The sequence below is a fragment of the Quercus robur genome, chromosome 7 (genome assembly GCF_932294415.1).
Source record: "Quercus robur chromosome 7, dhQueRobu3.1, whole genome shotgun sequence".
In the NCBI taxonomy this organism is placed as follows: Eukaryota; Viridiplantae; Streptophyta; class Magnoliopsida; order Fagales; family Fagaceae; genus Quercus; species Quercus robur.
In genome coordinates this window covers 29239949-29528306 of record NC_065540.1, presented here as the reverse complement: position 1 = coordinate 29528306, position 288358 = coordinate 29239949, and the positions used below count along the sequence as shown (strand labels likewise).

At 36.4% G+C, this 288358-nt stretch overlaps 7 protein-coding genes, 3 long non-coding RNA genes and 2 pseudogenes across 14 annotated transcripts; 3 read left to right on the top strand and 9 right to left on the bottom strand.

The window, feature by feature from the left end:
• Window positions 1-6211: 6211 nt before the first annotated feature.
• LOC126690889 (uncharacterized) lies at window positions 6212-8264 on the bottom strand. Its single transcript, XM_050386004.1, has 3 exons — window positions 7653-8264; window positions 6610-7314; window positions 6212-6302 (listed from the first exon to the last, which is right to left on the bottom strand). Exons 1-3 carry the CDS (start codon window positions 8253-8255, stop codon window positions 6282-6284), a joined length of 1329 nt encoding a protein of 442 aa, XP_050241961.1. The 5' UTR covers window positions 8256-8264; the 3' UTR covers window positions 6212-6281.
• A 67-nt stretch (window positions 8265-8331) lies between these two features.
• On the bottom strand, window positions 8332-11248 carry LOC126691259 (disease resistance protein At4g27190-like). The gene is made up of 2 exons (XM_050386317.1): window positions 8474-11248; window positions 8332-8361 (listed from the first exon to the last, which is right to left on the bottom strand). Exons 1-2 carry the CDS (start codon window positions 11246-11248, stop codon window positions 8332-8334), a joined length of 2805 nt encoding a protein of 934 aa, XP_050242274.1.
• A 53099-nt stretch (window positions 11249-64347) lies between these two features.
• On the bottom strand, window positions 64348-66718 carry LOC126693060 (uncharacterized). Its single transcript, XR_007645188.1, has 2 exons — window positions 66201-66718; window positions 64348-66058 (listed from the first exon to the last, which is right to left on the bottom strand). It is a non-coding gene; the product is annotated as an uncharacterized LOC126693060 (long non-coding RNA).
• Window positions 66719-100596: 33878 nt separating this feature from the next.
• On the top strand, window positions 100597-104157 carry LOC126693058 (uncharacterized). 3 transcript variants are annotated; one of them, XR_007645186.1, is made up of 7 exons: window positions 100597-101682; window positions 101795-101891; window positions 102157-102238; window positions 102687-102836; window positions 102941-103098; window positions 103183-103302; window positions 103756-104157. It is a non-coding gene; the product is annotated as an uncharacterized LOC126693058 (long non-coding RNA). The 3 variants fall into 3 exon arrangements; XR_007645185.1 differs by lacking the exon at window positions 102687-102836 and having other exon boundaries at window positions 100785-101682; XR_007645187.1 differs by lacking the exons at window positions 100597-101682; window positions 101795-101891; window positions 102687-102836 and adding an exon at window positions 101901-102074.
• A 5457-nt stretch (window positions 104158-109614) lies between these two features.
• LOC126693061 (uncharacterized) lies at window positions 109615-111824 on the bottom strand. The gene is made up of 4 exons (XR_007645189.1): window positions 111032-111824; window positions 110632-110725; window positions 110102-110157; window positions 109615-109955 (listed from the first exon to the last, which is right to left on the bottom strand). It is a non-coding gene; the product is annotated as an uncharacterized LOC126693061 (long non-coding RNA).
• A 263-nt stretch (window positions 111825-112087) lies between these two features.
• On the bottom strand, window positions 112088-156093 carry LOC126693057 (probable disease resistance protein At4g27220). The gene is made up of 3 exons (XM_050388922.1): window positions 155969-156093; window positions 121270-121448; window positions 112088-115643 (listed from the first exon to the last, which is right to left on the bottom strand). Exon 3 carries the CDS (start codon window positions 115615-115617, stop codon window positions 112132-112134), a length of 3486 nt encoding a protein of 1161 aa, XP_050244879.1. The 5' UTR covers window positions 115618-115643; window positions 121270-121448; window positions 155969-156093; the 3' UTR covers window positions 112088-112131.
• On the bottom strand, window positions 136113-136652 carry LOC126691258 (disease resistance protein At4g27190-like). The gene is made up of 2 exons (XM_050386315.1): window positions 136391-136652; window positions 136113-136300 (listed from the first exon to the last, which is right to left on the bottom strand). The coding sequence occupies exons 1-2, from the start codon at window positions 136650-136652 to the stop codon at window positions 136113-136115; spliced, it is 450 nt and encodes a 149-aa protein (XP_050242272.1).
• A 31003-nt stretch (window positions 156094-187096) lies between the features above and the next one.
• On the bottom strand, window positions 187097-188383 carry LOC126691256 (probable disease resistance protein At1g61310). The gene has a single exon (XM_050386314.1). The coding sequence runs from the start codon at window positions 188381-188383 to the stop codon at window positions 187097-187099; it is 1287 nt and encodes a 428-aa protein (XP_050242271.1).
• Window positions 188384-190472: 2089 nt separating this feature from the next.
• Window positions 190473-201306, bottom strand: LOC126693056 (cationic amino acid transporter 2, vacuolar-like). 2 transcript variants are annotated; one of them, XM_050388920.1, is made up of 14 exons: window positions 200748-201304; window positions 199978-200179; window positions 199579-199663; window positions 198421-198561; window positions 198182-198300; window positions 197982-198078; window positions 197703-197875; window positions 197530-197596; window positions 195118-195276; window positions 194223-194457; window positions 193553-193661; window positions 192174-192286; window positions 191521-191596; window positions 190473-190933 (listed from the first exon to the last, which is right to left on the bottom strand). In XM_050388920.1, exons 1-14 carry the CDS (start codon window positions 200914-200916, stop codon window positions 190777-190779), a joined length of 1902 nt encoding a protein of 633 aa, XP_050244877.1. In that variant the 5' UTR covers window positions 200917-201304; the 3' UTR covers window positions 190473-190776. The 2 variants fall into 2 exon arrangements, with proteins under 2 accessions (XP_050244877.1, XP_050244878.1); XM_050388921.1 differs by lacking the exon at window positions 192174-192286 and having other exon boundaries at window positions 200748-201306.
• A 29853-nt stretch (window positions 201307-231159) lies between these two features.
• On the bottom strand, window positions 231160-255210 carry LOC126693055 (cationic amino acid transporter 4, vacuolar-like). Of its 2 annotated transcripts, XM_050388918.1 has the most exons (14): window positions 254843-255208; window positions 254051-254252; window positions 253579-253663; window positions 249563-249703; window positions 249320-249438; window positions 249139-249235; window positions 248537-248709; window positions 248366-248432; window positions 236364-236522; window positions 236000-236249; window positions 232852-232960; window positions 232134-232246; window positions 231723-231798; window positions 231160-231605 (listed from the first exon to the last, which is right to left on the bottom strand). In XM_050388918.1, the coding sequence occupies exons 1-14, from the start codon at window positions 255009-255011 to the stop codon at window positions 231449-231451; spliced, it is 1917 nt and encodes a 638-aa protein (XP_050244875.1). In that variant the 5' UTR covers window positions 255012-255208; the 3' UTR covers window positions 231160-231448. The 2 variants fall into 2 exon arrangements, with proteins under 2 accessions (XP_050244875.1, XP_050244876.1); XM_050388919.1 differs by lacking the exon at window positions 232134-232246 and having other exon boundaries at window positions 254843-255210.
• Window positions 255211-279908: 24698 nt separating this feature from the next.
• On the top strand, window positions 279909-283608 carry LOC126691255 (uncharacterized; annotated as a pseudogene).
• A 1083-nt stretch (window positions 283609-284691) lies between these two features.
• The window catches only part of LOC126691254 (uncharacterized), a 5269-nt pseudogene continuing 1602 nt past the window's right edge, over window positions 284692-288358 (top strand).

Here is a 288358-nt window from a genome sequence, read left to right as displayed (position 1 = left end):
CTGATAATTCCATGGGTCAATAATGTTTTGGTTGTTAAGGGTATGGTCATGTGAAATCAGAATGTCCTACATTCTTGAGGTCAAAGGGTAAAACTTTGGCTGTAACCCTTAGTGATGATGAAGTTTCTGATCATGAGTTTGGTAGTGATGAGGATGGAAATTTCATTACTTTCACAACTACTGCTATAGTTGATGAAGGTGTTGTAGTTGATGAGAACCCTTCTGATGGGGAACTCTTTGAGAATGCTGATATGCACGAAGCCTAAAATAAGCTTTGCAAGGTTGTAGCAAAGGATACTATGAATGTTGATTTAGGATTAAAGAAAATTGCTTCTCTTGAACTTGATAAGAAAAATTTGCTGTTGAAATTGTTTGATGCTAATGAATTGATTGATAAGGTGAAGACTGAAATAATGTTGTTACTTGATAAAGTTAAGAATTTAGAACTTGAATTATCTATTGTTAGAGAACAAACAAATAGGTTTGCTAGTTTTAAACTTGAACACATGTTGAGTGTCCAGAAGTCTCCCTTAGACAAAACTGGTCTAGGTTTTGAAGATAGCATCTCGATGTCTAAGACTCATTCCACAAACTTTGTTTCTTCTTCTGAGCCTCTTTGAGTGAGATTGTCAAACTAGTAGAAGTTACACCTCCTAAGAAGATTAGGGTTGATCTTAAAGACTCAAAACTTAAGAATCCTACCAAGGATAAGGAGCATGATAGACCTTTATAGGTTTGTCATTTTTGTGGAAAGACTAGGAACATTCGTTCAAACTGTTTCAAGTTGTAAGTTGCTAAGCGAGCAAATAAGCCAAAAGTACCTGTGCCTCAAGCACAAGATCCTATGGTACTTATTAGTGAGTTGGTAAAGGCCTTGAACCTTTATACTAATCCTAGAGTTGCTCATCATTCTAATATGAATAATAACTCCAATGTAAGAGTTGCATCTAAAAAGTTTTGGATGCAAAAGGCTCAATCTAATTGAGTCTTTCTGACATGGTCCTTGTGCTTCATCTCTCTACTCTTTGTGACCATTCTTTTTTTTTTTTTTTTTTTTTTTGTTTTGTTTGTTTTTAGGATTTACATTGCATAATATTCATGCATTTCATGATATAGTGTTTTGTTATTTTTTTCAAAAAAAAAAAAAAAAAAAAAGAGGAAAAGGAAAGAAAAATGTGTTTTGCATTATTTTTCTTAGATTTATAATCAAGGCTGGCCATATTATCTTTACATAACATGTTTATGTACCTTGTTTAGCTTGGATGAGTTTATTTTACTGCACTTTGCTAGTTTTAGTTTTGTAGTGCATATTGTGTGGGAGTTGTTTATAATTTTTAATCACATGATCTTAATCTTGAAGTCATATGCTTTTGATTGTAAGGACTAAAAATTCCTAAGAGAAAGACATAAATAACCATCTCACCACTGTTTACTAGTCAATCACGAACACTTTTGTGCATATCATATGATTTTGTGCTCGAGAAAGTGAAGCACATGCACAAAAAGAACATAAGATGTAGCCTCGGTTTAAATAATAAAATTGGTGTGTACATTATTGGGATAAAATAAATTCAAATTGAAATAAAATTGGTGTGTACATTATGAGGCAAATCAAGAAACTTACATGATTGCAAGTTTGTATTCTAGGAGATGTGAGAGTTATATGATGTAATTTTTTAGGTGATAGTCACGTTCAAACTTATGTGATAAATTTTGTAGAAATTGTAATTAATTACTATCTTCTTATCACCTCACATGTATCTCATGCTTTTACTAATTGTATACACTATACAAGTTATTCTTTGCTAAACTTCGTACGTGATATTGTGTGTGATCTTGTTGTGGCCATCCAAGATTAAAAGTTTCTTGATTTTGATGCAAAATATGTTTTAATGTTTGAGTTTTTGAGGACAAATTGATTGAAAATTTTGTTGTTGGAAGATCTGTGTTGAATTCAAGTGTTTTTGAAAATCTTTTAATCTCATACTCATGCATTTTATTCATATAACAATGTGCTTTGAGGAGTTTCTGCATTAAAATGCTCTGTTTTTCAAAAATATGTTTTCTCTAGATTTTTGATCGATTGAACCTGTTGCTCAACTAATCGAAAATGTGATAAAAAATTAGGTTTGAATTTGCCTGGCTCGATCGATTCTCGATTGATGCTGGATCGATCCAATTTGATTTTCGACCGATCGAATTTGTTTTTCAATCGATCGAAAATCAGTCAGTGAGTTTTTTAAAAAGAGTTTTCTCTCACGTGTTCTCACACTTTTCAAATCCTTTTCATAAGCTCTTTCCCTGTTCTACACTGACCGATCCACACCAAGCCCTTTTTGTCATTTTCTTCCTAAAAATTCTCAAGGGTTTTTGTCTTCAAGTGTAGGTATGACCTAAATACACTTTTTTTTTTTCATTAAAATCTCATTTTTCATGCATTTACATGCATTTTTCTCTCAAAATTTCGAACATGGGATTTTTGTTTTTAGGGTTGTTTTTATTCATATTTGACTAATGAGTTTTTATTCTTAGATGTTGTAAAAATGTTTCCCATGCATTAATTTGATTAATTTGGTGATTTGAGATCAATTGATTTTCTAGGGCTGGAAACTTTGAGAAATTGGTATTTTTGTTCAATTGGACCTAATTTGGTAAAATTGACTTGTTTAATTGATTGATTATGCCATTATATGATGATTTCTATCTAGTATAATGATTAATTACTCAATTTGGTTAAATTTTTGAAATTGAATTTTTCAAAATTTGGGGTTTTTGTTCTAAAACTCTATGTTCAAGTCAATTGTTGGTTCATAAAGTAAAATTGAACTATTTTCAATGCATTAGAGCATGCATCATATGTGCATTCACTTCATGCATCATATAGATTGTTATTTGTTGAGATTTTTGTGCTCTAACCCTCTCTAATACAGTCTGCCTTTGTGTGTGTGTGTGTGTGTGTTTTTTTTTTCTTTTCTTTTTTTCTTTTTCTAACCCTTAGCATCATGGTTAGGAAGTCTAAAGCCCATAAGAAAACCTCCACCTCCTCTACACCTGTTTTCCAAAGTGATAGGTTTCTTACCTTGGAAAATCAAGAAACCTTTGAGAAACTGAATGTCTATAGGAAGGTGTGGGCTGATCAGAAAGTGATTTTAGATGAGGTTGATCTTGAGATTCATAGGAGTTTTGATTGTAGGGGTTGGTTGCCTTTTTTAGATGTAAATCATCCTCCTCCAGCTGTTTTGATAAGAGAGTTCTACTTGAACCTCTCTGTCCACTCCACTTCATCCAACATTTAGTTTGTGAAGAGTTGGATAAGGGGAGAAGAGTATGTCATTACTCCTCAGGTAGTGGCCTCTGCTCTTGGTGTACGTTTGGTACAACAGCCTGTTTATCCTTATGATGAGACCCCTCCTCTTGATGACATCATGTTACTCATCACTGGTACTTCCATTTAGTGGGGTATTGATCCTCGTATCACCTCTCATGAGCTTACTAAGCTCAATTATTTGTTTTTTCGAATTTCATGTCATTCCGTTTGGCCTATCTCTCATTTACACATTATTCCCATTGAGAGATGTGCTTTTTTGTATGCTCTTGTCACCGATGCTTCTATTTGTTTTCCTTCTCTGTTTATTAGCTCTTTAGTTGAGGTTTATAGGAGTAGCTCGAAAGGGCATGGCCTTTTCTTTCTGGTTTTCATTCATAGGATTTTGTTAGATTTGGGTTTAGAGGATTTTCCTGCATCCAAGTCTATTCATATCATCTCCCCCATAGGTGTCCCATTTCTTAGGCAAAGAGCGGCTCAAATGAAAGCTAGCTCTAAGCGCCCCAGAGTTGAGTCTTCCACAGGTGATGCATCTCGGCCTCTTCCATTTGGTGATCCATCTACTGAGGAGTTTGTCGATCCCACCGCCACTGTTGATCCTCCACCTTCTTCATCCAGTGATGCTTCCATTTGGAGTATGTTGGAGACTGTCATGACCGTTCAAGCGGCGTATGGACAGATTTTGGTGGATGTGCTTGCTGAGCTTTAGGCTTTACGTGCGGATTTGGCGAGTGTTCGGCATTCTACTCTGTCTCCACCTTTTGATGATGAGTCTTGATTGACCTTTGGCAATTTGTCACAAAAAGGGGGAGTATTTATGCATGTTGATAGGGGGAGATTTTGTGTTTTTGTTGATAGGGGGAGATTTAGATTGTATTTAGGAGATTCATGATGTATTCATTGTTTTTGGCTCATGATGTATTTGTTATATTGGTTGTATATGTTAGGGGGAGACATTTGTGCTTTGTGTTTAGTATTTTTATTGTTTCTTGTTTCAGATATGGTACAGTTGATTATTGATTTATATCTATGAGGTTATTCATGATATATATATATATATATATTTTTTTTTTTTTTTGTGAAATCAAGAATTTATTTTGTTTACTTGTATTTTCCACACATGTGTTTTTGTGTTTGTTGAGTGTTTCAAGAATATGCAAGTTTATTTAGTTGTGCTACTGTCTACATTGGCAATTGATAGATAGTTAGGTTGAATTGTTTTTGGGCATGTTTGATGTTTAATGGGTTGTTTTGTAACTTTGAGCATTTTTGTTTCGGTATGTATTTTGTCGTGGATTGCCAAAGGGGGAGTTTGTTAAGTTCTAAGACTTTAGGATCTAAATGTATTAGAACTTCAATGTGTAATGTTGGCAAACCATGATCAAAACATTTAGTCTAGATTTAGGCTGCTCAAAGTGTGGTTGTGTGTAAAGTTGGAATCGAGTAATTGTAGGAAATTACTATTCAATTTTTGTAAGGTTGGATCGATCGGAAATTAGACTCGATCGATTGAAGCTCGTGCAGATTGTTTTTTTTTTTTTGTAGAATTTCCAACTCAGCCCAAGCTCATATGACGTGTAGAGTTTTATGTTTTACTTCAAATGTAAAAGGAAAAATTCTAGCCACGTTTTAGAGGTTGTTGATATGCTGTGTGTATGAATCTCTTGTGAGATCTAGATGTGTTTACCTTCATACATACTTAGGGTTATTAAGATCAAGATTAATGTCAAGAACTTGGTGATCTCTTCAGTTGCTGTTTCAAGAGCTTAAAGAAAACACAAGTGGGAGTACTTGTGGTTGTTGTGGATCAAGGAAATAAGTAATCCGTGGACTCGGAATTGTCACGTGGTCGTGGTAATAAGTTTTTTTACTTGAGGTAGCAATAGGATGTTAGTGGTCTAAGTCACTATTGTAAAACTTCAATTTTTTCATAGTGGATCTATTTTACCTTGAGGATAGCTAGTTAAATCCTTCCCAGGTTTTTTTACCGGTTTGGTTTTCCTGAGTTATCATATCATGTGTTCTTTATATTTCGTCATTACTTAATGATTTGATTGTGTTAACCTAGATCTATATAATTTATCTAAGCAATCACTTGACTAAATAACTAGGTTAAACAACTTGTGTTTTAAGGGGTCTGAAAACGTACAATAAATGCATGGCATTCACATATAGGGCTCATAACACACTCAATTTTTTCAATTAACACACTCAATTTTTTCAATTTTGGAGTCTTATGGATAAAAGATTGAACATAGATGAAAACAAGAATATAATCACACTATGGTCTTCTTGGAATACACACACACACAAATAGCATAAGATAGATCCAGCTAGCTCCACCACTAAAAGAAACAATATAAGGCCCTGTTTGGAATGAGCATAAGCTTTAGATGTGTTTCTTGTAAGCTTTATGACAATGCTTCGATCCTTCTACATGTATATGCCAGCATCATATCCTCTTTAGCAACTTGAGGCTGAAAAGCATGTAATTGATACCACTTGTTACCATATACATGCAAGTGAGACATTAGATTTATAGTGAGTTAAATGAGATTACTTTCATTGCTTTCATACATCTATATATGATGAGGAAAAAGGACACTCATTGATTAATGAATTTGATTAGCATCATATTTTAAATATTTCAACTTAATTACTAGAATATGATGTTTTTGTTCTTATAATATACAGATTAAATTATAGCAAAATGATCGGGACGGATAGAATAATATTATGCTTTACCAAATATCATTTTCTAGATTTTATAGAACTAGAAAACTTGTAATTAATGATCATTCGATTTTATTTTATTTATTTATGATGTTTATGCATTTTTGGATACTGACCAAATACTAAATTAATATAAGAAAAAGGTAATGTGCTCACCACTTATATGTCTTACCCAACATCACACATCCGTCTCACTAATCTCAGTTTGCTCTTGTTTATGTGTCTAATGATCCACCGGCTTTTCCTATATAAAAATTATGTGTGATTTAAGTAACCATAATATTTTCAATGGAAAAATGACAGTGCTATGTGATTGCCATTGCTTCTACTGTAATTGATTGTAAGTGAAAAAATTATTGTTTGTCAAAATATTTTCTTGGTGAATGCAATTGTGTCAAAATATTTATTTTTTCATTTGAATAAAACTAGGCTCTAATTTCCACTAATTAATAAAAGCTAAAAATATTTGCAAATTATATACAGTGATGGTTTATACAAAAGTGTTAAAATTCTCCTATTAGTGGGATATTTGTGGTGTGAATGTGACATACCTTTCCTTTGAATATATGCTCTATGGTGGCATTCAGGTCTCCCTTCCAATGACATGTTCGTTCTTCTATCCATGGATGATTATTGTATACTCCCTCTAGCTTAGGTGTGTTTAGATTAGATGGAATAAACGTGCTTAAACTAGGACATTTAATTACCCTTATTTCCTTTAGCGATGGCCAGTCTAAAGCATTAGTTTCAGAGCAAAAACACTTCAGATTTGGTAAATTACAAAGCACGATTGAGTTCACTTTGTCAAACAAAACGTCCTTTTCTTTTTCTTCTTCTCCTGCTCTTGTAAGGATTTCTTCAATTTTCTTACAGTAAATAACTTCAATTTTCTCTAACATCACAAGCAGTTTTGCTACGGATGGTGAGAACAAACATGTCAGATTGTCACATCCACTTACTTTTAACAATCTCAAGTTCCCAAAGCCCAAGATCCTTTCTGGGCCCTTCTTCCATATGTGCATCAGTTTTGGCAAATCACTTAGATCCAATCTCCTTAACTGATCAAGTACCAGTGCCATGTGACTTTCCTCAACTTTTAGTTCCTCATGTTGAAATATAAATTCTAGTGAATCACAGTTGCTCAATTTCATCATTTTTAGATTCTTTAAGCACACAATCAAATGGGATGGAAAAAAAGCCCATGTCTTGGAGTTGTTGTCGATATCATTAGCTCTTGGATCCTTAGTCAAAATACCCTACAAACAAAGATAATCAATTACTTTTAAATAACTAAATAATCATTTCGTTAATATCTGTCAAAATTATTTGGATCCATGGGCTTGACAGCAAAAAAAAAAAAAATATATATATATATATATATCCGTCTACAAAAGAAGATGGTATAAACAGAGTGGATGAACAAATAGAAAATCAATAAAATGTTAATGTCTATTTATCTTATCACTCTGTTGATGGACTTAAGGTTATGACCATGCTTCATTGGCACGTGTGCATAAATCTAGAAATCTCATTGTATTGTTTTCTTATTATTAAAAGAAAAGGTGGTAGGGACTGTTATTTGTGAGATACGTACCTCTTTCTGCAGCTTCCCATATGTTTTGAATTTCGGACACCCATACATATAGATCTTCTCGATGGATGACCATTCAAAAGAATAAGGTTTGATACAGAAACTCATGAGATTTGGCAGAGAACTTAAATCGAAGGAAGTAAGTTTAGGCAACAAGATGATATCCTCTGCCTCTTCTTCTCCATCTCTTTGAACAATGTTTTCGATCATGTCACACCACCATATTTTAATGCTTTGAAGTTCCACAAGTAGTTTTGCAATAGTAGGTGGGAATAAATATCTTAGTTTATGACATCTATATACATTAATTGATGTTAGGTTTTGAAAGCCCTGAATTCCTTGTGGAACATTCTTCCACACATACCTCAAATTAGATAAACCAATTACTCTTAAAGTTTTCAATTCAGCAAGTACTGCGATTCTCTGATGGTCATTGTTGTCCTTCTGTCCTTCAAGATCAAATACCACTTCTAGTCTTTCATATAAACCCTCCAATGAAAGTTCTTTTAAATTAGGTTGCCACAAAATGGTCTTGGATGAAAAGAATTTATGAGAGATGGGTGTTGAGTCAGGAAAGGATCTAGCAGTTTGATGAATGTTTGTCATCTTGTCAATTCCAAAAGTGTCAACCTGATAAATCCATTAACTTATTATTGTTATACCATCAACAATTTTCAACTATTTATGTAAGAAGCATCAAATCCAAGCAAACCTTTTGAACATTAAAAAATTGATAAATCAATTTGAAAAGCATAAAACAATGAGCTTTTGAAAGGAAGGATTTATAAAATTAATATTTTAAAGAGCGAGGGAAAGAATTTTACCTCCTGATTCAACAACGATGGTTGGACAAGCTCAACAGGACCCACGCCTGTACAAAAGCCAATGAGTCTTGGTAGATAGTCCATCTTTATTGATGTTAATTGCAGAAACATGATCTTATCATTAAGTGCCTTCTCATCTTCTCCTTCCTTGTGAAATATTTCTTCCATGTCTTCACAGTCTTGTATTTCTAACTCTTGGAGTTGAACCAAACCTCTCGCTATGGACAATGAAAAGACATTTTTCAAACATTTGCAAGAGAGGAGCGTAATTGATCTTAGTTTGCCAAAACAAGCAAGCTGTGAGTGTGTACCACTAAAGGATCTCTGTGGGATTTGGCTATGATATATCTCTTTCAAATTAGGAAGTTCCATGAGTTCCAATGACTCCAAGATAGGGAAGGCAACACGAGGAGTCTGATATGATGTGGCGTCAATTAAGTATTCTACATCTTCACCATATGAAATGCTTAGAACCTCCAAGCATGGAAAACCCTCCTCGTCTAACTTGAAGAGAATGTTTTTGAAATCTTTTATTCCTCTCAACAATATAATTTCAGATTTTTGTAACAGTAGGCGAGGTATCCGACTCTCCACAATATCACTTGCAACAAATCCTTCAAGTGCCAAACTGTTTTTAAATATATACTGAGTTGTGTTCCAGAAAGTAGAATAGTTGCTAAGATGCCAATGCATAAATGACTCGTTACTTGCATATATCTGAAATTTTATCATTTGATTTTTGAAGTGCAAATCTTTTGGCAATAACTTGATGTTTGGAATTTGAAGACGTAAAGCCATCAAAGAATCGGAGAAAGACCTTAGTTCAGCAAGGCTTGCGTTGGCTCCCTCTTTATTGCCTTCTGTTGGTGCCCAATTCATGACAGAAACATTTCCCATGTACAACTCTTCTAGTCTAGATAAATTTGATAGTAGACCAGGTGGAATGTGCTGAAGAGCAGAGCATTCTGACAGATCTAACAACTTTAAATGACTCAGATTTCCTATTTCTTTGGGCAACTCCTTGATTTCAGAACCAAGAAAACTAAGCATTTCTAGTTTCCCAAGTGCTCCAATTGCTGACACATCTTTTATCTCACAGTATTCCAGAAGCAATGTCTGAAGGTTCTGAAGGACCTGTATGGATTGTGGTAGTGATGGAAAAGACATACCTTGCATAGCCAAAACCTTTAATCCCATCATCCCTTTAAATAGATTGATTGGGAGCGTTTGTCTAGTAGCATCTTTTCCACATGATAGTTGTAGAAGCTCAAGTTTCGGACACTCCAAGCCATCAGGATGATTTTTCAATTCTTGAGTTACAATCGAAATCGCAACATAATGTTCATATGTATGTTTCTCTGTCCATTCTTCCCAACAAACATGTCCATTAGCAATTGATATGGCAACACCCCGTACAACATCATGCATTTTCACACATTCTTCTTCATCGCTATCCAACAAAAGAGATGATCTTCTAAGATTGTCAACCATTGCATGGACTCTATTTCTTGCTTCTGCCACCTTATCAATCTTTGCAAATAACCTTTGTCCCACTCCAAATCTGACTAAATATTCAATAGGAATATCATAATCTTCTGGAAATAAACAGCATAGCAAAAAACATGACTTGGTTTCATCACTTGCTAGAAAATTGTAGCTGAGCTTTATGCTGGAATAGACAGTTGAATCCAAACCTGAATTATTTTTTGAGATAGACTTTCTAAGCTGTTGAAGTGCAGCAACCCACTCATTCTTTCTCTTGTTTTCTAGAGCTCTTCCAACAGTAACTATAGCAATAGGTATGCCTTTACATTCCTTCGCAACCTTTTTTGCTATTTTATGTAGATTTGGAGTATCTATACAATTACCTGCCATCTCTTTGAAAAAGCTCCATGCTTCTTCTTTAGTTAAGGCTTCAATTCTAACAATCTTATGAGATTTCATTTGATTGCAAACTTCTTCGCTTCTTGATGTTAACAAGATTTTGCAACTATTGAGTTCAACTTCATAAGGAATTCCTACATCCTTTAGATTAAGTTCTTCCAAAACATTGTCTAATATTACAAGAACATTCTCAAAGTTAATTTCCCTACGCCGCATCATAGCAATTTGATCTTCAATCTTGCTTAAGTCTTTTTTACGGGACACTGCTACCATCACAACTTCATCAAATAAGTTATCATCTTTGGCTCTTTTTGCTACCTCTTTGGCCATTGTTGTCTTTCCAATCCCCTCCATCCCACATATGGCAATCATGTTGATCTTGTCATCCCTGAAAGTAGTCAAAAGTTCTTTCATAACTGGTATTCTTGATTCAAAAACCTTAAAACCTTCCTTGGAAGAAGTTGCTATTCCCCGTGGTGGAGAAGGAGGATAGGACACTTTATCAAATTGTCCATCCCTTAATAGCTCATCAATTTCCAAAGTCGTCTTCTTAGTTTGCCTACTCAAGAAATAACGTGAGTTCAAATTGGGACACCATCCATTCAAGCACATCACATTTGCTTTGACATCTTCCTCAAGGAATCTCTGCAGACCTTCACTGATGTTGTCTACCTTTTCTACCCAGCTCTCAACCTCAGATGCAATTACCTCTCCGTTCTGTTTTGCTGCATCAATTTCTAATTGCACCCCAGCTCTCTTGTCACCCAGCTTCTGAAATTGATCTTTGAGATTCTTGATGTGGCTATTGTAGCAACTTAGATAGCAAAAATGCTTTCTGATTGGCGCCACCAAGTGTCCTCCAATGTCAACGATAAGTGAAATAATATTCATTTCTTGGCTTTATTCTTTTGGATTCTCTGTAAGAAAATACGGAGTTTTAAATTTTGACTTTCATTTATATTTGCATGATTAATTTTCTGTTCTTTGAGAATCAAGAGTTCTAAATATTAGAAAAAAAACATATATTCCAATTGCTTCAGAAGTGCTCAAATGAGGCTCGTGAGTTCTTCCATTTATTCCAATTGTTGGTTGAGAAGCTCCTATAGCTGGAGTTAGAACGATGGGCAATGGTGTCTTGGGTAATATGGAACACAAGGAATAAATTCTACTTTGAAAGAATCCAGCAGCATCCAAAATTCATCCTAGATGGGGCTATTGGTTTTTTAGAAGAGTATCAAAGATTGTGTGCTTCACAGAATAGAAACTAGCTCTCATCGACTTGGTTGATTTGTTTTGTTTTTCTGTCTCTGGTGGTGTTTTAGTTGTTGTTTTGTTTTGTTGTTATTGCCCAACCTATTGGATTTATTTCCTGCTCTATGGGGTGTGTTGTTCCCAGTGGTACTTTTGTTATACATACTTTTCTTCAATAAAATATTTATCTTTTATCTCAAAAATAAAAGAAAAGAAAAAACATATACTACTATATATTCTACTCAATCCCTTGCCAGCTATTAAGGGCTTGTTTGGATTGAATAAGAGTGGAGGGGAGTAAAGTAGAGTTAACATGAAATAAAGAATTGAGTAGATTTATATAATTCCCATAAAATCTCGGGTGATTTCAAATTAAATCCTATTTTTTTTTCAATTAAAATCATATAATTTTTAAATCATTTCAATTAGTGTCTCACTTTGTTACTAACTTACTATTAATTAAAAAAAACAAAAATTTGCATAAATTGTACCTAAACCTATCTAAACACAAAAATTGTCCAATATGAAATTATAATACCTTTGATATATTATAGACAGGGTAAGACTTAGGTACAGTACTAAGGTGTTGTTTTTTAGATTCTCTTTTTAAGATTCTGCCATGTGGATTTTTCCTCATGGGATGGAAGTGTATTTTTTAGTTAAGTAGCCACATGGTTCAATCTTAAGTGGAGAATCTAAGGAACAACACCTAAGGTATTGTACCTAAGTTTTGCTCTTATAGATAAGAGTTGTGAAATTATATAATAATTAGTCATTTATTTATTGTCACCAAAATATTTAGAATAAAATTATATATTATATAAACTCATATCCAAATTATATCATATTATATACCATATAATAAAAATTATATCCCATATGTTGTGGTTGCTCCAAATGGACAATCTTTTATTAATCAACTAGTTGATATTCCACGCGATGCGTGGTACATTTTAATAAACTAGCTAATAAACTTGGCAATCAAGTTTCTTAGACTTATAACAATAATGAAAAAAATAAAAAATAATTATATTATCGGATAATACCTTATTCATAGTGTATAAAAGTAATTTGTAAATATAAAAGTGAAGTGCAAGTGAGTAGTTCAAATTTTGTAGGAGAAAGAAAAAAAAAAAAAACTTTTGAACATGTTATTTTCTTATGCTAAATTAAGTAACCTAATAATTTTGTGTTAAAAACAAGTCTAACAAGTAACAAGTCTAACAACTTGTTAGATTCAAATAAAAGTACAAATATTAACCAAAAAAACTCATTTTAAAGCACTTTTTATGTATCGTACGATACATGCGATTTTACGATATAATATGATTCGTATGATACACATGTTTTATAGTACAATATTGACAATTATGATTATAAATATATTAAAAAAAATATTTTAATGGTAAAAATAGGCTCTTAAACAGAAGGACTAAATTATAATGAATGTAAACTTGAAAGATAATTAATAAAATAAATTAAAGGTAGAAAATGAAAATTGACCTAAACTTATACAATGTAATATGGATTTTATTCTTATTATTATTATTATTATTATTATGAAAGATACCTAAATTGGACAAAGGACTAAAAAAGAAAGGTAGATGTGTGGTAGTAAGAAGGGGAGTGTAATAATCAAATCCCCCCTATCCATCATAAATTATATATATATATATATATATATTTTATTTTCTTCATTTTTATTATTTTCTTTATCTTTTTTGTTCATTTATATCATACTAATGTTGGGCTTTGTGGAGCTTAGTTGTATTTGATCTAGATTATGACCCGACCTGAAATAATATTGTACGGTTTTTAATGGGTGATTTTCTGAGGCTTAGTCCATGAAGTGGAGGCTCGGTCCAATAGGCCTTGTACGCAGGATAGAAAAATTGTTGTTTTGGAGTTTAGGGTTTGAGATTGTTTTAGAAAGAGAAAACTATATTGCTGCATCTTGTATTTTTTCCCAGAGAATAGTAAAATCCTTGCAACTTCATGGACGTAGACAAATTGCCAAACCACATAAATATTATCTTGTGTTATTGTTTTCTTTGGCGCATATTTTTCTCTATTTTTTGTATCTCATAGATCTGGGAATTTTGTTGTATATTCTCCTTCAACTGGTATTAAAGCCTAGATTTAGGTTTAAGTGAGAGCAATGGCAGATGAAATAGGAAATGCATCTGAAATAAAATTTCAATGGAATAGACTTTGGATTCTGGAGGATGCAGATCGAGGACTACCTTTATGGGAAGAAGTTGCATCTGCCGCTTTTGGGGGAGAAACCTGCAACTATGAAAGATGATGAATGGACTCTTCTTGACAGACAAGGTACTGGGAGTTATTAGATTAACTCTGTCAAGGTCTGTTGCATACAACGTTGTGAAGGAGAAGACCATAACAGATTGATGAAGGCTTTGTCTGGTATGTATGAAAAGTCGTTAGCAAACAACAAGGTTCATCTGGTGAAGAAACTATTCAATTTGAAGATGGCAGAGAATGCATCAGTAACACAACATCTGAATGAATTTAACATTATCACAAATCAACTATCTTCTGTAGAAATTGATTTTGATGACGAGATTTGTGCATTGATCGTTTTGGTTTCTTTGCCAAACAGTTGGGAGGCTATGAGAATGATAGTAAGTAATTCTACTGGAAAAGAAAAATTGAAGAACAATGATATACGAGATCTAGTTTTAGCTGAAGAGATTCATAGAAGAGATGCAAGTGAAACCTTAGAATCTAGCACTGCCCTAAACCTTGAAACAAGAGGTAGAGTTAATGATAGAAATTCAAATCAGGTTTAGATCAAAATCCAGAATTTTCAATTCGTAGATTTGGCCAACAAGTACAATGTTGGAATTGTGGCAAGCTTGGCTATATTAAGAGGCACTACAAAAGCCCTAAGAAGAAGAATTATGATGATTCTGCTAATGCTGTAAAAAAAATGAGGTACAAGATGCACTACCTCTTACTGTAGATAGTCCACTTGATGATTGAGTTTTGGACTTGGGAGCTTCATTTCATACCATTCCATACCAAGAAATCATACAAAATTATGTTGGAGGTGATTTTGGTAATGTGTATTTGGCTGATGGAGAAGTCTTGGATGTTGTGGATATGGAAGATGTTCAGATTATACTACCCAATGAGTATGTCTGGTTACTGTAGAAGGTTTGACATGTTCTTGACCTAAAGAGGAATTTGATTTCTGTTGGACAACTTGATGATGAAGGGTATGCAATACTATTTGTTGGTGGTACCTGAAGGTTACAATGGGAGCCATGGTATTGGCTCGTGGAAAGAAAACTAATACTCTATATATGACCTTAGGTCCAAGAGACACAATTGTATTTGCTGAAGTAGGTCCCGATGCAAGCCTATGGCACCATAGACTCGGTCACATGAGTGAGAAAGGGATGAAGATGCTATTGTCAAAAGGGAAACTACCAAAATTTAAGTTTATTAATTTTGACATGTGTGAAAGTTGCATCTTAGGAAAGCAGAAAAGGGTGAGCTTCTTGAAATCTGGTTGGACACCGAAGGCTAGAGAATTAGAGTTAGTACACACTAATTTGTGGGGGCCATCTCTGGTTGCATCCCTTGGAGGTTCAAGGTATTACATCACTTTCCTTGATGACTCAAGCAAAAAAGTATGAGTTATGTTTGAGGCTAGATAATGGAGGAGAGTACATGGATGGAGGGTTCAATGAGTATTGTGCTACACAAGGAAATAGGATGGAGAAAACCATTCTTGGGACACCACATCAAAATGGTTTGGTTGAGCGAATGAATATAACTCTCAATGAGCGTGGTAGGAGTATAAGGTTGCATGATGGATTACCAAAAACTTTCTAGGCTGATGTTGTTAATACTGCAGCTTACCTAAAAAACTGTGGACCATTAGTTCCCATGGAGTTTAGAATTTCTGAAGAGGTTTGGAGTAGTAAAAAGGTAAGGTTTTCCCATTTAAAAGTTTTTGGTTGTGTTTCTTATGCTAATATTGGTTCTAATGCTTGTATTAAACTTGATGCAAAGTCTAAAATATATATTTTTATTGGCTATGGTGTTGAGAAATTTGGCTTCTAGTTTTGGGATGAACAAAACCAAAAAATCATCAGAAGCAGAAATGTGATATTTAATGAATAGCTTATGTACAAGGATAGATCAACTACAGTGCCAGATGTTACAGACATAGATCAAAAGAAATCTAAGTTTGTCAACTTAGATGAATTGACTAAGAATACTGTCCAAAAAAAGGATGAAGAAGATAAAGAGAATGTAAATTCATAGGTAGATCAGAGTACACCTGTAGCTAAAGTCCGTAAATCTTCTAGGATCACTAGACCTCCACAGTGTTATTTACTTGCTCTAAATTATATATTGTTGACTAATGGTGGTGGGCCAGAGTCTTATGATGAAGCCTTGCAAGAAGAAAATTCAAGCAAGTGAGAGTTAGCCATGAAGGATTAGATGGATTCTTCGTTGGGGAATCAGACATGGGAATTGACTGAAATGCTAGAAGGGAAGAAGGCTTTGCACAATAAGTGGATATAAAGAATAAAGAATGAGCATGATGGTAGCAAGCGTTATAAGGCTAGATTAGTTGTTAAAGAGTTCCAGCAGAAGAAGGGCATTGAATACTCAGAAATATTTTCCACGGTTGTGAAGATGTCAAAAATTAGACTAGTACTGGGAATGGTGGCTGTAGAGAATCTACATCTTGAGCAGTTAGATGTGAATACGACATTTCTTCATGGTGACTTGGAGGAAGACATTTACACGAGTCAGCCATAAGGGTTTATTGTTCAAGAATAAGAGAGTCTAGTCTACAAACTAAGAAAGAGCTTGTATGGTCTAAAACAAGCTCCAAGATAGTGGTATAAGAAATTTGACAGTTTTTTTGTATAGAACTGGGTTCAAGAGATGTGAAGTTGATCACTGTTGCTATATTAAGTTCTTTGACAACTCTTATATCATTTTATTGTTGTATGAGGATGATATGCTTATTGCGGGGTCTAGCACAAAGGAGATTAATAATCTTAAGAAACAATTGTCAAAACAGTTTGCAATGAAGGATTTGAGAGCTGCAAAACAAATCCTCGGTATGAGAATCACTAGAGACAAGGCTAATGATATATTGAAGCTTTCATAGACAGAGTATGTGAAGAAGATTCTTAGCAGGTTTAACATGAATGAAGCTAAACTAGTGAGCACACCCTTGGGTAGTCATTTCAGACTAAGTAAAAATAGTCACCGAAGACAAAAGAAGAAAGGGACCATATGAGCAAGGTACCGACAGCCTAATGTATGCTATGATGTGTAGAATGCCAGACATTGCACATGTAATGGGGGTTGTGAGTTGATACATGATTAGGCCAGGAGAGCAACATTGGGAGGTAGTCAAGTGGCTTTTGAGGAATCTGAGAGGTTTAACAGATACATGTCTTTGCTTCACAGGTGTAAGTTTGGAACTGCAGGGTTATATGGATACTGATTTAGTAGGTAATATTGATAGTAGAAAGAGTACTACTTGTTTTGTATTTACTCTGGGTGGTATAACTATATCTTGGTCTTCATATATACAAAAGATTGTTGCTTTGTCTACTACAATAGCTGAGTATGTCGCAGCGATTGAAGCTGCAAAAGATATGATTTGGCTACGTAGCTTCTTGGATGAATTGGGTAAGAAGCAAGAGATGGGCATTCTATATAGTGACAGTCAGAGTGCAATTTTTCTTCCTAAAAATTCGGCTTTCTCATTCACAGTTGATGCATATACAAATGTGATACCTTTTTATCCGTTACCTTGTTGAAGATACTTGAGAAGATGTGTGGATCTAAGAATCCGATAGATATGTTGACTAAGGGTGTCACTATTGAGAAGTTGAAGCAATGTACAACTTTAGTTGATCTTCTAGCCAAAGGATAGGAGGATGAGTTGCAGTGATAAGGGATTGTCTTTGGAGGATTGTGGTTGATGTTAGAGATTGAACTAGTCTCCAAGTGAGAGATTTGTTGGGCGTTGTAGAGCCTAGTTGTGTTTGATCCAAATTATGAACTGACTTGAAATAATATTGTTATAGTTTTTAATGGGAGATTTTTTGAAACTTAGTCCATGGAGCGAAGGCTTGGGCCGATAGGCCCTGTGCCCAAGATAGAAAACTGTTGTTTTGGAGATTAGGGTTTGTGATTGTTTTAGAGTAAAAACTATACTGCCGCATCTTGTATTTTTTCCTGAGAATAGTGAAATCTCTGCAATTCCGTGGATGTAGGTAAATTGCTGAACCATGTAAATAATGTCTTGTGTAATTGTTTTCTTTAGTGCATATTTTTCTCTATTTTTTACATCTCATAGATCTAGGAATTTTGTTGTATATTCCCCTTCAAGTAATATATATTAATATGTGAATAGGAGTATTGTGTGTAACACTAAAGCCTTCATAGAAAATTATGTGCAATTTTGATGGCAATTCATGTTATTTGGGTTGTGTTCATGTTGTGCCTAGTGAGGGGTATTCAACTATATGGGTCAATCCAAACATGATTTATTTTAATAATCATGTCTCAGAACCACTTAACACTAACATGGCCCATTTATTAAGCTAGTTGACACAAAACGACCCAGCCCACATAGCATGCATAATAAATATGTTGTCTTGGATTGACATAAACATGACCAATTTGACCCATTTATTAATATAGGGGGAGTATTAGATGAAAGGGAGTCATTACCATACCAAACCAATTAATACAACTGGTATTTGTCATACTGATAGGTGAATTAGTACAAAAACACTCTTATAAATCATTCTTACTAGCTAGACCACCATAAAAGTGGTCATTTCTCCTCCATGGTTCAAGCCATGTACTTTCCTAGGCACTAAGCCAATAGACTAGATCCCACACTCCACTTTCAAGAGTGGGATTTGATGAACATTGTTCATCATCTTCAACCTTCAACCATAATTTTTCTTAATATCATTTAATTTGACCCTAATTTTTAAAAGACCATTACTTACTCATTTGAAGTCCAAATTAAACTTGTAAGCTATTGTTTTGAAGCTTATGTAATATATTATCAATCCATGTATATAAATTATAACAGAAAATGAGTTTTAGTGATTCAAAATTGGCCTGCAATTTTAGGTTCTTTTACTGACTTTCAAAATTAGGTTTTGGATTTCTTTCTCCACATGCCATAACTTGCTACCATATTTTACAAGCATGCTATCATCATCATTAGAAACATTTTCATATGATTGAATCATTGATTTTCATGCCATAACATGCCTCTAAATATTCATGCATATTGGATATTTTAAAAAGAAACAGAGATCATGGAATTTTTAATCCAAAAGGGAAAATGAGCATGCATAGCTTTGATATAGTGTTGAATATATTAAATGAACCATATATTCACAAACCTTTTTAGAATTGATTAATCACTTCCCAAATTTTTGTCCTCCTTGCTTTACAAATTCGTCCACACGACCTCTACAGTTTTTGGATTACCTTTTTGTCACTGAAGAGACTTCCAAAGTCTCTTTCGAGTCTCTTTCGAGATTGCCACGCTCCAAGCTCCAAGGTACTCTTGATGGTGTTCCTAGAAAGAAATGGCATGCTTGAGTAAACACTTGGGGAATTGTATGTTCGTTTTTGTTCTCACAATTTCTCAGTTGGTCCCTTTTGTTTTCCTTAATTTTTTTAGGATTATTTAAATACAAATAAGAATAAACCCACTATCAAGATAAGTGGTCTTATAATCACTTAACCCATCATATATTTCTCCACTACTGATCTTGACAACTCATATCCAGATTAGTTTAAATTTAAACTTTAATTTAAATCCACTTATTAGATAGTCCATGGATAGATACCCATGAGGATGGTCTATGGTCCATGGGTTATGGGTTAGGTCAAATCCAGGCCATGTATTAACAATTATAAACAAATAATTTCCAAAAAGATTTATTCCATGATAACATCAATTAAAATACAAAGAGAATACAATCTAAAAGTTTTGATATCAATCAAACTAAACTCAATCGGGATATAGAAATTAAAAAAAAAAAAAAAAAAAATCTAAGAATAATACAATGAACATGATAGCTTTAGCTTTATTTTGGTGTTTAAAAAAAAAAGATTAGTAATTCAAGGGTTTCAAATGAAGAATTAATTATATAACCATTAAAAATTCAAACTTATGTTGGAAAAAAATTAGACGTATTATTATATGGGTTAAATTGATTTGTTAAATTGGGTTAACTCATCTTGAAATAATTGATGTGCCAAATAATTTTGGGTTGATTATGAGTTAAAGAGATTAAGACAAAATTGACCTATTTGTTACCTGCATTAAACTGGGTTGACCCTAATTTGATATGAATTCATTTATACTAAACATTAATCTCGAAAAAATTGTGTCACAATTATGGGTCGAGTTATCCATTGCAATCCGTATGGCCACAAGAGATTGAGTATTTAAAAACAAAAATAATCTTCTGGTCCTTACATTTTGGGGGTTATTGTCAATTTAATCCCTACATTTTCGTAGCAATTAATTTGGTCCATGTTATTTTTAACTTGCAACAATTTGGTCCCTATCATCAATTCACTAACTGAAATTGTCTATAAGTTGAAGAGCATGCCGAGAATCAGGGGGAGCACTTATTCAACGTTCCAATTGCATTTGTTGAAGGCTCCAATGGAAAGCAAAACCCTAATCACTTTGCATCTAATGGCATGCCTATTGCACGTGCACCCTTAAGTGAGTCAAACAAAAAAAGAAAAAGAAAAACAATACAAGGTCGTGGGGAAGAGCAAAAACATAGTGGGGACTTGGAAAAAAATTCAACAAACCACAAACACAACCATGAAAGATACTTTGTCTATCTCAGAGGCAATAGGGAGAAAAAAAGGGAATGGGGAGTAGAAAGAAACAGGAAAGGGTACGAAGACCGGAAGTAGGAAGAAACAAATTAAAAACTCAGGATGAGAGCTACAATAACCAAACAATATCGACGAAGGCTGAAATTCAGCCCCACCGGGAGCAATGATCGTATTAAGCAGAAACTGCTGGGGGCTTGGGAACCAACGCGTAGTCAACGTTCTCTCTCACCTAGTGAGGGAAAAAGCTCCCAATATTTTGTTTCTAATGGAGACAAAAAAGATCGTTGAGGAGATGAGATGGGTTCAAGGTGAATTGCATTATGATTCCATGCTTGCAGTTTCATGTTTGGGAAAAAGAGGTGGCCTAGCTATGTTATGGAATAATGATGTGGATTTGCATATCCAAACCTACACACAGAACCATATCAACGCCCTTATTTTTACATATCGCAACTCTCCATGGCGAATTATGGGGTTTTATGGTAAACTAGAAGAGCAGCTTCGTCATGAAACTTGGGACCTACTCAAGCATCTCAAATCAAGGAGTTTAGCCCCGTGGTTGTGTATTGGGGACTATAACGAGATTTTGGCATTGGAGGAGAAGGAAGGTGGAAACCCCAAACCAATTAGATTGATGAATAATTTTAGAAGCACATTGTTACACTGCGGATTGATTGATTTGGGATTTATAGGAAATATGTTTACTTGGAATAATGGAAAGGGGGGAGATGATTTTGTTCAATTGAGACTTGATAGGGCTTGTACAACAGTTGAATGAATCCATAGGTTCGGGTTTCCCATCTTCAAGCCTCTTACTTTGACCATGTGCCCATCCTACTCACTACACACTTAGCAAACCACCAAGTCCTAGCCAAAAAATTCCCACAAAGATTTTAGGAGAAATGGGTGACGCATCTAGATTGTGAAGTTGTTATTCAACAAGCATGGAATCACACAGTGAACATGGGTAGCCCTATGTACCGCTTATTTGAGAAAATTAAAAATTGTAGAAGTGCCCTAGTGAGATGGAGTAAGATCACCTTTGGTCAATCAAAAAATAATCTCCAAGAAAAGCATAGAATCTTGAAGGAATTGACTAGAGAACATATAGTAGCACACTTGGAGGAAATCAGAAGGGTAAAGGATGAAATCAATACCATTTTGTACCATGATGAGCTACACTAGAGGCAAAGATCTAGATCTATCTAGTTGAAGGCAGGAGATAAAAACACAAATTCTTTCCATCAGAGGGCAAGCCAGAGACGACGGAAAAATAATATTTTAGGTATCTTTGATGGAGGTGGGGCGTGGCATGAATTCGAGGAGGGTATAGCAAAGGCAGCTGAGAGCTATTTCCATGAGTTATTTAAATTGACAAACCCATCAGATATGAATAATGTGCTGAATTTAGTGGAGAGGGTGGTAACCCCAGAGATGAACCAAAGTCTTCTCCAAAACTACACCATCGAGGAGGTTCATCGTGCTCTCTTTCAAATGCATCCCTCGAAATCTCCAGGCCCCGATGGTATGTCCCATTTTTTCTTCCAAATTTTTTGGCACATTGTGGGTGTTGATGTCACAAATGCGGTACTATTTGTCCTTCACTTGGGTCGTATGCTACATAAAATGAACTTCACACATATTGTATTAATCCCCCCAAAAAATGAACCAATGTATGTCTGATTTTCGGCCTATTAGCTTAGAAAATGTGGTAGCTAGAATTATCTCAAAAAGTTATTGCCAATAGGTTGAAAATGATTTTGTCTAATGTAATATCAGATGCCCAAAGTGCTTTTGTACTGGATAGGCTGATCACTGACAATACCATTGTAGCTTTTAAAGTGTTACACAGGATGCGTAATAAGAGGAGTATAAAGAAGGGCTAGATGGCAGTGAAGCTGGACATCAGTAAAGCATATGATAGGATGGAGTGGAGCTTCCTTAGACAAATGATGCTAAAATTGAGATTTGACGGAAGATGGGTGAATTTGGCTATGGAGATAGTGTGCACAGCATCATACTCAATCTTGATAAATGGAGAGCCTAGAGGTTTTGTCCAACCATCTCGGGGTATAAAGCAGGGTAACCCCCTATCACCATATTTATTCTTATTGTGTGCTGAAGGTTTGTTTGGAATGATTAGAAGGGCTGTGGAAAATAGGGAGATCCATGGGGTATTATCTTGTCCAAATGGGGTGTGTATATCCCATCTATTGTTTGCTGATGATAGCTTTCTGTTTTGTGAAGCATCAGTAGAGGAATGCCAACGCCTTATGGATATTCTAGGTCAATATGAAGCAACATCAGGCCAAGCTATAAACAGGCGAAAGACAACCTTGTTCTTTAGTAGAAACATAAGGGAAGAGGTAAAACAAAACATTCAGCAAATGTTGGGGGCAAGGATTATGATTGATTGTGAAAAATACCTTGGTCTCCCAATGGCATGTGGGAAATCAAAGGTAAACACTTTTAAAGAATTGCAGGAGCGGATCACCAAGAGAGTCATGGGATGGAAGGAAAAAATTATCTCCAAGGTGGGGAGGGAGATTTTAATCAAAACTATTGCTTAATCTATTCCCACATATACCACGAGCATTTTTAAGCTCCTAAAAGCACTATGTGACTCTATCAACTCTACACTAGCAAAATATTGGTGGAGGCAAACAAAGGATGAGAAGAAGATACATTGGATAAATTGGAGGAAATTATGCACAACAAAAAAAAAAGGGGGAGGAATGGGATTTCGAGACATACAAGCTTTCAACTTAGCTATGTTGGCTAAACAAGCTTGGAGGTTGATACACCATACACACTCTCTCTTTTATCATGTATACAAAGCACGGTACTTTCCAAATTGTTCCTTCATGGAGGCAGTGTTTGGACACAACCCATCTTTTGTGTGGCGGAGTTTGGTGGCTGCTAGAGAGGTGATAATGGAAGGATCTAGATGGAGAGTGGGGAATGGGAGGCAGATTCGGGCAGAGTCACGGAATTGGCTGTCCCATAAGCCAGTTTTTAGAAGGGAGGAATGGCCAAACTTGCGGGTGGGAGACCTGATTGATGACAGAGCTTGGGAGTGGAAGAGGACAATGATTGCAGAAATTTTTGCTCCCAGAACCTGCGAGGAAATTCTAGCAATTCTGCTCAGTAGAGAATGCACCCAAGACACATTGATATGGAAGGAAAATAGGAAGCACGAATTCTCAGTAAAATTGGCCTATCATGTTGCTCTACGGCTAAACAAGCAGGAAGTAACGGAACACTCACAGGCAGGGGTGGATGGGAAGCTGTGGGAAACAGTATGGAAACTCAATGTCCCACCAAAGGTCCGAACGTTTATGTGGAGAGCTTGTGCGGATATCCTGCCAACTCGTGACAATCTACCCCGGCGAAGAGTGGACGTGTATAGAAACTGTGAATTTTGTCGCCAACAACCTGAAACGGGTGCACACCTGCTGTGGGAGTGTCCATTTGCTCGCAATGTTTGGTCTCTGTCCAGTGGGAAAGTGCAGAAATGCAGGAACGACGTATGGGATTTTTTCCAGCTATTCCGAGTGTTGGAGGAGAAATTGACAATGAAGGAACTTGAACAGTGGGCTACTACAACGTGGGCAATTTGGAACGCAAGGAGCAGAGCTCACTTTCAAAAACTTCAGACACAACCTCAAACGATTTTGGATGGCTCTATAGATCTACTGACTTCATATCACACACTCACAGCCACTCAAGAAAACACATGATGGGGAGACAAGGGGTCCACGGTTTTATGGGGGGTACATGTTCTTCCACTGGTACAAGGAAAAGTTAGCATGAGTCAAGTGTTTCCATTTCCTTTTTACTCTATACAAAGGATTTTACAATCAATAAAATATTTCTATTAGTTATCTCAAAAAAAGAAAAAAAGAAAAAAAAAACATTAATCAAATTGACAGCTACCTCAAAATATCATGACCAAAATGATATTTTTGCCATATTTAAATTGTTTGAAGTTTGCACTTACAATCTCACCCTTCTTATATATTCATTCTATGTTCTTTTCGTGAATGCAATTAATAACTAAGAACAAAATAATTACAAAAATAAAATAATAAATAGAAAAGTCACAGAAATCAGAAATGTGAAACCAAAGTGTAAATCAAAGAAGCATTACCATAGAAGAATTTAGAAGTAAGTTGGGGAGGAAAGATATTCAAGATATTCAAGTGAGTACCGTTAAGGACAGAAAAGTTTCAGGTACTTACCTCTGCCTGCTATACAAAGCAAAGAAGTGTATCCCACAGAGAAATTTCGCAGGTTGCAGCAGAGAGATATGTTAGCAAACCCTCGCAGAGCAACGTGATTGATTTTAAGTGTAATTAAGGCAGAATCAAAAGGTTACGTAATGGATAAAGAGCAAGTGGGTGTGTTTATATATGAGTGTAAATGCTTTCCGTGATGATTTATTTATTAACACGCATCTAATTCTTGCTTACCCATTTCGACAATGAATGAGTGATGATTTTTCTATTTTAAAAAAAAAAAAGTGATGACTTATTTATTAGCAGGAATCCGTACTTTCCTTGAACGTCTGTCTTAAGCAAGTTCAGATGCAGTTTCCAGAATAAGGGTATGAAATTTTCCACTATCATTTTGTGAAGCTAATTTTTGGGAAAAGGAAAAAAAAGAGATAACTAACTGTGATTATTATTAAATTGAGCATATATTGTTTATTGGCCTAACTATAGCGGCGAATGCTTTACAAAAGAGAAAAAAGAAGAGTGCTAAACTTAAAGGTGGGCTAGATGGATTGGTATGCAAAAAAGTGTTGATTTGAGAATTTTAAGCTAACTCATGACATTTTAAGTCAAGTACTAACGGGAATGAGTTGGGCTGGTCAAACGTAGAATAGTTTTGTTTTAAAAATAAAAAATCAATTAGACTAAGTTTCAGTAAACAACTTCGACTACATTAAAAAGAACAAAATTAGTTAATAAATACAGAATTAAAAATAAATAGGACTGTTTAAATTTGGCCTCAAAATTAAAATATCAGTTCATAGTGAGCAGTCGTTTATTAATTTAGCCACTCAAAACCTTTTTTTATTCTTTAAAACACAGGTTCAGATAAAAAGAGAAGAGATAGATTCTGTATTTCCACCCTATACTATTAGGTTTAGGTTATTTGATTAACATAGCCTAGATAAAAACATAGCCTAGATAAAATCCAACAATCAACATCCAAAATTATGCAATAAATACACAACCTCTGCTATTTAAAATTGGTGTGAAAATAGACTTTTTTTAACACGAGTGTCACATGACTTGTACCAAATTTGAAAATGTATCAACTTAACCAAAATGAACAACTATACACTTAAATCATCAAATTTATCAATTTTGATAGTCTGAGGCTATTTGCTTTGAGAGTGTAACTTTAGGAAAAGATTATTAAATTTTAAAGTTTAGAGAGAATATCATCATTCTATTGCTTAGGGGGACAACGAGCAATTAAAAAAAAATAAAAAATGAAAGAATTCCTTCATTGTTTTTTCCTCTATTGATTGAAATCCCCTTATTGGTCATTGACAAATCAATTCTATGGCCACATTTGAGTAATTAAAACACATATGGTAGAGTGAGAGAATAAAGAATTGAAGTTTATAAAAGTTAGGGGTGTGCATGGGTTAAGTTGGGTTGGGTTAAGGGGATATTTTGATCCAATCTACTATGGTGGGTTAAAAAAAATTCAACTCAATCCAACCCATCACATAAGTCCAATCCCAACCCGACATGGGTGGGTTGAACCCATGGGTTTGACAGTTTTTTTTTTTTTTTTATTACTATTACTATTAAATTGAGTAGAAAAATAATTATCACATCTGCTACTTAAGTTGATAAACAAAATATATATTAATATATGAACTAATATACATTAATATTGGCTTTTATATAAGATAGGAGGAAGAGCTAGTTATTTTTTAAAAAATTATTAATTATGTAATATATTTTAAATATATATTAAATATATGGGTGGGTCAGGTTGAGTTTGGAGGGTTTGATATTTTATGACTCGAACCCAACCTGACTAGCTAAAAAAAAAAAAAAATTGTAACCCAACTCAACCCACCAAGCCCTAAAAGCCGATCCAACTCAGTGGATTGGGTTGGGTCGAGTCGGTTTTGGCAGGTCGGCAGGTTGGTTGCACACCCCTGATTAAAGTTAAAGGTAAAACCAAAAGCAAAGAATGTGAAAATGTAGAGACAAGTATGCCTCATTAACAGGAAAAGGAATATTCATTATTTACAAAATGTGTAACTCCAATTAACAAGCATTCCAATCAAGCTCTGGGCATGAAATAGCTAGCAGATTCATTATTTGAAAACATCGAAAACCTTCTTGGCTTCTTTTTGTCAAATGACGTTTCAATTCTTCTTCCCTTAACTTTCAAGGTCAAGAATATGAAAGCAAGTAAGAACATTATGTACTTTTCTTCCTCTCAATGTTAGAACAATGATATATTATTCAATTGTATGTAAATATGAATAAGAGATGCTTATGTATAGACACACTTTATGAGTGCAGTATAAGTGATCACTTGAATTGAGTGTATGCAATAGGCCTAGACAATATATATGGGTTTACAACCTAAATGCGTGCTCAAATGACAAATAGCCCCCTTCAAACTTCAGATGTGTTGCAGAAACCCAACTTGAGTTGAGATTTAAGATCATGGAACCGACGTAGCAGATGATGAGAATAGGTGAAGATGTCGACTAGCTGATAACAAGAGGGAATGGATCACATTTGTTAGGTATCTTGAAGAAGATCGTGACTGTAAGGTCCACTCCATCTGACCAAAAAAAAAAAAAACAAAAATACAAATTGCACCCTTTAAGTTTGAATAAAATTCATTTCAATTATCTAACTTTACTTTCATTCAATTCAGTCATTCAAGTTTCAAATTTATTCAATTCAATTTTTTCATCCAGTTTCATAAAAAAAAAAAAAAAAAAAAAAAAAAAAAAAAAAAAAAAAAAAAAACTCACATGAAAATAATTTACAAAATTAATAAAAATAATTTATAGATTTTTTATGTGACGATTTTTCTTTTCAATTTATTTTTTCATTAGTTTATTTATTTATTTATTTTTTTAGAGAGTTTCAACCTATGGTGTCCACTTCTGATGATAAATATTATCAAATCAAGACACCAATCAGTTTTTGATGTAGGCGGAGATTGAACCCCAAATCTCTTATACAACCATCAGATCTCTTATACCCAAATCTCTTATATAAGTTAAAACTCTTTTCATTAGTTAGTTGTATACTTAACAACAAATTTTAAATGAAATTGGACTAAAAGCCTTAATTGAATATATTTGAAATTTAGGGAACTCAATTAAATAAAAGTAAAATTAAATTACTGAAATAAATTTTAGTCAAATTTAAAAGGTCTAATTTTGCATTTTAACCCAAAAAAAAAAAAAAAAAAAAAAAAAAAGTGTCAAATAGCTAGTAAAGGTCTGGTGACGTTTGTTGGGTTTGAAGTTTGAACCAACCAATGTTAGTCTCTAAAGGTGCCAATGAAGGGCCACACCCCATTGCCTATAAAAAGTGCTTTTCACATTTGATTTTTATTGAATTTTTTCACCATTACAAAAATTTCATAAGAATTCTCTGGTTGCTACTTGAAGAATTCTTGGCTTAGTCATATCCCAGAGACAAATTTTCTATAACCCTTTAACAACTTTGTGTCAGAGCAAATATTGTCTTGAAGATAACAATTTAATCATACCTCCAAGCCATTAAAGTTTCTTGATTATTCACTAAACTTTCATTTGTTTGTTTCATTGTTTTCCAACATGCTGTTCGTGTCCTATTATACAGATTTAAGGAAACACCTCAAGCTTGGCTTGCAAAATTCAACACCATTATAGATTGTCTTAATTCTCAAGGGTATGGCAGCAAGTCCAGATACACTATCTAGAATAGGGTCTAAATACCGGATTAAATTGGTATATGCCCCCAAAAAAATGCGAGTTAAGAGATTTTTCTGTCTAACTCAGGATATTTAAGTCAAGTACTACATCAGATCGAAACCATGCTAACAGATAATGAAACTTGGCTGGAAAAAACGTAATAGATCTTTAAAAGAAATTACCATAATTTCAGTAACAAATTGTATTTTTTTTCATTATTATTATTATTATTATTATTTCATAATGATGCATATATATAAATTTAATTATGTGTATCAAAAAAAAAAAGAAGAAATTTAATTATGAGATTTTGCTAATAATGATTTATTTGATAATCTTTTTGGGTGGATGAATTTGCAATTTTTGCAAATAAAATAACTTCAATAGATTATCAATAACAAATTGTTTTCCAAATTGGACCAATCAATCATTATTAAGTTTTAATAATTTTTTAGATATGTTTTTTGGTGTTTTGGATTGTAGGGTAGAAAAAATAGGGTTTGCGAAAGTTTGTTTGAAACGAAAGAAATAATTTCCAAAATTTATATACTTTTTAATGATACACAAAATATTATAAATGACTTTTATTAAAAAAATGAATATTTTAACTAACTTGCCTTTTAAATTCCTGAAAAAATTGTATTACTTTCATTTTGGAACGACAAAATTAAATTTTATATATATCATTATGAGATTGTTCCTATAATAATGAAAATATGATTAAAAATACATTACATTTTATTAGATTAGTTCAAGTTGAAAAAAAAAAAATTTTAATGAGATCATCCTAAGAAATTACCTTGCATAATGAGCGGGTTTCCGATTAGTAGTTATTAAACTCGGACCATATGTTAATCTAGTCTAAGAGCCGGGTCAATTGCTCATTGGTTAAATGAGTGGCTCACTGGTTGCACCGCATAGTTTAAAAAAAAAAAAGTTTGAGAAGTCATGAAATAAATATGAAAATTAATAAAATAGGCACTTATAAATTATCAATTAAAATCAAGTCTAAAAAACAAGCCACTTAATATAATTCAAATTCAAGGTTTCACAAGTATCAACACTAGATAATATAAAATAAAAGGATGTCATAAAAATGTAGTCATGCTTTTGCTATATAAAATCTTATTGCATTATATTTCTTAAAATTCTAGGAATAAAAGCTTACCTTAAATTTCAAAGTCATATACATATTGCATATCTAACTAATTGTTATGAACCCTTGGATTATGATCTGAACTAAAACTTGAAACTTTATGTTTATTGAAAAGTCAAGCATTAGTCTCTTTATAAAATATCATCGCACACCCTTGGTGTAATGGTCACTCTACAAATATAAGTGCTTGTGAGGTGTGGAAGGCAAAGGCCAGAGTTTAAGTATCCAGAATGGAGCTTCACATACATATACACTTAGATTAGGTTAAAGTAGAAATTCAATCTTGTATAGAAAAAAAAATCATTATAAAATATCTTTTTTTTTAATTATATTTAAAATATAAAAAGTACTGTAATGAACTTATCAGGGTAATTTTTATTCTAAATCACAAAACCGAATGGGTCACAACAACTATACTTAAATTACATTAAAGCAAAAAATTATATTAAGAAAACATGAAAAGAATCAGTTAATAAATATATAGAATTAAGAGCATATAAAATAGTTGTAAAAAAAAAAAAAAAAGTGTCCAACCTTTTATTCTAAATGGAATACCGGATCTGAATCTGACAAATTTAAGAGCATGGACCTCAATAACTACTCATTAGTCCAACAGCGTGATTTGCGGCCTAATGGGCTTCAATTCAAGTGGCATACGCTTTAATGGGCCTTTTTTGGACTCATATTTGTTAACAAGCGAATCAGACATTGCCCTTACTCTGTTTCATTGTTTCTGAATTTGAAGGGTTCACAGAACTATTGTATGAGCACGGGAGCACTGGAACTCTGATGAGGAAGCCGAGCTCCCAAGATGACGTCATCTGCAAAAATTTGGTCGTCTTGCAGGAACTATTGTCTGTCGTTTATTCTCATTTCTTATGTTTAAACCATAGATCCAATAATCAGTTTATGTTAACAGTAATCGATTTGTAATAAATTTTTTTTTTTTGATGTGTCATAAAAAGAAGAAAAAAAGAGAGCCTAAAACTAGAAGTCTGGGCATGGAAATATATGGAAGGCATAACAGAAAAAGGAAAAAGAGAAGAATGTAAAATATTGATCCTATTTAATAGCTATTAAATATAACTTGTTTCAAGTTCAAAGAAACTTAGTAACTATCACATTATCAAGAAGATAAACTAGTATGAATATGAGTGTATTTACTTGAGCATACATAGAGCTAATAAACACACAGGAGTTTTTCAAATCTGGAGTCTTATGGATAAAAGATTGAACATAGAAAAAAACAACAAGAGTATTATCACACAATGGTGCTCTCAGAGTACATATACAAATAGTATAAGATAGATCCGGCTAGTTATATATAACAAAAAGAAAACAATGAAAGGCAGAGAAAGAAAACAATACAAGGCCCTGTTGGGAAACTGCTTCCTTCTTCATATATCTCAGTGTCATATTCTCTTACTAACTTGAGGTTGAACATCATGTAGTTGATATAACCTGTTATTATATAAATGTAATTGAGAAATTAGATAAGTAGTGAGTTAAATGAGATTATTTTCATCACTTTTATACATCTATATATGATGAGGAAAAGGGAAGCTTAAACAATAATGATTTTATTTAGAATGTGATGTTTTGTTCTTATAATATAAATATAAAATTAGAGCAAAATTAACAATATTATGTTATAACAAATATGATTTTTTATATTTTATAGAACTATCATTAAAATACTCTGAAAAGGGGATATAAAGGACTTAGAGAAGCCAAAATCTTGAGAATGAAAAACTATTAGCTCTCAAGAAGTTAGTGCACGTGTAATTGTCTAATAATTAACAATATATATGTCTTTATATTGAACAAGATGTATTGGACTCATTGATCATTAAATACTTTTTTTGAATGCCAACCGAGTATGGTAAATAGATTGGTTTCAATTGTCCAATAACTTAATAATTAGACTCAAGTTGCATTGTGATTGTGTCCTTTTTCTCTTTTTTTTTTTGCAAATGTGCTTTGGATGGTTAAGAGATTTAGTTGGTAATAAGTATAAAAATAAGGGCAATTGAATAATTTTTGATTGAGTGGATGGTCAGAAGCTTGCTTGTAAACAACTTATATAGTGTTCGTTGTGATTCTTATTTGAGTCATAGTCAATGCGCACCACAACACCACCAATGCATTGAGTTATGAAAACGTTGGTTAGGAAATTACGGTATTAGTATATGATATTGTAGTAGAAAGTCACATATACCTAGATTTTGAAAATCATTGCAATTTAATCATATATTGAATCACTTTATCATTAAGCCTACATAATACAACTAGTTCTACTTCTAATTAGCACCTTTCTTTCTTAAATAAAAGAAAAGAAAAAATAAAAGAAAAAGAAAAGGTGATATTTCTAAACAATGTGTGATTTCTAGTTCTACCAAACTGTAGATGATTGTTGACCTTGAAAATAGTTCTTAACAAGTGTTTCAAATGATGTGCCTTATATATATAAGAGTTGTATCTGTTTTTTATTTTTATGCATTTTTGGATACTGACTAAATACTAAACTGATATACGAAAATGTAATGTGCTCACCTACTATATGTCTTGCCCAGTATCACATATCCTTCTTGATAAGGATAAAATTGTATATGTACCTACTAATATCGGAGCATAGAGCAAATGTTCCAAACTAACCCATCGGACTTGCAACCACTAACATATATATAGAGTCTACAGCTCCAAGATTGACGACGTCAACTTGAAGCGAAGAAATAAAGCCGATGACATTAAGCTGAAGGATGTATGCGAGACTGATGGATCTAGCATAACTTGGCCTCCACGCATAGGTATATAAGGAAGTATCTTGTACTCCACGTTTAGAGAGACTCCTACAAGGAAAGGATTCTGTAAAATACGGTTATGAGGATTCCTATAAGGAAAAGACTTCTAAACCAAGAAAAAGATGTCAACTTTCTACTACTATAAAAGCCCCAATACCCCCATTAAACAAGGTACGCATAATTTACCCGCTCTGACACTCTAGAGTTATGAGAAATTCTAACTTGACCTTCGGAGGGTAATTGGCCGGCACCACATTGGTGCTCTCTGCGAGGTCTTCTCTTTTTGTGTTGTGCAGGCGTTGTTTCGAGCACGTAAGGACCGTGTAACTCACTGTTGATTTTTTGGCATCATCAGTTGGTGTTGTCTGTGGGAAAGTTTAGCGCACTTTAGCCTATCGCTTCTCGGAAAAAGAGTTGCATGGTACTTACTCACTCGATGGCAACTACCAATAATGTTCAAGGAGACGAGCCGCGACCCATTACCCTGGAGAGGCAGGTCCAAACCTTCATGGCAGTAGTGGAACGTCTCACCAAATAGAATCATGACCTTGAAGATCAGCTACGATAGAAGAATACTGCTATGGGTACCCAAGAGGAAGATCAAGAAGGTACCAATACTGAACGAAGAGACTAAAAGGGGCCGGAAGAGAGTAATGCCCCAAGCAGACCTGAGAGACAGGAAATGAGTCGTCGATCAACCGTTGATACGGCTCTACCCCACATTGTTGCAGAGATTCAGATGATAAGAGAACGAATGGACTTCATGATGAACGCGCTCAAGGGGAGAGTGTCCAGTGATCTTGACGATCTGGTCCACTGAACCGATTCACCATTTACCATGTCCGTCAACTCTTTCCTCCCACCACCAAAGTTTTGTATGCCGCAGGTGGAAAACTACGACGGAAACAAGACCCGCTGGATCACTTAGAGTCTTTCAAAACCCTCATGCACCTTCAGGGGGTATCGGACGAGATCATGTGCAAAGCCTTCCCCACCACGCTAAAGGGCCCCGCAAGAATCTGGTTCAGTAGGCTGACACCCAACTCCATTAGTTCCTTCAAGGAGTTAAGCGCCCAATTCGCATCACACTTCATTGGAGGACACAGGTATAAGAAGTTTGTTGCATGCCTGATGAACATTAAGCAGCAGGAGGATGAGATGCTGAGGTCCTACATCACCTGTTTTAACAAGGAAGCGCTCTCGATTGATGAAGCTGACGACAAAATACTTGTGGTAGTCTTCACAAATGGGTTGCGGAAGGGTAAGTTTTTATTTTCTTTATACAAGAATGACCCAAAAACCATGTCGGATGTACTTTACAGGGCCACCAAGTACATGAATGCCGAGGATGCACTACTGGCTTGAGAGGAAAAGTCTAGGAAGAGAGAGAGGCAAGAAGACCTGCGACAGGATAGGGGGCGAAAGATGGTAAGGACCGGAGAGCGAAAAGATGATAGATGCTCTAAGCCTCCGGCGGGGAGGTTCACAAGCTTCACCCCGCTAACCGCCCCAATTGACCATGTCCTAATGCAAATAAAGGACGAAGGAGCCTTAAACTTCCCCGGAAAGCTAAAGGGGGATCCCAACAAACGGCCTAGAGACAGGTACTGCCGCTTCTACCGTGATCACGGTCATGACACGGCCGATTGCTATGACTTGAAGTAGCAGATCGAAGCTCTTATTAGGCAAGGGAAGTTACAAAAGTTTGTCAGCAGGGAAAGAACAGATCTGCCTCCTCAAAAGCAAGCCCTTCAACGGGACAACGAGTGTCTGAGACCACCCCTAAGAGAAATGAGGATGATTGTGGGAGGCACAGTGACTACCTGCTCATCCAAGAGGGCCCGAAAGACTTACCAAAGAATGGTTCAAAATGTTCAGATGACAGGTGTCGTCCTGAAGATGCCACGGGTCGATAACCCAATTATTGGTTTCTTGGAAGAAGATGCCCGACGTCTTCACCACCCATATGATGATGTGCTTGTCGTTAGCATCCGAGTAGGATACTATAACACATAGCAGGTCTTGGTCGACAATGGTAATTCCGCATAAATTCTCTACTACCCTGCGTTCCAACAAATGCGGATCGACAAAGAACGTCTAGTTCCGACCAACGCTTCACTCGTTGGGTTTGGAGGAACAAAAGTATACCCCTTAGGCGCGGTCACATTGCCTATAACAATTAGGGATTATCCCTAGCAGATCACTAGGGATATTACATTCCTTGTTGTCAATTGCTCCTCCGCCTACAATGCCATCATAGGGCGACCAACCCTTAACTCATGGAAAGCCATAACTTCAACCTACCACCTAATGATTAAAATCCCCACGGAGTACGGTGTAGGGGAATTGAGAGGAGATCAAGTAGCTGCACGCGAGTGCTCCATCGTGATGCTGGAGATGAACGACCATCTACAAACCATGAGCATAGAGGAATAGTAGACGGGGGTAGAACTCGTAGAGAGGCTTGAGGAAATACCTCTCGATAGCTCCAGATTAGACAGAACCACGAAGGTCGACACTCTCGCTAGCCCGACGGTTCGCCAAGCGCTCGTAGCTTTCCTCAAGGAGAATCAGGATGTGTTTGCCTAGAGTCATGAAGATATGCCAGGAATTAGCCCGTCAGTCATGGTACACAAACTGAATGTGTCACCTTCTTTTCCACCTGTCCGACAGAAGAAACAAGTATTTGCCCCAGAACGAGACCGGGTAATAGCAGAAGAAGTAGGCAAGTTCCAAGAGGCAGGCTTCATCAAGGAAGTATACTATCCCGATTGGCTAGCAAACATGGTGATAATCAAGAAAGCCAACAGGAAATGGAGGATGTGCGTGGACTTTATGGATCTAAACAAAGCATGCCCCAAGGATAGCTACCCTCTTCCTCAAGTCGACGTATTGGTAGATTGTACAGCTCAACACCAGCTACTGAGCTTCATGGACGCCTTCTCGGAATACAATCAGATTCAGATGGATGAAGAAAATCAAGAGAAGACTTCATTTGTTACCAGCCAAGGTCTTTTTGGTTACAAAGTAATGTCATTCGGCCTTAAGAACGAGGGCATGACGTATCAAAGGATCATGAACAAGATATTTGCGAACCAAATCGGGAGGAATGTTCAGGTCTATGTCGACGACATGTTGGTAAAAAGCCAAAGAGAAGAAGACCATTTGAAAGATCTTGAGGAAACATTCGGCACCCTTCGCTTCTACAACATGAAGCTCAATCTGAGTAAGTGTGCATTCGGAGTAACAGCGGGAAAATTCTTAGGCTTTATGGTGTCTCAAGGAGGCATCGAGGCCAACCCAGACAAGATCAGAGCCATAGTAGAGATGGCCCCCCCGAAGAACGTAAAAGAAATGCAAAGTCTAAACGACAAAGTAGCCGCCTTGAACAGGTTTGTATCAAGAGCGACAGATAAATGCTTACCCTTTTTCCATACACTGAAGAAATACTTTGAATTGACTATCGAGTGTCAGCAAGCATTCAAAGAGTTAAAGGCCTACCTCTCTTCCCCACCGCTGCTAAGTTCTTCACAACCGGGGGAAGAGCTTTTCTTGTATTTGGTCGTCTCCCCAGTAGCCGTCAGTGCGGCCTTGATTAGAGAAGAAGACCATGTTCAAAAGCCTGTATACTATGCCAGCCGGGCATTTCGTGGTGCAGAGGAAAGGTTTCCACCCATGGAAAAATTCTCCTTCACTTTAGTCATAGCAGCCGGCAAACTCAAGCCGTACTTCCAAGCCCACACGGTAATTGTCCTAATCGACAAACCCTTACAGCGAGCAATGAGCAACCCCAAAGCTGTTGGATAGCTGGCACTATGGGCGATAGAGTTGAGTGAGTTTGATATTCAGTACCACCCCCGCACCGCCATCAAAGGGCAAGTCGTTGCTGACTTCATAGCAGAGTTCACCAACAGGGAAGACAAGGGGGCAGATGAATGTCCACAGTGGAGTATATATACAGACGAGTCGTCCAACAAGTAGGCCGGGGGTGTAGGTGTCGTACTTCTCTCTCCTAAAGGAGACCAGATTAAATGCATGGTTCGCCTTGACTTCCCTACCACCAACAATGAAGCAGAGTACAAAACTTTAGTAGCGGGGCTTGATTTAGTCAAAGCAGTAGGAGCTGCAAGAGTGGTTCTTTATTACGACTCTCAGGTCGTCACTAACTAAGTAAACAGGGATTATGAATGCAGAGGCGAAAGAATGAAGAGATATTTGGATCAAATAAAAAGAAGGGTAGATGAGCTGAAAGCCAAAATTATCCAGATCCCCAGAGGAGAGAACGAGCAAGCTGACCGCCTCGCCAAAGCCGCTTCAGTCGAACAGATGACTACCCTTGATAATGTACTCTCTTTTGTTCAGCTTTCACCACTAATAGATACCGTCGATGTGTAGGAAATAGGTTCTGAAAGAAATTGGACCATGTCGTTAATCTTTTACTTGAAAAATGGCGTCTTACTAGACGGAAAGGAGGCCGCAAGAAAGCTGAAGGTCCAAGCAGCACAGTTCATCTTGATAAAGGACGTCTTATATAAGAAAGACTTCTCTTACCCGTACCTAAGGTGTTTGGGTCCCGAAGAAGCTTACTATGTCATGAGAGAAGTCCACAAAGGGATCTACGGAAACCACTTAGGGTCATGATTGTTGGCATATAAGTTGATTCAAGTAGGGTACTACTAGCCTACAATGCAAAAAGACACTTAGACTTATGTCAAAGCCTGCGACAAATGCCAAAGATTCAACAACGTCATCCGACAGCTGTTCGAAGAGTTGACCCCTATGATAACCTTGTGGCCATTCGCTCAATGGGGGTTAGACATCATGGGGCCGTTCCCAATAGCGGTGCGACAGTTGAAGTTCCTGATAGCGGGCATAGATTACTTCACAAAATGGGTGGAAGCTGAAGCCTTAGCCACCATTACAAAGAAGAACGTGAAAAGCTTCGTCTAGAGGTCCATCGTATGTAGGTTTGGGATCCCTAGAGTCTTAGTCTCGGACAATGGGAAACAATTCGACAACAACTACTTCTGGGATTTTTGCTCTCAGTTAGGGATCAGGAATCACTACTCCTCCCCCGCCCACTCTCAAGCAAATGGACAGGTTGAAGTCATGAACCGATCCTTACTCAAAATTCTTAAGACTCGGCTCAAGGGGGCAAAGGGCATATGGCCTGAAGAGTTGCCAAGCATACTATAGGCGTATAGGACAATGGTGAGGACACCCATAGGAGAAACACCATTTCAACTAACGTATGGAAGCGAAGCAGTCATCCTAGCCGAGGTCAAACTCACAAGCTACAGGGTGTGATGAAAGGGAAAACAACGAAGCTATGCATCTACAGCTTGATCTAATTGATGAGGTCAGGGCGTCAGCAGAACAAAGGCTAGTACGGTATCAGGACCACATGGCGAAGCACTACAACTCTCGGGTCCGGCATAGAGACTTTCAAATCGGAGATCTAGTTTTGAGAAAGGTCATGGGTGCTGCTAGAGACCCTACCCAAGGAAAACTCGGCCCCAATTGGGAAGGACCCTATTGAGTCACGTCATGGCAGAGAAAAGGCACGTACCACCTGGAGACGATGGATGGACGGAAGCTACACCACCCATGGAACGCCGAGCACCTGCGGAAGTACTACCAGTAAAGAAGATGGCGTAGAGAACAACAGCCCCTTATTTCTAATATACCTTAGTTGATTTTAGCTACACTCCTTAGTTTTTCTATTTTACTTTAAGTTTTGCTACAATAACTTTTTTAAGCCCAAAGGGCAGATTTCATTCTTTTTAAGAACTACTTTTCTATGAATGCGTGGTTTATCATAATAAGAGGAGTTTTCAGATATGAATTGATGTGTTTTCTACAATATATTAGTCCATAAAGTGGACGACCCCACAAAGGGGATGAGTTTACTACTAAGTAAACAAAGTTAGTAGTCCATAAAGCGGATGACTCCACAAAGTGGACGAGTTTACAACTAAGTAAACAAAGTTATTAGTCCATAAAGTAGACAACCCCACAAAGGGGATGGGTTTATTACTAAGTAAACAAAGTTAGTAGTCCATAAAGTGGACGACTCCACAAGGTGGACGAGTTTACTACTAAGTAAGCAAAATTTTTTCCATAAAGTGGATGAGTTTATTAAAGTCCATAAAGCAGATGACTTCATCCTAGAAGGATGAAATATTATGAAGTCCATAAAGTGGACGAGTTTATTAAAGTCCATAAAGCGGACGACTTCATCCCAGAAGGATGAAATATTATCAAGTTCATAAAGTGGACGAGTTTATTAAAGTCCATAAAGTGGACGACTTCATCCCAGAAGGATGAAATATTACCAAATCTATAAAGAGGACGAGCATATTGTCCATAAAGTGGATGCGCTTATTAAAGTCCATAAAGTGGATGAATTTATTAAGTCTATAGAATAGATGATTTCAAAATCCACCAAGTGGACGAGTTTGTTATGTCCATAAAGAGGATGAGATTAATAGTAAATCCACAAAAGGAACAAACCAAAGTTCATAAAGTAGACGAGTTCGTTAGCCCACGAAGTGGACGAATCCATTACTTAAAAATGGTCATTAAAGCTAATGGCTTTAGGACAATACTGTTACTTAACAGTGGATGAGTTCCCAAGTCCACAAGACAGACGTCCATGGAAGTTGACGAAGTTATAAAAGTAGACGGATTTGTCAGTCCTTAAAACGGGCAAGTTCTTTCTAGTACAAATTATGATTATAAAACCCACAAGACAGTGGACAAACCTATAACCAAGTAGACGGGTCCATGATTACGCACGAAAGTAGACAGACTTAACTACCCCAAGGCTACAAAGTAGACGTCCTTAGATGGATAAGCCTGTTGCATAAGGTAGATGGGTTCGTATTTAACTTACAAAAATACAAACGTTAACTAGTAAAAACTAGACGATGTTGAGGCAACGGGCATAAGATACCGTATATTGAGTAAAGTCTTAACAAACAAAAGCCCAAAAAACAAAAGGGCATAAAACATTGTCCTGAAATTAGATAAACTTTACAAGTAAAAGAAAAGATCCCAAAGTTCATAAGGATGGGAGGTTTTGAGGGGTCTCGTCGCCCTTGGTGTGATTTGGGGCATCTTGAGTTGAAGGGTTGACAGCAATAGCTGGATTGGCCGACGGAGTCAGAGGAACGATAGGAGGATTCATGGCAGGCTGAGCAAGGATGATGCGGTCATCTTGAGTATCCTGCTCTGACTCAGTGGCACCGTTAGCACCCTCAGGAATGGCATCACTAGTAGGAGTTGTTGGTAAGGGCTTATCCATTGAGACCTTCGCCAAATCCAGGTGAGGGTAATTGGATTTAACCTGTTTAAGGCAATCCTCAAACCCCACGCCATAATATTCAGCATAGGAATCAATGAATGCCGGAAAATCCTTAAACTCTTTTACAGCGTCAGCTTTGGCGGTCTCCACCTAGCCTTGTAAAGCCGTCAACTCCTTCTCCACCGTCTCTTTGGCTTCCTGATGCTTTTTCCTCTAACGACCCTTCTTCTCCAATTTCTCTTTCAACTCCTTTACCTCTTGGTTAAGAGTATGGAGGGCGTCCTTATACTGATCTTGCCCGTCGGTTAGGTTCTTGATACGCTTTTCCTGACGCGTAATCACCCCTTTGTTGGCAACACCTTTGACTTATAAAGCCTTCATACAAACCAGTGCCTACAAGATAGAGTAGCCGTTAGCTGGGTAACATGAAAAAGAAGAAATGAAAAAATGAAAAGTACTTAACTGAGCCAGGTCATAGAGACCTGAATCCCCCAGCTCCTTCGTCGCTTGGCCAACACAAGGGTCTGTGTCTTTGTCTTTGATGAGGACTCAAGCATCTCGACAGCATAACTCTTGTGGATGAGGAGACGGCACTCAGAATCTTGAGTGACGGGGTTGGTTGTCATTAACCCTTTGCCAGCCCTGTGCTTTTTAGGTGACGACTTCTTAGGAAGTTTCCCTCCAACAGCGACGAACACCTTTTTTTATAGGCGATCATCCTTCCCATCATTTTTCCTCTTAGCCGCCTCCTTAATGGTCTTGGGGGCTAACGAAGACTCCCCTGCCTTAGTTTTCTTCTCTTCCTCCTTTTTTCGAGCAGCAGCTGCCCTCATCCTCTGCTTGGCTGCCTCCATTTCTACAAAAACAAAAGACCAGTATGCACAAGTGACGACCAAAATAAAAAACGCATAGAAAGATGACGGGACATTAAGAAACACTTACATTGACGAGAATAGGCATGTAATTGGCGAGCAATTGGCGTCGGCTCTGGGCCTCCACAGTAAAGATGTAAAGTGTCAAGTGTAGTAAGATCTCGACACTTTCTTTGCTCCAACGGGATTTGTTACCCGACGGATAAAATCTTCCTACTCCTTTGTGATATGAGGACGAGTGGTAGCTGAGAATTAAGGAAAGTAGACGGTGTCAGAAGTTTGAAACAAACAAACAAGAAAAAACAGCAGATGGGGTTAACCTGAATCTTTGACAAAAGCCCAAGTGTTGTCAAAGTAACAATGGGGAATCATCTTCCATTCTTCCTGACGACACACCCAGTTTGTCCCTTTTACAAAGAAGTATCTACCCTTCCAATTCCTATTGGAGTCAAGCATATCAAATACTAGCTTCAGCCCTTTCTTCCTTGCCGTGAAGTGATATATTCCTTAAGACGAGACTATGTGTTGAGGTCGGTAGCACCAAAAGAACTCGTCAATTATTAACTAACGGTTCCCACCACTTAAACAACCCCACAAAATCTTAGCCCCAATGAATATCCTCCAAGCGTTGGGTGCGATTTAGTTGATGGATAAGCCCAAAAAATTGGCCAGCTGACAGTGGAGCACTGTCAGTGACAGCCTCAATCCTGTTGCAAACATGGCATCGTACATACCAACGTTCGCAGTCTTCCCCGAGTAGCGCTTCTCAAACTTCCCGGGGAGATGGATTGGGATATTGTCCGGTATCTGGTAACGGTCTCGGAGGGTTTTAAAGACTTTGTCCGACATCGTTGGCTGGAAATCATTAACGGTCCATATCTTGGGGAAAATGAAAGGACGGTCATCTCCAGGGGCTCCCGGGGTACTATCTAAAGCCTCCTCGTCAATATTATCCTCGTTGCCATCATTGTCGTCCCCGTCACTCTCTCTCTCTTCTCCCTCATCTTCCTCATTACTCATAACTCCCTCACCTTCTTCATTACTCATAATTCCCTCATCTTCCTCTCTATAACTCTCCAATTCCTTGTCAGAAGGTTGGGCTGACATTTCCCTCTTCGACAACCAGGAGAAGCCCTCATCGGGCTCATGACTTGATGGGAAGACCTCGTCGTAGCCCGCTCCATCGCGGACTGACGGCTGTTCACTCGTCACCTTTCTAAACATTTGACTACTTACAAGCTACGGAGGCATTCTAAAAACCTAAGTTAACGGCCTTTCTAAAAAGTACATATAAAACAGAAAGTAATGGGAGCAAGGGTGACTTACCAAAGTAAAGCTGACGAATTTCTGGAAGGTGACGGTTTCAGCTAAAGCAGAGGACAAGGGTGAAGATCTCTCAAGTGACAGATTCGCTTTGACAATCAATAGCAGTAAAATAAAGAAATGAAGGGAAAGGTGAGATATATATAAGGAATGTTAGGCGCGGAAGATGAAGCAACACCCTCATCCAGAGGCAGAGCTAATTGGATTGTGCCATGTGTCCAAGCATTAAATAAAGGCTGCTCAAGGAAATCGCCCATAAATGATTCTCTCTCTCTCCTGAGCAAGAGAAAACTAATGAATAAAGTTGAACTCCATAACCCATCAGCTTAACCTAATGGAGATATGGAGTAGGGGGCAGATGATAAGGATAAAATTGTATATGTACCTACTGATATCAGAGCATAGAGCAAACGTTCCAAACTAACTTGTCGGACCTGCAACCACTACCATATATATAGAGTCTACAGCTCCAAGACTGATGACGTCAACTTGAAATGAAGAAATAAAGCCAACAACATTAAGCTGAAGGATGTACGTGAGACTGATGGATCTGGCATAACTTGGCCTCCACACATAGGTATATAAGGAAGTATCTTGTACTCCACGTTTAGAGAGACTCCTACAAGGAAAGGATTCTGTAAAATATGGTCATGAGGATTCCTATAAGGAAAAGACTTCTAAACCAAGAAAAAGATGTCAAATCTCTACTACCATAAAAGCCCCAATACCCCCATTAAACAAGGTACACATAATTTACCCACTCTAGTACTCTAGAGTTGTGAGAAATTCTAACTTGACCTTCGGAGGGTAATTGGCCGGCACCACACCGGTGCTCTTTGCGAGGTCTTTTCTTTTTGTGTTGTGTAGGCGTTGTTTCGAGCACGTAAGGACCATGTAGCTCACTGTTGACTTTTCGGCATCATCACTTCTTAACAGTCTCAATTTGCTCTTCTTGCTATGTCTCATGATTGGCCTGCTTTTTCTGTAAAAATAAAATATATATGTGATTTAAGTAAACGTAATATTTGCTATTGGAAAAATGATTGTTGCTACTATATTTGATCGTAAGTGAAAATATTAGGGTATATTTGATAATTGTTTTTTCCCCTTATTTTCTTTTTTCAAAAATAATTTTCTATTTTTGAAACTAAAAAACTTGTTTGGCAACTAAAAATGGACAGAAAACAAAAACTATTCTCAAAACTCAATTTGTGAAGGAAATTGAAAACATGCAAAAGATTTTGTTTTTGTTTCTAATTTTCAAAAGTCAATGAAAATACGCATTTAATTTAATGAATCTGTTTCATTTAATGAGTTAGTATTAGAGTTCAAATCCTAGAAACAACATATTTTAGTATTTTTATTTTGTTTTCTTCATGAAAAAACTATTTTTTTTTTTTTTTTAATTTCAACTAACCAAACATGTTTTTGATTTCAAAAATACAAGAAAATTGTTTTTTCTTTATATTCCCCAAAACAAGTTTTTGAAAATAGAAAACAAAAATAATTACCAAATATAACCTTATTGTTTGTCAAGACATTTTTTCGATATGCAAATTGTGTTTTGCCTTCCTTTATCTGTTTATTTTTTCTTTTTAATAAAACTGGGGTCTAATTTTTATACTAAGTAATAGAAGCTTAAAGTATTTGCAAATTATATAGTGCGATGGTTTATACAAAAGAGTTAAAATTCATCCATTAGTGAGATATTTGTGGTGAGAATATTCTCACATTAATGTGCCATACCTTTCCTTTGAAGATGTGCTCTATGGTGGCATTTAGCTCTCCCTTCCAATGACACGTTCTTTCAGGTAGAATAAAGGGAACTTTACCATATACTCCCCCTAGCTTAGGTGTCTTTAGATTAGATGGAATAAACGAGCTTAAACTAGGACATATAGTTACCCATATTTCCTCTAGCGATGGCCAATCTAAAGCATTAGTTTTAGAGCAAAAACACTTTAGATTTGGTAACTTAGAAAGCACGGTGGAGTTCACTTTGTCAAACAAAATGTCCTTTTCTTTTTCTTCTTCTCCTGCACTTGCAAGGATTTCTTCAATTTTCTCACAGTGACTAACTTCAATTTTCTCTAACATCACAAGCAATTTTGCTATGGATGGTGAGAACAAATATGTCAGATTGCTACATCCACTTACTTCTAACAATCTCAAGTTCCCAAAGCCCAAGATCCTTTATGGACTGTTCTTCCATATGTGCATTAGATTATCTAACCCATATAGAATCAATTTCCTTAATTGATCAAGTACTGGTGCCATGTGACTTTACTCAACATTTAGTTCCTCAAGTTGAAATAAAACTTTCGGTGAAGGGACATTAATCAAGTTAATTGATTCTAGATTCTTTAAGCACTCAATTATATGAGATGGAAAAAAAGACCATATCTTTGAGGGGTTGTCGTTTTCACTAACTTTTGGATCCGTTGGCTTACCCAAAGTACCCTACAAAAAAGTCAAAGTGTTGATAAACAAGTAAAATAATAATTTCTTTTCAATTATTATTTGTATTTTTTTTAGAGAAAAAGCTGGTATAAGGTATAAACAGATTAGTGGATGACTATAAATAGAAAAACAATCAATGTCTTTTTTTATTTGACTGTGTTGAATGCATTAAGGTTATGGACAACAACTGATTGATTGGATATCTATATGACAGTCCATAGTCCACCGGGATAAGTGCATAAATCTAGAATTGTACGTAACTCTTCCTTCATAGAGTAGCTTCTTTGGGATTTATTGGTGGTGCCTTGGTCTGACACAGCCATTAGACCTTAATTTTTGCAATGTGGTACACACTCAAGGCATTGCCAAAGAAAAGCAAGGGACCCAAGTTCTTGCTCATTGGGTCTTGAATCCAATTCCCTATTGATTTTCTTTGACTTTCTTGGGCTTTGAATTTTTGAACCAATTGTTTTCAAATTGGGTAAATCACTCAGATAAATCTCCTTAATGGAAGACCATTCAAAAGAATAAGCTTTGATATAAGAAACTCATCATATTTGGTAGATTTTGTAGTTTCAAGGAACTAACTCTAGGGAATAGGATGATATCCATTGCCTTTTCTTCTCCATCTCTTTGAACAATGTTTCTGATTGCGTCACATACATATATTTCAATGCTTTGAAGTTGCACAAGTAGTTTTGCAATAGAAGTTGGGAATAAAAATCTTAGACGACGACATCGACCTACTTTAATGGATGTTAGGTTTTGAAAGCCTTGAATTCCTAGTGGAGCATTCTTCCACACATATGTCAACTTAGATAAACCATGTACCTATAAAGTTTTCAACTGATCTTTGTCGACCTTCAGTCCTTCAAGATCAAATACCACTTTTAGCGAATCAACTTGCTGCAATTTAAGATTTTCTAAATTCAGTGCCCACAAGATGGTGTTGGATGAGAAGAGTTTATGAGAGATAATGGGTGTTGATTCAAGAAATGGGCTAGTATGTTGTTGAATGTCTTTCACCTTGTGCTTTTCAAGATTGGTCACTTCATCAGTGCCAATCCTTCCAACTTGATGAATCCATCAAATTATTATTAGCATCAGCATTCAACTTTTTCAGTTTTATTAGCATCAAATCCAGACCAGAACGAAATGATAAAAAATTGATAAATCAATTTGATAAACATAAAACAACGAGCTTTTGAATGGTTTAAGTTATCTATACAACAATTTATTAAATAATAGTAATATTTTACACAGAGAGAGAGAGAGAGAGAGAGAGAATCATACGTACCTCTCGATTCAAAGATGGTTGGACAAGCTCAATGGGACCCACGCCTGTACAAAAGCCAATGAGTCTTGGTAGATCATGCAGCTGTATAGATGTTAATTGCGGAAACATGATCTTATCAAGTTCCTTCTCATTTTCTCCTTCCATGTGAAAACATTCTTCCATGTCCTCATATATGTAACTTTTGGAGTTAAACCAAACCTCTCGCTATGGACAATGAAAACACAATTTCAAACATTTGAAAGAGTAGAGCTCAATTGATGTTAGTTTGCCAAAACAAGCAAGCTGTGAGTGGATACCACTAAAGGATCTCTCTGGGAATTGGCTATGATATATCTCTTTTAAATTAGGCAATTCCACCAGTTCCAATGACTCTAGGGTAGGGAAGGCAGCACGAGGATTCTAATCTGATGTGTCATCCATTACATATTCTACATCATCATTTCTACCAACTTCTAGAACCTTCAAGCATTGAAAACCCTCATTGTCCAACTCATATGCAATGTTTTTTTTTTTTTTTTTTTTTAATCTTTTATTTCTTCCAACTTTAAAATTTCAAATTTCTTTAAAAGTTGAAGAAGCGTCCGACTCTCCACAATATCACTTACGTCACATCTTGCAAGTTCCAAATTATTTTTAAATAAACCATCATTTTTAAATAAATAATCATTTATTTCGTCGGTTTCGTCACATCTTGTAACTATCTGAAATTTTATCATTTCATTTTTGAAGGGCAAGTCTTTTGCCAAGACCTTAATATTTGGTATTTGAATTTTTAAAACCACCAAATAAGGCAAAGACATGAGTTCAGTAAGGCTTGCGTTTGCTCCCTTTTTCTCTTCTTCCTCTTCCATAGGTTTCCACTTCACATCTACTCCGAACATGTACAACTCTTCTAGGTGAGATAAACTCGATAGGAGATCAGGTGGAATTCGCTCAAGATTATTGCATTCTGTCAATTCTAACAACTTTAGATAACTAAGATTTCTCATTTCTCCTAGCAGCTCCTTAATTTTAGACCCAAGAAAGCTAAGAATTTCTAATTTCCTAAGTTCTCCAATTGCTTACGCATCTGTTATCTCACAATAAACAAAATGCAAGGTCGAGGGTTTTGAAGGACATTGATTGATTGTGGTAGTGATGCTAAGGACATACAAAACAGAGTCAAAACTTTTAAACCTTTCATCCCTTTAAATAGATTAGGTGGGAGCGTTGAAATGCCACTGTAACATAGTAGCTGCAAAAGCTCAAGTTTAGGACACTCCAAGCCATCTGGATGCCTTTTCAATTCTTTGGATGCAAGCGAAATTGCAGTAGAACGCTCGCATGAATCTTTCTCTAGCCATTCTTCCATTTTTTCATTACATCGTACCTGAAATCCTTTATTTTCTGCAATTGATATTGCGACATTCCGTACAACATCATGCATTTTCACAATTTGTTCTCCTTCCACACTATCCAACAGTAGAAATAATCTTTTGAGATTCTTAACTATTGCATGGACTCTATTTCTTGCTTGTGCCACAGTATCAATCTTTGCAAATAACATTTGTCCCACCCCATACCTGACTAAATCTTCAATGGGAATATCATAATCTTTCGAAAATAAACAGCATAGCAAAAAGCATGACTCAGCTTCATCACTTTCTAAATATTTGTAACTGAACTCAATGCTAGAATAGACCTTTGAATGCAGTCCAAGAATATTTTTTGGGATAGAATTCTTGAGCTGTTGAAGTGCAGCAATCCACTCATCATTTCCTTTGTTTTCTAGAGCTCTTCCAACAGTTACAATAGCAACAGGTAAGCCTCCACATTCTTTTGCAACCTCTTTTGCTGTTTGACATAGATCAGTGGTATCAACACAATTACCTGCCATCTCTCTAAAAAGATTCCACGCTTCTTCTTTGGATAAGACTTCAATTTTAAAAATCTTTTGAGATTTCATCTGAGTGCAGGCTTCTTCACTTCTTGATGTCAACAAGATCTTGCATCTATTGTGTTGACCTGCATTAGGAATTCCTACAAGATCTAAATCAAGTGCATCCCAAACATCATCCAATATTACAAGAACACTCTTACTATCCATAAGTCTTATTTTTAATTGTTCTGCTCTTGTAAGTGGATACTCTTCAACAATTTTCAGTCCTAGCATCTCAGCAATTTGACTTTGAATATTTTTCAAATCTAGAAGTCTGGGAGACCACTGCCATCTCGACTTCATCAAATAACTAATCATCTTTTGCTCTTTTTTCGACCACTTCTGCCATTGTTGTTTTTCCTATCCCCCCCCATACTGCATATTGCAATCATGTTGATCTTCTCATCTCTTAGTGCCTCTAAAACTTTTTTCAACATTTTTGTTCTTGACTCAAAATCCATAATACCTATCATGGATAAAGATCGCATTCCTGGTGGAGGGGGAGGATATGATAGTTTATCAAATTGTCCATCCTTTAGAAGCCCATCAATTTCCAGAGTCTTCTTCTTAGCTTTCCTACTCAAGGAATAACGTGTCTTCAGATTGGGACACCATCCATCCAAACACATCTTATTCGCTTTGACATCTTCATCTAGGAATCTATGCAGATCTTCATTGATGTTGTCTACCTTTTCGACCCAACTCTGAACCTCAGGTGCAATTATCTCTCTGTTCCCTTTGGCTACGTCAATTTCTAATTGCATCCCACTTCTCTTGTCACCTAGCTTCTTAAATTGATCTTTGAGATTCTTGATGTTGCCATTTAGGTGAATCAAATAGCCAATCTGTTGTATGATTTGCTCCATCAATTTTTTTTCAATCTCTTCTACAATTGGTTTGATAAATTCCATTTCCATTTCTCTCGTTTCTTCTTTTGGATATCTGTAATAAAAGACCAAATTTTAAGTTTTAACTTTTATTTATTTAAAACCAAGTTAGTAGTGATGATCGCACTGAAGTGGACCTAGTGATGTGGTTTTAGCAGAGTGATTATCACCGAACTTTTTAGAATGCAGTTCTTTAATCCAATAAAACCTGTGATAAGTAAGTTGGTGCTATGTGTATTTAGAATTTTGTGAATAGAAAAGTTGACTGTAGAATCGTGGCTTCACAAACAGACTAGGATTACCACAATATTGTTGAACGCCTTGAAACTTAATTTTCTTAATTCATATTTTATATATATGTAAAAAAAAAAATTGTCATTGAATTAGTTTCCAAGTATTAAGTGAAATTGCTCTACTAATCTAAATTTCTAAGATTGAAACGGTCAAGATATATGGACATTTCTAGGAAATTAACATATTTTATTATATGTAGACATTTAAAAAAAAAATTGATTAAATGATTCTAAAATTTGAAATTTATAAATTTAAATTCAAAGTATAAAATACTTTCATATCTTAAAATTTCAAAAATTCAAGCAATCTTCCAAATAATTTCTCAGCTACTCAATTTTCACAACCAAATACCAACCCACAAATCTCAAACACTCATTTCATTATCTTAATGAAATGAAATCATTTTTGTTAGTACCAACATATAAAGAATGTGATAAAATACAGAAAAATTGGTTAAAAACATTTCCATTTATAAATATTTAATTGCCTTATCTAGGCTTCCACATTAAAAAAAAAAAAAAAAAAAAAAAAAAAAAAAAAAAAACTCTAAGTTGAAACTCTCTCAAAAAAGAAAAGAAAAGAAAGTACTTAGGTGTTTTTTTTTTTTTTTGGTTCCCTTATTAAATTTAGTTATGTGGCTGCTTAACTAAAAATACACTTCCATCCTATGAGAAAAAAAAAAAAAAAACATATAACTGAATTTTAAAAGAGGAATTTAAGATATTGTACCTAAATTTTGTCCTATGAATAGGCATATCTAATTCCCGTAAGGTTAGGTACTTATATTATATTTGACCCTTAAGAAGGCAGCCACTTCATTTTTACTATTTGAAATAGATAGAAGGGAGCCCTTATTTATAACCCAATGCTAGAATTTCCTAAAAAAAAAAAAAATAGAATAAAACCCAATGCTACCAATTACCACACATAATACATATCAACTTCTCTAATAGTCAATCCCTAATTTACATCTTCTCTTGATGGTTGGATGTAGATTTGTTCAAAATAATGTTTTCTATATGTTTTTTTTTTTTTTCATCCAATAGTATTGTTTTATGTAGCACAATAATTCATCATAATCAGTTGAAAAAATTCCATTGCAAGTACAATTTTCACCCTCATTCCGCCAATATATATATATATGAATAGTTTTTGTCCTTGCGAACTCTTCCAAATTGTATTCTTTTCACCAATCTAATGCATATTTACTGAGCTTACCAAATGTAAATTTCTTTTTTTTTTTCCTCACAAAAAATATCCAGATAATCAATGAAATCCTCAAGATCAAGTAACTAATCAATAAAATCTTCCTAAAAAACCCCAATCAAAATCTACAATCTATCTATATATATCTAAAAATTGAAGCATAGCATTTATTATTATTATACTCTAGTAGAGCCACATCAGCATCCATGTCATTATCTTTTTCCTTTCCAAATTTTCCTATATATTTTAAAAAATTTACTCATTTAAGGTTACTTAAAAACTCCATTATTTTTTAACACTATCTCCAAAATTTTTCTATCCTTTTTACCTTTTCATCTCCCCACTATTTTCTCACTTAATATCATTCATTCTCAATCCCTTTATCTTCCTTTATTTTGACTCTTCTTATTTTCATCCTCTTACTATAAATTTGGCATTCTCTCTCCCTTTCTATTTATAGTTTTATCACACAAAAAATGTTATTTCTCTCTCAATTTTATTTATTTTTTTCATTTTTGGTGGATTTTTTTATTTTTATTTTTCTTCTATCTAAACTTTAGGTTGATGAATTTTTTTATTAATTATAATTCTACTTTGGGTTGATGTATTTAGTTTTGTGTTATGATCCTAGTATCCCACATTGCTTAAGTGTAAGTTTAAACATATGTATATGAGCTCTTAGGTACCTTCCCCTTGAAAGCTAGGTTTCAAAGTGAGTTCTACCTATGGGTTCCAAACATTTGGTATCAAAGCAAACCACCACCCCAAGTAATCAAGCGTAGCTCATTGAGTATGGATCAAATGAGTTGCAATGAGCATGGATCAAATGAGTTGTGATTTTGTGGTCGGATCTTGGAGGGTTGACATAGAGGCTAGATTAAAATAACTGATAGGTGAGTGGAGCTACCAAAAGAAAAATGGTTACTATTGGGTCAATGTTAATAGAGTGAGCCGTCGTGGACATTGATTGTGGGGCGTAGTGGTATGTTATAATCCTAGTGTCCCACATTGCTTAAGTGTAAGATTAAACATATGTATATAAATTCTTGGGCACCCTTCCCTTGCAAACTGGTTTTCAAGGATGAATTCTACCCATGGGTTCCTAACATTTTGTGCTTTAAGTTGTTATCTTTTTTTTATTATCCTTGATTGTTAAATACCATCATATTGCATTATAAAGATAATATGTAAAAATATAACATTATTATATTGCGTAGCATGACTTGGATAATTTGATGTTTATTGCTATGTCTTTAATTTTTACTCTTTTTCTTCTCATTTTATTTTATTCAACATTTAAATTCAGCGACATCCTCCATATTATTAAATTATGAAGCACAAATCAAGCAAATGGCTAGACTACCTGTTTTTGCACTATACTGTAGAAGGACTATAAATCTTGGTACATATTTTTGTTGGAGATTGATGTGAAAATCTCTCTCTCTCACACACACACCTGTCTTCCTTTGCCATACATTAGGGGAATTAGAATATTTGTGCATATAATTTGTTAGAATACCAATTCGTACTAAATCTACAGTTACCAAACTGAGCTTTGAACCCCTCAAACTTCTTTGATGTGGATCTGCTCTCACATAAACCTCTAGTTCATGCTTTAGATCTCTATGATCTATACCTAGACAAGTTTGTGCTCATGGTTTGCCAATTGTTCTAAACTTTTAAAACCTAACATAATTGATAAAGGGCAATATAATTTAAATTTAGATAGCATTCTTTGAATATGTCGAGGCCTATAGAATGAGCAATTTGTAGACTTAAAAAGGCTATTGAGAATGAAATGATAATCAAGGCCAAAAGAATATGAACTATTATATATATCCATTAGATAAAAACTTGTATCATATATATATTTGCCACAAATTAAATCACTTAGAGTTAATAATTTTATATCATGTGTTAGCATCTTCTCTGCTTCTTCTTCTTATTCTCAAAATATCATGTATCATCTTTAAAGGATGCCAACAATATTGATCTGATGGGAAAAGTTACATAAAATATTGAGAAAAATAGGTTCTATATTACAAACATGTGTTTTATAGTTACCACATGTGGTAACTTAAGTCTTAATATTCTTAAGTTGTTTTGTCAAAAAGAAATAAAGTAAAAAAAACAAAAAAATGGTTGTCGCAAAGGAGGAGTTCAAGTAAAGTTTTTATTTATTTATTTTTAAAAATGAAATACCTATTCTGTAAGACTGCCAAACTTGATAATTTGCAAATGGTGAAACTGCTTGCAATAGTATCTGCATAGTTATATAGTTCTAGCTAAAGAAATCGAGCATACTTTAGTCTTCAAAAAACATATCTACCTGTGCTTAAACATTCATCTTGGGTGGTTTTAAATTTTCATATAATTTTATGCTTTACATATGCATCTACTTTAATTTAGATGTTTATAACTAAACAATGAAATAATTATTCATTAAGAATTAAAATCAGAAAAAGAAATATTGTATGTATATATATATATATATATATATCCTCATCTTGTGCAGTTTTTATTTTACATATAACTTTGTATTTATATATTCATCTAATTTAATTTAAATTTTTATACCTAAATAATGAAATCTATAAACAAAGTATTTAAAACAATCATATTTATACTCTTCCAAAAGTCACCAATTTTTTTCATAAAAAAAGGCCTTTTACATTTCCTTGGAAATTCATTTAAAAAAATAAAAACAACTTTAACATTTAAAAAAAAAAAAAATTTAAGGCTCATTATTACTTCTATTAAGATATTATAGATGCCTTAATTGATTGAGATCAAACTAAAGAAATGCCTTTTATATTTCCTTGAAATTAAGAAGAATTTTTTTTTTTTGACATGCCACTAACATAACCACATCTATAATTAACTATTTAGGACATATTCCAAGATATCTATTTCTTATTGATAATTATAAAAATTACAACTGGCAAGATGAAAGCTCACTAGTATAAAAACTAGAGCTAATTAAGATCCCAAAATTTTAAATTATTGCTAAACTGCTTTTAATCTACTCAACAAGATGTGGAATAAGATTAATTGATGTGCAATTAACCAAGACTACTATCTAGTTCATAAGCATACATAATTGATAATCAAGTATAATCATAAGAAATAAAGGGAAGAGAGAAGCAAACACAAGATAACACCGCGATGTGTTATCGAAGAGGTAAATCGAAGGACTCGACATAAAAACCTCTCCTCGACCATTCAAGCCGAATTGATCCACTAGTAAATAAGTTGGAGTACAAGGATTACAGTTTAGACCCTCCAAGCCTAGATTACCATTTGTACTTAGAACCTTTGAGTCTCAACAACTAATGAGCTTCATCGAGCCTAGTCTTCACTAACTTTCCGAATCCCACAATTATCACCAATTGCATCCACCATAGAATGTCATGTCCTAATGAATCCCAAAAACTCCAAATCAACTTACAACACTTAGAATGAGTGTAGTTTGTGTTTGGGCTAAGAAACTCTTAAAGGATATGGAATTATAGAGGGAAGAGAGTGAAGAAAACTAAGAGAAATGTGTAGAGGATTGAAGGTTTGCAGTCTCTAACTCTCAAATGGATTTATAGGGTTTTCTCTCTGAAAATCTTCTTACAAGTTCATGGGTAATGTGGGCTTTTATAATGTGGATAAAGAAATGATGAAAGCACACAAAAACAGCCTGGCAGTGCATCTCGCAACTCAAGTTGCGAGCCACTTGTAAAATGCCTCTAACACTTGAGATGTTTGAACTTCCAGGATGTGCTTCTCACAAAATCTTTCGCAGGTTGCACCACTCGTGAGCCAATCATGAGCCAAGCCACGAGATGATCTGTCTTCACAGTTCTTCACCAATTTCACATTGAACCCATTATATTTGATTCCACAAAAATACAGGAAAATGATAAAAGAATTACAATAAAATTTGACACGGAGTTTGTAGGGTCACGTTCCGCGACGAACCGCAGTAGTGTTAGGTTCGCACGTGAATGGGCCCATACAATATCATTTGTAGAGAGTGGGTTCGAAAGGCTAGGCCTTGGTTACCTAGCGGTGGGTTTTTGGTGTTCATATGTGATTAAAGTGCCTTCACCCTTGGAGTCTTTCTCCTGGAGGTGGACTGGAAGCCCTTCCTTTTTGGCCAGTCTTCCCAGCCCCCCTCTCTCTAGATTACCTATTTTTTCTTTTATACTAGCCTGTATTCACTTTCCTTCGTCCACGTGTAGGGTCAACATTTCCAACACTGATACTTGTCCCGTCAGTCCAAGACAAAAGTCGTAGGGAGTGGTTGATAAAGCTAAAGCATACGGCTCTGTTAGGTGCAGAGCTAGGTATGGGGAAGGTAGTAAGGGCAGCCTTTCCTGGATATTTTAGATTTTCTTTCAAGTTTGTCCCTATACCGTTTTTACCCTTCTTCTTGGTGGAGCTTTAGGTCAGCCGAGGACCGTACTGTCCTCGGCTGCTTCTCCGGGCCAATTTGTGCTTCACGTTATTGAGTTTGGATTGTAACCCTCTTCGGCTTGGGCCTTAGGGCTCCCCATGAATAAATGGGCTCGGCCCATAAATCGTTGGGCCCCACAATAGCTCCTCAAAACCCTGCTGTCCGACTTCCTGGTTGGAGAGGGGGGTTTTGATAATACCGAGCCTTTATTATAGCTCATTTAATTCAGCCTTTGACTGACGCTGGCGACTCTTCACCTGCCCAGGGAATGTATCGGTCTACAAGATATTCCCCTTGATTTGCGCACGATGCGTTTATGCCGTTTAGTTATCTAAAGCGCGCCTTTAATATCTTCCCTTTACGAGACCTCCCAGGTTCAACGGTTTTTGATGACGTGGGGGAATGAAACGGGCGTATTCATGTTTGTAGATTTCCTTGGAGATCTGAACTCATTAAGTACTCTTTTCTTCGTCCCCTATATAAAGAGAAGAAATAAGAATTGTTTCTCCCACAGATGAATTCCTTTAATCCCACCAAAATTTGAAACCCTTAGATTCCTTCCGGAGTTTACTCTTATTCTCCGATTATACCTTAACCTGAAACACACCACCGTAGTAATAAGCAATGAAAAAAAACTATTCCTCTCTCAGAAACACCATGTTCTAACGAAGCTCGAAATGGCTCGATCAGGGCAAGGATGGCGGAGACTCAAGATTTGTCTCGCCTTTCTTTCAGCCAAAATCCGAAGCAGGGACCCGTCACGTCACATTTTTGGCGTGACTGAGCCGAAGACACACATCATCAGTACTACCCGCTCTCTCATGAGCATATCTAATATGGCGCCAGCGTGTTAGGAGTCAGGATTGGGGCAGGGACTAAGTGCCCCTGCTTCTTCCTCTCTTCGTTCACTGGCGCCTCCTTCCGCCTCTCTTTCTTCCTTCTCATCTTTTCCCTCTTCTTCTCCTCCTTCTTTTACTCATGTCCTCCATCTTTTTCATTCATCTCCTCCATCTTCCTCATTCATCTCCTCCATCCTCTTCTTCCTTGTCCTTCATTTTCTTCTTCCTTCTCCTTCAACTTTTTCTAAAGAAAGTTCTTCTCTCAATATGAGCAATACTGAGGCAGAGATTGGAGAGACTTTGAAGACGAGTTTAAAAGACACCTGACTGTTTACTTATCTGTATTGCGAATATTATTGTTGCTTCGGCAGTTTACCTTTTGTATAGGCTTGTTTAAGCCCCTCTTTGTACGTTGTAATAATTTTTCATATTAATAAAAATTGTTGTTATCTTACTTCGCATGTTCTGTTTCTATGTTTTTACAAGTTTACAAGCGCTGCTCGGCACAATAATATAGCATTTGAATCAATGACAACTAAGGCCGAAATACTTGCAAATAAAAAGATGTCACCATAACTTTAATAGCATTATTTGACACAACAATGCCTATCTGTGAATAACGATACTTACCCAAAACAATGCCGACATTAGAACTGGATGCTCTATGCGGTGTAGGAAGTAATCATCCGAAGACATATTTCCCGCAAGAATGAACAACCCCCGTAGGCTACCAAATAGTGGGGCGTCTCGCCATCATCCTAACACTTTTATCGGCCTCAACATTTTAAAGTATTTGAGCCGAGGGCTTTCCCCATTTGAGTAGTGGGCGTCCCAATAGGTTTGAGTCCGAGGACTTCACAACACCTTGGTTCTGTCCAAAACCTAGTTTTGTCACCCAGGTAGTTGGTTTCCCCATAGGCTTGAGTCCGAAGGCTGTAGTTCAGTTTCTCCCTTTCCTCAGGTATTTCGCGAGGTGCCGAGCAGGAGGTTGTCCTCGGCAACGGCTATTCCTCGGTGTGGGCCATTGTCCCTGGGTCCCCATGCAGAATGGGTCTGGGCCGCGAATTCACTAGGCCCACAACTTAAAGGGTATTTATGTAGTTTTTGGTCACGCAGTACTTTTTGGCGTCCCAATGTTCGAGGTGCACCTTCCCGAGACTCCTTTAATCCCCTGGTTGCAGGTGGCGTTGGAGATTGAGCCAGAGTCATCTTGTCTGTAGCGTTCCTTGGGACGCTGCGTGAATTAAATGCCACCACCTTATCTCTTTAAATAAATAGGAGAGAAAGTTGCTTCACCTACGCACCAATTCTTCAATTTCCTCCCAAATCACAACTCCCATATCCAGTGCTATCCCCCCTTAGCATAACATGTTTGAGGCGAGGGTTGGGGAGAAGAAACTCTCTCCGCCACAGAGGCGCCGTGTCCTCCTGAGACTTAGAATAGTGAGGTACGGGCCAAGGAAGCATAAATTCAAGAGAATACTCCGCTTCGACAGAGGGGAAAGGGTGTTTCTCCCTCTTCTAGTCAAAATCCGAAGCAGGTTCTGTTCATGCCAGAATTTTGGTGTGTCAGAAGAAAGATTTTCCGTCATCATCGTCTCTGCCCCGTCACAGGCAAATTTTTGGTGAAGGCTTCTCAATTTCCGGCTCCCTGCACCTTTCCTTCAGCGGTGTGAGGCTCAAGTTGGGTTTCTTTTGCTGCCTGAGTTATGGGCATGTAAAAGCATTGAGGAAGAACAAGGTCTTGGAGCAGTAGCCAACCTCTCCTCTGATCCACTTCCTCGGCTTTATCTTATTTTCTTGTATCTTTCTTTCTTTTTGGTTATGTAGTGAGCTCTGACATAAGCTGATTCCAGCTTTTCATTATACGCTGTACTGTTTCTTTGTTTTAGTAAAAATGGAAATTTATTTACTTGTTTTGAATACTATTCTTTTGGCAACACCACTTTGTGAATGGGTGTGCTCCATGTGTTTGTTTCTCCTCGGCGATATTTAAAGCAAGAACCCTTGAAACACAATCCAACTAATTCTAATTTGCCGACACTACCAGGCATAATAATAACAATTCATAGTAAGTTGAACTTAGGAAACTAACCGAAATAATGGTTGAACGTTCTGTAATAAGTGCGAGAATACTGTTTGAGAACGAAAAATTCTAAATAATTCATCCGAGGGGGTGACCGAGCATTGAATGACTCCGCTTATGCTTTTGGAAACATGTTGCTCCATTCCGTACTAGTCCCTTTGGTGTTGAGGATCCGAGGGCAAACTAGAGAATCCATGTAGTTCAGGAATTAACCCAATTGTTAATGGAGAGTTTTCCTCGGGGAGATTCTAAGGTCCACGTAACGTAGTTTTTACTTTTAAGTAGTCGGTTTCCCCAGAGGCTTGGGTCCGAGGACCATACAAGGCCTTGGTTCTGTCCAAAACTTGTATTCTCTTTGTAAGTAGTTGGTTTCCCCAGAGGCTTAGGTCCGAGGACCATACAAGGCCTTGGTTCTGTCCAAAACTTGTATTCTTTTTGTAAGTAGTTGGTTTCCCCAGAGGCTTGGGTCCGAGGACCATACAAGGCCTTGGTTCTGTCCAAAACTTGTATTCTCTTTTTAAGTAGTTGGTTTCCCCCGAGGCTTGGGTCCGAGGACCATACAAGGCCTTGGTTCTGTCCAAAACTTGTATTCTCTTTGTAAGTAGTTGGTTTCCCCGGAGGCTTGGGTCCGAGGACCATACAAGGCATTGGTTCTGTCCAAAACTTGTATTCTCTTTGTAAGTAGTTGGTTTCCCCAGAGGCTTGGGTCCGAGGACCATACAAGGCCTTGGTTCTGTCCAAAACTTGTATTCTCTTTTTAAGTAGTTGGTTTCCCTAGAGGCTTGGGTCCGAAGACCATACAAGGCCTTGGTTCTGTCCAAAACTTGTATTCTCTTTGTAAGTAGTTGGTTTCCCCGGAGGCTTGGGTCCGAGGACCATACAAGGCCTTGGTTCTGTCCAAAACTTATATTCTCTTTGTAAGTAGTTGGTTTTCCCAGAGGCTTGGGTCCGAAGACCATGCAAGGCCTTGGTTCTGTCCAAAACTTGTATTCTCTTTGTAAGTAGTTGGTTTCCCCAGAGGCTTGGGTCCGAGGACCATACAAGGCCTTGGTTCTGTCCAAAACTTGTATTCTCTTTGTAAGTAGTTGGTTTCCCCAGAGGCTTGGGTCCGAGGACCATACAAGGCCTTGGTTCTGTCCAAAACTTGTATTCTCTTTGTAAGTAGTTGGTTTCCCCAGAGGCTTGGGTCCGAGGACCATACAAGGCCTTGGTTCTGTCCAAAACTTGTATTCTCTTTATTTTTTATTTTCCGAAGGTTAGCTCCTCAAACAAGGTGGGGGAAGCTAGCTTGATGTTTGAAGCCCCTAGACTTGTCCATGCCATTGACACTGCGAGGCGTAGCCCCTAGTGGGAACTTATGTTGGAATAACAACAATGTGTCGCCGGTCATAAAGGCATCCTCATAGACCTCCGCTCGACAAAAGCTTAATTCCACCGTCGCCTAAGCCAACGCGCAAGCCATTCCCACAGACGGCGCCAATTGTAGGGTCACGTTCCACAGTAGTGTTGGGTTCGCACGTGAATGGGCCCATACAATATCATTTGTAGAGAGTGGGTTCGAAAGGCTAGGCCTTGGTTACCCAGCGGTGGGTTTTTGGTGTTCATATGTGATTAAAGTGCCTTCACCCTTGGAGTCTTTCTCCTGGAGGTGGACTGGAAGCCCTTCCTTTTTGGCTAGTCTTTCCAGCCCCCCTCTCTCTAGATTACCTATTTTTTCTTTTATACTATCCTGCATTCACTTTCCTTCGTCCATGTGTAGGGTCAACATTTCCAACACTGATACTTGTCCCGTCAGTCCAAGACAAAAGTCGTAGGGAGTGGTTGATAAAGCTAAAGCATACGGCTCTGTTAGGTGCAGAGCTAGGTATGAGGAAGGTAGTAAGGGCAGCCTTTCCTGGATATTTTAGATTTTCTTTCAAGTTTGTCCCTATACCGTTTTTGCCCTTCTTCTTGGTGGAGCTTTGGGTCAGCCGAGGACCGTACTGTCCTCGGCTGCTTCTCCGGGCCAATTTGTGCTTCACGTTATTGAGTTTGGATTGTAACCCTCTTCGGCTTGGGCCTTAGGGCTCCCCATGAATAAATGGGCTCGGCCCATAAATCGTTGGGCCCCACAGAGTTAATGCCAAAAAACAGAATTGAAAATCACAAATTTACACGAGAATATACAAAGTAATAAAGAGTAGACAAAGAAAGGAAAAAATAAATAAAATCAAACATTAATTAGTAACCGTTAATTGGAAAACAAATCCTTGGCTAGAAGAAGTAAAAAATAAAATAGAGATAATCATATAGAGGGCAGTAAAAACTTTACAATGCAATAAAATCAACCGTTACTTTCACTTAATCAAAATCAATAATCAACATTAAATACAATATTTCTAAAAAAAAAAAACATTAAATACAATCATACAAAATTTAAACTTAAAACTAACCAAACTCTAACTTGGGAAACCATAGTTTCCTATCATAACTTCAAGTAATATTATACTACCTAGTAATTTTTTTACTAAATTTAAATTTAAAAATTTTCACTATTAGATTATATGTTTTATATGCTATTAACATGCATGTCAAACTTTTTGTCGATTGAATATTATTTACCATTTGATCCATAAACTCACATTTTATACATAAATTTGAACTACAAGAACTTGAAAATTTTCATTTTATGTATGACATTACTATTGATCTTGGATATCAGGAAAATTTACAAACATAAAGGATATTGGATGAAAATATAATCTAATGGTGGATTTGTCAAAAAATTCACATCAAATAAAAAACATTAAATAGTGTAACATTGTTTAAAGTTACACTAATGACACATTTGGTACACTAAATGAGGATTACAAGAATTGTAATATTTATTATTAGGAATAAAATGTGTTGTAATGGAATAACTAAATATATTAATAAGTTTAGTGTTGTGAGTTGTAACATTCAAATAAAATTTAAGAATTATTTTAGGAAATATCTTACTCAGTTACAATTACATTTCCTTAAAAATAAAATTTTTTTAAATTTGAGAGAGAGATGAGTTATTTTTTTGAGAGATACTACGTCTACAATATTTTTACAACAAATCACATGTGGTTAGTTGTTATTGGTTCAAATTTGAGACTAACACTAAGATTACTTTTTTGTCTCAACAATAACAGCCAGTAACAACTTGTCACTTAGAATTTGTTGTAAAAATGTTGTAGACATATCATTTCTCTATTTTTAATATTATTTTATTTTTATAATTGTTACGTGTTTATGAAAAGTTTGTTTATATGGAAATATATTAATTTTAGTAATTATTGTACCTACTAAGAAATAACTAATACAACCCTTTTAAAGAAGGAAATTATTATGTACTCCCGGAGTACCATAAATGCATACTTCCTCCTATCACATGAATGGGGGAAATTATTGTATAGTCCGGGACTACAAGGTCAGCTTGCTGACCTTGTAATCCCAGCCTATAAATACATGACACCTCACCAAAAAAAGCTTACGTAGACTTTCATGCCACGTCAACTCCATAACCCCTACCCATCTTAACGTCTGTTATCTCTATTTGAGTGCTTTCTTCCTTGAGGGCTGGACCTCCGATAGCTATGGCTTTGCTTGCTCAACACTTCCTTGAAGCTTTCATCACCTCCATCAAGCAATATGTTATGAATGGCTTGTCACCTCGAGGAATTCATCTTCCACCAGTTTGTTCGCTTGCACCTAATTATATATTATCCTTTTCACGCTCTATGTCAACTTGTCCTCTACCTTGACCAACAGTACCGTCGATTGTTTCCCATTTAGGATTTAGAGACGTAGACTCTGAAAGAGATGACTTCTTGGCCGTTCTTTTTGTTTGGTTATTCACAAGGAAAAAGAACAAGAAAACCATCAATCAGAAAAAGTAACAATCATATATAAACACATATAAGACGAATTTGGTAAAATAAACATGAAAATTAGGATTTTGAGGAGAGAAAAAGCGGTAGGGACTTGGGGGCAGAGCTTCGAATGGTGTTGTCCTTGAAGATCTCTTCGGCGGTGCAACGGTCGAAGTCATAATTGCGGAGGGATCGGCCAAAATTTGGGTTGGATTTCACTCCTAGGAAGGCAATCACATATAGGCTCTTGTAGTATTGGACAGAGGTATTTTGAATCTTTGATGTAGAAGGAATATTTCAAGAAAATGAAAAATGAAAAATTTTAAGTTTTGAATTCTATACTGAAAAGATTCACAGCCCCGCTCAATCCCAATCTAAATTTTGAACTCACTCAAACGGAGTTAACAGATGTTAAAGATGGGTAGGGGTTATTGAGTTGATGTGGCATGAAAGTCTATGTAAGCATTTTTTTGGTGAGGTGTCATGTATTTATTGGCTGGGATTACAAGGTCAATAAGCTGACCTTGTAGTCCCGGACTACACAATAATTTCCCAATGAATGGTGGGTGGTGGCACCTACCATTCACGTGAGAGGGGTAGTACGCATTTATGGTACTCCGGGAGTACCTAATAATTTTCCTTTTAAAGATGAATAATTATTCATTATTTTGAAGAACAACTATTTATAAGAAATGACTATTAAACATAACCAAACTAAAGAATTGTTAAGCCTAAATAATTATTAAATTACAATACCTATTATATAGTCTACCAAACATGCACTAAGTGTAACTTGATCATGGTATATTTTTAAAAGCTCTATTTCTTTTTCTAGTTTCCTTTATTCTAGCACACTAGCATGATTTTAAAACTCTCTCTAGGAGTCTTTCTTATACATAATTCAATCCCAATATATTGCCTCAAAATCCTTTTCAAAATAAATATTTTCTTTTAGCTATGATCCATGTTCTAAAATAGAGTTTTTCAAAATCCTAATTGTGGGGGAATGGACCTAAATTTGCCTTGAGGACCTCAACCTGAAGAGAAAGCCTCAAGAAACCCCATTCGTGGAATGGCCCTGGCCCATGGGCCAACAAGGGATGAAAGAGCCTCTCATTGAGAAAAGACCATTTGGGCCCTTTATCGGAGTAATCTGAGGAGTTCATCTTCCCGAGGAAGAATAATACAACCAACAAGTGGTCAGGTGCTTAGCCAAGGACCCCCCTTTTGCCTACCTACTCTAGGGAACACGTAGAAGAACATGCAAAACCCAATGTAATAGTCACCTCCACATTAATGAGCTCCTTCCACCATATATCAGCCACATTAAATGCTTAATAACCCCAAAAGTCTACTTTCATGATCAATAAATGGCAGGAGAAGGGGCGGATGGACAAGCATCCCCCTAAATCCAACTAAGAGCTGGACAGCTAGAGGAATATGTAAGATGGCTATAAAAGGAGGAGGAGGACAACAGGAAGGGGGATCCAAAAAAAAAAAAAAAAAAAGGAAAAACAAAAGAGAGAAAGTGAGAAGAGTCTTTACTTGTATCTTTCCTTTAGAACTCCTGTATGTACCTCGGGAAAACAATTTTTATTCATATAAAGCCTTTGATTCAGTGATACTTATCTCCAATCATCTTTTTAATCTTCCCATTGTGGATTTCTATCTCCTATTTATTAGAAATTCGTTGTATTGATCTTAATCCCAAGGCTAGCTTGTTAGCAATTGTGCTTTTGACCCCCACACTTATCAATCTTAATCTTATTTGTTGTAGAAGTTGAGACACATTAGAGTTCGGTCAAAAGTTTTAGTGATCCCCAAATAAGATAATTCCTGCCCTTACATGACTCTTTTTTTAAAAAAAAAAAAAAAAAAATTTAATAAGGGTTGAAGATAATTCTCCTTGAATGTTCTTCATTATTGAATAGGTTTTATACTTGCTTAGGGCTAGAGTTTGATGTGTGACGAACTATGAATCGATTTGTATAGGGTGTTTTGAGCAAAAGAGCTAAACTAAGAAGCTATGAGATGGGAATATCTGAATGAGTATTGAAGTAATCCTAAGAATTGTGATTCAAAAGTCATATGAGTACCCAAATAGTTTGGTAGTTTAGTAGTTTTTTTTTTCTTTGGTATATGGGGTTGAAATAGATTGACCCGAGTTAACTAATTCAATTACTCAAGTTGATTAATTAAGTCAAATTACATGCAAATGTGAAGGTACCAACAAATCACCAATTAACTTATATGTGTTGGGTTAAAATAGATTGATCTCAGTTAATTAATTTAATTACCTAAGTTGATTAATTAGGTCAAATTACATGCAAATCGTGGAGGCAATAACAAATCATCAAGTAAACTAAATGCAGTGGAAATTAAATTGACACAGTGATTTATTGACAAAAGGGGAAAACCTCTTACAAGGCAAAAATCCACCGGGTGAATTTAAGGTCACCACTTCCAAAAATCCACTAATAAATAAACAAGTGGTTACAAGTATGATAAATCTTACCACTACCCTAGCCTATTCTAATGTACCAATCTATAGTTGACCCTTTGCTCCATTACCCAATTGGACTTGATCTTGTAGTAGCCTTCTTTCCTTGGCTGCACAAATCTCCAATCTGTGACTAACTTCTTTGCATGGATCCCAGTACATGACTAACTCCACCAACTTGAATGGTTGTTGTTGGTTGCAAAGTTCTTCACTTTATCAACAATAAAGATTAGGAAACACTTGGTTACAAAACTTTACGGTGTACAAATGTAGTTGCTTCACCTAGAGAATATATGTTCTAGGTCTCTGTTTCCGTGTGTAATGACTTTTAAAATAAGCCTTATATATGACTAGGGTTGTGAGAAAAGAAAACCTAATCAAATAAGTCATTATGGGCCAAATTTTAGATCTGGAAATTCTGAAATCATAGATCTCGATAGATCGAGCTTGTGTTGAGCTTCTCCATTAATCCTCGATAGTAGCATCTGTCGAGCTTGTGTCAAGACTTAATGAAACAACTTTTCTTCACTCATTTCTTGGATCAACCTTCATGTCTTTAATGAAACCATTTGATATGTTTGAACAACATACTTCTTGATACGTTAAACTCAACTTAGATCTACTCAATTACAAGTGCATTTCATCAAAGGATTAGCCAATTACATAGAAAATATGACCCTAACAATATGCAGCTGAAAAAAAATTAACTTGGTGATTTGTTGACAAATGGGGAAAAACCCTCGCAAGGCAAAAACCCTACTAAGAGAATTTAAGTTCACCACTTCCAAGAATCTACTAATCAATAACCAAGCGATTACAAGTATGAGGAATCTTACCACTACCCTAGCTTATCCCAAAATACCAACCTTTAGTTGAATCCTTACTCCAATGCCCAATTGGACTTGATCTTGTAGCAGACTTCTTTCCTTTGTTGCACAAATCTCCAATATGTGACTAAATACAAAGTTCTTCACTTCAACAACAATAAAGATCAGGAAGCACTTGGTTACAAAACCCTAAGGCGCACAAACGCAGTAGCTTCTTACAGAGAATATGAGCTCTTGGTCTCTGTTTTCATGTGTGATGGCTTTTAAAATAAGCTTATATATGACTAGGATTGTAGGAAAAGAAACCTTAACCAAACAAGTCATCATGGGCCGAATTTCAGATCTGGAATTTTTGAAATTGTAATTCTCGATAGATTATGCTTGTGTCGAGCTTCTTCAATAGTCCTTGATATCAGCTTTCTGTTGAGCTTTATGTTGAGTTTTAATGAACGGCTTTTCTTCACTTGTTTCTTGGATCAATCTTCATGTCTTTAATAATACCACTTGATACGTTTGAACAACATATTTCTTGATATATTAAACCCAACTTAGATCTACCTAAGTACAAGTAAAGTGCATTTTGTCAAAGAATTAGCCAATTACATAGAAAATATGACCCTAACAAGGTAGAACACAAATTATACCCAACGTTGTTAGGTTTTGAGTTGGCAAATTCAATGACACTATATAATAGTCAAATGTGTTTGCTCAACACCATTTGTGCAAGAAGTAGCTCAAGAGAAATAGTTTATGAAGTTTTCAACTCCTCTTTGAGTGCCATTTGATTGATCAAATTAAGTTTTGACTTTCCTTTGATCGAATCTCAATCTATCTAAAATTGGGAAGTTGGAATATGATAACCTCTACTAATGAAATTGGTTAATGCAAATCAATTAAAATTTGGAAGGAAGCCGACTGAGGGTTTAAATCGTTAATCCATAAACTGTCTATTTGGATTTTTCACCATCAATATTAATTTTATCAATAGGACAATATGTGTAGAATTGGAGCCTTTACAACACATTATGGCAATCTTCAACATCCACAAGGTATCGAATTTTCAAATTATTTTATGCATGCACTTACATTCCCACCCTACTCTTGTCTTCTTGTTCTTTATTTTATTTTTTAAATTTATTGTTGTATTTTTCTATTTTATTCTTGGTGTGTATTTTTGTGAATAAAGCCTCTTGTTTAAGATGTATAACTACAAGTCCACAATCACTTAATTTAAATAGAAAAAATATAAAAGTTTGTGAAACTATGTGCAAATTAAGTACCATTACCAGCCATATCAATAAAACGTACAGATGGATCCTCTATTAAGCTGCAACATATGCAAATATGGTGGCATCTTCCTTTCTTTGTCTCATTTGGTCCTTGAGTGATTACTGATTAGGCCTGCATTCCTTCCTGTGTTTTGCTTCCTCTCTCACGTTTGCATTTTTTTTTTTTTATACCCACTATGTTGCATTACACTTTGTACTCACCCTGTATTTTTTTACTGTAACAACAGAAAACAAACAAATAGAAACATTATGATTGAAAAATATAGTAGCAACTTCAAATTGAGGTCAAAAGATGTTCAAGAAATATATATATATATATATATATTTAAAAAAAAGGAAAATTTTTTTAGGACATACCTTTGCCTTGTATAAAAAGAAAAGAAGTGTTTATTTAGAAATTCAGCAATAGGATGAAGTAGCAGAGAGATGTTAGCAAACAGAAGAGAAGCGCCATAGCAAGTATAATCAAGGAAGAATCACAAGGAAAATAGAAAAGATAAGAAGCAAGTAATGTTATTCAATGAGTGTGGAAAGGAAGGGATGTTATTCTTCCTTTCGCCATTGATTTGATTCCTTATCCAGCGGCAGCATGTGGAAAGAAACCATTTCGTTATAATCAGTCAACATTTTGGAAAAGAAAACCGAAAAAAGAAGAACGATATACGTAAAAGAAAAAGGAAAAAGCTCAACGCATAACAATAGTGATGGTGTCATTTCATTCAATGCCCTATCAATAATGCAGTTTTGGTGAATACTTGCCGAAAGAGAAAAGCAAGAGGTGGGTTTGATTGGTTTGCAATAGGACTAAAGGAAAAGGAGATGACATGACGAAGATGAAGAAACAACATTAGTGATGGTGTCGTGACTCTCCTTGTTATGCCACACAGTTGGATTAAGCGGACCTACATTATTATTTCCATAACAATAATGGAAGATTGCCAAAAGATAAAAGAAAAGAAAAGGAAAAAAAAAAAAAAAAAAAGTCTATTGACCTACATTTTTTTTTTTTTTTTTTTACCTTATGTGTTCTTGTGTTGCGGTGGGCCTATGTGAATAAGGTGTGAAAAAGTTGTGAATTTTTAGTGCTTGTGGTAAAACTGGAGACATAAACTAGAGGAAGAAATACAGCCGCATTTACAAAAAATGTGGCTATAGCTGATCTATAGCTACATTTTTAAAAAATGCAACTATAGGTTAATTCTATAGGCACGTTCAAAAAATGCAATTATAGGTCCAGCGAATATTTTTTTTTTTAAAGGGTGTCCTATAGTTGCGTTTTTTAAAAATGCAACTATAGGTCTAACCGAATAATTTTTTTTTTTAAAGGGTGACATATAGCTACATTTTAAAAATGCAGCTATATGTAACACCAAAAAAAAAAAAAAAAAAAACTTTTTCTTTCTTTTCCCATGTACCAAAAAAAAAAAAAAAAAATTTTTTTTTTCTTTCTTTTCCCATGTACCCCCACTTTCATCTTTTATTTTGTTATTTATTTTTTCTTCTTCACTCACTCTAGTGCAACTCTTCAGTGGTTCTTCTTTCTTTCCTTCTCTTTTTTTTTATTTTTTATTTTTAACTTTTTCTTTCTTCCTTCTTCATTCCAGCGAAACTTTTTTTTTTCTTTGTTTCTTTGGAGCTATTGCTTCTTTTTTTCTTTTCTTTTTTTGCTCCTTTCTTCTACAAGTCATGCCAGGTTCCTCTTTTTTTTTTTTTTTTTTTTTTTTTTTTTTTTTTTTTTTTTTTTTTTTTCACTCCAGCACAACTCTTTTTCCTTTTTCTTTGTTTCTTTGCAGCTACTTTTTTTTTTCCTTTCCTTTTTTCTTCATCTCAAGCACACTGATTTGTCTATAGATCTAGTTTTTATTTATTTATTTTTTAATTTTATGTTTAGTTAGTAAGAAAATGGAGGAAATGCTGAAAATTTTGAATGAGGTGGATATTCTAGAAATATTTGTGTTTATGTCTTGATTTGGATTTGAGTTTTGATTTTGAATTTTTTGGATCTATGCTTGAATTTGTGCTATTGTGTTGCTGATATTGTTCTTATGTTTAAATGGGTTTGTGTTCTTGAGCTCGTTCTTTTGTGTTTTAGAGCTTGTGCTTTTGTGTTCCTTGAGTGGATGTAGTGTTAGATTTGGGTTGGTTTTGTTGAATGAGAGGAGTTTCATGGGTTTGTGTTTTGAATTTTTTGGGGGGAAAAAACCCAGAATTTTTTTTTTGTTAAAAAAAAAACTATAGCCGCATTTCAAAAATGCAGCCAAAACTGTACCTATAGCCGCATTTTTTACAAAATGCAACTATAAGTCTCAACCTATAAGGAGTGGAAAAACGCAGATGTAGGGGGTTGAATAACACAACTATAGGGGGACCTATAGCCGCGTTTAAAAAAATGCGGCTATAAACCCCGCAAGGGGCTATTGTCGTGCAGTGAAAGCTGTGTTTGTAAACGCGGTTATTGAAAATGCGGCTATAGCCTATAGTTGTGTTTTTAGGTTCTATAGCTGCGTTTTTGAAACATGGCTAAAGCTTGTGTTTTTTTTTTTTTTTTTTTTTTTTTTTTTTTTTTTTGTAGTGGTGGATTAAATTGATGTGCAACCAATAGATGAATAAAGCCAACACAAAGTGAATTTAGTGTGAAATTTGTAGCTTAGTGGTATTAATTGGTCTTCTTTATGAGAAGAATTCAAATTCCTCTTTCACACTTATTGGGACAATTTTATGTATATTCTGGAAAAAATTCAAATGAAAATTTGCACAAAAAAAAAAAAAAATCACACTCAGTTCCATAACAATCTCTTTCAGTTGTCATTAAAAAGTTGAAAATACCTAGACTTTCAAGATTCATATAGCCAGTCTATCACTTAAGTGTTTGCAGTACATATGTTAACCTCAAAGAATAAAAAGTGAAATGTGGCTAAGGTAAAGTTAGAGAGAAATATCTTGATGAATCGAAGAAGTGAACCATAACAATAAGGAAAAGGTGTATCCATAGGAGAGAATATAATTTCATTAGATCGATCCATTGACTATTATTGCTAAAAGTTCCTTTATAATTTATAGCGAACATATCACACCCGATCAAATTAAAAGTTGTACGTTGCAATTAAATTCAGTTAATGGTCCTTAAAAAAAATAACATTATTTGTGTTTTGTTGGTCAATGTAATCATGTGTTGAGTTTAGTTGAGGAATTTAATATACCGGACTTAAAGTATTGTACATAAGGGTTGCCCTTGTTTATGTTGAATATGTCATTTTCTAGTTTATAGCATAGCCAAATGTGTAATTTACAAATAAAAATCATCTGTCTCACTATTGGTGTTTGACAAATTTTGATTGATAAAGCATAAATGGAATACAAAGGTACGTGATTTCTATTCATAATTTAGCGTTTTTTTTTTTTTTTTTTTTTTTATGGTTATATATACTGTATTTGGATAACATGGTTTAAGTTTTATTATTATACTGAACGCAGAAGAAGGCTAAGGCCACAGTTCCTCCATTTGTACTCAGATTGTATGGCTCACAACATTATTTATCTCCGAGTACGTCAAGTGAGTCAAAATTATGTGCCCAATAGACAACCTTTTTAGTGAATCCTCATGAAATTAATGTCCTCATTTGTTTTTTTAGGCCACTTAAAGCCTTCCACTAGGTACTTTTTCTCATATATTACTGTAAAAAATCTTAACTCAACTAATTAATAGCATAAATAACTAACTTGACCAATAGAAATGGAATAATGTTAAACAAAATTACAGTTGTTGCTTACTAATAACTCTAAACTACAAGTCTGTCAATTCTTCAATAGAAAATAACTAGTAAACAACAGATAGTCTAACATGGCATGTCGTTTAGTACTAGACTCTTTCATTATTGAACACCAACGACTTGTCATTGACATTGCTTTTGGTTGAAATTATGATTCTCTCTCTCATTCTCATCTGAGGATTAATTAGGATATGGGTTCGATCTTGTTGGTGAAGTCACTATAGAAAGAGATACAACGGCTTTAATTTTAGGATATGGGTCTGGTCATTGTCGTTTCATGCACTATAATTTGTATTTAGTTGACTTGAAGCTCCCCTATGGCTCCAGCCACAGTGAAAAGATTAACACTTAACAGAGTGATGAGGAGGTTTTCTCTGTTTGCAGACTTGTAATTTTTATTAAGTGACGTGGAATTTCTTTTATGAGAACTGCTACGTCCACAACATTTTTACAATATTTTCATAACAAATCATAGGTGATTAGTTGTTATTAGTTCAAATTTGAACCTACCATTGAGATTACTTTTTTGCCCTAACAATAACAACTAGTAACAACTTACCACTTATGATTTGTTGTAAAATCTTGTAAAAATATTGTGGACATAGTGTTTCTTTTCTTTTATAGAGCAGTTGATCATACTATAACCTTAAGGGTAGGTGATTTCATTGCCAAATGGTACAAGTCAAGCTCAAAGCAACATGTCTATCCATAGTTGGTCATGTCAATTTAACCCATCAGCTTGATAAATCAAACCTGATCAGATTTAACCTAGACTGATCTCCTAGGTTTGTTCTTCATGGATTGATGAGTTGGATTATAATTTATAAATAAATTAAAAAAAAAAAAAAAAAATCATAATGCTTAGGTGTGGTTTGGGTTCAAGCTGGCATAACACAAATTACTTGACCCAACTCCCACTATTAATATTTTATAAAATATGTATTCTAGATTTGTAAGTTTGATTTATTTTAAATTTTAAAAATTAGTTTAAATTAGCTAGTTTGATTTATTTTGAGATTTGGTTTTGATGAAAACGAAACATTAGATCCAGTTGTATTATTTATACTGTAATAATTTATTGAATAGTGAGATTAAATATTTAAATGAATATCTAATTTTTTTTTTTTTAGGTCACAAAAATCATCATAACCTAACAGCCCAACCGAACCTTATCCTTGCATGTTTGGTAGAGTTGGTTTATAAAGCAACATATATATCTATTATTGCTGAAATATTATAAACTATAATTTTTTTATCTTTTTTTTTTTTTGATAGACTTTCAACCTATGGCATCCGCTTCTGATAATAATTTTTTATCATCAGACCAAAATACCAATCAGTTTTTGGTGTAGATGGAAATTGAATCCCAAATCTCTTATTCAACCATCAGAAACTTTACCAGTTGAGCTAACTGAAACCCACTTGTTTTTCTTTTTTGATTGTCTGTATGGGGTGGGGGTAAAACTTGATCACGTCTTCTATTTACAAAAAAATAAAAAATAAAAAATAATGATTTGGCCTAACATAAACTCAAAGAATTTATGGAATTTTATTTATTTGTTTATTTATTTAATTCAGGTGGGCTTAGATTATTCAAACTAAATAAAAGAAAAAATGTGAAAACACTATTTTAGCCCCTACATTTTAGGGTCATGGTCAATTTGGTCCCTACATTTTAATAGCAGTAAATTTGGTCCCGATTATTTTCAACTTACAATCAATTTAGTCCATACCATTAACTCACTAACAAAAAACGTTTATGTGGCAAACAATATGCACTGTTGGCACACTACACATCTACGTGGCAACTGAAATAATAATAACAAATTTATTTATCATTTAAAAATGCCACATGAATGTCTAAATGGAAAAAAAAAAATTTATTTCTCAAATTTATGTATAGAATTTTTTTTAATCTCAAATTATTTCTTAGCCTTTGTTTGGTTGCTAAGAAAATGGAGGGAAACAATTTGTGATAGCACCATTGAAGCTTGGTCACATACACATCTACATATACAACACACGACTTGCAAGACCCACAAGTTCCAAAATGAAAATTCCATGGCCCCAAATAAACCTCGATCGAAACCCACCAATCACCGACACATTTTGTAGATCCAAAACCAACCGAGGAACCCATTTGTTGAGAGGAACTTGGTTAAGTATGAACCATCTTGGCTAGTAATTCCAATGATTAGTGCTATTTTGTGTTGTGGGTTTGGAGGAGGAGATTCGTCGTTGATTGTAGATCCGGATCTAGAATTGTTGTTCTCGTACAACGTTGTCATTAAGCTTGCTTGATCTCAAGTCTGAAGGAAAAATGTGAGTGAGAGAGGGGGAAAGAAGGGCTCTTGTGAATTGAAGGTGGTGATATGGGAGATTTAACAATGGCTTGAAGAGTGGTTGAATGGTTCTTTAGTTGCTTGAGGTTTCTAAAAGCAGCCTTGCAAATGTTATTAAACCTGAATCAGCAAGTCTTTGAAGGTTTGAGAATTGGGTTTAAAAAAATAAAAATAAAAAACCTCAATCTAAACCAGACGGAAGCAACTTAGGCTCCGTTTGGGAGTTCATAAGGGAATGGAATGGAATAGAATGATCATAAGGGAATGGAAATGAATGGAATGAAATGAAATGATCATAAGGGAATGGAAATGAATGGAATGGAATGGAATGGAATGTATTTATGTAAGGGAAATGAATGGAATGGAATGGAATTAAGTAATCTTGTTTGGATGTTTTAAAATAAAGGAATGGAAATGAATGAAAATGAATGGAATGTAAGTAATTTTTTTTGGGAGCAACATGATGGGAATGGAATGGAATCATTTTATGATAATATTACTATTATACCCCTATTTTAAAATAAAGAGTTGAATATATAGGGATATTTTGGGAGTTTTAGTAAAAATATCATTAAATCTACTTCCATTCCCTTTCATTCCTCCCAATTTCGGGGAAAATAATAATTTGAGGTTTTACGGGAATAGAGAGGAATGAAAGTTCCCTCCTACTAATTCCATTCCCTCCCATTTAAACTCTCAAATAAGGGAATGAGCTTTCCATTCCCCCCATTATAACTCCCAAATAAGGGAATGGAAGAATATTTTAAAATGATTCTTTTCATTCTTTTCCATTCCATTCCCTCCTCCCAAACGAGGCCTTAGTAGAACCAGCCTTGTAGATGTTTTCACCGTTTTTTTTTTTTTTTTTGGGTTTTTTGTTTTTATTATTTTTTCTATAAATTAAAGAAATTATTATTATTTTTCATTTTAATGTTTTTATTATTATTATTTAAATGATTCTTAAAAAATGCTGATGTGGCATTTTAAAAATGATAAATTAAATTTTTATTATTATTTCAGTTGTCATGTAGATGTGTAGTGTGTCAATAGTGTAGACCATTTGCCACATAAGCGTTTTCCGTTAGTGAGTTAATGGTAGGGACTAAATTGATTGCAAGTTGAAAATAACAGGGACCAAATTGACTGTAACCTCAAAATGTAGGGACCAAAATAATGTTTTTGCCAAGAAAAAACAAAATAAAACTCAAAAAATAAAGAATGAAAAACTTGCGTTTAACACTAATTGCTCCTAAATTGTTATGTTTCGCCGGCTCCTAAATTCTAATGCTAATGGTAATAGATTTTTATTTTTTACTATTATTTTTCTTTTGAAGAGTGGTTTCTTTTCAAAATGTTTCTTCTCAATTATTTGTAGAGTTTCTTCCAAGAATTGCTCCTTCCCGATCGAAGGAATTGTATTTTGCCAGCAATATAGTAAGATTCGCCCTCATAGTCATAGGAGTAGTATAGGATGATTTGGACTTCTTTCAAGTTTAGAGGATTTACAAATTTATAGTTGACTATTTGTTACAAATTTTTTTGAAGAGTTGGATACTTGGGGATCAATAATTTCCCTAGCAAGCGGTGTGGCATGATAGTGTCCCTCTCATGTTAGCAAAGATCTAACTTTTGAAAGTCTAAAGAAAATGGGCCTTACAATTTCAAATTGGTTTCTTACAAGTTCAAGGGGAGGATATAGGCCTACGTTTTATGCATCGTGACTTCGTGATGAAGCTAGAGAATATTAACCTCTAGTTGGACTTGTCTAAATGATAAATATAGTGCTATGATATGATCCACTACTAAATATGAAATATTCACAGTGTGGACATGTTTCATTTGTCTCTAGTTTGGCAAGAATAAAAAGACCACAGTGACCTAAATGAATTAATGGAGTAATCTTGATATTAAATTTGGAAATGCCACTGTAAGGCCTTCATTTACTCCTCTCATTTTCTTACTTACTCAAAAAAATAAAGTGGAACTGCCCAACAGGAGATTTGGATCCAATGTATTATAACCCCATTTAATTTAGGAGTTTTTTTTTTTTTTTTTTTTTTTTTTTTTTTTTTTTTTTTTTTTTTTTTTTTTTTTTTTTTTTAAAGATATAAAAAAAAGGGAGTAAAAAGTTAGCAGAAGATTAACATTTGAAATTAGATTTGACTGCATCAAAAAAAAAAAAAAATTAGATTTGATTTTCCATAAAAAAAAAAAAATTTGATTTAAGGGTTCAAATAAAGTTATTGGTGACGTCGTGACTCGTGATGACATTTAGCTGCATTCAGTGAACCTACATTATTCATTTCCCTAACAATAATGCAATATTGCTAAAAGATCAAAGGAAAAGTATATGACATTGAGAGTTCAAATAAAGTCTTAGTACCATGTCAAATGCTACGGGAGTAAAATGTAAGAAGAATCATTTGCATTGGATAGAAAAACAAGAGGAAAATAGAGGTGGATTGGATTTTTTAACACCTAATGAATACTGCTAACAAAAAAAATGAAATTATATTATTGTGAAATTTGTGGCTCAATGATATTTAATGGGTCTTTGTACAAGGAGAATTCAAATCCATTGTTCACACTTGTTGTAACAATTCTTTTATATATATACACTTAAAAATTTAGGGTGAAAAAATGCAATTTAATTACCAAAAAAAAAAAGTCCACACACAATTCCTAAACAGTCTCCTTTGGTCATTGACAAATTGAGAATACTTAATCTTTAACATTCTAATGGTTAGTCATTTATTCGAGTATTTGCAATAAATATGGTAATATCAAAGAATGAAAAAGAAATGCCTCAAAGCTAAAGTTAGAAAGAAATTTCTTGATAAGTAGAAAAAATGTATCTTAAAAATTGATATTTTAATAAAATATAGAGTAAAATAGATAATTTGATGTTGAGTGTTTTCAAAATTTAGTATGTAAAACATAAAATAAAAAAAATAAGTTCTTATACTAAAATAGATAAGAATTTTGGGGGGAGAGAGGGTTTGAATCTTGGATGTCCTGGAAACACTAAGAAGTACTAATTAATTGAACTACAAAACTCTTGGCAATTAATTTTTAAGTTTGTAGTATAGCCAAACTTGTAATTTATGAATAAAAATCATTTGTACAAATTTTTATGTTCAGTATATTGTGATTAGTGGAGAATAAAGTGAAACACAAAAGTACTACATTCTTTTTCTCTATAATTTACTGATTCATTCATTTTCCTAGAGAGTAAATTCTTTCATATACTACTGTAAAATTTTGATGGTCACTCCACAAGTATAAAGTTCTTGTGGTGGAGGGTAAGGGTTGAGATTCAAGTCTCTAGAAATGAGTTTCACACACGTATATACTTATATTAGGTTAAAGTAAAATTTTTATTTTGTATTAACCAAAAAAAAAAAAAAAACAAACTCTTTCCGATAGATAGATAGACTTCAAACCCTTTTGTGGTAGGAAATTTATTTAAGCCCCAACTATTTCTTTACTAGATAAGGTTTTATCTAACCAAATCAAGCCAAGGCCCATTGTGGCTTTTGCAGTTTGTGGGCTCATGTCTATAATCAAGGAAGAATCAAAAGGAAGATAGAAAAGACAAGAAGCAAGTAATGTTATTAAATGAGGGATGTTATTCTTCCTTTCGCCATTGATGTGATTCCTTATCCAACAGCAGCATGTGGAAAGAAACCATTTCATTATAATCAGTCAACCTTTTGGAAAAGAAAACCGAAATAGGAAAGATAAACGTAAAAGAAAAAGGAAAAAGCTCGGCGCAGAACAACAGTGATGGTGTCATTCATTGCCCTATCAATAATGCAGTTTTGGTGAATACTTGCCAAAAGAGAAAAGCAAGAGGTGGGTTTGATTGGTCTGCAACAGGACTAAAGGAAAAGAAGATGACATGACGAAGATGAAGAAACAACATTAGTGATGGTGTCGTGACTCTCCTTGTGATTCGCCACACAGCTGGATTGAGCGGACCTACATAATTATTGCCATAACAATAATGGAAGATTGCCAAAAGATTAAAAGAAAAAAAGAGTCTACCGACACTGAGAGTTTCACTGTTTTTTTCACCTTATACATGTGTTTTTGTGTTGCGGTGAGCCTATGTGAATAAGGTGTGAAAAAGTAGTGAATTTTTGTGTTTGTGGTAGGACTGGAGAGATAAACAAGAGGAATAAAGGCGGATTGGATTGGTTAGCACAACTGAATAAAGCCAACACAGTGAATTTAGTGTGAAATTTGTAGCTTAGTGGTATTAGTTGGTCTTCTTTATAAGAAAAATTCAAATCCCTTTTACACTTATTATTGTGACAATTTTTATACATATACTGAAAAAATTTAGGATGAAAAAATGTGCAATAAAAAAAAAAAACTCACACTCAATTCCATAACAATCTCCTTCAGTTTTCACTAAAAAATTGTGAATACCTAGACTTCCAAGACTCAAATAGCCAGTCTATCATTTGTGTTTGCAGTACATAACTACATATGTTAACCTCAAAGAATAAAAAGTGAAATATGGCTAAGGTAAAGTTAGAGAAAAATATCTTGATGAATTGAAGAAGTGAACCGTAACAATAAGGAAAAGGTGTGTTCATGGGAGAGAATATAATTTCATTTGATCCATATTGATTATTATTGCTAAAAGTTCCTTTATAATTTATGGTTAACATACCACACCCAATCAAATTAAAAGTTGTACATTAATAAGTTTTGCAATTAAATTCAAATATATAGTTGTATTAAATTTAATGTTCCTTAAAAAAAATAACATTATTTGTGTTTTGTTGGTCAATATAATCATGCATTGAATTTAATTGAGGAATCTATAATATACTGGACCTAAAGTATTATACCTAAGCATCTGTTTGGTTAGAGGGGTGGAAAAGTGAGAGGATAGAAAATGATGGGAGGATGGAAATGTGGGAGGATAAAAAAGATTTAATTTTCCCTCATGTGTGTTTGGTTTGAAGGATAGAAAAGTGGAAGGATGGAAAATTCTTTTATATAAATTTACTCTCATGCCCTTATTAGATAAAAAAAAAAATTGCACACTATATTTTTATTAAAAATTGTATATAGAAAGACACTTCGTTAAAAAAAAAAATAAAAAAAAAAATAAAAGATGACCACAAGAACCAAAAAAAATGAGGAAAACAAAGAGGAAAAAAATGATGAAAAAAGAAAAAGAGAGAAGTAACAAATGAGAAAAAAAAAAAAAAAAAAAAAAAAAAAGAGAGAGAGAGAATGTGAAAGGAAAAAAATTGATGAACGCAAACAAGGGAAAAAAAAAACTAAATGTTAACATATGAAAAAAAAAACATTCAAAAGAATTGTATCATTTGCAATAGCCTAGATATTGCACCCGATCTCAATCTATTTGTATCATATGTGGGAATGGCGAAATACTGCCCATAGTGAAAAGATTAACACTCAATAGAGTGATGAGGAGGTTTTCTCTATTTGCTGACTTATAATTTTTATTAATTAACATGGCATTTTTTTTATAGAGCAATTGATCATATTGTAACATTGTTACCCTGAATGTAGGTGATTTCATCACCAAATGGTACAAGTCAAGTTCAAAGAAATATGTCTATATAGTTTGTAAAGTTGAATTTATTGAACTATGTGTTGGCTTTATTCTGTGCCAAATTTGCTTATAATTTAACATTTAGAAACCCTGTATTTAGGTGAGAATAATGTAAGGGATGTGTGTGAGAGAGTGTGAAGATTTGATTAAGAGTGTGCAATAAGAAGGTGACTCGTGACTTGACTCGCGACTGACTCGCGAGTGGTGACTTGTCAAAATGAAGCACATGTGTGAAGCATGCAGGAAGATGAAGAGTTAGAATAGCTGGATCATTACAGGACAAAAAGTACAGTCTGGCCCAGTCTAGTAACTGGTGACTGGAACTTGCGACTCATCCCAGTTGCGAGTGACTTGCCAGTGCACCCTGTTTTGCTGAAAAGTGACTTTTCAAATTCCATCTCATACCCTACTACAAATAACATTATACCCACGAAATGTAGAAAGCTTCTTGAGAGAATTTTGAGAGAGAAACCCTAGAAAAAAACAAGATTGATTCATCCACAATCTTATACACTTGATTCTCCAAATTCCTCTACTCTCACCCTTTCCATTGTCATACCCATGAGAGGATTATGAGCCAAATCCTTACCTTACCAAATTCAGAGTAGTGAGAAGGGTCTTGGTGATTGGGAAACAGTTCAAGAGAGAAGACACGGTTCAGCGTAACCTTGTTGGTGCAAAAAGCTTGGAGGGCTTATGTGCACTGGGTAGATTAGGCTTGGAGGGTCTACTGCTATTCATATATCCTAACTGATTTTTTAGTGGATCATTTACCGCTTAGAGGGCGGCTGAGAGGTTTTTCGTCGAGTTCTTCTGTTTCCTCTTCGATAACACGTGCCGGTGTTATCTTATGTTTGCATCTCTCTTTCCCTTACTCTTAGCTTTTAATTTCTGCTGGTTGTGATTAATTAATGGCTTAAAGTAGTTTGCTAATTTGAGTATTGGTTATATTTCATATTCCACACATATATTGTTTGAATATAAAACTTGTATTGAAAATTTGTTTTTGGGGTTTAAACATTCACAAGTGTTTTATACCCTTAGTGTGTTTTCAATTGGCATTAAAGTTGAATGTTTAAATAGTGTATAAAACACCTTGAATGTTTAGACTCTCAATTTGCAAATTACCAATTCAAGCTTATTATCAAACAATATATGTGCGGAAAATAAACATAAGCTTATAACAGAATTGATAAACAATCTAAACCAAATAAAATCACATCCATAGCAAAAATTAAATGACAAAGATTAAAGGAAGAGAAATGCAAACACAAGGACAACAAAACGATGTGTTATTGAAAAGAAAACCGAAGCCCTTGGCATAAAACCTCTCTGCCACCCTCCAAGCGGTAAATAATCCATTAAAGAATGAAGTTGGGATACATGAACAACAGAAGACCCTCCAAGCCTAATCTACCCAGTGTATCTAAGCCCTCCAATCTTCTTGCTCCAACGAGGTTATGCCAAACCTTTGTCTTCTTTAGCTAACCAGATTCTGCTATAACCCATAGCATAAACCAATATCAATTGGTCCCTTCCTAACTGCTTTCCAAGCACCAAGTAGCCTTCTCACAAATATGGGTATGATGAGAAAAGGTTTTGGCTAATGTACCTCTCAAGGATGTAACAAAGGAGAGGGTGAGAGTTAAGGAATTTGAAGAATCACTATGTAAAGATTGTGGATGAGTCAATCTTGTTTTTCTCTAGAGTTTCTCTCTCAAAATTCTCTCTAGAAGCACTCAATATTTCGTGGGTATAAAGGGCATTTATACTGGAGTGAGAAAGGAATGCAAAGAGTCAGTTTTTCCATAATAGTGTGGATTGGCGACTTGGCCTCGCAACTTGACTGAGTTGCGAGTCCAAGCCGCGAGCTAACTAAATGGCCAGCCTAGACTTTTTGTCCTGTAGTGCTACAGCTGGCATGACGGTTCAGCTTCTCTTCATGCTTCACTCGTGTGCATCTTCTAGCAACTTGCAAGACACTAGCCACCCACAAGATCCAACTGCGAGTCCCTACTTCACTGCACAATCTTGAGTATTTCTTCACACTCTTTCATACACTATCCTTACATGATTCTCACCTAAACATAAGGTTATTAACTGCTAAATTACAAGCAAATTTGTCATATAATAAAGCCAACAAGATGGTTGATTAAATTCAACCTTACAATTTCCCCCTTTTGCTATTCCTTGACAAAACCCTAAAACAAACTCTAGACTTAACATGTGAACTGGGAACAGTTGAACAAAACTCACTCACACCTAACTCTAGAATCTGTGTAGCTCTTGAATCATAAGAACAAATATCTCCTGAAACACAACAACATAATTTGATCATTGTATACAAAAAACTTGTAATGCATATAAAGCAAGCACAATGCGATCAAGCAAAATGGAATAAAGCAATAAATCATGGCTTGACCATACAAGCAATCACTATAGAATAGTAAACACAATGCTCATTCACATATGGAATGAACATCCGAACATGCAAGCTAATAAGCTTAAATGCAAAGTATCATCTGCATGTCTAACACTCAACCAATGCACAAAACATGAAGTATATGCATATAGGAACAAGATCCTACTAGGGCACAAGAGTGATGTACTTAAAGAACAAGTACTACGCTACAAAGCAAAGGTACAAAACCCAAGGTACCTAAACTAAAAATAAACTTATAATCATTAAACCATAATAACACAAGTTTTAAAACTTAATCACATAGACCAACCATGAGTTTAAAAAAAACAAGAAATTAACCAAAGTGTTTAACAACGTATATAGCAAACCCATAATTAAAACATTGTTCAAAACATAATACCAACTCCACCAACATAAACATAAAATAAAAATTGAGGTAAAAGTTGCTAAATGTAAGTTTTATGCAGGCTCCCCCTCAAGAGCTACCCTAAAAATCTCCCCCTTTTTGACCGGAATGGCCAAAGGGTCACTACTGGATGGAGAAGCTATCAAACTTTGCTGAGAGGATGTTCATCTGATCTTGAAGTGAGACCAGTTTGTCAGATTGTTCATTCTGGACATCTCTGAGCCCATCAATCCTCTCTAGGATGATTTGGAATGCATCTGAAGGTACAGCTGATGAAGATGAAGCTCTGCTCCTCTTGCCACGACCTCTTGAGCTTGAGGGTTCTCCTGTAGCCTCTGTCTCAATGTCCATGGGTTCACCTTCTTCTTGGTCACCTTTCTCTTCATCACCTAAAAGATGAACTCTTATCATTGTGATGGTTAGCTTGTTAATTGCTGAGGGAGTAGACATTAGGCTAATATCTTGAGGGATCTCCACACCTTTCAACCTAAAAAGCCTCATAAGAAGGCTATGGAAAATCAACTTGGCCCTAGTGGTTGTTCTGGTGTCATCCACAATGGTGTTGAAGATGTGAGCACTGGTGTCTATTTATGTTTTCTACTTGAGCTCCATAAGGTGAAGATGGCTCTGGCATTGTTGATTGTGGTTAGCTTCTTCACTAGGTATAGGTTAAACATCATAATCACTCTTAGACACCTCATATCTACTGGAAAGGTTGCGGTGTTGAGGCATCTCCCCTCTCTCACTCCACCAATATGTGTCTGAACAATTTCTAAGGACAACATCCTATCCTTATAATGAGTGAAATCATGATCATCCATGCCCTCAAAACCTAACACATCATCTATGTCATCCACATCTATGGTAAATTCCTTTCCTTGTATCCAACAATTTATCTCATGCTCTCTTAACATTGCATTGGCATAAAACTCCTTGATCAAAGGATCACAAACTCCAGGTAGGTCACTCAAAAGCTTATCCTAACCCCTGCCCTCAAAATAGCTTGGAATGAAGGTGTCCTTCAAATCCACCAAGTCAATAAATCTCTCCTAGATGAGAGGTGCCTTCAAGTAGAAATCTCTATATCTCTCAAAATGATGAGGAGACCTGAACTTGGTATTGTCCATCTTTAGCCTTTTATCACCCTTCTTGGCAATAGTTTTCTTCTTGGTAGGAGTCATCTGCATAACACAGTAGCAAAGCCCATTAAAAAAAGAAAAAAAAGAAAAAAAAAACAGAGCACAACAGATGGAAACTCAAAACATTAGTAACATGTTAGTGGCATAGAAAAGGACAGAGTATTATACCAAACATTCAAACCAAACATAGTATTTTTCTTCTTGGTAGGAGTCATCTGCATAACACAGCAGCAAAGCCTATAAAAAAAAAAAAAACAGAACACAATATATGGAAACTCAAAACATTAGTAACATGTTAGTGGCATAGAAAAGGACAGAGTATTATACCAAACATTCAAACCAAATACAGTTCAGGATCAACATTGAATGAGATTACTCAAAACAGAAGAGCACAGAACAAATTATCAACAATTCTCAGGCATACCACATTGTTACATTAAACACAGAAACCTAACATCAACATCCTAGGGAACATAGTCAAACTCATACTCTAAACATGCAATAGGCAAACATTGTGAATCAACCATAGTCTCAAATAAAGTCTATTACAAAAATTTCAAAAAAAAAAGCATGTCTATAAGACATATCTCAATGGGTATGGTATGTTCAACACAGGGCAAATTAGTAGACATACTCAAGGATGAAAATCAGACATGATAATAACAATATCTAGCATCCTAAAAACAAAAGCAACAAAACCCAAACACCCAACCTTAACAAAATGAGCAAACCCATGTTTAAACACTATTTAGTATTTATATCTCAAATCATAATAGCAACTGACAAAACGAAGAAAACAAGGCTATAATATGAAATGTATAGAGAAAATAAGAAAAACCCATACCTTTTTCTTGAAGATTGAAGTCAAAACGATGAACAACAATGGAGGTTTTAGTGAGAAACACAGTGGGTTTGAGAGAGGGATAATCGGGGAAGACAATGAATAGTCAGAAATGTTCGAGGGAAAACTCAAAGGTTTTAAAAAACTGACCTATTTGCCCAAAACACGCAATTTTCGCGACTGAGTTAAGTCGCGTGCAAGTCGCCAGGACAAGTCACCAAAACACTTAAAACAAAAATTTTGAAAAAATTTTCTAAGTGTTTTTCACAACTGGAAGTTCCACCAGTGAGAGAGTCGCAAGGTAAGCCGTAAAAATTCCTGTGTACCCCTCGCGACTAGACCTTCCACCCGCGAACAAGTTGCCAGACTAAGCCGTGAGAAACATTAAAAACCCAAATTTTGAAAAATATTCTAAGTATTTTTCATGACTGGGACATTGACTTGTCAGTAAGTCGCGAAAAATCTTTGTGTGGGCTTACGACTGGGGCATGTGACTGGACCAACCCGCTACTAAGTCGCCAAAATAGAGCAACACTGTTATTGAAGATTTTGACAATTTTTGCAAAAACAAAATACTTTCTAAAAACAACTAAAACACTCAAAAATCTTTTTATGTTTGATCAACAAAGATTAAGCCTGTGAAAACACATTTAATCAAGTACAATCACACAAATGAATATGACATTCATTGAATATAGACATGTGTGATGTGTGTGGATATCAACAATGAGATAGTCCTTAGTCTAACGTGAAGCTTCAATGATCAATTCAACCAAGCCATACACAATTAGCACTAGATAAAGTGACCCACTCAATTATAGAAATATGCATATATGACCTCCCACATAAACTTGATAACATAACTTTGAAGCTTTTCATTTGGCTCCATATATATCATATTATTTGATCTTTTTGAATCATTACATCTCATTGTGAGATCGATGCCTGAAATTTTTTATATTTCAATTTGATGAGTTATCCTTTGGCTTTTTGGGCATCATATATTAAATTTTACGTCGCTTTCCCTTTTTCCTAGTCAAATACTAGTATGTGCGACAGGCTTTTGCAGCTCAATATCTCTTTTCATTTGGAGATTTACATTTGGTGAACTCTTTATACAATAAAATAAATGAGTGGGAAGATATATAGGCACAAGTCTATGCATGTCTCAAGATCGACAATACCATTGACTAATCATTCATAACAAGTTTGAAGATCTATTTACAACAGTCACATAGATGTCAAAATTTCTCCCACAATGATATAAGTGCATAGGGAACAAGCTACACTTGTAAATGCACAAGGCAATTAGTACAAAGGTACAAGGTAAAATATGATTTGAGACAAAACTTAACAATGTCGATCAAACTTTTTGATTTTCTACTTTTTATGTGTTTTTGGACACCAATAAGTCAATATTGTGTGGAACTATAAATCGATTATCAAGTTTGACTTCATTTCTTTCAACAAATTTGCCATTATTCCTTCTACTATATATTGGGAAGCCATCTTCATCAACAGTGGTTTGCGAACAAAATTTTTTAAGGAAGTGCCTTGTACATTTGTTTTCAATCATGCAACCTGCCCTTGAATTTATTGAGTCACAAGGACCATGGACCATATATTGTTTAATAGTTTCATAAGCTAAAGGTTCTTCATTCAAATATGGAATTTCTACCTGATCGTGCAACTTTGATTCTTGAAGAAAATTTACATATTGATTCTTCTACTAGATGCAACATATGACAAATGTTAGGACATATGTGATTCAATTTTAGGAACATATGTCAGTATTTTATGTAATTGACTAATCGTTTGACAAAACGCATTTTACTTGTGATTGGGTAGATCTAGGATGTGTTTAATACTTCGAGGAACATGGTTTCAAGTTCAAGTGTCAAAACCATGCAAGTCTGTCCAAGAATCAAGTGAGGAAGTGCTGGATTTTTAAACTCGACAGCTAGCATCTATCAAGGTTTAAAAGCTATTTCAGTCTGTGGCTCAATAGCTAGCTCGATAGATGGCTATCTATCAAAGTTTATGAAACTCAGTTTTTCAGAGCTGTTTTTCATCCAATCTATGGGTATATGTTTGGGCTTTCTTTTCTCACAACCCTAAACATATATACGGATTACTTTGAGGGCGTTTAAAGGTTGCACAAGTTGCACAAGTGTGAAGCAAAGTTTTGTTCATGTAAATTGTGACCGGAGACAGAATTTGCCCTAGTTCATCTTTCTTTTGAAGAAGCTGCAGTGTTTGTACATTGTAGGGTTTTGTAACCAATGAGCTTCTTGATCTTCATCGTGTGATGAACTGAAGAACTTTGCAACCAACATCCTTCTCAAGTTGGTGATTAAGTCACAAGCTAGGATCTGCGCATCTATTGATTAGTCACGTACTAGGAGCCGTGTATTGAAAATGAGAGATTGTCACTACAGAACAAGTCCAATTAGGTATTGGGGTAAGAGTTCAACTGTAGGTTGGTATAAGGTACTGAAATTTCTTTACTTGTAACTGCTTGTCTTGATAATAGTGGATTCTTAGGAGTGGTGACCTTAAAATCACCCGGTGGGTTTTTTGCCGTATAGGTTTTCCCCATTCGAAAACAAATCACCTATGTCAATTTAATTTCCACTGCATTTAGTTTAATTGGTGATTTGTTTGTGCCACCATGCATATTGTATGTTTATTTGATTCATTAATCAACTTGGCTAATTAATTGGTTAATCTATCACAAGGGATCAATATATTCTTGGCCTATCAACAGATATTGATGAAGTTAAAACATATTTAAATTGTAGATATATGTCTGCCATAGAGGCATGTTGGAGGGTATTTGAGTTTGCAATTCACCATGGAGAACCTGCTGTTCAAAGACTCAGTTTTCACAATGAGGACAAACAACCAGTTGTTTTTGAAGATACTGATTATTTAAATAATGTTGTGGACAACCCAGATATTGAAAAAAGCAAATTTACAAAGTGGATGAAAGCAAATGCATTATATGAAGAAGCAAGGGAATTGACTTATTCTGAATTCCCAACTAAATGGGTTTGGCATAGAAGAGACAAAGGATGGAAATTAAGAAAATCAAGAAGATGTATTGGGCGTATATACTATGCTCATCCTACGAGTGGAGAACGGTTTTATTTACGGATGTTACTCAATGTTATTAAAGGAGCTAGATCATTTGAGGAAATATGAACTATAAATAATGCTGTATATCCAACTTTCAGATCAGCATGTTATGCACTTGGTTTGCTTGATTTTTTGTGAGGTTGTAGATCCATATAAATTATAGATTTCAAATTGGCAGTTGTTATCTAAGGCCATTCTGCATCATCAAAGAACAGTTTTACAATATGACAACCTACATCTTGATGACTTCCAATTAGAGAACTATGCACTATGTGAAATTGAACAGGTTTTGATAAAGAGTGGCAGGTCTTTGCACGAATTTGAGACAATACCATATCCAAACACATTACTCCTTAAACAAATGCTTTGTTTGTTTCGATGTAAAATATTTTCCGTAAAATATTTTTCCAATTTCAAGTGTTTGATTGCATGTAAAATATAGTCAAAGTTGTAAAATATTTTCCTTTGACTAAAACTTTGTGTGTAAAAACTTGTAAAATATTTTACCAAAAAAGCAAGTGTAAAATATTTTACAAAAATCTCACAGCCTCACACCCGAGACTCTCACCCTTTCTCATACTTTACTCATCCTCTCTTAGACTGCCCAAACCAGCAACAACACCCACCAGTCACTCTCCACCTCCACTCCACTAGCACCCTTTGCCGCCCTTCCCCTCCATTCTGGTGGCACCACCATCAGATTTTGGTCTGTTTTGTCATTGGAGAAGTCGCCGTGAGAGGCCTGAGGTGAGCCTTATCACCGCTACTCCAATGCTCGTTAGTTGGATTTGGTTTTGAAAGCTACAAATGCCATTGCTAAGATCTCTGATATGGAATCTCTGAGAGTGAGTGGGTTTTTTGTTCCTTCACGATCTGGTTTTCTAGGATGGCTTAGGGGTTGCGATGGGTGGCTGGGTGGGTTTGTGGGCCGTGGTGGTTGGGGGGGCTGCAGTGGCTGGTTGTCTTTTGTTGATTTTTTCTCTCCGATTTGTGATTTAGGTGGCTGGTGGTGATTGTGATGATTGAGTTTGTGGTGGTTGGTGGTTGTTGGTTTGTATTTGCATTTTTTAGTATTGAGGTCAATCCAAACACTTGAAAATTTTTTCTTGAAAATATTTACATGTAAAATATTTTACATTTGAATTTTTTTTACGTTGAAACAAACAGAGCGAAAGTAACAATAGAGTATTACAAGAAGAATTGGATTATGATAGAAATTCTTTGGCAGCAGAACATATTAAACTTCTTAATGGTCTTAATATTGATCAAAGAAATATATATGATGAAGTAATTGATTCCGTTTTAGAGAATAAAGGTGGTTTCTTTTTTGTTTATAGGCATGGAGGAACTAGAAAGACTTATCTTTGGAAAACCATTATATGCCGATTACGCTCAGAAGGGAAGATTGTCATTGAAATTGCATCATCTGAAATTGCTGCATTATTGTTGCCTAGAGAGAGAACAACTCATTCAAGATTTCAAATACCAATAAATGTAACAGCCAGTTCAACTTGCGGTATTAAACAGGGTTCATAAATTGTAGAACTTATGACAAAGCAAGTCTTATAGTTTGGGATGAAGCTCCTATGGCACACCGAAATTTTTTTGAAGCTGTTGATCGGTCATTAAGAGATATATTATGTTTTTCTAACTCAAATAGTGGGGAGACACCTTTTGGAGGAAAAACAATTGTTCTTGGTGGTGATTTCCGACAAATATTACTAGTGGTATCTAAAGGACAAAGAGAACAAATAGTTGAGGCATCAATTAACAAGTCTTCATTATGGAACAATTGCAACGTTTTCATTCTAACAATAATTATGAGGTTGACACAAAACCCAAGTGATATTGCAGCAAGGGAATTTGCTAAATGGATATTGAAAATTGGTGATGGTGAACTTAGTAATAATGATTGTGAAGCATTGATTGAAATACCACATGATTTACTAATTCAACCTGGTGTTCATCCTTTCAACGATATTGTAAATGCTACCTATCCTAACTTCAATACAAAATTCAACGATTCCAAGTATTTAGAAGAGAGAGCAATTTTAGCTCCAACAAATGAAGTAGTTGAAGACATAAATGGTTACATGATTGATCTTTTTAATATTGATGAAGAGACACATATTAGTGAAGATTCATTATGTAAAGCTTCAAGCAACATTCTAGACCAAAATGTCATGTATCCAATAGAGTTCCTCAATTCATTGAAGTTCCCTGGTATTCCAATCCATAAACTCAAATTGAAAGTAGGTCTGCCAATAATGTTACTTCGAAATTTAAACAAAAGTAGACTTTGTAATGGTACTAGACTTTTAGTCACCCAATTATCAAAATAGGTTTTGGAGGCTCAAATAATATCAAGATCTCATATTGGAGAAAAAGTGTTTATTCCAAGAATAGTCTTATCTCCTTCTGATTCTAAATGGCCCTTTGTACTAAAAAGAAGGTAGTTTCCAGTATTTGTTTGCTTTGCTATGACAATTAATAAGAGCCAAGGTCAATCTTTGCAACGTGTTGGGCTTTATTTAGAAAGACCAGTTTTTAGTTATGGACAGTTATATGTTGCCGTATCCAGAGTTACAAATAAAGATGGTCTTAGGATACTTATTGAAGAAAATGATTATGGTGATCATTTTCATACAAAAAATATTGCCTACAAAGAAATATTTGATAATTTCCTAAAAGTAACACATACTGTTTATTAAAATTATTTCAAATTGTTTATAATGTAAACTAGATTGTCACTTATATTGTAAATAGTAGGTTTTTGTCCATTGTTATGTATAAACTTTACTAATGTTTAGAATGTTCTAATATTACAGATTCATATCACAATGAAGTGCAAAACTTTGAAGCAGATATCAGTGAATGTGGGATGCGATCAACATAGCAAACAACCATGATCTGATCAATATTGCTATGATTTCAATTGAGTAATAGGTAATTTTAAAAGTTTTTTTTAAACAGAAAATAGTATTAAAAAAAAAGATACAAAAATCTAAAAAACATTTTCCATATCTTCTATAGGGAGTTATTGATGATCTTAGGCCTCTCGGCTTTGTGAGAAAGGAGGAAACTTTCTGTATTTTTGGGCTAGGAAAGAGTTCTGTTTATGGAGTCGGCAGCAACAGAAACTTACCAAAAATTGCCCCATTCTATAAAATACTTTACTATCTAATTGTATAAAAAACATTTCCCCACCATTGAGTTGCCTTATCAAATTTGGAATATATGTAGTTTTTTTTTTTTTTTTTATAAATCTAATCCACATATGTAAAGGGTTTGTAATGTTTCCTTCCTTAGAGGTATAGAGTATGGATATATACACTTCGCATGAAACCATAATTTGTGTATACATCAATTTACTATATCTTTCTCATATAATATATGTTGATGATGTGCAAGATATCTCAGATTTAGTAGTAAAAAGAAGATTACTAATTTTGCGGAAATCTTAGCGTCAAAGAGAAAAATGATGAAGTGTTTGGCTCAGCTGTTGTGACTGTGATTTAATTCTTACCAATTATTATATTACTGTTTGAACCTAACAATATTTGTATTGATTTTTTAATTTCTTTGGCTTGGTTGGTCAGAATATTTGGTACCGTTTGATTTTTGTAATTATGATATCAAAATATCCTATCATGATCTATATGTCTGATTGATTTCCTACCCAACACCTCTATATCAGAGACAACAAACTTGACAGAGCACCCAACTCAGGGCTAGTAAGAACTGGTCTCAATCTATCAGAAACCACAACTGCTGTAAGTTGCTGCTTAGTATAGTTCATCTCTAACACTGTGTGGGCCTGCAATCAGGTTTTACATATTATGCATCAGTTAGCCATCAAAGGTAAAGTCTAAACAGGTGCATTGAATTGTTAGATGTGAGATTAGAAATATATGAGAGATATGTGGACAACAAAGTGATTTGAAATAGAACATGATATTTGGAAGCTAGAGAAGCCCACACACAAACATGAGATAAAAGGCTTGAAAGAATAGAAGTATCAAATAGAAAGCAATCATTGAGATGGATGATTTTCTTTTCTTTTTCTTTTTATTTTATTTTATTTGGGTGCTTCACAACTAAATGTCGAGATGGATTGGGAAGTAGAATATAAGAAATCGGTTGAGATAAAAGATGGTTGAGAAATACAAGCTGGGTATTTCCAGCAAAATCCAAAGTACGTTACCTTATCCTAAGCCAAATAACCCAAAGAAACTCCTTAATAATTAGTTTTTCTTTTTGAGGGGGGTGGGGGGTGGGGGGAGGGGATTAAACATTGTGTTAGAAATACTGAATGAATTGTATTATATTTCTCAAGTAATAGAATATACATAAGTGCCTTTATATAGGAGGCAGAGTGTGCAGTACAAGTAAATGTGCTATACAAGTAAACAAGGTGGGCCTAAAGCTCACATAGCCTAATACACGTTAACAGCCCCCCTCAAACTCAAGGTGGATGTGAGACCAACTTAAGGTTGTCAACCAAAGTGCGAAGACGTCCCTTAGGATGTGACTTGGTGAAGATATCTGCAAGTTGATCTTTAGAAGAAACTGAGATCAGCTTGAGAGCACCATGGACAAGATGATAACGGATAAAATGACAATTGATCTCGATGTGTTTAGTCCGTTCATGGAAGACATCATTGTGAGCAATATGAATGGCACTCTAGTTGTCACAATAAAGAGGAGTAGCAGAGGATGTGGATACACCTAAGTCTTTGAGAAACCACCGTAACCAAAGGAGCTCAGATGTGGTATTAGCAAGGACACGATATTCTGCTTCAGTACTAGAGCGAGCCACATGAGTTTGTTTCTTACTTCGCCAAGAAATCAGAGAAGAACCAAGAAGAAAGCAATAACCAGTGGTGGACCTGTGATTAGTGGGATCTCCTGCCCAATCAGTATCAGAAAATGCACGGAGAACAAGAGGAGATTGAGCATAGTAGAAAAGACCATGGAAGAGAGTGCACTTTAGGTATCAAAGAATGCGCAGAACAGCAGCATAGTGAGTCGATCGTGGAGCAGACAGATACTGACTCACCTGGTGAACAGCATAGGAAATGTTTGGACGAGTGACAGTGAAGAGAGGGATTAGACAACGGTTTCCCCCCTGACGGAGTCAGATGCGCATTAAGCTCAACTGGAGTGTCAACAGTCTTGCTATCAGTGAATCTAGCTCGAGACAAAAGTTCAGAGGCATACTTGGCTTGAGTAATATAAAGTCCATCTATAGAATGAGTGATTTCAAGACCTAAGAAGTAACTGAGATGTTCAAGATCTTTCATCTCAAACTGCTGACTGAGAAAATCCTTGAGTTCTTGAATGCCACTGAGGTCATCACCAATTATGATCATATCATCACATACAGGAGAAGTAAAATAGTGCCTTTGTCAGTACGACGAAGAAATTAGGCAGAATCATAATGACTGACCATGTAACCTAAGCGAGAGATGGTAGAGCTAAATTTGGCAAACCAAGCTCGTGGAGCTTGCTTAAGGCCATAAAGAGCACACCGAAGGTAACAAACCTTATTTGATTCAACAAAAAAACCAGGAAGAGGTTGCATATAAACTTCTTCACTTAAATCCCCATTAAGGAATGCATTTTTGACATCCATCTGAAAAAGGTCCCATTTTCTGGCAGCAGCAACAGCTAAGAGAGCTCGAACAGATGAGATACGAGCAACCGGAACAAGGTCTCTTCATAATCAATCCCATACTCCTGTGTAAAACCTTTTGCAACAAGACGAGCTTTGTAGCGCTCAATGGACCCATTAGAGCGAGTCTTAATCTTGTAGATCCACTTACAACCAACCACAGATTTCCCAGTGGGGAGAGTCACCAAATCCCAAGTATGGTTTTTAGATAATGCATCAAGTTTCTCTTTCATTGCAATCTGCCATAAAGGGTCAGTGGAAGCCTCACGATAGGTGTGAGGCTCATGCAATGTAGCAAGGGCAGTGTAACAATGATAATCAAGTAAATGTGTAGGAATGGATCTTACCCGAGTTGAGTGACGAGGTGGAATGTCTTGTGCAAGATCTTTAGGCGGAGCAGGAGCAGAGGACCCAAGCTCAGGGTTGGGTAGCTCGTCTTCAACCTGTGCATCTTCCACCTGTTCATTAAAGGGTGAACTAGGAAAGGGATCAAAGGTATCTGGTGGTTGGACAGAGAAGTCTATAGGAGGATCAGGAGCAACTACAGGAGGATCAGGAGCAGTTACAGAAGGAATATGTGTCTCATCTGGAAAAAGATCTAAAATAGAGGAGGAAGATAAGGAGGCACGGAAGTGAGAGAGCTCGACAAAGTAGCGATGTTCCCAAAAGACAACATTGCGGGAGACACGAAGATGATGAAAGACAGGATCATAACACTGATACCCCTTTTGAGTTTCGCCATAGCCAAGAAAACAACAAAGTCTTGACCGAGGCTAAAGTTTGTTATGCTCATGTGGCTGAAGAAGAACGAAACAAGTAGAACCGAAGAAGCGAAGATGGTGATAGTCTGGAGGTGACCCAAAAAGGCGCTCATATGGAGTTTGATTTTGAATAACAGGACTTGGAATGCGATTAATAGTATGAACAGCATGAAGGGCAGCTTCACCCCAAAAAGGAGCAGGAACTTTGGCAGAGAGAAGAAGAGCACGAACAGTGTCAAGAATATGACGAAGTTTTCGTTCGGCTCTACCATTTTGCTGAGAGGTACCTGGATAAGTTAGTTGATGAACAGTGCCATAGGAATGTAAAACAGCTTGGAAAGCATATTGAGTGTACTCAAGAACACTATCAGATCGAAAAATTTTGATACGTTTGGAAAATTGAGTTTCAACCATTTTTGCAAAATTAGAATATACTTGCAATAACTCAGAACGATGTTTCATATTAAAAATCCAGCTATAGCGAGAGTAATCATCAACAAAAACAACAAAATATCGAGACCCACCAATACTAGAGACAGAGGAAGGCCCCCAAACATCAGAATGAATAAGGTCAAAGATATCAGTGGATATTAATTCACTAGTATTGAAAGGCAAAGCTGGTTGTTTTCCTAACTGAAATGAAACACAATCAAAATTTTCTGTAGACACTGAACCTAACAAACCTCTAGAAGCCAATTGTTGTATTCTAAAGGAAGATGCGTGACCAAGTCGAGCATGCCAAAGTGCAAGGGAAGGAGTAGAAGAAACTGCAGCAGCTGCAACAACAGAAATAGGAGTAACAAGTGGAAGACGAAGGTTGTCCACTGGAAACATACGCCCAACTCTAGGACCGGTCCTAAGCTCCTATCCCGTCTTTAGATCCTGCACAATACACCTAGAATAATCAAAGATAATGCGATAACCTAACTCAGCTAATTGTCCCACAGAAAATAAATTGTAAGAAAGTTCAGGAACATTAAAGACACCAAGAACCGAGAGATTGGAGGTCGAAACGGAACCTATATTATGACCAGACATAGTGGAACCATTTGCTGTGTGAATATTAAGGTGTGGTGCTGGTTTAAGTTCAGAAAATAAGGACGAGTGAGGAGTCATGTGATTACAACAAGCAGAATCCATAAACCAGGAGGAAGGAGACATACCAGATAAAGTTGAGAGAGAAGAGGAATAAGATGCATTACCAACCATACGACTGACATTGGCGATGATATTTTTAAGGTCATCTGTGGACATGGTTAAAGTGCGACCTGAAGACTTAGACTGTGCAAAGACGGGAGCCATTGGTTGGACACTTTCAGTGCTAGTAACAGTAGCAGCAGAAATTGACACAGCTAATTTGTTGCGATGATAACAAATCTCAATATTGTGGCCAAAACGTTTGCAAAAACTGCAAAAACGTTTGCTGGATTGTCGGCGACGATTATTGCAACAAGAAGAAGACATGTCCTTATTTTTCATTTTAGAAGCAAAATATGCAAAAATGAATTGCAAAAATGAAATCTATGTGAAAAACTGGGTAAGGCGCACCTGGACTGTAAAAAGTCAACTTTGACTCAAAGTCAACGGTCAACGCCCGGTCAGGTCAACGGTTAACAAAGGCTGACGTAAGCGTTGACTGGGTCTCAATGGATGATGACGTTAGCATATGACGTCAGCAAGAGAGCAACTAGGGCTGACGTGGTAGATGACGTCAGCAAGTGACGTCAGTGGGCAGCAGGCGGCGCGTGTAATGCGTGTGGCGCGTAGCTGACATTGCAGTGACTTTTAGTCGGCGCGTGGTACTTCCGAAGAGGCCGATTCTTTTCCAGCTATGTAGATCGGAGAAAGACGATTCCGACAGAGGCGGCGGTGGCAGGATCAGAGCAATATTGATGGCATGTGAGGCGCGTGGATGATTTTGTAGAAACTTTGACCGGTGCGTGGCAGCGCATGGATGGTCAGATGAGGATGTTTTCGGCAGCTTTTTGTAGAGGGATTGAAAAGCTACACAGTGATATGTCTTATGTCCTAATCAGAGGTCAGAAGTGATAGATCCGATGATGGCAGTGGTTTTGGCGGCAGAGGAGGAGCTTCTGGCAGCGGAGATTCAACCCTGAAAGGGTTTACTGACCACAGATGTTGAGGCAGCAAAAAATACCAACAAAACAAGACTGCAAGACACAAGAAAATTAGAGCAGTGGCTCTGATACCATGTTAGAAATACTAAATGAATTGTATTGTATTTCTCAAGTAATAGAATATACATAAGTGCCTTTATATAGGAGGCAGAGTGTGCAGTATAAGTAAGTGTGCTATACAAGTAAACAAGGTGGGCCTAAAGCCCAGATAGCCTAATACACGTTAACACATTGAAACCTTGCCACCAACTACTCAAAAGAACTAGTGGACTGAAAATGAAATTTTTCTTAAAGCCACATGGAAGTTCTTGGTGAACTTCTGCCTACGAGCAGAGGCATACATGAGCTGTCAGTCATAAGTTAACAAAAGAATTTTCCTTTAAAAGTGGTAAAATTCACTACTTCAACTTTTTCCTTTGCCCTCTTGCATGTCAACAATGCATTATGCATAACAGGTATCAAATGGCCATGTTTTAAGTTATATGTGTTCGGCTATCTGTATAAGCTCCTTAGAGGTATAGAGTATGGATATATACACTTCACATGAAACTATAATTTGTGTATAAACAATTTTACTCTATCTTTCTCATATAATATATACTGATGATGTGTAAGATATCTCAGATTTAGTAGTAAGAAGAAGATTACTAATTTTATGAAAATCTTAGTGTCAAAGAGAAAAATGATGAACTATTTGGCTTAGCTATTGTGGCTGTGATTTAATTCTTACCAATTATTATATTACTGTTTAAACCTAACAGTATTTGTATTGATTTTTTAATTTCTTTGGATTGGTTGGTCAGAATATTTTGGCACCATTTGATTTTGTAATTATGATATTGAAATATGCTATCATGATCTAAATGTCTGATTGATTTCCTACTTAAAAAGTATCTACCAGTGGGTTTTAGAATGAGTTAATGGAGTTTCATGATTCTGTCCATTAGTATATTAAGAAAGTTATTTACTGAATATTGTGTATATAAGTGCAAGAGCTCTTAGCTCTCCCTTACCATTCATCTAATAGTGAATAGGCCATTTTGATTTTATTATGTCTATAAGCTTTTGGAATTTTGAGTACATAAACTTATTTTATCAGTAGAATAAGTACATTGATGCCTCTATGCCAGGATTAAGATTTCCTTGATCTATTGATACTGATAGGCCAAAAATGTATTGACCCCTTATGATGAATAAATTGATTAATTAGCCAAGTTTATTAATTAATCAAATTAACATGCAAACACGTGATAGCACAAACAAATCACCAATTAAACTAAGTGCAACAGAAAATAAATTGACACGGTGATTTGTTTACAAATGGGGAAAATCAACACGGCAAAAACCCCACCGGGTGATTTTAAGGTCACCACTCCCGATAATCTACTATTATCACAATAAGCGGTTACAAGTAAAGAAACTCCAATACCTTATACCAACCTACAGTTGAACCCTTACCGCAATACCCAATTGGACTTGTTCTGTAGTGACAATCTCTCCTTTTGATGCACGGCTCCCAATACGTGACTAACTAATTGCGTGGATCCCAGTACGCGACTTCAATCACCAACTAGAGAAGGTTGTTGGCTACAAAGTTCTTTAGTTCATCCACGATGAAGATCCAGAAGATGCTTGGTCACAAAACCCTACGATGCACAAACACAGCAACTTCTACACAAGAATGATGAACTAGAGCAGATTCTGTCTCCCGTCACAATTTGCTTGAACAAAATTTGTTCAAACTTGTGCAACTTGTGTACACTTTTAACGGCGCTTAAAATAATCCTTTTATATGTCTAGGGTTGTGAGAAAAGAAGGCCCAAACATATAATCACATATTAGAGTCAAAACAGAACTGAAATTCTGTTTTTTATAAACCTTGACAGATAGCCATCTATCGAGCAACTGTTGAACAGTTGTCGAGCCACGGGGTTGGAACAACTCTTCAAGCTCAATAGATACTGGATGTCGAGCTAGCTATTGAGCTTTAATGAACTTGCACTTTTTAGCTTGAATCTTGGACAAACTTGCATGGCTTCAACACTTGATCTCGAAACAAAGTTTCTTGAAGTATTAAACACATCCTAAATCTACCCAAATACAAGTGCATTTTGTCAAATGATTAGTCAATTACATAAAATAGTGACATATATTCCTAACAAGTGAATCACATATGTCCTAATAGATACATGGGTGAAGAGGGATGTTTGATTATAAAAGGGAAGAGTTTTTGTTTTGTTTTTAATATGATTTGTAGTGTAGTTTTTTGGCCTTTTAGAATATGAAAGTTACTGACTACTTAAAATGAGGGGTTCGTTTTTGTGATCACATGATTATTACACTTCTATTGTTTCTTTTGCATCCTATTGATCTTATTCTGAACTAGATTTTGTGGGATGTGTACAGTTGTGGTGCAGTGGGTATTCTTTGCTTAGGGATCCCCAGTACAAGAAAGGACTTACCAATGCTTTGGTCATTCAGTCGACTCCTTGCTTCCAGTTTGTACTTGCTATCATGCTTGCAAAATAGGGGTTTCAGCCAATTTTACCTATTATTGGATTTGAACCAATGAGTTACTGCTTACTATTCAAGGGGGGCAGAGCGCTAAGAAAGAGGAAGCGTTATCACTATTCGAAATGGTGCAGCAGCTAGCATGCTAAGATCACAAGGAAAAATAGCAACTACAAAATTCAATTTAATTTTTAGTTTCTGTTTTCCATCCTACCTAATCTGCTGTTTTTTAAGAGTGATTGAAATTGCAGAATTTTGAAATCTAATAGTGTAATGTTTTTTGTACAAAGTTGATTATCCCTTAGATTTTAGTTAATATTCCACTCTACCTACATAATTATCAAGGTTAGCTAATTATGGTTAAAGACCATTTTAAAATCTGTCTATCAATGATCATTTGGAATTTTTAACTTAGTGCTATTTTCACCATATATTTAACATGTGAAAGCAATCAACTGGATGGTGTGGAATGGTAAATATGGGTACTAGTAGAGAGAATATGATTTTTTTTGTGTGTGTATATTTATATATATGGCTTGTGGAAAATTGTGTTCATGCTTCTACCTGCACTTCAACTTTGTAGTTTCCCACACAAGTTCAAACGATTAAAATAATAGTGTGTTGAATGGATGGTCCAAACTCCATATTTTGGGCAAAAATCCAGGTCGAAGAAGGGACATAAACGTGGTATTAATTAGAAGTGCTTTATAAGTAAAAGTAATTTTTAAAGTTTGCAAAATGAACCAATTTGATTGCCATGTCAATCTAGACACTAATGTCTCATGAATTTGGCATATTAGCAACAAAATTCTAGAATTTATAATCTTCATGTGGAACTTGATGCACTAATTGTAGTTTAGTTTATGATTAATTCTCTTAGCAACCAAACATTGTAACCTTTTTCTTTTTTTTATATTTATATTTTAAATTATTGAAGGAATATCTTTAACAATTTTTTTAACTCCTACAATATGTCAAACGGGCAAATACTGATATCAAAATATAAAATAAAAAAATTAAATTAAAAAAAAATTCAAGTTTTTAATAAGAATTATATTACTTGGCAAGCCACTGCCTTTTTCCAAAAAAAAAAAAAAAAAATGCAAAGATAATACATACAAGAGAGATAGAGAGAAAGAAATCTTAAGATTTAAAAAATATTAAACCCACAATGATAAATTAGTTTAAAATTATGGTTTTGGTTTTGACAATTTGAGTGCTATTTTAAAATCTTTAATTTAAAATTTTATAATTTCTAATACATTAGTTACATACTTATTTAATTAAATTTATTTAACTAATACTTTTAATATAAAATATTCACTTCAAATATTTACCTTAAATTATTTGAATATATTTACTTTTTCAGATACTAATTATTTTTAATATATAGGCATTTATCTGTGAATTCTTACAAAATGATCATTATTATTATCCTTTATTTTCTTAAAAATAGATTTTTTTTTTTTTTTTTTTGGAAAACCAAAAAATATACTTTAAAACTTGTGAAGCTCCCAGGAAAGAACGCAAAAAAAAAAAAAAAAAAAAAGGCGAAAATTTATAAACACCATTCAAGTGGTGCCATAACTTAAATCTTCAAGTGCTACCCTTATTTGGCCAAACACACAAACACAAATAGAGAATCCCTCCCTCAATTGTTTCAACTGCCATTCCGTCACTACAATTGTAAACTATTCAAAAGCCTTCTCTGCAACAACAGGCTATTTAGAAGGTGAGCATTCTTTCTTTCTATTCAATTAATGTTCCCAATTGTTTATATAACTGCCCACAGATCATTTTCCGTCTGTTGAATTTAATTTTCTAGGGCTCTTCTTTTATCTCTATTGAAAAACATATGAGTTCTAATTTCCTTCTTTTTTTTTTCCTTTTTCTTTTCCGACATTTTTTTTTTAGTTTATTTAGTTCTATTTTCTTCGATTGTTGTATAAGTTAGATTTGATTTTTGTTTGGCAGGTTTTTGTTAGGTTTGCACTTTTTTTGCCCAATTGTCTTTATGTTTTGAGTGTAGATTTGTTGATGGTTTTCCTCGAACTAAAATTATGATTTCCCTAGAATTATTTACTGCATTTTAAATACTTTTTTGCTGCATTACTCAATAAGGTTTAAGGCTTGGCAACCTTTTTCTCTAATTTTCCATTTATTTTTTCAATTTCTTGAGTTCTTTTTGTTCGATTCTTGTATTGAGTAAATATTATTTTTGTTTTACAGATTTTATTACATAAATCAAACTGAAACCTTGGAATAGCCTAATTTTTTTCCTGTTCATCTTTATTTTGATTCAATTAAAACTTTATTTTGAATTAAATTGACATGTATAATTATTATGTCCCAATTAATTTATTCCCATTACACTGAATGGTTTACACAGATGTAATACATACTGTGCATTAATTTGAAGTTGTCAATAATATAAGATAGATTGTCACTTAGAGCATCCGCACTGGAAATTGTAAATGCCAAATCTAAGGAAATTTTGGCATTTCAAGCCTAAAAGAGTCAGCAGCTGGGATTGTAAAACTGAAGAATTGTAAAAATTTTTAGAATTGTGCTACAGTGCCATTCTAAATGTAGAATGGCACTGTAGCACTATTGTATAAATTTTTTAATCACTTTTATTCTCTCTCTCCTCTGTCTTCTCTTTTTCTTTGTCTCTGGGGCTGATACGTTTTCTTCTTTCTTTCTCAACTCTCTCTTTCTGTTTTCTTATCTACACTCTCTCACTCTCTGACTCGTTATTGGTCGAAGCAAGGTCCGTTGAAGGCATGGCGGTGATGGCATTTGCTGATCGATGATGGCGTGGGTTTCAAATTGGCGGCGTGGGTTTCAAATCGGTGATAGAGTATTTTCGACGACCTGGGTTTCAAATCGGTGGCTTGGGTTTGCTAATTGGTGGCTTAGGGTTGCTGATCGGTGGCTTGTGGAGATCAGCGAGTCGGCGTGGTGGGTTTGAAGTGATTTCCTCGAGCGTGGGTTTGAAGTGGTTTTTCTTCTTGGTGTGTTTCTGGAAATTTTTTGTGTTTCTTGGCAATTTCCTCGATCGGTGGTGGTAGTTTTTGGCAATTTTTTGTGTTTCTTTTCCTCTTGGTGGTTGTTTCTTGTGGTTGTTGTTGGTGGTGAGTTTGGTTGAGGTGGTGGTTGCTAGCTGGTGGCGTGGTGGTGGCAAGGTGGGTTCTGGGTTTTTCTTTTTTGGAACAGGGTTTCTGGGTTTTTCTTTTTTGGAACAGGGTTTCTGGGTTTTTCTAAGAGGAGTGCATTTTGTTGGTTAATATATTTTAATGGGTAAATATATTATTTTAATGAGTAGAATAAGAAAATAAAAGTTGGGATGCTGGATGTATAGTAAAATTGTATTGTATAATTGATAAAGTGGCTTTTTGGGATGGTAAAATAGGATGAGATAGGAATTCCGGCTGTGGATGCTCTTATGTTGCAAATGATAGATTTTACTCTATAATGATATATAAATTTTACTAATGTTTAAATTGTGCAAATAATACAAATTCATATGAATATGGAGTACACAACTTTGAAGCAGATATTGAGGGACAAAGATAACTCAAAAGTGAAAGAGTTCTACGAATGTGGGATGCAATTAAGATAGCAAACAACCATGATCTGATCAACCTCAATATGATATTGGTTGACAAAGAGTTAAATTCATAATTGATTTCCTTTTAGAATAAGTTTTACAAATATTATTTTATCTAAATTTGCAGCCAGAATGTAAATTGATTGTTATTGATAGGCCAAGAATGTATTGACCCCTTGTGATGAATTAATCAATTGATTTAGCCAAGTTAATTAATTAATTCAATTAATATGCAAAATGCATGGTAGCATAAACAAATCACCAATTAACTAAAGTGCAGCGGAAATTAAATTGACACGGTGATTTGTTTACGAATGGGGAAAACCTACAGGGTAAAAACCCCACTGGGTGATTTTAAGGTTACCACTCCCGAGAATCTACTATTATCAAAACAAGCGGTTACAAGTAAAGGAATCTCAGTACCTTATACCAATCTACAGTTGAACCCTTACCCCATTACCTAATTGAACTTGTTCTCTAGTGACGATCTCTCCTTTTCAATGCACAGCTCCCAATATGTGACCAACCAATAGATGCGCGGATCCTAGTACGTGACTTCATCACCAACTTGAGAAAGATGTTAACTACAAAGTTCTTCAATTCATCACACGATGAAGATCAAGAAAGCTCCTTGGTCACAAATCCCTAAGGCGTACAAACATAGCAGCTTTTTCAATAGAAAGATGAACTAGGGCAAATTCTGTCTTCAGTCACAATTTGCATGAAAAAAACTTTGCTTCACACTGGTGCAACTATGCAACCTTTGACAGCCCTTAAAATAATCCTTATATATGTTTAGGATTGTGAGAAAAGAAGGCTTAAACACAAACTCGTGGATTGGAGTGAAATCAGCTCTGAAAAATTGAATTTCATAAACCTCAATAGATAGCCATCTATCGAGCTAGCTGTTGAGCCACGAGCTAAAACAGCTTTTAAACTTCAATAGATGCTAGCTGTTGAGCTATAAAATCTAGCACTTTCTCACTTGTTTCTTGGACAAACTTGTATGATTTTAACACTTGAACTTGAAACCTTGTTCCTTGAAGTACTAAACACGTCCTAGATCTACCTAATTACAAGTAAAGTGCGCTTTGTCAAAGGATTAGCCAAATACATAAAATATTGACATGTGTTCCTAACATGATTCACATATGTCCTAACAGTTATGTACTGCTCCTATTGATTAAGGGATAATTCATTTTAAATGTTTGTAGGGAACATTGATACATGCAAGCATCAGAAAGAATCTTGCTCAAAGTTATCGTCCATAACTAAATGAAGGGAGCATATATACAATTACAAATTTTTTAGTTGAAGAAAATAAAGGGAACTATCGTTCAGTACATAACAGACTCAAAATACTTTTCAATTCAACAACTTCAGTCTCAAAATTCAGCAGATTTGATCATCCAATACCTCAGTCTCAATTTGAATTTGTTGATTATGGAACAATAGCTTTCCGTTGCTATGAAACTTCTTACTTAACTGGTAATTTTAGTTGTTTTACAAGTCAAGCATCTACTTTTACAGAGCTAAAAAATAATGCAATTCATAACTTAATACTGACTCTTATCTTAAAAAAAAAAAATGTTCTTACCAGATGTGATTGGCATATTGGACTACATTGGAACCATTGAGGAGATCAAAACAAGAGGGTGTCCAACAAAGCTTAGAAATATTCAACTATTGTTAGAAGAGTAAGATATATATGTTATAATTTTTAAATAACTCAAACTTACATATAAACAACTTCAAGAACAAATTAGTTCAAACAACTTTGTGGGGAAATACTGCACAACAGATAGATGATGATTTCTACAAAACAAATAAAGGTCCATTCATTGTAATAGTCACTTCAACTATTGTGAAAACTTTCAGAGGTAACAATTGATTGAATCATTTAACAAATGCATAATATTTTTGTATCTATAATGCTTATAAAGTTTTACAATTTTTTTGTAGGTGACTATCAATTATCATCCAGTTTTGCAACAAAGTTGTATGTCAATTTAGACATTCTAGAAGTTGCAGAAATTAGAAACAAGTAACTACTATTACACTTTTTCTTTTCGAGGGTGTACCTACTTTGCGATACTTCTTAAATGATAGATAGCATAAAATTGTATAAACAGATGCTATAGAAGTTTTTTAAAAAAGAGACCAGCAGGTATCTTTAAGAAAGACATGTTTATTTCAGTTTGTTTAGATATATATATATATATATATACATATAGAAAATGATGAGGCAATAAAGTTTTGAATGCAATACTAGATATCAATAATTAAATATGTAGAAACTGTTATGTTATTGTTTGAATGAGTTATACCTAATTTTTGGTTAGATACTCCTATATGTGTATTAATATTGGTTAGATACTATCTATTCCTTTTTGTGATTTGTGCGACTATGCTAAAAAGTTGAATATTCAGAAAAAAAAAAAAATATATATATATATATATATATATAAACTAATGTTAATGTTGATGCATAGATTGAACACCACAATGGACAAAAACATAAAAGAAATACTGCCAAAGGGACTACCTAAAGTACAAGATGGAGAACTTGCCTTACGTAATTAAAAAAAAAAAAAAAAAAAGTTTCTGAAATAAAGGACTTGGAATGGAACTCAGAGACAAAGGTATCAACTATACTCTTAGATTATGAATTTATCATAATTAGTAATTATTCATGTGTTTTATAATAAGAAATAATTTTATAAACTGACAAAACTTTGTATTATAGGACTTGCTGGTAACATGCAATGCCAAAATCATTAATATCAACAACAAATATGGATGGTATTATGTCGCATGACTTATATGCAAGACGAAAGTGAAACAATTCAAAGGAGTTCCATGGTGTGAACGTTGTAAAAATGACCTAAAGTTTGCAGTCCCAAGGTAATGAAAAAAAATGATTTGTAAATTCACAAACACACACAAAATATATATAATATTCTACTAAGAACTTTGTATCTAAAATAGCTATAGAATACAAGTGCAAGTACAAGATGAGACGGGTCAACCACATTCATATTGTTTGACAAAGGAGCTGAGAAAATTATATCTAAAACTGCAAAAGAACTTGCAAAGATGCAAGAAGAGGTAATTTCATATACACACACACGCATATATATACACGCACCATTTTTTATTTTTTCAAAAATTAAAAAAATAAAATAAAATAAAATAATTGCACAAGACATGATGCATGTATATATACATATTTTGCTAATTGTATGATACTTTGTTCATACAAATCTTGAAATTAGATGAGAATATTTTACTAAAAGAGATTCAAAAAATAATTGGCAATGAATATTTGTTCCAATTGCATTTTGATGAATATAATTTGAAGTATGGAAAAGAAAATTACATGGTTTCGAAGATTTTGGAGATGGAAATTTCTCATAAGCAAAATGACTCATGTAAAGTTGAAGAACATCAAGTAATTGAAGCATACTTACTTCACCTTGCTTACTATATGATTCAAACATTAGTCTACACATAATTTACTATACATATCTAATTGATACATAAGAATGCAAATTATTGCAGGACACAATGGAGGAAATTGTAAGAAAATCAAGGAAGGACAAGTACATAGCCAGCCAAAAAACAGAAATAGGAGAAACATCTGTTGAAAGACCTGAATTAACTGCTCCTATAACTACTGAAGATGGAAGAACTGGTCATAAAAGAATGCCACTCCAAATGCTTCAAAAACGTCAAAAGAGTACTAAGAAAATTGCATCAAAGAAGAAAAAAATCTGAACTCTAATGTATATACTACCTTACTCTATGAGTCTTTATGTATTTCATTGTATTGTTAAATTTTTTTTTTATTTTTTTATTTCTTTAGAAGAGTAAACTGATGTACTGTTAAGTTACTACTACTACCATATTTCCTTTATGAAATATCATATTAAATCTCCAATATACATATGTTTTTGTTTTAAACTATTTAAAATCTGAAAATTTGGTAATTTTAACAAACTTTCTTATCCTGTTATTTCATTAAAATTCAAATTTGTAACATTCACCATGTGTTCTCAAGAAACATTGCTAGATAAAGCTTACAGGTTAGGACAGCCTTACTATCATTCTTATCCTTTTGACTTCTACTCTTTTCAATTCCATATTAATATATATGATAAGATTTTTTTCAATTCGACATTGAAGTTGGTTCCATTTTTGCCTCCGTTATATGTGATGGGTAGCTAGAAGCACTTGGTGGAGTCATGTGGAGCTCTCTATGTTGTTGATAGATACTTTAATAAAGAAAGGAGGAGGGTAGAACATACCAACTGGTATGTTAGAGACTATGATGGTCCCAAAGTGGTTGATTTCAAACTGTATAAACTAGATGAAGAGTGGGGTTGATGGGAGTTGGAGAAAAGCTTGGGTGATCGAGTTTTTGTTTTGGGTAATAATTGTTGTTTATCGATTTTGGCTGAAGAGTTTACTGGGTATAAAAGGAATTGCATTTTCTTGAATGATTAAAATGAAACTCATGTTTTCAACTTGAAAGATAATGGATTTGGAAAACATTATGAAATTGATAAGGTGGAAAATCTAGAATAAATTTTAATTTAATGCTAAATTCTAATTCTATAGAACTATCTTAGCAAAAAAAAAAAAAAAAAAACTATTGATGTAGATAGTTTCCATTCAACCAGGAATCTCTAATGTAGTTTTGAAAGTGTATCTCAAAATGTGAAGTTGTATTTCTATTGTACAATTTTATTATATTTTCTCTTTGACACTTGATTTGTTGTCATTTTTAACAGCATGATCAAATGATTAAAATAAATACATTTTCCACTTTTGTTCTGTTGCTGTCAAGTGAGAAGTAATATGAGTTGAGGTTTGAGTACAAAGTAGATTTACCTGCTAGGCTAACCATTATTTTAAGTTATGTGTGTTCGGCTATCTGCATAAGCTCATTAGATTATTGGATATGTAAATGATGTTGTATTGAGTCATTTTGGTGAATAGTACAGTTTTGCTGTTGATAAAATGCATCTATCCGGATCTTCAACATCAGTTTTTTTTTATGGTGCCCAGTTTGTTTCACTTGCACTAATTCAATTAAAATCTGCCATTTTAGTATTTCAAGGGAGTCTATTACCTCCACAAGCAACATTTATTTCAGTTGAAATTAAATGTTATAGTTTGTTTGTTTGTTTGTTTTTTTTTTTTTTTTTTTTTTTTTCCTTTGATTTGGTTATGAACTAAGAAATTTGAGTTAGTTTTGATTTAAGCTTTTTGGTTGGGTTAGTTCTATAGTGAAAAGGCATGTCTATTTTATTTCAATGTAATTTGTCAGGCTCCTCCGTAAATACCACCAAAGTTCAAAATGTGAAGTTGTATTTCTATTGTACAATTTTATTATATTTTCTCTTTGACACTTGATTTGCTGTCATTTTTAACAGCATGATCAAATGATTAAAATAAATACATTTCCCCTTTTGATCTGTTGCTGAAAAGTGAGAATTATGATGTGTTGAGATTTGAGTACAAAGTAGATTTACTTGCTAGGCTGACCATTATTTTAAGTTATGTGTGTTCGGCTATTTGCATAAGCTCATTAGATGATTGGATATGTAAATGATGTAAATGATGCTGTATTGAGTCATTTTGGTGAATAGGTACAGTTTTGCTGCTAGCAAAATGCATCCATCTGGATCTTCAATACCAGTTGATGGTGTCCACACTATTTCACCTACACTGTTCCATTAAAATCTGCCATTTTAAGATCTCAAGGGAGTCTATTACCTCCACAAGTAGCATTTTCTTCAGTTGAAATTGAATGTAACAATTCTTTTTTTCCTTTGATTTGGTTATGAACTAAGAAATATGAGTTAGTTTTGAGTATTTTGGTTATGTCTATTTTATTTCAATGGAATTTGTCAGGATCCTTTGTAAATACCACCAAAGTTTGGGTTGTGATGACTGAGAGTCTTTAGAATGTATAGTCATAATAATTTCTTGGTAAATGGAATTATGGAATTGTTTGGATTAATTAAACAAACAAATTGATAACTAACGTATCTTACACATTTTGCAACAAATTTTTTCTTTAAAATTTGATTTTATTAGCCAAATTTCTCTTCTACTTATGAGATTTCAAATGATCCCACGCATTGCATGGGTTAAACACTAGTATATCTAAAAACTAAAGCGTAGTGTTTAATGTTGTTGCGCTCTTATCGAGCAACATCAACACCACATCATTAACCTATTTTCAATATTTTATTTGCTTTTTAATTATTTTTTTCCTCATTAATTTGCCACTTTTTTTTTTTTGAGAAAAAGGTAAGCAAAATATTATTAAAGGAAAAGAAACGAGCTACAAAGCAAAACAAAAGCCAAACTCAAGGAAGATCCAACTGGAAAACAACATCCACGTCCTCGGGTAATTCTTCTACCCAAACCTCAAGATCTACAAATAAAATTGCTTTTTTAATTAAACTATAAGCTAATCTATTCCCATCCCGCCTAACATGTTGAAACATACAACTTCTTAAAACATTTCCAAATCGTTTAGTCAGATCAATAATATGACCATACATCAAAGGACAGGGACCATTACAATTCCACTTTCTTCAACATTTACTTACTTTTTCCTTTTTATCTCCCTACTACTCTATACCTTAACCTTACAATTTCTCCATTTCTTCATCTTCCTTTTATTTTGACTCTTCCTTTTCCCAAATTTTTTTTTTTTACTATAAAAATTTGTTATTTTCTCTTCTATTCAATCCATATTTTGCTCACACAAAGAGGTGAATACTCTCTCTCCCTCTCTCTCTCTCTCTCTCTATATATATATATATATATTCTTTCTTTTTGTGGATGTTTAATTCTTTAGATTGATGAATTTTTATGTTTAAATCTACTTTAGGTTGATATGATTTGGTTATTTATATTTTTTTATCTTTTTAATTTTATTTTTTTTGCTTGTTACACATCATCCTATGAAATTATAAAATGATTTAATGTTATTCTATTACATAGTATGACTTGGATAATTTGGTATTTATAACTATACATTTTCTTTTGAATATTCTTCTACTCATCTTCTTTTATATAATTTTGTTATTTGTCTCACATTCTCTTCCAAAAAAGGTGATGGTTCTCTCTCTCTCTCTCTCTCTTATTAATTCTTTCTGGCAACTCTATTTTAGATTGATGATTTTTTTTTTTTTTTTTTTTTTTTTTGTCTCTACTTTTGATAATAACTTTGGTAGTGTGTTTTTTGAGTTATTTATCACATGTACTCTCTTTCCCTCTTATAGTTTTGGTTTGAGTTAATTTTAGATATTTTATGATAGGCCAAAAACGAATTGACCCCTTGTGATGAATTAATTGATTAATTAGCCAAGTTTATTAATTAATCAAATTAACATGCAAAGCGTGTGGTAGCACAAACAAATCACCAGTAAACAAATTATTCAGCGGAAAATAAATAACATGGTGATTTGTTTACAAATAGGGAAAACCTAATGGCAAAAATCCCATCGGGTGATTTTCAGGTCACTACTCCCGAAACTCCACTATTATCACAACAAGCGGTTACAAGTAAAGGAATCCCAAGTACCTTACCAACCTACAGTTGAACTCTAACCCCAATACTCAATTAGATTTGTTTTGTAGTGACAGTTTCCCCTTTCGATGCACGGCTCCTAAGTACGTGGCTAACCAATTGCACGAATCCCAATACGCGACTAACCAATTGCGCGAATCCCAATACGCGACTTTAATCACCAACTAAGAAAGTTATTGGCTGCAAAGTTCTTCAATTCATCTACACGATGAAGATCAAGAAGATGCTTGTTCATAAAACCCTACGGTGCACATACACAGCAACTTCTTCAAGAGAAAGAGATGAATTAGGGAAAGAATTTCATCTCTGGTCACAATTTGCTTGAACAGAGTTTGCTCAATGCTTGTGCAACTTGTGAACTGTTTGACGGCCCTGTAGGGACACATTTCGCGGCGAACCGCAGTAGAGTTGGGTTCGCACGTGAATGGGCCCTAACAATATCATTTGTAGAGAGTGGATTCGAAAGGCTAGGCCTTAATTACCCAGTGGTGGTTCTGGTGGTGTTCATATGTGATTTAAGCGCTTTCACCCTTGGAGCCTTTCCTCTGGAGGTAGACTAGGAGCCTTTTTTTTTTTTTTTTTTTTTTTTTTTGGCCAGTCGTCCCAGCCCCCTCTCTATATTACTTATTTTTTCTTTTATACTAGTCTGCATTCATTTTCCTTCGTCCACGTGTAGGGTCGACATTTCCAAGACTGATACTTGTCCTGTCAATCCCAACCCAAAGTTGTTGGGAGTGGTTAATAAAGTTAAAGGATAAGGCTCTGTTAGGCGCAGAGATATGCATGGGGAAGATGGTAAAGGCAGCCTTTCTTAGATATTTTAGATTTCCCTTCAAGCATGTCCTTTTACCGTTTTGCCCCTCTTCTTGGTGGATCTTTGGGTCAGCCGAGGACTGCACTGTCCTCGGCTGCTTCTCCGGGCCAATTGGGCCTTATTATTCTTGAGCTCGGGCCATGACCTTTTTCGGCTTAGGCCTTTGAACTCTCCATCAGCAAGTGGGCCTGGCCCATCAATTATTGGACCCCACAGGCCCTTAAAACAATCCTTTTATATGTCTAGGGTTAGAAGAAAAGAAGGTCCAAAGACACATTCACGGATTCCAAGAAAAACATAAAGGAATTTCTGTTTCTTTAAACCTCGACAGATAGAAGCTGTAGAGCATCTATCGAGCTAGCTGTCAAGCCACGGGGCTAAAACAGCTTCTTAAACCTTGACACATGCTAGCTGTCAAGCTTTAGTAACTCTGCACTTTCAGCTTGTTTTCTTCGACAGACTTGAAGGCTTCAACACTTGATCTTGAAACATGGATTCTTGAAGTATTTAGACACATCCTAAATCTACCCAAATACAAGTAAAGTGCATTTTATCAAAGGATAAGACAATTACATAAAATAGTGACATATGTTCCTAACAAGTGAATCACATATGTCCTAACATTTTAGAAGTGATGACTATGTATTTGAATGTCTCTATATAAATTATTTAAGTAATATCAATCATAAATTAGTGATGAGGTTTGGTTATCATGATAATCTTCTTAAGAGAATGAGAATTTGGAACTTAAAAATTTTAGTTGTAGTAAAAAAGAACCATATGTAACACACTATACAAAAGTTTGAATAATATAGATCACTTGAAAAAAGAAAAAGTATTTCTATCTTTTATCTCAAAAACAATAATGGAATAATATCAATCAAACGGATCTAAGTTTTTCCCAAAAAAAAAAAAAAACTCAAAATAATAGAATGATATATTTGTAAAGATGAAGAGATGAAAAATAATTTTAGAAATAATATCTTCAGTAGTTTTAGAGAATAAATCATACATTATACCATGTCACAAAATAGTTGTATATTCCCACGCATTGTGTGGGTCTGCAACTAGTGGTGATAAATGTCAAAGAATAAAAAGTGAAGTATCATAAAGAAAAAGTTAAAGCCAAAGAGTGAAAATGAAAATGCAGAGATGAGCATTCCTCATTAACAAGAAAATGTATATTCTATATCTTGGAGACATTTTATGGTTTCCATCAATTCCACGTGTATATAAATATAATTTGGCCTCCATAAGGAATTCCTACAACCAAGCTGTTGTCTGATTGGCACCACCAAGCTCTTTCCATTTCTTTCCTTTCTTCTTTCCAATTCTCTGCAAGGAAAGATTAAGTTTATTATAAACTTCCAGTTTTATAAACCCGAGTTAGAAGTGATGATTTCATTAAAGTGGACGCACTAATTAGATAGTTTTCACAAAATGAAATGATTGATTAAGCATTGAAAAACACAGACAAGTACCTGGATGCCCTGGTCAATTAATAACGTTCCCAGCATGCTTGGATTAACGAAAGGACCTGATTGATTGCAATTTTATGAGTGAAATCAATGTACTGTTGAGGTAATATATGCATTACCACATTCTCTTGCAAGGGAAAAAAAAAAATTGTTTAATTGGCAACTCTATAGCAACTTTTTTGGGGGCTAAGTTGTACAGAAGCAATTGAATAATATATCTAATATAACCTCTTTATCATTCAGCCCCCATAATACAGGTTGTAGTTCTAATTAGCATCTTCTTTCTTGAGAGGAAAAAAGTGTACCAGACACTACATGATTTTCTATTTAATGATCTGCTTCTTTCAAAAATATTTCTTGGGTCTTTCGTTTGCTTAAAGTATTTCAAATGGCGTCCCTTAAATATATATGAAAAAAAAAGTTGTATGCGTTTTTCAATTTTATGCATTTTTGGATTCTGACCAAATGTACTAAATTGATATATATATATATATATATAAAAATAAATAAATAAAAAAAGGTAATATGCTTACCTCCTGTATGCCTTGCCCAGCAACACATATCCTTCTCAGATTTAGTGGTTTCAGTTTACACTTGTTGCTACGTCTCGTGATCTACCTGTTTTCCCTGTATGAATAGAAGTATTTATGTGATTTAAGTAATCATAATATTTGCAACTAGAAAAATGAAAGTGCTTACTATTGATGATGCTATAATTTGTCGGAAGTGAAGAAATTACTGTTTTTCAAAACATTTTTTTGGTATTCGAAAATTGGGTTTTTCCTTTCTTTCCTTTTTCTTTTTAATTAAACTGTTGTGTAATTTCTGCTAATTAATTAAACAGAAATATTGGCATATTATGCACTTCTATGGTTACACACAAGTGTTAAATTCTTCCATTAGTGAGATAATTGCGGTGAGAATGTGCCATACCTTTCCTTTGAATATGTGCTCTATGGTGGCATTAAGGTCTCCCTTCCACTGACTTATTTTGAATTCAATGTCTTCATATACTCCTTTCAGCTCAGGTGTCTTTAGATTGGATGGAACAAACGTCCTTAAATTGGGACATCTAATTACCATCATTTTCTTTAGGGATGGCCACTCAAAAGCAATGGCTTCATTGCAAAAGCACTTCAGATTTGGTAAGTCCCTAAGCAATATTGAGTTCACTTTGTGGAACAAATTTTTTTCTTCTTCTGTAGCTCTTATAAGGATTTCTTCAATTTTTTCACATTTAGTAACTTGTATTTCCTCTAACATCACAAGAAATTTTGCTATGGATGGTGAGAACAAATATGTCAGACTGTTACATCCCCATACTACTAACAATCTCAAGTTTCCAAAACCTGAAATCCCTTCTGGACCCTTCTTCCATATGTGCATCAGTTTTGGTAAATTATATAGATTCAATTCTCTTAACTGATCAAGAACTGATGCTACTTGACTTTCCTCAATTTTTTTTTTTTTTTTTTGAGAAACAAACACACACACACAAACAAGGGAGAGGGAAAGGGGTTCTAACACTTTCCTCAAAATTTAGTTCTTCAAGTTGAAATATAACTTCCAGCAACTGGCAATCCTCTAATACAATTGATTCTAGATTCTTTAAGCACCCAATTATATGTGATGGAAAAAGTGACTGTATCTTTGAGGGATTGTCGATATCACTAGCTCTTGGATCCTTCAGCTTAGTCAAAGTACGATACAAATAAATAAGTACTGTTAAAAGAAGTATTATAATCAAAATAATCATTTCTATTAGATCTATTAAAATTATTTGGAGCCATGGGCTTGACAGCAAAACATGAATATATCCATCTACGGAATAAGAGGGTATAAATAGAGTGTATGCACAAATTAAAAAGCAATCAATTTTAGGTGCATAAAGAAAAGAAAAATTAAGAAAAGCAATCAATATTAGGTGCATGAAGAATAGAGCAGATGAACAAATAGAACAGCAATGCACCATTGGGATATGTGCTTAAATCTAGAACTTTTAATGTTAAGGGAAAGAAATTACTATTATTTAGTCAGATACATACCTCTTTGTTCACTGAGGTGCTCCCTTGGGATTTTTTGGTGGTGCTTCGATCCCTATTGGTTTTCTTCTGCTTTCTTGGGCTCCAAATTTCCGAACCAAATGTTTTCAATTTAGGACAACTTTTCATATCGATCTTCTTCATGGATAACCATGCAAAAGAATAAGCTCCAGCAGAAAGACTCACTAGACTTGGCAGTCCTATTAAGTCAATGGAAGTAACTTTATGGAACACACTGATATCTGCTTCATCTTCCTCTCCATCTCTTTGAACAATGTTTTCAATTGCATCACACTTATCTACCGTAATGCTTTGAAGTTCCACAAGTAGTTTTGCAACAGAAGATGGGAATAAGTAACTTAGACGGTGACATCTATTTACTATAATAGATTTTAGGTTTTGAAAACCCTGAACACCTCGTGGAACATTGTTCCACACTTCTGTCAACTTAGATAAACTCCGTAAGCCTAAAGTTTTCAATTGAGCAAGTACTGCCATTCTTTGGTAGTCATGGTCGACCTTTAGTCCTTCAAGATCAAATATCACTCTTAGTGAATTAGCCTCATTTAATTTAAGATTTTCTAAATTCAGTAACCACAGGATTGTCTTAGATGAAAACAATTTATGAGAAATGTTAACTGCAGGATCCCCAGCTGTACAAAAACCAATGAGTTTTGGTAGACAGGATATGCGTATTGATGTTAATTGTGGAAACTTGATCCTATCAAATGCCATTTCGTCTTCTTCTCCTTCCTTGAGGAAAATTTCTTCCATGTAATCACACCGTTCTATTTCTAACTCTTGGAGTTTAACCAAACCTCTCGCTATGGACAATGAAAAGACATTTTTCAAACGGCTGCATTTTGATAGCCAAAGAGATTTGAGGTTGACAAAAAAAGCAAGCTGTGAGTCTGATCTGACATTTTTCAAACTGCTGCATTTTGATAGCCCATGACATATTTCTTTTAATTCAACCAAATAAGACAGTTCTAGTGACTCCAAGATAGGGAACGCAGATTGTGGAGTCTGATCTGATGTGGTATCAATTACATATTCTACATCCTTACTATGACGAACTCTTAGAACCTTCAAGCATTGAAAACCCTTTTGGTCTAACTCATAGAGAATATTTTTTAAATTTTTTACTTCCCTCAATTCTAAAATTTCAGATTTTTGTAAGAGTTGATGAAGCATCGGACTCTCTGGAATCTCACGCATGTCAACTCCCCAAAGTACCAAACTGTTTTCAAACAAATAATCATGTGATTGAAATTTGAATTGATCAATAAAGGGGGGCCTATAAAACCCACCACTTATCAGATTACCAGTAGATATATGAAATCTTGTCATATGATTTTTGAAGAGAAAGTCTTTTGGGAATGACTTGGGGTTTGGTATACAAATTTCTAAGGCCATCAAATGATGGGAGAAAGACATTAGTTCAACAAGGCTTGCGTTGGATCCCTCTCCCTCTCTATTGCCTTCAGTAGGTTCCCATTCCATAAGTACTTCTCCCATATACAACTCTTCTAGTCGAGATAAACTTGATAGGAGACCAGGTGGAATTCGTTGAAGATTGAAGCATTTTGACAGATCTAGCAACTTTAAATGACTTAGATTTTTGGTTTCTCTCGGCAACTCCCTGATTCTAGAACCAAAAAAGCTAAGCATTTCTAGTTTCTTAAGTACTCCAATTGCAGATACATCTTCGAACTTACAATAATCCAAATGCAATGTCCGAAGGTTCTCAAGAACCCGGATTGATTGTGGTAGTGATAGAAAGGACATACCTTGCATAGACAATACCTTCAGTTCCTTCATCCCTTTAAAAAGATTGGTTGGGAACATCTGTGTAGTAAGTTTGCTACATGATAGCTGCAGAAGCTCAAGTTTTGGACACTCTATGTCTTCAGGATGATTTTTCATTTCTCCAGACATTAGGGAAATTGCTTTATAATGTCCATATTTATCTTTCTCTGGCCATTCTTCCATTTTATTATCACTTTCTACCAGAAAACCAAGTTCATCTGCCTTTGATATGGCAAAAGCCCTTACAACATCATGCATTTTGACACATTCTACCTTCTCACTATCCAACAGTAGAGACAATCTTTTAAGATTTTTAACTCTTGCATGAACTATATTTCTTGCTTCTGCCACATTATCAATCCTTTTAAACAACCTTTGTCCCACTCCATATCTGACCAAATATTCAATGGGAATATCATGATCTTCTGGAAATAAACAGCATAGCAAAAGGCATGACTTATCTTCATTACTTCCTAAATAATTGTAACTGAGCTCCATGCTGGAATAGACCTTTGAATCTAGACCAGGAATATTTTTCAGGATAGACTTTTTAAGCTGTTGAAGAGCAGCACTCCACTCTACCTTGCTTTTGTCTTCTAGCGCTCTTCCAACAGTTATAATAGCAACAGGTAGACCTCCACATTCCTTCGCAACCTCCTTCGCTATTGGACATAGATTGGGAGTATCAATACAATTACCTGCCTTATCTCTAAAAAGACTCCACGCTTCTTCTTTAGTTAAGACTTTGATTGGAAAAATCTTAGCTTTCATTTGAATGCAGGCTTCTTCACTTCGTGATGTCAACAAAATTTTGCATCTTTTGTGCTGTCCTCCATAAGGAATTCCTACTGCCTCTAGATCAAGTACGTCCCAAACATCATCCAATATTACAAGGATACTCTTGTCATCCATTAGTCTTTTTATTAATCTTTCTTTTCTTACAAGTGAATTCTCTTCAACAAGTTTCAAACCTAGCATCTCTGCAATTTGACCCTGAATCTTTCTCAAGTCTTGATTCTGGGACACCACTGCCGTTACAACTTCATCAAATAACTTATCATCTTTTGCTCTTTTCGCTACCTCTTTTGCCATTGTTGTTTTTCCTATCCCCCCCATACCGCATATCGCGATAATGTTGTCCTTGTCAGCTCTTAGTGCCTCTAAGACTTCTTTCCTTATTTTTGTTCTTGACTCGAAATTCATAATACCTTCTATGGATAAAGATCCTATTCCCAGTGGAGGACGAGAATAGGAAGCTTTAGTAACAAATGCGGTAGCATCCCTTAGAAGCCCATCAATTTCCAGAGTCTTCTTCTTAGCATTCCTACTCAAGGAATATCGTGACTTTGGATTGGGACACCATCCATCTAAGCACATTGTATTTGCTTTGACATCTTCTTCAAGGAATCTCTGCAGACCTGGAATGATGTTGTCTACCTTACATACCCAACTCTCAATCTCAGGTGCGATTAGCTCTATGTTCCTTTTGGCTTCGTCAATTCCTAATTGCACACCACGTCTTTTCTCATCCAGCTTCTGAAATTGATCTTTGAGATTCCTAATGTTGCTATTTAGGTGAATCAGATAGCCAATCTGTTGTCCTATTTGCTTCAACAAGTTTGCTTCAATTTTTTCTATAACTGGTTTGATCAATTCCATAATTTCCATTTCTCTCGTTTCTTCTTTTGGATTATCTGTAAGAAAATTCCAAATTTTAAGTATTATCTTTCATCATCAACATAAATATATATATATATATATATTATAAAATAAATCACTTAGAAATTATTAATTCATCTATAATTTCTAAATGATTTATTTAATTAGAAATATGAGATCTACTTCATTTATGATTTATGAGTTCTAGCAGTCTAGGGGATTAGAATTTTGGTTTCATACTAATCGTTCATCTCAACATTAATTTGAAAACAAAAAACAATTATAGTTCACGTATACAACTACTGATATCAACCTTTAATTTTATTTTTTATTTCTTATTTTTTAAAACACCTCATGGATAGACACAAAATTGTAATTGTTCTTTTTTTTCTTTTCTTTTTTCCTTTTTTTTACACAAATTATATTATTACACGTCCAAAAACAGCAACATTATCAATATTTTTATATTTAAAAAAAAAACATAAATTATATGATAATCTAAAAAAAAAAAAACATAAATTATATCGTATGTATAAATTTTAGCATTATTAGTTCATATTTTTTAGATTTTCAAAAAATAGATATAATATTTTGTTCTTATCTTCTTTTCCTATAATTCATACTTCCACAAATTAGACTGGCATTAGACTTTTTGTTCATATCAACTTCTTCAATGTAGAGTGTATATATATCAAATAATTCATAATAAATACCTACTATATGATTTTTTTTCTTCTATTCTTCTCTTCTTCTACCTACAACCTTACAAGTATGTATTTGTTCATACTAATTTTTTATATATTTGTTTACTCTAATTTCTTTCATCAAATTGAATAGGTTTTGTGTATTTTTTGTCTTTTGTTTAAACCTAAATTTATTAAGTTTTATCTAATTCATGTGGTTATGGTTTGAGAATCAATTATTAATAAATTTGATGATAAATTGTTCTATCTATTTTATTATTTAATTTTACTTAAATTTGAAAATGTTTTCCTATTTTATTTAGTTTATACATGATTCTTAATTAAACCGTGCATCGCATGGGCATAATACTAGTATATATATAAAGCAAAAACTGAGAAAAAATATAATTATATTGTAAATTGGAGTCTAATTTTATGTCATGTGTCCTATCCAATTTTTTTTAATTTTGGTGCAACTATTTACTATACTACAAAAATTAAGGAGTCCAATTTAATTTTCATAATTCTTTTTCTACATGAGTTATTAAGTGAGTAAACCATAGAATCAAATTAATAAACCTAAAAAAAATGCTATATATATCTATAACATTTTCAAAATATTTTCATAAGAAATCCTAAGTGGTAGGTTGTTACTGGATGTTATGTGTGGACAAAAAAGTAATTTAAGTGATGAATTTGGATTAGAACTAGTAATAACCTATCACCTGAGATTTGTTGTAAAAGTATTATGAAAATGCTATATACGTAGCACTTCTCTAAGAAAAAATCACTATTCATGTATTATATGCATATGCACAAGTTCTAAGCTAGTATACTTAAAAGTAAAAAGGAAATTAGTAGTGTCCTTTCAAAAAACCAAAGAAGAAACCAAAAAAAAAAAAAAAAAAAAAACCCAAGCTAATAGTGATGATCTAACTAAAGAGAACCTACGTATTAGACAGTTTTAGCGCAGCGATTATCACCCCACTTTTGAGAATGATGTCCTTTAATCCAATGTGCATTTATAATTTCTATTAGAAAGTTTCTCAAAAAGAGGAAAAAATTAATTCAATTAGAAAAGTTGCATCACAAACTGATCGATTTTGACTTATTCTTCAACACCCATGAGTATCCAATTGTCACACTTACCAGTTACCACAAGGAGTACATATTAAACTAAGAGTAATGTTACAGACACAAACTATTTTTTAATATTTTTATAAATTACTGATGTGACTTTAGTAATTTTCAAATAATTATTGGTAAACATAAATGTGATGTTAGTAGTGGATCTATATTAGAACTAATAAGAATTTGCCACAATAATAGTTTGTAAAAATGTTGTAAAATAATTTATGACTATAACATTACTCTAGATTACTTTATAAACTAGTTTGGTAGTCCTGTTTCTAGTTTAAGAACTTTTATTAGACTTTTTTGTTCGGTAGAAGTGCATTGATTAGATTACTTTCCTTTTCCTTTTTTTTTTAAGATCCGATTAGATTACTTTTAATAATTAGAGAGAGATTAGATTTTATTTTTAATGGTTAGCACTTGTTGGATTACTTAAATATTTGTTACCACCGCACACCATTGGTGCGATGGTTACTCTACAAGTATAAGTGTTTGTGAGGTGTAGGGGACAAGGGCCGGGGTTCAAGTCTCGAGGAGGGATCTTCACACACATATACATTATACATTTAGATTATGTTAGAGTAGAATTTCAGTCCTATATCCAAATATATGTATATATATATATATATATATATTTGTTGCAATAAATACTCAAGGATTACAAATATTACATGCATCCATTATAATTAAAGTGCCATTAATTTCTCAGATTTAAATTTATTAATAGAAAGTTCTCAAAAAAAAATTTAATAATAGAAAAATAAAATTGATTGATATGGATTTTGCTAAAGAATATTACCAAAAAAAAAAAAAAAAAAAAAGGGAAAAGAGAGAGACATACGCTCAACCATGTATACCTTTTATAGATGGTAGGGTCAAAATTATATTTTGAAAAATCTATCACTAAATTACATTTACTCTCTTTACCTTCTATGCTTGGAAGATTTCAAGATGATAAAAAAGTTGATAACTATTTCATTAGAGAATGTTTAAATTTCAAGTTTTATGTATTTAAAAATTACATACAAACACATGAGTTCATAGATTTAATGGTAAATTTTATATGATAAAAATGAATTTGGTATATGTTATGAAGAACAAAGAAGTTTAATCCAAAAGTGGAATATTTAAAATATCAGTCCAAAAAAAAAAGTATTTTTTGCAACTCATGTTGGACAATCTCAAAATTCACATGTTACTTAAATAATTTAAAACAAAAGAAGAAATTATTTAGTATACAATTTGTTAGCTCTAGCTTCAAAACATACAATTTAAAATTTAAACTTTTGAATTGTTGTCAACGTGACCTTTCAGTGGTGGTTGGGTATTCTGGTGAGTATGGTGAATGGGTTTGTGGATATGGCTTTGAATCGGTGTTGTTATAAGTACAATGGTGATGGTGGTTGGGTTTTATAGTGGCGACTTTTGGGTTCTTGATATCACTACCTACTTGCACTTGTTGACATAAAAAATGGCAATGATTTGATTTCTATATTCATCACCAAACGGAGCCATGGTATTAAATTTTTGCAAGATTTTTTTTTTATATGAATATTGGTATGATAATGACTGATATATTTGGATGGGGATGTTTAAAGGTTCAAGTCCTCCTTAAATTTTGCAAGATTTTTGTGTTCACATATGAAATCTTAGTCATTTTTCCAAATTCTGGTTTTATTTATTTATTTAAAGTAATGCAAATTGAACGCTCCCTACCCTACGTTGCTAATTTTTTTCCTAATGGTTGAATAGGAGTTGGGTAGTTGATTTTGAGGGCTTGTGTGTAGTATTGCCGTATTGGCCATGGTGGTTCACGGTGATCTTGACAATGTGTGGTCATTTTAGTTAGTTGATGATTTTTTTTTTTTTTTTTTTTTTTTTTACTTTTAAAATAAATTTTTGTTGTTTTATACATACTTGTCAAAACGTGAATCGTATTGTGAATCAATTTCTTTATTTATTTTTTTTTTCTGTATCGTATATTGTATGTAAGATGCACAAATATTTGATAAAATTAATAAAAAATTATAAATATTCATATATAAAGTGTATATATATATATATATATTTTGTGTGAATATATTCAACTAATGACTAATATTTATTCATCACTTATGTAACAATATTGAACAAGCTAATTAAATAAATCAAACTAGCATGTGTTTATAACATACACATTCAAATTGATTAATTAAACTTAAAAGTGATAATACATTACAAATGACCCGAAATAATAATTTATTTTCATCATATTTCCTAATTAACTCCATCTAAGTCTATGCTATCATCATGTTCATCATTTTGCAAACTTATTTCTTCTTTGAAATTTTCTTCATCATCTTCAACATTTTTACTATTTCTTCTTGTTCTTTTTTTTTTAATAATTTAAAAAAAAAAAATCTTCTTGGCAATCAAGTGTCTTAGACTTATAACAATAAAGACAAAAATAAAAAATAATTATATTATCAGATAATACCTTATTCATAGTGTATAAAAGTAATTTGTAAATAAAAGTAATTTGTAAATAAAAGTAAAGTGCAAGTATGTAGTTCAAATTTTGTAGGGGAAAGAAGAAAAAAAAAACTTATGGACATGTTGTTTTATCAGGCTAAATTAAGCAACCTAATAATTTTGTGTTAAAAACAAGTCTAACAACTTGTTAGATTCAAATCCCCCCTATCCATCACAAATTATATTTTTTATTTTTATTTTCTTCCTTTTTATGATTTTCTTTATTTCTTTTGTTCATTTATATCATACTATATATATTTTTTACATGTAAATCTCATTTAGAAAAGAAAAGTAAAATATTAATATGTGAATAGGAGTATTGGGTGTAACACTAAAGCCTTCATAGAAAATTATGTGCAATTTTTATGGCAATTCATATTATTTGGGTTGTGTTCATTTGGTGTTTAGTGAGGGGTACTCAAATATACGGGTCAACCCAAACATGATTTATTTTAATAATCATGTCTCAAAACCACTTAACACTAACATGGCCCATTTATTAAGCTAGTTGACACAAAATGACCCAACTCACATAACAACCTTATTAAATATGTTGTCTTTGATTGACATAGACATGACGAATTTGACCCATTTATTAATATAGAGGGAGTATTAGATGAAAGGGAGACAATACTGTACCAAACCAACTGGTACAACTAGTATTTGTCATACTGATAGGTGAATTAGTACTAAAAACACTCTTGTAAGTCATTCTTACTAGCTAGATCACCATAAAACTGGTCATTTCTCCGCCAGGGTTCAAGCCATGTACTTTCCTTGGTTCTAAGCCACTAGAGTAGATTCCACACTCCACCCTCAAGAGTGGGATTTGATGAACACTGTTCATCGTCTTTAACCTTCAACCGTGATTTTTCCTAATATCATTTAATTTGACCCTAATCTTTAAAAGGCCATAACTTTCTCATTTGAAGTGCAAATTAAACTTGTAAACTATTGTTTTGAAGCTTATGAAATATATTATCATTCCATGTATACAAACTTTAACAGAAAATGAGTTTTAGCGATTCAAAATTGGCCTGCAATTTTGGGTTTTTTTTACCAACTTTCAAAACTAGGTTTTGGATTTCTCTCTCCACAAGCCATAACTTGCTACCATATTTTACAAGCATGCTATCATCATCATTTGAAACATTTTCATATGATTGAATCATTCATTTTGAGGCCATAACATGCCTCTAAATATTCATGCATATTGGATTTAAAAAAGAAAAAGAAAAAAGAAACAAAGATCATGGAATCCAAAAGGGAAAACAAGCATGCATAGCTCTGATATCAATGTTGAATATATTAAACTGGCCATATATTAACATACCTTTTTAGAACCGATTAATGACTTCCCAGATTGTTCTCCTCCTTGCTTTACAAACTCCTCCACACGACTACTACAATTTTTGAAGTACCTTCTTGTCACTAGAGAGGCTACCAAAGTCTCTTTTGAGTCTCTTCTGAGATTCCCACACTCCAAGCTCCAAAGTACTCTTGATGGTGTTCCTAGAAAGAAATGGCATGCTTGAGAGAACACCTAGGAATTGTACGTTCATTTTTGTTCTTACAATTTCTCTATTGGTCCCTCTAAATTAAAAGTGAGAATACATTACAAATGACCCAAAATAATAACTTATTTTCATCATATTTCCTAATTAACTCCATCTAAGTCAATGCTATCGTCATGTTCATCATTTTGCAAACTTATTTCTTCATACAATTTTCTTCATCATCTTCAACATTTACTTTTTCTTCTTGTTCTTTTATTTTAATAATTTTTTTTTTTTAAAAAATCTTCTTGGCAATCAAGTTTCTTAGACTTATAATAATAATGACAAAAATAAAAAATAATTATATTATCGGATAATACCTTATTCATAGTGTATAAAAGTAATTTGTAAATATAAAAGTGAAGTGCAAGTGAGCAGTTCAAATTTTGTTGGAGAAAGAAAAAAAAAAACTTATGGACATGTTATTTTCTTATGCTAAATTAAGTAACCTAATAATTTTGTGTTAAAAACAAGTCTAACAAGTAACAAGTCTAACAACTTGTTAGATTTAAATAAAAGTACAAATGTTAACCAAAAACACTCATTTAGATGTGTGGTAGTAAGAAGGGGAGTGTAATAATCAAATCCACCCTATCCATCATAAATTATATTTTTTTTTTTTCTTCATTTTTATTATTTTCTTTATCCTTTTTTGTTCATTTATATCATACTAACGTTGGGCTTTGTGGAGCTTAGTTTGTATTTGATCCAGATTATGACCCGACTTGAAATAATATTGTATGGTTTTTAATATTGATTCTTATGCTTGTAGTAAACTTGATGCAAAGTCTAAAATATGTATTTTTATTGGCTATGGTGATGAGAAATTTGGCTTCCAATTTTGGGATGAACAAAATAGGAAAAATCATCAAAAACAGAAATGTGATATTTAATGAATAGCTTATGTACAAGAACAGATCAACTGCAGTGCCAGATGTTACAGATATAGATCAAAAGAAATCTAAGTTTGTCAACTTAGATGAATTGACTAAGAATACTGTCCAAAAAAAGGGTGAAGAAGATAAGGAGAATGCAAATTCATATGTAGATCAAAGTACACTTGTAGCTAAAGTCCGTAGATCTTCTAGGATCACTAAACCTCCACAACGTTATTCACCCGCTCTAAATAATATACGGTTGACTAATGGTGGTGGGCCAAAGTGTTAAGATGAAGCCTTGCAAGAAGAAAATTCAAGCAAGTGGGAGTTAGCCATGAAGGATTAAATGGATTCTTTGTTGGGGAATCTGACATGAGAACTGACTGAAATGCTAGAAGGAAAGAAGGCTTTGCATAATAAGTGGATATACAGAATAAAGAATGAGCATGATGGTAGCAAGGCACTAAAAGGCTAGATTAGTTGTCAAAGGGTTCCAGTAAAAGAAGGGCATCGACTACTCAGAAATATTTTCCACAGTTGTGAAGATGTCAAAAATTAGACTGGTACTGGGAATGGTGGCTGTAGAGAATCTACATCTTGAGCAGTTAGATGTGAATACCGCATTCCTTCATGATGACTTGGAGGAAAACATTTACATGAGTCAGCCATAAGGGTTTATTGTTCAAGAACAAGAGAGTCTAGCCTACAAACTGAGAAAGAGCTTGTATGGCCTAAAATAAGCTCCAAGATAGTGGTATAAGAAATTTGACAGTTTTTTTGTATAGAACTGGGTTCAAGAGATGTGAAGTTGATCGCTATTGCTATATTAAGTTCTTTGACAACTCTTATATCATTTTATTGTTGTATGTGGATGATATGCTTATTGCGGGGTCTAGCATAGAGGAGATTAATAATCTTAAGAAACAACTGTCAAAACAATTTGCAATGAATGATTTGAGAGCTTCAAAACAAATCCTCAATATGAGAATCACTAGAGATAAAGCTAATGGTATATTGAAGCTTTCACAGACAGAGTATGTGAAGAAGATTCTTAGCAGGTTTAACATGAATGAAGCTAAACTAGTGAGCACACCCTTGGGTAGTCATTTCAGACTAAGTAAAAACAGTCACCGAAGACAAAAGAAGAAAATGACCATATAAGCAAGGTATCAACATTCTAATGTATGCTATGATGTGTATAAGGCCAGACATTGCACATGTAATGGGAGTTATGAGTACATACATGATTAGGCCAAGAGAGCAACATTGGGAGGCCGTCAAGTGGCTTTTGAGAAATCTAAGAGGTTTAACAGATACATGTCTTTGCTTCACAGGTGCAAGTTTGGAACTACAGGGTTATGTAGATGCTAATTTAGCAAGTAATATTGATAGTAGAAAGAGTACTACTTGGTTTGTATTTACTTTGGGTGGTACAACTATATCTTGGTCTTCACATATACAAAAGATTGTTGCTTTGTCTACTACAGTAGCTAAGTATATTGCAGCGATTGAAGCTACAAAGGAGATGATTTGGCTACGTAGCTTCTTGGATGAATTGGGTAAGAACCAGGAGATGGGCATTCTACACAGTGACAATCAGAGTGCAATTTTTCTTGCTAAACATTCGGCTTTCTCATTCAAAGTCAAAGCATATACAAGTGAGATACCTTTTTATCCGTTACCTTGTTGAAGATAAGCTGTTAATACTTGAGAAGATTTGTGGATCTAAGAATCCGATAGATATGTTGACTAAGGGTGTCATTATTGAGAAGCTGAAGCTATGTACAGCTTTAGTTGATCTTCTAGCCAAAGTATAGGAGGATGAGTTGCAGTGATGAGGGATTGTCTTTAGAGGATTGTAGTTGATGTTAGAGATTGAACTTGTCTCCAAATGGGAGATTTGTTAGGCTTTGTAGAGCCTAGTTATGTTTGATCCAAATTATGAACTAACTCGAAATAAAATTGTTACTGTTTTTAATGGAAGATTTTTTGAGAATTAATCCATGGAGCAAAGGCTTGGGCCGATAGGCCCTGTGCCCAAGATAGAAAACTTTTGTTTTGGAGATTAGGGTTTGAGATTGTTTTAGAGAAAAAACTATACTGCCACATCTTGTATTTTTTTTCCTAAGAATAGTGAAATCTCTGCAATTCCGTGGATGTAGGTAAATTGCCGAACCATGTAAATAATGTCTTGTGTAATTGTTTTCTTTGGGGCATATTTCTCTCTATTTTTTACATCTCATAGACCTAGGAATTTTGTTGTATATTCCCCTCCAACTAATATATATTAATATGTGAATAGGAGTATTGTGTGTAACACTAAAGCCTTCATAGAAAATTATGTGCAATTTTTATGGCAATTCATGTTATTTGGGTTGTGTTCATGTTGTGCCTAATGAGGGGTATTCAACTATATGGGTCAACCCAAACATGATTTATTTTAATAATCATGTCTCAGAACCACTTAACACTAACATGGCCCATTTATTAAGCTAGTTCAAGCCATGTACTTTCCTAGGCACTAAGCCACTAGAGTAGATCCCACACTCCACTTTCAAGAGTGGGATTTGATGAACACTGTTCATCATCTTCAACCTTCAACCATAATTTTTCTTAATATCATTTAATTTGACCCTAATTTTTAAAAGACCATAACCTACTCATTTGAAGTCCAAATTAAACTTGTAAACTATTGTTTTGAAGCTTATGTAATACATTATCAATCCATGTATATAAATTATAACAGAAAATGAGTTTTAGCGATTCAAATTTGGCCTGCAATTTTAGGTTCTTTTACCGACTTTCAAAACTAGGTTTTGGATTTCTTTCTCCACATGCCATAACTTGCTACCATATTTTACAAGCATGCTATCATCATCATTAGAAAAATTTTCATATGATTGAATCATTCATTTTCATGCCATAACATGCCTCTAAATATTCATGCATATTGGATTTTTTAAAAAGAAACAAAGATCATGGAATTTTTTAATCCAAAAGGGAAAATGAGCATGCATAGCTTTGATATAGTGTTGAATATATTAAACAGGCCATATATTCACAAACCTTTTTAGAATCGATTAATCACTTCCCAAATATTTGCCTTCCTTGCTTTACAAATTCGTCCACACGACCTCTACAGTTTTTGAATTACCTTTTTGTCACTGGAAAGACTACCAAAGTCTCTTTCAAGTCTCTTCCGAGATTGCCACACTCCAAGCTCCAAAGTACTCTTGATGGTGTTCCTAGAAAGAAATGGCATGCTTGAGAGAACACTTGGGAATTGTATGTTCGTTTTTGTTCTCACATTTTCTCAGTTGGTCCCTTTTGTTATCCTTAATTTTTGTAGGATTATTTAAATACAAATAAGAATAAACCCACTATCAAGATAAATGGTCTTATAATCACTTAACCCATCGTATATCACTCCACTACTGATCTTGACAACTCATATCCAGATTAGTTTAAATTTAAACTTTAATTTAAATCCACTTATCAGATAGTCCATGGATAGATACCCATGTGGATGATCTACGGTCCATGGGTTATGGGACGGGTCAAATCTAGGCCATGTATTAACAATTATAAACAAATATATTCCAAAAAAATTTATTCCATGATAACATCAATTAAAATACAAAGAGAATACAATCTAAAAGTTTTGATATCAATCAAACCAAACTCAATTGGGATATAGAAATAAATAAATAAATAATCTAAGAATAATACAATGAATATGATAGCTTTAGCTTTATTTTGGTGTTTAAAAAAAATAATAATAAGATTAGTAATTCAAGGGTTTCAAATGAAGAATTAATTATATAACCATCAAACTTATGTTGGAAAAAAATGAGATTTATTATTATATGGGTTAAATTGATTTGTTAAATTGGGTTAACTCATCTTGAAATAATTGATGAGCTAGATAATTTTGGGTTGATTATGAGTTAAAGAGATTAAGGCAAAATTGACCCATTTGTTACCTGCATTAAACTGGGTTGACCCTAATTTGATATTAATTCATTTATGCTAAACATTAATCTCGAAAAAATTGTGTCACAATTATGGGTCGAGTTATCCATTGCAATCCGTACGGCCACAAGAGATTGAGTATTTAAAAACAAAAATAATCTTCTGGTCCTTACATTTTGGGGGTTATTGTCAATTTCATCCCTATATTTTCGTAGCAATTAATTTGGTCCATGTTATTTTTAACTTGCAACAATTTGGTCCCTATTGTCAATTCACTAACCGAAATTGACTATAAGTTGAAAATAACATTAGTGAAATTGACAACTCCCTCAAAATATCATGACCAAAATGGTATTTTCGCCATATTTAAATTGTTTGAAGCTTGCACTTAGAATCTCACCCTTCTTATATATTCATTCTATGTTCTTTTCGTGAATGCAACCAATAACTAAGAACAAAATAATAACAAAAATAAAATAAATAAATAGAAAAGTCACAGAAATGTGAAACCAAAGTGTAAATCAAAGAAGCATTACCATAGAAGAATTTAGAAGTAAGTTGGGGAGGAAAGATATTCAAGATATTCAAGTGAGTACCGTTAAGGACAGAAAAGTTTCAGGTACTTACCTCTGCCTGCTATACAAAGCAAAGAAGTGTATCCCACAGAGAAATTTCGCAGGTTGCAGCAGAGAGATATGTTAGCAAACACTCGCAGAGCAACGTGATTGATTTTAAGTGTAATTAAGGCAGAATCAAAAGGGTACGTAATGGATAAAGAGCAAGTGGGTGTGTTTATATATGAGTGTAAATGCTTTCCGTGATGATTTATTTATTAACACGCATCTAATTCTTGCTTACCCATTTCGACAATGAATGAGTGATGATTTTTCTATTTTAAAAAAAAAAAGTGATGACTTATTTATTAGCAGGAATCCGTACTTTCCTTGAACGTCTGTCCTAAGCAAGTTCAGATGCAGTTTCCAGAATAAGGGTATGAAATTTTCCACTATCATATTGTGAAGCTAATTTTTGGGAAAAGGAAAAAAAAGAGATAACTAACTGTGATTATTATTAAATTGAGCATATATTGTTTATTGGCCTAACTATAGCGGCGAATGCTTTACAAAAGAGAAAAAAGAAGAGTGCTAAACTTAAAGGTGGGCTAGATGGATTGGTATGCAAAAAAGTGTTGATTTGAGAATTTTAAGCTAACTCATGACATTTTAAGTCAAGTACTAACGGGAATGAGTTGGGCTGGTCAAACGCAACTTCATAGCTGGGTTGGAGAATAATGCTAGTGAATGGGTGAAGGATGACCGCCGTATGGGTGCTACTGTTGAGGAATATTTTCGGTCCATTTTTACCTCTTCCAAGCCGTCAAATTTTGATACTATTTTGCAAGGGATTCATCTGGCTATCTTCGAGGATGCTGCTGGATGCCTAGGCCGTGAGTTTCATGTTGATGAAGTCTGGGTTGCACTTAAGCAGATGGCTCCCTTCACTACCCCTGGTCCTAATGGGATGTTGGCCATTTTTTATAAGTCTTTCTGGCATATTGTGGGAGAGGATGTTACGGCGATGGTGCTTAAAGTTCTTAACTCAGGTGTGGTTCCTGAATCCCTTAACTCTACTTTTATTGTCCTTATTCCAAAGGTGAAGCAACCTAGGAAGGTCTCTGATTTTCGGCCTATTAGTTTATGCAATGTGGTCTATAAACTTATTTCCAAAGTTTTGGTAAATCGGCTGAAAATTTTTTTAGCTATGGCTATTCCTGAATCCCAAAGTGCTTTTTTATCTGGAAGGCTTATTTCAGATAATGTGTTAGTTGCTTTTGAAACGTTACACTATCTCAAACCAAAAACTCAAGGGAAGCTGGGTTATATGGCTCTTAAACTTGATATGAGCAAAGCGTATGATAGGGTGGAGTGGGAATTTTTAGAGAAAACCATGTGGCATTTAGGGTTGGGGCATAAATTGCTTAGCCTTATTATGTCCTGCATTACCTCGGTCTCTTATTCTATGCTTCTCAATGGGCAGCCGGTTGGGAATATTAAGCCGTAGAGGGGCTTACGCCAAGGTGATCCTTTGTCACCTTACCTCTTCCATATGTGTGCTATGGGACTTCAGAGTTTGTTACATATGGCTGAAATGGAGGGGCACATCCAAGGTGTGGCTATTTGTCAAAATGGGCCAAGGGTTTCTCATTTGTTTTTTGCTGATGATAGTGTATTATTTTGTCGGGAAAAAGAGGAGGAATGTCGGAAGATTTTGGATATTTTGGCTACTTATGAGAGAGGGTCGGGGTAGAAAATTAATAGAGACAAAACTAATTTTTTTTCAGCTCTAATACTTCTTATGATATGCAGTCTCATATTCAGAACATTTTAGGGGTGCCGGCCATTTGGCAATATGAGAAGTACTTGGGCTTGCCAGCACTTGTGGGAAGGGCCAAGAAGCAAGGTTTTATCTATATCAAAGAAAGGGTTTGGAAAAAACTTCAGGGGTGGAAGGAAAAGTTGTTGTCTCAAGCAGGCAAGGAGGTTTTGATCAAAGCCGTCATTCAAGCTATTCCAACGTATATTATGAGCTGTTTTAAACTCCCCAAGGGTTTAATCAAGGACTTGGAAGTCATGGTTCGAAAGTTTTGGTGGGGATATAGTGGAGGTTCTAGACCCATTGGGTTAAATGGGATAGATTTTGTGAAGCCAAGGAGGTTGGATGGATGGGTTCAAAGAAATTAAGAAGTTTAACAATGCATTGTTGTCTAAGCAAGTTTGGCGGTTGATAAATAATCCTACTTCGCTTTGTTATCGGGTTTTTAAGGCGAGGTTTTTTCCGGACTGCTCTATTCTTGAAGCTAGGGAATCTGTGGTGGGTTCCTACGCATGGAAAAGTCTTTTAGTGCAAGGGATGTTATCCATAAAAGGATGATTTGGCGAGTAGGGAATGGGGAGTCTATGCGAATAAAAGGGGACCGTTGGCTGCCAAACCAAGCTTGCTGCTCTGTTATTTCTCCCTTGCCGCAAGTGGATGATGATACAAGAGTTAGCTCCCTTACTGACCAAGACAGATTTCATGGAAGGAGTCATTGGTCAAGGAGCTTTTCCTCCCTCACGAAGTCGATATGATCTTGGGAATTCCTCTGAGTTCTAGACGTCCTCTTGATCGCATTGCTTGGGCTCCTACTCCCTCAGGTATATTCACAACTAGTAGTGCTTACAAATTGATTGTATCAAGTGCTATGAACTCTTTTGTAGGTAGCTCTAATATGGATAATTAGAAGAAATTTTGGAGGAGTTTGTGGCAGCTCCGGGTTCATAATAAAATCAAGATGTTCATGTGGAGGGCCTATAATGATGCGTTACCAACTATGGACAATTTGTATCGGCGGCATATTGTTTCTTCTGACCAGTGTAACCTCTGCCAAGAGCACTCTGAGGACGTTGTGCATGCTCTTTGGCTGTGTAAGGACATCTTGGGTGCTTGGCTGTCACTAGAATGGTTTCACCAAAAGGTTCCGGTTCAACCCGTATGTTTTCGTGAGCTCCTGTCCAAGTTTATGCATTGCTAGGATGAATATCATGCTAAGATTTTTGTCATCACTGCATGGAGTATGTGGAACAGACGGAATGTGCTGCACTTTGGGCGGAATGCTCTTCCTGTGGATCGGATCTGTAGCAGTGCTAGTAATTTGTTGCAGGAATTTTTGGCCTTATAGGACAAGGAGTCGGCCCTTCCCAGTCCCCCATCTGAGCAACGTTGGTGTCCTCCAACGGCAAATGTGTGCAAGGTGAATTTCGACGCTGCAGTTTTTCGGTCTTCCAACTTGGCAGGGTTGGGTGTGGTTGTGCGTGACAGCAGTGGTGCCGTGATTGGAGCGCTATCTGTTCCCATCTTTCTTGGAAGTTCGATGGCTGAGTTGGAGGCTTTAGCATGTCTAAGGGTTGTGCAGTTTGCATCAAAAATTGGCCTTACTCGAGTGGTTTTTGAGGGAGATTTTGCCGCTGTGATTAACGCTCTTAGACAGGGGTTAGGCAAGTTGACCTGCTATGGGAACGTGCTGGATGATATCCGAGTTCATGGTTCTGCTTTTCAGTATTGCAATTTTAATTTAGTTAGTTGATTGTGTAATTCGGTTGCTGATGCTTTAGCTAAGAAAGCTAATTCTGTTGTGGGCTCGCAGGTTTGGTTGGGTGACCTTCCTACTGACATTGCTCCTCTTTTCTTTCATGATGTTCATTGATTTATTTTTTGAATAAATTCTTGGGCTTGTGGTCTGGTTTCTCAAAAAAACAAAAAACAAAAAAAAAAGAACCCTTGGATTATGATCTGAACTAAAACTTGAAACTTTATATTTATTGAAAAGTCAAGCATCAACCTCATTATAAAACTGGGGTCTATTTTTTCTACTAATTAATAAAAGCTTAAAGTATTTGCAAATTATATGGTAAGATGGTTTATACTCTTTTGTTAAAATTCACCCATTAGTGAGATATTTGTGGTGAGAATGTGCCATACCTTTCCTTTGAAGATGTGCTCTATGGTGGCATTTAGGTCTCCCTTCCAGTGACACGTTCTTTCTTCTTCCAATTAAAGTGCATCGTATACTCTCTCTAGCTTAGGTGTGTTTAGATTAGATGGAATAAACATGCTTAAACTAGGACATCCAATTACCCTTATTTCCTCCAGCTATGGCCACTCTAAAGCATTAGTTTCAAAGCAAAAACACTTCAGATTTGGTAAAATACAAAGCACAATTGAGTTTACTTTGTCGAACAAAATGTCCTTTTCTTTTTCTTCTTCTCCTGCTCTTGCAAGGATTTCTTCAATTTTCTCAGAGTGACTATCTTCAATTTTCTCAAACATCACAAGCAGTTTTGCTATGGATGGTGAGAACAAATATGTCAAACTGTCACATCCACTTACTTTTAACAATCTCAAGTTCCTAAAGCCCAAGATCCTTTCCGAACCCTTCTTCCATATGTGCATCAGTTTTGGTAAATCATGTAGACCCAATTCCCTTAACTGTGCCATGTGGCTTTCCTCAACATTTAGTTCCTTAAGTTGAAATATAAGTTCCGGTGAAGGGAGGTCGCCCAATAATATTGATTATAGATTCTTTAGGCACTCAATTATATGAGATGGAAAAAAAGACCATATCTCTGAGGGGTTGTCGCTATTACTAACTTTTGGATCTATCGACTTACTCAAAGTACCCTACAAAAAATCAAATACTAATAAACAAGTAAAATAATAATTTCTTTTCAATTATTATTTGTATTTTTTTTAGAGAAAAAGATGGTATAAAGTATAAATAGATCCATGGATGACTAAATAGAAAAGAAATCAATGTCTTTTTTTATCTGACTATGTTGAATGCATTAACGTTATGGCCAACAATTGATTGATTGAATATCTATATGACAGTCGGTGACCATAGTCCACTGGGATAAGTGCATAAATCTAGAACTTGTACGTACCTCTTCCTTCACAGAGTAGCTTCTTTGGGATTTATTGGTGGTGCCTTGGTCTAGCACAGCCATCAGACCATAATTTTTGCGACGTGGTACACACTCAAGACATCACTAATGAAAACTAGGGGACCCAAGTTCTTGCTCATTGGGTCTTGAATCCAATTCCCTACTGATTTCCTTCGACTTTCTTGGGCTCTAAATTTCTGAACCAATTGTTTTCAATTTAGGACAACTATACAAATAAATCTCCTTAATGGATGACCATTCAAAAGAATAAGATTTGATACAGAAACTCATCATATTTGGTAGCCTTCCTAGTTTCAAGGAACTAACTCTAGGGAATAGGATGATATCCGTTGCCTCTTCTTCTCCATCTCTTTGAACAATGTTTTCGATTGCGTCACATTCATATATCTCAATGCTTTGAAGTTCCAAAAGCAGTTTTGCAATAGTAGTTGGGAATAAATATCTTAGACGATAAATTTTTTACCTCTAAAGTTTTCAACTGAGCAAGTACTGCAATTCTTTGGTGATCTTCGTCGACCTCAAGTCCTTCAAGATCAAATACCACATCTAGTGAATCAGCTGTCAAAAATCTGTTAAATATTAGCAACGCGATGTGTTATACCATGTTGTGTATGCTAGAGTGGATGCGGAAGAGAAAGCATAGATGAGGAACACTGAGAACACGAGGGTTACGTGGTTCAGCCTTACGGCCTACATCCACGGAGGAATCCCTTAAGGGCTACATCTTTATTGTATGAGAGTGTAGTACAATAACCTCCTATGTTACAATGAACCCTAATATGAATATATACAGGCGACTAAACCCTAGACTACTAGTACAAGCAGGAATGGGCTTGGGCCTATTATATTGGGCTAATATGTCTAATATATATATCTCTAACACCCTCCCTCAAACTCAAGGCGGAAGCTTGATGAAGACTTGAGGTTGGATAAGCATGAGAAGATCACTTGAAGATGCCTTGTAGAATGCCTTTGAAGAAACCACAATGAAGAATGTGCCAATTGTCCAATTTCGAAGCTTCAAATGAAGAAACGGAGGCCAAAATCAGAATCTACGCGAAAAACTGAGCAAGATAGGCCCTTTTGGAAATTTTGACTTTTGGTCAAAAGTCAAAGTCAAAGTCAACTGGTCAGAGTCAAAGTCAACAGTCAAAGTGCTCACGGGTCAGATCCGGGTGGTCCGGGTCAACGACGTGGTGCTGACGAGACGACACTGCTGACGTGGCTGATGACGTGTCGCTGACGTGGACCAGGGCTGACGTGGACGAGCTTGCGTGGCTGCTGACGTGGAGTGATGATGTCATCGGATGACGTCAGTAGCAGTTTTCCGGCGAGTGGAAGGCGCGTGACAGCATCACCGGCGCGTGGGGGAGAAGCCAGAAACTTGAGAGGCGCGTGGCGGCGCATGTAAGCTCGGTTGATGCCCAGAATTTCAGGTTCTCTAGATCGATGGACAAGGAGGCCGTCATGGCGGCGCATGTACCAAGAGCACGATCCGGAAGTCAGAATCTGAGGCGGTGCGTGGATATTTTCCAGAGGCTACGGAGGCGCGTGGAGGCGCATGGCAAGGCTTCGAGTGACCGGATTTATGGGTTTTGGTCGCAGGAGATCTTGGAGCACGTTTGTGGTGTTGGTTTCATCAGGCGAAGCTTGAAGTTGCATAGATCTGAGATTGATGTCATAGGTTTGCTTGAATTTGTGGATCTTGGACACAGCACTGCGCCACGGTGGCTGCGAGATGCCGTGGAGTCTAGATCCAGCAGAGAAGCATGCGTGACTTTTGATGGTGGTGTGCATGTGATATTCTTCTTAGTTGTGTAGAGATATTTGTTTGATGCCAAGAATGAAGTTTGGCTCTGATACCATGTTCAATATTAGCAACGCGATGTGTTATACCATGTTGTGTATACTAGAGTGGATGCGGAAGAGAAAGCATAGATGAGGAACACTGAGAACACGAGGGTTACGTGGTTCAGCCTTACGGCCTACATCCACGGAGGAATCCCTTAAGGGCTACATCTTTATTGTATGAGAGTGTAGTACAATAACCTCCTATGTTACAATGAACCCTAACATGAATATATATAGGCGACTAAACCCTAGACTACTAGTACAAGCAGGAATGGGCTTAGGCCTATTATATTGGGCTAATATGTCTAATATATATATCTCTAACAAAATCCAAGATATTCTAAATTTGGTGACCACAAGATGGTGTTGGATGAGAAGAATTTATGAGAGATAATGGGTATTGATTCAGGAAAGGGGCTAATATGTTTTTGAATGTTTGTCATCTTGTGCTTTTCAAGATTGATCACTTCATCAGTGCCAATCCTTCCAACCTGAGGAATCCATCAAATTATTATTAGCATCAGCATTCAACTTTTTCAGTTTTATTAGCATCAAATCCAGACTCGAACGAAATGTTAAAAAATTGATAAATCAATTTGATAAACATAAAACATTGAGCTTTTGAATGGTTTAAGTTAACTATACAAAAATTTATTAAATAATAGTAATATTTTACAGAGAGAGAAAGAGAATCATACATACCTCTCAATTCAAGGATGGTTGGACAAGCTCAACGGGACCCACGCCTGTACAAAAGCCAACGAGTCTTAGTACACATACCAACTCTATATGTGTTAATTGCAGAAACATGATCTTCTTATCATTAAGTTCCTTCTCATCTTCTCCTTCCTTTGGGAAAATTTCTTCCATGTCATCACACCATTTAATATTCAACTTTTGGAGTTGAACCAAACCTCTCGCTATGGACAATGAAAACACATTTTTCAAACATATGCAAGAGTTGAGTTCAATTGATCTTAGTTTGCCAAAACAAGCAAGCTATGAGTGGATACCACTAAAGGATCTCTCTAGGAATAGGCTATGATATATCTCTTTTAAATTAGGCAAGTCCACCAGTTTCAATGACTCCAGGGTAGGGAAGGCAGCACGAGGATTCTAATCTGATGTGGCATCCATTGCATATTCTACATCATCACTATTACAAACTTCTAGAACCTTCAAGCATTGAAAACCCTCATTGTCTAACTCATACGCAATGTTTTTTAAATCTTTTATTATTTTTTTTTTTTCAACTTTAAAATTTCAAATTTCTTTAAAAGTTGAAGAAGCATCCAACTCTCTGCAATATCACGTATGTTACAGCTTCCAAGTCCTAACCTATTTTTAAATAAATAATCAGCCTTATCAACTACCTCATCAGCACCTACAAATATCTGACATTCTATCTTTTTATTTTTGAAGGCCAAGTCTTTTGGCAAGACCTTAATATTTGGTATATCAATTTTTAAAGCCACCAACTCGGACAAAGATTTGAGTTCAGCAAGGCTTGCGTTTGCTCCCTTTTTCTCTTCTTCCTCTTTTTCGTCCACTTCTTCCTCTTCCATAGGTTTCCACTTCACATCTACTCCTAACATGTACAACTCTTTTAGGTGAGATAAATTTGATAGGAGATCAGGTGAAATTCGCTCCAGATGATTGCAATTTGTCAAATCTAACAACTTCAAATAACTAAGATTTCTCATTTCTCCTGGCAGCTTCTTGATTTTAGACCCAATGATGCTAAGAATTTCTAGTTTCCTAAGTTCTCTAATTGATGACACATCTGTTATCTCACAACTAAAAAATTTCAGGGTCCGAAGGTTTTGAAGGACATTGATAGATTGTGGTAGTGATGGAAAGGACATACCAAATAGAGTCAAAACCTTTAAACCTTTCATCCCTTTAAATAGATTGGGTGGGAGCGTCTGTGAAATGCCACTGTAACATAGTAGCTGCAAAAGCTCAAGTTTAGGACACTCCAAGCCATCTGGATGCCTTTTCAATTATTTGGAAACAAGTGAAATTGCAGTAGAACGCTCACATGAATCTTTCTCTGGCCATTCTTCCATTTTTTCATAAAATCGTACTAGAAGACCTTGATTTTCTGCAATTGATATTGCAACATCACGTACAACATCATGCATTTTCACATAGTAGAAATGATCTTTTGAGATTCTCAACTATTGCATAGACTCTATTTCTTACTTCTACCATACTATCAATCTTTGCAAACAACCTTTGTCCCACCCCATGCCTGACTAAAAATTCAATGGGAGTATAACAATCTTCTAGAAATAAACAGCATAGTAGAAAGAATGACTTGGCTTCATCACTTTCTAAATATTTGTAACTAAACTTAGTGCTAGAATAAACCTTTGAATGCAATACAGGAATATTTTTCGGGATAGAATTCTTAAGCTATTGAAGTGCAGCAATCCACTCATCATTTCCTTTGTTTTCTAGAGCTCTTCCAATAGTTACAATAGCAACAGGTAAGCCTCCACATTCCTTTGCAACCTCTTCTGCTATTTGACGTAGACCGGTGGTATCGACACAATTACCTGCCATCTCTCTGAAAAGATTCCACGCTTCTTCTTCGGATAAGACTTCAATTTTAAAAATCTTCTGAGATTTCATCTAAGTGTAGGCATCTTCACTTCTTGATGTCAACAAGATTTTGCATCTATTGTGTTGACCGCCATAAGGAATTCCTACGGCCTTTAAATCAAGTGCATCCCAAACATTATCCAATATTACAAGAACACTCTTACTATCCATTAGTTTTTTTTTTAATCGTTCTGCTCTTACAAGTGGATACTCTTCAGCAAATTTCAGTCCTAGCATCTCAGCAATTTGACCTTGAATATTTTTCAAGTGTAGAGTTTGGAACACCACTGCCATCACAACTTCGTCAAATAACTTATCATTTTTTGCTCTTTTCGCTACCACTTTTGCCATTGTTGTTTTCCCTATCCCCCCATACTGCATATGGCAATCATATTGATCTTGTCAGCTTTTAGTGCCTCTAAAACTTTTTTTTTCATTTTTGTTCTTGACTCAAAATCCATAATACCTTCTATGGATGAAGATCCTATTCCCAGGCCCAACGGAGGAGGAAGATAGGATATTTTAGTAACAAATTGGTTTGCATCACGTAGAAGCACATCAATTTCTAGAGTCTTCTTAGCTTTCATACTCAAGGAATAACGTGGACGCCATCCACCCAAGCTCATCTTATTCGCTTCAACATCTTCATCAAGGATGTTTCGTACCTTTTCAGTCCACGTCTCAACCACATCTTCATCAGGGATGTTTCATACATTTTCAATCCACGTCTCATCCACATATTCATCAAGGATGTTTCGTACCTTTCCCATCCAAGTCTCAACCCTAGGTGCTATTACCTGTCCGTTCCTTTTTGCCTCGCCAATTGCTAATCACACCTCTTTTCTTTTTTCATGCAACTCCTGAATTTAATTATGAGATCTTTGATGTTGCTATTGTAGTGAATCCAGATAGCCACAATGTTTTTTGATTGGGTCCACAAAGTATCCTCCAATTGTTAGTATAACTGAAACAACATCCATTTCTTTGCTTTATTCTTCTGGATACTCTGTAAAAAAGAAGAAATTTAAAGTTTCAACTTTCATTTATTCAAAACCAAAAAGATGAAATTTTACCCATAAAAAAAAATTAAAAAGACGAAATTTTAAGTATTATAACTTTCATTTATTCAAAACCAAGTCAAAAGTGATGGTCGCATTGAAGTGGACCTACTGATTAGATAGTTTTAGCGCTGCAAATGGTGTTCTTTAACCAAATAACCATGTGGCAAGTAAGTTGGTGCTACATGCATTTAGAATTTTGTGGAAAAAAAAAGTTGGGTGTAGAACCATTGGAATTGTCAATTGTTTTCTATTAAGCAGAAAAATACGTTAAACCAAAAAAGATTAATTTTACAATTGAGACCAATCAAGAATCAATATCAATTATACGGTGGATTCGCTCATAGACCCAAACACAAGAAAATGGAATGAGGAGCTGATTGATGGTTTATTTGTGGAAGAGGATGCTGAGTTGATCAAGAAGATTCCTCTTAGCCTAGCTGCAACTGAGGACACTTTGTATTGGCCATACTCCACATCGGGTCACTACACATGCATATCCAGTTATATGTTCCTCAAACAATAATCAGATATGGAAGCAAGCCAACAAGTCCCATTAATTCATGATAAACAAGTCTAGAAAAGGATATGGCAACTACAAGTTCCACCAAAAATTAAAAACTTCCTTTGGCGAGCGTTTCATAATGCTCTTCCTACAAAACAGGCGCTGATGAAGAGGAAAATTACAACTGACCCGATTTGTGAGAGGTGTCTTTCTGCTGTAGAGGAGTCTGAGCAAGTTCTTTGGTCATGCCCGGAGTTGGAAGTGGTTTGGGGTGATTGTGAAGAATGGTGTTTCAGGTCTGAGGTTGAGTTTGCAGATGTAAAGGAGCTGCTGTCATGGCTGATTGCAGAAGGAAAGTCACTAGAGTTATTTGCTTATACAGCTTGGATGGTGTGGAAACAAAGAAATAAAGCTCATGTGAACCAACAAGCTGTTCCACTCCATCAAGTGGCTGAACAAGATGGAGAAGACTGCAAGATGGTTTGGTGAAAATAAATTTTGATGGCGCTGTTTTCAGTGAATCTAATCAGTCTGGAATTGGAGTGGTAATCCAGGATAATAATGGAACTGTGTTGGCTTCTTGTTCAGAAAACATCCATCAAGCTTATAAGCCTGAGGAGGTTGAGGCACTAACTGCTCTGAAGGCTATGTCCTTTGCGCTTGAATTGGGTTTTCGAAGTGCTATTCTTGAAGGAGATTCTCTCGGTTTGATTAAAGCTTTGAAGTCAGTGGAGTGTTGCCTATCTCCAACAGGTTTGCTAATAGATGATGTGAAAAGGGTTGCTAATAGTTTTGTACGATTGTTGTATTCTCATGTTAAGAGAAACGGCAAAAGGGTAGCTCATAGTCTGGCGAAAAATGCATTACGCATACCAAATTTTCAGGTATGGATGGAAGATATCCCATCGCATATTGTTTCGATTTTACAATTGGATGTAGTTGATTCAATTTAATAAAACAAAGTCAGCTTCTTTCTCAAAAAAAAAATTCAATATCAATATCAATCAATATATATATATAAAAGCAGAGACCTCATGCAGGAGTTCATAAGATTCTGCCAAGTGGCACATCCTTTGCAATAGCCTTTCTATTGACTTTCCTTCCACCTTCTCTCAACTCTTCATCTCCCCTATCAAATCCAATTGGCTAACATTAAATTGTCACTAGCTTGGAATTAATAACCAATTTCTCATGTTCAATGCTTCTTATCAATGCTTTGGACTTTCCAAGTTAACTCATTTCACTATTATTAAATTTACTACTATCTTCCCCACTTCATTCTCTTCTTAACCTTCAGTTGTCCCTTGGAAATTTCATAGCTAACCTTCAATTTTCTAAACCAATCAAGGACACATGAACGATATGGTCTATACATCACTAGCATCAACTTTTGTTTATTGGTACAATTCCTCTTTATGGTAGTCCTTCTCATATGTCATATCTAAGAATCGACTCTAAGGAGTGATCAGGACAGCAGTGGGTTTTCATTGTTTTCTTAATTTAGCTAGTATTTAAGGTAAGATTCATCTTTTTAATTAATCCATTGTATAGGTAGCAACCGGTTACGAAGAGGGATTATAAATATTGGTTTTTGTTTTTTTTTTTTGGTTAATTTAATTGTGGGAATACTGTGCTTTTGTTAGTCTTTGATTTATAAACTTGAAGTTGGTAAATAATTAATGTAAACCTTCATCCTGTTAATAGTCTTCCTTTACAATACATTTCTCACTATTCACTGTGGATTATTATGAAGATTGACAGAATTTGAATATCATTAGTGTAAAGTTGTGATTTACAACTATGTGTTTTGTTGGCTTTAATTCCGTGCCAAATTTGATTGTAATTCTATTCAATCTTTTGTATCCTGTATTTATTGTGGGATTTGACTGTAAAGGTTGTGTGATAGAGAGAGAATGTGAAGACTCAAGCAATTGAAGACTAAAGAGTTTTCGCGGGTATCTTATGACTAAGCATCCCACAAAGTGACCCATGTGACTTGCACATGCTAGAATGCGAAGAGTCAGGACAGGATGGAGACAGTTGTGTCTCACAAGTATCTCGTGGGTAAGGCCTTCCCATGAAACACCCGCGAGACATTCTGTTTTGCCAGACTATCAATTCTGATACACACTTTCTATGCCTGCACTATTTATACCCACATTACTCACAAATGTTAAGGAGTGCTTCTGAGAGAAAACCCTAGCCAAACACCTTGAGAGTTAGAGATTGTTATACCCACAATCCTTTACACAATTGCTTGTGGATTTTCCTCAACTCCTACCTCTCCATTTCCATACCATTGAGGGGTTGATAGTCCAAACACTTACCACACCCTTTCAGAGTGTCAAGTGAGTTTTTGGTGCTACTAGGAAGCATTGGAAGAAGCCAAGGATGGCAAATGCAACATGGAGCTTGTTGCAGGATCCGGAGAGCTAGACAAATCACGGTTCCAAGAAGCCTTGTTGGAGTAGGAGCTTGGAGGGTTAGGTACATTGGGTAGATTAGGTTTGGAGGGTCTCTTGCTAACCCATGTATCCCAATTGATTGTCTAGTGGATCGATTATCGCTTGGAAGGCGACAGAGAGGTTTTTCGCCAAGTTCTTCGGTTTCTTCTTCGATAACACATCGACGTGTTATCTTGTGTTTGCATCTCTCTTCCCTACTCTTTTACATTCCATTTTACTGCTGTGTTGTCTTGATTATGGATTAGAGTAGCTTGTTTGTTTATCCACTTGCATTTACACTATTCTGCACTTAGAATTAAGTTAGTGTAAAATCTATCGAGCCGTAACTTTAATTTGGGGGTCTAAACAGCTCTCGTGTTTTTAACACATTTTCGAGCTTTCAATTAGAGCATAAGGTTTGATCTGTCTGAATTTTCACTCTTCAAATAGAAAGAAAAAAAAAAACACCAACAATTTTGATTTTCTTTAGATTTTTTTTAATGGTGGTTATTTTTTTTTTCTTTTTTTATATTGGTTTTGATTTGCAGTGCTTTTGTAGTTGCCATTGGTAAATAATGTATAAGTAGATCCGATAGTTGTGCAAATTGATAGGCTCAATTTGGCTCTACATGAGAACTCTGATATGGATGCATATAAGAGTCCGGTCAGGTATTGTTAGTTAATTGTTAACTTGCTTAATGTTATGTTGTTCTATATTAGAGTGAGATTCATTAGCACTCTATTTGTTTCGATAGACAACATTGTGTAAAGATAGTTTTCCTTATTTTCCAGTGTTTGGTAGTATTAGAATAAATGAGTCAAAAGGAAAACTTTTTTTAGTCAACATAAAAAGTATGACTTATTTTAAGAAATTGTTTTCCATTAATTTTTTTTTTGGAAAATAACTCTACCTCACAGCAACCTAAATAAGGGAAGTTATGAGATTGTTTTTTAACTCATTTAAGGTTGTTACCAAATATAGGAAAATGAGATACTTTAATGGAAAATGTTTTTTTGAAAATAACTCATTTTCTAGATAACATTATTGATGAAACAAACAGAGCATAGATTTTTAGTATGTTAATGCTTATATTGTTTGTTAAAAATGTTTTCAAGAGATGAACGCACCGTGCTTTGCCCAATTGACATGATATAAATGTTGCTCCATTTGCAATATATCAAGCAGTCTATATTACTTCCAGATATTTAGCAAAACCAAACATTGAATATTTCCCTTTATTTGTGTTCAAGGAAAATTAACAATTTGGGGGCTCTATGCCGGATATTCCTAAAATCTATGTGTCAAAAAATGTGTTGTTGCTTTAGATTGAGAAAGAAGATGAGAGCTTTTCTCCTTTAACTTTTATTTTAGTGAAATCATTTTTGTTCCCTTCATTGTTTTGTTTTATATTTATATTGTATTTTTCTCTTGAGAAATTGGAATTTAAATACATCTCATTTTCCTTATGTCAAAGGCTTCAACAAAATCTTGGCAAAAAAAAATGGTTAAGTTGAAATTTATCAAGGAGTTAGCAGGTGGTAAGCAAAATGAAATAGGCCATGGAGAAGAAAAGAAGTTTTGCTTCAAAATAGTTCCATCCATAGACACTCCATGGTGACCTTCCATGGTGATGCTGGTAACTGGTAAGTGAATAAAAAAGTTCAATATGTACTAAATGCTTTTATTTTTTAATTAAGTTTTTAACCTTTGTTTTCAGAACCCATCCTCCAATACTTCTTTATTCTTTCTCTTTATGTCTCTCATTTTTTCATGTTCTCTTGCATTATTCACCAGGACCTACATAGAATCTAATCCCAGAAAGCCATGAACCCTTTCCAGCTCAGCCCCATGTTTAGCTCAGCCTTTCGCTCACCCCAAGAATAAATGTTATGTTAATGAAAAATTGAATTGATTTAACACAACCTATTACTATATGTCTCTGTTATATTGAGAAATTCTTATTGAAAATGTACTGCAATATTTTTATGAATTGATAAAATGGTGTTACTTAATGTTATTACTTTTAACATATGTTCAACATTCTACTTAACATTTTCATATAGTAGCTTACAACAATATTCACGCATCGCCCAGGTCCTCTACTAGTATACTTAATGTGGGACTTATCACACACCCACATAATACACAATTATCAAATTATGTTCCTTGTTACATATGATTTCTATAAAATCTCCACCTTGCTATCCTGCTATGAGCCAGCTATGGGTCCGCTGTGGACATCATTAATGTCTAGTTCAAAGGCTACGATTTGCAGAACTTGGGTATTTGGTTTATAAAATACTAGCTTCATCCCTACGGAGGCTTTACTTTAAAAAAAAAAATTTAATGTCAAAATTTTTCACTCATCCCAATTCATCAGGTTAAAGCATTTGCCAATCACCAAAATAGATAGGAGTGTGAATATAAATTGTTTTATTTTTCTAGAGTTTTATTTTGTTTTTGATTCATTGGTATCAAAGCGTAATTGTGCTCATAGGATTTTTTTTTTTTTTTTTTTCAAGTTTTCCAGTGAACTTTATGCATTTACTAATTACTGAAATAAACAAGAATGGGATGAGACATTGTCCCAAAAAATGACTTCAATGCTATTTTAGTGTTCATTTCTTGGGTTTAGGTCCCATTCCCATCCTACTCATAGTTCGAATTGGCAAACACAAAAATCTCACTAGACAAACGTATAACCTTGAACTTGTATGAACATAAATTTTTGACATTATATAAATTAATTAATTAATTAATTAAAAATTAAAATAAAATAAAAAAATAAAAAAAACACCATTGAGCATGTTATGGCGTGTGTGATGAAGCTTGAATACCATAAGTATAATCCATTTTTTCAATGGTGTCTAATTTTACCAATTAAGTATATATAAAAAATAAAAAATAAATAAAAATAAAAATAAAAAAACAATGTAATGGTAATGACATTATTTATGGTACTACATGCCTTTGGTTCAAACCCGTCCTCCCTCTCCTACCTATTATTACATATTAACAAAAGAGAGTATAAAAAGTATAATAAAATTCAAAAATAAATTAAGAAAAAAACAACTTTTCCTTAGATTATTTTAAAGTCAGTTTTTTCAAAGTATGAATTTCAAAACGAGTTGTATGGGTATAAGATTTTGGATATTCTAAACCACGTTTATCAGTTTATGTAAGTTTTATTAACGTATAAATTTATCCACATTAATAAATACATCAATCCTTTAAAAAATCAAAAGTTGTTAGTTTTCTATACAATCCTCCAATGTACAAACTGATAGGGTAAAGTCATCAACTTTATATACGATATTATTATTATAATTTTTGGACAAAATTGGCTTATGCCCTTTTCAGGTAAAATAAATAGCATTCTACCCCCTTTCCCAAACTAATTAGGGAAATGCCCCTCTTTTGAAAATTCACTTTCTCAAAATTGAGTTAAATCCTATAGTGACATTTTTAAGGACCTATAGTGACATTTTTAAGGACCTATAGTGGCATTTTTTAACTCATGCTCCATGAAATCGAATTATAGGTAAAAAAAATTGCATGTAACTCGACTTCATGGAAATCGAGTTACAAAATGCCATTATAGGTCATTAAAACGTCATTATAGGCTCCTTAAAACGCCACTATAGGGTTCCAAAATTTTTTTTTTTAACTCGATTTTGAGAAAGTCAAGTTTCAAAAGAGATGCATTTTCCTAATTAGTTTAGGAAAGGGGGTAGAATACTATTTATTTTGCCCGAAAAGGGTAGAGGCCAATTTTATCCTATTATTTTTTGGGTAAACTATATACGATATTATTAAAGATTATAGATGCATGCATAATACATATCTTTCTAAAAGAAACCTGAACAGCAAGTACGTAGAATAGGAACACCCTTTCCAAATAACAATAAATATCAAAAAATTTAGTTAGTTGTCACGTTTCAAAACAATGCTGAAAATTAGCATCTCGAGTGTCTAAAACTTGAGTTCCAAGATAAAACTCGAGTTTTTAAGTCTCGATTTGTAAGCGGATGGGTCTGATGTGGAAAAAAATCCACGTGGAAATCAAGTTTTAAAGACACGATTTCTATAAATTGCAGAAAAACGCCGCTATAGGGCTTTAAAACGTCACTATAGGGCTTAAAAACGCCACTATAGGGCTCCCAGAACCTGGTATGGTGTGATCACACTTCCAAAAAAAAAATTTGCATGAAAACGCCGCTATAGGGATTTAAAACGTCACTATAAGGCTTAAAAACGCCACTATAGGGCTTCCTGAACCTGGTATGGGGTGATCACACTTAAAAAAAAAAAAAAAAATTGCAGGAAAACGCCGTTATAGGGCTTTAAAACGTCACTATAGGACTTAAAAACGCCACTATAGGGGAAAATTTTTTTACATGGAACTCGAGTCTTAAAGACTTGAGATCTATGTGGCATTTTCAGTCCAAATTGTCCAGCCAAACACTCGCGAAGCGTGTTTATAAAACTCGGGTTTTAATATGAATCTCAAGTTTCTAAAACTCGAGATGCTATTTTTCTTAAAACTTTGAAACGTTGCCTAACTTACTACTTTGAATCTCTATTAACAGCTATTCTACACATTCCCTCCGTAGAATAGTAAAAGAATAGAATATCATGGATTTTTTTATTAAAGAGTGTTGATGCCCAAAATTGCAAACATCTTGGGTCAAGAAGTAAATCCCAAGACACAATGAATTCGGGCCTTAAGGAGTAGAGAATTAAGCTCAATGTACATAATGACATTAAGGGAAGGCAATTTGGTAATTACACTCACACCCCATGGGCAATTAAATCAAGACACATGGACACATGAGCCAAAGTGTCACACCCACCAAATTCCACTAGTTCCAAGCCTTTCTGTATAAAAGGAACAGAAGAATGGAGAAAAGTCAAGACTTCCTTAGGTACTTCTACGGATAGAAAAAGAGTTAAAGATGAAAAGCTCAACACATTTCTTCAGCAGAAAGACTTCAGCAGATTGAGGCAAATTTGGTCAAAGGCCATTTTGATTGAATAAAGAGTATTTGACCCATAAAGGCCCATGTCCTTTTGTATAAAAGGATAAGAGCAAGAGAAGCCAAACATATCCCTAGCAAAGAGACATGAGGAAAGAAAACAAAAGCAACAACGACAAACAATGCATGAAGGAGAAAGAAACCAAAATCAGAGAAAAGACAAAAGTAGCGATGCAGGTGAATAAGTTAATGTCTAGGCTTTACCATTCTACATCCTAACCATGTAAAAGAGTAGAGCCCACGGCTGACAAGGTACAAAGGGTGTGGTTTGGTAGAGATGGGGGGTGGGGGGGAAGACTTATAGTTGGTATCCCACTGAGCCCACTTTTGGAAATCTACCTTATTGGGAAGATATCTTTACAAAAAATGGGAAGAATGGTAAGTGGGAACCATCTGAAGCATGCTAGAAAGTGAAGACAAAGAATTAGTGGGAGTTTTTGCCATTTTTGGGAGATAGAGAGGTGGTGGCTTCTTGGCAGACTGACCTTTATCCAAAATGGGAGGGTCCTTTGTCGTAAGGCATAGACTGAAACTCCTTGGTGGAATTGTGTCCAACTGAACACGGTCAGAAGATAGTGGGAAATATGTTGAATGAATGAATGCCTTCAGCAGACAAAATGGTTGGTGAAAATAAGGGTAAGAAGGGAAAAGAGCATGGATTGAGTTGTGGTATAAATAGGAACAGTACCCATGAATATGGAAAAAAACAACAAACGGTAACCAATGCAATCTAAATAGTGAGTTGAAAGTGATAAAAAAAAGAGAGAAAAGAGAAAGAAAGTGACATTTCAGAGAAAAGAGAAAGTAGAGTATATACAATAGGAGAGAATAGCATGCATCACTAGGAATCCTTTCCCTCCCTCTGACTCATGTTCCAAACCACATAACTTTATAGCCTTATTTAGTAATTAGGTTGTGTGAGTTGGAATTAAGATCTTTTTAGTCAACATCCTACTATGAATACTCTTTACCCATGATTTTTTCTACAAATTTTTTCATTATTTCTTTGTTATTACATGCAATATTTTTAATACAAATTAATCATTATTCTGCCATACGTACATATATACATTTCAATCCATACTTTGCAAAGTATATTTTATATATTTATATGTGAATATGTATAATCATATATACGAATATATGTATGTCTCAGTAGAAAGTGATGTTCCTTTTGCAAAAGGTGGTGAAAGCCTTATCGCATAGTAGGAAGTTAAGAATGATCCATTCTGCAGTAAGAGATGGAGAAAGGTTCTTTCTATGGTGGAGGAGGAGAATAAGTCCAATTTGTAGCAATGTCCCCTAGATTTTGAATTCAATATTTGTGCATATTCTGGCACAAGCAAAATGGGACCTTAGAGCCCATTCCGTGATGGCTTCAGAACCAACTTCCTTCCTAGAAAACGTCTGAACTAGAAAATGTTTAATACTATCAAGACACGTGTCTAAGTGTTAAGGTCTTCATCTATATAAGGTTTTTGAGTGGCTGATTTGAGATAACTAGGTCTCCAATAGAAGAAGAATTTAAGAGGTTGAGAAGAGAAACCAGATGAAGATGGAAAAGAATTAACTTCAGTCTTATTGCCTGCCTCCTTTTCATACATGTAACATTCCTATATACCCCCCTGATCCAGCTCACAAGTAGGTTCTAACTAACTAACTGCCTTAACAGCATATTTACAATTAGCATATGCTAATTACAATAGTTACACAATTAACATGTGCTTATTACAATAGCTCTAAATCTCTTATTCACTATCTATCATTGCCTTCCCCTTAAAGCACCTTACCCCAAGGTGAGGAGATTGTAATTAAAGATTATAAAGAGACTCCCAAGTTAAATTTTCTAGAGAAGAACCATGACACTAAACTAAAACTTCAGTAACTACTCAAGTCTGTAGTTGCTTAGTCATTTTTCTGCAAAATAGCCTTTGGTTCAGGTTTCAATTGGCCTTCACAATGTTGACACCTCATTTTGCAACCCGCATTTAACCTCACTTGGAGGGTAAAAGGGTAATTTTACCTTGGAAATATGCATCATAATTCTGGCCATTAGATCCTTAATCTCATTTCACCAAAATGATCTTGATGTTATAACGATCAAATTGACTGGTCATAAGCCCTAATCAGACCACCAGATTGAAAGTTATCATCAAATCAAGTTTTAATGGCTGAGATGCACTATCACAAATTGAGTTCGACTATATGTGATTATGAATAATTGATTTCAATTGGTTATAAGTGTAATCAATTTGAAATCAATGATGTGTCATAATTTGATTGGTTAGGACTACATTTTATGGTGAGGTTACATACACCTAATTAATTAGATAGTTAAACATTAATTATTCAATGAATAATTTTTGCAATTATCTTTTAATTAGAGTAAATTTGGAACCAATTAAGTCTGAAATGTGAGTGATTGGAGCCATTTAATGTTAATTGAGAGCTAATTTGGGACCTATTAATGTTAATTGTGCTGAAACCATTTTCTAACAAATGACCTCTGCTCACCATTTCATCGATATCTCTCAGAATATTTTGAATCTGTCATGAGGTTAATTTTCTCAGAAACTAGACATCTAGGGCTTCAATTTGAGCATAAGAATGAGACAATTACGATCATAATTGAGTCAGATATGATTTTTCGAAATTGGCTCTACAGACTGTTACAGCAGTTACGGGAAAACCGAACTTTGCTTACTCGTCACTCTTATCAATCTCCACATTTAATGCACCAGATTTCTCCAAAGGCTAAAATGAGGTCTAGGTTCATGATTCTTTGTCAACCCTCATTAAATGGACTTCTATTCATATTTCCTTCACCACTACTATATAAACCCCCCTCTCCTTCATTCCAAGGCACACAAAAATCCCCTCTCTTCTCCTCTCTTGAGTTCTAAGAAGTTGAGTAGTCTTGTCATATCTTGGTCTTCCTGAGACTTAAGGTATTAAGTGAGACTCACTCTCCCTCTCCTAACTCTTCTTTTCCTCCACCCTTAGGACCTCCATCAAGAGTCCCCTCCTCCATCATATGGATCTTGCATGAAAGTATAATCCACTTTCCTAACTGTTTATTTATGTTGCCATGATGAGAATTTAAGATTAAAGCATGATAATTCCCTTGAATATGTTTAAATTTTCTTAATTGTTTTTATGTGTTCTTCACATGTTTATAGTTATTCATCACATGTTCTTAGTTATTCATCACATGTTCATGCATATCACTAGATTTAATCTTAAATCCACATCAAAAATATGAAAAACATGTTTGTTTAATAATTCTTTCAAATCCTTGAATCTAGGTTATCACCATCCACACACATTCACTAAAATTTATTTTTCAATCCAAATGCAATACTTAATAAATTGAATTAGGGTTTATCACATGCACACACATTAAATTCAACTTGTAAATTAATTGACATATTGGATGATATGATATGAATGTTGGTCATCATAGTCTAGAAGACCGGTTTTATCGAGCAAGGTGGGTGTCTAACACCTTCCCACCTTGTAACATAGCTTCCGAGCTTAGGTCAAGGGTTAGTAGATCAAATGTTTATCCATGTAATTTTCGATTTTTAGATTGTAACTAGGAAACAAAGCCATGTACTTTATCTTAGATTGTATCTAGGACCAAAGTCATGTAACTTTCCTATGATCAATGTAAATCTAATTACAAATTAATAAAATGAGGAATTTTTCAATTTTGGTTTTCTTATTTTTCCAATAATTAAACAAGTGGTGACTCTATTGTAAAACCCTTAATCTAAAGGGAAAAATCTAACTAGTCGAACTTCCATTTTGAGAGGCAATAACACGACTCCACCCATTCACGTGGGTTTGGCCCAACACCTTATAAAAAGGAGCCGGGGACACAGTCTCTCACACACAATCAGTAAAAGGTAGTGTAGGAATAGGAGTGATATTGTCCCCCAAATTCAACTTAAGACATAAGACATTAAAAATAGGATGCATCTTAGCTTTTAGTGGTGACTCTAGCTTACAAATCATGGTTCCTACTTGTTGGATGACCCTAAATGGGCCATAAAATCTGGGTGACAGTTTCCAAGAACCCTTAAAACCCAAGGACTTTTGCTTAAAAGGCTGCAACCTCAGATAAACCCAATCTCCCACTGCAAATGACCTCTCTACCATGTGCTTATTAGCTTGCAGCTTCATTCTTTCTTAAGAGCAACATGCAAATTCTGTTCAAGGAGCTTGAGAACTTCAACTCTATGACTAAGATAAGTATCCACAGCCTCAACCCTTGTAGTTCTAGGAATGTAATCAACCATTCTAGGAGGTGGAAATCCATATAAAGCCTCAAAGGGGGTAAACTTAGTGGCAGTATGGAAGTTGGTATTAAACCAAAATTCAGCCATAGTCAACCATGCAACCCATTTGGTTGGCTTATCATAAGAGAAAGCTCTCAAATATTGCTCCAAGCTTCTGTTAACCACCATAGTTTGGCCATCAGTCTGGGGATGATAAGCAGTGGACATAGCTAGTTTCGTGCCCTGCAATCGAAACAATTTTGACCAAAAATTGGAAGTAAAGATAGCATCCCTATTACTAACTATGACAGTAGGCATACCATGTAGTTTGAATACATTTTAAAAAAAAAAAAAGAAGAAGTGCCACCTTGGCTACTATATAAGGATTAGAGAGGGGAACAAAGTGAACATACTTGGTTAACCTATCCATTACCACCATAATCACATCATACCCTTAAGACTTAGGTAGCGCAACCACAAAATCCATACTTACCTCCTCCCATGGTTTAGAAGGGATTGACAAACGCTGTAGCAATCCAGCAAGAGCAGTAGTCTCACTTTTAACCTTTTGACACACTTCACTCTCCTTAATATGTCTTTTAAGATTAGATGTCATGCCCTGCCAATGCCAATTATGTTTAGCTCTATGTAAAGATTTTAAATAACCAGAGTAGCTAGCAAAAGGACTATTGTGAACATGATTGAGAACCCTTGCCTTGAAGGACGAAGTAGCACTGAGATACACTTTCCCTTTGTACAAAATTGTACGTTTTTAGACCCCTTAAAACACAAGTTGATTAACTTAGTTATTTAGCCAAGTGATTGCTTAGATAAATTATTCAAGTCTAGGTTAACACAAGTAAATCATATCAAGTAAATAATGCAGAAAATAAAGAACACAACGATACGATAACCCAGAAAAACCAAACAGATAAAAAACCTGGAAAGGATTTAACATAGCTATCCTCAAGGTAAAACAGATCCACTATGAAAGAATTAAAGTTTTACAATAGCGACTTAGACCACTAACATCTTATTGCTACCTCGAGTAGAAAACTTACTACCACGACCACGTGATAACTTTGAGTCCACGGACTACTTCTTTCTTGGATTCACAGCAACCACAAGCACTCCAACTTGTGTGTTTCTTTAAGCTCTTTATGCAGCAACTAAAGTGATCACCAAGCTCTTAACATCAATCTTGATCTTGATAACCCTAAGTATGTATGAAGGCAAACACATCTAGATCTCACAAGAGATTCATATACACAACATATCAATAACCTTTAAAACGTGGCCAGGGTTTTTCATTTTATACTAGAAACAAAACATAAAACCCTACACATCATATGGGCTTGGGCTTGAGTTGGAAAATTCTGCAGAAAAACAATCTTCACGAGCTTCGATCAATCGAGCTTTGCAGATTTACACATTAAATCCTGCAGTACACTCGATTCCAACTTTACATATAAACACACTTTGAGCAGCCTAAATCTAGACTGAATGTTTTGATCATGGTTTGCCAACATATACATAATGAAGTTCTAATACATTAGTTCCTAATTCCTTAGAACCTAACAAGAATTATACCATTTTACAGAGAAAAGCCTAGCTTGCTACAAGTTTGGTGATGCAAATCATGAAAAAGTGATTGTAATGAGAATCCTCATGATAGCTCGCCTTTAGATCCACTGTCCAATCTAAGCTAGGAAAGGAAATTAAGAACAGATAGCCACCACTATCATGCAAAGGCACATGATCTTCGTCCCTCCTAGAAGGAGCATATACTACCTTATTCTCCACCCCTTTTTTTTATACTCAACCACAAACCCATAGCCCAATAGTTTAGTAATCCATTTTTGATGTGCTGGAGTGCCAACTCTTTGTTCTAACAAAAATTTAAGGCTTTGTTGATCACTCTTGACAATAAAGGGCTTGCTTACAAGGTATGACCTCCATTTCTTAGCAGCAGTCAATAGAGTTAAATGGTCCTTCTCATATGTAGACAAACATAAGCTTTTACCCTTCAAAACTTGACTGTGAAAGGCAATAAGTCTGGCCTTCTGCATTAGCACAACTCCTAAACCGTTTCTTAAGGCATCACATTCTATAAGGAAAGGTTGAGAAAAATCTGGTAAAGCCAAGATTTGTTCAAAGGCTTATTAAGCAAAATCGTTCCAAAGAAAGGCATCATTTTGGAGAAGAGTTGTAAGTGGAGCAACAATCTGACCATACCCTTTGATGAATTTTCTAATACCCTATAAGGCCAAGAAAACCTCTGAGGGCCTTCACACTCTTAGGCACAGGCCACTAAAGCATAGATGCAGTCTTATTAGGGTCAGTTCTAACACCATATCCAGAGATTGTGCCCTAAGTACTCTACCTCCTTACACCCAAACTTACATTTAGACATCTTGGCAAACAAGTGACATTGTTGTAACAATTCTAACACTAACTTGAAATGTAGTAAATGGTCTTGGAGAGTTCTATTATAAACTAAGATATCATCAAAGAAAACCAAGACAAATTTTCTTAAAAGTTGTCTGAACACATCATTCATTATAGACTGAATTGTGGATGGAGTATTAGTTAAACCAAAGGGCATAACAAGAAACTCATAATGACCTTTATGAGTTTTAAAGGCTGTTTTGGAAATGTCTAAATCCTTCATCCAAATTTGATGGTAACTGTATCTTAAATCCAACATAGAAAAAATTTGGGAGCCTCTTAGTTCGTCTAATAGTTCATCCACCACTGGTACAGAATATTTATCCTTAATAGTGGCATGGTTTTCAAGCTCTATAATCTACACACATATGCCAATTACGATAAGCTTTTCTAACTGGCAAAATAGGTGAGGAGAAGGGAATTTGGCTTGGCCTAATGTACCCTAATTCTAGTAATTCAGAAAATATTTTCTCTGTTTAAATTTTTGATAATAGGGATACCTATTTGGCCTTTCACAAATGGGTTGCACCCCTTCCTTCAAGTTGATTGAATGTTCATGCCTCTTGCTGATGGCAGGCCAGTTGGAGTGGCAAAGAGGTTAGGAAATTGAGAAATAATGTCATTGATTTTTGGTAATAACTAGTTTGGACCCTCTAGATTGCTTGGTATGGTGATCTGCAAAATAAGCCCTCTATTGGATGGAACTTTGAAGACTCTATCATCTTCTTAAAGGGTTGTAGCAGAGGGTTGTAAACCATGTAAAAGAATAGATCTACCCAAATGTTGGAATTGCATTGTAAGGAGCTTGAAATCCCACTAAATTAAGCCCAAAGTCACCAACCACTGAGTACCTAAAACAATGTCACACCCCCCATAGGTAAAATATTCAATTTTAGCAAGAATAAATGGTTTTGGATGTATGTAGGAATTGCAGAACATAAGCTTTCAGTCACAAGAGCCGCCCCATTAGCCACCTTAACTTCAAACCTCTCTATTGATGTCACTAGTAGTTGCAAGATTACAATTACAGATGAGTCTACAAAATTTTGGGTGCTGCCAGTATCAATCAAAATAATGACCCAATGCCCATTAATTTTGCCTTTCAACCTCATGGAGCCTGAGGTAGGGGTACCAACTAATGCATACAGTGTTATCTCCACTACTGCATCAGACAAAGAATTTGAAATCTATGGTTCTAGTGTTACTTTAATGGTCTCTGGATCAGAAAGATCTTCTATCTAACATGTAGGTTTGGAATCGGAGTTTAGAAACAAACTCTCCACGTTGTATAGCTTTGGAGGAGTCTTGCAATTGTGCCCTGGTTGCCATTTTTCATCATAATGAAAACATAATCTTTTCTTTTTCCTATCTTCCACTTGTGTTGTAGACAACCTTTGTACACGTAGTTTATCCTTAATTTCAGGCTTACTCTCAGCTCTGATATTTGGTACTGGACCCAATGGAGGATCTGTTATCCCATCAAATCTTTGAGCTTCTTTTACTAGTGAGCAAATATTCTTCTTGGATTTTTGCCAACCCAAATGCAGAATTGAGATTTTATGGATTCAACATCTCAATGGGAAGATGTATTTCATCCTTGAGGCCACTGGGAAAGTAGCTCAATTTGTGTTTATCAGATAACCCTTTAATGCGATTGGTCAGCAACTCGAATTGTCCTTTGTAAACAAGAACATAACTAGTTTACCTTAACTTGGTCAACGCTTCCATTGGATCATCATAAGCTGAGCTACCAAATCTTGTATGTAGAGCTTTCACAAATGAATCCCAACTTGTAAAGATTCCAGATTCTTCAGCATCTTGAAACCACACAAGAGCTTTATCTTCCATGTGGTATGATGCTAAGAGAATACGCTGATTCAATGGAGTGTTATATAGTTAGAAATATTGGTTTGCTTTGTACACCAAACACACAAGATCTTCACCCTTGAATCTTGGAAATTCCAACTTCAGAGATTTTGGCACCATTATGGTTGAACCATTACCTGGAGAAACTTCAAGTTGAATAGATCCCCGAGCCTCTTCATTGAGTCGTCGCAGAATCGTAGTCATTGCATCAAGTTTTTGGTTGATTTCATGAATTTCATGATCATGGTTCTTGGTTGTTCTAGCAAGAATTGCTAGCTTTTCATTGAATTGGGTATTGGATCGTGTTTCTATCATGGTGACAAACACACTAGCTCTAATACCAATTCTTAAGACCCTAATCTATATAAAGTTTTTGAGTGGCTGATTCGAGATAGCCAAGTCTCCAATAGAAGAAGAATTTAAGAGGTTGAGAAGAGAAACTAGAAGAAGATGGAAAAAGAACTAACTTCAGTCTTATTGGGATAAAATGGGTAACTAACCCTAATTTTCTAACTATTTAGTTAGTAGGCTCAGTTATCAAAATAATTTATTTATTAGCATCTCGAGTCTAAGAGACTCGATTTTGGCCTATAAATCGAGTTTTTGAGGGTCGATTTTCATGCTCTAATCGGGTCCGAGGTGGCACTTTTGTCAGGAGGCGTCCACCTGTAAATCGAGTCTCTAAGACTCGATTTACATCTACAGTACAAATATTTTCAAGTTTCAAGTGTCTGGGTCGTTCTTCTCCCATTCTCATTTCTCAAACTTCCAAAGTGCCAAAAAACCCAAGAACAAAATCAAATCAAACTGAAAACCCAAGAACAAACTGACCCAGGCCAACGCGACGCTGGCCCAGGTCGCGCGGCTTGGGTCGCGCGGGGCCCTCCTGGGCCAGCGCGACCTAGGTCGACGAGCTCGGACCACGGGCGGCGCTGGGCAAGGTTGTTGCGGACCGTGACGAACGTCGCCGGAGCGATCGACCTCCTCGGCGGTCCAGAACGAGGCATCGGCCTTCTTGTACATCTCCCAGATCTCCGGGTACTGAATCGGGAACATGCAAAACTGATCTGGGTTCGGTGCTAGCAATGGCTCTTCAAGATTGAAGGCATACTGGTATTTGAAATTTGAAAGAAATTTGGGTTTTGTTTATATGATTTTGGGGTGATGAGAGAAGCTTATATAATGGTTATAAATCGAGGCTTAAAGACTTGATTTTCAGCTGATCTGATGTGGAAAAAATGCCACATCAGGCCATAAAAATCGAGTCTATGAGACTCGATTTATAGGCGAAAATCGAGTCTCTTAGACTCGAGATGCTAATAAATAAATTAGTTTGATAACTGAGCCAACTAACTAAATGGTTTGAAAATTAGGGTTAGTTACCCATTTTATCCGTCTTATTGCTTACCCCCTTTTTCATACATGTAACATTCTTATATATCCCCTGATCTCTAACTAACTGCCTTAATAGTATATTTACAATTAGCATGTGCTAATTACAATAGCCACACAATTAACATGTGCTTATTACAATAGCTTTGAATCTCTTATTCACTATCTATCACTAGGGTACAAAAAGTTAAAAATAAATAAATAAATAAACCACCGGCAACAATTGTTCAAATCAACTAAAATTTGGAAGGATGCCGATTGAGGGTTTAAACCGATAAGCCATAATCTATGTCCATTTGAATTTTTCACCTTCAAAATTAATTTTATCAATAGGAAAATTGGTGTAGAATTAATGCGTTCACAACACATTATGGCCAAATCCTCAACATCCACAAGGTGTCGAATTTTCAAATCATTTTATGCTTGCACTTACATTCTCACCTTTCTTTTGTCTTCTTGTTCTTTTATTTTAATTTATAAAAAATTTATTGTTGTATTTCTCTATTTTATTCTTGTGTGTATTTTTGTGAATAAAGCTTCTTGTTTAAGATGTATAACTACAAGTCCACAATCACTTAATTTAAACAGCAAAAATATAAAAGTTTGTGAAACTATGTGCAAATTAAAGTAGCATTACCGGCCGTATCAGTAAAACGTACAAATGGATCCTCTGTTAAGCTGCAAGATATGCAAATATGGTGGCGTCTTCCTTTTTGTGTCTCATTTGGTCCCCAAGTGATTACTGATTAGGCCTGCATTCCTCAACTAATTATCAGCATAAATAACTAACTTAACCAATGAAAATGGAATAACATTAAACAAAACTACAGTCGTTGCTAACTAATAACTCTAAACTACAAGTCTATCAATTCTTCAATAGAAAATAACTAGTCAACAACAGATAGTCTAACAAGGCATGTCATTTAGTACTAGACTCTTTCATTTTTGAACACCAACGACTTGTCACTAACATTGCCTTTGGTTGAAACTATGATTCTCTCTCTCTCATTCTCATCTGAGGATTAATTTTAGGATATGGGTTCGGTCCTGTTGGTGAAGTCACTGTAGAAAGAGATACAACGGCTTTAATTTTAGGATATGGGTCTGGTCATTGTTGTTTCATGCACTATGATTTGTATTTAATTGACTTGAAGCTCCCCTATGGCTCCGGCCATAGTGAAAAGATTAACACTTAACAGAGTGATGAGGAGGTTTTCTCCGTTTGCTGACTTGTAATTTTTATTAATTGACATGGCATTTCTTTTATAGAGCAGTTGATCATATTGTAACCTTGAGTGTGGGTGATTTCATTGCCAAATGGTATAAGTCAAGCTCAAAGCAACATGTCTATCCATAGTTGGTCCTGTGAATTTAGCCCATCAGCTCAATAAATCAAACTCGATCAGATTTAACCTAGACTGATCTCCAAGGTTTATTTTTCATGGATTGATGAGTTGGATTATAATTTTTTTTTTTAATTTATAAAGCTTAGGTGTGGTTTGGGTTCAAGCTGGCATAACAAAAGTTACTTGACCCAATTCCCACTATTAATATTTTATAAAATATGTATTCTAGATTTGTAAGTATGATTTATTTTAAATTTTAAAAATTAGTTTAAATTAGCTAGTTTGATTTACTTTGAGAATTGGTATTGATGAAAACGAAACATTAGATCTAGTTGTATAATTTATAATAATTTATTGAATAGGGAGATTAAATATTTAAATGAATACCTAAACTTTTTATTAGGTCACAAAAATCATCATAACCTAACAGCCTAACTCAACCTAATCCTTGCATGTTTGGTAGAGTTGATTTATAAAGCAAAATATATATATATATATATATATATATATTATTGTTGAACTACTATAAACTATAATTTTTTTATCTTTTTTTTTTTTTAGAGACTTTCAACCTATGACATCCGCTTTTGATGATAAATTTTTATCATCAAACTAAGACATCAATCGGTTTTTGATATATGAGGGAATTAAACCTTAGATCTCTTATTCAACCATCAGAGACTTTATCATTTGAGTTAATTGGAACCCATTTGTTTTTCTTTTTAGATCGTGTGTATGTGGTGGGGGGTAAAACTTGATCACATCTTCTATTCACCAAAAAAAAAAAAATGATTTGGCCTAACATAAACACAAAGAATTTATGGATTTTTTTTTTTTTTTAAAACTCAAGTGGGTTTAGGTTATTCAAACTAAATAAAAGAAAAAAGAAAACAAAACTCAAACAATAAAGAATGAAAAACTTGCATTTAACATTAATTGCTCCTAATTGTTTTGTTTCACCTGCTCCTAAAAATGCTAATGGTAATTGTGGGGCCCGGCCAAAAAATGATGGGCTATTCCAAGCTCAGGCCCGTCCGAGGAGCGTCCTGTCCAACGAAAAGCCTCATATGAAGCGCTATTCAACCCCAATAGCGTCAAGGAAACCTGTCCGAGGAGTAACTCCTCCTCGGACATCGCGAAGCCCAGACTAGAAACTTGCCCCAGCCATTTCAGTTCGTCTTCCCAACATATAAAACGAATTAAATTCAAAATATCTCACGGAAGGCTACCACCACATTAATTGCGCCCCAACCACCCTCTTGGCCGCATTAATGAGGAAAAGACTCCTGAACAGTACCGCCTTGGCCTCTGCAACTCACAAAGGGTCTGATGAGGGCGTCTGATGGGACAGGTGCTCGAGTGGATGCTTAGATGATTAACAAGTGTAAGGCTGGGATGAAAAGAAGAGAAATATATAATGTAGTGGAGTCCCTCAAAGAAGGGGATGAGAGAACTGTATCAGAAACAAAAAAGAAATAAAATCAGACTTGAGAAAGATCCATTCTGGTGTTTTTTCCTATTTTCCTTTTGCAAACCATACTGCCCATGCATAAGACCGAACAAGTTCACTGAGATCAAGTTCTTTGACCCATCCTCTACAAAGAATTATTGTGGGTTGCGCTTTGGGCCAGGGCCTAATCAACATGAGTTGGGCCAGGAAAATCGTGTAACCACAATTGGCGCCGTCTGTGGGAAGAGCTAGGGCATCAGCTAGTGCAACAGTCAAGCATGGAAGAACTAGATCCACACCAGGACGATCCTCACCAAGCTAACTCCCAACGAACACGACCTGCCGAGTCCCAGAGGCAAAATAACCCAACCAACCCAGGCGGGAGAGGGAATCGTGAGGGGAGTGTGCATACCACCCGGACGAGCCAGAGTCACACTCAGATAGGAAGTCACGTGTCTCAGAGGCGAAATAGTCACCAGGCCATGAAGCGAGAGATAGATGACCTAAAAAGGAAGTTACGACGTGCGCAGCGAAGACGATCTCCCTCTGACTCAGGCGAGTCTTCTAATCTGGAAGACGTGAGTTACAGACGAAGGTCAAGGACCCCCCCAAGCGAAACCTTTTCTTACGAAAAGGAACCACGCATTGTACGAAAGTATGAGCGCCCGTCCAGCAAAGGTTCAGGGAGCGACGCCATGAAGAAGGCGTTGGATCAGGTTTCAAGATCACCCTTCACGAATAGAATCGAAGGGGCTAAGATGCCAGGACAGTTCAACCAACCGGCGTTCGCCATTTATCACAACAAAGCAGACCCGGTGGAGCACGTGAGTCAGTTTAATCAAAAGATGGCAATTTACTCGCAAAACGAGGCCCTGATGTGCAAAATCTTCCCCTCTAGCTTGGGGTCGATGGCAATGAGATGGTTCAACAGCCTGAAGACAAACTCCGTAGGCTCCTACAAGCAGCTCACTCAAGCTTTTTGCTCCCGTTTCATTACAAACACCAGAGTCCCTCGACCTCTCAGTTCGCTGCTGTCCTTATCCATGCATGAAGGAGAAACCCTGAAAGCGTACTCGGATAGGTATTGGGAGGTGTATAACGATTTAGATGACAACCATGATAACGTTGCTATCAGCACGTTCACAAGCGGCCTCCCCACCGGGCATGGCTTAAGGAAATCCCTCACTGGGAAACCAGCTACTGACGTCCAACAACTGATGGATAGGATCAACAAGTACAAAAGAGTGGAGGAGGATCAGCTGCAAGGGAAGGGCAAGGAGAAGGTCATCCCCTTTAAAGCAAATGATTTCAGAATGGAACGTCACAATCCTGGTCAGCCGAGGAGAGATTTTCCGCGACAGGCTGGGCAGAGCACCCCGCAAACAGTGAATGCCGTATTCAGAGAGCCGGTACAACAAGTACTAGAGAAAGTAAGGGATGAACCCTATTTCAGATGGTCGGGAAAGATGGCTGGAAACCCTGCCAATCGTAATCAGAACTTGTATTGCCAATATCATCAGGACCACGAGCATACTACTGAGGACTGCAGGAATTTGTGGAATCACCTGGATCAATTGGTCCGAGAAGGAAAGCTACGTCACCTGCTGCACCCATCAAGCGGCCATCCTGGCCAAGCGACACAAGAGCCTCGAAGGGACGTGTCTTTAAGACCCCCCACCGGGACGATACATGTCATCCTCGCTGCACCAGGAAGAACTGGGCCACCCATCCCTAGGGTATTGGCCGTGGACCACCTTCCCTCCGAGGGCAGACAAAAGGAACCCAAAAGGATAAAAAAGGGAAGCTCTTTGATACTGGGATTCTCGGATGAGGATAAGGAAGGAACAATTCAACCTCACGATGACGCCTTGGTGGTCACCTTGCGGATTGGGGGTTTCGATGTGAAAAGGGTATTAGTAGACTCTGGAAGTGCGGTGGAGATAATGTACCCCGACCTATACAAGGGGCTGAATCTGAAGCCAGAAGACTTGACAGCTTATGACTCCCCCCTCCTCAGCTTCGAGGGGAAGCTTGTAACGCCAAAGGGGCAAATCCGACTGCCCATACAGACTGGGGCGGAAGTGGTGGAGGTGAATTTCATCGTGGTCGACGCTTATTCACCCTACACCGCGATAGTCGCAAGGCCATGGATCCACAGCCTAGAGGCCGTGACCTCCACACTTCACCAGAAAGTGAAATACCCATCCAAAGGACGAGTGGAAGAGATCCGAGGAGATCAGGCCGTGGCCAGGAAGTGTGTGGTGGCCGCCATTTTACATCGGCCCTTGGTCGAGACCTCGGCCCCAAAGAGCTTATAGCAACCAACCTCCTCGGCAAAGCAAGACGAGGGGCTGGCCGAGGAGATAAAGTGTGAAGGTTTAGATAAGGTTGCTGTCAGCAATGACCCGGAGAAGTTCTTTCAGGTCGGCTCTGAATTGCCCTCTCAGGAAAAGGAGGAACTGGTCAGATTTCTCAGAGAAAATGTCGACGTATTCGCTTGGGACGCTTACGATGCCCCTGGAGTTGATCCCAGCCTCATCTGCCACCACCTGAACGTCAACCCCTCTTCCACTCTGAGGAAGCAACCACCCCGACGCCCTTCAAAGGAGCACGCTGGTGCCATAAGAGACGAAGTGGCCAAGTTGAAAAGAGCAGGGGCTATCAAAGAGGTCTTTTATCCTGAATGGTTGGCGAACACAGTGGTGGTGAAGAAAAAGACGGGGAAGTGGAGGGTCTGCGTGGACTTCACGGACCTGAATAAGGCGTGCCCCAAGGACCCATTCCCCCTACCTAAAATTGATCGATTGGTGGATGCAACCGTGGGACACCCTCGAATGAGCTTCCTGGACGCCTTCTAGGGCTATCATCAGATACCCCTTGCGCTAGAGGACCAAGAGAAAACGGCTTTCATGACGCCCATCGGAAATTATCATTATAAGGTGATGCCATTCGGGCTAAAGAACGCGGGCTCAACCTACCAAAGGATGATGACTCGGATGTTCGAGCCGCAACTGGGCAAGATCATTGAGGTGTATATAGACGATATGGTTGTGAAGAGTAAAAGGGTGTCCGAGCACGTGCAAGACCTTGGAACAGTCTTCGCTATCTTAAGGGAGCACCGGTTGCGGCTGAATGCCTCCAAATGTTCATTCGGGGTCGGGTCTGGGAAATTCCTAGGGTACATGGTCACCCATAGAGGGATAGAAGTAAGTCCTGACCAAATCAAAGCCATTAACAGTCTACAGACTCCTCAGAACCCGAAGGAAGTACAGAAGCTCACTGGCATGATTGCGGCATTAAGCCGGTTCATATCACGATCGACGGATCGATGTCGACCTTTTTACCTCCTGATAAACAAGTGGAAAGAGTTTAAGTGGTCGGAGGATTGCGTTCAGGCTTTCCAGCAGCTTAAGGACTACCTGTCCCGACCACCCATCATGTCCAGTCCGGAGGCAGACGAGGTGCTGTTTGCCTACATCGCCGTAGCTCCCCATGCCGTAAGCCTGGTATTAATACGGGATGATAATGGGGTGCAGCGACCGGTGTACTATGTGAGCAAGTCACTACATGAAGCCGAGGTGCGATACCTACCCTTAGAGAAGGCAATTTTGGCGATAGTGCATGCAACCCGGAAGCTTCCTCATTACTTTCAGGCGCACATGGTCATCGTCCTGACTCAGCTTCCACTTCGAGCCGTGCTTCGAAGTGCTAACTACACAAGAAGGATCGCCATGTGGAGTGCTCTTCTGGGGGCTTTTGATATTAAATATATGCCCAGACCCTCCGTCAAAGGACAGGTCCTCGCGGACTTGGTAGCAGAGTTTGCTGAGCCCTCTATAGAAACGCTGACCGAGAAGAAAGACCTGGGCGGAAAACTGGTTGGCGCGATTTCGGCCGGGGAAACCATGCATTGGAAGGTCTACGTGGATGGCGCGGCCAACCAGAGAGGATCAGGAGTTGGGATAGTTTTAATATCGCCAGACGGCGCTGTCATTGAAAAGTCATTAAGACTCGGATTCTCGGCTACGAACAATGAAGCCGAATACGAAGCCTTACTTCAAGGAATGGCAATGGTTCAAAGGTTGGGTGGAAGAGTAATAGAAGCCTTCTCGGACTCCAGATTAGTGGTCGGACAAGTGATGGGAGAGCTGGAAGCTCGAGATACTAGGATGCAAGAGTATCTGGGACAAGTCAAACGGCTACAGGAGAGCTTTGAATCCTTCAGTTTAACGCACATCTCCAAGAGCGTAAACACTCATGCAGACTCGCTGGCCACTCTTGCCACGTCCTCGGCACGTAATTTGCCACGAGTGATCCTAGTCGAAGATCTAGTTAAGGCCAGTCCCATCAGTGGAAACTCGACCCAAGTCCATCAGATAAGACAGAGCCCCAGTTGGATGGACCCCCTAAGGAATTTCCTCCAAGATGAGATCCTGCCGGAAGAAAGACTAGAAGCCGAGAAGATACGTAGAAATGCTCCTCGTTTTTGGCTATCAGAGGACCGCAAACTTTATCGACGCTCCTACTCTGGACCGTACCTGCTCTGCGTACATCCAGAAGAGTCCGAGTCTCTTCTTGAAGAGTTGCATGAGGGAGTATGTGGAAGTCACACCGGAGGAAGATCACTGGCGCACAGGGCACTCACTCAAGGATACTGGTGGCCGAACATGCAGAGACAGGCCCAGGAATACGCCAAGAAGTGCGATCAGTGCCAAAGATTTGCTCCGAATATCCACCAACCTGGAGGGGTTCTCAACCCACTCTCCAGTCCATGGCCGTTCGCGCAATGGGGTCTTGATATTGTCGGACCTTTCCCCAAGGCTGCGGGGAACAAGCGATACATAATAGTCGGAACCGATTACTTCACTAAATGGGTGGAGGCTGAGCCTTTGGCCAACATCAGGGACGTGGACGCCCAGAAATTCATCTGGAAGAACATTATCACCCGCTTCGGAACTCCGAGAACACTCATTTCCGACAATGGTCTTCAGTTTGACAGCAAGAATTTTAGGGAGTATTGCCGTGAGTTTGGGATCATTAATCGATATTCCACCCCCCGCATACCCCCAAGGAAATGGGCAAGTCGAGGCCGTATACAAGGTCATAGTGAACGGATTGAAGAAAAGATTGGATGAGTCAAAGGGGAGATGGGTAGAAGAACTACCGCACGTCTTATGGACCTATCGGACAACGCCGCGGCGTTCCACCGGTGAGACCCCCTTCTCAATGACTTACGGGGCTGAGGCTGTGCTTCCGATCGAGAACAATTTTCCCACATTGAGGTCTAGCTCGTTTACGCCAAGCGATAACGATGAGTTGCTAGGAAGAAGTCTGGACCTAGCCGAGGAAAGGAGGGAGAAGGCCACGATTCACATGGCCTATTATCACCAGAAGCTAAGACAAGGGTATGATGCTAACGTCAAACTGCGGCCTCTGGGTCCAGGTGATCTCGTGATGAGGAAGATTCTTGGCAGCGCAAAGAACCCCTCTTGGGGCAAGTTGGGGCCCAATTGGGAGGGACCATACAGTGTCACATCCGTGGCCGGAATAGGCGCCTACTACCTAGAAGATTTGGAAGAAAAAGCTGTACCTCGACCATGGAATGTAAATAACCTCAGGAGGTACTATTATTAATAAGAATGGTTAGCATACGTTCTCTTTCATGACTATTTGCCGCTTGCCAGTCTACATTACAATTATTTATAAGTTTTAAACAGAACCCAAGTCCTGCATGGCTCCTCGGACCACAGACTTGGGGGAAATTGTTACTTAAGCCAACTATTTATAAGTTTTAAACAAAACCAAAGTCCTGCATGGCTCCTCGGACCACAGACTTTTGGGGAAGTTATTACTCATGACAGCTCATAGTTTTAAACAGAACCTAAGTCCTGCATGGCTCCTCGGACCACAGACTCTAGGGGAAATTATTACTCATGACAAGTCATAGTTTTAAGCAGAACCTAAGTCCTGCCTGGCTCCTCGGACCACAGACTTTTGGGGAGATTATTACTTGTGATAGATTGGGAGATTATTACTTAAAGGAAATCACTTTTAATACATGCGCACAGTCTAGCACCATCGCGACCCTCAAATGAGCAACCCAAAAACCCATTTTCATTTTGACCGTTTACCTGTATCTACCTCGTTGCAAATGTTTAAAAAAGAACGCTATTGACATACATTCTTAGTAAGCAAAACGAACATTTTATATTAATATTCCGAGTACATTAAAAAGAGAGGTCCTTACAAAAGAATGAAAAAACAAGACAACTCTCATTAAAAAAAAAAAAAAAAGTGGGGCTAAGCCTTAGCGGGAGAATCTTCTTTCTGCTCGGGCTGAGGAGGAGGAACCTCAATGGTAGAGTCTGTGGCAGGATCCTTAGCCACATCAGGCACAAGGACGGCATCAGGCACCGCCAGGTCTTGCTCCGAAGCGACTTGGGCTTCATCAGGGTTAGCTCGGATCTCCGGAGGATAGAAGATGCTCTCGGGCAATCTTAGTGCCGAATCTGCAGGAACTCCTGCAGCATCAAGAGCATGAGCCCATGAAATACCGCAGTAATCCCTGCATACCTCGGGAATCTCCTCAGATAGCCTGGCCTCCGTCTCTTCGGCCCCAAGCTGTCGAGCGGCCTCCTTCTCGGCCTCTGTTGCCTCTCGGATCAGCTGAGCATCCTCCTTTACCCGCCTCAGCTCATCCTCTACTTTTTGCAGGGCAGTTTTGAGGTCCTGCACTGCCTGCCTCTCGGTGTTAAGGTTAAGCTGAGCCGTGTACAGTTGTTTGCGCTGGTCCTCCGCCTGATCCTCGGCACTCTTCAAGCCAGCCTCTGCACTTTTACGTCGGTTCTCCGAATCCTTGAACTCAGCCGTGAGTTTAATGTGATCATGCTTGAGGAACCCCAAGGCTTTCTCCACCTCTGTCCGAGCCTGAGTCTCAACCTCAGCCAAATTGCGGCTATTACGGCAAAACTCCTCAGCCACGAAGACCTGTTGAGTAATCTGCAGACAAAACAAGAGTGTCCTTAAAAGAAAAATATATAATCTAACAGGAGCAAGTAAATGGACAAAGCAGTAAAAGGATTACTTACCAGCGCGAGATCCCTTTTAAGGGATAGGAAGAGCTCGGACTGAGTGCACCGCCTATAGGCCTCCATGTCCCGAGGAAGAAATAGGGGCTGCTCTAAGGCCTCCGCCACGTACCCTGCCCGGCCACGATTATACTCTCGGACTGAAGTAGTGTAAGGAATGGCGAGCCCATCCAGCTCCAACTTTGGGTCCCATGGACGAGGGGAAGTGCGCACTTCAGCAAGGTTCCCCTCATCCCTGCTGTCCGAGGAGGTGCCCCTTCTGCTCCTTGGCGCCCGTGTGGTTTTCTGCTGCTTGGTCGGCTGGACAGCCACCTCGCCTTCCTCAGGCGTGTCCACCGGCCTCTTCTTCTTCAGGTCCGGATAACCTTAAGGCCAGGGTCCGAGACGCCCTAGGGGACCACAGGGGGAAGGGTTTTGACCTTTGATGGACTTGGTCCCTTCGATGGCTGAACCTTTGATGACTGACCTTTCCCCCGAGAGGTCATCAACTCCTTTAGAGACTTTCCCTTTCCTGCCATGGGCTCTACCTCTTCGTCTGAAGTATCGTCCGAGTAGATAACGATTGAGGGAACACCAACTGCGGAATGTTGGTCCTGCTCTACTTCGGGATTAGAAGACTCCACCAAGGGGTTTTGCTGAATTTCCTCCTCGAAGCAAAACTTATCTATCTCCTCTTCAAGGGAAAGACGAGATGATTCAGCCTCTTCTTCAACCAAAACAGCAGCACCAGGCTCGTTTACCGGAGGTAACTGCTCCGCTAAGTAGGGATTTCTGACACCTGGCAACACAACTGGTGGCAAATCGTGGTCAGCTAGGAATCCGTCCCGGGACACGTCAATTCTGGCTAGCCTCGGGCTGCCAGCCCTTATAGCGTGACCGATTGCCTGGAAAGCGCTGCTCAGAGGTTGATAGCCCAAAACCAGATGGGCCGCACGCAACTGTCCGTCCCCGGTAACGTAAATCTCCGACCTGAGAAGATAGTTCAGCGCTGGCACGTTCACAAGTCTTATCCGAGGAGCAACGTGACTTTTGTCTGCAAACAAACCAAGAAAAGTGAGGTCAGATCATGAAATTTTCCAATTACAAAGAAAGCCAAAAATAAAAAATAAAAAAAAATAACCCCTCAAGGCTAAATCCTTTCCCCAAAAAGGATCAATCCTAAAAGCGCCGCACCTGGGTTTCCTGCCCGAGTTGGACAGTGAATACCGTCGAACCACTCCCCAGAAGCAATGAGGAAGTCATTCTTCACGGTCTTATTGGAAACTGGAAGACAAGAGATCAACCTAACGTCCTCGTTCCGGGATTTAAGATAATACCCATCATCCCCGAGGCGGTGACATTCGTACAAATAAGCCACATCGTGCCAAGTGAGGCCTAGATTCATCCACTCGTTTAAGACATCTACACAGCCTAGTATCTTGAACATATTTGGGGCACACTGATACGGCGTCAACCTATGGTTGAACAGGTATTCCCTTGTGATCCTGCGCATGGGAAGTGTCATCCCTCCCTCTATGAAAGCAATCATGGGGATAACGACTTCTCCCTCAACTCTATCGGTCAATATTCCTTCAAGAGGACAGTGCCGCAGCCCAACCCTCGGGGGAATATGGTATTTAGCCCTAAAGGCTTCCATAGCAGCAGGGGTTTTTACTAATTTTTCGAATCTACCCATCTGAACTGAACTGAGGAAATGAAAGTAAAGACTGAAAAGAAAAGTAGAGTCCGAGGAGGGAATTGAAACGGAGAGAAAGGCGAAATGTACTGGTACCTTCACAAAACGCTCAAGGGGACGCCTGGGAATCTCTCTTGGACGAAGCGCTTCACAAGAACGGCTACGGCGGCGTAACGGACGCAAGTGTTCGTATATCTCTGGGATTCGATGGAGTTCTCTGGAGTCTTTTGAGGTTTGCGAAATGCAGATGAAAGAAGGAACTGAACCCCTCTGGCGTCTTATATAGCCGGGAGGAGAGAGAAAAGATCATCCCCGCCTAGAAATACGGGAAGAAACGATGGCCGTTCGATCCACGCCAAGCCGTTGGATAAAGGGAACATAACGCCTCCAGAAGTTAATGGCCACGTCTCGTAAATTGTAGCGCGTCAAAAGTAACGGTCCGCACGCGCGCCCCACGATCTCCTTATTTCCCTCCACTCACGAACATCAAAACCCCGCCTTTCCCCTCGGAGGGAGGTAAAAACCGGAGTTTTGAGGGGCTATTGTGGGGCCCGGCCCAAAAATGATGGGCTATTCCAAGCTCAGGCCCGTCCGAGGAGCGTCCTGTCCAACGAAAAGCCTCATATGAAGCGCTATTCAACCCCAATAGCGTCAAGGAAACCTGTCCGAGGAGTAACTCCTCCTCGGACATCGCGAAACCCAGACTAGAAACTTGCCCCAGCCATTTCAACTCGTCTTCCCAACATATAAAACGAATTAAATTCAAAATATCTCACGGAAGGCTACCACCACATTAATTGCGCCCCAACCACCCTCTTGGCCGCATTAATGAGGAAAAGACTCCTGAACAGTACCGCCTTGGCCTCTGCAACTCACAAAGGGTCTGATGAGGGCGTCTGATGGGACAGGTGCTCGAGTGGATGCTTGGATGATTAACAGGTGTAAGGCTGGGATGAAAAGAAGAGAAATATATAATGTAGTGGAGTCCCTCAAAGAAGGGGACGAGAGAACTGTATCAGAAACAAAAAAGAAATAAAATCAGACTTGAGAAAGATCCATTCTGGTGTTTTTTCCTATTTTCCTTTTGCAAACCATACTGCCCATGCATAAGACCGAACAAGTTCACTGAGGCCAAGTTCTTTGACCCATCCTCTACAAAGAATTATTGTGGGTTGCGCTTTGGGCCAGGGCCTAATCAACATGAGTTGGGCCAGGAAAATCGTGTAACCACAGTAATAGATTTTTTTTTTTTTTTTTTTCTTTTGAAGAGTGGTTTCTTTTCAAAATGTTTCTTCTCAATTATTTGTATAGTTTCTTCCATGAATTACTCCTTCCCGATCGAAGGAATTGTATTTTGCCAGTGATATAGTATGATTCGCCCTTGTAGTCGTAGGAGTAGTATAGGATGATTTGGACATCTTTTAGATTTAAGAGGATTTACAAATTTACAATTGACTATTTATTACAAAATTTTGAGGAGTTGGGTACTTGGGGATTAATAATTTCCCTAGCAAGCGGTGTGGCATGATAGTGTCCCTCTCATGTTGGTTTATTTTATTTGGTTCACTGTGAAAGCAAAGATTCTAACTTCTGATAATCTAAAGAAAATGGGCCTTACAAATTACAGTTTCAAATTGGTGTCTTACAAGTTCAAGGGGAGGATATAGACCTACCCTTTATGCATCGTGATCCGTGATGTAGCTAGAGAATATTAATCTCTAGTTGGACTTGTTCGAATGATAAATATAGTGCTATGATCCACTACTAAATATGGAATATTCACAGAGTGGACATGTTTCATTTGTCTCTAGTTTGGCAAGAATAAAAAAAAAACCACATTGACCTAAATGAATTAATGGAGAAATCTTGATATTAAATTTGGAAATGCCACTTTAAGGCCTTCATTTACTCCTCTCATTTTCTTACTTACTCAAAAAAACAAAGTGGAACTGCCCAATAGGAGATTTGGATCCAACGTATTATAACCCCATTTTGTTAGGACATATGTGATTCACTTGTTAGGAACATATGTCACTATTTTATTTAATTGGCTTATCCTTTGACAAAATGCACTTTACTTGTATTTGTGAAGATCTAAGATGTGTTTAATACTTCAAGAAACTGTGTTTCAAGATCAAGTGTTAAAGACATGCAAGTCTGTCCAAAATTCAAGCTGAAGAAGTATTGTTCATTAAAGCTCGACATCTGCTCGACAGCACCTCGACAGACAGCTATCTGTCGAGCATTATGAAAAACAGAATTCCAATTCTGTTTTGACTCTAATATGATTTTGTGTTTGTGCTTTCTTTTCTTCTAACCCTAGACATATAAAAAGATTATTTTAAGGGCCGTCAAAGTGTTCACAAGTTACACAAGCTTTAAGAATAGTTTGTTCAAGCAAATTGTGACCGGAGACAAAATTTCGCCCTTGTTCATCTCTTTTGAAGAAGTTGTTGTGTATGTGCACCTTAGGGTTTTGTGACCAAACATCTTCTTGATCTTCATCATGTGGATGAACTGAAGAACTTTGTAGCCAACAACCTTCTCTAGTTGGTGATTGAAGTCGCGTACTAGGATCCACGCAATTGGTTAGTCACATACTTAGGAGCCGTGCATCAAAAAGGGAAATTGTCACTACAAAACAAGTCTAATTGGGTATTGAGGCAAGGGTTCAACTGTAGATTGGTATAAAGTACTGAAATTCCTTTACTTGTAATCGCTTGTTGTGATAATAGTGGAATTTCGGGAGTGGTGACCTGAAAGTCACCCAATGGGGTTTTTGCCATTAGGTTTTCCCCATTCGTAAACAAATCACTGTGTTATTTATTTTCCGCTACATAATTAGTTTATTGGTGATTTGTTTGTGCTACCACACGTTTGCATGTTAATTTGATTAATTAATAAACTTAACTAATTAATCAATTAATTTATCACAAGGAGTTAATTCGTTTTTGGCCTATCACAGTTAATTTAGGAATTTTTAAAAAAAAGATATAAAAAAGAGAGTAAAAAGTTAGTAGAAGATTAACATTTGAAATTAGATTTGATTTTCCATTAAAAAAAAATGATTTAAGGGTTCAAATAAAGTTAGTGGTGATGTCGTGACTCGTGATGGCATTTAGCTGCATTCAGTGAACCTACATTATTCATTTCCCTAACAATAATGCAATATTGCTAAAAGATCAAAGGAAAATTCTATGACATTGAGAGTTCACTGCTTTTTTCACATTATGCATGTGTTTTTTTGTGGTGCTGTCATGCTGTGTAACTCAATAGTCAGTACTATCTCAAATGTTACTGGAGTAAAATGGAAAAGGAATCATTCGGGCTAGAGAGAAAAACAATAGGAAAATAAAGGTGGATTGGATTGTTTAGCACCTAATGAATACTGCTAACCAAAAAAAAAAAAAAAAAATTGTATTATTGTGAAATTTGTGGCTCAATGATATTTAATGGGTCTTTTTTACAAGGACGATTCAAATCCATCACTCACACTTGTTGTAACAATTCTTTTATATATATAAACTTCAAAATTTAGGGTGAAAAAATGCAATTTAATTACAAAAAGAAAAAAGCACACATACAATTCCTAAACAGTCCTTTAGTCATTGACAAATTGAGAATACTTAATCTTTAAGATTCTTATGGTTAGTCATTCATTCGAGTATTTGCAGTAAATATGGTAATATATATCTAAAAATGAAAAAGAAATGCCTCAAAGCTAAAGTTAAAGAGAAATTTCTTGATGAGTAGAAAAAGTATATCTCAAAAATTGATATTTTAATGAAATATAGTATAAAATAGATAATTAGGTGTTTTAAAATTTTAGTATGTAAAATATAAAAAGTAAATTCTTATACTAAACTAGACAGAAATTTTGAGAAGAGGGGGTTTGAACCTTGGATATCCTAGAAACACTAGGAAGCACCAATTAATTGAGCTACAAGACTCTTGGCAATTAATTTTTTAGTTTGTAGTATAGCCAAACATGTAATTTATGAATAAAAATCATTTGTACAAATTTTTGTGTTCAGAAAATAGTAATTGATAGAGAATAAAGTGAAATACAAAAGTAGTACATGATTTTTATCCGTAATTTTCTGATTCATCCCTTTTTCTAAAGGGTTTAACTCTTTCATATACCATTGTGCACTTATAGTATGATGGTCACTTCACAAGTACAAAGTTCTTGAGGTGGGGGGGGGGGGGCAAAAGTCAAGATTCAAGTCTTTAAAATGAAGCTTTACACACATATATAGTAAAAATTTTATTTTGTATATAAAAAAAATAAATAAATAAATAAACCTCTTTCCTAGATAGATAGGCTTCAAACCCTTTTGTAGTAGGAAATCTATTTAAACCTCAACTATTGCTTTACTAGATAAGGTTTTACTTAACCAAATCAAGCCAAGGCCCATTGTGGCTTTTGCAGTTATGGGCTCAAGTCTATTATCTAGAACTTATCCCTACTCAATGAATACAAATCCATTCTTGTGGCATAAGCTTTAATGGGCCTTTCCTTTTTGGGCCAACCCCCCCCTCTCGCGCTCTGTCGCTCTCTCTCTCTCTCTCTCGCTCGCTCTCTCTCTCTCTGTCTCTCTCTCTCTCTCTCTCTGTTTCTTTTGTTTCTGAATTTGAAAGGGTTCACGGAAGCACGTGAGAACCAGAACTCTAATGACGAGCACACATCTAAGAAGCATAGCCGAATCTAATTTCTACATCTAGTGGCCATTGTGAGAACTGGGGAGTCCACGATGGCAGAAGCATACACCAGGGTTGATACCTCAACAGATGACAAGAATCAAAGGGTGATGTCTCTTGCATTGTTTATGCATCTTATTCAGCTTTCTAGAGATTATGTCATCTATAAATACCTCGTACGAAGTAATGCTGCTATGTAGTAATTTGATGCTAAAAAGTAATATGCCTTTTCATTAGATCCATACGATAATTCTGTAATGAGAACTATCTATATCTTTGCTTTTGGTTTTGCCATGTGAAAGTAATATTGCTGAAGGGGTAAAAATGGGCATGACGGGCCTTCTATATGTTGTGCCTGACGGATCCTGACCCATGGGCCAATAATGGGTAAGCCCAGGGCACAACAGAGACCCTGATTTGAGATACTTGCTACACAGGCTTAAATCATCGGAGAATCCCAAAGGAAATAGGAATCCTAGCACAAGAAGAACTCCGAAAGATGCCCACATTAATGAAGACCTTCTCTACAAGGAAAAGTCCTGTCTATCACGTTTGGGATTATTCAAGGGGATTCCTATAAGGAAAAGACTTCTACACCAAGGAATAGAGGCCAACCTTCTCCTACTATAAAAGCTCAAATACCCTCACAAATCAAGGTACGCATAATTAACCCCTCTCTAATACTCTAGAGTTGAGAATAGTTCTAACTTGACCTTCGGAGGGTATTTGGCCGGCACCACACCGGTGCTCTCCGTTAGGTCACTTCTTTCTTCTTGCAGGTCGCTATTTCAAGTGTGCAAGGATCGTGTAGCTCACTGGTAAGTTTTACAGCATCATCAGTTGGCGTCGTCTATGGGAAACGTCAAGTTTAGCCAGACTATTGCTTCCCAGACATAAGAGTTGCATGGTACTCACTCGCTCGATGGCTACCACCAACAACGTTCAAGGAGACGAGCCGCCGCGATCCACTGCATTGGAGAGGTAGGTCCAAACTCTCATGGCAGCAGTGGAACGTCTCACAAAACAAAACCATGATCTGGAGGAACAGCTACGCCAAAGGGACGTAGGACACAACGTTCAAGAGGAAAACCAAGAAGGTACCAGTGCCAAACGAAGGGACCAAGAGAGGCCAGAGGGCAGTAACGCCCCAAGCAGACCAGAACGGCAAAACATGAGCCTCCCATCTCTCACGGATAAGGCCCCTCCACCTATTGTCGCAGAGGTGCAGGCGATGAAGGAACAGATGGAGGTCATGATGAATGCCCTCAAAGGACGAGTGTCCAATGATCTTGATGAACTAGTAAACAGAACCGACTCACCGTTCACCGTCTTTGTCAACTCCTTTCCCCGCCACAGAAATTTTGCATGCCCCAGATTGAAAGCTACGATGGGGTCAAGGACCCTCCCGATCACCTAGAGACTTTCAAGACCCTGATGCACCTTCAAGGAGTACCAGACGAGATTATGTGTAGGGCCTTTCCTACGACGCTGAAGGGACCTACAAGAATTTGGTTCTATAGATTAATGCCGAACTCCATTAATACTTTCAAGGAGTTAAGCGCCCAGTTCACTTCGCACTTTATTGGGGGACATAGGCACAAGAGATCTACTACGTGCTTAATGAGCATCAAGCAGCGAGAAGACGAGATGCTGCGGTCCTACATTACTCGTTTCAACAAGGAGGCACTTTCAATTGACGAAGCGGATGATAAGATACTCGTAGCAGCATTCACTAATGGGTTACGAAAGGGTAAGTTTTTGTTTTCTTTATACAAGAACGACCCAAAAACCATGTCGGGCGTGCTCTACAGAGCCACCAAGTACATGAACGCGGAAGATGCATTGCTGGCCCACGAGGAGAAGCCCAGAAAGAGGGAAAGGCAAGAGGACACACGACAGGATAGGGGGCGAAAGATGGCTAGAACCGAAGATCAACGAGATGAAAGGCACTCTAGACCCCCCACTGGGAAGTTCATGAGCTTCACCCCATTAACCACCCCGATAGATTAAGTCTTAATGCAGATCAAAGATGAAGGAGCACTGACGTTCCTTGGTAAGCTAAAGGGAGATCCCAACAAGAGGCCAAGGGACAAGTATTGCCGCTTCCACCGTGACCACGAGCACGACACAACCAACTACTACGATCTGAAACAGCAAATTGAGGCCCTTATTAGACAAGGGAAGCTACAGACGTTCATTAACAAGGAAAGAACCGATCCGCCCCAAGAGCAGGCCCTACGACGAGAGAACGAGCGCCCTAGACCACCTATAGGGGACATAAGAATGATTGTAGGGGGCATAACAGCTGCCGGATCTTCCAAAAATGCCCGCAAAACCTACCTTAGAATGGTCCATAACATCCAACTTATAGAATCCACACCTAAGATGCCATGAATAGATAACCCCATCATCGGATTTTCAGAAGATGATGCTCGGAGACTTCACCATCCGCATGACGACGCACTTGTGGTCAGCTTGCAAATAGGAGATTATAACATGCATCAAGTCTTTGTCGACAACGGCAGCTCAGTGGACATCCTATACTACCCGGCATTCCAACAAATGAGGATTGACAGGGAACGGTTAACCCCAACAAATGCCCCACTTATGGGATTCGAAGGAACGAAGGTGTTCCCCTTGGGCACAATCACAATATTTGTAACGACAGGTGACTATCCTCAGCAGATCACTAAGGAGATAACGTTTCTCGTAGTCGACTACTCATCCGCCTACAATGCCATTCTCGGACGGCCCACTCTCAATTCTTGGAAGGCGGTGACTTCAACATACCACTTGATGATTAAATTCCCGACGAATTACAGGGTAGGAGAACTACGGGGAAATCAAGTGGCAGCGCGGGAATGCTATATTGCCATGTTAGAGATGGAGGATTAACAGCAAACGATGTGCATCAAAGAACAACAAGCACTAGCAGAGCCAGTGGAGGAACTGGAAGAGCTGAACCTTGATAACTCACGGCCGGAACGAACGACTAGAATTGGCACACTAACTAGTTGGCCGGTACGCCAAGCGCTCACAACTTTCCTCAGAGATAACCAAGACGTGTTCACCTGGAGTCACGAAGACATGCCAGGAATTGACCCCTCAGTCATAGTTCACGAGTTAAATGTATCGCCCTTATTCCCTCTAATCCGGCAAAAGAAATGAGTGTTCACCCAGGAGTGGGACAAGGCCATAACGGAGGAAGTACGAAAATTACTAGAAGCAGATTTCATCCGAGAAGTATACTACCCCGACTGGTTGGCAAACGTCGTCATGGTTAAAAAGGCCAACGGAAACTGGAGGATGTGCGTAGATTTCACGGACCTCAACAAGGCTTGCCCTAAAGACAGCTACCCGCTCTCACGGATAGATACCTTGGTAGATTCAACTGCAAGACACCAGCTCCTAAGTTTCATAGACACTTTCTCGGGCTACAACTAGATCAAGATGGACGAATCTGATCAAGAGAAGACCTCCTTTGTTACAAGCCAGGGACTATTCTGCTACAAGGTGATGCCTTTCGGACTCAAAAATGCTGGGGCAACATACCAAAGGTTAATGAACTAAATGTTTGCGCACCAGATTGGCAAGAACGTACAAGTCTATGTTGATGACATGTTGGTAAAGAGTCTACGTGAAGATGATCACCTAGACGACCTCAGGGAGACCTTTGACACACTCCGATCGTTCAACATGAAGTTGAATCCAAACAAGTGCACGTTCGGAGTGATGGCGGAGAAATTCTTGGGCTTCATGGTGTCCCAAAGAGGTATAGAGGTCAACCCGGAGAAGATACGGGCCATAATGGAGTTGAAACCACCAAGGATAGTTAAAGAGGTCCAGAGTTTGAATGGAAAAATCGTGGCCCTGAACAGGTTCGTCTCGAGAGCGACGGATAGATGCCTGCCTTTCTTCCGCACTCTAAGAAAATCATTTAAGTGGACGGACGAATGCCAGACGGCATTTGACAACTTAAAGGCATATCTTTCCTCTCCACCATTGCTCAATCCATCCAAGCCAGGAGAAGAGTTTTACCTGTATTTAGCCGTTTCACACGCCACTGTAAGCACAGCTTTGGTAAGAAAGGAAGATGGATCGCAGAGACCAGTCTACTTTACGAGTCGAGCGCTCCAAAGGGCAGAAGGGAGGTACCTTTAGATGGAGAAGTTGGCTTTTGCGTTGATAATCGCAGCGCGAAAACTCAAACCGTACTTCCAAACACATACCATCATCGTCTTGACGGACAAGCCCTTGAGAAAAGCTATAAGTAGTCCAAAGGCAGCAGGAAGAATGGCTTTTTGGGCAATGGAGCTCAACGAGTTTAACATACAGTACCGTTCGAGAACGGCTGTGAAAGAGCAGGTAGTGGCTGACTTTATCGTCGAATTCACTCTTGGAGACGGCCAGGGGGTAGAGGAGAAAAGACAGTGGAGTATTTATACAGACGGATCTTCAAATAGACGAGCCAGAGGAGCCGGTGTGGTAATCCAAACACCGGAGGGAGATAAGATCTGTTGTATGATCTAACTAGATTTCCCCACAACCAACAACAAGGCAGAATATGAAGCCTTGGTGGCAAGGCTAGACCTCGTAAAAGCTGCAGGTGCGGAAAACATAGTCGTACATTGCGACTCAAGTCAAATTAATGGCGGCTACGAATGTAAGAATGAAAGGATGAAGAGGTATCTAGAAGAAGTGAAGTACTGAATCGGCGACCTCGAAGTCAAATTTGTTCAAATCCCAAGGGAAGAAAACGAATGTACCGACCATCTAGCAAAAGCTGCCTCAGTAGAATTTATGCTTGTCCCCGAACAGGTATTATCCTTTGTTCAAGTCTCTTCACTTATTGATGACGGAACGAATATGAAGGTAGTAGACGCTGAACGGAATTGGACTACGCCATTGATATCATATCTGAGAACCGGCGTGTTACCAAACGGGAAGGACGCCGCTAGAAAGCTGAAGGTCTAGGCATCACGATTTACGCTGATAAAAGATGTCTTATACAAAATAGGGTTCTCTCAACCATACCTGAGGTGTCTAGGCTATGAGGAAGCAAATTACGTAATGAGAGAAATCCATTAGGGCATCTGCGGAAACCAATCAGAAGCACAGTCGTTAGTACACAAGATGATCCGAACAGGATACTATTGGCCCACAATGTTGAAGGACACGCAAGCTTATATCAAGTCCTGCGACAAGTGTCAGAGATTCAGCAATTTCATCAGGCAACCATCCAAAGAGCTGACCCCCATGACAGCACCTTGGTCGTTCGCTCAATGGGGGTTAGATATCATGGGCCCATTCCTGACAGCGATCAGGCAGTTAAAGTTTTTGGTAGTTGGCATAGACTATTTCACTAAGTGGGTAGAAGCAGAGGCCTTAGCAACTATCACGGAGAAGAACATCCAAAGTTTTGTCTGGAGAAATATCATATGCAGGTACGGGATATCCAGAGTGCTAGTCTCTGACAATGGTAGGCAATTCGACAACGGTGCATTCAAAGACTTCTGCTCGGAGCTAGGGATCAAGAATCAATACTCATCGCCCGCACACCCACAGGCTAATGGGCAAGTTGAAGTCACGAACCGATCCTTGCTCAAGATAATCAAGACCCAGCTCGAGGGGGCAAAGGGTATCTGGCCAGACGAACTACCAAACGTTTTGTGGGCATGCCGAACTACAGCAAGAACACCCACTAGAAAAACGCTATTTCGACTAGCATACGGAAGTGAAGCTATCATTCCCGCAGAAGTGGGACTCACAAGCTACTGGGTGGAGAACTACGACAAGGATAAGAACGAAGAGGCCATGCACCTTCAGCTCGACCTAGTGGACGAAGTCAGAGCGACAGTAGAGTAAAGGTTGGCACGTTATCAAAATCTCATGGCGAAACACTACAACTCCAAAGTAAGGCATAAAGAATTTCAGGTCGGTGATCTTGTACTACGGAAGGTAATGGGCGCCACTAGAGATCCTTCGCAAGGAAAGCTTGGCCCCAACAGAGAATGACCTTACAGGATCGCTTCATGGCAGAGGAAGAGCACCTACCACCTCGAGACGTTGGACGGACAAAAGTTGCAGCACCCATGGAACACGGAGCATCTACGAAAATACTACCCGTAAAGATAATATGAAGAACAGCGACAATCCCTAATTTCCCAGTTTATTTAATTTTAGCTACAATTACTAGTTTTTCTTTGACAATTTTTGCTACAATACTTTGTGCCTTTTTAAGCCCAAGGGGGCAGGTACTTTTTCCTACAAACGTATTTTTATTTCAAAGAGGAATATTCAGACACAACCATGTTTTTCTACTTGAATTCTTACAAAAGTTCATAAGAGAACTAGAGAAAACAACGTCCAAAAAGTGGATGAATCACCCATAGGGTGAAAACTACTATCAAGTCCATAAAGTGGACAGATCACCCATAGGGTGAATTCTATTATCAAGTCCACAAAGTGGACGGATCACTCATAGGGTGGACTCAATATCAAGTCCACAAAGTGGATGGACCACCCATAGGGTGAATTTATTACCAAGTCCACAAAGAGGATGGATCACCGTTATGGTGAATTTATTATCAAGTCCATAAAATGGACGGATCACCCATAGGGTGGATTCTATTATCAAGTCCACAAAGTGGATGGATCATCCATAGGGTGAATTCATTATCAAGTCCATAAAATGGACGGATCACCCATAGGGTGGACTCAATATCAAGTCCACAAAGTGGACGGATCACCGTTATGGTGAATTTATTATCAAGTTCATAAAATGGATGAATCACCCATAGGGTGGATTCTATTATCAAGTCCACAAAGTGGACGGATCACCCATAGGGTGAATTCATCATCAAGTCCATAAAATGGACGGATCACCCATAGGGTGGATTCAATATCAAGTCCACAAAGTGGACGGACCACCCATAGGATGAATTTATTATCAAGCCCACAAAATGGACGGACCATCCATAGGGTGGAAACTATTATCAAGTCCACAAGATGGACGGATCACACGTAGGGTGAATTTATAATCATGCACACGAAGTAGACGGACCATCTATAGGGTGGAAAATATTATTAAAGTCCACTAACCGGACGTATCATCCCAAAAGGATAAAGTTTCTAAAAGTCCATAAATATGGACGGTTGCACAAAAGTCCACAAGATGGACGGATCATCCTAGACGGGCAATATTCAAAGTCCATAAAAATGGATAGATAACAAATAAAGCACCAGTTGGACAGATCATCCCAGACGGATGAAACTTTCAAGTAAATAAAATGGATGGATAACAACAAGTTCTATAAGTTCACATAAATGACAAATACAAGCCCACCAACTGCACGGATCATCCCAAAAGGTGAAAATTCCTAAGTCCACAAGGAAGGATGGGATAAACTACCTAGTATTTGAAGAGGACGGTTCGTCCACAAACTAAAATTATGTACAAGTCCATAAAGATGGCCGGTTCTCCATATAATGGACAACTGAAGAGGACAGAGATTTATACATCTCGTACAAATAATAAAGATAGATAAAGCAGGCATAAAGTTGTGAAATAAAGCAACATTGACGGATAAAACCCTCAAAGTGCAATTGTTCAATACACAAAATTAATGGCGGATTGTTCTCAAATAAAAATAAATAAATAAATAAATAAAACTATCTACTCTTTAGGGTCGGCATCTTGAACATTCTTTGCCTGAGCTGACTCTCCGTCGCCTTGAGCTGCTTCCTCAGCAAAAAGGTCATCTGTGTTCTCTGAGGCGATGGGCATAGCAAACGTCTGGGCTTGATCGTCAACATTTACCATGGACACATCCAAGGCAGGGTAGGCTTTCTTAACTTAATGGAGCACGTCATCAAAACCTTGCAGAAATTAGTCTCCCAGCTCAACCAATAAGGCGTCGGAGTCACGATATTCTCGGACCGCTACCTCCTTAGCTTGACGGAGCTTTTCCTTCAGTTCTTGGATCTCCTTATCTTTAACCTCCAAGGCTTTCCTCGCCTCATCCGTCTTTTGCTCAAGCTCCTTCCTCACCTGCTCTGAAAGGTCAAACTTCTTCTCCATAGTGGACTTCCACTTGTTAAGTTGACCCAGCTCATCCTCCGTCTACTCTGCCTTTGCTCGCACACATTACAAAGCCATCTCACAGTTAAGGCACCGATCCATTAGGCCCTTCATCATAATCAGGGACTGAAACAAAAAATTTAGAAGGGTTAGACAAGAACTAAGTGGAGTGGACGGACGTAAGTCGACGAACAAGGATTACCTATGCAATAGCAAAAAGACCCGTCTCCCCCATTGCCTCCGTCGAGTGATTACTTAAATCCTCATAGTCCTCCGACGTGATGACAGATGAAAGTTTCTCCAGGGCATATTTGGAGTCATCACGGAGGAGAAAAGGTGGCTTCTCTTGGCTAGTGGGCAGGGCCTTCATTAAGCCCTTGCCTGACCCATGCTTTACTGGGGTGACGGTCTTCACACCCTCAGCCATCAACCCTACGACAGGTTCCAGAGGGACTTTTTGTTGTATAAGGGGACGGTCCCCTTTGGACGGTTGCTGCTTCCTTTTAATGGATGGAACCGTCCCCTTAGGAGCCACATCGCCGAACTCCTTTCTTTTTGCAACCTGTGTTTTGATCAACGCCCTCCTCTTAGCATCGTCCATATATGTAAAAAAGGACGGATGAAGTTATTAACTAAAAGTTAAAGCCATTTATGCAAAATAAAGGTTGACGGACTTACGTCTATGAATTTTGGCATTATATCTGACGGCTACCGGCATGGGTTCAGGACCGTCACAATACCAATGGATGGTATCTAGATTTACTAACTTCGCTCAAGTCCTTTCCTTTAGCTTAGTCTTTGAAAAAATCTTCTCAAGAAAACTAAACTCCTCAATACTAACTTGTGGATGCCGTCTAACTGCAGAAGAAATGGACGGTTAAAAGAGATGGAGAAATTATAACTGAACGAATATAAAAAGAATCTACAAATTAGGACGGATGCATACTGGATGGATTTAATACTCCCCAAGTTGTGTCGACGGGCATATATTCCGTCTCCCCTGGACGACCCATCCACTCGTCACCCTCTAAGAAGAAGTAATGACTCTTCCAGTCTCTATTTGAGTCGGGTGTTTTAAATATGACCTTCAACAACGAACTCCTACTAGCAAAACTATACATTCCCCTTAACCTGTCAATTTCATCTGGACGGTAGCAATGAAGGAATTCACGCACCGTCAGCCTCCTAGCGCCGTCTGTCATAGCACCATAAAGAATCTCCATTGTTATGAAGACCCTCCAGGCATTCGGGGATATCTGGGTGACGAACAGACCCAAATACTTTAGAAGCTCTCTATGCAGGGTACTTAGCGGAAACCTAAGTCCCGCCTTCAGCATCTGTTCGTACACTCTGACACCTTCTACCCCCCTGTAATAACATTTCTCTGATACATAGGGTAGACGGATTGGAATGTAATCTTGAATTTGAAAATTAGCCCTAAATGTGTTGAAGTGTTTCTCCTTGATGACGGATGTGAATTTATGCACCGTCCACTCTAGTAGCATGATGAACTCCCTAAGTCCATCAGCACCAATGACTGATCTCAATGGTTGATCCTCGCCGTCATTAGAAATATCTTCTGGTTCAGCCATCTCCATATCCTCATTTGTTGAGGACGAGGAAGAGGCAGACGGAATCCTCTCTTCGCCTAGACTCTCTTGGTCTTTATGACCGGACGGGTATACTTCCTCGTAATCCGTCCCATCACAAACGACTAACTAATTACTTAACGCACTAGACATTGCCTACACATGACGACAAAACCTGAGACTGATGGTTCTAGAAGTGATGAAGGGTGTGTAAAAAAGGTCTAGGAAAATAAAATGTATAATTGCAGGACTTATGAAAAGAAAATACTCACCAAGTCTGTGAATAAGTGAAGGACAATGGTTGTATCAATGACGGGTACAGCAATTGAACGGATCGCTGTCTAACAAGGTTGACAATGGCGCTCTGACAATATGATTTGGTTGAAAAGTGGAGAAATGAAAGAGGAGAAGTGTGATATATATATATATATATGAAGTGCACAGAAGACGAAGCGACGCTTCAATCCAGGAAAAAATCCAATCATAAAGTGACACGTGTCATGCCTTATAAATGCTTGACAACCTGTCAAGGCTGGTCGTAGTTCGCATCGTCCTCTTTAAGAACCGTCAACCCCAAGAATATTGAACCGACAACCCCAAGAACATTGAACCGTCAACCCCCAAGAATATTGAACTGTAACCCCATTGGTCCGTCCTTTCAAGCATGACGGACCATAGGGTGAAGGGGGCAACTAAAGGGGTAAAAATGGGCATGACGGGCCTTCTATATGTTGTGCCTTCTATATGTTGTGCCTGACGGATCCTGGCCCATGGGCCGATAATGGGTAAGCCCAGGGCACAGCAGAGACCCTGATTTGAGATACTTGCTACACACGCTTAAATCATCGTAGAATCCCAAAGGAATAGGAATCCTAGCACAAGAAGAACTCCAGAAGATGCGCACGTTAATGAAGACCTTCTCTACAAGGAAAAGTCTTGTCCATCACGTTTGGGATTATTCAAGGGGATTTCTATAAGGAAAAGACTTCTACACCAAGGAATGGAGGCCAACCTTCTCCTACTATAAAAGCCCCAATACCCTCACAAATCGAGATGCGCATAATTAACCCATCTCTAGCACTCTAGTGTTGAGAATAGTTCTAACTTGACCTTCGGAGGGTATTTGGCCGGCACCACACCGGTGCCCTCCGTTAGGTCACTTCTTTCTTCTTGCAGGTCACTATTTCAAGTGTACGAGGATCGTGTAGCTCACTGGTGATTTTTACGGCATCATCATTTGCATTTAAGAACTTTCTGTTTCATTGGAAAGCTTGGCTGCTCTTTACCATTGACTTTAAGTTTGTGCTTTCCTTGTCTTTGTGCAGCATGAAAGGGTTCAATTGACTGCTGTTGTGGCTTCTGATTCCAGTGATAAATCAAAAGAGAAATCAGGGATCAAAAGGTAATATGATTTAAACAACGTATATTCAGATAATTTCAGATCAATATGGTTTAAATAAAATCAAAATTTCATGGACGTTACACCAGCTTACTCAAAATCGTGAAGCTGCCAGAAAAAGCTGATTAAGGAAAAAAGTAGGCCCTTCTGTGTCTTTAGTTCTTTTCTCCTCATGAACATTGTTGTCATTGTTATTTTGCTGTGCTTTCAATATATAATTGCTACATATGCTGGAATGCAAGCTGTTCCATCTTATAATAGTTTGTGGATAAGATGCAACAACTTGAGAGTAGCCGCCTAAAGCTAAATCAACTAGAACAAGAGCTCTGGTGAGCCCGCCAGCAGGTTTGACAATGTTATCCTCAATTAAGTGCAGTACTCCTTTTATCCTTTTTGCCTTTTCAATGTGAGGGCTTAGGACATTGTTATTATGTTTCTGTTAATCCTTTTTCTTCTAGGGCATATTTATCTCAAGCTCAGGAGCTTAATCCCATTTAATGAGTGGAAATGGTATTTAAACTTCTTTTACTTTTGATTCTTTAATGATTGTTTGCCTGGATTTGTAAAATTGTTCACAGAATTAATATCTCTAAAATCTTTAGAATCATATTTCTTAGTATCTTGTGTTAAGGTCCTTAATAATGTAACCACATGGTTGTAGCTTAAATATGCAAGTTACTGAGGTTATGATCAAATTATTTTAAATTCATAGTTGCGTGGCATGATAAGCCGCAGGCAAGCTCGACATACAATTTGATATGGACACCTTAAGGGGGTTTTAATCATGCCAAGGTGTTTCTGTAGCTCATTCAGGTTTCTTTACTAAACTACATGAGTTGAACTCTAACCTGCATTGCAGCTTTACTTTTTTTTTTAAAAAAAAAATTCTCAAAACTGGCTGCTGGCTTGCCTATTTAAAATCAACTTGACATGTAGATTCACTTATATATTGTTTGACCTAAATGGGGTACGCTCCAAATGCCTAAAGTTGAAAAACTAATTATGTCACATGGAAATTTTCTTAACATGTATCTCAATGTCATTGTGTGTCTTTTGATGCAAGGAGCACCAAAATTAATTCAGAATTTATTATTTCTGATTTTATTTTTGAATTTTGAACCACTATTTTATTTTTTGAATTTGGCCTTTATTGTGATTTTGTTTTTTAGTATGTCATGGGTGAATGCCCCTAGATTACCTGGCAACTAGTTTTGCTAGGCAGGGTCAGTTGGCCGTAGGTTTTACAAAAAATTCCCTACATTATTAATTTTTTTTAATTGTGGCATGATTAGAATTTAGCCTTGTTAAAATTGTGGCTTTTGTAATCAAGAAAACAAAAGCTTGAACTCACAAGGCCACCTGTTCTGATAATATGACATACTACCACTTGTCCCAAAAGTTTAAACTATTAAGCAATGATGAATTTAGTTATTTAACCATTTTTCTAACACATGTATGGCATTAGTAGGGGAAGATGCACCACACAGACATGCATATTTAATGAAGGATGTCTGTATAAAATGAACCCCCCCCCCCCCCCTCTTTTGCCCCACCATTTTTTGTTTTTCCTTGATTCCTACATTGGAGTTTATGTACATGAATGTAAGGACTATATTATCTTCTTTCTTACATTTTGAGTAATGGAAGTTTTGGTTTTCTTAACAGTAAAGGAAGTTCTGATTAGCCGTTTTGATTTCTACATTGTGCTTTCTTTTTCATCACCATTTTTGGAACAGATGTATTTTACATGTTGTGACAAAAAAAAGAAGATGCTATAAACAGAGTGGATGAACAAATAGAAAAGCAATAAAATGTTGATGTCTATTTATCTTATCACTCTGTTGATCGACTTAAGGTTATGACCATGCTCCATTGGCACAGGTGCATAAATCTAGAAATTTCATTGTGTTGTTTTCTCATTATTAAAAAAAAAAAAAAAAAAAAAAAGGTGGCGGAGATTGTTATTTGTGAGATATGTACCTCTTTATTCACAGATGAGCTTTCTTGGAATTTCTTGGTGGTGCTTTGGTTTGACGCAATCATTGGACTATCATTCTTGCCACGTGGTACGCACTCAAGGCATGGCTCTTGGTCTTGGGGTTTTGAATCCAATTCCCAGCTAATTTTCTACAGCTTCCCAAATGTTTTGAATTTCGGACACTCATACAAATCTATCTTCTCGATGGATGACCATTCAAAAGAATAAGGTTCAATATAGAAACTCATAAGATTTGGCAGAGAACGTAAATCGAAGGAAGTAAGTTTTGGGAACAAGATGATATCCTCTACCTCTTCTTCTCCATCTCTTTGAACAATGTTTTCAATCATGTCACACCACCCTATTTCAATGCTTTGAAGTTCCACAAGTAGTTTTGCAACAGTAGGTGGGAATAAATATCTCAGTTTATGACAATCAAGTATATTAATTGATGTTAGGTTTTGAAAGCCTTGAATTTCTTGTGGAACATTCTTCCACACGTACCTCAAATTAGATAAATAACTTACTCTTAAAGTTTTCAATTCAGCAAGTACTACGATTCTCTGATGGTCATTGTTGTCCTTCTGTCCTTCAAGATCAAATACCACTTCTAGTCTTTCATTTGAACCCTCCAATGAAAGTTCTTTTAAATTAGGTTGCCACAAAATGGTCTTGGATGAAAAGAATTTATGAGAGATGGGTGTTGAGTCAGGAAAGGATCCAGTAGTTTGCTGAATGTTTGTCATCTTGTCACTTCCAAAAGTGTCTATCCTTCTAACCTGATGAATCCATTAACTTATTATTGTTGTACCATCAACAATTTTCAACTATTTATGTAAGAAGCATCAAATCCAGGCAAACCTTTTGAACATTAAAAAATTGATAAATCAATTGTAAAAGCATAAAACAATGAGCATTTGAAAGGAAGGATTTATAAAATTAATATTTTAAAGAGCGAGGGTAAGAATTTTACCTCCTGATTCAAATAGATGGTTGGACAAGCTTAACAGGAACCACACCTGTACAAAAGCCAATGAGTCTTGGTAGAGGGCCTAGCTCTATAAACGTTAATTGTGGAAGCATGGTCTTATCAATTAGTGCCTTCTCATCTTCTCCTTGTGAAAAATTTCTTCCATGTCATCACATCTATATATATATATATATATATAACCGTTGGAGTTGAACCAAACCTTTTGCTATGGACAATGAAAAGACATTTTTCAAACATTTGCAATAGCTGAGCGTAATTGATCTTAGTTTGTCAAAACAAGCAAGCTAAGAGTGTGTACCACTAAAGGATCTCTGTGGGATTTGGCTATGATATATCTCTTTTAAATTAGGCAATTTCTCGAGATCCAATGACTCCAAGATAGGGAAGGCGACACGAGGAGTCTGATATGATGTGGCATCAATTAAGTATTCTACATCTTCATTGTTTGAAATGCTTAGAACCTCCAAGCGTGGAAAACCCTCTCTGTCTAACTTGAAGAGAATGTTTTTGAAATCTTTTATTTCTCTCAACAATATAATTTTAGATTTCTGTAACAGTAGACGAGGTATCCGACTCTCCGCAATATCACTTGCAACAAATCCATGAAGTGCCAAACTGTTTTTAAATATATACTAAGTTCTATTCCAGAAAGTAGAATCGGTGGTAAAACTCCAATGCATAAATGGATCCTTACATGCATATATCTGAAATTTTATCATTTGATTTTTGAAGTGCAAATCTTTTGGCAATAACTTGATGTTTAGAATATGAAGACGTAAAACCATCAAAGAATTGGAGAATGACCTTAGTTCAACAAGGCTTGCATTGGCTCCCTCTCTATTGCCTTTCGTTGGTTCCCAATGCACAAAGTCATTTCCCATGTACAACTCTTCTAGTCTAGATAAACTTGATAGTAGACCAGGTGGAATGTGTCGAAGAGCAGAGCATTGTGACAGATCTAACAACTTTAAATGACTCAAATTTCCTATTTCTCCTAGCAACTCCTTGATTTCAAAACCAAGAAAGCTAAGCATTTCTAGTTTCCCAAGTGCTCCAATTGCTGACACATCTTTTATCTCACAATACTCCAGAAGCAATGTCTGAAGGTTCTGAAGGACCTGTATGGATTGTGGTAGTGATGGAAAAAGACATACCTTGCATAGCCAAAACCTTTAATCCCATCATCCCTTTAAATAGATTGGTTGGGAGCTTTTGTCTAGTAGCATCTTTGCCACATGGTAGTTGAAGAAGCTCAAGTTTTAGACACTCCAAGCCATCAGGATGATTTTTCAATTCTCGAGATACAATCAAAATCGCAGCAGAATGTTCATATGTATCTTTCTCTGTCCATTCTTCCCAACAAACATGTTCATTAGCAATTGATATGGCAACACCCCCTACAACATCATGCATTTTCACACATTCTTCTTCATCGCTATCCAACAAAAGAGATGATCTTCTAAGATTATCAATCATTGCATGGACTATTTCTTGCTTCTGCCACCTTATCAATCTTTGCAAACAACATTTGTCCCACTCCAAATCTGACTAAATATTCAATGGGAATATCATAATCTTCTAGAAATAAACAGCAAAGCAAAAAGCATGACTTGGTTTCATCACTTGCTAGAAAATTGTAACTGAGCTCTATGCTAGAATAGACAGTTGAATCCAAACCTGAATTATTTTTTGAGATAGACTTTCTAAGCTGTTGAAGTGCAGCAACCCACTCATTCTTTCTCTTGTTTTCTAGAGCTCTTCCAACAGTAACTATAGCAATGGGTATGCCTTTACATTCCTTCGCAACCTTTTCTGCTATTGGATGTAGATTGGGAGTATCTATACAATTACCTGCCATCTCTTTGAAAATGCTCCATGCTTCTTCTTCAGTTAAGGCTTCAATTCTAACAATCTTATGAGATTTCATTTGATTGCAGACTTCTTCACTTCTTGATGTTAACAAGATTTTGCAACTATTGAGTTCAACTTTATAAGGAATTCCTACGTCCTTTAGATTAAGTTCTTCCAAAACATTATCTAGTATTACAAGGACATTCTCAAAGTTAATTTCCCAACGTCGCATCATTGCAATTTGATCTTCAATCTTGCTCAAGTCTTTTTTACGGGACACTACTACCATCACAACTTCATCAAATAAGTTATCATCTTTGGCTCTTTTTGCTACCTCTTTTGCCATTGTTGTCTTTCCAATCCCCTCAATCCCGCAAATGGCAATCATGTTGATCTTGTCATCCCTTAAAGCAGTCAAAACTTCTTTCATAACTGGGATTCTTGATTCAAAAACCTTAAAACCTTCCTTGGATGAAGTTGCTATTCTCGGTGGTGGAGGAGGATAGGACACTTTATCAAATTGTCCATCCCTTAAAAGCCCATCAATTTCCAAAGTCTTCTTCTTAGCTTTCCTACTCAAGAAATAACGTGACTTCAAATTGGGACACCATCCATCCAAGCACATCGCATTCACCTTGACATCTTCTTCAAGGAATCTCTGCAGACCTTCACTAATGTTGTCTACCTTTTCTACCCAGCTCTCAACCTCAGGTGCAATTACCTTTCCGTTCTGTTTTGCTACATCAATTTCTATTTGCACCCCAGCTCTCTTGTCACCCAGCTTCTGAAATTGATCTTTGAGATTCTTGATATTGCTATTGTAGCAACTTAGATAGCAAAAATGTTTTCTGATTGGCACCACCAAGTGTCCTCCAATGTCAACGATAAGTGAAATAATCTTCATTTCTTGGCTTTATTCTTTTGGATTCTCTGTAAGACAATACGGAGTTTTACATTTTAACTTTCATTTATATTTGCGTGATCAATTTTCTATTCTTTTAGAATCAAGAGTTCTAAACATGAGAAAAAAACATATATTCCAATTGCTTCAGAAGTGCTCAAATGAGGCTTGCGAGTTCTTCCATTTATTCCAATTGCTGGTTGAGAAGCTCCCACAACTAGAGTTAATACAATGGGTATGGTGTCTTGGGCAATATGGAACGCAAGGAATAAATTCTACTTTGAAAGAATCCAGCAGCATCCAAAAATCATCTTAGATGGGGCTATTGGTTTTTTAGAAGAGTAGCAGAGACTCTGTGCTTTACAAAATAGAAACTAGCTCTCATCGAGTTGGTAGATTTGTTTTGTTTTTCTGTCTCTGGTGATGTTTTAGTCGTTGTTTTGTTTTGTTGTTATTGTCCAGCCTGTTGGATTTATTTCCTGCTCTCTGGGGTGTGTTGTTCCCAGTGGTACTTTTGTTATACGTACTTTTCTTCAATAAAATATTTATCTTTTATCTCAAAAATGAAAGAAAAGAAAAAGCATATACTACTATATAATCTACTCAATCCCTTACCCACTATTAAGGGCTAGTTTGGATTGAATGAGAAGGGAGGGGAGTAAATTTATATAATTCCCATAAAATCTCGGGTGATTTCAAATTAAATCCTAATTTTTTTTAATTTTCAATCAAAATCATATAATTTTTAAATCATTTCAATTAGTGTCTCACTTTGTTACTAACTTACTATTAATTTAAAAAAAACAAAAAAAACAAAAATTTGCACAAATTGTAACTAAACCTATCAAAACACAAAAATCGTCCAATATGAAATTATAATACCTTTGATATATTATAGACAAGGCAAGAATTAGGTACAATACTAAGGTGTTGTTCTTGTTAGAGATATATATTAGACATATTAGCCCAATGTAATAGGCCCAAGCCCATTCCTGCTTGTACTAGTAGTCTAGGGTTTAGTCGCCTATATATACTCATGTTAGGGTTCATTGTAATATAGGTTATTATACTACACTCTTATACAATAAAGATGTAGCCCTTAAGGGATTCCTCCGTGGATGTAGACCGTCAAGGCTGAACCACGTAACCCTCGTGTTCTCAGTGTTCCTATTCTATGCTTCCTCTTCCGCATCCACTCTAGCATACACAACATGGTATAACACATTACATTCCTAATATTTAACAGTTCCTTAGGTTCCAGTTTTAAGATTCTGTCATGTGGATTTTTCCTCATAAAATAAAAGTGTATTTTTTAGTTAAGTAGCCACATAGCTCAATCTTAAGTGAGTAACCTAAGGAACAACACCTAAGGTATTGTACCTAAGTTTTGTCCTTATAGATAAGAGTTGTGAAATTATATAATAATCAGTCATTTTTTTATTGTCACCAAAATATTTAGAATAAAATTATATATTATATAAATTCATATCCAAATTATATCATATTATATACCATATAATAAAAACAATATCTCATACATTGTGATTGCTCCGAATGGACAATCTTTTATTAATAAACTAGTTGATATCCCGCGCAATGGACGGTGCATTTTGATAAATTTTCTAGTAAGTTATGTATGACCCATTCATGAACACCATTATTATTAGTCATAGTTAATTTTTGAAGTTTTGTATTAAAACTAAATCCAAACTAAATACATTAGGGGAAAACATTCCTCCAATTCATGCAACCAATAAATATCATCAGATCACAGTTCACATTATCACCTACAAACTGTTGATTCCTAGAAATCAATAATAAAAAAATTAGCAAAAGAAAAAGTTGAACCTTGATTTCTCAGTTGTGGCAAACGAGGAATGCTAAAGAAAGCGAGAATGAAATAGCTGAAACTGTCGCTGGAGAAGGAGAAGCCCGGCTATAACGTTGAATGTTTAGGGTTTGTGGAGTCGGATTTTATGGAGGTGGGAGTATTAAACAACGTAAAGGCAATCTGCTTTCCATTTTTCATGGTTGTTTTTTGAAATCTGCTTTCCATGCAACAAAGAACAAAGAAAGCCTCCATGCGAGATACTTCCTACAAAAGGAATTCATTTGCATTTTTTTTTTTTTTTTCCTTTTTTGATAAATACAGTTCATTTGCAGACAATTTACATTATTTGAACAAGGCCCTATCCACCCGCCTATGATTAGCTATTATACAAATGAGAGACTGATATCTCAGTCCGTTTTACAATAATATTTAAAGTAACGAACAATGAGAAGTAAAAGAATAAACTGTCTAAGATTTCAAGCATACAACAAAGAGATTCTTCTATAAAACAAGGTCACTGAGGACCCTTCATATACAGGGCTGAAACAGCATTCCACAGTTAAAGTTAGGCCACACTGCTCACAGAACTGTTGTAAATTTCATCAGCATGAGCTGCAGGCACGTAAACTGAATGACGCAAGGAGCTGTGAGTTCGGCCATAAAATACATAAACCAGTACTCCTACTATCAGCCATATAGAAACACGGGCCCAGGTGGCAGTTCTGACAAAACACAACCCGCATCATAATAAACATAAGAATAGGAATTAGAAAATTACAGATTTGGCAGCTAACATTTGTGAAAGAAAATAAAATAAAATTTCTGTAAACTCCTTTCAAAAGAAACAACATGAATATACTGGCTCTCTCACTTAGGTTACCCACTACATGCGCAAAAGCCTTCCTGTTACTTATTCTCACCCTCATTATACTGATAATTTGTCTTTATTTATTTACTTAATATCTATTTTGGTTGATCCAAGTGCAAGACAGCATTTGTAAACCAACATTTTCATCATAAAACTAACTTAATCTAATGCTTTATTTGTTCACAAAAGAAGGCAAGAGGATGAGATCTATGATTACATAATAGGAATTCCTGTCAACACAGATGGCACACTGTTTTCACTTGTTTTAATGCAAACAATAAAAAAAGAACAAATGGTTTCAGGATGAATTCGCCTTTCTCCAGACATAGTCAAAATAATTCCATTATAGAGAAAACCAAAAAAAGAACTTGATGGTCTAAATCAAAAAAAGAACTTGATGGTCTAAATTAATTATGAACAGCAAACAAGTTGGCTACTCACCCAAGATTAATCAGTAAGTAGATGTTGATGAGAATGCAAGCAATAGGTAGCAGTGGCACAAACGGGCAAATGAAACCTGAAAAGAGATCAATTGATCATCTCATATGTAATAGAGAAAAAATAGTCAATATATCAAGTTATTTTCCACCATATAGCCAACTTTTATGAGTTTGAAATGATAAAACATTAAATTAAAATTTACATTTGGTGCTAATTTCTGATTAACTTTATAAAGTGTAACATATAGGTCCCCCATGTATGCTTAATAAGCCAAATATTAGACCAAATCAAGAATTAAATTTCTAAAAACACTTGTTTTGGAAAACTAATAGTGACATGGATTCCAATGTGTATTCATCTCTCTGTATTACATCTTAGCTCCTATTAGGATAAATGTCTAATAGACACGGACAATTAACATAAACCACATACGTTAACTATATATAGATCAAGAGAATATCCTGGGGGAAGGGGGAAGGGGGAAGGGGGGGGGGGGGGGGGTGGTGGGACTTGATACTGTTTTTAACATCGTGAACATATTCAATCCATAGCCTATACCCATCACTAATTTGTGTACAAACATTGATATCCAATACGTTCTTAAGTTAACTTTGTCACATTCTCAACTGCATAGGTTAAAATGTCAAGCATACCTCCTGTATGCCCAAAGCTATGCCTCGCATCATCCTGATCTATACAGGTCAGCACAATCAGACCAGATAGAAGAAGAGTACCACCAACACCGCACAATGAGAAACGAAGAGATCTGCTATTCAATTAAAAAAATGGTAAGAAAATTTAACACAATAAAACTAAAGCTAAAAATGCAGAAAAATTCTTTTGCGTGTGATGTGTAACATAAACTTCTCATTCACCTCTCTCTCTCTAACACACTCAGAATCCTTAACAAATCCTGCATTATAATTGGTAAAAATTACCATTTTCTAATGTAATCTTTTAGGAAACCCAGAAACTGCCCATGATATCAAAGTAGGACATCCTGTCTTCAAATCCTAAACCCTCCCTATGACTAAAAAATACAATGTCTTTGGTCTATATATTCTTCTATGGTCCCTTTGTAGTATTGGTACCCACTTAGATCAGAATTGTATATTTCTCAAGCATTTTAATCCCATCATTTTCTTAACATTTATGAATGAATTATGAAGATTAAAACACCTAAAATTACATGGTTATTACTATAGTGAGTACCATACCCTCAGAAAACAAAGAAGTACCATAGATTTTTCATATATATAATAGCCAAAACTAAACCTGTGATTGCTTGAGTTTCTTCCATGCATCATGCTCCTTTGAAAGGGAATTAGAATGCTTTTCACTTAGCATTCTACCCTAGTAGGGTTTAATATCACGTTCAAATAACATCATTTATTATTATTGATGCAAGCTGAGACCTGTTGAGATGGTTAATCCAAAAAGATCAACCTAACCAAAAAGATCAACCAAGGGAAGGAGGATAGTCATGGGATGCCACTCATTGTCATCAATGGCTGAAATCATTTTATGCAACCAAGCCACAAGCGTAATTAATAGGAGGAATACCTCTAATTCCAAAACATGAACTGCTTGCAAACAATTTTGAATCAAAACACTCCATTGGCATCAATTATGCTCTAGCCTTTTGTCATTAACAATTAATATCTCCGACTATTATTTTACAATTCTGAATCAAAACACTCCATCTGCATCAATTATGCTCTAGCTATTTGTCATTAACAATGAATAACAACCCGTGTATTTTTTTTTTTTTTTTTTTTTTTTTTTGATAAGTAATAAAATAGTTCAGATAAAAATAATCTATGTATTGTATGGGAATACAAGCTAGTGCAGGAGAAGCGTTAGGCCTAATAGCTTACACTTCTAGGACAAATGGTATTATCATCTTGTGAGAAACTAAACTGTTTTCTCTGGATTCTATATCAAGCAAAAGCTTCAAGAAATTCGATTGTGTAATCACAAAGTTTCACTCCCATGAAAATAACGTTCTAAGAAAATCTGCAGCTAAACCCACCTGGGAAGGGCCAAATTTGAAGCTGCGTATGTAAGGAGAAAAGCCCCAACACATGTAAGCATTATGGTCCAACCAGCAATTTTCCGCCTGTTTTCCTCATTTAATATGTCTGGCAATCAACGCAAAAGAAAAAGGAAAAAAAAAACCATTAAAGCAGGTTCTAGATGACAGAAAGTAAGGCATAACATTGTGTGGATTCTAGTCCAGATATGCATCTAATAGCCACCCAACAAATCCCCAAATATGGAAATCTTGGAAAATCTCTAGTTCATTTAATTTGGACCAAGTCCATGGAGGACATACATTACAGATTCTATAAAATGGCTTCATTTTATTCTTCTTTTTTTAGAGGCAAGAATAATTTTATTGAAAAGAGACTACTTCATGAAAACAGGTGTATAAGCTCTCATTAAGCCAACAAAACTTAGCATTCTAATTGTTTAGAATCAAAATCGATGCAGGAATATTCATACTTGGATATTTTTTAAACGTATTTGCTGGACTAATGTATCTCAGGTTGGCTCCATCATACAAATGCCAGAGATTGATATAGTGGACAGGGTGTAACTAACAGAAAGGATGCCCAGCATGCATAAGACAGAAAAGTGAGTGCAGGTAAGTAACTTACAGTTACCTAGAAATAGATGTTTTGCAGTAAGAGGATAATCACCTGATGCATCCTCTTTGACAAGTAAAGGTTTTTTATCATCATCCATAGAAGTGTCAACCTTAAATTTAGATTGTTCTCCATTACTGCCCTGGCCACTCCTTCCACATTCTAATGATGCTGAATCAATTGACCCCTGAAGAGATGAAGGCAATGGCACCTCGTCTGGTGGGACATATCTGAGTATCAATACAGATATTGCTACCATGGTAAATGCAAGAAGTGTACCCACACTGACCTGCATATAAAAGGCAGAAACCAACAACTCAGTATACAATAACAAATCACTCTTATCATGCTTTAGACAGCATTTTCAAATTTCCATTCTTCAACTAATCTCAGAGGCTATTCAGGTGCCCAACAAATCCATTCAGCAGAGTAATCTACATTATGCCTTGTTAACATTGACATACGTTATAGGATTTTTTTTTTCCCCCCCAACAAAACAAAGGCTTTCTGGAATGGAAACATATTGGTATAGATGAAAACAAGGGCCTCCCCAATTGGATTTCTGTCCACTTCCAAGTATTAAAACAACAAATTTCCTAAACAGCCATTAATAAATGTAATCAGGGAAGAAGCAACATACACGGTTAAGAGAGCTATTGTCTCCACCTCACAACTGTTATAATATTTTTAGTTCCCCACCCGCCCCAACCCCCCTCCCAAAAAAAAAAAAATCCCCACATATTTTTGCATCATCACAATTGCTTTTTCCCTTCCAATATTGAAATCCTGGCTGCAACATTGGATTTGAACAATATTAAGGATCAGAATTACCATGCCCCATTTTCCACCCTGATGCAGAGGCCCTGTCTAGTAACCCACAACTATGAAGCACATAAGTTAATTACACTACCATCACTACTTTGAAAGGTGATCACAGAAGTTAACTCACCATCCCTGCCAGCTGTGAAACATCCATAATGAATGCTAAGATTGCAGCACCAATCCCAGTCACTATTGTGCCCTTCATAGGAACTTGAGTCTTTATATTGACCTCTGAGAAAAATGGCGGCAGCAATCCATCTCTAGCCATAGCCATCAGAATCCGTGGCTGAGAAACACAGAAAGATGGAAGAAATTTATATCTCATCAGGCAGGAGGAGAGGGAGAAAAAAAAAACCTCATTTGTGATAAAAGCAATGAAACATTTGGGAAGATAAACAAGCAGAAAGGAACTCAGCCCATACTAGGCGGGGGTCTTAAGAGAAATATACAAGAAATTTAAAAAATAATAAAATTAAATTAAAAAAAGCATGCGAGAAAAGTCAATGTAACACTTGAAACGAAAATATTCCCTCTACTCAAGCCATCAATTAATCCATTAACTATTCCTGAAATTTTTGCCTCCAAGACCCCACCATATTCTAAATTAAACTAGCATAAAACCCTTTCCTCTAGAACCCCAAATCCTAACATCATAATTTTCCTAACACTAACCATTTCTGAATAAGGCAATCTAGACAGGTTTCTAGATCTGTTCTATATCAATTCCTCATCTGCATGGCTTTTAAATCAAAGCAACAGTGCACCTTGGAAATACTAAATGGAAACAAGGCCCTTTTATTGAGATACTGGGAAAACTACTATTGGGTGTCATTAGGTGTATACTGTGAAGTACTTACCTGATGGTTCTATTGAGCATTTGAAGGGTCGCTTGGTTGCTAAAGGGTATACCTATACATATGGCATCGACTATGCAAAGACATTCTTGTCTATTGCTAAATTTCTTCCATCAGGATTTTGATCTACTTGGCTGCTAATTTGGGTTGGCCACAATTTCGATTAATGCTGATTCAAAGGAAGAGGTATATATGGAGTAACCGCTTGGGTTTGTTGCTTAGGGGGGCGTCTGGAAAAGTGTGTAGGTTGCATAAGGCCATCTATGATCTTAAACAATATCCTATGGCTTGGTTTGGTAAATTCATTGAAGTAGTGTAAAAGTTTGAATTTTGACATTGCCACTCTAATCACTTTGTGTTTTCTTGTACCTCTGCAAGAAAAAAGATTTTGTTGATAGTATATGTTGATATTATAATCACTGGTGATGACAAAAAGGGTATTGATGATTTGAAAAGATACCTTCAAAACTCCTTTTGAACTAAGGATCTAGGTAAACTTCGTTATATCATGGGTATTGAGGTAGCACAATCTAAAGAAGACATTAGTTTATCACAAAGAAAGTATGTGTTGGATATTTTGGAAGAAACTAGCTTGTTAGGATCTAAACCAGTGGAGACCCCAATGGATCCTAATGTCAAATTGTACGAACATCAAGGGAGCTGTTATCTAATCTTGAGAGATATCGCCGTCTGGTTGGTAAACTAAATTATCTCACAATCACTCGCCTAGATATATCATTTGCAATTAGTGTTTTGAGTCAGTATGTGAAAGATCCTCGCCTTCCACATTCAGAGGCAGTTATTCGGATTGTGAGGTACATTAAAGCACATCCAGGCCATGAACTTTTGTATAAAGCTAACAATCATCTATAGGTACAAGCCAACCTACACTGATGCTAATTGGATAGGATCACTGTCAGATAGAAAATCCATTACTAAGTATTGCACTTTTCTGGGAGGAAACCTGATTACTTGGAAAAGTAAGAAACAAATTTTTGTTGCCAAATCTAGTGCAAAGGTTGAGTATAAAGTCATGGCACACACATCATGTGAGCTTATGTGGATTAAGCATATACTTGAGGAATTAAAATTTGTTGTGAAGGTGCCTATGACCATGCATTGTGATAACAAGCAGCAATTCACATCGCCTCCAATCCTATGTTCCGTGAGCGAACCAAGCATATAGAAGTAGATTGTCATATTGCTCAGGAGAAAGTAGAAGAGGGCGTAATTGCTACTCCATATAATTCTACAAGAGTCCAAGTTGCTGATTATGTTTACCAAAGCTTTATGTAAGACTCATTTGGGTTTATTATGTAATAAGCTGGGATTGTATGATATATACTCTCCAGCTTGAGGGGGAGTGTTATGGGTATAAACTAGGGGCAAAACAGTAAAATCACTGTACTTCTTTATATATAAATAATATTTTGTGTGTTAGGGTCAACTTATCAAACCCAAAACACTTTTATTTTAACAACACAGAGAACCCAGACCATGAACAAAACTTATATTGAAGACTTCATTTTCATCCCTAACAAGTTCTAGATGCTAGAACCAACTAACATGAACAATTTTTGCAAGTCAGCTTCAATTCATCAAAATAATCAGATATGTGAACCATAAATATGGTCACTTAACACTGTAAACTAAATGAAGACACAGGGAGGATTCCACTTATATACCTGAGGAAGAATGGAACCCAATAACGTTGAGCAGAGAGCAGTAACAGTTCCAACAGCTATTATGTAACTGTAATCACAAGCAAAGACGCTTTTTCAAGCTACAACATCCTACTTGCCAAAAAATTATAAAGAATTCAACATACCAAGGAATTTAAACTAAAATATACACTCACGCTGCCCATTGCATCCCATGGCTAGCAAATGCGGAGGAGATGGGGGTGTCGGGATCCATTGCATAATAAGGTACTAAACCAACAACTACGACAGAGACCATCATATATAATGCACAACAAAGAAACAAAGAAGCTCCAATCCCAAGAGGCAAATCTCGTTGAGGATTCTTCACCTGTTGGGTCAATCAAAGACATGATTGTAAACATTGAAATCCCCTGAAGTAATTAAACCCCTTTACCAATGACAAAACGAATGTGCAAACAAAAACACATCTATACCTCCTCAGCAGTGCTGGCAACTGAATCAAAACCAATGTATGCAAAGAAGACTGTTGCAGAACCAGCAAGCATCCCATCAACCCCAAAGGGAAAATACCTATCAAATTAATGAATTTTTTATTTTGGGGTGAGGGGGAGAGAACTTAATTTAAGAAATCCCATCACATCCGAGTAAATATACAAGCAGGGACAGAAAGTACCCTGTTGGAAGTTCATAACCAGCCCATCCAGTTGTGAATCCCAGGTAACCACCTGCTATTATGACAAAACTCATAGCACATACATTTGCTGTAGTGATAATGACTTGTGCCTGTGTGCTCTGCAAAATTTTAAGCATTCAAGATGAAGAAAATAATTTCTTAAAATGGGAAGAAAGCTATTTGGAAAAAAAGGAAAATACGGAAATTTAAAAAAGAAAAAAAAAGATTCGCATATATACCTCCTTGATTCCAACACATAATAGCCCAGTAACAATAAATACTAGAACAGCTGCACATGGGTCAACGTCGATATCGAGCCCAGGAATATGTTGACGGGCTATAATAGCAGGCAAACTATTCGGGCCTCCAAAAAGCAAAGCCTAGAAAAAGAAAGGAAACAACTAAATACATATTGTAATAATAAAGCAGACCATTCTTCTATAATCTTTAACTAGAATTCAGAAAAGAAACAAAGGTACATCCTCCAATTCTGGCCACAATAGTTGTCAAAAAAGCAAGAGAAATTCTGAAATTTAAAAGAGAAACAAAAGAGAGAAAAGAAATGAAGGAAAAGAAAAGACCAAAGCTTCATACTATCTACGTGTTGTAATGGTAGTGTACTTGATTGACACCTTATTCCTTGTGAGATATTGATTTTGATTAGACTAGACCATTAAAATCAAAGGAGAACCTGCCAACCATCCTTCTACCATGCATTTAAAATGAGAATCAATGCAACATTATACACATTGAATCTTGTACAGGCTTATTTATTTCATAATTGTTTCATTTCTAGCAGATGGCAAATGGTTAAGAGTTTGGATTTTCAAGACTTCAGAAATCTCAAGGACAAAGCTAATGATGCTAGAATCACTTTACCAAAATATTTTTTTTTCTTATCCATAATAAATACCAGGATGTACATTGAGTATCCATCTTACTTACATTATTAATTTAGTCATATGGATAGGAATCAATATACAAAAACAAAAAAAAAACAAAAAAACAAAAATTCACTATTTTCAAGCCCAATAATCTACATTTTCTTCCCTTCAATGATGAATAATACATAAAAAAAAGATGAAGATAAAAATGGCATGACTTTCCACGTTTTGTTTCACCATGATTCGAGCAGTTTCATGTAAATATTTCCATTTCCTAGTATCTAAGAAGAACTTCCTACATATCTATTTGTATCTATAATGAAGTTGGTGGCAAATAACAACATGACTTAGAGCAAATAAATCTAAATCAAGAAGTTGTGTTGGAGAATCTTAAAAAAACAAGCAAGATGAACGCATTTTAGCTTAGTAGAAACATTCACAATTGATTTAAGCTCAATGAAGACATTCCAATGTCAAAATTAAACATTTTAAAGACACAGAAATTTACTGCACCAGATTTGGAGATATGCCACGAGCAACAGCAGCACCACCTATTGTATATTCCAGTATCAAGGCCCAACCAACCAACCAAGCAACACTGCACAAAACAACAGTCCACAGTCCCAAATCACCAACCGAAGGTATGTCAAAAGTCTTTTTTTTTTTTTTTTTGATAAGTAGATTAAGTGGTGAAGAATGCTCATTTTACATTAATCATATCATCGAAATTCTTGAAGTCATCAACTCCAGGCGTCCATTGCCAGAAATGAATTAATTTAAAAATAATAGTTTTTGATTGAAAAGGTTTACTTACTATCAAGTAAACTATCCTTTGATAAGTAAAAAAAAAAGGAACCATCGAAATGATAACTAAACAGCAGTCAAATGATTAAAAAAGCTGTATCAAATTACCCTTCGCCAACACATATGTACGAATAATGATAGGCACTCCCAGCAGATGGACAACGACTTGAAAGCTCTGCATAGCAAAAAGCTGAAAGACCAGCTGCTATTCCAGCTATTAGAAAGGAAATGGTGAGAGCCGGTCCCGAATGCTCTCTAGCAACCGTTCCCACAAGAATATACACTCCAGCTCCAATGGTTGAGCCAACTCCTAAACATATTGTATAAGAATTCAATAGTAAGCTGTGAACTCAAAATTCAATACACTCCTAACCAAAAGACTAAATGTTAAAAGTAGATAAATTACAATCTAAAAAGTGGATTGAAATGGTTATCAATTTTTTTAGGATTTCCTTATTTTTCTAATTAAGCTTATTACTTATCAAATAATCAGCATACAAGCTTATAAAAAACAGTGCACTATCAATCAATTAGAAGAAGAAAAGAGAAATTTAAAAAAAAAAAAAAAAAAAAACCAAGGCCACATGTGAAGCTGGAATTTGAGTTGAAGACTGTATTTATAAAAGATGAAATAAAAGGGGGGGAATTCTCATGGTAACAAGAATTATAAAAAATAAAAATAAAAATAAAGAGCAACTATAGATAGGGCTGTGTAGTTGAACAGGGTATCATGTATTTGCAGATTTTGTGTGTTGAATTTCCCAATTGATTGAATAAATGAATATTCATTCACCCAAAAAGAAAAAAACAAGGACAAAAACGTATAAGATGAAACCCATGAACAGAAAGGCCCCCAAAATTGAAAGAAAAGGAATTACCAATTGCAATTAAATGAGGAACAGACAAGGCCTTGGCCAATTGGTGACCTGCTGAAGACTTTGCATGAACAGAATCCACCTGCTTCCTTCTAATCAAACTACTAATAACACCACCTCCACCCCATGAACTTCCTTTTCCACCCTCTTCTGAATCACCCAACAGACCCATCTCAGAAACTAAACACAACAACAACCTTTGCTGTTGATTTATATATATATATATATATATATACACAACAACAACAAAAATATATGAATATGAATGATTGTTCTATCAGACTATAGATTTTTTACTTATTATTTACATACAAAACAAAGGGTATCTATCTAATCTAATATATATACATATATATAGACCAAACCTGCCCGCATCCCCAGCAGTACGCAGTACGTAAACTAAAAATCCTAAGAATTGTATTTTGTTATCAAAGGGAATCGGGCAGATTCTGCTGTTATGATAATTAAGAAAGAATTTCTGTATTTCCCTCTACTTCCTTTGGTCTTGTTTTTTGACAAAATCCCAAGGAAAGAGAAGAGAGGTTGCTTGCTTTTGTAGGATTCTCTGATAATTATTGATTTATTACACGTGCTTTTTTACTATAAAAATTAATGATACTTGTTGCGCTGCCCGCGGGCAAGTGACCGAACTGCCCAATATTTGAGGTGGCTGAAGCAAATCCAACTAGCAACTTCGAATGAGAATCTTTTTATTTTAATTTCTTGGATTCTACCGCATTGCTAACTTTTTGGAAATTTATAAGGTAACAGCACTATTATAAGGAAATAGAAATGAATGGAATTGAGTTGAATGTATTTAAATAAGGAAAATGAATGAAATTAAATTAAATGGTTTTGTTCGGATGTTTTAAAATAAAAATATGGAATGTAAATAATCTTGTTTATAAGTAACAGGAAAAAGAATAAAATCATTTTTAAGAGAATATATATTAAAATAAAATGTTGAATATATAGGAGTATTTTGGAAGTTTTAGTAAAAAATTAAATCGAATTCTATTCCCTCTAATTTTTCCCAATTTCAGGGAGAGTGAACATTTGAAATTTTAAGAGAATAAAGAGGAATAAGTATTCTTTCCTACTCATTTCATTCTCTCCCACTTAAAATCTCGAATAAATTAATAGACTTTCAGTTATAAATAAAAAATAAGTCTGAGTCTAACAATATACAATTTTTCATATAAATGGTGTACTCAAACAAATACTAAATTTATATAAATATCTTTTTAAAAGAATTGAACCTCTAAGTTAAGGGGGCAAATTGTGTTTTGTGCCTAGAAGGTATAAATAAGTCTGAGTCTAACAATATACAATTTTTCATAACCTCTTTTTATAATTAAAGCATATACAATTTATTGGTCAATTTGAATCTTGCCTAAATCAAAATTAATCTAATAAAATTTGGTTTGATAGTTGTGGGGGTAGGTTTGGTTCTTGATCAACACAACTAATTTAATTTCTAAGAAAGGATGAAAAATCCACAATGGGAAGATTGGATAGGTAATTGAAGGACAAAGATGGATGAACAAAACGAATTAAATTAAGAAAATCTTTATCTTAAGATAAAAAGTATGAAGCAAAAAGGAATACAAACTCTTGCTCTTTCTCTTTCTCCTCAATTTTTCTGAATCCCCACCTCTATGAGCTAACCACTCCTTTTATCTCTCCCTCCTTCCTCCTTTCCAGTTGTATGTTTTATGGTTGGATGGCAAGAGATACTTGTCCCATCAGACACTCTTCTATTTCTTGATCATGAAGAGAGACTTTTATTGTGTCTCTACTATTTAGGCCAGTCGTTCATCATTTAATATGGCTAACATTAGTTAGGAACACCTCATTAATGCGGAGGTGACTATTACTTTAGGTTTTGTGTCATCCTTTTTGAGTTCCTTGAGAAAAAGGGGCTGAGATAATGTCTTCGACAACCCAGTTGAATCTCTCCTTGGTTAGGTATTCCTCGAATTACCTTGGTGGATTGTCTAGGCCGTCCTATTGCTCCACGGGCTTAGGCTCTCAATGTTGAGATCTTGGGCCGTTTTCTCATTATTGAAATGTCTTCGCGACATTCTTTCTTCTGCCCATAATCCATGGGGTGGTAATACTCACTCCCCCCACAATAGTAAATCACAATCACCATAAGGAAACAACAATATATTTCAAATCCAATTTTATCTATAAAAATAAATAAACTTATTTCCTTGAAAATTTGTTAAAATATATATATACATATATATTAAAATGATATTACTTTAATCACAATTTTGCATATTACAAAAAGAGCATAAAATTAGTCATGTTGTTTAGGTTTTGGATTGTATATGCACCCCTTGTTGTTTCAAAGATAGGATGACATGTTATTAAATATGGAAATTTGGGAAAGAGGCATGGGACCAACAAGTTATTGAAATTATTTTTGTAAGGGCCAAGCTAGGAACACTAGCCCCGATGATGGATGGACCTAGGCCCAAAAAGCCCAAAACAATGAATTTGTAGATAGTGGGTTGAAAAACTGGGTTAGAATGAGTTGAATCGCAAATAAAGTGGGCCCAGTTGACCGAAACAGGGAAACGGGTTTAATTGAATTAGAGAAAATCGTCCTCACCACAGTCCGAGGAGATCAATTCTTATATATTCCTCTCAAGTTTGATTACAGAGTTGGTTCTTGATTGCTATAGTGTTTCTCTTGTGATTTATCGATCCTCATCCATGGAGGATCTCTTACATTATATAATTCTCACAGATGATCTTGATCCTACACTTGTCGATTATCCAAGCTGCTACTCGAATGCTTATCCCATCAGACACCCTTTCAGGCCTTTTGTGAATTGAGGTAGCCAAAACAGCACTGTTCAGGACTGTTCAGGGGTCTTCTCCACATAAATGCTGCCAGAAAGTTAGCTGCAGGGCATTTAATGCGGTGGCAGCAGCTTTTCCTTAGATATTTCCTAGCTCCCATTCTTCCAGTTCGCTTTAACATGCACGTCCCTCTTAGCAGAGTCTCTTGTAGGGTCACTTTGGGCGGTAGAATAGCCATTTGATCTGTGCTTCATTCATCCGAGGAAAATAATCCTCCTTGGACCACCTTTCCCGACCTCTCCACTCGTATGTTACTTATAGAATTCTAAACTTGATATCCTTATTGTTATTTATTGGTCCTTGGACCAATCAACGTCCTCGGTCAAAGCCCCAGACCCAATATACAATTTTGGGCCCTTATCCCTACAATTTTTCTTTAATAATTCAATTAGGTCAAGTCATCCATATCTCTTTAGTCAAAATAACAATTCATTTTAATCAATTTGCTTAAAAACAGTTTGAGCAAAACTCAATAAAAATCTTTTTTATACTTGTTTATTTAGCAAATGAGCTAAGCTCAAAATAAATTTAGGCTCAACTATTAAACAACCTAAACTCAAATATAATAATATGCTCATAAATAAACTATAAGTAAGATGCTTGATTTAAGTATATATAATCTTTTATATATATAAACACACTACTAATATGAGGATTCCACTGTTTCGTCTTCAATTTTTGGTGTACCAAAATATCTTCATACAAATTCTAAAATAACATGCCCTTTTTTTAGGGCCATTTGTGAGAATCCAGGTAGAAAGAAGAAAAGTCCAATAATAAGGGCAGCAAAGAATTGGCAAGCAGATAGCAAAACCATTAGACCCAAGCGGCAGGAATAATGGATCACAGACCTATGAAATAAACAAATGGGCCTCGAAGAGGCAAGTGGGCTTAAAGAAGCCCGGAAAGAGAAAAATAGCATCCCATGCGCAGTGTATGATGTAGAAAAGTGAGAAAGGGCCACCGCAGGCCCAAAGTAATGCAAACTAAGAAAGTAAGGGGTTTATGGCAGGCCCATGAACCCCAAGGATGAGAATAAGGTAATTGGGCTAGAGAAGCCCAATGAAGTTAGTAAAAGCTCATGGGAATGCAGAATTAGTAAAAGGGTCAAGGAAGCCCAAAGAAAGCAAGTGGGCCAAGGATGCCCAACAAAAAAACAACAAGAGCCTATAAGTAAGAAAAAAACCAGTAGCCATACCAAGCCACTGGGGGAAAGAGTAAACAGCTAGCCTAAAGAGGCCTAGCAGGAATGAGTCATTACAGCAGGAATAACAGAACAATATGGCAGGAAATGAGGGAAATCAAGAAATAGGCCAAAGAAATATAAGGTCCATCATCAAATAAGGCCTAGCTCCTAAGAAGAGCGGGAAATCAAAAAGCAGCCCACATAAAAGGTCAAAGAAAACGAACGGAAAGCTATGCAGGCAAGCCTCCAGACCACGACAGACGAATGGGCAGCAGGCAGATTTTGGACACATATGGAAGGAAGGCACGCGCAAAGTCCAGGCACCACCAACCTTTACCCAGCCAATACAAAGCATGGTGAGGTCAGGGGTCAGAGATTCAAAGGGCATGGTTTGGTGGTGGGGAGAGGAGAAAAATCTATTTTTGAGATTCCAACTCAGGCTCTTTCGGGGAGGTGTCCTGCTGGGATGACTTATTACCCAAAAGAAGAAAGCTGAATTAGAACCACTAGGTGCATGCCATAAGGGATAGGGAGAGAGAAAGAACTCAGACCATAGCAGTAAAGGGTGCCACGGCAGACAAGCAAACAAAATACCCTTCTTTGTCTAGTGATGGAGGGTGGCACACAGATGGAACAGTGACGGTCGGCCAGTACGCCCAGACCAGACAAAGGAGATTAAGGGCTAAAACAGTAAAATTCAGTCACGACAGGCACTATAAAAAGAGGGTCTTGTCGTGAACAGAAAACAGAGTAACAACAGGAACCTTGACTAAGAAATAGGAATTTGAAAAGGGAAACCAAGAAATAGAAAAAGAAACGAGTAGGGAAGAAAGAAAGAAAACAACCAGAAAGAAAACAAAGTGAGAATTACAACGGCAGACATGCACCGGTAGATTGATTCCCTCTCTCCCTCATAAAGTCTTGCTCTCTGTGAAAACCACAAGGAGCCTCTGTGCATAAACCACTCAGGTCCATTTCCCTCAGGGCAGTTAATCTCCACGGCAGGACTCTTCCTGAGAGATTAATTGCGTTAAGAAGGAATGCTCTTTCCTCTCTGGCTTTGCTCCTATGAACCGGACTTTAGTTGATTTCCTAACATTCTGATTAACCATACATATTAATACTTGTTCACTTCTGTTTAGTTCTTTCCCTTCCGTAAAAATGATTATTGTTGCTGTTGTAATTGTGTTCGAGGGTTGTTTGGTCATTTCCCACTAAGTGGCTAGATATTTTATTTATTTTATTATTATTATGTCTGTCTACCACAACTTGTCTGAAACAGTTTTGTCTGCTGTAAGCATTCCTAGCAAACCTGGCCTAGTTTGAGCACAAGCCGGACCAACTTGAGTTGCAGCTAGACCGGTCCCAACTCCCTTATCCAGAAAACTTGGGCCTAGTGCTGTAGGAAGCAGCCCAACACCACTAGCATAGCCCACCACTTTACAATTGGCGACTTCACTGGGAAGTTGGGAAGCAGATAGGGGTGAAAAAACAGAACCCCTCGCAAACAATGCCACCAAAGTCCAGAACGACATGAAATATAAGTGTCGTACCCTCACAAGCAGAGTCTAGGTCAACTACGCCTCACCAACAGCAATCTAACCAAACGGAAGGTGCCAACAGAATGGGGGCTGATCCTCAGTCGCAGCCAAGAATTCCCACGGATAATGTCAGTACTTTTATTGAAGTATTACAATCACTACAGCACTCGCAGCAACAAATGATGGAAGAAATCCGTCAACTAAAAGCAGACAAGACGAAGGAGAATGGGAGCCAGCATGACCCAGAGCATGCGGCAGACAGAGAGGAGACACTAGCAGGAGGTATCCCACGAAATGTAGAACAACGTTTCATTACTATGGCTGAAGTAGCGGCTCTCCTAGAACAAGAGAGAGCCAAAACACCTAAGGAGAGGTTTTACGCACGAAGGCCTCTTTACCCACTAAAAGTACTCAGCAAACCATACCCCAAGAGGTATGAGCTGAGGGCCTTTGCACAATACGATGGTAGGAAAGGAACTGCAGTTGAGCACGTGAGCAAGTTTATTGATACCCTTGGTCCTTACACCACAGACGAAGACTTATGTCTTCGAGAATTTTCAAAGTCACTGTGTGACCAGGCATACACCTGGTACATCGGCTTAAAACCAAGATCGATCCTAACTTGGGATGACATGGTGGATGTATTTTGCACTAAGTACTTCCACGGGAAGGAAACAATAACGCTCACAACCCTGCAAGCGACCAAGCAAAGGAATGGCAAAGATTTGATGAAATATATCAAGAGGTTTAGGGACGCACTTGACTGCTATGACCATTGTGAAGAAAGAACCTTAGTAGAAATATGTATGACTAACATGATTCGAGAATTCAGAGCAGTCCTAGAAAATCTAGAAATTTCTCAGTTTGCATAGCTGTTGTAGAAAGCCAAGAAGACAGCCCAGTCCGTAAAACCAAGCTCAAACAAAAGAAACGCCCCGCAGGCTATGGCGGTGTCCATCGGAGAACGGAGAAGGAAAACTGAAGGGAGGGAATATGATACGCCCCCACCTATACCATGTACTCCTAAGGAGCTGGATGTGCTGCTAGACAAATGGATAGCAGACGGAATCTTTAAACCCAACCAGGTTTCCAAAGAACCCACGAAGGAAGAAAGAAGAGATCCTCGCTTCTGCTGCCTGCATAACTATGTACAACATCCCACCGCAGAATGTTGGGCGCTCTACAGATTGGTGCATCACAGGATTAAAGAGGGCATACTAGAGTTAACCCAACAGGAAGTCTAAAGAAACCCACTCCCGAACCACAAGGGAAAGGGTATAGCAACAGTGGTAATATGTGCAGACCCGGGGGAGGACGAGGAGGAGAACTTGGCCCTGCCTGCCGCAGCAATTACCACACTACAGCAAAGTGCCAAATTCAAAAATTTGTTTGACCAATTGGGACTCACAACAAAGGAAAGAAAGATAGCCACAAAGGCTTTGGTGAGTATCGCCTTCGGGGTAGGGGTAAAGTGCTTATCAGCAGAAATACCAGAAGATAGAGCCCTCCTACAGGAATCAACCAGGATTACGTTTAGCAATGAGGATATGAAGATGGAACACCCAGATCACAGGAGGCCTCTCTATTTGGCAGCATCTATAAACCAAATCCCCATCAAGAGGGCCTTGATAGATACAGGTGCTTCTGTAAACCTCATTCCGTTGAGCACCTTGCAAGTGGCAGGAATTTCAAAAAGAAAGATCCAAGGATGCCCGATGGAAGTAACAGGGTTCGGCGGAAGAGGTGAGTACACCGTAGGCCACATCTAGTTGTGGTTGAAAGTAGGTCCTATAGCTTCTTTAGCTCGTTTCCATGTGGTCAGAACGGAAGTATCCTACCATATGCTTTTGGGAAGGCCCTAGTTGTACAAACACCAGTTGGTCCCGTCCACCTATCACCAATGTATGAAAGGAAGATTGAATGGCAGGATGATACGTATAGCTGCAAACTCCTCCCCATTTGAGCAAGCAGAAGCTCACCTAGTGGAAACCATGTTTTACAACCAATGGGCTCCATCTGGGGAAAACTCAGTTTTAAAGCCATAAGGTACCTTTGTGCCTAAGTGGGAAGATGTTCAAAGTGACCCAGAACCCAATCTAAGAGAGTTGCTGGCACGAAAGAAGAAAAGAAAAGAAGCGCTTGCTGCAGAATCAGATAACACACCCCAATGCATCAGGATCCGAGGCCTTGATGGCAAAATCGTGTACAAGTTATGAAGGTGCATGGGGCCCACGAGTGAGATGCAAGCGGGCCTCACCCAAGAATGGCAGCACGAGAGTTTGGTGTGTTGTGTAGCTCAAGAAAATTTGGGAAAAGGAGAAGAAAATGATGAGGAAGTTGTGGCAGAAAAAGATGTACAGGTTGTGGCAAAAGAAGAATTGGAAGAAGTTGACCTAGGGTCTGGTTCACAAGAACCAAGGCCTATCTCAATTAGTGCAAGTTTGACAGAAAAAGAGAAGGCAGAACTGATATTGTTGTTGAAAGAGTTCAAAGATGTTTTCGCGTGGGACTACAGTGAAATGCCAGGATTAGACCCTGGGCTAGTTGCGCATACATTAAATGTAGACCCAAAGGCCAAGCCGGTGGCCCAGACTACCAGGATATTTCATACAGAAATAGAAGGGCAGATAGTCAAAGAAATACAAAAATTGCTAGCCACAGGATTCATCAAGCCTATTCAACATCCTCGCTGGCTATCCAATATAGTACCAGTAAAGAAGAAGAACGGCCAAATAAGATGTTGTGTAGACTTCAGCAATCTCAACAAAGCTTGTCCAAAGGACGAGTTCCCATTGCCAAACATGGATTTACTAATAGATTCTGCTGCAGGAAGCGCCATGTTTTCGTTCATGGATGGGTTCAGCGGATACAATCAGATCATGATGGCACTAAAGGAAGCGAAGAAAATTACTTTCAGAACACCTATGGGCAATTTCTACTACACTATGATGCCCTTCGGGTTAAAAAATGCAAGTGCAACTTATCAACAAGTAATGACGGTCACATTTCACAACATAATGTACCAGGAACTAGAGGACTATGTGGATGACATAGTGGTTAAATCAAAGAGGAGAGAAGAACACTTCTACGTGTTAAAAAGGGTATTCGAAAGATGTAGAGCCTTTAAGCTAAGAATGAACCCCCTCAAGTGCGCATTTGGGGTGTCCTCTGGGAAATTCTTGGGTTTCCTGGTTCACAGCAGAGGGATAGATGTGGACCCGGCCAAAGCCACGGCTATAGCAACTATGAGACCTCCGGTCACGATGAAAGAGTTAAAAAGTTTCTTAGGAAAAGTCTCATACATCCGGAGATTCATTCCTGGGTTGGCATCAATCACTTCTGCTTTCACCAAGTTGCTCAAGAAGGGGCAAAGTTTTAAGTGGAGGGAAGCGCAGCAGACGGCCTTCAAAAGGCTACGGCAAATAATGATGAACCTCCCCACGGAGCAGGCCCCTATCCACAAAAAACCATTACTACTTTACTTGGCCACCAACTTGTACGCCATTGGTGCACTAATCGCCTAGGAGGATGGAGGTGGCATCGAGCAGCCAGTGTACTACATCAACTGTGCCTTGAAAGATGTAGAAACTCGTTATCCAAGGGTGGAGAGAGCATGCCTAGTATTGTATATGCTTCGCAAAGGTTGCGTCATTATTTCTTGGCCTATGAAGTATGGCTGATGACTAAGTCTCATGTCGTCAAAACTTTGTTACAGCAACCAATCCTCTCTGGCAGAATATCCCAGTGGTTGTTACAATTGTCACGGTACGACTTGAGAATGGGGACACCTAAGGCGGTGAAAAGTCAGGCTATAGCGGATCTATTGGCACAGTTTCCGGGAGAGGAAGAATTCTAGCTGGATGATGATGTTCCATGGGAAGTAGCTGTGGCAAAAGAGGTCAGAGAATAATGGGTAATGAAATTTGATGGGTCTTCTACTACCTAGTCTGGAGAGGTGGGAGTAGTCTTGTATCATGAAGAAGATAAGGCAGTGGCACTATCATTCAAGCTGGAATTCCACTGTTCAAACAACACGGCAGAATTCGAAGCCTACCTAACCGGGCTAGCCACGGCTCTCGAAATGGAAGTCAAACATTTGAGAGTATTAGGGGATTCAAACCTGGTCGTCTGCTAGGTCAAGGGAGGCTTTTCCTTAAAAGAGCCCAGCCTAGCCCCATACAGAGCGATGACCCAAAGGATGGAAGAAAAATTCTCAACCTTCAAAATAGAGCATGCTTGAAGAAACGAAAACCGGTTTTCAGACGCATTAGCTGCACTGGGGTCGCAAATAATTTTCAAAGGGGATAACACCAGGATAGAAGTCAGCAAAAGGGAAGAATCCATCATTGAGGTGTTGAAGGAAAAGTTTCGAGAGGAACAGGGCGAAAGGGATAGCGAATCCCCATAAGGGAAGTCTTGATAAAGGGAAAAGATGTCGCAGAATTAAAAATACTAAAAGACTACACCTTGGTGGGAGAGGAGTTGTACCGCAGGATGCCAGATGGGGTCTTGTCCAGATGCGTGGGGCAGGAGGAGGCCCAGAGAAAATTGAAAGAAGTACACAACAAGACTTGTGGGTCCTGCGGGGAAGTCAGCCTTTACCGTAGACTTCAAATGGCAGGCTTCTATTGGCCAAGTATGGGTAAAGACGCAGATCAAGTCCAAACCCAGTGTGGGACCTACCAGCTTACGGCAGACAGAGAGGAAAGTTACGCTGTATTCATCAACGAAGATTGGAGAAGCCCTTTCATACAGTACCTAACAGAAGGCATCCTGCCACAAAAGTACAGTGAAAGATACAAGCTTAAGAGGTTGGCAACACGTTACTTTTTGCATAACATGTTCCTTTTCAAAAAATGATATGATGGGGACCCTTTGAGGTGCTGAGGCCCTGAAGAAGCAAAAGAAATGATAAAAGAAGTACATTTAGGGAAATGTGGTGAACACTAGGGGAAGAAAAAGCTTTATAGATGCCTGCTACAAATGGGCTACTACTGGCCTACCATGAAAAGAGATACGATAAAATTTGTAAAAAAGTGCCACAGTTGTCAAGTACAAGCCAACTTGATTCATACCCATCCGCAAAATTTACATAGCATGATCACGCCATGGCCCTTCCACACTTGGGCGCTAGATTTAGTAGGACTAGTTAACCTACCATCACGTGGATACATATGGATATTAGTGGCTACAGAGTATTTTACTAAGTGGGCAGAGGCAGTACCACTCCATAAGGCCACAGGAGGAGCAATGGCGAATTTCATCAAAGAAAATATAATTGTAAGGTTTAGGGTGCCCCACAGGATCATCAGTGACAATGGCACACCATTTGTCAACAGTAACGTAAAGAAAATGCTAGAGTTCTACCAAATCAAGAACCACCGGTCATCGCCTTACTACCCTTAATGGAATGGGCAAGCAAAAGCAACAAACAAAACTCTCATAAAGATTATCAGTAAGACGAGCCAAAAGTATACGGGAGGATGGACGACACACCTGCCAGACGCTCTTTGGGCTTATAGAAAATCACCAAAGTTAGCCACAGGCTTCTCACCTTTTTCCTTAATTTACAGAACTGAGGTGGTAAGCTCAGCAGAAGTAATGACTCCATCCCTGAGAGTCATGCAGATGCGAGAAAAAGAAAAGGAGGGAGAAGTCTTTGCGGCAGAAAGGTGCGATGATCTAGAAGAACTTGATGAAAAGAGAGAAAAGGCCTAGGAACATAGCCGCAAATACAGACAAAAGATGACTGAAACCTATGGCAGGATGACTAAGGAGAGAGTGTTCGCAAAAGGACAACTTGTGCTAAAGGTGGCAGACTATGTTAGGCGAAGCATGACAGGACCATCTAAGTTTGCACCGAAGTGGGAAGGACCCCTTGTGATAAGTGAAGCACATCAAAGTGGGTATTACCGTCTAACTCAAATGGATGGCAGAGACTTAATGGATCCCATCAATGGGAAGTGGCTGAAACGTTATTATGCCCAGGGAGAAAAGTTATGTGGTTGTCCCTTTCTTTTGTCTTGCTAAAAGCTTTTATGTTTCCTTTACTTTTTTCCTTCAAGTGATTATGTCACAAGACAAAAAATTGTAACGTGCTTTCATGAATATGTAATGAAAAAGTACGAAGTATTAGCACTATGTCATAACAATAGTAAAAGTAGTAGCAAAGTATAGCATCATAATTGCAAACCCAAATTGTGGCAAACACATGCCAAATAAGTGCTATAAGAAACATGTAAGTGTTCTGGACGAAGTAATAAAAGAAGGAAAGCAAAAAAAGAAAAGAAAAGGAAAGGAACTGCATCATCATCAATGGAGTCCGGAAATGAGAGTCTGATCTCCAAAACTGCTAGGCCCACCAATGCTAGAAAGAAGGCGCTCGCGACGACCCTCCAAGTCTGCCACCTCCTTCTTTAGAATCTCGATCCGGGCATCTATAGCATCAACAGCTGGCTAAACTCTCCTCATAAAAAGGGCTCGGGCAACCTCACGGAGGTGATCTAGAACAAACCCCACAGAAAAACCCACGCTGATAAGCTCCTGAATCGCGGCCCTCCACTGTAGGATCCTCTCGGTAGAGACAGTGTCAACAAAGCTGTGCTCAATGTTGTTCAGCACGCATCCCAACATCTTCAAGAAGTGCTCCCTGGTAGAACAGCAAAAAAAAAATCCTTGCATAAAATCACCACGACTGCTGTAGATCATCACCAAGTGGGAAACACAATCCTCGAGAACTCGGAAGCCATAAAAATCCACGTAAGGAGGACCAAAAGCCCAGAATTCTACAGGGCCAAGGTCATTAACCTCTGGCTGATCAAAGCGGGCGAAAAAGGCTGCAGCATCATTCGCAGGGTCTGGGATGGTGGCAGAATTGCTGCTCACCTCAAACTGAAAAGGGACAGTGGGAAGCGGACCTATTAAGAAAAACGCAAGGCAAAATGAGAAGCCATGGTCTGGGAAGAAAAGACTTACAAAGAAAAAAAAAAGGATGAAGGGAAAGGAAACTTACCGAGGCCAGCAGGAATGGGGCCTGCAGGTACGGCAGAAATAAGTACTGTGGGTACAACAGAAACAGGTGTTGTGGGTACGGCAGAAAAAGGTGCAGAAAGTGCGACAGGAATGGGCGCTACAAATATGGTAGGAGCAGGCATTCCTATGCCTGCTACGACTCTTGGCCCCTCTAAAGTCTCTGCAAGCAGGGAGATAGGCATACAGATGAAACGCAAATACATATAAGAAGAAAAAACAAAAAAAAAACAAAAAACAAAAAGTGAACTTAGCAGAAAAGAAGAAAAGACACATACCCATAAAGTCAGGCTCGGGTGGAGCACTTTCCTCTTCGTTAGAATCAGAAATTCTCTTCTTCAGGATAGGCACATCATCAAGATCCTCAAGAATATCATCGGACCCCTCAGAGGATAAGTCTGTGTCAGGACCACGTGTAGCGGAACCGGGAATGGAGGAAGGAGTAACAACCAGAGAAGCACCATCCTTTGCAGCCTGGGAGAGAGTCGCAAAGGGGTCACTGGTGGAAATAACAAGTGGTAGAACAAAGGATGCAGTCATGGTCTGAACGATAGCAGGAGAAATAGCTCTCTCTGGAGGAGCAGGTGTCTCGACGGAAAGACGTGTAGTCTCACCAACCCCTACAATATGAGTACCCTCTTCTCTGGGTACCGGCTCGGTGGAAGGGGTGGGAGCTTTGGCAAGAACCTTATGTGCAGCAATAGAGGGAGTGGGTGTTGCGAATGCCACATCAGCCCCATCAAAAAAGCCCTCCATGGGTACACCTATGGAGGCGGAGATCTTCTCAGCAGTAGGGCGATATACGGAGAGAGGTTTGGGCTCCTCCTAAAAAAAAGGGGGAATATAAATACTGATGTGAAGACCAAAAGAACTATTAACTATATGAGGCAAACAAAAGACATGTGGCAGAGGGAGCACGTGCAAAGAAGAAAAAAAAAAGAAGTGAAGAAAATAGACGTGCCTCAAACTCGGGTTCATCAAATTGAATAGGACGGATAACTAATGAGTCCTCCTTATCCTTAGACTAAAAAAAGGGGGAAGGGAAGTTAGCAAGGTTAGCCACAAGAAAGTTAAGAGGTATTTTCTATAAAAAAAAAAAAAAAAGATAACTTACCCTCCGCTCAGCAGCAAACGCTAGATGAGGAGTTGTCTTCCTTTTACTGCCTCGGGTTCTGCTGGCAAGGGGAGCACCTGTAGGTGGCAATGGAGTTGCAGGCTTGGATTTACTGGTAGATTTAAGCTTGGCAGGAGTTTTCTTACTTGGTGCAAAAATGTTTGTCACTTTAACATTTTTCTCCCAACCAGGAGGATAATCGCCAGCGTGTCAGTACCATCCTTCTTTCTCTTCATCCCATTCGAAGATGGCTGACCGGTTCTATTTTCTAGCATATGCCAAAGTAGACTTGGAAGGTAGAAGCAAGCGAGGGTTAACCGAAATGACCATACTGAGCCCATCAGGTGGAATAAGAGAGAAGCCGCAGCTACCCACTAGCTCATTCTCGAATGTAGTCATCACCGCTTGCCAATAACCTTGCATGGGAGGAGTGTAGAGGCCCTTCCTTAGTGAACCAGGAACTGTAACTGCACTGAAACGCTACCTTCAGAATTCAAAGGCAATATGCCACAGAAAAGGACGAACCGAAGTAGGAGACTCCATGAGGAAGGAAATATCATCGGGAATATCCTGATCTAACCCAAACTGTCTTCTTACTCGGTTAGCAGGATAGTGAACGAACCTGATGCCTTCGTCGGCTAAGTAAGGCAGCCATCCGGCGTTAATGGCCGCCAAATAAGTGATCCCCGTCTCGTCAAAACCAGCCAAGGGAGTAGTAGTCCCAACAGTATCAACAAACAAACCCATGACAGAATCTATGCATGTATAATTTGCACCCAAATTTCTATAAGCCCTCTAAGAAAAACCAACACCTTCATCAAAAGACTCAACAACAGAATAACCAATAGGCTTCAAGCCAAACCAGCGGAAAGCCAATGGAAATTCAAACTCAAATCTACCGCAGAAATCAATGATTACCCTCGGACATGATTGATACTTATCTCTAGCAAAACGAGCAGGTCTACACTTTGTCAAATATTGGGCACAATGCTCAAATAACAACTGCTGCAGAATAGTATAGTGAACAGAAGAGGTAACTACATGATAGGATCCCACCTGACTCTCGTCACTCCGCAGGATGTCTAATTGGACATATAGATGCCCCAAGAACATGGGGGCCAACGATAGGCTCACCCCAGCAGATATTTTGATGGCTAAACGAAAGTATAAAGGCTTTATGGCATAGTGGGGGTGGGACCCAAAAACAAATTAACAAAGCCAAAACGCAACAAAAGCCGCGCGACGGGCAGCTACAGAGAACTTAGAAGAACTAACCCAGAATGACAGTTTGGCGTTCCCGGCCATTCTCTTCTTCAGTTCGGCCTCAATAGCCTCTTCTTCTAGAGAAAATTCTAGAGTGGCAGGATCGACATCACCAAGAATAGGCAGGAGTAACTGATTGGCCACATCTTCAAGGGTAATGGTAAGTTTGCCGCACGAGAAAAAGAAGGTGTGGGTGATGGTACACCACTGTCGGACTAAGTGTCGAAGCTTGTAAAGGTCCTGGAAGTTTGATAGGCAGCGAGATGAGACGATGGCTTTCAGGACTCCAGCTCGTTGCAACAACCCCATGAAACCCACGTCAGATAACTCATTATCTATCTATTCTCTCCAACCCAAGACAGTACCCGACCCAAATTCGAAATGCATGGGCACGGGAAGTGAGATGCCTTGGCGAACGGCTAGATCAGGAATTAAGGATGCTAATGGAGCCCAAGAGACATTGGGGTTTCGTCGGCCATGGGCGTGCATATGCGACCCAGCGGCGGCGACGCATAGTCACCGGGAATCTTTGGGAAGTAAGGGTGGACTTCGTACCATGGATCAATCAGAGGGGCACATTCACTATTGGGGTCGCGCTACGTCTCTTCCCCAGTGGAGTGCTCCGACTCAGAGTACTTTGCCTCCTCGCCTACGTTAGGTACGGCAGGAGGGTTGGAAGCGATTTCTTTCCCTTTACGACGGGAAGAGCCTTGACTTTTCACTGGTGCCATGGTGAGAGGGTTTGACCAGAGAAGATGGGTATGAGTGTTTGAAAAGAAAAAGACAGTGAAGAGAGGGAGACGGAGAGAATGTGTTCTTGGAAAGGAAGAAGTTTGTGTTTAAAGTGCAGAAGGACTCCTCTTTAAATACCCAGGTCATTAATAACGACACGAAGGAAGGTGATGGATCAGCCATCAGAATGGGATGAAATTAATGAAACGACAGCTATGCTTAAAGAATAACTGCCAAATTGGGAAATTCGAAGAGACAACCCTGTTCGCGGCAGGAGAAGAAAGAAACAATATATATATATATATATATATATCTATACATAAGGAGGGGTTCACTTCTTAAAAAGGCCCGCGAAGGAAAAGAAAGAGGAGAGAGGACAGAAACGTCTTTTCATTCACATATGAACCGCAAGAACGTTTCATATGTTCAGGGGGCTAAATGTTGAGGGCCATTTGTGAGAATCCAGGTAGAAAGAAGAAAGGCCCAATAATAAGGGCAGCAAAGAATTGGCAAGCAGATAGCAAAACCATTAGGCCCAAGCGACAGGAATAATGAATCACAGGCCCATGAAATAAACAAATAAGCCTCGAAGAGGCAAGTAGGCTTAAAGAAGCCCGGAAAGAAAGAAATAGCATCCCATGGGCAGTGTATGATGTAGAAAAGTGAGAAAGGTCCACCGCAGGCCCAAAGTAATGCAAACTAAGAAAGTAAGGGGTTTATGGTAGGCTCATGAACCCCAAGGATAAGAATAAGATAATTGGGCCAGGGAAGCCCAATGAAATTAGTAAAAGCCCATGGGAATGCAGAATTAGTAAAAGGGCCAAGAAAGCCCAAAGAAAGCAAGTGGGCCAAGGATGCCCAAGAGAAAGACAAAAGGGACACAGGAGCTCATAAGTAAGAAAAAAACCAGTGGTCATACCAAGCCACTGGAGGAAAGAGTAAACGACTGGCCTAAAGAGGCTCAACAGGAATGAGTCATTACAACAGGAATAACAGAACAATATGGTAGGAAATGAGGGAAATCAAGAAGTGGGCCAAAGAAATATAAGGTCCATCATCAAATAAGGCCCAGCTCCTAAGAAAAGCGGGAAATCAAAAAGTAACCCACATAAAAGGTCAAAGAAAACGGACGGAAAGCTATGCAGGCAAGCCTCTAGACCATGGCAGACGAATGAGCAGCAGGTAGATTTTGGACATATATGGAAGAAAGGCACGCGCAAAGCTCAAGCACCACCAGCCTGTACCCAGCCAATACAGAGCATGGTGAGGTCGGGGGTCAGAGATTCAGAGGGCATGGTTTGGTGGTAAGGAGAGGGGAAAAATCTATTTTTGAGGTTCCGGCTAAGGCTCTTTCGGGGAGGTGTCCTGCTAGAATGACTTACTACCCAAAAGAAGCAAGTTGAGTTGGAACCAATAGGTGCATGCCATGAGGGATAGGGAGAGAGAAAGAACTACCAGACCGTAGCAGGAAAGGATGCCACGGTAGACAAGCAAACAAAATACCCTTCTTTGTCTGGTGATAGAGGGTGGCACACAGACAGAACAGTAATGGTCGGCCAATACGCCCAGACTAGACAAAGGAGGTTAAGGGCTAAAACAGTAAAATCCAGTCACGGCAGGCATTATAAAAAGAGGGTCTTGCCGTGAACATAAAAGAGAGTAACAACGGGAACCTTGACTAAGAAATAGGAATTTGAAAAGGGAAACCAAGAAATAGAAAAAGAAACGAGTGGGGAAGAAAGAAAGAAAACAACCAGAAAGAAAACAAAGTGAGAATTAGAACGGCAGGCATGCACCAGTAGATTGATTCCCTCTCTCCTTCATGAAGTCCTGCTCTCTGTGAAAACCACAAGAAGCCTCTATGCATAAACCACTCAAGTCCGTTTCCCTCAGGGCAGTTAATCTCCACGGTAGGACTCTTCCTGAGAGATTAATTGCGTTGAGAATGAACGCTCTTTCCTTTCTGGCTTTGCTCCTGCGGACCGGATTTTAGTTGATTTCCTAACATTCTGATTAACCCATACATATTAATACTTATTCACTTCTGTTCTGTTCTTTCCCTTCCGTAAAAAATGATTATTGTTGCTACTGTAATTATGTTCGAGGGTTGTTTGGTCATTTCCCACTGAGTGGCCAGATATTTTATTTATTTTATTATTATTATGTTTGTCTGCCATAACTTGTCTGAAACAGTTCTGCCTGCCGTAAGCACGTTCCTAGCAAACCTAGCCTAGTTTGCGCACAAGCCGGATCAACTTGAGTTGCAGCTGAACCGGTCCCAACTCCCTTATCCAGAAAACTTGGGCCTAGTGCCGCAGGAAACAGCCCAACACCACTAACACTGCTGATGCACACCAAGGAGCTGGACATGCTGATTATACAAGTGGAAATGAAGCTGAACTTGCACAAGACCCTTTGTCATTTTCTAGTGGCCCAATTACAAGACTTAGAGCCAAACGTTTCAAGGAAGCACTAAATGGGCTAGTCCAAGAGAATTGGGCTGATTCTAAAAAGACCAAGATGGGCTCAAATAATAATCAAAGCTTAGTCCATGTCATCAAAGCAATTGAAGAGGCTAATGCATGCAAATTCGCAACCAGCATGGTCTGACCATAAAAGGGTGTGAATTTGTTAAGTTCCAAGGATATTAAATGGGAAGATGTCTTGGTAGCATGGTCTGACCATAAAAGGGTGTGAATTTGTTAAGTTCCAAGGATATTAAATAGAAAGATGTCTTGGTATTGGCTGGGCTTTGTTAAGTTCCAAGGATATTAAATGGGAAGATGTCTTGGTATTGGCTGGGCATGTTAATTCTAGTCATTTAGCTATTTTTTGACTGCCTTTAGAAGTCCTAGAAAACTAAAAAAATGTGAGAACTTGATTAGATTAATTTTTGTGTTGTTTTTGAAGTTGTCATTATGATTTTTACCTATTCTTGGAGGGTTGTTCCAAGTATATATTTGGTAGTACGAATTTTAAAGAAGAAAGATTGGTATTCAGAAAATTATTCTCCTTGTGAGTCTTGTGATCCACTTGGTTCTTAAAAGAACTCTTGAACTTATCAAGTTAATCTTGTGGCGTTCAAACAACCAAACTTATCACCTTTGATTCTTGAGAGATTCTTAGGAATTCTTGGTGTGGCGTTTCAATTCTATCGTAGTCTTGGTTTTCATCTGGTTAGGTGACGGGTCAAGGCTCAACAAATCTTGTCTACACGATCTTGGGGTTCCAAACCATCATTGTTATTGGGTTTCATCACAATTGTTGGTGAAGTTCATATCAACAGCCCACCACTTTATACCCTTTAGTTTAATTTTTTTTTCCTACAAAAAAAAAAAAAAAAAAAAGGTTAAAAGAGTAATACTATCTCACATACAAAAGAAAAAAAAAAGTTATTCTCATTTGTATTCAAATGTTTGTACCTGTTTGTATTTGTTATCTATTTGAATTCAAATACTTCAATTATGTTTAAAATATATATATATATATATATATATATAAAATTACTGTTTCCAAAAAAAAAACTCATTACCTCAAGTAAAAACTACTCATTCTTACCTCGTATTCAAATGTTTGATTCCTATCGATATTTGTTATCTATTTGAATCTGAATACTTCAATTATGTTTTAGGCTTTTTCCTTTATCTTCTTCATTCCGCCTAAAACTTAGGACATTATCTCTATCTCATTTTTAAACATTATTCTATGTTACTTTACATTTTTTTTTTTTTAAATACAATACATCACTTTTAAATATTATAACCCTAAAAAAAAAAAAAAAAAAAAAAAAAAAAGAGTATTAATGCACACATAAAGCGTGTGCGATGAGTCTAGTATATATATATAGATGTATAAAAATATACATATTAATTTGTAGGAGGAAATACATTTTTTGTCCTTACATTTTGGCCTCATTTCCTTTTTGTCCCTACTTTTCTATTTTACAGCTTTTAGTCCCCAAAATGAAAAACACATTCTATTTTGGTCCCTATCGTTATTTCACTAACGGAAATTGTCTATGTGGCAGACGGAGTGCATTGCTGGCACACTAAATGCTGACGTAGCTATTAAAATAATAATAATAAATTCTATTTGAGATTTAAAAAATGCCATGTCAGCATCTTAAATTTAAAATTTTAATCTATCAATTTTAACTAAATAAAAAACAGAAATAGAAACCAAAAATCACAAACCCAGAAAATAAGAACACAAAATCAAACATCAGATCCACATCAGATTAAATATGAACAAGAAATTAAACATGAATACAAAATTTAAAACCCATAAAATTTGAACAAGAAGTTAAAACCCAGATTAAACATGAACAATATTTTACTTGAAATTATACTGAAAGTTTTTTTCCTTTAAAATACAATTTAAATATTAAAATCATGTTTCAAAGTACGATTTTATTTCTCTCACTTTTTCTTCCTTCTATTTCTTAGACTCTCTCTCTCTCTCTCTCTCTCTCTCTCTCTCTCTCTCTCTCTCTCTCTCTCTCTCTCTCTCTCTCTCTCTCTCTCTCTCTCTCTCTCTTTGTTGCTTCGATTTGATCTGATTAAGTTTCAGAAAAATCCTAACAATTCGACTACTGCGTGCTCTTCTCCTCCACACATAGATCACAAACCCTAGCTTTTTAGTTTCTCCAAGCTTCTCTTCCATTCAATTTCTAGGTCTGACTCTTCAATTTCTCATTTTACTTGCTTTTCATTTTTTATTTCATTTTCTCTAACTTGTCCTCTCAAACCCACACTCCAGGCAAACACGAGCGAAGAAGAAAGTAGCGGTGGCGACAATGGCAGCTAAGAGAGGTGGTGGTTTTGTTGTCAGATCTGAGGTTGATTTCCTTTGGGTTTGATAGTTTCAAATCTAAGGTTGGAGGTGGTTTGGTTGTCGGCTCTAAGGTTTTGGTCTAAGGTTTGTGTTTGGTTTCTTAAAAAGCATAAGAAAATTTAGGTTTTGAGTTTTGTGTTTGGGGGCTGAAAATCTAGGTTTGATTTTAGTGTTTTTGTGTTTGGTTTCTCAAAAAGTATAAGAAAATGGAAGAAATATTTAGTGTTCTTCCAAAAAATAATGAAAAAAAAAAAGAAGAGAAAAAGTGTGTGGCTGTGTGGTTTGAAAGTGATATCTATACTTAGTTTTGATGTTTTAGTGGGGTGGGAGTTTTATTTTTTGGATTTGTGCATGTTTAATTTTGTGTTGATGTGGATCTAATGTTAATTTTGTTGGTTTTTAAATTTTATGGGTTTGTGTTCTTGTTCAAATGTTTAATGTGTTCATGTTTAACCTGGGTTTTAATTTCTTGTTCAAATTTTATGGGTTTCAAATTTTGTGTTCTTGTTTTAATTGTGTTATTACTTTTTGGGTTTGTGGTTTTTGGTTTTTAATTCTGTTTTTTATTTAGTTAAAATTGATAAATTAAGATTTTAAATTTAAGAGGCTTATGTGGCATTTTGTAAATGTCGAATAAAATTTTTTATTATTATTTTAATAGCCACGTCAGCATTTAGTATGCTAATAGTGCACTCCATTTGTCACGTAGACAATTTCCGTTAGTGAGATGACAATAGAGACCAAAATATAATGCATTTTCATTTTGGGAACTGAAAGCAGTAAAATAGAAAAGTAGGGACCAAAATGGAAATGAGGCTAAAATGTAGGGACGAAAAATGTATTTTCGCCTAATTTGTAATAAGTTCATAATACATAAAATTATTATTTGTAATTTATTAATAATATAGTCCATTTTGTAGTAATATATGTGGGTGTAAGTGCTTGCAAAAGAGTGGTTTTCTCGTGGGAAATACGCATCGGCCTAGGATGGACCAGGTGGAAGGTGTAAATGGAGTTGCCACTTAGATTAGGTCTAGGAACCATATATAGCCCTCTTGTGAAATGATTGATCTTTATTAGAGCATATGTCTAGAGTTTAGGTATAGGGATGGGAAAGTGTAAGGCACCCAACCCCACTCGACCCATGAGTGAATTTGGTTTCTAGGCACGAGCATGCATGTACATGCACAGGGTATGCGTGCGCATCCCATATGCATACGCACGCATACACGCCTAGAAACACAAACCCAGAAACAACAAGCAATAAGCAAAAAAAACAAGGCTTCTAGCAACCTATCATGCTTATAATATAAAAACTAAACAACCTAAACTAACAACAAATATATCAAAGCATTAAAACACAAAGAAACACAAATGAACAAACAAGAATGAAAAAGACAAAATTTAAACTTTTACCTTAAACACTAGAACTCCCTAGAGCTTTGATTTTACTATTCCCCTTATTAAATCTAATCAAGAACAAAACTAAGAAGATTAGTAAACTTTAAACTCGAAGGTCTAGACCAAAATAGGTCTCAACCAAGCAAACTTTAACTTGAGGATGTTTTAGAATAAAAACTCTCTCTTTGATTCACTATTTTCTAGTGAATTTAGCATGTTTTTAGTAAAAGAGCCTTTGGGTTCTTTTATAGTGATTATAGAGGGGTGTAGGGCGGCTCCCAACCGATGTGGGATTTGCTCTACACCATTTTCTGTCCAAAAAACTTTCCTTACAGAATTTTGAAGCCCTACATGTATGCACATACATGAAGTATGCATACGCATGCTTTCAATATGCATGTGCATGGACCAAACATGTTTGCACATGGATGAAACATGCGTATGCATACTTAGGGTTTTCTTGCAGGTTTTTCTCCACCAAAACATCCTTCAAGCTAAAGATTCACAAGAATAGGCCCTAAATTGATTCTGAGCTTCGAAGTGATGTCATCATTGGGGAATGGAGGCTCGAGTTGTAAGGGGTACAAAATAAGGTTTCTACAATATATAGGAGTAATTTTTAACAATACAAGATTAGTGCAACCTAATTTTTATAAGGTCAAAAATGAAAATCATTCTATCTAATTAACTAAAAGAAAACAAATACTTCATTCACAACATCTTCACAAAAATTATAAGTGTTAAGTTGTTATTGACTCTAATCTAGACCCACCACTGAAAATATTATTTTACTCACCAGTAATAGTCAATAATAACTTACTATAAAATTTATTATGAAAATGTTGTGAGCTAGTATCTCTCCTAAAATAATATAATTTCAAAAAAAAAAAAAAAAACCTACTTGTACTTTTTATTACATATAAAGTAATCTATATATATAGTTAAAACCAAAGCTCAAATAAAGTCTAATTAAATTCTAAATTGGAGTCCACTTTTGGACCACACATTTCATCTAATTTTTAAATTTTTGTGTCAATTGAATTATTAAGTGAAAAAATTGAAAAATCTAAATCCAATTAGATTCTAAATTGGATTTCAATTGAAATTTAATTTTACACTATGTGTTTTCTTTAATTTTTTAATTTTTGTGGTAAGTTAATTATTAAGTGTAAAAACTAAAGAATCCAAATTTAATCAAGTTTTAAATCATATATATATATATATATATATATATAAAATTGTGATTGTTTTTAAATACCCATAAGCAGTAATATACATTATTTCACAAATAAAAGTATCAATGATGAAAAGATCCCATCAAAAAAAGAATGATGAAAGGAAAGGATTTAATGCTTGAGATTCCAGTTGGAATCCACCTTTTGAGCCCTTTTGGATCCCACTCGGGACTTATGCTGTCTGCCAAATCTGAAGAAACATTATAAAATAAAATAAAAAAGCTAACGTCACGAGTCACGAGCCTCACCTTTCCAAATCCAATTGCGTATGAAAGTATATAACCGTTTATTAATATAGAAAGTCGGTCCTCCGTGTGTGGGAAGTGGAACCCACTACCCATATCATATTCATGTATGACGGTGGTGGTGGAAGGCTGGAATCTGCTCTCTCTGTAACCACCCATATATGATATATCTTTATATCTAAACTACTACTTTTCAGTTTTTCATTCTTAGTAGGATTAGGCTGTGTTTGATTGCCGTAAAACGTTTTCCGGACATATATGATATTTCTTTATATCTAAACTACTACTTTTCAGTTTTTCATTCTTAGTAGGATTAGGCTATGTTTGGTTGCCGTAAAACGTTTTCCGGAAAATACATATTTTCCGGAAATGCTAATTTTTGGAAAAGGAAAATATTTTTGTGTGTTTGGTTGCATTTCAAAAAATTTTCTGGAAAATATTTTCTAGTGTTTGGAAAAGAAGAAAGGAAAACACAAATCCAGACACAAGCCACAACCCAGAAAACACAAATCCAGACACAAGCCACAACCCAGAAAACACAAATCCAGCAAACACGATCGCGATCCGAGATCGCGATCTCGCGACGGCGCGATCTCGCGTTCACGAGATCGCGATCTCGCGTTCACGAGATCGCGATCGACGCTTCGCAAGATCGCGCCGTCGATCGCAATCTCGATCCGGCGCGATCTCGCGAAGGCGAGATCGTGATCAACGGCGAGATCTCGCGAAGGCGAGATCGCGATCGACGCTTCGCGAGATCGCGATCGACGGCGCGATCTCGCGAAGCGTCGATCGCCGTCGTCGGACTGGTCTTATCCTCTCGCGCGCGCGGACTGGAGCTCGGACTGGAGATCGGCGCGGATTGGAGCTCGGACTGGTCTTCTCCTCTCGCGCGCGCTCTCTCTCTCTCTCTCTTTTTCCAGAAATCCTTTGAAGTGAAAATAGAAGTGGTAATTAATTTCCGTGGTCAAAGGCCTTTTTTTTCGGTCAACGGATTTCAATTTCCGGAAAATAGAATTTTCCGGACCAACCAAACACACCTATTTTCCGGAAAATCATTTCCGGAATCACTTTGAAGTTGATTCAAACGCAGCCTAAATAAACCCCCAAAAAGGAATTCGAGTCATCAGTAATCCAAGTAACTAAGGAAAATGACAACCAATAATTTCATTACTATTTCTTACCTATCCTTCTTTTTTTTTACACGTGGGTGTTCCTTTCCTTTTCCTTTTTTTTTTTTGGTCAAGGGTACATAATTGGTTCCTAAACTATTATCATATTTTGACTTTGCCCTCAAATTATTAATCATTTCAATTAAATCCTCATTATCACCTTTATCATTTTTTTTATTGGTAGAAAGTGGAAAAATGGTGGAGTTCAAACCACAAACATAAACAACAATAAAGTATGCATTTCTCTCACTTTATCAATATTGTGCAACATATTATTGAAGATGGGAAAGATTTCGAGATGTTTACTACGTACAAGCTTCCCCCTCAACCAAGGTTTTTTTTTGAATACCAAGCAATCCATTAATTATTTCATTTGAGCACAATCGGTCCTCTCTTCACCTGTCCCTATTAGCTCTTTATCACAGACTAGATGGGTTCCTCCTTCAGCCTTAAATTTGAAGGTGAACTTTGATGGTGCTGTGATTTAGGAATCAAGTGAGGTAGGATTAAAGGGTGGTTATTCGAGATCATCAAGGTTTAGTCACAACTTTTTTGGCCTAGAAGATTTTTTTTCCATAGTCAATTGTTGTGGTTAAGGCAATGGTAGTTGTCCAAGCTGTTTTCTTTGCAAAAAGAAATTGGTCTCTCCACTTGTATCCTCGAGGGTGATTCAACAAAGATCTTTAATGCTTCAAGAAGTGATTTTGACTCCTTTGCTTCTTTCAGACACCTCATACCTGATGCTAAGTTCTTTGCAAAATCTTTCCATAGTGTTCTATTTTCTCACACTCAGAGAGTAATTTTAGCAATTTTATTATATAAAATTACATTTTACCCCCTTAACAATATCACTGATTTTTTTTTTTTTTTTTGAGTAATGCTATAATTACAAACTTTTCTACAACATTTTTACAAATTGTTGAGATAGCAAATTCTTATTGGTTCGCATATGAGCCAATAATTTACATCACTTTTTTATTTACTGATAACAACTTACCACATCAACATTTTATAAAAAAGTTTGTAATTCTAACATTTTCCTCCTTTTAAAGGTTGTTTTAAATTTTATAGAACTAAAATTTAAAACAAAATATATAAGCCCAACAACAAAAATTATTAATAGCAAAACTTAAAAAAAATTAAGCCCCACCAACAAATTTTTCTAAAAAAAAAAAAAAAAAATGGCCCTTTACGACTTTTTAAACAAAATAATTTTGTTTTTACCTAATAGTAGACACACGCATCAAAGACACTTAAAAAAACCCCTCAACGGCTAAGTAACAGTAGAGTCAAAGGCTAGAGTCACCTCACGTAGCCACTAGTAGAGCCACCCCCCTAACTCTAAGTCCTGGCTCCATCCCTACTTGTTGAAAGAGAAATTTTGTAGCTCACAACTTAGCTAAGCATGTAAGATATGTTAGCGGTTTATTAGCGTAAATTGAAGATATCTCTCTATACCTCAATGATGTACTTCTAGCTAATTATGACTGAGTTTTCTTTAATCAAAGGTTTCATTCTTTTTCTAAACAAAAATATGTCGTCACTACTACGTTTTCACGTTAACCCATGTTTATCTTCCTCTTCTTTTTTTTTGAGATAAAAGATAGAACATTTATCATGTTTAATACTATGTAAAATGTTTTATATTTAGTTTAATATTTTTATATATTGAATTAAAGTATTTGAGGAAAGTTAAAAAAAAAAAAAAAAAACATTTTTTGGTCCTTCAACTTTAGTCTTTGAGCAATTTTAGTTATGACATTTAAAATGACTATTTGTAATCCTAAAATTTAAGAGACTTGATATAAACACAATAAAAATTCACACAAATTTCATAACATTTCCAAATTAGTCAAAGGTATTGTATCTGAATTGACACTTCTCCATGTACAAAGTGTTTGGGGGTTTAGGAGGGAAAGAGTTCGAGCTGCAGGATTAACAGCATGTTGTAATTATTTCTCCTAAAAAAAAACCTTATAAATAGCAATTAAAAATAATTTTAAATGGTAGATTACGATGGACCCATGTATGTGATGGCAGACTAACGTGACAATGTTGTGAATAATTCATGAATGTTGGTAACGTTACAATCAACTGAAACATTATTGATGCGAGAGAAAATGTGGGGAGATGCAATTATTGACAAAGAGACAAATTGAATTGAATTTGGCTAATTGAGTCCAAGACTTGTAATACGAAAGCTATCAAATACAAAGATGGAATGGGTCACATTAGTCAACTTGTAAAAATATGCCACATTATGGGTGATCTGAAATTGAGTGTGTCAGCAAATGTATTCGCAAATCGATGGAAAGAGTCCTTGTCACGAACTCTTTTTCTTCCTAACTCGAAGATCAATTTATTGACAGAAATTTCTCAACTTTATAATCGCATATATTTGTAATCTAATTGATATTTTGTAATCTTATTTTAACCAAAAATCCTTAGATGTCTTATGGTATAGACTATAGTCGAAGCATCAATCTTCCAGTTAAAGAGGATTTACGAAAATTGAGTATAATAAGAGCTCCTTATCCTTGTAACGTGGTTGCACCAGAGTTCCAAACCAATTGACTTTTATTTGTAACTTAGCTTATATAGTATATACATGTTTCTAAAACTTTACTCTTTCTTTAAATTTATTATTTATAGATATGGCTACATTTTTATCTAATTTATTTTATAAGACAATTACACTCTCATTCTTTGAGATTTGGGAGAATGACACTCTACTTCAAACTTTAAGGGAAAATTTAGATTTTTATATCTTTTAAAACTTTGCTAATAGGATTTTTTCTTTCTTTAATCTACAACTTTTATTTTTATCTAAAAAAAAGTTCTCTTGGATTTATCCAGAAAAATCTCTTAGTTTCCGGGCTTGAGTCTTATCCAAAAATATCTCTTAGTTGCTGGACTTGAATTTCCTTAAATTTTTATTTTTTTTTTGATAAAAACCGTGTATTAAAAAAAATGAAAAATGGTTGATTATTCATAAAGTAATGTGCAGGGAAAAAAAAAAAAACTGATATCAACATTAAGTTTTTCTATCCAAAGATAAATAGAGGAGAAGTTGATAAGAAAAATAAAAAATTTTGTGGCAAAGTTAATAAGAACAATTAAGATGCTCTGTGTCTATCCAAAGATAAATAGAGGAAAAGTTGACATGAACAATTAAGAATTTGTGCCAATCTAAAAAATTGATTTTAAATTGCTGCAATTCGGTGCAGCCACTTGGCGCAACTGCAGTTTTGAAACTCAACTTTTATTATATAGTATATGGTGATATGATTATAGATAGATTTGTTCCTAGAGAGAGTGCGATGCACAAAGTGAGAAAGAGTGCTACAACTCTAGTTCCAATACAATAAAATTGTTCTCTATTCTTTGTGAGAGAGAGTCAAGGGTGTATTTAAAGTTTGGGTCTTGTTAGCGTACTTCTTTGCTATTGTTGTAATATCCTATTTCATAGTCAAACTTTTTTTCCGTCGTCGTTGCATATAGACGTAAGCATATTATTCAACCACATAAATTCATCGTGTCTATTTTTTTTTCTTCTCGCTTCTTTAATCTTGCACAAACAAATTATTTTCACAACTGGTATCTGAGCTCTAGGTTAGAAATAAAAGCTTAAAAAAAAAATTTCACTAGACAAATCGGCAAAAGAAATTTGACCAATTAAACTAGTTGACATTTTATTTTAACTGTTTTTTTTTTTTAATAATTAGTGCCATATCAATCCCCAATTCAATGGAAACATCATCAAAGGAAACAAAAATATAAGATTACAAAGGAGGAAATTTGTCTATATTATAGCCTGAAAAGTTGCTGAAAGCAGGCACAAACAATGTCGAAAAAGTCCATGATAACAAATGAATCGTACATAGTCTACAGACGCAATTAGATAGGCCTGCTTAACGTAAACAAAGTGACATGACGAATATGTGTCCATTCGGATGCATAAAATAGCATGTTATATCTGTGTGTTTCATTGGAAATGTTCAAGTCAAATAAGGCGACTTTACATCATGCATGTTGAAACGAAAATGAAAGTAAAAAAGTAAAAGGGTGAGACGTAACGAAGCGAATTGCGTAGGCACTAGGCCATCTAAAGGAATAAATAATTTTTTTCGGACGCAACTTGTTAAAGCGATTACTCTTGAGCAATTAATAATCATTTTTTTTTTCCAATCAAAAAAAAAAAAAATCTTCTAATGTATTTATTAATTTACCACAAACCAATGCATGACATGTAGCAAAAAGAAAAGAGTCAGGCATAGGAGAGAAAGTAACCCCAAAAGCCAGCCGCCTATGGAACCGACGTACTTTGTGAGGGATCCGTTCTAGGGAATGATCATATAAGAAAATTTTCACATCCAAAGGGGACACATGTCTAGCAGTTGAGTAGCAATATACATTTGAACATGTGCTTATTACACAATAGTTAGGTGTTGTTAAGAAAGCAATTATAATAATTTATAATTTAAGGATTGAAGGGATTTGATTCACCCTACACAACCTCAACAAATATTAAGGAGATGTCAACCTTGCATATTATATATATATATATATATATATTATGAACTTTTATAGTTTATTCTTTATTTTTTTACATGTACTATCAACAAATTTTCATATTCTCTTCTAAAAGCATTTCCAGCAGATTAGACAAATTTTTGTACTGTTTGGAGAATAAATAGTGACTTTTACCTTTTAGCTACCCACTTTTTCAAATACACTTTCCAACAGATTCTCTATCTCATTCTCTATTATTTCTTCATTCATTATTTATTTTTTTTTTAACAATTACATATCTTCCAACATTTTTTTATTCAATACCTTATTATTATAATAAAATATATATATTTGAAGAATAAATAGTAGCCCATCAGACTTGATGTAAAATTACTAGGTACTTTTGAAGTACTATAAATGCGTACTCTCTTATCTCACATGAATGGTGGGCTCCAACATGAATTTAATTAGTAGGACCCACCATTCATGTGAGAGGAGGGAGTACGCATTTATGGTACTCCGAGAGTACACAACAATTTCCTAGACTTGATAAACTACTGTTCATGAGCTAAAAAAAAATCAGAATATAGAGAGTCCATTGGAGAATGAACAATAGCCTATTTGTGAGTTTGCTCTCTAAAGTAGAGAGCATTTTGTGTTTAGCTCTCCTGTTGGAGATGCTCTAATAAAGCTATTATGCAGTGATTTCAAAATATGAAAACTCAAAATAAAATTGTAAATTTCATGTATTTGCATTTTTTATTTTTTGTAATGTCAATATATTCAAGTTTTTAAAAAAAAAAAAAAAAAAAATTAAGTTTCTTAATTACTATCTAGGAAAAAAAAATCCTAAACCCACTACTGTCTATTTTTGGTTTCCATCAAACACTAGTAATAGGATTTGGTTTGAGAGCGACAATAAGTACTCATATTGTAGTTCCCATGCACCGACTAGCAAAAACAAAAGGAACGTGTGTAATTCATCAGTGAAGCTTGGAGGAGTTGGACAGGATCCGAGGCTCATACTCTTCCGCTACATGCTATGGCTTCTGACATAAGATTCAAAACTCAAAACTCAATTTTGTTTGATCCAAGACCATGTAAACTCAAAACATAGGTGAGAGGTGATGGAGGGGTGGGGGAGGAAGTCAACAATTGGTGAGGAGTGAGTCAGGACACAAATATAGATTAGATTGGTGATAGTAGGCAGGGTGAGTAAGAGAGTGTCTTGTTTTATAAATTGATATTGTTAGTTGTTTAATTTGTAGTTTCACGGAATTGGTAAGCCTCATGTGACCATGTCATTGCAAATTATATCAAGAGAAATAATTATTACTTTACATGTTTGTGAACAAGCAGTTTTAAAGGCCCCTATGCTAACCCAAGAATATTAACATACAAACGTGAGACTGATCTTTGGTTCAGACAGCCTCTGTTACATAATAAAAGGTTTTATATCATTAAAAACAATAAGAGTGATTGTGAAACACAATCTGATAATGCTTTCTGTAAGAATGGGGTTTGGCTTAGCTGAGGGCCACAGTAAGGTGACTAATACATGCACAGACTATGCCACTGAAGCTGATGAGCTACGATAGATCTCATTAGCATAAGCTGACGGGACATAGACTGCATTTAACAGAGAGCTGTGTTTCCGGCTGTAAAATATATACACCAGTGCTCCTATTACCAACCATACTGAAACTCGTATCCATGTTGCAGCACTAAGCATTGAAGTTAGGAAAAAAAAAATTATCATTGTTAGTCATGAAGTGGACAAATTGAAATTGATTTATATGTTTGTCACTCCAGAGAGAGAGGACAAGAATCTTTACACTCACCCAAGGTCAATTAGTAAATATGTGTTTACAAGAATGCATGCAGCAGGTAGGAACGGAACAAACGGGCAAATGAAACCTGGGAGGGGAAAAAAAAGTAATCATATCATATTGTTAGACTTGCCTATTGCTTATTGCCTACATATAGGAATTTATTTTAAATTTCTAATACAATTTAATTAGGTATGACTGAACCAAACATTTGGGTCATTTCAAAGGAAATAAACATTACACATTGGGTACAATATAGGAGCTGTCCTGACAACAACAGTCAAAATGATGTATTCAAACCATTCATTCCTCTACTGAAATTTTTTTATAGAGAAAAGTAAACTTCTTGCTAGGACTCATCTACTCTGTGACTGACCTTAATCAATCTCATCAAAATACTATATGATATAATGCTAAATATACCTCCTGTATGTCCAAAGCCATGCCTCGCATCATCTTGCTCTATACAGGCGAGCACAATCAAACTGCACAACAGAAGAACTCCACCAACTCCACATAATGTGAAGCGAAGAATGCTGGTAGTCAACAAGTTGGGATGGAGTTAACGAAGCATAAAAACCAAATCAGATTAAAGTTGAGCATTGTGCCAACCTAACACCAGTACACCTAAAGCTTATTAACTCCAAATAGCACCATTATAAAACTGGACAAGGTCATTAAACTTGGCAAAATCAAATAATCTCAATAGAAACACCAGCTCAAATAACTCAGCCAAAATTCTGATATTCAGAGGAGACCGGATGGAACCACATTAATTGTAATCTGGATAGATGTAGAGCTGAGTGCTACAAAGGGAGAATGATTTGATATACTAGCTACTATTTTCCAGTTTGCGTTACAACAATAGAATGCCGGATCACAACTAATGCAGAAAGGCTCCATCTAAAATCAATAGAACCATATTTAAAATAAGATGGTATTTTGATTGGAAGTGTAATTTCCCTTTTTGGTGAGTCTATTATTTAAATCCAAGGAATTTTCCATGATCACACGGTCAAAAATTGAAACTAGGCAGCAATTTCATAATCATAGTATACTTGGGCATATAACAGATAAAATGAGAACAGCCTAAGCCAATAATTAAAAACAAGGGTGAAAAGGTTCAGAAAAGTATACTAGCCTGGGAAGGAATTCAGCTGAAGCTGAAGAAGCAAGGATAAGAACGCCTGTACATAAAAGGGTTATAGTCCAAGCAGCAATTTTCCGCCTCATTTGTTCCTTCTGAACATCTGTATAATTAATATGAAGACAAATGAGGGCATCAATTAGCAGATCGTAGAAAGTTGGAGGTGGAGACTTAAATATTATGGCAGTCTAAATTATAGTTTTTGGGTTATAGATTGACTCCGGTTAATTAATTCAATTACCCAAGTTGATTAATTAGGTCAAATTACATGCAAATCATGGAGGCACACGCAAATCACCAAATAAACTAAAGTGCAATGAAAATTAAATTGATATGATGATTTGTTGACTAATGGGGAAAATCTCTCGCAAGGCAAAAATCCCACCGGGTGATTTTTAGGTCACCACTTCCAAGAATCCATTAATCAATAATCAAGCGGTTACAAGTACAAGGAATCTTACCATTACCCTAGCCTATCCCAAAATACCAATCTACTGTTGAACCTTCATTCCAATACTCAATTAGACTTGATCTTGTAGAGATTTCTTCCCTTTGCACGGATCCCAATACATGACTAACTTCCTAGCAACTGATATTTGTTGTTGGATGCAAAGTTCTTCACTTCAAAGCACATTAAAGAACAGAAAGCACTTGATTACAAAACTCTAAGGCGCACAAGAACGCAATAGCTTCTCCAAAAGTATACGAGTCTCTGTATCTTTGATGACTTTTAAAATAAAGCTTTTATACCCTCTAGGAGTTTAGTAAACAAAACATAACCCAAGTCATCATGGGCCGAAATTCTGATCTGAGAATTCTGCATCTGCATAGCTCGATAGATCGAGAGATGTCGAGCTAGTGTTGAGGTCCATCATTTAATCTTGATAGATGCTTGTGTCGAGGTTCGCTTTTTCAGCTTTTTTTTACTTGTTTCTTGGTTCAATCTTCATGTCTTCAATGATACACTTATTTTGGTTTCTCAACACACTTCATGATATTCTAGACACATCTTAGATCTACTACAAGTAAAGTGCATTTTGTCAAAGTATATGCCAACACATAATAAATATGACCCTAACAATAGATATTTATAATCAGAAAGCATAAAACAATGCATCATCACATGGTAAGTACTTTCTTTGTGTACTTTCACCATCAAGTAGAAGATCCCACCACATAAACCAGGTTATTACATCTATGAAAGGAAATGCTAAGTAGTAACCATAATAGAGGACTCTGGCCAAGAATCTCAAGCTTACATATAAACCTTTAGGCAGTGCTGATTGGACTCAACTTTTCATAACTACTCACAATATTCTATTCATACGGGCAATTTCTCTTCTCACACAAAGTGGAGAAGTGTTCATATGAGGAACATGGGACTGATCTTTTTCCACCTTGAAAATTTATTCATGGCCATTAGGAGAACCTGGGATCATCTAACTAGGTGACAGGGATCATCTAACGAGGTGGCAGTTAACTGTGACCCAGCACATGGTGTATCACTAATATCACCCTCCATTCCCTGGATTAGTTACAGATGTGAAACCACTGAAGTTCAACGTGTAATTTAATTCAACTGATTGATAACCAAAAGGAAGTAAGATTTCATTTTCATTTGAACACATTTATGTAAAGAATGTGTTTTAAAAAATCTCTAATCTTTTTCTCTCAAATGTTGATGGGTCATAAAGATAATCTGTTGATATACATTGCAAGATTTATAAGTATTATCAGGCTTTATGGGGTAAGGGTCTGATGCCTCTCCTAGCCTTTCCAACCATTAGAAAGGGTTACAGACCTTCAAACGCATTTAAACTCGTTTCATTTTTCATTTTATTTAAGGAAACTCTCAAGCAACTTACCTGACAGCATTATTGTACCATCTGAAAGAGTTATAAGACCTTAAATACATTTAAACTCATTTCAATTTTCATTAGTTAAAGTATCTCTCAAGCAAATTACCTGACAGCATTATTGTTCATGATTCTCATTGGATTTCACCATACAACTTTGATGCTGTGTGAAAAAACCACCTCGGGTATTCAACACAAAGTTTGCAAAAAAAATTTAAGCACTTTGGCCGCATACCATTTTATTTTTCACTGAGAAGTAAACAACTGGGTGGCATTGATAGGTGGGATAGCCTTTAACTGGAATTGAAGGTAACAGGTAAGCCAAAAGGTTGTTTCTTTCCAATCAGTGGCGATGCCAACTGTCTTTGTTTTTCAAGAACACATGCCATTGTAGTCTATCCTCCATGAATGGCATGGAACATTCATATCTGGGTGTTTAAAAATTTTAGGATTTAGCAACTCAAAAAGCTACATTATTTATTATAACACACTATTTTACAACTCACCCTATATCCCATTTCTTATTTTCATAACTATTCATTTATTTATTAATTTCACTCTCTTTTCCTCTCCGTCTCTTTCTCTATGTTCCTCTCCATCTCTCTCTCTCTTCTCTGAAGCCACAACTCTCTCTTCTCAACCCAGAAAGCAGCAATCACACCTCTTGCTTCTAAGCAAACCCACACACACTGCCAGCCACCACCACAACTCAACCACCGCAACCCAGCCACAAAAACCCACTCAACCACAGCCACAGAATCCATATCAGAATGCGCCAACCACCATACCGTTGTTCACCAACCACCACCAGCAAACCCAAAAACCACCAACACCAAAACTCAATCATCACCACTGAAACCCATATCAACCTAATCACAACCCACCAACCTGAAACCCACTGCCACACATATCAAAACCCACCGATCCACAGCCCAACCGCAGAAACTCAGCCCTACCGCCAATCCACAGCCACAACCACCCAAAACTGATCTACAACCACAACCACAAAAACCCAAAATCGAGAGAGAGAGAGAGACGGAGAGAGAGAGGGAGAGCTGAGAGAGAAGAGAGAGAGCGTGAATAAAATAAGTGATTTTAAGTTTAGCAAACCATATCGGAACTTACTGTAGCAAATTGCTAAATTTGTTTAGCAATAGCAACCTGGGTGTAGTGGCATTTTGGTGTTTGAGTTGTCAAAAATTGCTTTTGAGAGTTTTAACAACTCCAATGCTAATACTCTTACAGATTGAAATAACAACATTAGAGAGCATGTAAGGTATTATTACCTTGAGCTACTACCCCCTTTTCAATTAGAGGATTTCTAAGTAATGCATCCCCTTTGCTCCCAAAAGAACCAGCAAGATCTTTAAGATTATTGTCGTTGATTTCCTGAATGTTATCACTGCACCTTGATGACATTGAGTCAATGGACTTTTGAAGTGATGATGGAAGTGGCACCTCATCCGGTGGAACATATCTAAGTATCAAAACTGAAACCGCGACAGTGGTAAATGCAAGCAGTGTACCCACACTAACCTGTACACCCACAACAACAACCAAAAAAAAAAAAAAAAGCTTGTCAATGATTCTATTTTTATATAACAATAATCTTCCCTTAGATATCTCCAATTCATACACAAGTCCAATTACCATCCCTGCCAATTGTGAAACATCCATAAAGAATGCCAGAACTGCTGCAAAGACACCAGTTGTAATGGTGCTCTTCACTGGAACCAGGGTCCATTCATTAATGTCTGAAAAGAACGATGGCAACAATCCATCTCTAGCCATTGCCATCAGAACTCGTGGCTGAAAAAAAAACAGAATATTTAACCTTTTGGGTGAAAAATATTCCTGTTTTGCGATGAAGCCAAAAAAGGAATAAATTAATACTGGTCAGTTTCGGCATTTTTAGCTATCTTGGACAATTTTTTTTTTTTTTTTTTTTTTTTGATAAGCAATAAAGATATATTAAAAAAGATGAAGGGTGTCACCTGAGTATACAGAAGTAACATCAGGGACAAAATACAAATCAGGTGCATAAAGTACAAAAGTCCATGAAACCATGGACTGAAAAAAAAAGAACAAAACCCTAACAATGCAACCCAGTCTAGAAGAGTCTTTAAAGAGAGGAGTTTAAGATCTGAAAGTGATTTCTCTAAATCCTCAAAATGTCAGTTATTCCTCTCTTGCCAAATGCACTACATCAAACAATGGGGGACAATCATCCAAATAACACCATTCCTATTCTGCCCAAACTTGCCTTTCCAACAAGCCAACAGCTCTACCACCGTCTTCAGCATAACCCAGTGAATGCCAAATAAAGTAAACACCATACACCATAAATCAAAAGCAAGAGGGCAATGGATAAGTAGGTGGTCTACTGACTCCCCATTTCTTTTACACGTACAACACCAATCCAAAATCAAAATCTTCCATTTCCGAAGATTATCAATGGTCAAAATATTCCCCAAAGCTACAATCCATACAAAAAAACGCAAATCTAGAAGGGACCTTAGGCTTCCAAACAGTCTTCAAAGGGAAAGATTGATCTATACTTTTTGTCTGAACCTGGTAGTAAGAACGAACTGCAAAACCTCTTCCCAAAGCAAGTTTCCAACACATCTTATTGTCCCCAACTCCCAAGATTCCAATTCCTAGTCTTCACTGTCTCTTACAAACTTTAAATCCCAAAAAAGAACACCAATTGAGAACTTCATAAAGTCAACCACAAAGGCCTACTTATTTCAACTTATAGCAAATAGTTCCGGATAGCTCAATTTCAAAGGGGTGTCCCCACACCAAATGCCCTACTAGAATCTAACAGGCTCCAACCTCAAATTGTATGTGACGAACATAAGAAGGCCAGCCACGGCTAATAAACTTCCATAAACTCACTCAATGAGGGCTAGTAACGGGAAGAGAGCACCTACCTCCCCCTTCACAACCATACTTTATCCCTATCAATCTCCATAACCATTTTCCAAACAACACTTTATTAAAACTTCTGAAACTTCTAATAGACTATGAAGCATGGGTGCGTTTCGGGACTCGGGTGCAGGTGCGGGTGTGGGACTTGGCAATTTTTGAAAAAGGTGGGTGCGGGTGCGGCGGGACTCAGCTATTAAAAATATTTTTATTTATATTTTTAATATATTGCTAAGCATACTTTTTCACATTATATAAACATATACCAAATTTAAGAGCAATAGTAGATAATAACTAAATCATGAGTAATAAGTAATAACTATTAACTAAATAAAACTAAGATTGAAAAGAAACTAAGATTCACAAATCACAGATTCACAGGTTCATTTAACTCCCACAAGAACCGAACAAACAAGCAAAACAACTATTAACAAAACCCTTTAACTCCCATAAGAACCGAAAAAACAAGCAAAAAATCACAGCAAGCACACAAATTTTCTGATTCACAAATTCATTTCTAAGCAATTTGAAAGAGAGAAATCGTAAAAAGCAGAGAGCACACCGCAGAGTGCAAACTCGCAGAGAGCACAGAGAAGAGAGATGAGGGACGGAGTGAGAGTGTTTGGACGAAGTGAGAGTGTGTGAGAGAGTCCTAGGGTTTTAGGTTAAGTTCAAACGGTGCGTTTTGCACTTTTTTTTTTTGAATTTCGGCTTGACTTGGCCGTTTCGGCTTGAACCAGCCATTTCGGTGGTTTCGGTCGATACGGCCCGATTTGAGCCGCGTCAGCGCGAGTCAGGGAATCCACGTGGTAGGACGCGGCACCGACGCGCGGTCAGCGGCATCCCTCTCGCGTCGCCGCGTCGGACGCGAGTGCGATGGCTCTAGAGCCGAGTCCGTGCATCCCAACTAATAGCCAAGCCCCCCCCCCCCCCCTCCCCCTCCCCCTCCCCCTCCCCCAATGAAGGGGAGCACAGACTGTAGCCCATTTCACCAAGTGAATTTTTTTTATCATCCCTCATACCACTCTAGAGAAAATTACATTGAAGTTGTTCAATACAATTTGCAACCTCCATCGGGATAGGAAAAAGGGAGAGAAAATAAGTTGGAAGATTGGACAAAGTACTCTTAATTAAAAGTAACTTTACCTCCTTTTGAAAGATACAACCGTTTCCATCCTACTAATCTCCTCTCCATCTACTCAATAATTGGATTCCATAGAACTATCTTTGACATTTGCACCTAACGGAAGACCTAAATATTTCATCGGGAAGGAGCCTTGCTTGCACCCTAGCCCATCCGCCAAATCTGCTATATTTGGGACCACACCCACGGGAACTAATTCAGACTTTCCCATATTAATTTTCAGCCCAGAAATAACTTCAAACCAAAACAGCAATAGCCGGGGAAACAGAATCTGACCAAGATCAGCATCACATAAGACCAAGGTATCATCAATGAAGAGAAGATGGGTCACCTGCAAAGAGTTACCTGTGGGACCCACCCTAGCACTAGACACGAGACCATCCCTCACCGCCTTATCCAACATTTTACAAAAAACATCCGTGACAATGACAAACAATAAAAGGGATAACGGATCACCTTGTCTTATACTTCTAGAACTTTCAAAGAAACCACAAGGAGTTCCATTAATAAGAACGAAGAATTTAACAGCAGAGATGCAAAAAAAAAAAAAAAAAAAAAAAAAAAAAAACCCACCTCCATTTTTTAGGGAAACCACAACGTTCTAACATAAAAATGAGGAAACCCCAGTTCACATGATCATATGCCTTCTCTACATCTAGGTTACACAACAGCCCGGGAAAGCTTGATATTAGCCTACTATCCAAGCATTTTGAGATTCATAAACAATATCTCCAAGCACCATTTTCAACCTTTAGCAATAATTTTGTACACCCTCCCCACCCACCCACCCCCCCCCCCCCCCAACCCCTTTCCCCCCAAAAAAAAAAAAAACACTAATAGGCCGAAAATCCCTTCTCTCCACTGCATCAAATTTTTAGGAATTATGGAGATGAATTTTTAGGAATTATGGAGATGAAAGTGGCATTCAACTTTTCTCAAACTGAGCATTATCTAAAATAATACTAAAAAACGTCCAAAAGATTCTTGATAATGGCCCAACAAGTCTTAAAAAACGCCATAGGGAAACCATCAGGTCTAGGAGCTTTATCTCTATTAAAATCCATGACCATGCCAAAAATATCAACTTCCTTAAAAGGTCGTTTCAACCAACCAGCATTATCCTAAGATATCCTAAAAAAACTCAGCACATCTGAATGAGGGCGAAGGAGCTTATCTTCCGAGTAAAGATTCTTATCTCTTATATAACCTAACAATACCCTCTTTAATAACTTCCTAATCTAATGTCAACACTCCATCAATATTTAAGTTGCCAATACTGTTATTTTTTCTATTAGAATTAGGCATCCAATGAGAGAATTTCGTATTGCTGTCCCCTTCCCTTAACAATAGTACCCTTGATTTTTGTCTAAACTAATCTCCTCCAACAATGCAATCTTCTCAATTTCCAAACGAATTCTCTCTTTTTCACACTTCTCATCGACATAACGAGAAACCCTCTCCTCTTTATAATAGGGCATTCAAATCATTCCATAATTTCATTCTCTTAATGGTTACATTTCCAAACTCGGTTTCATTCCACTTTTTTAAATCTCCCTTTAAACCTTTCAACTTCATGGCAATCTTGTAACTTGGAGTTCCATAGAACTAATAAGAGTCCCATCAAAATTTCACCTTCTCTACAAAACCATCCACCTGAACCACATGTTCTCAAAACGAAAAGGCCTTCGTTCCTTACGAATATCACCAACCTCTAAAGAAATCGGGAAGTGTTCAAATAAAACTCTAACTAGCCATTTTTTTATGAAAGTTTGGATAATGTTCCTCCAACTCTGAAGAAAAGAGGAAACGATCTATCCTAGAGCCAGACAAAGAGTTTGACCAAGTGTAACTACCACCCTCCAAAGTGATATCCATTAACCCATTAATAGAGATGAAATCTGAGAAATTATACATACATTGAGTGAAGTTTTCAGCCCCCAAACATTCAGGCGGAAAGCGAATAGCATTGAAATTACCACCCACACACCATGGCAATTCCACCAACTATACATACCAGCCAACTCCTCCCGCATTAGCCTTTTCTCCCTATCCACATTAGGACCATACACACAAGTAAAGCCCATTCAAAGTTGTCTCCCACATTCCTAAATCTTCAAGACACCAAAAATTGTCCCACAGCTTCTTCCAACTTCTCCATAACCCTCCTATTCCACATAACCAAAATCCCACCTAACGCACCTATTAAAATCAAATAAACCCAATCAACATGTTGATAACCCAAAGACTTTTAATAAATCCCATAGTGATAAGCTCCATCTTTGTCTCCTGCAAGCAAATGACATCATCACACCAAATTCTAATAAGGTTCATAATTTGGAGTTTTTTATCCCTATCATTCAGCCCCCTCACATTCCAAGAGACTATCTTCAAATTCATTGGGACACAATCACAGCCCTTTCCCTATTGGAACCTCTATATTTACTAGAAGTGAAATCATAATTAATAGAGCTCACCAAGCTCCTCAACTCCCTTAAACCCTTACCTCCTCCCTTTGATTTTTTTTTTTTTTTTTTTCCTGAGAACATTCTCCGCAGCGCTTATTTATTTTTCTCCTCAACAGCCAAGAGAAAATTAGAAGCGAATACTTCTACACCTTTAACCGGAGTCTCCACAAAAGTGCGAAATTCTTGAAACTTGTTCTGAAACCAAGGTGACATACCATAATGATTTCCAGACTGACCACCTTCCAAAAGGGTAGATAGTTTATTGACTTCTTGGGTCTCAGTAGACTTCAATGTAGCCAACGGAGTCACATTCAAAGGTTCTGAACAATCCGAACCACACCAACCAAATTCAATCATCTCATCACCTTCTTCGGACCAAACTGTAGAATCTATATCCTCCACCACCACCTTCTCCCACTCGGATTGTACCTCTACAGGTCTCAAAGAATTTCCCAATTAAACCATGGCATTAAGCTCATCCAAAACAGATCCCCTAAAAAAACCTTGAAGGCTGTCTCTGGGGATATTTGGAGACTAGCATAGTGAGGGGATAGAATATAGTAAGTTAATATGGGTTTGAAAGATATTTGCAAACTAGCATCTCGAGTTTTAGAAACTCGAGTTCCATATAAAACTTGAGGCTTAAAAACTCGCTTCCTACTTATTGAGTTGGACACATTTATGCCACATAGATCTCGAGTCTTTTACACTCGATTTCAAAAAACACAGAAGAAAGAAGTACAGACCCAGAAAAAGAAGAAAGAACCCAGAAGAAAGTACAAACCCCAGAAAAAGAAAACCTAGAAAAAGAAGAAAGAACCCAGAATAAAGAAAGAAGAAAGAAGTACAAACCCCAAAAAAAGAAAACCCATAAAAAGAAGAAAGAACCCAGAAGAAATAAGGAAACCCATAAGAAAGAAAGAAAGAAGAAGAAGATCCATAGAAAAGAAGAAGACCCACGGCACACACAAACCCAGTCTCCATTAAGCACATCCCGATTGTCGATCTACAGTACAATTCACGATCTCCATCACCAAGTAAACGATCTGAACAAATTACACACAACTCATAAAGATGTGAATGATTTGAAAGAAAAAGCTCTGGAAGAGAGATGAAATTGAATGAGATTTGAGAGGTTACATATAGTTTTGTTTAGGTCTTCTTCTTCTTCTTTTTCTTCTTCTCCATGGATCTCTTCCTCTTCTTGCACGTTCTCTTGACTCAAAGTTCTTAGCAAAGTTAGCACGCACTGGAACTCGAGTTCCACGTGGAATTTTTATCCACGTCAGCTGTCTCAGAACTCAAGAACTCGAGTTTTTAAAACTCGATTTGCTATTGAACTCGAGTTTTAAAAACTCGAGATGCTAGTTTTCCACTTTCTTTCGCAACTTGTCAACTAACAAAATTCTTCTAATAATAAAGTTAAATGGAAAAAAAATTCACTTTCTCTTGATCTCCATCGGCACCACCTCTTTCTTCCCATCACCATGTTCTAAAACCCATTTGTCCGAAGAGCCCCACGACTTATTCTTGTCCACAGCACGATCCAATAAGAATTGCTTGATCTGTTGGTGCACCAACTCACTATTGAAATCTGTAATAGGATCAGGCTCTAAAACTACCATGTCGGTGGATGTGGGAAGCGATACTTGTGAAATAAAGCTTGACTCAGCATCATGAGGTTTCACAAACTCCTCAGAAATCTGCTCCACGATGATCAAAGCTGGTTCGGGAATATGGGTAGGTACTCGATAGAGATCTCGGGGTTCTGAAACATGTGAACTGACCTCCGGGTTATGGACCTCGAGCGCAGATTTGCCAACAGTGGATATATCACCGGTAGAGGAAGCAAACACCATGGTAGTCGTTGTAGCTACCTTTTCTGGATTTTGAGACCTTGGGTTGACTAGAGGAAGTAGAACCGAGTCACTCGATACACACACTTGACTAGAGAGCTCTACTGATAATACGTTACAAATAAAAAGTACCACCTTCCTCAAGTGAGAATTCAAAAGTTTTGGATTCAACAAAGAAAAACGTGGATCCTCCCATAGCTATAAAAAAGAAACCATAAAAAACAAACAGACAAAGAGAGAGCAACGAAAAGAAATCTACAGCTACCATTAAATATGAGTATGGATTTAGTGAGTCACAAGTCGTTGATAGTGTCAATAAATAACGTTGGCTTTGAGAGCTGACCATTCAAGAAGAAGACCTAGAGCTCACCATTCACGAAAGAAGAAAGGGAGCTGAGTTCATTTGCTTTTTTTGAGTGAGAAGTAGTTGGCAGATGGGATGGGAGTGGGAAATAGGAGGTGGTATTTTGTGTAAAAATTGCATGCAGCATCTCTCTCACATGGGGTGGGTCCCACGCTTGTGGGGTCCTCCATGTGAGAGAGATGTTGCATGCAACCATTCACAAAATAATAAATGAGGACAATGGTCATTTTTTTTGGAATTTGGTTGATTTTTTCCATTTCATTTGTTAGCATTTTGTTTGCTGCTCATGTAAATATTCAAGTTAAGGAGGGATCAATTAAAATGATTTTAAAAAAAATTAACAACGATCACTTCTTTGTGAGTGAATTATACATTTTTCTACATTATCAATTTTTTGGTTCTTAAAATATATATATAGCAATAATCCCAAAAAGTTACAATGATATGTGCCAACACCAAAATAGCCACTGGTACAGTAACATTACTCTACAGTCTAGCGCTTTAAAAACCCCATGGACAGCACATTTCTTCAAGTTTCTGGATCACAAATTCACTATAAGAGGGCTGGCTATTATTCTCTCCTCTCAAACACTTCTTTCCAAAGAATTTTTCCAAGTAAATTATCATGCTATTTCTCTTTTGCTACTATACTTATTTTGACCAATTAACGATGCCCTGAGTTTAGCATCATTTTCATGTGGACCTTATGTGGTATTATATAATAGTCTTCTGGTCTCGGCTAACCATAGTAGACATCATACATAAATACTATTTTAAAATAATTATAATTCTCCAAGACTTTCTCAGTTTTCTGCCTTCTTAGGGATTTCCTATAATGAGCTGAATTCTAATACTATTAATTCATTACTGATTCCTAGTTTAATTAATGCCTCCTGATTTTATTTTTGTTTGAGTAGTTTCCTTGTTCCACAAAATTTAAAATTTCAAGTTTTTACTAAGATTGAATCCACATGTATTCAAGTTTATTTTATTTTATTTTATTTTTTTGATAGGTAAGAAAACTTGTATTAAGAGAAGACTATTTCATTTTAGGCCAGAAAAATATGCACAAACAACAGAAAACAAAACAAATATATATATATATATATATATAAATATATGTATGTATGTATGTATGTATGTATGTACAAGAAGAAAGGGAATCTAAAAACAGTAGAATGGATTCCCTAGAAATAAATCCCCACGCATAAGACCAATCAAACTAGGTCCCTACAAATAAAGCTAGAAGTTGATCCTCGGCAAGCTCCATATCTTTAAAAATATAACTATTACGCTCCCTCCAAATAATTGACATCACACAAGTGGTACCAAATTTCAGGTCCGTTTGAGAATAACTTAAAACTTTTTGCTAAAACTTTTTTGCTGAAAGTGTACTAAGGTATACTTGTACTTTGAAAAAGTGATAAAAAAAAAAAAAAAAAAAAAGTGGGGTTTTAAAAAGCTGTACATAAAAGCTAAAAGCTGATCTTATAAGCTCTAGCAAAACAGACATGAATCCAAATCTTCAAAGAGTGCTTTCCCAACCAGTTTCTCCATACTGCCAATAAATCAATAACATTATTGGGTAAAACCCAAGCAACACTGAACAATCTAAATGCAAAACTCCATAACCGAGAAACTAACAGTGAACAGGCAACACTCGCTCCACTATACCAGCATAGGCAACACCAATCCACAATTGGAATGCCCCTTCTCCTAAAATAGTCACCATTTAGAATATTCCCCCATGTAGCTGTCCAAACAAAGAAAGACACTCGATGAGGGGCCTTCACAACCTAAATGCTTTTCCAAGGAAAAATAGTAGAGCTAGATCCCCTTATAGCATCATAAAAGGACAATGTGTCAAAAGCCCCCTTCAACTTTGACTTCAACCCCCACCCCATCCTATCCCCATCCTCATTTGGAGGATTTTGTGACTCCCAGGCATGAGAAAAGGCCCCCACCAACTCCATTTCCCAATCATTGAATCCACGTTGGAACCTTACCAATTTCAAGTACTAGCCACCGCATTCCTCCCATAATTTCAAAGCTATCACTTGCCTCCATAAGCATGTCTCCTCAACCCCATTCTGCCACAACCACTTGCCCAGAAGGACTTTATTAAAGGTAGTGATTTTCCTAATCTCCAACCCACCACCACTCATAGGAGAACACGCCTTATCCCATCCTACCAAATGAATTTTATGCTCATCCCCTAATCCTCCCCAAAGAAAATCCCTTTGTAACTTCTCAATCATATTAGCCACTCTACTAGGAACATTAAACTGAGACAAAAAATAGGTGGGAATGCTCAAAAGCGTACTCTTAAGAAAGGTTAGGTGACCCCCCTTAGATAGATACATTTTCTTCCATCCTGCCAATCATCTTTCTAGTTTCACCAAAATCGGATTCCAAATAGAGTACAACTTAAGCTCCTAATGGCATACCAAGATAAGACACGAGAAATTCCAACCTTGCAGCCCAAAATATCAACCAGAGCATCTAGATTATCCACATCACCAATTGGAACCATCTCACTTTAACTAACATTTATCCCTACCCCGTAATCGCTCTAAAGCAAGTCAGCAACATCCTAATATGAAGAATCCGCTCAACACTATTATCACAAAAAAGTATAGCATCATCTGTAAATAATAGATGAGATAAGCATAACTCATCACCTCCCACTCCATGCATCTTGAAGCCCCTGATAATACCAGCCCCCTCCATACGCCTAAGCATTCTAGTAAAACACTTCCATTATCAAGAGAAACAGCATAAGAGATAAAGGATCCCCTTGTCTTAAGCCTCTTGAATTGTGAAAAAAACCGGCTGGAGAACTATTAACTAATACCTAAAACTGGACAGAAGATATACATGTTTGGATCCATTGTCACCATTTAACTCCAAAACCCATCCTCTCTAACAAGTAAAGCAAAGCCTCCCAATTTACATGATCATAGGTGAAGCAAGAGCAAAACCAAAATTATTTTAGAATTTATATTTTCAGATTTTGTATTTATCTTATAGGAAATTGAATAACTATAGACTTTTATTTGGATAGGGATTAGATTTGATATTAGATAAGGTTTAGTATTTGAGTTCAATTAGGATTAGTTTTCATTAGTTGTTATCTTTTATCTTTTTATTTCTCGAAGCTCTAGCTCTATATAAGAGCCCAGTTTATTTGTATTTTAGAGGAGAGACAATTGATTGATTAATGATATTCAGATTGGAGATTTTCCAATAGTTGGGTGCTGATTCCTGATATCTTAGGTGTTGATGCTTAAGTTTGCTTGCTTGGTGCTTATTCCAAGCAACCCCTAAGTGTTGATTCTTAGGGTGTGTTTATTCGGAGGTGAAATAGGATAGATGGAAAACTTTGGAGAAAAAATAGGAAAAAAAACTCTTTTGAGTGTGTTTGGTTAGGTGAGGAGGAAGGAAAATAAATGGTGGAGTCCAAGTGTGCCCACCAAAAAGTTCTCACCAAAATGGAGAGAAAATTGAGTGGAGATGAATTTTTTTTAATTGACAAAAATACCCATGTGCACATTCTTCAAGTTGCCTTTTTTTTTTTTTTCTTTTCCACTGGCCAGTACATTGCCCTTTTTTCTCTTTTCTGGGCTGTTGCCTTTTTTTTTTCTTCTATTCTTTTTGTTTCTTTTGATTTTCAGTACCGTTGCCTTTTTTTTTCTTTCTACGCTTGGTGCCTCTTTCTTTCTTTTTTTTTTTTTTTCCTGGTAGTAACATTGCCTCTTTTTTTTTTGGGGGATATTATTTTAATTTTTTAATAAATTTGGATGATTGCCTTTTTTTTTTTTTTTTATGTGGTTATTTGTCACTTTTTTGTTTTAATTAAGCATCATTTTTTAACAAGGGTATATGAGTAAATTTATTCAAACTCATTTTTTCTATCTTTCCACTTTTCCACTCTCAACCAAACAAAAAGGAGAGAAAATAAAATCTTTTCTATTCTTCCACTTATCTATCATTCCACCATTTTCTATCCTCCCACTTTTCCACCCCTCCAACCAAATAGACCCTTAGGGTTTATCATTACTTTTCTTGTTACTTTTATTTGTCCTGCATCAATAGGCCTATTCTATGTCCAGTTTACATATTACACTTGCTATCTTACTCCGAATATGACTATCAACACACTGATTCGCAACCAGAACTGAATCCAAAATCTGATGACCCCCCACAAAAGCATTTTGAGAATCAGAAATGAGACCATCTAACATCCCTCTCAACCGATATGCCAACACCTTAGCCAAGATCTTATAGACACCCACCAAACTTATCGGTCTAAAATCTCTTATATTAGAAGCTTTATGTTTCTTAGGAATAAGAGCAATAAAAGAAGCATTCAAGGACTTCTCAAATTTACCATACTCGTAAAACTCCTCAAATAAGGCCAAAATATCACTCTCCACAATCCTCCAACAATGATTGAAAAAGGTCATCGTAAATCCATCTGGACCCGGAGCTTTGTCCCCCTCCATATCACGCACAACTTGGAGAATTTCTTCCTTCTCAAATCTCCATTCAAGCAGCCCCCTCTCCACTACCCCAATATTATCAAAATTCAAGTCGTCCACCACCGGTCTCCATGTCTCTGTCTCTGTATATAACTTTTGATAAAATACCACCATCTGGTATTCCAAGTTTAATTATGGGTGTACAAGTAAGAAATCTTATACAGCATCCTTGTAAACCCTCACAATATTTGCACCATGCTTGCTCAAGAGGTAATATCAAAATTTTCAGAACAATCCAAAACAATGCAAAGAACTAATTCGAATTAGAAATTCAAAAGCTCAGCACTACTTTCACTAAATTCCACAAGTAATCAAAAAAAAAAAAAAAAAAAAACCTGAAAATTCCTAACTTACCTGAGGAAGAAGTGAACCCAACAAACTTGAACACAGAGCAGTAACTGCTCCAGCTGTTATTATGTACCTGCAATATGAACAATGGAGCTTGAAACCAAGAGTGTAGAATGTAATGCCCTCAAATTTCCATAATGTTGGTAACCACAAATTAAAAGCAAATAACATGCTCACACTGCCCATTGCACCCCATAGCTTGCAAATGCTGAGGAGATAGGTGTGTCCGGATCCAAGTCATAATAAGGTACTAAACCAACAATAACGACAGATACAAGCATATACAAAATGCAACATATCGACAATGCCAATGCTATACCAAGGGGCAAATCACTTTGAGGATTCTTCACCTGCCATGAAAATGTATATATATAAAGGAACAAATGATTAAGGTTCAGAAATTTTTTGGCAGTGACACAAAAGTGCTGGAACATTTCATAATGGTCAAATGAATGGATTCAAGCAAATAATGAGCTTTTAAGAGATAAGGAATCAGGTGACAAGGCAAGAAAAAAAGGGGGGGGGGGGGTATGTAAAGGGAATATGATGATTGCAGTATATAAAATTCACCACGTACTTATAAAAAAAAAAAAAAAAAAAAAATTCACCAACCGCTCTGATATTGGATTGTGCTAGATACTTGAAATAATCAGAAAAACTTTAGATTATCACTGCCAGGGGTAAAAATGTTTACATCAATGGTAACGCATAAAATGTAACAAATTAAATGTAAGAATTAACACAACACACAATATTAATCCACCATACAAGATTCATACCTCCTCAGCTGTGCTGGAAACTGAATCGAAACCAATATATGAAAAGAAGACTATTGCAGACCCAGTGAACATCCCATTGACCCCAAATGTAAAGTACCTAAAGCATCAGAGGTAAAATGTGAGCTAGACCATAATTGGATATACCACATAAAGAAAGTAGTCAAAATGATATGCCAATTACCCGCTGGGAATTTCATATCCAATCCATCCAGTTTTGAAACCTAAATATCCACCAGCTATTATGATGAAAAGCAATGCACTGACATTTACTGTTGTAACAATGGTTTGTGCCAATGTACTCTGAAATATTAAGTGATTTCTCAAAGGCAGTAAAAAAATAATAGTAATAAAATAAAATTACAAAGAAGGAATTATCCAAACATAGATTAAAAGGATTACAAATATTTAAATAGGAACTGCATACCTCCTTTATTCCAATGCACAAAAGCACTGTGACAATAAGAATTAACACTGCTGCACATGGATCAACCACAATACCAAGCCCAGGGATAGTATGACGGGCCAAGAAAGCAGGAAGTTTTTCCTCCCCTCCAAAAAACAAGGCCTAAAGGAACACAAAAAAAAAAAGGGTTATATATAGTATCTATTGGAAATGAGGATCTATCACATGTTTTGCAGTCCATAATAGTCATAATCAATCCAAGTCTTCAATAATAATTATCATAATCTACAATCATCATGCATTCAAACCTGAGTAAGTAATCATTCTCTTTTACTAGCTCTAGCTGCATACGTGATATATCATTGTTCTTTCTCCTCCTCTTATGTGTTATCTCTTTTGAATTTGGACCACTATTCTTGCTTTTTTTTTTAACAGTGAGTATTGATTCTCTCCAGCTAGGCCAAATATTCTCCCAGATCAGCTCTCTCTCTCTCACTCTCTCTCTCCCCTCCCCCCAGTTTGCCTACATTATTAGCATGAGTAAAATAATGTGACTCAAATCAGATTATTATAATTCCTGCCTAAGTTTTCAACAAGAAGCATAAATTTATAGATGTACTGGCCAAAGTCTTCTACAGGTTAAGGCATAAATTTTCTCAATTCAATCATCCGCATAAAATAATGTAATACAAAAATGGGGGAACCAGGAGGGGGGTTTGGAGTTGTTTAAACAGAAATTATTTATTCAAACATTTACAACATTTTTTTTTTGATATTTGAGAAATACAAATTGTGAGGAAGAAAAGAGGAGGGGGAGAAGGAGGGGCGAGGAGCTTAACATCTCAAGATAGATTTATAGATGTGAAGGTTGTATGTTCAGATATCAAAACAGCCAACATAAAATTTAAATGAAACATGGTCATATAAGGTATAAACATAATTAACTAATAACAGAGACATGATTAACAACTTAATTTCCCAATAAAAAAGGAAAAAAGAAAAAGGAAAAAGGAGACTGGCCACACGGTGCTGATGAGTAGCTTTTTCATGATATACAAGTAATTATGTACATAAGTGGACACCATAAAATACAAACTATAAAACAAACTTATTTTAAGTTCCAATCTGAAATGATATTTTCATCCAGTTCAGTTATTTCAATGACCCCAACCTTCTACCATTCCAGTCAAAAAAAAAATGACCCCAACCTGAATGGCTGTATCACGATACCCTCTAATGCCCGATAAAAAACCTGGAATCCAGGACCAAATAGAAAAAAGGCAAAAATATGCACCACTTGAGAGAGGCATATGAATACTCAACATTTGGGTGTACCCTCAATTGTTTTTTCCCTAACTTTAAACCTCTCTGCAAACAATAGAATGCATGTTTACAAAAGTGAAAATTTGCTCCTAATTCTCTGAATCTGTATTATTTGTATGTCATTTTTTAAGTAATTTCTTTGAAAATATGTCACTCGGGAATAACAACAACACAGAAATCAAGTCTAAGGTCATACATTTTCTGGTAATTATTAGTAATTTCTGCAACTTTGTTTTTGTGTGCATTGACCTGGGACTAGATTAATCAGTTTGATATCATATGAATCATAGTATTCACAGTTAGATCTAACTCTTCTTTTGATATGGAGGGAAGCTCATCATCATCACGCCATGGTGACACATTGAACTAAGTACCAAAAATGCTAACTGCAGGCAAGATGTTAATTAAAAGGAGGGGAAAAAATACCAACAAATTCCAGTAAAAAATATGGCACAGAAAGCTCTAGTCATCAAAAATTAAATACTAATATGTTGAGAACACCTTTGAATAGCATTAGTATATATAAGACTAAAATCATAGAATTAATTGCGTATTGGGGTAGATTAGATTAGGTACCATATGGGTAGTTTCAGTAACAATTAAACTTCTATTATTTGTTCAATTAACACTGTCTATTCTTAGTTTGTAATGGCGTCCATATACATGCATACATGTTCGCGCACACAAAACTATATACTTTTATTGAGTAAAATTCTTCTTGAACACTTCTAAAATGATTAGCAACATTTGCACTTCAATGGTACAAAACTACCTCTCAAGTATCCTCCCTCCTTTCCCCCAACCCATATAAAACAAAACAAAATTAATAAGACCCCACAAAAGATGCACTGTTGTGGACAGACTTTCAGTTATTTGTACTCATCAAGGAAGGATGTCAAGTGAAGCCTGTAATAATGGTTTCTTTTTTTTCTTTTTCTTTTGGATGTGTAATAAAATTCATTGAAATAAGATACAAGAAAATACAGAGGAAAAAAGCACACAGGCAGTGTGCTAAAGGCAACAAGGAAATAAAAACTAAGTAACAATGAAAGTACAAAAAAAAAAAAAAGCATATCAGGCAAAGAGTTGAAAGTAAAAACACCTGAAGTATTTGCCTATTCAAACAAAGTCTGAAGGAAGAGAAGCTTCAACTCATGAATCGATCTTTCATTCCCTTCAAAGGTGCATGTATTCCTTTCCCTCCAAATGAACCATATAAGACAATGAAGAAGCATTCTCCAAAGCACCTTAGTTTTGATTCTAATAAACTTGCCTGACCAACATGCTATAAGTTCCACAACACTACACGGCATGACCCAACAAAACCCCAAATAGTGAACACACCATATTCTACAACTCGGGCTACTGGGCAGTGCAGGAGTAAGTGATTGATGGTCTCCCTGTTCCACTTGCACATGCAACACCAATCCACCATCACCACTTTTCGCCTCCTTAAATTATCAATGGTTAAAATTTTCCCCAACACCGCTTTTCAAATAAAGGAACTTTTAAGGACACTTCTTTTTTCTTTATATTAATAAGTCTCATTAAAAAATTCCAGAAAGGGCACACATCTGTAGTGATGCAGGACAACGAACTCAAAAATGGGGCTTAGTTTTCAGGGAAACAAAAAGATAAAACCTTCAGCACTGAAGGTTACTTAGCGTCTGCACCAAAGAAGCCAAGAGGGTGGGAGGAGTAGAAAACCTAGGAGTCAGCCTAGGATTGCTTGGAAATATTTTTCAGTAGATAAATAGAAATAGAAACCTTGTTTCAGCAAGAAGGTATCTTGGATTCAGTACCAAGCATTGGAAGGAAATTTCGTACATGATCAATTGTCTATCCAAAAGCCTTTATACAAGACTCATTAATTACATCAAATAAGAAAAATCAACTTATGATTAAAATCAAATCAAGTGCCACAATCAGCAACAATATGGTCCAAAGAAATCACTCAACATCAAACACAATCAATGAGGTCCAAGAGAAACTATCAACATCAATTGGGTTCAACATACATATCCGATGTCCACAAGAAGTATACAAAGGAGGAACAAATTAATCTAAGTAATGAGAATGAGAGAGGAAGCCATAAAATAACATTGGTCATGTACAAATGAGAGCAATTGATACACCAGTGAAAAATAATGATTTGATTCAAGTCAAAGGGACAAAAAAGGTAGAGGAAGGCCTAAAATAACATTGGTATATGTAATAAGAAATGACATGTTAAATAAGGAGCTGATGGCAAGCATGATTTTGGACAGGATAGAATGGCAAAGAAGAATACAAGTGGTGGACCCCGATTATTCTATTGAAGATTCGTAACCGACCCCAAAGTTCTGAGGATCCATGCCAGAGAAGAATACAGCGAATATGAGCTGGCTGCCAACTCCCACTCAGCATAACCCAATTCACCCCAAACAAGCATAGAACAGCTTGTAATATTGAAATCGGTATTGATCCAGAAAATCCATATATAGATATTAATCAATACTCCAAACAAATTTCTTATCTGCATGTTATAAGATATTGGAATTCGCATATCCTTAGTGTCAAAAGTAGGAAAATATCTTAAGAAACAAACAGAACAAATAATGCTTACCAGAGATAGAAAAGAATAGTATCAATTCTTACATATAACTCTCAGGATATACAACTTACAAGTGAAAACTAGTTAAAAAAAAACCTCAGTTAGAGAAGGACTACCAGACCAGATTTGGGGTTATGCCACGAGCAACAGCTGAACTACCAATTGTATATTCCAGAATCAGAGCCCAACCAACCAACCAAGCAAACCTGAGAGCAACCACAGTGTTTGAATTGCTGACTGAAGGCATCACACATGTTATAGAGAAAAGATGGGTCATGTGCTTGATTTTTTCTCTCTCTTTAACACAAGCAGGTCATGCCCAAGCCCCACACCCACCCCTCAAAATCTGTTAAGGACTTTTCTCAGCCTTAAACATGAAGTGAAGTATTTCAAATTTTTAGTCTGTTTGAAAATTTTCAACCACTCTGCATGAAAGTTAAAAATAGAAACACTCAAATTGGTGATTTTCACATATCAAAAAGTAGATACTACTAAAGAGTTCAAGAATTTATCAGAATGAAATCTGGAAGTCAATGATAGTTCATTAAGCAAGCAAATACAGAGTGTGTAAAAACAAACCAAGAACAAATTACCCTTCTCCAACACATATGTACGTATAATGATAGGCACTCCCAGCAGATGGGCAACGACATGCAAGCTCTGCATAACAAAATGCTGAGAGTGCAGCAGCTATTCCAGCAATTAGGAATGAAATAGTAAGCGCAGGTCCTGAGTGTTCTCTAGCAACCGTTCCAACAAGAATATATACTCCAGCTCCTATGGTTGCTCCAACTCCTGATCAAAAGAAAGTCAAAATATTATCATTATGAATGTAAATCTACAACCACCTGAATGAGAAGAAAAATTAAAAATCTAAGCATAAATTGGGAGCATTTGGACATTCTGGAATTTGTGAACAACGAAGTACCTCCCCACCATGATAAAGAGTATTAAAGTTTCAGATTTTATGAAAAAATATGATGATCTGGGTCAGATTAGTTTTACCCTGGATAACAATGATTCAAGGGAATAAGAAAACCTCAAAAACTATTCATAAACATGGCAAACAATGCATTTTTGACATTATGAATAAAATGACTAACATCATGAGAAGGTGATTGCCTCAAAAGACGATCCAAAACACGAATGGTGACAAACCCATTACAAACTAAACAAATAAAGACATGAACAAAAAAACCTACTTCAATTAAACAAATAAGCACATGAACAAAAAAACTAATCCAATTAACAAAAGTAATAGCAAGATAAGAACATAATTTACATAAAGAGAACAAACCCACATGGCCAAATATCACAGACTTCAAGTATCCATATTCAAAATCCAATTCTGAATTGTGTAAGACAGAGATTGTAACAAGACTTACCAATGGCAACGAGGTCCACAGCAGACAATTTCCTGGCCAATTGAGTATGACCTTCTCTCCTCAAATGAACTGAATCAACCTGCTTTCTCCTAATCAAACTTCCAAAACCCCATGAATACCTTCCTTCACCATTCCTACCACTAGTTTTCCTATCAGCAACCATACCCATCAACCAAACTCAGCTTCTTTTTCTGTGAGAAGAAAAATACCAGGCAGAATGAAGATTGAGGAGAGGAAAAGCAGTTAAGTTGTTGGATGCAACTGTGCAAGAAAACTGCGTTTCCTGCCCGCTAAGCATTTAAGGACCGATATTAATCATTAGAGATAATGCTGTACCAGTGGCAATTTCAAACTCGCAAAGCGAGTCTTTCTTTCTTTTTTTTTCTTTTTTTAATATATATATATATATATAATAAATTGGCAGTAATAATCCATTATCTATTCAACTTCAACGCAATTTCCTTCTCAAAAATGGGATTTATTCCTATTATTAGTGTTTGTTTGGCAAGTTTTTTTTTTTTCCAATTTATTTTATTATTTTGATTATTTTTTGACAATTTATAAGTTTCATTATATTTCTGAATATTATTTATGAGTTTGACTATATTCTTTCAGCTAATTTTTACATTTATCTACAAATGAGAGTACCTCAATAAATATCTTTTATCTTAGTTTATATTCTATCAATTATAATATGACACGATTTTATCTTTATCTTTATTTTTTTAATTTTAAACTTTGATTATTTTATAAAATTAAATTATTAAAAAAAATCATCTTGTAGCAAGATGTGGTTTTTGTGAAATGTGCAATATAAAGGATTTTTATCCACATAATCCCTCCCTGCCAAACTTTGAATTTTACTTGTTGGAATTTTGGGATTTAACAGTAGTATGATTAAAAAGTAATTTACCCTTTTTAAATAGTATATTTATCCGTATAAGATTTTAAATTTAGGCCAAATAAAAATGATTCTTGTTCCTCCAAATTGAATATTTTCCTGTAAATTAAAAAAATAAAATGATCATCTAGCATAATCTTGTCGTGATGTCCCTTCCAGAACAAAAAACTCTAAAATTTGTGCGTGATGCTACTGGTAACAATTTGTTTGTTAACTTATTTGAAGTTTTTTTTTTTTTTTTAATATATTCAAATTAGTGTTTGGATTTTTTTTTTTTTTTTCCAAATGTCCGTGTGTTTAACAAATCAGCTATTTGTTGTTTGGACCCAAAGTTAAATTTTTTTAAATCTTTGGATTTAGTTGTCTTACGAATCCTTAGGCCAAATTGGTAGGAGGATATTTGTTTTTATTTTCAAAAAAAATATATTAAAAAATTTCAAAAAATTGAACTTAAAAAAATATTTTTCAAATAATAATTTTTATATTATACATATTTAGCTCCCACTTTTAAGAACAATTTTCAAAATACTAAAAACAAAAAATAATTATTTGGGAAACCATTTCTATTTTTGAGATTTAAAAAATATATATATTTACAAAAAATAACTTGTAGAATCTGTAGATTACTCTTTTGTGAAAAATGATAAGGGAATGAGAAATAATATGTCCATAACATTTTACAACAAATCATAAGTGACAAATTGTTACTGGTTGTTATTATTGGGACAAAAAAGTAATCTTAGTGTTAGTTTCAAATTTGAACCAATAACAACTAACCACCTGTGATTTGTTGTAAAAATGTTATAGATATAGTATCTCTCGGAATGAGAAATGATATGTCCACAACTATGTGGGATTTCATCGTGTATTTCTTTTTTTAATGATAAGTTTCAAATTTGAAGTGTGAAAATTCTTTTAAATTTGGACAAATATGTGGGATTCACTGTTTTAAATTTATTTACAACTATGTCATTAAAAACATTTTCTGTATCTTGAAAACACCCTTTTAGTCGTTTTCAAAATCATATTCTAAACCAGGAAAATAGAATACAGTTTTTTTGAAAACTGTATTTAGAAATATTAGTCAAACAATAAATTCAAGTGTGGGACCCACCCATTTTATGAACTATAAAACAAAAAAATTATATTTAAATACTCTTACCAAATAGGACCTTAACAATTCGTTTTGGTACTACCTTTTCCCTCTCTTTTTTTAACATTTTTTTTTTTTTTTTGAGAATCATATCTTTTTATTTACTTGGTAACACATTAGACAAATATTTAACATATTTTATAACATGATATTGGGCAACTGAGGCGGAGTAATTTTGAAATTTATTTTGAGTTTTGTTCTTTCTCTTTTTTTTTTTTTTCTTTTTTTTTTTTCTTTTTTTTTTTTTGGCAACATGAATATTAAACATTTATTTGATTTGTAGATGATGGAAAAACCAACTACAATATTTAACTTTTCTAGCTAGGGATATTGTTAAAACTAAGTTTCATAACAAAATGGGAGATGAAAGAGAAATTGCAACAAATTTATTGGGTTATAGATTGATCTCAGTTAATTAATCAAATTATCCAAGTTGATTAATTAGTCAATGTTACAGGTAAATTGGATTAAAGCACAATCAAATCACCAAACTAAATTAGAATGCAATGGAAAATAATTTTGACATGATGATTTGATCACGATGGGAAAAGCCCTCATAGGCAAAACTCTATCTAGTGAATTTCAGGTCACCACTATCGAATAATCCACTAACAAATAAAAAAACGGTTACAAGTATAAGGAATCTTACCCTACATGCTTATCCTAAAGCACCTACTTATAGTAGAACCTGCTGAGTTATACCAATCTCAACTCCCTAAATTGGACTTGATCTTGTAGAAGACTTCTCATTTGCATGAATCTCACTATCTGTGACAGACTCCATAACAACCCTTTTTTTTTTAATTGTTGTAGCTTTGCAATGTTCTTTAATCCACGCTTGGATGAACCAAAAGTAGCTTGGCACAAAACCCTAGGTGCACAAATGTCGTAGCAACTCCTGTTATGTGTGTATCTCTCTGTCTATGTGATGATGGCTATAAATTATGTCTTTTTATATGTTCTGAATCCCTAGTACACAAATTCCTAAAAAGTCAAGTCATCGTGGGCTAAAAATAGAAATTTATATTCAATTTTCCAAAGGCTCAATAAATCGAGAGGTGTCAAGCTATGTATCGAGATTTATTAAATCTCGATAGATTGATAGGTATCAAGGAAATATCGAGACTTACAGTTTCTTGAGCAATCTTGTGTCTTTAATAATACCACTTGTGATTCACTCAAGGTCTTCTTGAATACACTAGAAACTATGACTCAATTACATGTAAAGTGCATTTTATTGAAAAATATGCCAATCGCATAAAAACATAATCCCTACAAATTTTTTCTACATAACCAATCATAGGTAACTTTTGGAATTCAAAATAAGGTCGAGTTCTATTGTTAATATGTGTGGTTAAGTATAAATGTATTAAGAAACAATTATTTAGTGGTTTCTCTTTTATTTATATTTTTTATTATACTAAATCAATGCTAGTTTCTATTTTCATTTATTATTTTAGTTTTGAATCTTAGAAAATTAAAAGAAGAAAAGTTTTACTTTCATGCTTCCCCTCACCCCCTAAAAGTTGAAATCATGGTTACGTCCTTGGTTTTCTCTTTAAGTAGTTTTCTTGGTTAGCATTCGGAGTTTGCACACCAACATCCAAAACATGGTCATAATATTTAGTTCATCTTCAGCTCTCGTAACTTGTCTATGTTGGGAATATTACACAAAGTAATAATGGAAGAACAAGATTAATAAAAAAGACAAAAAGAAAGTAGATAACTTGGAGACACTATATTGTTTTCCTTAAACAATATTTGCCCCCCACACTTTTGTTGCTAAAGGGTTATCGCAAATTTGTCTCTAGGATATAACCAAGATGTTGAGTTCTACAGATAGAAATTCTGGAGAATAACCACAGGATTTCTTGTGTTTCTCTCTAACTTTTGATTTTGTGAAGTTAGTTTTTCAGGAGAACATAAGTCTTTATTTATACCCATAGGGTTATATTTCATGAAAAAGCACGTATAGAGAGTTAGTTATTTATTTAAGTGAACATAAGCCTGTTTCATGAAAAAGCATGTATGGAGAGTTAGTTATTTTTTTAAGTGAACATAAGCCTATTTCATGAAAAGGCACATATGGAGAGTTAGTTATTTTTTCATAATATGGTTATCAAAGATTGAAACCTCTTCAACCTTTCTGAATAGTCACCAGAAAATTCTTGAAAATTTCAGAAAATTCAGATTTCAAATTTTCACTTAGAAAATTCCAGAACTTGAATTTTCACTTTATGAAACCATATTCTCCAAACTCAACTATCATTATTACAACCTATCCTTGTATATACATATATATACAACAGTTTATACACATGTTCAAGAGTTTTGTGGTTTAGTAATACTTTTTGGTTCAGACATCAATAAAATTCTAGGTTTGATTATACAAGCCCCTAGTTAAAAAAAAATTAAAAATTAAAAAAATTAACAACAAAAGAAAACTTGTATGTACACGTGACTTAGTTTGTCTAGACAGTTATTTTGCACGTCACATAAAAGACACAAATTCGAAAGGGAAAAATGCTAGCTCACAATTAACCGCTATTTCAACACATGTATTTCTAATTACATAACATGCTCTAATTGCATCAACACATGCCTCAATCGTAGTTAATCACACTACTCAACCAACTCATATCAGTCTTACCAACTTAGTACTAACAACCTCAGTTTAGACTAACAACAAGCTAACAACAACACAATAACAGTGATAACAGTAGCATAAGCTACAAGTCACTTAGGCAACAACTCTCATAGCAACTAACATTACTAGCTTAAGAACCCCCCCCCCCCCCCCCCAAAAACACTTTGCCCACAAGGTGTAGGAAATATTGTGAGAGAGTTTGTAGGTTCTTGTTGTGAAATAGTGGAAGCTTAAATTTACCAAGATTGATTGTGAAAATATTTTTTTAGGCTTTAGAAAGATCTCCAAACAAATAATAGGAACGAAGAAAACTAATCCAAAAAGAAAATATACACAAAAAAAAAACCAAGAATTACATTGCTTGGCAATAGCCTACATCCACGGGCAACAACGAAGAAATTTCACTATATCAAATTTGGGAAAATACAAATTGGTGTAGAAGCACTCTCCCAAACACAAATCCCAAATATACCCAAATAGCTCTCTCTCACAAAATCTCCTGGACTAGATGGTATGTCCTCTTCCTTTTTTCAAAAATTTTGGCATATTGTTGGATCTGATGTAACTACTGCTATACTCTCAATTCTTAATTTTGGTTGCTTACTCCATAAAATGAATTATACACACATAGTCTTGGTTCCAAAGATAAATGACCCATAGCATGTCTGTGAATTTCGACCAATTAACTTGGGGAATGTTGTGTCTCACGTTTTCTCAATGGTGCTTGCCAATCGGTTGAAGATGATCTTGTCAAGAGTTATTTCAGATGCTCAAAGCGCCTTTGTACCCGATAGACTTATTAATGACAATACCACAGTAGCCTTTGAATACTCCACAAGATGCGAATTAGAAGACGAGGGAAGGATGGATAGGTGGCAGTAAAACTGGACATAAGTAAGGCCTATGTCTGAGTGGAGTGGAGCTTCCTGGAGGAGATGATGATCAAGATGGGGTTGGATGAGAGGTGGGTAGCATTGGCAATGGAGACAGTTACTCCAGCTTCATACTTTGTTTTAATTAACGGAGAACCAAAGGGTTTCATCAAGCCTACTAGGGGAATAAAACAAGGTGATCTCCTTTCACCCTATTTATTTCTGTTGTATGCTGAAGGTTTATCTACCATGTTATAGAAAGCTGAAGAACAAAGGATTCTACGGGGAATACTATCTTGTAGAGGGGGAGTTTGTATTTCTCATTTACTTTTTGCGGATGATAGCTTACATTTTTGCCAGACTAAGATCGAAGAGTATCGACAATTACTCAACGTTCTTGGAAAATATGAAGCTGTATCATGTCAAGCAATAAACAGAGGGAAAACTAATTTGTTCTTCAGTATAAACACAAGGTCAGAAGTCAAGCAAGAAATTCAAACTATGTTGGGAGCTCAAGTCTTATTTGATTGTGAACAGTATCTTGGGTTACCTATGGTTGCTAGAAAATCCAGCGTCAACACTTTTAAAGGTGTTAGGGAGAAAATATCAAAGAGAGTAATTAGGTGGAATGAAAAATTTATTTCCAAGGCGGGGTGAGAAATACTAATTAAAATTGTGGCCCAGGCAATCCCTACCTACACTATGATTATTTTCAAAATTCCAAAGAACATTTGTGACGACATTAATGCCATCTTTGCTAGATATTGGTGGGGTTAGCTGACGGATGAAAGGAAAGACCACTAGATTAGTTGGAAAAATTGAGTCAATAAAAAATTAAGGGAGGTATGGGTATTCGAGACTTACAAGCTTTTAAATTAGATATGCTCGTTAAACAAGCTTGGAGGTTGATCCACCACAACCAATCTCTATTTTTTCAGATATACAAAGCAAGGTACTTCCCAAAGTGTTCTTTTCTAAAGGCTAAAATAGGACATTATACTTCCTATGTATGGAGTTTATTGGCAGCTAGGGAAGTAATATTCGCTGGATCTTGGTGTCGTGTTGGTGATGGCAAAAACATAAAGGTGATGTCCATAAATGGCTTCCCCACCCGTCAGTATTAGCTAGACAGATTTCGGCTTCCATATGTGTTCAAGACCTCATTAATGTACAAACCAAGCAATGGGACCATGGGAAATTGCAGGAGTTTTTTGCTCCATCCACTCGCCAAGAAATTTTGGCATTACCACTATCAAATTTGGACTTGGGTGTTCTGCTCATTTGGCAGTAAAATAAAGCTTAAATTTTCTCTATGAAGACTACATACCAGGCGGCACTCCAGCTTCTGCAAAGGGAGAGAACTTGACAGCCAGGTTGAATGGTAATTCATGGAAAAAAATATGGTCCCTCTATTAGAAAAACTGGTTTTGCATCTCATAAAAAAACACATAGCGGAAGCAACAAACACGGATCTACTTCATTTATGAGAGATAACATGTAACTTTGAATTCTAGAACAAAGAATAGAAAGCGTACCTTGATGCAATGAAATTCAAAAACAAGACTTAAGAATACCTATAATCATCATCCCAATTCCACATAATGCCCAAGAAGTGTGGTCTCTCAATAAGTTTTTACATGTATGTGTTCAAGGGAGAATAAGAAAGTGGCTTACACTCACATACACACCATTTCCATACTTCTGAAAATTCGGTATGTTTCTCTCCCTGTATATATAACTGATTATCTAATTGGGCTAGCCTTTTAGGCCTACCCAATTGGGCTTTAGTTTGTGGCTTGAGATGAGACCAAAGGGAATAAATAAGACTCTAGCTCCAATGGATCTTGGACTTATCTATCAACTCTTGACAAGTTCAAAATTACCATTAATTATATTTAATACTACTATATAAATATAATTGCACTTTAGGCCTTTTTAATAAATTATATCTCAAGACTCTAATGATATCATTTGACCTCTCCATGAAATATCCATAGTGAACAAAGTCATAATGAACTATCACTTTGTAAACGACTATTTTATCCTCGAGTACCCGGTTTAATCTTTTAGTTATTCACATTTATTGAAATTAGATTTCAATAAATATAAACTTTAGTAACTCCTTACTAAAGTGGGTGCCCTAAATAACCAGTTTTCATTAAACTTATCTCAAGAGGATATTTCGTGTTTCTATAAAAAGAGATTATGAATTCCATCTTGAGAATATGTGTTTCCTTAACACTACGTGTGGTTACCCAATGTACTGAGATTTTGACCATGAATACTAGATCTCACTCTTGATTTATCAAAGTAACCTACATTTCATGATCAGTTTCACTATCCTCTCAGGATTGAAAGTCTATGAAATTAGAAGTCGTGAGATTAATTATTCAGGTGACAGTTGTTGATTGAATAATTAATCTCACAGCGGTCCAATTCAACATGTCTTAACACTTAAGACACATCAACACACCAACTAGAAGTCTCCACTTCCTTGATCAAGACAAACCATCTTAGTTGATGTGTTATAGTTTTCACAGATAAAACGCCCAAATTTTATCACCGACTACGAACTACGTTTTGAGTTTACAAGGAACTTGTGATTTATATCTTCTGTAACTAAATCACATACAATACATCTCAATGACTATGATAATGTCCCATTAGTTCATTTATAAATTGTCTCATATAATTAAACAATTTAATTATTTATAACATGTCAATAAATTGGATTTTAGGGCATAAACCCCAACACCCTCAATGTATCCTTTAAGGTTCGAAACTTTGTGTGGAGATCCTGTTCCAATATATTACCAACTAGAGACAATTTATAGAAGACAAGGGTAAAGGTGGATCCATGTTGCGAGTTCTGTTGTCAAAGTTCAGAAACTATTGGCCATGTTCTTTGGGAGTGCCCTTTTGCTTGGAATATATGGGCATTAGTTCGGGAGAAGATCCAAAAGTGTCTAAATACTGCACTTGATTTTTTCCTTCTCTTCTGTATGCTCCAGGATAAATTAAAACAGAGGCATTTGGAAATTTTGGCAGTTACAGCTTGGGCTCTTTGAAATGCTTGCAACAAGTTCTATTTTGATAAAATCCAACTCCAACCAAGGGCCATTGTTGATGGTGCCTTAGCTTTCCTAACAGAGTATCGATGACTTATGAAGACTCAGAGGAGATCATGATGTGTTTTTCATTTTTGTTGTGGCAATGTAATTCTTTTTTTTTCCCCCTTCTAACTTAAGCCCTGAGGGTGGCTAAAGCTATGTTTGTTTAGCTAACTACCTGGATGTGGTTCCCAGGCAATGTTGACCCCATTGTACTCTTGTTTCTGTGTTAGCAATAATATTTCTATCTTTCATCTAGGCAAATTACAATTTACCTATATATGGTTTGACTGGAATTTAAATTACCTATCTATGGTTTGAAATTTGACACTTTACTCACCTGAGGTTAGCTCAGTTAGAGTTCAGTATCTCACTTCTATTAAAAACAAGGCTAAATATGTAATTTTGCTCCATTGTTATGTCTCTTTTCTTTAAAAACACAAAAAACATAAAAATACAAGATTAAATCAGATAAAAAAAAAACCTAGCGGAACACTTGCATCATATGATTTCAAACCACAAGTAGTTAACTTAAATTTCGGTCAAATATCAGATAGGTAAATCGTCAAATTTCAAAGCACATGCAAGTTGTAATTTGCCCAAAAAAAAAAATTATTTTCCGTCCGTTTTATGAGATGTTCCTAGGCAATTATGTTTTCCTTGAAGACCCTGACATAAAATGATAACTTTAGTGTACAGGTGTTAAAAAGAGGACAATGAAAAATTGAAAATTTAGATTATAAGTATCTATTTAAAAATAATAATAATTAATCGCTAACCTGTGCTATGTACGGGAACCTACCTATTTGCGAGGTGAACTAAAATAATTTTATAAAATCTTAAATTGATTAAGAAACTACACCATTATATTATTTTCTCTTATATGACTTCAATTTGTGTTACAATTTAATGAATACAAAAAATTTGCAAAAAAATAACTCAAAAATTCAGATATTAAAACTTTTGAAAGACAAAAAAATATTAAAGAATCAGATGATTCACTGCTTAGAAATTATTGAAATAAAACAAAATATATATGACTAAACAATAGAGAAATATAAGAGAAAGATGGGTTACATTCAAAAGAGTAATCCATGGCTATAACTATTGAAAATAATCAAAAGATTTAGAGCCCACAAATTATAGATAATATATATATGTGTGTGTCTGTGTGACTATACAAATTTAAATATTAAAACTTCCAAAATATCAAAAAAGATATGAAATTAAAGAATAAGTTATTGAAACAATTCAAAAAATATATTACTATTCAAAAGAAAAAGAAAAAAGTACACGAATCCATAAAGTAAGAAGTTTTAAATTTTAACGGGTTTAAACTTTAAGCGAACCTTATCAACATGTGGCCCACGCTAAAAAATGTTGAGTAGGAGCCCACGTTGAAATAATGAAAGCCATAAGTCCTCTTAATATATCGTATATAAGCTTTCTGCTTAGGAAATTAACATATTTTCATATCTTGAGGTGAAGCAAAAACATATGCAGTAGTAGCAACCTTAAATTTAAATTATTATAAACTTTTTTATCTTGTAAAAAAACGGTTAAAGAGAGTTTGGTGGTTCATGTACGAAAATTACTTTTTAAAAATACATAAAAAACCATAATATATATATATATATATATATATATATTTTAACAAAGTAAAGGATAAGAAAATAGCAGAAGAAGAGCTCATATCTTTACTTGGCTTAAAAAAAAATTTGGGGTTTGCATTGCTTTTATAGTGTTCATGATTAACCTCGCAAATTTAGAGATAAATTATCAACGTTTGAGTTTAAGTTTAAGTTGGACTTGTTAGAGTGATGGAATTTCACTCTTTATTAAGTTTGAACTAAACATAAATAATATTGTTTAAAAATAATGATAATGATGAGTTTGAATTTAAATCAAACTTGTTAGGGAAATAGAGTTTCACTCCTTATTAAGTTTGAATTAAACAAAAATAATTTTATTCAAAAGAAAACGATAATAATATGGCAAGCTCTTTATATATATATATATATATATATATATATATTTAACCATTTAAAAAAAAATTCAAAGTCCCCACCAAGGTATTCATTTATTGATTTACATTATTTCGAACAATAACATATCGGAGGGAGTGTGTGATTGAGTCCTGACATTGTATCTTTCACAACGTGATAGGAAACTTTGGACATTAATGGCGGGGTCTACCAAAATCTTATCCATTTTGACATAAAGGTTTCTGTCCTGTAGTGTCGTGAGGTCTCATATAAATAACCATGAGATCATTCGGGAAAAATAAAACATAAAAATAAATCGCCATGAGATTCATGGTGCAGACACGAACGAATATATAAACATAAACATGCAGAGAAAAAACAAGAGATCCTGCTGGCACAATTATACTGCCTGGCTACTTTATTTTATTTTATTATTGTATTATTTTTGTCTCTACTTTGCTGCCTGAAATGGACCAAATGGAGCGCCAGTACAGCCCCAAAATGGTATTTTACACCACCAACTAACAAAAATTGACCTTTACCCGGAGTGCTAGTTGTAAGATATTTTACAACTCTGCTACGGTATGGCAAGGTGATATTTTTTAAAAAAATAATATTTTATTGGGTTTTGGGTTTTATTTGAGTATTGAGTTATATTATTTTATTATATAAATATATTATTTTAATGTGTTGTATGGTAAAATAAAAGTTAAGATGTTGGGTATATTTAGGGGTGACAAAGTAAGTCCAAACCCATTTATTCGCCCAAACCCACACACTCTAATTAAAGCCAAACCTACCCAATATTAATTGGGTTAAATGGGCATCAACCCAATTAGACCTAGTGATTATTGGGTTTTAACTAAAAACTCATTTAACTTAAAATCAATATACCCAAATTCAACCTAGCCCTTCCCATAATTAAAAAAAAAAAAAAAAAAAACCCAACCCGTTTCAGTGTTTCTTTTCAAACCTAGCTGTGGGGCCCAATAATTTGTGGCCCTGACCCACTTTACATTAAGGCCCAAAGCCCGAGCCGAGGAGAGCATTGCTAAAGACATGAAAGTCCAAGTTACCTTAGGACACAGCCGAGGAGAATTCCGTCCTCGGCATCCCGTAATACCTTAAAGGAAAGGACAAACTCAATACAGGAGCAGGGCAAGGGAAAAAACTGCCAATACAGCAATAAAGAACTCTGCGTTTGACAGGTCCATGCCTTTCACCATGCTATTCAGCTTTTACAACCACTCCCAACCACTCCAGGTATGGGCTGATAGGACAAGTCTCAACCCCAGAAAGTGGAGCTTACACGTGGACACTAGAAGGGGGGTAAATGCGAGTATAAAAGGGAAGGAGAACCAATGGAGAAAGGGAATCCAGGGCCAGGAAGCCCTGGGAGAGGAGAATAATAACATTGGGCTCCTCGGACAAGGTCTGAAAATCGGAATCATTCATTGTCGCCACTAGAAGAAGTGACCCGGGCTAAGCTTTTAAAGCCCACACTCTACAAATTGTATTGTTTGGGCCCTTTATGTACGAGCCCCATGTCATTCGTGGGTCGTTATGAATCGTGTCCCCACAATTGGCGCCGTCTGTGGGAAAGGCTTGTGCGGTAGCACAGATGGTGGGTCGAGCTCCTGTCAACTCAGGGACTGCGAAAGCCCTTCCATTACTTCCGACGGCCTGGTGTTGTTGCCTTAGTATAAAGTTCTACTAGGGGCTATGCATCGAAGCACTAGTGAAAGGGACAACTCCAGGGGCTTCTGAGTTTTGGACAGAACCAAGATCTTGTATGGTCCTCGGACTCAAGCTTATGGGGAAACCAACTACTTCAGAGAAAAATTACAAGTTTTGGACAGAACCAAGGCCTTGTATGGACCTCAGACTCAAGCCTATGGGGAAACCAACTACTTCAGAGAAAAATTACAAGTTTTGGACACAACTCGGGCAACGTAAGGTCCCCGAACTCTGTCCCATGGAGAGGTTAAGTCCCAGACCGAACGGAAGTCCCGGTCTATCCTCGGATCCTCAATTCTAAGGGAACTGACGCAAACGAGTGTTTAAGCCCGGTATAGCCATGCTTCTATCCTCGGACCAGATGCCAAAAACGATTAAGTTCATATGTTACCGAGAACACGGCCAAGCCCCCTAGTCCTTGGCAACCCTCTCGAATGGTTTATTTTAGGTTACTCCTTCTCGGATGACTGCCTCGCGCGCGATGCGGGACATTCAGCTGTTATCACGGTTAGTCTCGTATGCTTAATTTACTGTAGGTTAGTATTATTATGCTTGGCAGTCTCAATAAGTTCATAGTAACAGCTTTTGGTTACGAGGATTTTTGCCCTAAGTATCATTCGAAAAATATGATAATAAAAAACACCCATATGAAATACATCCATTCACAAAATAATTACTGCAGAAAAGAAAAATATTTGGAATGAAACAAAATCATCTTTTATTAAGACAAAGAAATAGTACAACGTACAACGTACAATGAAGGGGCTTAAGTAAGCCTACACTAAAAGCTAACTGCATAAGCAAAAAAAATAAAATAAAATACAAGGGAGAGAAGAAGAAGCAGAAGACGAAGAAGCAGAAGAAGAAGAAGAAGTAGAAACACCAGGATGGCCCCGGTGATGGGAAAGAAGAAGGAGGGGAGGCAAGAAAAGACACCAGTGAAGGAAGAGAGGAAGAAGCAAAGATACTTAATCCCTGCATCAACCCTGACTCCTAACACGAAATTGCCATATTAGCAGCGCTCACGATAGAGCAGATGGTATTGACAATGAGTAACCCCAGCTCAGTTGCACCAAAAGCTTGATGCGATTAACGCCTGCTTCGGATTTTAGCTGAAGGAAGATGGGAAATATCTTGAGTCTCTGCCTACCCTGTCCTGACCACGCCATCTTGAGTCTTGGGGGGACCCAATTCCTCTGAAGCGGGTGTGGTTCTTTCACCCCCACTCGTGCCTCAATCATGTCACTCTTTAAGGTTTTAGCTACACTGGCAATAAAAATTTTGAGCACAGCTGAGGGATTAGGAGTTTGAAAGGATTGAAGGGTCTGTACGTGAAGGGAATGACCTCCTACCCTGTTTCTTATATGGAGGGTAAGTTGGCTGCATTTAATCTACGCAGATTTCCAAGAAGTGCTGCGGACGAGACAGTTTCTACTCAACTCCCAACACCTCTTGAAACCATAGGATTTGTGTGGCCTCAAGGGGACACATTAAAAACGCGCCTCGGGCACTGAAACGGCCAAAACAAGGCATGAGCAAATCTAAAGGGAATGTCTCATAATCCAGCGCACCCCCCAGGCAGGTGAAGAGACACTGACATTAATGAAGGGCAAAGCTGGGCAAGACATGCTGTAGGCCCGACATTACCAAAACCCTCCTTCCCAACCAAGAGGTCGGGCAGCAGGATTTTGAGGGGTTGTTGTGGGGTCCAATAATTTGTGGCCCTGGCCCACTTTACATTAAGGCCCAAAACCTGAACCGAGGAGAGCATTACTAAAGACATGAAAGTCCAAGTTAACTTAGGCCACAACCGAGGAGAATTCCGTCCTCGGCATCCCGTAATACCCTAAAGGAAAGGACGAACTCAATACAGGAGCAGGGTAAGGGAAAAAGCTGCCAATACAGCAATAAAGAACTCTGCGTCTGACAGGTCCATGCCTTTCACCATGCTATTCAGCTTTTACAACCACTCCCAACCATTCCAGGTATGGGCTGATAGGATAAGTCTTAACCCTAGAAAGTGGAGCTTACACGTGGACACTAGAAGGGGGTAAATGGGAGTATAAAAGGGAAGGAGAACCAATGGAGAAAGGGGATCCAGGGCCAGGAAGCCCTGGGAGAGGAGAATAATAACATTGGGCTCTTTGGACAAGGTCTGAAAACCGGAATCATTCATTGTCGCCACCAGAAGAAGTGACCCGAGCCAAGCCTTTAAAGCCCACACTCTACAAATTGTATTGTTTGGGCCCTTTACGTACGAGTCCCATGTCATTCGTGGGTCGTTATGAATCGTGTCCCCACACTAGCCATCATCATCTTCTCTCTACTCAAACCCTAGCCTCTCTTTCCCTCACTCTCTGTACTTCTCTTTGAGCACGAAGCTCTTCAATGGAGGCGTTATTCTATTGGCCGAACTCATTGGAAGAATAAACTGGCACCGGCAAGAGAAAACCAAAAGTGTCGTCGAGTGGAAAGCTAGGTTTACGAAATCCACAACATCATTTTCAACTTTCGGTCGCGCAAAGTCGCCGGTGGAGATTCTGACGTGGCAGGTAGTGAGCCAGCGCTTCCTCTAAAGCTAGATGAAGACAACGGCGGTTTCTTAGTAGCCGAGAATCCGAGCTTCGAGTTTCCTTCTGCCGATCAGAGAAGACACAATAGCGTCGACGTTCCGTCAGTAACGGCGCCGCCACGAAGGTTGGTTTCAATGGTGGCTCCGCTTTTTCTTGTATGGCTTTCGTGATTTTGGGTTTGGGGTGAAAATTAGTATGGCTTTCGTGATATTTTAGGGCTTTTCTGTATTTTTTTTTTTGGTAGATTTCAATTGTTTGGTAGGTGAGAAAGTGTGGGAAAGTACCAGAAATTTGTTTAATATTTTGGTAATTTTTGAAGATTTTAGAGTACTTTGGTAATGAGAAAAATATAATTTTCGTTCCGATCCATTCCTACACGACCTGAGATATAGAAATCCAAAAAAAATAGCGAAAAAATCCAAAAAATTACAAAATATCATCTTGGCTACATCTTAAACCGAAACGAGTCAAGATAGGCCGAAAAGAATGAAAAAAAAAAAATTTCGTTCCGATCCATTCCTACCTGACCTGAGTTAGAAAATTAAAAAAAAAAATAACAAAAAATTTAAAAACTTCAACCTGACTTCATTTCAAGCCGAATTGGGTCAGAAAGGGCAGAAAAATTGAGAAAAAAAAATAATTTTCGTTCTGATCCGTTCTTACACGACCCGAGATATAGAAATCCAAAAAAAAAAAAATAGCGAAAAAAATCCAAAAAATTACAAAACACTATCCTGGCTTCATCTCAAGCCGCAACGGGTCGAGACAAGCTGAAAAAGAATGAAAAAAAAAAATCGTTCTGATCCGTTCCTACACGACCTGAGCTAATAAATTCCAAAAAAAAAAAGCAAAATAATTTTAAAAATTAAAAAACATTATCCTGGCTCCATCTCAAGCCGAAACGGGTCGGAACTGGCCGAAAAAGAATGAAAAAAAAAATCATTCCGATCCGTTCCTTCTTGACCCGAGTTAGAAAATTTAAAATAAATAGCAAAAAAATTCAAAAAATTAAAAAACATCATCCTAGCTTCATTTCAAGCTGAAACGGGTCAGGACAGGTTGAAAAATAGAGAAAAATATAATTTTCGTTTCGATTCGTTACTACACGACCAGAGATATAGAAATCCAAAAAAAAAAAGCAAAAAAATCTAAAAAATTACAAAGCATCATCTTGGCTTCATCTCAAGCCGAAACGGGTCGGGAAAAGCTAAAAAAGAATGAAAAAAAAATTTTGTTTCGATTCGTTCCTACCCGACCAGGTTAGAAAATTAAAAAAAAAAACTGCAAAAAATAAAAAAATTACAACCTGGCTTCATTTTAAGCCGAAACGGGTCGGAGCGGGCCGAATAATAGAGCAAAAAAAATTTTCATTCCGATCCATTCCCACCTAACCCAAGATATAGAAATCCAAAAAAATTAGCAAAAAAATTCAAAAAATTACAAAACATCATCCTAGCTTCATCTCAAACCGAAACGAGTCAGGACAAACCGAAAAAGAATGAAAAAAAAAAATTGTTTCGATCCGTTCCTACCCGATCTGAGTTAGAAAATTTAAAAAAATAGCAAAAAAATTAAAAAAAAAAACCTTCAACCTGGCTTCATTTCAAGCTGAAACGGGTCGAAACGGGCCAAAAAATAGAGAAAAAAATAATTTTCGATCTGATCCATTCCTACACGACTCGAGACAAAGAAATCCAAAAGGAAAAAAATACAAAAAAATTACAAAAGATCATCCTGGCTTCATCTAAAGCCGAAATGGGTCGAGACAAGCTGAAAAAGAATGAAAAAAAAAAAAATTTCGTTCCGATTCGTTCCTACCCGACCTGAGTTAGAAAACTTAAAAAAACAGCAAAAAAATTCAAAAAATTAAAAAACTTCAACTTGGCTTCATTTCAAGTCGAAACGGGTCGGAACGGGCCGAATAATAGAGAAAAATATAATTTTCGTTCCGATCCATTCCTACAAGACCTGAGATATAGAAATCCAAAAAAAAAAAAATAGCAAAAAAAAATCAAAAAAATTACAAAACATCATCCTGGCTTCATCTCAAGCCGAAACGAGTCAGGACAGGCCAAAAAAGAATGAAAAAAAAATTTCGTTCCGATCCATTCCTACTCGACCCGAGTTAGAAAATTAAAAAAAAATAACAAAAAAATTCAAAAAATTAAAAAACTTCAACCTGGCTTCATTTCAAGCCAAGACATGGCAGAAAAGGCCGAAAAATTGAGAAAAATTTTTTTTTTTCATTCCGATCAGTTCCTACACGACCCGAGATATAGAAATCCAAAAAAAAAAAAAAGCGTAAAAATCCAAAGAATTACAAAACATTATCCTGGCTTCATCTCAAGCCCCAACGGGTTGGGACAAGCCGAAAAAGAATGAAAAAAAAATTTTCGTTCCGATCCGTTCCTACACGACTTGAGCTAATAAATTCAAAAAAAAATAGTAAAAAAATTCAAAAAATTAAAAAACATCATCCTGGCTTCATCTTAAGCTGAAACGGGTTGGAACTGGCCGAAAAAGAATTGAAAAAAAAAAATCTTTTCGATCCGTTCCTTCTCGACCCGAGTTAGAAAATGTAAAATAAATAGCAGAAAAATTCAAAAAATTAATAAACATAATCCTGGCTTCAATTCAAGCCAAAACGGGTCAGGATAGGCCGAAAAATAGAGAAAAATATAATTTTTGTTTCGTTTGGTTACTACACGACTCGAGATCTAGAAATCCAAAAAAAATAGCAAAAAAATCCAAAAAATTACAAAACATCATCTTGGCTTCATCTCAAGCAGAAACGGGTCGGGATAAGTCGAAAAAGAATGAAAATTTTTTTTTCCGTTCCGATCCGTTCCTACCCTACCGAGTTATAAAATTAAAAAAAAAAAAACTGCAAAATAATTCAAAAAATTAAAAAATTGCAACCTAGCTTCATTTCAAGCCGAAACGAGTCAGAACAGGCCGAATAATAGAGAAATTTTTTTTTTTTTTTTTTTTTTCGTTCTGATCCATTCCTACCTGACCCGAGATGTAGAAATCCAAAAAAAATTCAAAAAATTACAAAACATCATCTTGGCTTCATCTTAAGCCGAAACGAGTCAGGACAGACCGAAAAAGTATGAAAAAAAAAATTTTGTTCCGATCCGTTCCTACTCGATCCGAGTTAGAAAATTAAAAAAAAAAATAGCAAAAAAATTAAAAAACTTCAACTTGGCTCATTTCAAGCCGAAACAGGTCGAAACGGGCCGGAAAATAGAGAAAAAAATAATTTTCGATTCTATCCATTCCTACACGACCCGAGATAAAGAAATCAAAAAAATAAAAAAAAACAAAAAAAATAAAAAAAAAACAACAAATTAAAAAAACATCATCCTGGCTTCGTCTCAAGCCGAAATGAGTTAGGACAAACCGAAAAAGAATGAAAAAAAAAAAAAAAACATTCCGATCCGTTCATACCCGATTCGAGTTAGAAAATTAAAAAAAAAATAGCAAAAAAATTAAAAAAACTTTAACCTAGCTTCATTTCAAGCCGAAACAGGCCAAAAAATAGAGTAAAAAATAATTTTCGATCCGATCCGTTCTTACACGACCCGAGATAAAGAAATCCAAAAAAAATACAAAAAAATTATAGAACATCATCCTGGCTTCATCTCAAGCCGAAACGGGTCGGGAAAAGCTGAGAAAGAATGAAAAAAAAAAAAAAAAAAAAAAAAAATTCGTTCCTACCCGACCTGAGTTAAAAAATTTAAAATAAATAGCAAAAAAATTCAAAAAATTAAAAAACACCATCCTGGCATCATTTCAAGCCGAAACGTGTCTGGACAGGCCGAAAAATAGAGAAAAATATAATTTTTGTTTCGATCCGTTACTACACGACTCGAGATATAGAAATCCAAAAAAAATAGCAAAAAAATCCAAAAAATTACAAAACATCATCCTGGCTTCATCTCAAGCTGAAACGGGTCGGGACAAGCTGAAAAAAAAAAAAAGAAAAAAAAAAAACATTTCGTTCCGATCCGTTCCTACTCGACCCGAGTTAGAAAATTAAAAAAAAAACTACAAAAAAATTCAAAAAATTAAAAAATTTCAACCTGGCTTCATTTCAAGGTGAAATGGGTTGGAATGAGCCGAAAAATAGAGAATTTTTTTTTTCATTCCGATCCATTTCTACCCGACCCAAGATATAGAAATCCAAAAAAAAAAAAAGCAAAAAAATCCAAAAAATTACAAAACATCATCTTGGCTTCATCTCAAGTAGAAACGGGTCGGGATAAGTCGAAAAAGAATGAAAATTTTTTTTTCCGTTCCGATCCGTTCCTACCCTACTGGGTTATAAAATTAAAAAAAAAAAACTGCAAAATAATTCAAAAAATTAAAAAATTTCAACCTAGCTTCATTTCAAGCCAAAACGGGTTGGAACGGGCCGAATAATAGAGATTTTTTTTTTTTTTTTTTTTTTTTTTTTTTTTTTTTTTTTTTTTTTTTTTCGTTCTGATCCATTCCTACCTGACCCGAGATGTAGAAATCCAAAAAAAATTCAAAAAATTACGAAACATCATCTTGGCTTCATCTTAAGCCGAAACGAGTCAGGACAGACCGAAAAAGTATGAAAAAAAAAATTTTGTTCCGATCCGTTCCTACTCGATCCGAGTTAGAAAATTAAAAAAAAAATAGCAAAAAAATTAAAAAAAACTTCAACTTGGCTTCATTTCAAGCCGAAACAGGTCGAAACGGGCCAGAAAATAGAGAAAAAAATAATTTTCGATTCGATCCACTCCTACACAACCCGAGATAAAGAAATCAAAAAAATAAAAAAATAAATAAAACAACAAAAAAATTACAAAACATCATCCTGGCTTCGTCTCAAGCCGAAATGAGTCAGGACAAACCGAAAAGGAATGAAAAAAAAAATCGTTCTGATCCGTTCATACCCGATTCAATTTAGAAAATTAAAAAAAAAATAGCAAAACAATTAAAAAACTTTAACCTAGCTTCATTTCAAGCCGAAACGGGCCAAAAAATAGAGAAAAAAATAATTTTCGATCCGATCCGTTCTTACACGACCCGAGATAAAGAAATCCAAAAAAAATACAAAAAAATTACAGAACATCATCCTAACTTCATCTCAAACCGAAACGGGTCGGGACAAGCTGAGAAAGAATGAAAAAAAAAAAAAAAAAATTTCGTTCCTACCCGACCCGAGTTAAAAAATTTAAAATAAATAGCAAAAAAATTCAAAAAATTAAAAAACACCATTCTGGCATCATTTCAAGCAGAAACGTGTCTGGATAGGCCGAAAAATAGAGAAAAATATAATTTTTGTTTCGATCCGTTACTGCACGACCCGAGATATAGAAATCCAAAAAAAATAGCAAAAAAATCCAAAAAATTACAAAACATCATCTTGGCTTCATCTCAAGCTGAAACGGGTCGGGACAAGCCGAAAAAGAAAAAGAAAAAAAAAACATTTCATTCCGATCCGTTCCTACCCGACCCGAGTTAGAAAATTAAAAAAAAAACTACAAAAAAATTCAAAAAAATAAAAAATTTCAACCTGGCTTCATTTCAAGTTGAAATAGGTCGGAACGAGCCGAAAAATAGAGAAATTTTTTTTTTTTTCATTCCGATCCATTTCTACCCGACCCTAGATATAGAAATCCAAAAAAAAAAGCAAAAAAATTCAAAAAATTACAAAACATCATCTTGGCTTCATCTCAAGCTGAAACGAGTCAGGACAGACTGAAAATGAATGAAAAAAAGAAAATTTCGTTTTGATCCATTCTTACCCGATCCGAGTTAGAAAATTTAAAAAAAAATAGCAAAAAAATTTTTAAAAAAAATTAAGAAACTTCAACCTGGCTTCATTTTATGCCGAAACGAGTCGGAACGGGCCAAAAAATAGAGAAAAAAATAATTTTTGATCCGATCCGTTCCTACACGAGCCATGATAAAGAAATCCAAAAAAAGAAAAAAAGAAAAAAAATAAAAAAAAAATTACAAAACATCATCCTAGTTCATCTAAAGCCAAAACGGGTTGGGACAAGCCAAAAAAGAATGAATTTTTTTTTTTTTTTCGTTCCAATCCGTTCCTACCCAACCCGAGTTAGAAAAAAAAAATAGCGAAAATTTTAAAAAATTAAAAAACTTCAACCTGGCTTCATTTCAAGCCGAAACGGGTCAGAACGGGCCTAAAAACAGAGAAAAAAATAATTTTCATTCCAATCCGTTCCTACACGACCCAAGATAGAGAAATCCAAAAAAAAAAGCAAAAAAATCCAAAAAATTACAAAACATCATCCTCGCTTCATCTTAAGTCGAAACGGGTCGGGACATGCCGAAAAAGAGAGTTTTTTTTTTTTTTTTTTTTTTTTTTTTTTTTTTTTTTTTTTTTTTTTCGATCCGATCTATTCCTACCTGACCCGAGCTAGGAAATTAAAAAAAAATAGCAAAAAAAATTCAAAAAATTGAAAAACATCATCCGAGCTTCATTTCAAGCCGAAACGGGTCGGGGCAGGCCGAAAAGGATAGAAAAGAAAATTTTTCATTCCGATCCATTCCTACCCAACCTGAGCTAGAGAATTCCAAAAAAAATAGCAAAAAAAGTCAAAAAATTCAAAATCATCATCCAGGCTTCATTTCAAGCCGAAACGGGACGGGAAAGGCCGAAAAAGAATGAAAAAAAAAATTTCGATCCGATCTGTTCCTACCCGACCCGAGCTAGAAAATTCCAAAAAAATAGCCAAAAAATTCAAAACATTAAAAAAAAAAAATCATCTTGGCTTTATTTCAAGCCAGAACGGGTTGGAACAGGTTGAAGAAGAATGAAAAAAAAAAATTCATTCCGTTCAGTTCCAACCCGACCCGAGTTAGGAAATTAAAAAACTTTAACCTGGCTTCATTTCAAGCTGAAACGGGTTAGAACGGGCCAAATAATAGAGAAAAAAAATAATTTTCATTCCGATCTGTTCCTACCCGACCCGAGTTATAGAAATCCAAAAAAAAAAGAAATAGCAAAAAAATCCAAAAAATTACAAAGCATCATCTTGGCTTCATCTCAAGCCAAAACGAGTTAAGACAGGCTGAAAAAGAATGAAATTTTTTTTTTTCGTTCCGATCCGTTCCTACCTGACCCGAGTTAGAAAATTAAAAAAAATAGCAAAAAAATTCAAAAAATTAAAAAACTTCAAACTAGCATCATGTCAAGCCGAAACGGGTTGGAATGGGCCGAAAAAAAGAGAAAAAAATAATTTTCGTTCCGATCCGTTCGTACACGACCCGAGATATAGAAATCCAAAAAATAGCAAAAATATCCAAAAAATTACAAAACATTATCCTGGCTTCATCTCAAGCCGAAACGGGTCGAGACAAGCCGAAAAGGAATGAAAAAAAAAATCGTTCTGATCCGTTCCTACCCGACCCGAGTTAGAAAATTCAAGAAAAACACAGCAAAAAATTTGAAAAAATTAAAAAACCTCAACCTGGCTACATTTCAAGCCGAAACGGGTCGGAACGGGCCGAATAATAGAGAAAAAAATAATTTTCATTCCGATTTGTTCCTACCCGACCCGAGATATAGAAATCCAAAAAAAATTGCAAAAAAATCCAGAAAATTACAAAACATCATCCTGGCTTCATCTCAAGTAGAGTCGAGTCTGGACAGGCTAAAAAGGAATGAAAAAAAAAAAAATTCGTTCCAATCCGTTCCTACCCGACCTGAATTAGAAAATTAAAAAAAAAATAGCAAAAAAATTCAAAAAATTTAAAAACTTCAACCTGGCTTTGATGCACACCAAGGAGATGGATATGCTGATCATACAAGTGGAAATGGAGCCGAATTTTCACAAGACCCTTTGTCATTTTCTAGTGGCCCAATTACAAGACTTAGAGCGAAACGTTTCAAGGAAGCACTAAATGCGTCCAAGAGAATTGGGCTGATTCTAAAAAAACCAAGATGGGCTCAAATAATAATCAAGGCTTAGTCCATGTCATCAAAGCAATTGAAGAGGCTAATGCATGCAAATTCGCAACCAGCATGGTCTGACCATAAAATGGTGTGAATTAGTTAAGTTCCAAGGATATTAAATGGGAAGATGTCTTGGTATTGGCTGGGCATGTTAATCCTAGTCATTTAGCTATTTTTGACTGCCTTTAGAAGTCCTAGAAAACTAAAAAAAACGTGGGAACTTGATTATATTAATTTTTGTGTTGTTTTTGAAGTTGTAATTATGATTTTTACCTATTCTTGGAGGGTTGTTCCAAGTATAAATCTGGTAGTACGAATTTTAAAGAGGACAGATTGGTATTCAGAAAATTATTCTCCTTGTGAGTCTTGTGATCCTCTTGGTTCTTAAAAGAACTCTTGAACTTATCAAGTTAATCTTGTGGCGTTCAAACAACCAAACTTATCACCTTTGATTCTTGAGAGATTCTTAGGAATTCTTGGTGTGGTGTTTCAATTCTATCGTAGTCTTGGTTTTCATCGGGTTAGGTGACGGGTCAAGGCTCAACAAATCTTGTCTACGTGATCTTGGGGTTCCAAACCATCATTGTTATCAGGTTTCATCACAATTTTTGGTGAAGTTCATATCATTTTGGTATCAGAGCCAGATTCTAAGATAAGTTTGACTATCTTTTATTTTCATTCTATTTACTGCTCCTTGCTTAAAAAAAGAAAAGAAAAGAAGATTTCTCAGTACACGAAGAGGAAAATTTTTCAGTCATATCATTTCCAGTAAGAAAATTTCTTCATTTCAATCTTGTTTCTCACCTTATTAAAGTTCTTAACCTTGTTGATGAGTTTTGGTTGTTTCTCATTTTGAATTGCTGCTAGTTTATTTTGAATTAGTTTCTTGAAGTTCGATTAAGAACTAAAGAAGACACAAAAGAGTGGAAAAAGGCAAGAGTGTGTGAGACCATAAGAGGAAAAAAAGCCGTTTAGAGTGAAAACACGACTGCGAGTGTATCAATTCTTGAGTGAAACACGTAAAGGAGGGCTTGTGAGGATTCTAACTTTGTTTTGCAGATTTTAAATATGTCCAATAATCAAGAAGAAGACACAACCGAAGGACTTCGACCACCAACGGATCAGACCCTCCAAATGCAAGCGATGCTAGGGGAGATGAGGCATACATTGTGGGCTGAATTAGAACCTATTCATGAGAGGTTGGATAGAGTAGAAGTGGGAACTCCTAGGGACCAGCAACATGACAACCCCAATAGACAGCAAGGTGGGCATGTTCCATGGCGGAATGTTGAGGAAAAGGCGGAGTCGGAGGAGGTTGATGGGCCATATGTGAACCGAGGCAGGTTTGAGCGTGGGTATGGGAATAGAGAAGTAAGGATGGGTAGGGCTAGGAGGGATAATGATTTAGGAAACATAAAGATTAAAATCCCATCTTTTCAAGGTAAAAATGATCTTGAAGTTTATTTGGAGTGGGAAACTAAAATGGAGATGGTGTTTGATTGTCACAACTATTCGGAGATAAAGAAGGTTAAGTTGGCTGCAATTGAATTTACTGGGAACAATTATTTATTAATAGGAGGAGGAATAGAGAACCACCCGTGGACACTTGAGAGGAGATGAAAATGCTTATGAGGAGGCGTTTTGTACCCAATCACTAGTATAGGGGATTGTATCAAAAGTTGCAGAGGTTAACTCAAGGTTCCAAGAGTGTTGATGAGTATTACAAGGAGATGGAGATAGCTATGATCCGGGCTAATGTAGAAAAGGATCGGGAAGCCACCATGGCTAGGTTCTTGTACGATTTAAACAGTGAGATTGCGGATATAGTTGAGATGCAGCACTATGTTGAATTGACGGATATGGTGCATCAAGCCATAAAGGTGGAGGAACAATTCAAACGAAAGGGATTGGCTAGGAGGGGACAACCTATGGCTACCACCAGTCCATGGAAGACAGCTCCAAAAAGGGACGAGCAGCTACAAAATAAGCCAAAATTTGAACAATTAAGAGTGCCAACTCAAAGACCACTTTAGGTTACACCGAGGCTTCAAGTTCTAAAACACGTGATATTCAGTGTTTTAAATGTCAAGGGTGGGGACTCATAGCCAGCCAGTGTGTAAACAAAAGGGTGATGGTGATAAATGCTCGAGAGCTTGAGTCAGAGAATGAGGAAGGCGATGATGAGCAAAATGCTGTGGTTGGAGATTTATTGGTAGCAAGGCGAGTTCTCAATGTGCAGGTTAAGGAGGAAGAAAGTAATCAAAGGAAGAACTTGTTTCATACTCGATGCTTTGTAAATAACAAAGTTTGCAGTGTCATTATCGATGAAGGGAGTTGCACAAACGTAGCCAACACTTATTTGGTGGAAAAATTGGCCTTAAGTTACCTTGAAACATCCTCAACCTTACCGGCTTCAATGGCTGAATGAATGTGGCGAAATCAAGGTGACAAGACAAGTGTTGGTGGCATTATCCATTGGCAAATATGAGGATGGGGTGCTATGTGATGTGGTTCCCATGCATGCGTGCCATTTATTGTTGGGAAGACCATGACAATATGATCGGAAGGTTACGCATGATGGATTCACAAATAAGTATTCTTTCACTCTTAAAGGGCAACCTATTACTCTTGTGCCATTACCTCCAAAACAGGTCAGGGAGGACCAATTGAGGTTACAAAAATCAAATGAAAAAAAAAGGAAGGCCGAAATTGAAAAAAAAGAGTTTAAAAAAAAGAAAAGGAGAGAAAAACAGTGATCAGAGTGAAAAAGAAAGAGAGAGGGATTCGGCCATAATAAGAGCAAGAGAGGAAAAATTCAATTACATTGCAAAAAAAAGTGAGATGAAGAGAGCATTATTTTCACACCAGCCCCTTATTGTACTCATGTACAAGGAGGCTCTTTTATGTACTAATGATCTCGCAGGTGCATTACCGAGCAATATTGTTTCTCTTTTGTAGGAGTTTGAAGATGTCCTTCCCGAAGAGGTACCTCATGGTTTACCTCCAATTCAAGGGATTGAACATCAAATTGATTTCATACCTGGTGCATCAATTCCAAACCGACCTGCTTATAGGAGTAATCCCGAGGAGACCATGGAACTTCAGAGGCAAGTAGGTGAATTATTGGAAAAGGGGTATGTGCGAGAAAGCATGAGTCCTTGTGCGGTTCCGGTGTTATTAGTTCCTAAGAAGGATGGAACATGGAGGATGTGTGTCGACTGCTGAGCCATCAACAACATAACGGTAAAATATCGTCATCCCATTCCTAGATTAGATGATATGCTGGATGAATTACATGGTTCTTGTGTCTTTACAAAAATTGATCTTAAGAGTGGATATCACCAGATTAGGATGAAGGAAGGTGATGAATGGAAAATTGCTTTTAAGACTAAATATGGTTTGTATGAGTGGTTAGTAATGCCTTTCGGTTTAACAAATGCTTCGAGCACATTTATGCGTTTGATGAACCATGTTTTGCATGCATTTATTGGCAGATTTGTAGTTGTGTATTTTGATGATATCCTAATTTATAGCAAAAATTTGGAAGAACATGTAATGCATTTGAAATCTGTTTTGGAAATTCTAAGGAAAGAAAGGTTGTTTGCTAACCTCAAAAAGTGCACCTTTTGTACGAATAAGCTTGTGTTTCTTGGTTTTGTTGTTAGTAAAGGAGGAATTGAGGTGGACGAGGAAAAGGTGAAGGCAATCCAAGAGTGGCCAACGCCTACAACAATCAACCAAGTGAGGAGTTTCCACGGCTTAGCTAGCTTCTATAGACGGTTTATGCGTGATTTTAGTAGCTTAGCCGCCCCTCTCACTGAAGTCATTAAGAAAAATGTGTCGTTTAAGTGGGGGAAAGAACAAGAAAAGGCATTTAATTAGCTCAAAGAAAAGTTAACTAATGCACCTTTGCTTGTTATACCTAACTTTGCTAAAACTTTTGAAATTGAGTGTGATGCTTCAGGAATAGGTATTGGAACTGTTTTGATGTAAGAAGGCCGTCTAGTTGCTTATGTCAGTGAAAAGTTGGGTGGGGCAACCCTAAATTACCCCACTTATGATAAGGAGATGTGTGCCTTGGTAAGGGCTTTGGAAAATTGGCAACACTATCTATGGCCAAAGGAATTTGTGATTCACACAGATCATGAATCTTTGATGCAATTGAAAGGACAGCAAAGGTTGAACAAACGCCATGCCAAGTGGGTGGAATTCATTGAAACATTTCCTTATGTGATCAGATACAAGCAAGGTAAGGAAAATGTGGTGGTTGATGCATTGTCCCGAAGGTATGCTTTACTTTCCATTTTAGATACAAAAATGCTTGGCTTTGAATACATTAAGGATCTGTATGCACAAGATTCTGATTTTTGTGATATGTTCAATGCATGTGAAAAGGTAGCATTTGGTAAGTTTTATAAGCATGATGGATTTTTGTTTCGGGAAAATAAACTATGTGTGCCTATGTGTTCTTTGCGTGAATTGCTTGTGAGAGAAGCTCATGGTGGTGGTTTGATAGGTCACTTTGGTGTAGTTAAGACTTTAAGAATTTTGCATGAACATTTTTTTTGGCCTCATATGAAACGTGATGTGGAAAGAATCTGTGAGACGTGTATCATGTGTAAATAGGCTAAGTCTAAGTTGAAACCCCATAGTTTGTACACCCCTTTGCCAATACCTAGTGAACCTTGGACTAATATTTCTATGGATTTTGTTTTAGGTTTACCTAGGACTAAGAGGGGGAGAGATTCAGTTTTTGTGGTGGTCGATAGATTTTCCAAGATGGCACACTTCATTGCATGTCACAGAACTAATGATACATCACATATAGCTGATTTATTCTTCAAAGAAATTGTTAGGCTACATGGTATGCCTAGGACCATTGTTTCTGATAGGGATGCAAAGTTTTTGAGTTACTTTTGGTAGACTTTGTGAGGAAAGTTGGGAACCAAGTTGTTGTTTTCTACTACTTGTCATCCACAAACGGATGGTCAAACTGAAGTAGTAAATAGAACTTTGTCTTCCTTGTTGCGTGCTATCATTAAAAAGAACTTGAAAACCTGGGAAGATTGTTTGCCACATGTTGAATTTGCTTAAAATAGAAGTATACATTCTGCATCTAAGTTTTCACCATTTGAAATTGTTTATGGTTTTAACCCATTGTCACCTTTGGATTTATCTTCTTTACCTTTGAGTGAATGTGTGAACTTAGATGGCAAAAAGAAAGCAGAATTTGTAAAGATGATTCATGAAAAGGCACGGCTGAACATTGAAAGGAGGACTCAACAATATGTCCATCAAGCCAACAAGGGACGCAAGAAGGTAGTGTTTGAACCAGGAGATTGGGTTTGGTTGCACTTAAGGAAGGAACGTTTTCCAGAGAAATGACGTTCAAAACTCCTATCTCGAGGTGATGGACCATTTTAAGAAATAATGTCGGAATGATGTTTTTTAATTTTTTGCTATTTTTTTTTTAAATTTACTAGTCCTGGTTGGGTAGGAATGGAATTCAGGACAAAATTTTCTTTTTCTCTTTCTCGGCCTATCTAAACTCGGTTTGGATAGAAATTCATGCACACCAAGGAGCTGGACATGCTGATTATACAAGTGGAAATGGAGCTGAACTTGCACAAGACCCTTTGTCATTTTCTAGTGGCCCAATTACAAGACTTAGAGCCAAACGTTTCAAGGAAACACTAAATGGGCTAGTCCAAGAGAATTGGGCTGATTCTAAAAAGACCAAGATGGGCTTAAATAATAATCAAGGCTTAGTCCATGTCATCAAAGCAATTGAAGAGGCTAATGCATGCAAATTCGCAACCATCATGGTCTGACCATAAAAGGGTGTGAATTTGCTAAGTTCCAAGGATATTAAATAGGAAGATGTCTTGGTAGCATGGTCTGACCACAAAAGGGTGTGAATTTGTTAAGTTCCAAGGATATTAAATGGGAAGATGCCTTGGTATTGGCTGGGCATGTTAATCCTAGTCATTTAGCTATTTTTGACTGCCTTTAGAAGTCCTAGAAAACTAAAAAAAACGTGGGAACTTGATTATATTAATTTTTGTGTTGTTTTTGAAGTTGTAATTATGATTTTTACCTATTCTTGGAAGGTTGTTCCAAGTATAAATCTGGTAGTACGAATTTTAAAGAGGACAGATTGGTATTCAGAAAATTATTCTCCTTGTGAGTCTTGTGATCCTCTTGGTTCTTAAAAGAACTCTTGAACTTATCAAGTTAATCTTGTGGCGTTCAAACAACCAAACTTATCACCTTTGATTCTTGAGAGATTCTTTGGAATTCTTGGTGTGGCGTTTCAATTCTATCGTAGTCTTAGTTTTCATCTGGTTAGGTGACGGGTCAAGGCTCAATAGATCTTGTCTACACGATCTTGGGGTTCCAGACCATCATTATTATTCGGTTTCATCACAATTGTTGGTGAAGTTCATATCATTTTGGTATCAGAGCTTTGGTTCTAAGATAAGTTTGACTATCTTTTATTTTCATTTTAATTCCTGTTCCTTGCTCAGAAAGAAAAAAAAAAAAAAAAAAAAAAAAAAAAAAAAAAAGATTTCTCAGTACACAAAGAGGAAAATTTCTCAATCATATCATTTCCAGTAAGAAAATTTCTTCATTTCAATCTTGTTTCTCACCTTATTCAAGTTCTTGACCTTGTTGATGAGTTTTGGTTGTTTCTCATTTTGAATTCCTGCTAGTTTATTTTGAATTAGTTTCTTGAAGTTCGATTAAGAACTAAAGAAGACACAAAAGAGTGGAAAAAGGCAAGAGTGTGTGAGACCATAAGAGGAAAAAAAGCTTTTTAGAGTGAAAACACGACTGCGAATGTATCAATTCTTGAGTGAAACATGTAAGGGAGGCCTTGTGAGGATTCTAACTTTGTTTTGCAGATTTTAAATATGTCCAATAATCAAGAAGAAGACAGAACCGAAGGACTTCGACCACCAACGGATCAGACCCTCCAAATGCAAGCGATGCTAGGGGAGATGAGGCATACATTGAGGGCTGAATTAGAACCTATTCATGAGAGGTTGGATAGGGTAGAAGGGAGAACTCCTAGGGGCCAGCAACATGACAACCCTAATAGGCAGCAAGGTGGGCGTGTTCCATGGCGGAACGTTGAGGAAGAGGCGGAGTCGAAGAAGGTTGATGGGCCATATGTGAACCGAGGCAGGTTTGAGCGTGGGTATGGGAATAGAGAAGCAAGGATGGGTAGGCCTAGGAGGGATAATGATTTAGGAAACATAAAGATTAAAATCCCATCTTTTCAAGGTAAAAATGATCCTGAAGTTTATTTGGAGTGGGAAACTAAAATGGAGATGGTGTTTGATTGTCACAACTATTCGGAGATAAAGAAGGTTAAGTTGGCTGCAATTGAATTTACTGATTATGCCATTGTTTGGTGGGATCAATTATTGATTAATAGGAGGAGGAATAGAGAACCACCCATGGACACTTGGGAGGAGATGAAAATGCTTATGAGGAGGCATTTTGTACCCAATCACTATTATAGGGGATTGTATCAAAAGTTACAGAGGTTAACTCAAGGTTCCAAGAGTGTATATGAGTATTACAAGGAGATGGAGGTAGCTATGATCCGGGCTAATGTAGAAGAGGACCGGGAAGCCACCATGGCTAGGTTCTTGCACGGTTTAAATCGTGAGATTGCGGATATAGTTGAAATGTAGCACTATGTTGAATTGACGGATATGGTGCATCAAGCCATAAAGGTGGAGGAACAATTCAAACAAAAGGGATTGGCTAGGAGGGGACAACCTATGGCTACCACCAGTCCATGGAAGACAGCTCCAAAAAGGGACGAGCAGCTACAAAATAAGCCAAAATTTGAACCGTCTAAGAGTGCCAACTTAAAGACCACTTTAGGTAACACCGAGGGTTCGAGTTCTAAAACACGTGATATTAAGTGTTTTAAATGTCAAGGGCAGGGGGACACATAGTCAGCCAGTGTGTAAACAAAAGGGTGATGGTGATAAATTCTCAAGGAGAGCTTGAGTTGGAGAATGAGGAAGAAGTAGATGATCATGACATGCCATCTTTGGAGGATGCCGATGATGAGCAAAATGCTGTGGTTGGAGATTTATTAGTAGCAAGGCGAGTTCTCAATGTGCAGGTTAAGGAGGAAGAAAGTAATCAAAGGGAGAACTTGTTTCATACTCGGTGCTTTGTAAATAACAAAGTTTGCAGTGTCATTATCGATGGAGGGAGTTGCACAAACGTAACCAGAACTTATTTGGTGGAAAAATTGGCCTTAACTACCTTGAAACATCCTCAACCTTACCGGCTTCAGTGGCTGAATGAATGTGGCGAAATCAAGGTGACAGGTCAAGTGTTGGTGGCATTATTCATTGGCAAATATGAGGATGAGGTGCTATGTGATGTGGTTCCCATGCATGCGTGCTACGTATTGTTGGGAAGACCATGGCAGTATGATCGGAAGGTTACGCATGATGGATTCACAAATAAGTATTCTTTCATTCTTAAAGGGCAACCTATTACTCTTGTGCCATTAGCTCCTAAACAGGTTAGGGAGGACCAATTGAAGTTACAAAAATCAAATGAAAAAAAAAGGAAAAAGAAAGGAAGGCCGAAATTAAAAAAAAAAAAGAGTTAAAAAAAAAGGAGAGAAAAATAGTGATCAGAGTGAAAAAGAAAGAGAGGGATTCAGCCATAATAAGAGCAAGAGAGGAAAAATTCAATTACATTGCAAAAAAAAGTGAGATCAAGAGTGCATTATTTTCACACCAGCCCCTTATTGTACTCATGTACAAGGAGGCTCTTTTATGTACTAATGATCTCGCCGGTGCATTACTGAGCAATATTGTTTCTCTTTTGCAGGAGTTTGAAGATGTCCTTCCTGAAGAGGTACCTCATGGTTTACCTCTAATTCGAGAGATTGAACATCAAATTGATTTCATACTTGGTGCATCAATTCCAAACCGACCTGCTTATAGGAGTAATCCCGAGGAGACCAAGGAACTTCAGAGGCAAGTAGGTGAATTATTGGAAAAGGGGTATGTGCGAGAAAGCATGAGTCCTTGTGCGGTTCCGGTGTTATTAGTTCCTAAGAAGGATGGAACATGGAGGATGTGTGTTGACTGCCAAGCCATCAACAACATAACGGTAAAATATCGTCATCCCATTCCTAGATTAGATGATATGCTGGATGAATTACATGGTTCTTGTGTCTTTACAAAAATTGATCTTAAGAGTGGATATCACCAGATTAGGATGAAGGAAGGTGATGAATGGAAAACTGCTTTTAAGACTAAATATGGTTTCTATGAGTGGTTAGTAATGCCTTTCGATTTAACTAATGCTCCGAGCACATTTATACATTTGATGAACCATGTTTTGGTGCATTTATTGGCAGATTTGTAGTTGTGTATTTTGATGATATCCTAATTTATTGCAAAAATTTGGAAGAACATTTAATGCATTTGAAATCTGTTTTGGAAATTCTAAGGAAAGAAAGGTTGTTTGCTAACCTCAAAAAGTGCACCTTTTGTACGGATAAGCTTGTGTTTCTTGGTTTTGTTGTTAGTAAAGGAGGAATTGAGGTGGATGAGGAAAAGGTGAAGGCAATCCAAGAGTGGCCAACGCCTACAACAATCAGCCAAGTGAGGAGTTTCCACGGCTTAGCTAGCTTCTATAGACAGTTTATGCGTGATTTTAGTAGCTTAGCCGCCCCTTTCACTGAAATCATTGAGAAAAATGTGTCTTTTAAGTGGGGGAAAGAACAAGAAAAGGCATTTAATCAGCTCAAAGAAAAGTTAACTAATGCACCTTTGCTTGTTTTACCTAACTTTGCTAAAACTTTTGAAATTGAGTGTGATGCTTCAGGAATAGGTTTTGGAGCTGTTTTGATGCAGAAAGGCCATCCAGTTGCTTATTTCAGTGAAAAGTTGGGTGGGGCAGCCCTAAATTACCCCACTTATGATAAGGAGATGTATGCCTTGGTAAGGGCTTTGGAAAATTGGCAACACTATCTATGGCCAAAGGAATTTGTGATTCACACAAATCATGAATCTTTGAAGCATTTGAAAGGGCAGCAAAGGTTGAACAAATGCTATGCCAAGTGGGTGGAATTCATTGAAACATTTCCTTATGTGATCAGATACAAGCAAGGTATGGAAAATGTGGTGGCTAATGCATTGTCCCGAAGGTATGCTTTACTTTCCATTTTAGATACAAAAATGCTTGGCTTTGAATACATTAAGGAGCTATATGCACAAGATTCTGATTTTTGTGATGTGTTCAATGCATGTGAAAAGTAGCATTTGGTAAGTTTTATAGGCATGATGGATTTTTGTTTCGGGAAAATAAATTGTGTGTGCCTATGTGTTCTTTGCATGAATTGCTTGTGAGAGAAGCTCTTGGTGGTGGTTTGATGGGTCACTTTAGTGTAGCTAAGACTTTAGGAATTTTGCATGATCATTTTTTTTGGCCTCGTATGAAACGTGTTGTGGAAAGAATCTGTGAGACATGTATCACATGTAAACAAGCTAAGTCTAAGTTGAAACCCCATGGTTTGTACACCCCTTTGCC

What these genes read in the sequence shown, in the direction of transcription:
- LOC126693056 (XM_050388920.1), bottom strand. Translation starts at nt 200,916, where the DNA reads ATGGGTCTGTTGGGTGATTCAGAAGAGGGTGGAAAAGGAAGTTCATGG. An exon ending in TGTCAAAGAGGATGCATCAG is followed by an intron (nt 193,662 to 194,222) that starts GTGATTATCCTC and finishes GTTGATTGCCAG; the next exon opens with ACATATTAAATGAGGAAAAC. An exon ending in TACTTACTGATTAATCTTGG is followed by an intron (nt 190,934 to 191,520) that starts GTGAGTAGCCAA and finishes GTGTTTTGTCAG; the next exon opens with AACTGCCACCTGGGCCCGTG.
- LOC126693057 (XM_050388922.1), bottom strand. Translation starts at nt 115,617, where the DNA reads ATGGAAATTATGGAATTGATCAAACCAGTTATAGAAAAAATTGAAGCA.
- LOC126690889 (XM_050386004.1), bottom strand. Translation starts at nt 8,255, where the DNA reads ATGACAAACATTCATCAAACTGCTAGATCCTTTCCTGACTCAACACCC. An exon ending in ATGGGAAGCTGCAGAAAGAG is followed by an intron (nt 7,315 to 7,652) that starts GTACGTATCTCA and finishes CTTTGTTTGTAG; the next exon opens with GGTATTTTGACTAAGGATCC. An exon ending in AGCATATATTCAAAGGAAAG is followed by an intron (nt 6,303 to 6,609) that starts GTATGTCACATT and finishes ATTTTTATATAG; the next exon opens with GAAAAGCCGGTGGATCATTA.
- LOC126691259 (XM_050386317.1), bottom strand. Translation starts at nt 11,248, where the DNA reads ATGAATATTATTTCACTTATCGTTGACATTGGAGGACACTTGGTGGCG. An exon ending in CATCGTTGTTGAATCAGGAG is followed by an intron (nt 8,362 to 8,473) that starts GTAAAATTCTTT and finishes AATGTTCAAAAG; the next exon opens with GTTTGCTTGGATTTGATGCT.
- LOC126691256 (XM_050386314.1), bottom strand. Translation starts at nt 188,383, where the DNA reads ATGAAGATTATTTCACTTATCGTTGACATTGGAGGACACTTGGTGGTG.
- LOC126693055 (XM_050388918.1), bottom strand. Translation starts at nt 255,011, where the DNA reads ATGGGTATGGTTGCTGATAGGAAAACTAGTGGTAGGAATGGTGAAGGA. An exon ending in TGTGCATTGGAATAAAGGAG is followed by an intron (nt 249,439 to 249,562) that starts GTATGCAGTTCC and finishes TTAATATTTCAG; the next exon opens with AGTACATTGGCACAAACCAT. An exon ending in TGGCTTTGGACATACAGGAG is followed by an intron (nt 231,799 to 232,133) that starts GTATATTTAGCA and finishes TTCCCCTCCCAG; the next exon opens with GTTTCATTTGCCCGTTTGTT.
- LOC126691258 (XM_050386315.1), bottom strand. Translation starts at nt 136,652, where the DNA reads ATGGCAAAAGTGGTAGCGAAAAGAGCAAAAAATGATAAGTTATTTGAC. An exon ending in CGTAGGAATTCCTTATGGCG is followed by an intron (nt 136,301 to 136,390) that starts GTCAACACAATA and finishes TTAAAATTGAAG; the next exon opens with TCTTATCCGAAGAAGAAGCG.